The sequence below is a fragment of the Bombina bombina genome, chromosome 3 (assembly GCF_027579735.1).
Source record: "Bombina bombina isolate aBomBom1 chromosome 3, aBomBom1.pri, whole genome shotgun sequence".
Lineage (NCBI taxonomy): Eukaryota > Metazoa > Chordata > Amphibia > Anura > Bombinatoridae > Bombina > Bombina bombina.
In genome coordinates, this window is record NC_069501.1 from 989626753 (window position 1) to 989834252 (window position 207500).

The following is a 207500-nucleotide window of genomic DNA, read 5'->3' on the forward strand; positions in this document are numbered from 1 at the left end:
GGGAGAGAGAACCCAAGAAGAAAACTTTCATGTAGATTTCTATGCTAATTGCAGGACTGAATATGTTGTGTACCTTTTGGAATATACCCTTTGTCTCCATCAATACGTAGGCCAAACTACCAGGGAGCTCAGATCCAGAGTCAGGGAGCACATACGAGACACAAAAAATTACAACAAGGATTCGGCAGTAGCTAGACATTTTAATTTAGTGCACATGACTCACAAATGTTACGTCTGTGAAAGTCATTGATAAGGTTATTTCCCCAATTAGGGGTGGCAATAAATTTAAACTATTACAGAAACGTGAGCTCTATTGGATATATAAACTGAGAACCATTACCCCTCAAGGGGGGAGAGAGAGAGAGCGCAAAAGAGGGGGGAGAGAGAGGGGGGGGAGAGGGGGGGGGGGAGGGAGAGGGAGAGGGGGGGGGGGAGAGAGAGAGGGGGGGGGGAGAGAGAGGGGGGGGGGGGAGAGAGAGAGGGGGGGGAGAGAGAGGGGGGGGGGAGAGAGAGGGGGGGGGGGAGAGAGAGAGAGGGGGGGAGAGAGAGAGAGAGAGAGAGGGGGAGAGAGAGCAAAAGAGAGGGAGAGAGAGAGAGAGCAAAAGAGAGGGGGAGAGAGAGAGGGGGGGAGAGAGAGGGTTCAAAAGAGAGGGGGGAGAGAAAGCAAAAGAGAGGGGGGATAGAGAGAGCGCAAAAGAGAGGGGGGAGAGAGCACAAAAGAGAGGGGGGAGAGAGAGCGCAAAAGAGGGGGGAGAGAGAGAGAGCGCAAAAGAGGGGGGAGAGAGAGAGAGCGCAAAAGAGAGGGGGAGAGAGAGAGCGCAAAAAAGAGGGGGGGAGAGAGAGAGCAAAAGAGAGGGGGGAGAGAGAGCGCAAAAGAGAGGGGAGAGAGAGAGCGCAAAAGAGAGGGGAGAGAGCACAAAAGAGAGCGGAAGAGAGAGAGCGCAAAAGAGAGCGGAAGAGAGAGAGCGCAAAAGAGATGGGGGAGAGAGAGCACAAAATAGATGGGGGAGAGAGAGAGCGCAAAAGAGAGGGGGAGAAAGAGAGCTCAAAAGAGAGGGGGAGAGAGAGAGAGCGCAAAAGAGAGGGGGGAGAAAGAGAGCGCAAAAGAGAGGGGGAGAGAGAGAGCGCAAAAGAGGGGGAGAGAGAGAGTTCAAAAGAGAGGGGGGAGAGAGCTCAAAAGAGAGGGAGAGAGAGAAAGCAAAATAGAGGGGGGATAGAGAGAGCGCAAAAGAGAGGGGGAGAGAGAGCACAAAAGAGAGGGGGGAGAGAGCACAAAAGAGAGGGGGGGAGAGAGCGCAAAAGAGAGGGGGGAGAGAGAGAGCGCAAAAGAGAGGGAGAGAGAGAGCGCAAAAGAGGGGGGAGAGAGAGCACAAAATAGAGGGGGGAGAGAGAGTGCAAAAGAGAGGGGAGAGAGAGAGAGCACAAAATAGAGGGGGAGAGAGAGAGCGCAAAAGAGAGGGGGGAGAGAGAACCCAAGAAGAAAACTTTCATGTAGATTTCTATGCTAATTGCAGGACTGAATATGTTGTGTACCTTTTGGAATATACCCTTTGTCTCCATCAATACGTAGGCCAAACTACCAGGGAGCTCAGATCCAGAGTCAGGGAGCACATACGAGACACAAAAAATTACAACAAGGATTCGGCAGTAGCTAGACATTTTAATTTAGTGCACATGACTCACAAATGTTACGTCTGTGAAAGTCATTGATAAGGTTATTTCCCCAATTAGGGGTGGCAATAAATTTAAACTATTACAGAAACGTGAGCTCTATTGGATATATAAACTGAGAACCATTACCCCTCAAGGTCCTAATAGGGAATGGGATATGTCCTATTTTGTGGATTAAAAGATAAATCTCTGGGGGCGTGTCCGGACAGCGGCCATGAACGGTCTCAATATCTGAAGCTCCTGCTGTAATCCGGCTAATCTGCCAATTATCGCTGTTACACTGGACTTTTACTAAATAAGCTCTGAGATTCTAAACATCTCTTACCATGTGGATTTTACAGTCCTAAAACTCCGGTGTATTAATGACCACGGAACTCAGATCTGGACCTTAGAGGCCTATGGTGGCAGCCTACTACGAGGCCTCAGAACCCCCCCCCCCAGCAACCTGGCTGGGTACAAGTCACTGACGACTGCTAAATTATACTGTGCAGCTGGACTGACCAATGACACCTACAACAGTACTATTGAAGTTATAGGATGGAGCATTCAAATTATACACTACTAGAGACACTAGACTCTGCATTATGTAGTCAATTTATGCGGCTAGAGGAGAGTATACAGGTGGCATGGAAAGACTCTAATAAAATGGAGATGTCGAGCGGCATGATGACAGTTACAGATAATATCCTGACCTCGCAACTGGATATAGGACATGTGAAATCGGAGATCGAGGAGGTGGTCACAATGCCAGAGGGGAGAACGGCTATACATTCCGGCTATACGTCCATACCAATGATGTCTACAGATTACGTATGTCCCCAACTGCTGAAATCATCGTTGGCTAACTCTGAGATAGACGGCGACGGGACACAAACTGATTACCATAGCTCCATTGAGCCCTTTCATACCATGGAAATTACACTCTACCCCCAGAAGCGAAGCGAATATGAACTGGCTACACGAATACCGGACATATCACAAGTCATATTGAAAATGCCATGCTTTAAATTACAGCTTACTCATGTTATCTTCAATGATCACCAACCCAGGATGAGGTGGCTTCACACTGTATTTTCACTTCTAGTTCTCTACTTTGGACCTGTCACGGACATCCTTGCCTGGAATAGCGCAAGCAGGTGTAGCCCCCAAATCAAACTTGGCATTGGATAAAGGGTCAGAGGAATAGTTAGATGCCTCACATTAATATCACCCATATGTTTAACTAGTTATAGTGTGAGCAACTCTACTGATTCTGACACATTTAATTTTAGGGAGAATGCTGCCATTTAATTTTCTTTGACTGTTCTATATGAAGGTTAATGGACCTGAGAAGTTGAGCAGTTATATAAATGTCTTATATGTTTTATAAGTTGAACAATCTTTATATTTTCCTAGCCTGTGTGTTGGCAAGCAGTTTTGTCCATGGTAAGGAACAATTATTCCTAGTTAAAGGGACTTAATATGTTTGGTATAGCTAATATTATAATAATATGTTTGCTATTGTTAGTCATTTAGATAGCATAATGACGTTCCCATAAGGGTAAAATTCTAGAGCAGTTAGTATTACTGAAACAAAGGTTTTACTTGACATGACGTAGATTCTTTCTTGTCTATATTACTTACCGTGCTGCTAGCGGCCGAGACAGCACAGTGTCTGAGTTGGGTCAAGAATTATGCTCTTAAAGATACTTTTTATTACTCAATGAAACACCCATAGCACTCTACTATTCATAGCTTTAATACATGTAGATTCTGGTTAGGTTCACAAAATGGTTAGGGGCTGTCATCTCATCTCATTGAACAATATTTCTCCAGAAGAATCTTCCCAATTAAATGTCCACCTATCTTATAATGAGAAGCCTTACATATACTCCACTTCCAATATAAAAAGTAGGCATATAAAACAGACCTCCTCTGTCACTTCAGAGTATTGTTGTGTTTATTCTGGTCCGTCCCAATATACATCAATTTATTTATTTTATTCTCCATTATATATATTCTACATAGTGAACTGTGTTAAGTCTATATTTATATACAGTATGTACATATCTCTCATAAATCTTGCTATAGCTAGTAAGAGGTCCAGAAGAGTTCAATGTTACTCCTATAGATTTACATACCAAACTGCAGAAATAAGAGCCTGTTCTATATTACATTAAATAAGAAACTTAAGATTCATAATTTGAGATCCAAAAGTGGTCTCCTACTGTTTTTGGTTGCCTTCTTTAACGTTATAGCTTTCTACAACAATATGAGGTCCAAGAGTGGCCTTATAGGTTTTCTTTTTGGAAGGCATACAGTCCGATGGGTACATATTGTGTTTATTGATCTTACAAATGTCTTACGATTATGCTATGTAATAGCTAGTGATGTCGCGAACAGTTCGCCGGAGAACAGTTCCCGGCGATCGTAGCTTGTTCGCGTTCGCCGCGGCGGGTGCACATATGCGATGTTCGATCCGCCCCCTATTCGTCATCATTGAGTAAACTTTGACCCTGTATCTCACAGTCTGCAGACACATTTCAACCAATCAGCAGCAGACACTCCCTCCCAGACCCTCCCAGCTCCTGGGCAGCAGCCATTTTAGATTCATTATGATCCTGCATTCTTAGTGAGAGGAGGGTTAGTGCTGCTGCTGCTGATTTTATAGGGAAATTGATAGCTAGGCTAGTGTATTCAGTGTCCACTACAGTCCTGAAGGACTCATCTGATCTCTGCTGTAAGGACAGCACCCCAAAAAGCCCTTTTTTTTTCGTTTTTTGTTTTTGTAATCTAATTGCATTTGCCTGCCTGTCAGCGTGTGTGTCAGGCTCACAGCATATACTGTGCCTACTTGCTCACTGCCAACACTCATATCTGGTGTAACATTAGTGTAAATTTTTAAAAAAAAAACACTTTTACATCAGTCTGCTAGTGTTATTTAATTTTAGTTGCCAGGCCAGCCTGCCACTGCCAGCCTGTGTGTCAGGCTCACAGCATATACTGTGCCTACTTCCTCAGTGCCACCACTCATATCTGTTGTAAGATTAGTGTGAATTTTTGTAAAAAACATTTTTTACATCAGTCTGCTAGTGTTATTTAATTTTAGTTGCCAGGCCAGCCTGCCACTAGTGCCAGCCTGTGTGTCAGACTCACAGCATATACTATGTCTACTTGCTCAGTGCCACCACTCATATCTGTTGTAACATTAGTGTAAATATTTTTTTTAAAAACTGTTACATCAGTCTGCTAGTGTTATTTAATTTTAGTTGCCAGGCCAGCCTGCCACTACCAGCCTGTGTGTCAGGCTCACAGCATATACTGTGCCTACTTGCTCAGTGCCACCACTCATATGTGTTGTAACATTAGTGTAAATTTTAAAAAAAAACTTTTACATCAGTCTGCTAGTGTTATTTAATTGCAGTTGCCTGCCTGCCAGCATGTGTGCCAAGCCCACTTGCCAACTAGTGCCACCAATCATATTTGTTATAACAGTAGTGTAAATATTTTTTAAAAAAAGCTTTTTTGACTGTGAAACATCAGTCTGCTAGTGTAATCTAATTGAAGTTGCCTGCTTGCCAGCGTGTGTGCCAGGCCCACTTGCCAAGTTAATACCACCACTCATATTTGTTGTAGCAGTAGTGTAAATATTTAAATAAAAAACTTTTTTGACTGTGAAACATCAGTCTACTAGTGCAATCTAATTGCATTTGCCTGCCAGCATGTGTGCCAGGCCCACTTGCCAACTAGTGCCACCAATCATATTTGTTATAACAGTAGTGTAAATATTTTAAAAAAAAAACTTTTTTGACTGTTAAACATCAGTCTGCTAGTGTAATTTATTTGAAGTTGCCTGCCTGCCTGCCAGCGTGTGTGCCAGGCCCACTTGCCAAGTTAGTGGCACCACTCATATTTGTTATAACAGTAGTGTAAAAATGTTTTGACTGTGAAACATCAGTCAGCTAGTGTAATCTAATTGCAGTTGCCTGCCTGCCAGCGTGTGTGCCAGGCCCACTTGCCAACTAGTGCCACCAATCATATTTGTTATAACAGTAGTGTAAATATTAAAAAAAAAAAAAATTTGACTGTGAAACATCAGTCTGCTAGTGTAATCTAATTGAAGTTGCCTGCCTGCCTGCCAGCAGGCACTTGCCAACTAGTGCCAGGCCCACTTGCCAACTAGTGCCACCAATCATATTTGTTATAACAGTAGTGTAAATATTAAAAAAAAAAAAAAAGCTTTTTTGACTGTGAAACATCAGTCTGCTAGTGTAATCTAATTGAAGTTGCCTGCCAGCGTGTGTGCCAGGCCCACTTGCCAAGTTAGTGGCACCACTCATATTTGTTGTAACAGTAGTGTAAATATTTAAAAAAAAAACTTTTTTGACTGTGAAACATCAGTCTGCTAGTGTAATCTAATTGCAGTTGCCTGCCAGCGTGTGTGCCAGGCCCACTTGCCAACTAGTGCCACCAATCATATTTGTTATAACAGTAGTGTAAATATTTTTAAAAAAAAAATTTTAACTGTGAAACATCAGTCTGCTAGTGTAATCTAATTTAAGTTGCCTGCCTGCCAGCGTGTGTGCCAGGCCCACTTGCCAAGTTAGGTGCACCACTCATATGTGTTGTAACAGTAGTGTAAATATTTAAAAAAAAAAAAAAATTGACTGTAAAACATCAGTCAGCTAGTGTAATCTAATTGCAGTTGCCTGCCTGCCTGTGTGTGTGCCAGGCCCATTTGCCAACTAGTGCCACCAATCATATTTGTTATAACAGTAGTGTAAATATTTTTTAAAAAAAACTTTTTTGACTGTGAAACATCAGTCTGCTAGTGTAATCTAATTGAAGTTGCCTGCCTGCCTGCCTGCCAGCGTGTGTGCCAGGCCCACTTGCCAACTAGTGCCACCAATCATATTTGTTATAACAGTAGTGTAAATATTTTAAAAAAAACTTTTTGGACTGTGAAACATCAGTTTGCTAGTGTAATCTAATTGAAGTTGCCTGCCAGCGTGTGTGCCAGGCCCACTTGCCAACTAGTGCCATCAATCATATTTGTTATAACAGTAGTGTAAATATTTAAAAAAAAAACTTTTTTGACTGTGAAACATCAGTCTGCTAGTGTAATCTAATTGCAGTTGCCTGCCTGTCTGCCTGCCAGCGTGTGTGCCAGGCCCACTTGCCAACTAGTGCCACCAATCATATTTGTTATAACAGTAGTGTAAATATTTTAAAAAAAAACTTTTTTGACTGTGAAACATCAGTCTGCTAGTGTAATCTAATAGCAGTTGCCTGCCTGCCAGCGTGTGTGCCAGGCCCACTTGCCAAGTTAGTGCCACCACTCATATTTGTTATAACAGTAGTGTAAATCTTTAAAAAAAAAACTTTTTTGACTGTGAAACATCAGTCTGCTAGTGTAATCTAATTGCAGTTGCCTGCCTGTCTGCCTGCCAGCGTGTGTGCCAGGCCCACTTGCCAACTAGTGCCACCAATCATATTTGTTATAACAGTAGTGTAAATATTTTAAAAAAAACTTTTTTGACTGTGAAACATCAGTCTGCTAGGGTAATATAATTGAAGTTGCCTGCCTGCCTGCAAGCGTGTTTGCCAGGCCCACTTGCCAAGTTAGTGGCACCACTCATATTTGTTGTAACAGTAGTGTAAATATTTTTTAAAAAAAAACTTTTTTGACTGTGAAACATCAGTCAGCTAGTGTAATCTAATTGCAGTTGCCTGCCTGCCAGCGAGTGTGCCAGGCCCACTTGCCAACTAGTGCCACCAATCATATTTGTTATAACAGTAGTGTAAATATTTAAAAAAAAATCTTTTTTGACTGTGAAACATCAGTCTGCTAGTGTAATCTAATTGAAGTTGCCTGCCTGCCTGCCAGCGTGTGTGCCAGGCCCACTTGCCAAGTTAGTGGCACCACTCATATTTGTTGTAACAGTAGTGTAAATATTTAAAAAATAATAATTTTTGACTGTGAAACATCAGTCTGCTAGTGTAATCTTATTGCAGTTGCCTGCCTGCCTGCCAGCGTGTGTGCCAGGCCCACTTGCCAAGTTAGTGGCACCACTCATATTTGTTGTAACAGTAGTGTAAATATTTAAAAAAACAAAAACTTTTTTGACTGTGAAACATCAGTCTGCTTTTTTGTGTCAGGCTCACAGCGTATACTGTGCCCACTTGCCCAGTGCCACCACTCATATTTTGTTTAATAGTAGTGTAAGTCTACATTAAAGAAAAAAATTACAGGCAGAGGCAGGCCACCCCGCAGGTGCCGTCGTGGTCGTGGTGCTGTGATTCCCTTTGACCCTACAATAATGCCCAGTGTTCAGAGGCCACGTACCATGAACGCGAAACGTTCTGAGGAGGACCTAGTTGACTGGATAACACAGGACACCCAATCTTCTACAGCTTCCGCTCGGAACCTTGACGCACCATCCACCTCCAGCTTAGCTTCGGGCACCTCTCAAGTGACCAGTGCCACTCGCCCGCCTGCCGCCACTACCAACACTAGCACCACAGCTGCTTCACTTGATCTGTCAGAGGAGTTATTGACACATCAGTTGGAAGAAATGAGTGATGCGCAACCATCATTGACAGAGGATGTAGATAACAGTGATATGTCTCAGTCAGGCAGCATTACAGACATGGACGTACGGTGTGATGATGATGATGATGTTGTACCCGCTGCTGCTTCCTTTGTTGATTTGTCAGATACAAGTGAAGCGGTTGATGATGATGCGTCCGTGGATGTCACGTGGTGCCCGCTAGAAGAGAAGAAGAAGAGGGGGAAAGTTCAGATGGGGAGACAGAGAGGAAGAGGAGGAGATGAGTTGGAGGCAGGGGGAGGTCGTTGCAAGGAGATAGTGGCACAGTCAGACAGCATGCATCGGCACCCGGGGTCAGCCAGACAGCACGCCAATCAATGCATGCTGTTACCACCACCAGAATGCCGTCATCGCAGAGCTCAGAAGATTGACATTTTTTTTGTGTGTCTGCCTCTGACAACAGCTATGCCATTTGCAACCTGTGCCAAAAGAAACTGAGTCGTGGGAAGTGCAACACCCACCTAGGTACAACTGCTTTGCGAAGGCACATGATCTCACATCACAAACGCCGAGGGGACAACTGACTCTTATACATTCGGTATGAGATTACATCTTAGATTATATACAAAAACACATTCCCGGTTTACTTGCACTTTACATATCTTTCCAGATATTAGAAATCAAATTTGCTAGAATATCTTGGCTTCTCCCACCGTTTCCATTTTTCTCTTCTCTTACATTCTTTATAGGAACACTTATTTTCACACAAATACACCTCAAATGATTTAAGCTATTCCTTAGCCAATTTCTTAAGTTCTCCTGCTCTCTACTTGTCTTGTTTAACTCATTTTCCAATAGGGATGCTACTCATAGCCTTCCCGTCATGTATTGATTCATACACAGGTGTCACCCAAGAGAAATCAAAAGATATTAAAAATAATACCCAGAGGGGGGGATGAGGGGGAAGGGGAGAGAGAAAGAAAAAAATAAATAAATAAACCCTTCCTTTCCTTCTTTTCGTTGTGAAACTACCAATAAATTCCTTTTAATAACCCGCCTACTTTTGCTCATGCCTTATTACTAACGTATCCAGTTTGAAGGTAATGAACCATCTAAAATTAATTCTAGGAAGGGTATAGAATCTTGAAATGGGGATAAGATGTGATATTGGACTGTTGTGGGTACTCCATAGATATACTTTTTCCACTTCTTAAAAATTTTTATAACCTGTTTCTCTGCCCCTTTATCTAGTCCTATAGTGTCTATCATAATCTGACTTCTCATGTGATTTACAAATTCAGTTAATGAAGGGGAATACCTATGCTTCCACATTTTACATATATCATTTCTTGCTGTCAAAATCGCTATATTTATAAATAATCTGTCTCCTATATTGTGTGCTGGGTACAAAAAAAAAATATGCTTAGCATTCAATTCTATTGTGTCCCTTACCTTCCATTTATCCAATATTGGATTTTACTCCAGAATTGCACGATCTTTGGACAGCTCCAAAAATAGTGCAACAGATCCGCATTTGACTTATGACATTTAGGACAATATGCAGTTGAGACCATTTAGCCATTCTAGCTGGGGTTAGGTAGAAATTATTAATTACCTTGTATTGAGACTCTCTTAGATTAATTCTATCCGTTGCTGCTACTGTTCTTCTTAAGCTGTCTGTTATGTCTTTATCTTGCAGTTGGGGAAAGTAATTTACATATTTCTGTTTAATCTGGTTAATATGTGATTCTCCTTCCTGAGTCATGATGTAATGATACCAGATTGATATTGATCGAATGCCCGCTTTATATAATGTTATGCCTGACTCAATGTTTGTTTGTGCCCAATTCTCACCAAACCTTTTTTCATAGTCATTTATGAGATGATGAATCTGCAAGTATGCATAAAAATGTTTAGATGGCAAATTATATTCACTTGCCAAGTTTGCGAATGATCTGATTGGCCCCGTTTGTGATTCTTTCAATTGTGATACATATATCAGCCCTTTGCTTTTCCATACATAGAATAACTCATTGCTATACCCTGGTAAAAAAGCTGGGCTACCACAGATCGGGAGCAGGCTGGAGATCTGAAATTCTATCCCCAATAATTTGCAGTATTTTTGCCACGCAAACACTATGTTTGCGATTGTAGTTAGTCTGCTTACATTGCTTGGTAGTTGTTTATATGGATAATGAAGAATAGCCTGCAGGTTAAATGGTTTGATTAATTCCGTTTCCTGCTCGTAATAAGTAACGTAATCTGTTCTACTAAGCCAATCTATCCCAAATTTGACCAAAGACACTATATTATAATACTTTATATTGGGACACACAAACTGCTTCTCCTGGGCCAGCTTACTAAATGCTATACGTGACGTCTATTTCCCCCAGATAAAAAAAGCACATGCCTTATTGTATCTGTCAATATCCTTTTTCTGCAATAACAAGGGTAAATTCTGTAATAAGAATAGAAATTTTGGAAATATGATAGTTTTTATCACGTTTATGCGAGCTGAGATAGATAAATAATATAAGTTCCAGAAGGAAAAGGAAAAGAGGGATTTATCATGGACTATTGCTGCAAAAAGACCAACTCTTGGGACACAGTTCGTAAAACTTCCTTTTTGCCTTAAGAGAAAAACTTGGAAACACCTGCTGAGAGACTGTATGTAATAATACCACTCGTAACAAGATAGACCCAGTTTTGCAGTGTAAACACTTAATTGTAACATGTTTTTGTTTGCCATTGATCTGTGACCCATGAGAGAGACATCTCCACATGGTAACCCTTGTTATGATAAATAAAAGTTTAAAAAAAATAAATAATATAAGTTCCATTTTCCTAGATCGTGATGTAAATTTTGAAATAACTCTTTAAAATTGAGCTGATACCAATGTGCAGGGTTCTTGCTGATCTTAATTCCTAAGTAGTTAATACTTTGCACTTCTTTAAACATATCTGAATAACTGTTTCTGTTTTTTATAATCCCTAAAATTTCTGATTTACTAATATTAATTTTGTACCCAGAAAATGAACTGAATGATCTTATAATCTCCATAAAATGGGGTATACTCTGTCTCGTATATTGTAAAAATATTAGTAGATCATCAGCATATAATGATATAGATACTTTCTGTTTCCCCAATAAAACCGGTGGAAGGGTCTTTCTTAAATATATAGCTAATGGTTCAAGTGCAATATCGAAGAGTAATGGTGATAGGGGGCAGCCCTGGCGTGTTCCTTTACCCAGAATAATATTCTGTGATAACTCACCATTAATAAACAATTGGGATCTAGGTTTATTATATACTAACCCAATCAGGTCAACCAGGGCGCCGGAAAACCCAAACTTTCTCATTGCATTTATTAAGTGGTCCCAAATAATTGAGTCAAAAGCCTTTTCAGCATCGACAGTGACTAATGCTATGTCTTCCCCCTGATATTTATCCCCGGCGTCCTGGACAACCCGATAGAGGTAGTCCATGGTGGTGAGAACTCTGCGCATGTTTCGCTCTGAATTCCTCCCTGGAATAAAACCTGCCTGATCGGGGTGTATGATATCCGTAATTGATTTTTTCAATCTATCTGCAATGAGGGACATTAAGATTTTATAATCATGGTTTAGGAGTGAAATCGGGTGGTATGACGCTACATTTGTTGGATCCTTCGCTTTTTTATGAATTAAAGTAACTACTGAATCGGAAAAATAAATTGACTTCATATCCTTCTGAACATAATATTGATTAAATAATTTAGTTAGAGTGGCAGATATCTCTGCTGCCGTAATTTTGTAAAATTCTGCCAATAAGCCGTCTGGCCCTGGGGCTTTACCAGATTTAGACCTTTTCATAATATCTAATATTTCCAACTCAGTAATAGGTGCATTAATAGTCTGTAACGCTTCCTGTGAAATTTGAGGGATGTCCAACCCCAGCCAGAATTGATCTTTCTGCGTCTCATTCACCTCCTCCCCAGCATATAGTCTGCTATAATAATCATAAAATATTCTTCTAATTTCATCTGTATTGGTAGATAGTTTCTCTCCCAATCTAATAGCAAGGATTTGGTTTGATTTCTTCCTAAATTTGACCAGCCTGGCCAGATGTTTAGCAGATATACCCTGAAAACCCTGAAAGGTAGCCCTGTTTTTTAACTCTTCCTGCGCTCCAATCTTTTTTTAGAAAACAATCCCTTTCCACTCTTGCTTCTTTGTATTTGACCCAGATGTCCTTATTGGGTGTTCTAAGGTATTTTACGTAATTATTTCTAAGTTGGTTTGACAGCTGAGTTTCTCTCTCTTTATTTTTCCTACCTCTTTTAATCATATATGCTTTTACCTCCCCACGGATGACCGCTTTACCCGCTTCCCAGAACACCTCGATTTTATCTGCATATTCCAGATTTTGTGTGTAGTATTCTCTCCATTTTTGCTTTAACCAATTTTCAAATTGTACATTATTATTCATATATTGAGGAAAGCGAAAGGTATTTGCTGTTTTTTTGGAGGGAACACTCAACACTGTGATTCAATTTTATATTTCATGATCTGCTCATCTAATAAAAACAGATCTATTCGAGAAATTTTTTTGTGAGCGCGCGATTCGCAGGTAAATTCACGGGCGTCTGGATGTTGAATTCGCCAAGGATCACATAGTTTTAGTATGCCGGTGAAGCTCTGCAAATACTTAGCTTCCCTGTAATTAGCCGCTCTTCGCCGAATTTTATATCTGTCTAGGTCCAGACACAATGTGTTGTTAAAGTCCCCTGCTACAATCAGATTCTGCCCAATATATGGGGATAGAACCTTTTTCAATTTCTCCCAAAACTTAGAATCCCAATTATTAGGCGCATATATATTACATAGCGTCCATATCTTATCATCTATTTTCAATTGCAACAATATATATCTCCCTCCTGGGTATAATTCTTGTTTATTTATGGTATATGACAGTTCCCTTCCAAGCATAATCGCTACACCTCTCTTTCGTTTCTCACATTGTGTTGCAATTATTTCAGCTATCAAATTTGTTTTCAATTTTCCTATCTCTGTCTTTTTTAGATGTAATTCTTGAAAGAATATGATATCTGGCTTCCTTAAGAACATTTTTACGCTTGATAGGGGATGTAATTCCACCCACAGTCCAGGAAATTAATTTTAATGTGCTATTCATTTATTCTATGTTTATTCATATGCAATTTACAACAACAACAACAAAAAAATCCCTCTCCCCCCCACCCTTCCCGATGAACTTTAACAATACCTCCATTGCAGTCTCTCTTTTCTAAACAGCTAATTACTTCTAAGAATTACTTTACACTTCAATGTTATTTTCTCTACAGAACTCTTTTGCGTCATCAATTGTATTCAGTGCAATGGCACCATCCATGCCCAACACTGTAATTTTCACCGGGTATTTCATGGTCACTTTCAACCCTGCCCTAATTAAACCTGAGCAGAATGGTGCCATTGCACGCCTCTTTGTCGACGTTTCTATTGAGAAATCTTGAAATAAGAGAATCTGCTTAGTGTTTATAGTGAGTGTCTGGGCTTTTCTGTAATTTTGCATAATTTTCACTTTGTCTTGGAAGTTTAGGTACTTTATCAGGACCATTCTGGGTCGCATACTGCCATCTTTTAGCTGTCTCATTATACCAACCCTATGTGCCCTCTCCACCTGAAAAGCTTCCATCTACTACTTGTAAACCTAATCATTTTGGTAGTGTTTGAGCACTAAATGATAAAAGATCCTCAAATTCTCTAGACTCTGGGAGTCCAATTACCCGTACATTGCTCCGCCTAGACCTATCCTCTAGATCCTCAATTTTGGCTCTTAATACCTTAATCTCATCTGCATGTGTATCCAAAAGAGGCTCCTGTTTAAAGTGCCTATCTTCTACATTTGAAATTCTAGATTCTACTTCCATAAGGCTATTGGAGAATTGTTTTATATCATTTGATAGCTCTGAGATCTCGCTTTTTATCAGATCAAACTGCGGCAAGATCAGATCTGCCAACTGATTCGTAGTTAATTGTTTTTCCAAGTTTGAGTCGGGGCTTCTAATAGATACCTCTTGTATGTTCTCTTGTGAAGACTTTTGTTTTCTATCCCTCTTTAGAGGCATAGCTGGAGATTTATTTTTAGAATTTGTGATATATTTCTCCATTGATTCTGCTGTTCAGGGCTGTTTTCTAACTCACTCTGTCAATTAACATAATAAGTAAAAATATACCAACCCAAGGACAACCTTTCACTTTAACACAATGTTTGAGAATATAGCGATTCAGAGACAATCTACCTAATTAACACAATATGTGAAGACTAAACTGTTCAGACACCTCCTTAGAGGTTAACCTAGTATGTTAGGGTTTAGCTATGTGTTTTAATTTAGCCTCTTCTTACATCTACTACTTAATACTTTAGGTCTTTATGCTTAATATATATTAATCAAAGAATACAACCTATGGTGACTTTCGGAGACTATTCAGCAAGTGTACACCGAAACATGAGGATCCACAGGGCCTAACAGGGGGACTTCCTTACCAAAAACTGCAAGATATAATATTCCCTTGGCTATTCAAAGACAATTTTTCAACTTGACACAAAATGTGAAGACTTAGCAGATCATACACCCTTTTTCAACTTAACACAATATGTGAAGACTTAACAGTTCAGATACATTCTACAGAATAGCACAATATGTGAAGACTTAACAGTTCAGATATATTCTACAGAATTAACACCAAATGTGAAGACCTAACTATACAGACACAATCTTTCAGTTTAACCTATTGTGCAATGGCTTAACTAAGTACTCTGACCTTGCCTTTTCTTACCCTTATCTTACCTTAACCACTTAATACTTTACAGCTTAATACCCAATACAAAATGATTATACAGGCCCCCAGAGATGGCTTTTTAACACCTTTGCAAGAAATACACACTTAAGTGTATGGATTCACACTTCCTAGCAAATAGAGTTTTGCAGCAAAAACTGCAGGGTACAGTGCACACTTAATTGACACAGTTCTAGTGTGTCCTGGGATCTCCTGATACCAGGTTCTGCTACTTTTAGCCGTGCTTTCAGATTTTTTTATTTTTTTTCTCACCCAACACCCCTTTTACCACTTAGACTTTGTATCTCTCCTTTCGTCTATCTGCCTTGTGTTCCAGACCCCCAAAAGTAAAGTAGCTGTTTTACTTACCCCCCCCTTCGTCTTCACGGCTTAGTAGTTGCAGGCCTCCGGTGACCTCCTCTCTCACAGTGGCCCCTGTCGCTCCTGCAGCTCTCTGCCTCGCTGCAACGCCTTCCAGACTCGACTGTCGCCTGACGCTGGAACGTGAAGTCAGCGCTACTCGCCGGCTTGCCGAAGGGGGGGGGGTATGCAGTCTCCAGCCGGCTGTGCAGGATCTCTCCGTCCACTCTTCACCTGACCGGTATGTCTTTGTAGAGGATACTCCGACTCCTCGCTTTACAGGGGGATGTCCGCTCCAGGCAACACTTCACTTGCCCAGTACTCCTCCTGCTGAACTTGGGCTGTCCCGGTTGAGACACCTCTCCTCCTGGGCAGCGTCCTTCACGTTCAGCTATTTATGGGTAGTGTTGTTTTCTCCCCGCACTGGCACTTCAGTCCCCGGCCGTCAGATATTCATACAGACGAGAGTTTGCCTTACCGGGTTTTGACTCCGGTTCCTTAGAAACTTGCAAATAGAGGTTTGTAGATACAGGCATTGACTGTTCCCAACAAACAAAAGAGTCCAGTGCTAGAACAGCTACAAACAGGTAATAGTTTATTCCACAGGATAAAAAATGGATACCAACGAGGGCAAAAAATACAACACTGTGTGAGGGGATGTGTGCCACAAGACTTTGTTTTTAACCTTGTTGTATTTTTTGCCCTTGTTGGTATCCATTTTTTATCCTGTGGAATAAACTATTACCTGTTTGTAGCTGTTCTAGCACTGGACTCTTTTGTTTGTTAGTAGCTATCAGACTTGCTACTGGGCTCACAGGTAACAGCTGGGGAGGAGACCGGGCGCATAGCGCTACATCCGGTGAAGGATCCGGCAGCGAGTCACACTCAGTCAGCAGAGGTTGGAGGTGCAGCAAGTGGAGTAAAGCACTAGACAGTGTGATCCTAAACGTGGTTTCCAGGCGAACCCTCCATACTTCGATGGGCTTCAGAAGATATAAGTGAGTGTTCCATTTCTCTGCTTATATTATATTGCTGTATATTTGTGTTTGCAAAAATCAATGGCGTGCTGACGCTGGAAGAGCTGACATAGCAATATACACACTCGCTCATTATGTTGGTATACTGTTAGTGCCGAGACTTTCTGTGGTTGCCTCTATTGACTGTTCCCATTCAGCCTTTTTTGGGGATCAGAGTTTCCTTCCGCCACATTTCTTCCTTTGGCAGGGCATATATCTTTGCTCCCCCGCAAAAAGGTTCTGTGGCTTGGGAGCTTAGAGCTGTTGCTGCTGCACACACAGGTGAGCTTGAGCGTGCACCACCTCCACCACGCTCCTCCCACTGGAAACTCCAGGTGGATCAGTGGCTGACTCTGCACCAACTGGAGATCGGAAAAGTGGTTTCTGACAATGGAAGTAATTTGGTGGCGGCATTGAAATTGGGCAAGATGGCACATGTGTGTAATCTGATTGTACAACACTTTGTGCATAAATACCCAGGCTTACAGGACATCCTGAAGCAGGCCAGGAAGGTGTGTGGCCATTTCAGGCGTTCCTACACGGCCATGGCGCACTTGTCAGATATCCAGCGGCAAAACAACCTGCCTGTGAGGCGCTTGATTTACAACAGCCCGACACGTTGGAATTCAACACTCCTAATGTTCGACCACCTGCTACAACAAGGAAAAGCTGTTAACGAGTATTTGTAGGACCGGGGTGCTAGGACAGCCTCTGGGGAGCTGGGGATTTTTTTGAAACGTTACTGGACGCTCATGCACAATGCCTGTAGGCTCATGCGTCCTTTTGAGGAGGTGACAAACCTAGTCAGTCGCACCAAAGGCACCATCAGTGACATCATACCATTTGTTTTCTTCCTGGGGCGTGTCCTGCGAAGAGTGCTGGATCAGGCTGTAGATGAGCGTGAAGAGGAAGAGTTGTGGTCTCCATCACCACCAGAAACAGCCTTATCAGCATCACTTGCTGGACCAGCGGCAACGCAGGAAGAGGATTGTGAGGAAGAGGAGTCAGAGGAGGAATGTGGCTTTGAGGAGGAGGAAGACCAAGCACAACAGACATCCCAGGGTGCTCGTTGTTGTCACCTATCTGGTACCCGTGGTGTTGTACGTGGCTGGGGGGAAGAAGATACCTTCAGTGAGATCAGTGAGGACGAGGAACGGGACATGAGTAGCTAGGCATCCAACCTTGTGCAAATGGTGTCTTTCATGCTGTTGTGCCTGTTGAGGGACACTTGTATAAAAAAGCTGAAGGAGAACGAACTGTACTGGGTGTCCACGCTACTAGACCCCCGGTATAAGCATAAAGTGACTGAAATGTTACCGAATTCCCGCAAGTCGGAAAGGATGGAGCAGTTCAAAAATAAATTAAAAAGTATGCTTTACACAGCGTATAAGGGTGATGTCACAGCACAACGGGAATCTAACAGGGGAAGAGATGAAAGTAATACTCCTCCCACGACCACGCCGCCAAGGACAGGACGCTTTCCAGACATGTTGTTGATGGAGGACATGCGGACCTTTTTAACTCCTATGCATCGCCACAGCCCTTCGGGATCCAGCCTCAGAGAACGACTCAACCGACAGGTAGCAGACTACCTTGCATTAACTGCGGATCTCGACACTCTGAGGAGCGATGGACCCCTTGACTACTGGGTGTGCAGGCTTGACCTGTGGCCTGAGCTATCCCAATTTGCAATCAAACTTCTGGCCTGCCCCGCTTCAAGTGTCCTGTCAGAAAGGACCTTCAGTGCAGCAGGAGGTAATGTCACTGAGAAGTCGCCTAGGTCAAAAAAGTCTTGATTATCTCACCTTTATTAAAATGAATGAGGGATGGATCCCAAAGGGACTGACATTGGGCGATACATTCGAGTAAAAAAGGCCTGATGAGATGAGCTGCCTTGGGCTAAAAATGGTACACACGCTTCTGTATTTTATCTTTGAATGCCGGATGACTTGCGTAACGTATCCGCCAACAACTAGGGTTCAAGCCACAATGTTTTAGGGCACTTTCTAACTGTCAAACATCAATTTTTCTGGCCGCTGCTACAGCAGCGTCTGCAACAATACTTAATTTTTCAGGCATGTGTACATGCCTAATTTTTCTGGCCTCTGGTGCTGCACTGTGGCTTTAAAACCAAAACAAAAAAAAAGGCACACAACAGGGATTAAACTGCTAAGAATAGTACTACTTAACACACCACTCATATCTGGTGGCACAGTAGATTGCCCGCACAGTGCCCCAAATTTGAAGTAGGAGGACCGACCAAGCATCTTTTTCCATCTCCCGGTTCCTAAAAATTATCTCCGGGTTCCTAAAAATGATGCCATACCTGTACTCGATTGTGCAAAAGGAAGTCATGGCATATGTGGTCTTTCATGCTGTCGTGCCTGTTGAGGGTCGGGGAACCTCGTATAAAAAGGCTGAAGGAGAACGACCTGTACTGGGTGTCCAAGCATCTTTTTCCATCTCCCGGTTCCTAAAAATTATCTCCAGGTTCCTAAAATCGATGCCATACCTGTACTCGATTGTGCAAAAGGAAGTCATGACTCATGGCATATGTGGTCTTTCATGCTGTCGTGCCTGCTGAGGGTCGGGGACCCTCGTCTAAAAAGGCTGAAGGAGAACGACCTGTACTGGGTGTCCAAGCATCTTTTTCCATCTCCCGGTTCCTAAAAATTATCTCCGGGTTCCTAAAATCGATGCCATACCTGTACTCGATTGTGCAAAAGGAAGTCATGGCATATGTGGTCTTTCATGCTGTCGTGCCTGTTGAGGGTCGGGGACCCTCGTATAAAAAGGCTGAAGAAGAACGACCTGTACTGGGTGTCCAAGCATCTTTTTCCATCTCCCGGTTACTAAAAATTATCTCCGGGTTCCTAAAATCGATGCCATACCTGTACTCGATTGTGCAAAAGGAAGTCATGGCATATGGGGTCTTTCATGCTGTCGTGCCTGTTGAGGGTCGGGGACCCTCGTATAAAAAGGCTGAAGGAGAATGACCTGTACTGGGTGTCCAAGCATCTTTTTCCATCTCCCGGTTCCGAAAATCCATGCCATATACACGTCCCCTGATAGGGAACACCGCAGTGGAAGGTACCCAGCCACAATTTCTTTGCACAAAAGTCAATCCCGGACCCCAACCTGTACTCGATTGTGCAAAAGGAAGTAACCTTACCATGGGTCCCAGACCAGACCGCACGTCTTTGTAATTCTCTGTCTGGGAAATTATATATCTATCAAATCTCTCTCTTTATCTATCAAATCTATCTAACTATCATTCATATCTATCAAATGTATATTGCATCTATTGATCTATGTAATTCGTATCTATCAAATGTATATTGTATCTATGTATCTATCGATCAAATCTATCTATCTCGTGGCCGGACTGTTTTTTGACAGCCACTTGTGTTTCGGCAAAATTTGAAGTAGGAGGACCGACCAAGCATCTTTTTCCATCTCCTGCTTCCTAAAATCCATGCCATATACACCTCCCCCGATAGGGGGAGTAACAGGTATTAAACTGCTAAGAATAGTACTACTGACACACCACTCATATCTGGTGGCACAATAGATTGCATGGGCAGTGCCCCAAACTTGAAGCAGGAGGACCGACCGAGCATCTTTTTCCATCTCCCGGTTCCGAAAATCCATGCCATATACACGTCCCCTGGCGCCGCAACTGCCTCTGGGAACCTTACCATGGGTCCCAGACCGCACGTCTTGTAATTCTCTGTCTGTGAAATTATATATCTATCAAATCAATCTATTTATCTATCAAATCTATCTAACTATCAATCGTATCTATCAAATGTATATTGCATCTATTGATCTATGTAAATCATATCTATCAAATGTATATTGCATCTATTGATCTGTGTAATGCGTGTCTATCAAATGTATATTGCATCTATTGATCTATGTAATTCGTATCTATCAAATGTATATTGCATCTATTGATCTGTGTAATGCGTGTCTATCAAATGTATATTGCATCTATTGATCTATGTAATTCGTATCTATCAAATGTATATTGCATCTATTCATCTATGTAATTCGTATCTATCAAATGTATATTGCATCTATTGATCTATGTAATTTGTATCTATCCAATGTATATTACATCTATTGATCTAGGTAAACTATGTATCTATCTATCAAATCTATCGATCTCGTGGCCGGACTGTTTTGTGAAAGCCACTTGTATTTCGGCCAAATTTGAAGTAGGAGGACCGACCAAGCATCTTTTTCCATCTCCCGGTTCCTAAAATCCATGCCATATACACCTCCCCCGATAGGGGGAGTAACAGGTATTAAACTGCTAAGAATAGTACTACTTAACACACCACTCATATCTGGTGGCACAATAGATTGCATGGGCAGTGCCCCAAATTTGAAGCAGGAGGACCGACCGAGCATCTTTTTCCATCTCCCGGTTCAGAAAATCCATGCCATATACACGTCCCCTGGCGCCGCAACTGCCTCTGGGAACCTTACCATGGGTCCCAGCCCGCGCGTCTTGTAATTCTCTGTCTGGGAAATTATATATCTATCAAATCTATCTCTTTATCTATCTAACTATCATTCATATCTATCAAATGTATATTGCATCTATTGATCTATGTAATTCATATCTATCAAATGTATATTGCATCTATTGATCTATGTATCTATCAAATCTATCTATCTGGTGGTTGTGCAAATGGAGTTTGCAGTTGTTTGCGGTGCGTTACACAGGGAGTTTGGTCTGTCACTGTGAAGCGGGCGTAACCCTTACACTACCTGATCGATACAACATCATACCTGATGTTTTAAATCACGTTATTCCAAACAATTTAGGAATGTTAGGTGATTTATGCCCTTTATGGATTAAAACCAGACTCTGCATCAACTATGTAATTTTCCGTGGGAGTTTTGCCATGGATCCCCCTCCGGCATGCCACAGTCCAGGTGTTAGTCCCCTTGAAACAACTTTCCCATCACTATTGTGGCCAGAAAGAGTCCCTGTTGGTTTTAAAGTGCGTCTGCCTATTGAAGTCAATGGCGGTTCGCCCGGTTCACGAACAGTCGCGGAAGTTCGAGTCCGCCGTTCGCAAACCGAAATTTTTAGGTTTGCGACATCACTAGTAATAGCTAGATTTATAACAATTATTTCTTTTGTTTGTTGTTGTGTTATATTCTGAACCAACATTCATGTTTTGTATACCCTAAAACTGAATCTCAATTAAAAATAAAAATCTCTAATGTTTTTGTTATTTTTATTTCTATCCTAATATCAGTACTTTATACATTTACCATCTAAGAACATATGTATTTTTGTATCTTATATTACATAGATCATCTTCTTGGCTCGTTTACATCCCTATGTATTTCTATGTAGCCTTATTTGACTATCTTAAAAACATATATTATACATATAATTCCTATCTTCAAGGGGAAATATACTTGTCTTTTACAGTATTAAATGAACCCATTATAAAGATAGATATAACACCCACCCCTCATATACTGTATTTTGAAAGACAAGTATATTTCCCCTTGAAGATTGGAATTATATGTATAATATATGTGTTTAAGATAGTTGTAATAAATAGAGCCAATATGCAAGAAAGTGTTTTATCACTAATAACTATCTTATGCAAATTATTTAAGTTAAATATGAAAACATTTTTGTATACAGAACATCTGCAGCAACTTATAAGACCAAAAGTAGTATAACTTCCACCCTGTAAATGTAAGTCATATAAAATCAGCTATAACTTTTCAACTTAAGCGTTTAACTTAATGATAATCTTACTGCGATATGTCCCTTTAAATTAGGGGTATAAGTAGACTGCAGATGGTCTGTGAACTCAGAGTTTGAGAAAGGCTTGAAGCCGAAACGCGTTACTCTGAGATTTGATTCATCCAGTGATCCGTAGTTTGACCGCAATTTGTTTGGAAGCAGCGAGAAAGGTAAAAGAAACCAGAATCCCTCTGGTTTGAAAAAAAACAAGTCCACTGAAAATCCGTATAACGGAATAAGAACGATAAGGAAGGACGACGATAAGGTCTCATGAGGACATCATTATCCACCCGGCAGCACCAAGTTTATGGTGTAAGTAACTAAAGACACCTAATGTTTAAAACTTCGCCATACATCTGACAAGGATCCCTTGTCCTTCTTTGTTTATCTTTTTAGGAAAATCAGAGAAAGAAGATATTTTTTATACTCCATATCTGTGGACTCCCAGATCGATTTAAATAGTAACCCTGATATAAGAAAAGGGTAATCTTATTACCACTATTGCGGCTCATTGCAACATCGTAATTTTATTACCGCTATTGCGGCCAACTGCAACATTGTTTTTAAATTGTGTATATGCATATTCATATATTGTAATATTTTATTGGTGTATATGTAATCAAATATATGTTTTTTTTTTCCTTTTATATAAAACTAAAGAGATTTTTTATACTTTTAAACTAAACTAGCGCTGAGTATTTCTGACACTACACTTTAAATTAGACAGGTAGTACAACCATTTCTCTCTTTATTCACTGACCAAAGTGAGACACTTATTTGCGGCACCTGATATAAGATAATTTTTATATTCTTTGTTACACATTGGTTTGGATAATATCCCCCTTCATTTTCAGCTAAACCCCCACGTTGTTCAGGACTTTATAATATATAAGAAAGAGGGATTTTCGTAAGACCATATATATATATATATACAGTATATTCTCTCTTTGAATCAGCATATTTAAGCTATGGATTAATTTAACCTTTTAAAATCCATTATATTAACATTCTCAGTTAATCCTATATAGATTTAGCCACTGGGTGGCGCCACAGAACTCATATCTAAAAATAGATTTAAGTTAAACTACCCCTGCAGTCTACAGGTATTTAAAGAGATATACTTATCTGTGTGTTTTCTATATAGGAGTTACAGATTAGCACTGATAGACTACCCCTTGTTTTTGTAAATACTGTCCCTTTAAGCAGCAACTGTTAATTTAAGTTATAATCAATGAGAAAAACCAGGATAGGTGGTTAACTGTTCCTTCAAAAAATACCAAAGCACAATATATTGTAAACAGTTTAAGTAATGTTTATTGCTCATACAAAAAAAAAATCCTACAATTAGTCAAATCAACTTTGTGAAAATTTGGATATATTAACAAACCTTGTACAGTATCCACGAAGGGGAACTACCCAGTAGAGAAGATACACTGAGACCAATTTTCTCTCCTGATTCAAGCAGAGTATGTGATTTTAATCAACTTTCCAATTTACTTCTATTATCTAATTTGCTCAGTTCTCTTGGTATCCTATTTGAAAACTTAAAATGATGCTTACCTGATCATTTTCTTTTCTTCTGTACGGGGAAAGTCCACAGCTGCATTCATTACTTTTGGGAAATACAGAACCTGGCCACCAGGAGGAGGCAAAGACTTAAATACCTCCCCCACTTCCCTCATCCCCCAGTCATTCTGCCAAGGGAACAAGGAACAGTAGGAGAAATATCAGGGTGAAAAAAGGTGCCAGAAGAACAAATAAAAATAATTTAAGGCCACCCACATATAAAATAAAAAAATAAATAAAAAAACAACGGGGCGGGGAGCTGTGGACTCTCCCCGTACAGAAGAAAAGAAAATCAGGTAAGCATAATTTAAGTTTTTCTTCTTAAAATGGGGAGAGTCCACAGCTGTATTCATTACTTTTGGGAAATCAATACCCAAGCTTATGGAGGGCACTGAATGCAAACGGGAGGGAACAAAAAGGGCAGCCCATTCTGATGGCACCACAGACTGACACAACCCAGATTCCCGCTAAACACAAAACTACTGCAATAGAAGCAGGAAGCACAAAAATATGGAAAGAGGACAAGGTAACTGCCCATCAATGAGAACCATAAGGATCCCAGTTAGAGATCACTCTAAATTCTGGACCCCACAGAGCACAAAAGCCCCCAAGGAGACCCAATTCCCACTCTCTAGAAGCACACGAAGAAAAAGCTTTCCATGAACGATGGCAAGGGAAACAACAAACCAAAACTCCCACACCACATTCACCCTAACTGAAAGAAGGGCAGAATCAAATAAGGTCTGAAAGAACTTCCCTAAACAATCCCAAAGATTCAGGACAAAAACAGAGAGAGAAGCCCCTAGCACAACTCAAAAAGGGCGGCTACCATGCTGCAAAAGGACAAAGTCCTGTAGAAAACACACTACCAACAGAGGAGAGCAAGGAAAGGAAAAATTTCCAGACCACCACCCACATGGATCCAAAAGGAACAATGTAAAGTCTGAACCGGAACCGAAGTCCCAGAAGGACGAAAGGATAAAAAAGGTAGAACAAGACTACCTTACCATAGACAGCTAACTTAGCACAGAGAACTGAACCACCGTAGGAGCGGAAAAACCCCCCACTGGAAGCAGAACAGAAAAGGAATAGTAACAGCCGTTTACGCCACAAACGAAAGACACAGGCTTCCATCGGACAGGCCGTCAGACTAAATGTCAAACCATAGTAACAAGACGACCGAGTAGCTAGTAAACTTATGCCAGGACATTCCTGGCAAGAATAATAGAAAACTCAAAAGAAAGAACCAACCACCACTAAGGGAAGGTTCCTGCAAGGCCTCCCAACCTAAGAAAGGATCCTTCGGGAGACAAAATACGTGGACGATGCCCAAACAGAGCAGTTAGAATCTGACCCCTACTCCGAGCAAACAGTTCTAGCACAGAAGCGACTGTCAATGTCCCAAGGACAAGAAGATTAAAATATCCCAGCATCGACAATGCCCAGTGATCAGATAAGACATCTCCAACACGAGTTCCTAAGAAAAGGAAGGAGGCACCTACATCCAGAGAAACTAGCTCGGGATCCAGGATACCTATCATTACCCTTCATAAAACCGAATGGAGGGTACACAGACAAGAGAATCCCTCTCCCCACTGAACTCGAAGAGTAAGATGAGGAAAACTACCTCTGGAGGAGCCAATTGTATAGGCGCAGCAGACCAGATCCTTCCAACCCCAAGGAAAACAGGGAAACCCAGGAACATTTCATAAAGAAATTCCACCCCCCAAAAAAAAAAAAACTCCATCTCTCCAGAAGCGAGAAAAGGAACCGCCTCAGTAGGAACAAGGAGATTTCCCCCTGCTGATGTCGGACAGATCCAAGACTATAAAATCCTGAAAAGCAAAAAAAAAAATCACCTATTCCTTGTCTTTCACTTGACTTTCGGTTAAGAAAAACTGACCCAACCAGGAGCCGGCTCAAGACCAAAAAACCTCATGGAACAACCACAAAAGGTACCCGGAAAAGGAAAATTACCTAAAAAATGAGGCATGCCATACCCATAGGGTCTTGAACTCTGATCTCTCATGAGTATCCAAGTGGCTGTCTATGCAGCCCCAAAGTGCCTCTAAGATAACACCCACAAAGTCTGAACACAAAGGAAGGACCCAGATCTCTCTATGAGAGAGAGAACACGCCAGTCTCTAAAGATCCAGTCTGGATTAGCCCTCAGAAACCATATAGCGCAAGGAGTTAATGAGTGAACTAAGACTCCTAATACTCCCATCGGTTGACGGCAAGAGAGACTGCATAAAGGATGCTCCAGATCCCTAAAGATAAAAGGATCAAAAAAAGAGGATACTACAAGGACAAAAACAGTCCCAAAGAACCTAGTCTCTGTGACTAGATGACCAATGGCCTACCCCAAAAAAGGGTATGTGCAAGATAGCAATCCTCAAAAAGAGGAGATAAATACTGGTGAAACGATCTTACCGGAATCTATGCCGCGGAACAGTAACACGGTCCTTCAAGTGTGACAGATAGTAGCGTCGCTTCTGACATGGACTTGAGTGCAGAAAGCAGGCAGCGAAACTCGTCAACGCCGATTGCTTACAGAGCTGTTAATATGAGTCGGGATGGATTCGCAGAAAGACTCTCCCTGCATCTTGGGACTCCAACTTTCATCCAAGCTCTCACCGAGAGGCTGACAGGACTACTTAAAACTCCCGTCCTAATTTGAGGAGTACTACCCTCCATAAGAGAAGATAACAGAAAAGTCCAACACTTCTCTGCCAACCTCTGGTGACAAAAGGCAAAGAATGACTGGGGGATGAGGGAAGTGGGGGAGGTATTTAAGCCTTTGGCTGGGGTGTCTTTGCCTCCTCCTGGTGGCCAGGTTCTGTACTTCCCAAAAGCAGGGGCATATTAATGCATAGATTTTGGGGGGGCGGCACTTGGCTGCTGCAGTCTACACTGAATATGTGTCTGGACTTAAAAAAAAATAATTTTACATTTTGACAGGGCCGCCAAGCGGTCACGCCTTCTTCCTGTCTACTTTGTTGTTAACCGCAGCATTTAGGGTCGGAGGAGGTACCGTGCAGAACTGCAGCTCCTTCACTGAATTGTCAGCGGGAGGCGGAAGCCATCATTGAAAGTGAGTAACTAACTTGGGAACCATGAGTGCTTCTGCTTCTTAAGCTCATTGCTTATATTAGCTATGGACCTGTCTTTACTTTATGAGTTTGGCCGTGCGATACAGAATATGGAAATTGTAGAAGAGCAGCTGGGATTACACTACACGGCGGGTACTCTGGTGCTGTGTGGATTTACAAAGTGGACTTTGTCCAACTACACTCAGTGTAGTTGGAAAAAGCCCACTTTGTTAATCCACACACAGCACCAGAGTACCTGCCGTGTAGTGCAATCCCAGCTGCTCTTCTACAATTTCCATATTCTGTATTGCATGGCCAAACTCAAAGTCACACAGCCCGCTCTGCTGCAGCACGCAAGATCACAAGTAAATGTTATGGACGCGATTTTCCTTCCCCATCCTTGTTGCTATTTGACATGTGTGAGACTGCAGCATTGCAACGTAGCAACCTGCAAACCTCTCATCACAGTCTCCTGTCGTAGGCAAGTTGTCTTTCAGTCCTCTGACGGATCTTTGTGGTCAATCACTTCCGCATTGCCGCTTGACTCCTAGGTCACAAGTCTTACTACAGATCATCCGCCATACGCCTCTTGCACACCCATCAGGTAACTGATTGATCTTAACTTTAAAGCATATACAGTTCATTACACTAGCAGATGATCACAGCCCTACCTAAATTACATATTCTGTTGTCAAGGTATTTGAAATATTATTAAATAATATATAGAGGTATATTTGTCTTTATTTAATAGATCTGTGGATATGAACATGGTCTGTAGGACAAAGGATTAGATCTCCCCCACTCCAATTGCACAGGAGACATTCTTGGCTGAAAGGAGAACAAAGGATTATCTCTGGGAGATATCACACACTCAATATGTTAAATTATGCAATTGTATAATTTAGCAAGGAACTAAAATATAACATAGTTTCAGGATACAGGCAAATATATGGAGACAAAATGTCTGAATTACCCTTTTGGAACTGATCAAAATCATAGAGAAACAACTTTATGCACATGGGTGTTAATTTTTAAATACACATCTGCACTGCTGGCTAAACAGGAAATATGCTGTTTTAAAGACTCTTACAACTCCTCATGGATTGACCCCATGTGGAGCAATAAAGGCCTTGGGAAACACAGACAAATGCTAAGGTGTGACTCTGGAAGTTCACGTAAGCAGACAGCAAATAAACATTTTTTTTTCTCTCTCTGTTTAAATACATGCCCCAGAATGTATTAAATATAGAAATTTGGGAAATTGTCTAAATTCTATATTATTATTACATGGGTATTTGCTAAGCTTGGGAGGTAACTGTTTTAGTCAGTCAAAAATGTGTAATAACCTCTGTTTTTGCTTATATTTTTCAGACAGATAAATTCAGATATACATAGAAATGATATATATGTTTTGAAAACACAAAAGATCTTACTTAGCCTCTGTGTTTTTAAGAATATAAATAAATACTTATGGACCATACACATACTAATGATTGGATCATCTCTAATAATTATTTCTATTTTTATTGCAGACAACCATTGGTCATGAGCATCAATCTTAGAAAGAGACGGAATGCCGCATGAAATGAATTAAGTCATATCATATAAACATACAAATAAATGTTTATAAAGTTTCACATACATCTTTTAAAATATAGTGAGATGAAAATATGGAAGTTACTTTGATGTGATATGACTAGGAGATATATATTTGATGTGATATAACTATGAAATATAAGTTATTTTAATATAATGTTAGATATGTGATGTTTCATATCAAAATGATCAGAAAATTCATTAAGATATAACTTATCCAAAACAAATATTATGAATAGTTGTCGCAGTAAATTATGATAAAAATTAATAACCATTTCATAGAAATACTGACTTAAGCTGTTTCAAATGTTGCTGTGTCTGTTTGTGCTGCCACCTGGTGTTATGTTGCGAGAACTACAGCCAGAAGGTTCTCTCTGGCTGTTAAAAATGAAATTTCCAAGGGCCAATCCGATTTAGACTTCCCAGATAACCAATGGGAAGGTCAGCTCCCGCAGGGCCACCCACAATTTACCAGTGATGGGAAAACCAAATAAAAAGTGAATGCAATGGAGAGAAAGACAGATTTTCTGCTGAAGCTAAAACTTGTAACTGGTTCCTGCTGGACGCGAGATACCACTTTACTTGAGCAAAGCTAATCTACCCTTCTCATTGATTGCGATATACACTTATTGGTGATCTGAGGTAAAATAATTCCTACCAAGAAATATTGGATATCGACTGCTTTTTACTTTGGTAACGTATTCAAGGTTTTGTAAGATAAGTTATATGCATAGTTAATTTGTATTTAATAGATTTAAAGAAACAGTGTGTTTTAGTTAGCATTTCACAGCCTATATATATATTGTTTAAATCTGTGTCTGATTGGCTAAGTAACTCATCTATACAAGTTCTGATATTGTCAGTTAATTTTGTATTAGGATAAATTGAAATTAAATAGCAGAATACATATTATCCTATTGTTTTATAAACACTGTTTAGAATTGTATTGCTTGGATGTTAAAGGTTTTTAGTCCCATTGTGTTAAATAATTAAAAGGCTGAATTGTGAAGGTATATTTTTCTGGGTTTTGTAAGGAGGATAGCATATCTTAAGAGTTGGTTTTAACGCATATAAATTTTGTTTCATTTCCTTTTATTGCAAATATACTTCAATATGTTTATGGATATTAACTAAATAAAAGAATTCAGGTATTTATATTAATTGTATGGTCTAGTAGATGCATGGTTAATTAGGGTTTCTATTTTTTTTATTTTATTGTGTTTGCAACCCTGCCATAAACTTATATATTATTTGGATAAATATACTGACATAATAATTGGAGGCACTGTTCTGAAATTTAATAATATCCATCATAATTGATATAATATATTTGTAAATAAATAGAAATTATTATAAAAAAAAAAAAAAAAAAAATTCATATTTCGATATTAATATTTTGAAGATATAATTTTTTTTGAAAAGTTGAAATATTAATTTTCATATTTCGAGATTGACATTAATATCTTGAAATATTATTAAAGATTAATTTTGAAAAAATAATAAAAATATTAATTTTTCATATTTCAAAATTAATCAAAAATATTGATTTTTCATATTTTCAAAGTTAATCAAAAAATATTAATTTCTCATATTTTGGAATATTAATTTTTCATATTTCAAAATTAATAATATATTTTTTTTTTGAAATATAAAAATTTTCCTTCTCTCTTTTTATTGGCAAAAATTGTATTAGCATTTTAGTTTAACTAAGTACTAAACCAATATAATAATGTCTGTAGCCAGAAGTGACTCATTTAATTCTATACATAGCAATGAAATTGGTCCCATAACCATACCTATTACTAAAGGTCAGGTCCTTAAGAAAGATATCTTAAGTTACCTTAAAGGGAAGTTTAATATTGCGGGTGAATTAAATGATTTTATGGATATGCTTGAAACTAGGGCTAAAAATATTACCGTTAATAATAATATGTGGAATGAAGAGAATGAATTCTTCCAGGAATTATTAATGATTAATCAATGCAAAGCTCCCATAAAGCGAGACGAACTAATACTAAAATCCTGGCCCCTTTTAATATGCATAATTGACGAAATGTCGTTTTGTGTCACAGACAAACGATTGCAAATACAGGAGCTAGAAAATAGTATTCGTTCCTCGCGCAGACGCGAAGAGGGTTTAAAAACAGCCAAAAATAAAATGGATGAATTTGCCCAAAACCTAGCCACCTTAGATAAGCACAATATGGACTTAATCGCGCAGATACAAGATTTAAATAAACAGCTTGCGCAAAGCCAGAGAGAATTAAGCGATTTAAAAAGGTCATATCGCCATAATGAAAACCCCTATATTAGCAATGAGAATAATACAGATAATGCTAACTCCTTTAGCGAACGCGTCAGGGACGAGGTACGAAAATATATAGAACAACATAGACAAATGACCCCTAACGGGTCAGAAGTAGATTTCCCAAATAGACAATCCCCTCAGGATTTAAATCCAGAGGACAGCTGTAGCGCAGCTGATGCGGGGGAGGGAAACTCTAACAGAGAATCCCAAAATAAGTCTGATAAAGTCTATGATTCCCATAAAATAATCACTTTCGTACAACGCGCAGTACCTATATTCTCCAATAAGGGAACAACATCTGTAATTGATCATTTACAGGCTTTTGAAAATGCGTTAGCTATAATGAATGTTACAAGTGAGAAATTGAAAATTGAATTTCTGCCTTGGGTATTTGACAGTAGGCATCACAAATTCTTTGTTTCACTAAAGGATATGAATATTCATTCCTGGAATGGGGTAAAACAACAATGCAGAAAAGAATTCGGGCAATATCGCACTAAAACTGCCGCGAAAATAGCGGTATATGGTTTAAAGTGTCGTGCGAATCAGAGTCCAGTCGAATTCCTTTCTGTATTGAAAAATGCGTACAGTATGGCTGAAGATAATCCCAGATTTGATGGCTCAGAATTTGTAAATTTATTTTTTAAAGCACTACCTACACCCATCAAAATTAACTTAGCTAGAGATTTTGATGAGGACTGCTCATTGGAATGGCTGATCAAAGAGAGTACAAAATTATACTCTATTCAGCAATCCAGTGAACAGGGGGTTAAAAAGGAGTCAAAACCCAAAATTGTGGCAGAAACTAGGGTGTCACCTAGCCCCCTCAATTTGGAGTCTAACAAGAGGACTTATGCAGAGGTGGCCAGTCAAAACAGGCCATCTCCACAGAGGGTTAATTCTGCCCCTCCCCCTACACAGGTTGAGGCGCAGGGAGACTATAACCAAAGTGGGGGACATAATCAGGTGAATAATTACTCACAAAGAGAATACTCACCAAATAATTGGTATCCGCGCAAGGGTAGATACAATAAACGGCGAAGATATTCTCAGGGTAACCAGACACCCCAGGTATATAATGCTCCCCAAAATATTAATACTGAACAAGCTGAACCCCAGGGGCAACCACGCCAGAATAGAAATAGTGGCCCTGATTCTGAGGGAACGCAATGGTCCAGGAATCAGTACAATGGGGCACCAAGAGATAGGCCCAGGGGTAGAGGTAACTTGTACAATCAGGTAGATATGCTGTTTACCCAATTAAATCGGTTGAGCGAACAAATCGCTAATATGAGTCAAAAATCTACGGCTCAGCAACCGAACAATACTTTTTTAGGGGTACAGCCAGTGGTCAGCAGTGGACCACAGGCACAGTCATAAATACTGCAGTATCACCTGAAGGGGAGGGGAGAGATATACAAAATGTAGTAATAAATATCAATGATACTAATCATGTTATCTCCCCACAGACCGGAAACGGACAAATTAGCTGTGACAATGAGCGACATCAGCCGGGAAAAATTAACCAAACTTTTCCTCTGCAGTGTTCTCTTAACATTATTTCCACAGATGCAGTACACAAGAACCCAGCTGACCTTGTCATAGGGGAAACAGGTAGGTATGAAATTTCCTCTGCATCGAATGACACAGCGGATCCAGGTAAAACGTGGCGAAGCCCACAGATGTACAAGAATGCAAATTTTATGTGTGAAATGATAGAAACTGCAGGAAGATATTATGTACTAGTTGAGCTGCAAGATTCAGTCTCCAACCCTATCAGGGGATTAATTGACACTGGGTCACAGGCAACTATCTTATCCCACAGGTACTACACACAGCTAAATGAGCTAACACCCCACAAACCTAAAATAAAAGAATTTGACGGTTCTCTAATAGGTGTTGGGGGTGACTCCCTAAAAGTTTACGATACTGCCTGGTTAAAATTTAAATTGGGGAACAGGGTCATAAGACACCCTGTCATTATAGTGGATCTGCCAACTGATCGTTTAATTATTGGTAGTGATCTCCTGAAACGATTAAGCACCATAATTGATTGCATAAATAATGTAATTTGGTCACAAGTTAAACGGCCTATCAATTATGAAAAATCTGGTATATCTCGCACCCGACATAGCTGTCACGTGGTGGAAGAGAAACCAGATGCTGTGGAGATTCATTTCAGGAATAACTCTGTACCTGAAATCACTATTCTACAAATAGATGACCAGACTCCTTTTAGTGGCTCTGATGGTAATACTTTTAAAATTTCGCCCGGAAAGATAGCAAATATCTCCCTAGATGGCGATATATTAACCATATCACTCCACAAGGGGGATCCTAAAATCCCTAAAGGGGGAGACCATGCTCAATACCTCACAGGGATTGAGAGAGTTAAAGAGGATCTATTTATCCCTATACAAGTACATGACCTTGGTAAAACCAAGTATGCTAAAATAAACTTAAAACAGGAAGCTAGCTATATAAGCGAAGGTTTATTAGCGCAGATAGCTGAACCTAAAGTGATTAAATATCTTTCTCCCCAAGACCACTGCGTCAACGGCCTGGATGACAGGTCTGAAAGCTATAACATCACAGCTAAGTGCTTATTATCTATCTCTATTGGTAATAAGTCAGTGAAGCACCTGTTTTTAGTTTTAAATACTCCCAATAATCAAATATACATTGGCAATGATATCTTACATAGATATGCCATACAAATAGATTTGATTAATTCTTGCCTCTGGAGCAGGTTAAAGGGGGACCCTGAAGTATTTCAGGATGAAAATGCAGCCCTGAAATCAAACCAGCAATTGCCATATGCTGTGAATATGCAGGTATCTAGCGATGTTATAATTCCTGCTGGGGCTGATAAATTTCTTTTACCCTTACAGGTAAAGAGAGGGCAGAAATTAAAAACTTCTGAAACACTGATTTGCCTCTCCCATAGAATACAAAATCTAGGTGTCACAGTGACTTACACTCCTATGGTGAATATTGGAACTGTTCCAATACATATTATTGTGCATAACATGACCCCACAGGATATAACATTATCCAAGGGAACTACCATAGGATATGCACTGGAATCAAGTTATTACACTTTTGGATTCCAGAATAATGTAATTGGGCTAATACCTGAAGGATACCTAACTGAAGAACAATTAATAGAACAATCCTTTGCATCTATGCCAGAGGGTCTATTTAATGTTCAGTCTATTTATCCCTTCAGCTCAGAGGAAGGCATCTGTAAAATTGAAGAAGCCTCTCTAGTGTTTGATCAGCCAATCAAACAGCAAGATTACCCCAATACCCAGAGTCATGGGAGCAATGTAAATTATAATCAAGGGGATCTCACCTCTAGGTTGGAAGAAGCCTATGAAATAGGACAGCCTGAAATCTTTCCAGGATTTCAGCAAATAGTCGAAGAGCAAATATCCTTAGCTAATGGCTGTTCCAGCGAGGACGAACGCCAACAGCTGCGAGAACTCCTAATGGAATACAAGGATATTTTCGCTAAGGATTCTTATGACTGTGGTACTACAGACTTGCACATTGCAAGAATACAAACAGATCCTGATGCGCCACCTGTATTTGTCAAACAATACAGACTTCCCTTAGCCTCATATGATTCTCTTGCAGAGATCATAAGGAATTTGGAAGAAAGAGGTATTATCAGACAGGTGCACAGCTCTTATAATAATCCTATTCTAGGTGTCCTTAAGCCCAATGGACAATGGCGTTTGTGTGCTGCCTTAAGACAGCTAAACAAACGAGTATACATGTCTGGCTGGCCTGTACCATACATTGACCAGTGCCTAGCACAAATGCAGGGATCCAAAATATTCACTGCCATTGATTGTGCACAGGGATATTGGACCATAAAGGTACATGAAGAGGACCAATATAAGCTAGCATTCTCCTTCCAAAAGGTTCAGTATGCATTCCAGAGACTTCCATTTGGATACATAAATTCTGGACATGAATTTGCTGTATTCATGCATAAGGCTATGCCTGATGCACTGGAAAGGGGGACCTTATCTTATGTTGATGATGTTTTAATCAAAAGCACAGACTTTGAAAAACACATCGCAGAGCTTAAACACGTCCTCAGCCAACTTAAAAGGGCAGGTGTCAAATTATCCCTGCAAAAAGCTCAATGGTGCCGCACTCGTGTAAACTTCTTGGGACATGAAGTTACCTCTGAAGGATTAAATCCCCAAAAGAAAAAGGTGGAAGCTATAGTGAATTCTAAAAACCCAACTAACTTAAAGGAATTGAGATCATTCCTGGGTATGACAAATTATTCTCGCAAATTCATTGATAATTATGCGGAATTAGCTAAACCACTACTGCTTCTTCTGAAGAAAGATGTGAAATGGCACTGGAGTGAGTCTCAAGAGACAGCCATCAGAGAGCTGAAGAGAAAACTCACTCAAGCACCTTGCTTAGCGTACCCTGAAGGTGGCAAACCTTTCTACTTAGAAACAGGGTACACAGATGTAAGCATGAGTGCTGTTGTATACCAAAAGCATGATAATTTGAACAAAGCCATTGCTTATGCGAGCAAAAATCTATCCCCAGTAGAAATAAAATTTAGCGATTGCGAAAAAGCCCTCTTATCTACTGTATGGGCTCTACAAAATTTCCGCAGCTATATACAGGGCGAGAAAATTATCGTGGAAACGGCCCACCAGCCTTTGCTATATTTGCAAAGTGAGAGAATAAGAGATGGGAATTTGTCTAATAGCCGCATAACAGCGTGGACTCTTTCCTTACAAGGCTGGCCCTTAGAAATTCGCTACAAGCAGAATAAAAAGAATCCAGTCGCACAAGGGCTTGCTGAGCTCCACGACTGTACTGCTAGAAATCCTGGGGAAGAATTATCAGATGATGATTTTCTGGAGGAACAATTGCTTTCCCCATATAAAATGTACAATGAGGACCATTGTCAAACATTACCTTGGGTATATGTTGATGGTTGTTCTTACCATGCCACTATTGATAATGAGCGCAGATTAGTCGCTGGCATTGGTATAACTGGGGCAAATGGATTCCCAAATATATCTATAGGTTTCAACATTGGACCAAGATCAAGTCAGGTTGCAGAACTAACTGCTGTTTTCAAAACCATTGAAATGGCTATTGAACATAGTATTAATGAATTTGTGATCATAACTGACTCAAATTATGTGCGTGACAGCTTTGTTGAATACCTGCCAACTTGGAAAAGAAATGGCATGCAGAAAAGCAATCACAAACCAGTCAAGCATGGCAAATTGTTCTGCGAGATTGATAATCTGGTAGTATCCAATGATTTAACCATACACTGGAAAAAGACCAAGGGTCAGAGTTCTAGGTGCTGATAAGGAAGGCAATGACCTTGCGGATTCATTAGCCAAACAAGGAGCCATAACTGGAGAACTCCTTAATATTGACCATTTAATGGGTGCAATTCAGGTAGAAGCCATTACCAGAAACCAGGCAAAACAACAGAGTGAGCCTAACTTGGTACAATGGAGTCAGGATTCTCCTAGTGAGGACCTGATCACTAGTCAAAAAGAAGACCCCATTGTAGGCATCTTCTATAAACACATAGAAGATCCTGAAAGCAACCCCATCTCAAAAGATGATTGTATTGGCAAAGAAGATCTGAGAATCTTAATACAATCTAAATCACAATTCAAGTTACAGGATGGTTTGTTAATTAGAACCTCCAAAACTGGCATCCAGCAGTGGGTAGTACCCACCAAGTTCAGGGGTCTAATGCTTCAACATGCCCATGATGCTCCCACATCTGGTCATCGTGGTGCCAAACTCACGTATGAAATATTGCGTGATTACGCTTTTTGGCCACACATGTTGAAAGACGTTCAAACCTACTGTCAAGGGTGTTTAATCTGCCCACAGTTCCAACCCACTGCACCAACGCATAGAGCGCCATTGCAGAAAAGGGGGATGGTAATGCCATGGTCAGATATACAAATTGATTTTATTGGTCCGGTAACAAGGTCATCAAGAGGTAACAAGTACATGTTAACAGTGACATGCCTGTTCACTAAATGGGTAGAGTGCATTAGTGCACCTAACAATAGTGCGGAAACATGTGCAGCATTGCTCATCAACCATGTATTTTCCAGATTTGGTCTGCCCCAAAGAATCGAGTCAGATCGGGGGACCCACTTCACTAGCGAAGTGATGACAAAAATGTGTAAAATACTAGGGGTTAAAAGAAAGCTCCATATTGCTTATCGAGCTGCCTCAAGTGGTGGTGTAGAGCGTTACAACCAGTCCATTGTTAAAATCCTCAAAATGTTTGTGAGTGAAACAGGTAAAGACTGGGATGTAAAACTACCTCTAGTCTTAATGGCATTAAGAGCAACTCCAAGTAGTGCTACCAAGATGTCACCTTTTGAACTGATGACTGGTAGAAGAATGGTTCTACCTCAGCATCTGCTGTACCGTACATCAGACCAAAACTTGATAAATGCTGCCAATACACATCAATATGTGGAAAACTTAAGAAAGCACCTGCAATATGCCTTTGCATTTGCTCAAAGGAATTTAGAAAGAGCCGCAACTGCCACTAAAACCTATTATGATCTCAAAACATCCAAAAAGGAATATGAAATAAATGATAAAGTTTATCTTTATAACTTTGGAAGAGATCAGGTTAGGGAGAAGAAATTTCTTCCCTCATGGAAAGGTCCTTTCGTCATTACTGACAAAATATCTCCAGTGGCCTATAAAATACGGATCCCCAAAAATGAAAGTTTCATAGATAAATGGGTCCATATCAATCAATTGCGAGCGTGTCATCCCAGATCCCAACTACAAGTCATAGAGGGAGAATGAAGTGTCATATCCCCAAATGAACTAAAGACATACTGTAGTTTAAAGATGACCAGCTGATGAACATGAAGGCTCGAAAATTGACAGACTATCTACATAGAAGACTGTCCATGATGTGTACGGTCAACATCCTCACCAAATACCACTAACTTTGATCCAATTCAAATACATGTGTCCTACATATTTTTGAATTGGAAAGGGGGATTTATGTCAAGGTATTTGAAATATTATTAAATAATATATAGAGGTATATTTGTCTTTATTTAATAGATCTGTGGATATGAACATGGTCTGTAGGACAAAGGATTAGATCTCCCCCACTCCAATTGCACAGGAGACATTCTTGGCTGAAAGGAGAACAAAGGATTATCTCTGGGAGATATCACACACTCAATATGTTAAATTATGCAATTGTATAATTTAGCAAGGAACTAAAATATAACATAGTTTCAGGATACAGGCAAATATATGGAGACGAAATGTCTGAATTACCCTTTTGGAACTGATCAAAATCATAGAGAAACAACTTTATGCACATGGGTGTTAATTTTTAAATACACATCTGCACTGCTGGCTAAACAGGAAATATGCTGTTTTAAAGACTCTTACAACTCCTCATGGATTGACCCCATGTGGAGCAATAAAGGCCTTGGGAAACACAGACAAATGCTAAGGTGTGACTCTGGAAGTTCACGTAAGCAGACAGCAAATAAACATTTTTTTTTCTCTCTCTGTTTAAATACATGCCCCAGAATGTATTAAATATAGAAATTTGGGAAATTGTCTAAATTCTATATTATTATTACATGGGTATTTGCTAAGCTTGGGAGGTAACTGTTTTAGTCAGTCAAAAATGTGTAATAACCTCTGTTTTTGCTTATATTTTTCAGACAGATAAATTCAGATATACATAGAAATGATATATATGTTTTGAAAACACAAAAGATCTTACTTAGCCTCTGTGTTTTTAAGAATATAAATAAATACTTATGGACCATACACATACTAATGATTGGATCATCTCTAATAATTATTTCTATTTTTATTGCAGACAACCATTGGTCATGAGCATCAATCTTAGAAAGAGACGGAATGCCGCATGAAATGAATTAAGTCATATCATATAAACATACAAATAAATGTTTATAAAGTTTCACATACATCTTTTAAAATATAGTGAGATGAAAATATGGAAGTTACTTTGATGTGATATGACTAGGAGATATATATTTGATGTGATATAACTATGAAATATAAGTTATTTTAATATAATGTTAGATATGTGATGTTTCATATCAAAATGATCAGAAAATTCATTAAGATATAACTTATCCAAAACAAATATTATGAATAGTTGTCGCAGTAAATTATGATAAAAATTAATAACCATTTCATAGAAATACTGACTTAAGCTGTTTCAAATGTTGCTGTGTCTGTTTGTGCTGCCACCTGGTGTTATGTTGCGAGAACTACAGCCAGAAGGTTCTCTCTGGCTGTTAAAAATGAAATTTCCAAGGGCCAATCCGATTTAGACTTCCCAGATAACCAATGGGAAGGTCAGCTCCCGCAGGGCCACCCACAATTTACCAGTGATGGGAAAACCAAATAAAAAGTGAATGCAATGGAGAGAAAGACAGATTTTCTGCTGAAGCTAAAACTTGTAACTGGTTCCTGCTGGACGCGAGATACCACTTTACTTGAGCAAAGCTAATCTACCCTTCTCATTGATTGCGATATACACTTATTGGTGATCTGAGGTAAAATAATTCCTACCAAGAAATATTGGATATCGACTGCTTTTTACTTTGGTAACGTATTCAAGGTTTTGTAAGATAAGTTATATGCATAGTTAATTTGTATTTAATAGATTTAAAGAAACAGTGTGTTTTAGTTAGCATTTCACAGCCTATATATATATTGTTTAAATCTGTGTCTGATTGGCTAAGTAACTCATCTATACAAGTTCTGATATTGTCAGTTAATTTTGTATTAGGATAAATTGAAATTAAATAGCAGAATACATATTATCCTATTGTTTTATAAACACTGTTTAGAATTGTATTGCTTGGATGTTAAAGGTTTTTAGTCCCATTGTGTTAAATAATTAAAAGGCTGAATTGTGAAGGTATATTTTTCTGGGTTTTGTAAGGAGGATAGCATATCTTAAGAGTTGGTTTTAACGCATATAAATTTTGTTTCATTTCCTTTTATTGCAAATATACTTCAATATGTTTATGGATATTAACTAAATAAAAGAATTCAGGTATTTATATTAATTGTATGGTCTAGTAGATGCATGGTTAATTAGGGTTTCTATTTTTTTTATTTTATTGTGTTTGCAACCCTGCCATAAACTTATATATTATTTGGATAAATATACTGACACTGTGATATCATACTTATATCTGCTAAACTTACTATTATTTGGATCATGTATGTGTTGCTTATTTAATATCTGCTTACTATTCAACATTTGGTGTCTTGCATGCATATCCTCCTCTGAGAGATTATATACATCGGGCAATGTGCACAGTGCCTGTATGTGTTTATTTATGCAAATCCCCTTGCTCTGTGTATGAAAGTTGCATACAAGAAACAACTTTTACCTGATCCTGCTGACAAGGATACCCTCTGTTACCCTGTGCACGCTCACTCACTGAGCTCCCTGGGGCGCAGGAAGGAGGTTGGGAGAAGAAACACTGAGGAGGACAGAGGGGGTGTGGAATGGGGCTTTTTATAAAACGGAGCACCTATTGTCTGCAAAACATTGGCATATAGTACTATATTTCATACATATTGAATGCATTAGACTAGTATGTTTAAAGATTTTTAGGAGACTGAGATCTAGAAAATACAGAGTAGAGATTAAACTCAGATCAGTTGAGACAAGCAGATACCCTAGAAAAGATTTAACCCCAACACTGCCTGCTTTGGTTGTAAAGTATAATAATATCATGCCGCATTGGAAAGAGTCTGCAACAACAAGGCTCCTCCTAATTAAAGTGTATAAATATAATATATATTAATTGTACACTCTCTCTAGAGGTATATACCTTGCTACACTTAAGCCTCTACAGTTCCATTATACTCTGTTTTGATGCTACATTGTAGCTACAAATTCTCTCCTTAATATAAGGAATATCAATGCTACAGGCCAGCTGGTTTTGGTGGGGCAGCACTTTTTGTTCCTACTACCTACGCACACTTACTGCACTACACACACACATATACATAAAAACATGTGCACTTGAACATGAACATTTACTTTGGAAATGCCATGGGAAAAAAAGTGACGTTACATCCTCACCAAAAAATATTATGGTGAAAAAAGGCCTAAAACCTGGTGAGGTGGGGGTAGTGGGGGCCGCAGAATTTTGAGTGCCTAGGGCAGCACAAAACCTAAATACGCCACTGCCCAAAAGTAATGAATGCAGCTGTGGACTCTCCCCGTTTTAAGAAGAAAAAAAAAAAAAAGATACCTAGGTAGGCTTTAAGCAGCAATGCATTACTGGGATCTGGTGGCTGCACATAAATACCTCTTGTCATTGGTTCCCCGGATGTGTTCAGTTAGCTCCCAGAAGTGCATTGCTGCTCCTTCAAAGGATACCAAGAGAATTAAGCAAATTTGATAATAGATCATGTGATTTGAAACCGCTTTCCAATTTACTTCTATCTAAATAATGAAAGAACATTTTTGGTTCATGTCCCTAAAACTTGTGACGGATTTCAGTCAATTCTGTGTGACTGGCTTACTCACTTGTTATATATCTAAACTGTCTCATGATAATCCCGTCTTCTGAGATACAATCCTTGTTTGGATACAACTGAGCAGTTTCTTTCTGTATAATTATACCCCTCCACTACTTTGGGTTTTCCTAAGACTATCTTTGGATACAATTAACTTGAAGATACAAATTGTTTACTTTGTATCGAATATGTTTTTGAGACAGTATTTCTTAGTGGCCACTAGAGGGCTATTATTTTAAGGTCGTTTGAATATTTGTAGGGTTTTTAACTTTTAAATGAGCAATGAACATTATTTAAACGGTTTACAATATATTGTGCCTTGATTTTTTTAACAGTTTACCACCTATTCCGTCGTTTTCTATTTGATTATTACTTAAAGAACCACTGAATACAGTAAAATTGCATAACGCATGCATAATAAAGACAATAAAATAACACTCTGAATTTCAAATAAGCAGTAGATTTATTTTTTTCTCACAAATTAATTTTTCTCCATTTGCCGGCGCCCTGTATTATGCGACAGCCACCAGCCAATCAAAAAAAGTGCTGGTACTCACTTATTATTGATTAATATATTGTGCTCAGTAACTTTGAGAAAAGCAAAAGGGAGAAAATTATTTACAATCCTAGATATATTTTGCAGCCCTCGCTTATGTATTTGCGCATCTATACATTTAAATGCAGACATTTAGGCTTCTTAGATTGTTATTAGGCACACAGATATTCTATTTCCTTAGTTGCCCACTAACCAGAAGGCATCCAAAGCCCATTTTTTTTTAGTTTCACTTTTTTCCTGGGGTCACAACAAATATGTCACACATCCTTAGTTCTGCTTTTTACCACGTGACCCATGGGCAGCCAGTTGGCCATCCCTGATTTACACCATGAAAAGTGTCATGGTCCAAACTAGGGCTAAAAGGTACTTTATAGTGTAAGATGGATTTATAAATGGCTATATAAATACTTCTAGGAAATTTATAGCCCAGTATTGGTGAACTGAAGGTGTTTTTGTCTTCTTTAACTCTTCAGGATACAGGAAAATGTCCATAACCAAAACAAAGATTCGTGCAGACAGGATGTCACATGATGGCCACTGATCACGTGACTACAAACAGCGCCATTTGGCTCCCGGGGTACTGCCTGCATTGCTTGGCACATCCCCCCAGCTGGATCCACCAGTTTTTAAAAGAAGGGGAGCAGGACGCCACAAACGTTAGGGCGTTCCATACCGTCCAAAAAAGCACTGGACTTTCTCGCATTTAGAACGTCTGGGGGTTAAAATGGGTTTAATTTAACATGCTCCTCTGTTAAATTAAATCTCTATTTTTTGTAACAAATTCAATTTCAGATCAACCACTTGAGACTTCTGTATTACCAGGTATGGCCAAAGAACGTATTAGTCAAGGTTTAATAATGTACAGTCAGTGAATTTGCTGGTAAAAGCCAACACTTGACTGCCTGTAATTCAAGCTCCAGCAAGGAACAAATTGGCTGCACCAGGTAGAAGATCCCCTATTTATCGTTAAAGGGATATAAAGCACCAGATTCATTTGTGAAAAACTGCTTTGTCCCACACTCCCTAGAGAGTCCAAAAGCAAAATCTGTAACTTGGGTTTTCAATATGCTGCAAATTGCCTAAACCAACTATTTGCCGTTACAGAGTTTGCTTTCTTTCATGTAATTAGCAAGAGTCCATGAGCTAGTGACGTATGGGATATACATTCCTACCAGGAGGGGCAAAGTTTCCCAAACCTCAAAATGCTTACAAATACACCCCTCACCACACCCACAAATCAGTTTTACAAACTTTGCCTCCTATGGAGGTGGTGAAGTAAGTTTGTGCTAGATTCTACGTTGATATGCGCTCCGCAGCAGGTTGGAGCCCGGTTTTCCTCTCAGCATGCAGTGAATGTCAGAGGGATGTGAGGAGAGTATTGCCTGTTTGAATTCAATGATCTCCTTCTACGGGGTCTATTTCATAGGTTCTCTGTTATCGGTCGTAGAGATTCATCTCTTACCTCCCTTTTCAGATCGACGATATACTCTTATATATATACCATTACCTCTGCTGATTTTCGTTTCAGTACTGGTTTGGCTTTCTACAAACATGTAGATGAGTGTCCTGGGGTAAGTAAGTCTTATTTTCTGTGACACTCTAAGCTATGGTTGGGCACTTTTTTAATAAAGTTCTAAATATATGTATTCAAACATTTATTTGCCTTGACTCAGGATGTTCAACATTCCTTATTTTCAGACAGTCAGTTTCATATTTGGGATAATGCTCTTGAATCAATTATTTTTCTTACCTTAAAAATTTGACTTTTTTCCCTGTGGGCTGTTAGGCTCACGGGGGCTGAAAATGCTTCATTTTATTGCGTCATTCTTGGCGCAGACTTTTTTGGCGCAAAAAATCTTTTCTGTTTCCGGCGTCATACGTGTCGCCGGAAGTTGCGTCATTTTTGACGTTCTTTTGCGCCAAAAATGTCGGCGTTCCGGACGTGGCGTCATTTTTGGCGCCAAAAGCATTTAGGCGCCAAATAATGTGGGCGTCTTATTTGGCGCTAAAAAAATATGGGCGTCGCTTTTGTCTCCACATTATTTAAGTCTCATTTTTCTTTGCTTCTGGTTGCTAGAAGCTTGTTCCTTGGCATTTTTTCCCATTCCTGAAACTGTCATTTAAGGAATTTGATCAATTTTGCTTTATATGTTGTTTTTTCTCTTACATATTGCAAGATGTCTCACGTTGCATCTGAGTCAGAAGATACTTCAGGAAAATCGCTGTCTGGTGCTGGAACTACCAAAGCTAAGTGTATCTGCTGTAAACTTTTGGTAGCTGTTCCTCCAGCTGTTTGTATTAATTGTCATGACAAACTTGTTAATGCAGATAATATTTCCTTTAGTAATGTACACATACCTGTTGCAGTTCCATCAACATCTAATGTTCAGAATGTTCCTGATAACATAAGAGATTTTGTTTCTGAATCCATCAAGAAGGCTATGTCTGTTATTCCTCCTTCTAGTAAACATAAAAAATCTTTTAAAACTTCTCTTTATACAGATGAATTTTTAAATGAACATCATCATTCTGATTCTAATGACTCTTCTGGTTCAGAGGATTCTGTCTCAGAGGTTGATGCTGATAAATCTTCATATTTATTTAAAATGGAATTTATTCGTTCTTTACTTAAAGAAGTACTAATTGCTTTAGAAATTGAGGATTCTGGTCCTCTTGATACTAAATCTAAACGTTTAGATAAGGTCTTTTAATCTCCTGTGGTTATTCCAGAAGTTTTTCCTGTTCCTGGTGCTATTTCTGAAGTAATTTCCAGAGAATGGAATAATTTGGGTAATTCATTTACTCCTTCTAAACGTTTTAAGCAATTATATCCTGTGCCGTCTGACAGATTAGAATTTTGGGACAAAATCCCTAAAGTTGATGGGGCTATTTCTACCCTTGCTAAACGTACTACTATTCCTACGTCAGATGGTACTTCGTTTAAGGATCCTTTAGATAGGAAAATTGAGTCCTTTCTAAGAAAACTTATCTGTGTTCAGGTAATCTTCTTAGACCTGCTATATCTTTGGCTGATGTTGCTGCAGCTTCAACTTTTTGGTTGGAAACTTTAGCGCAACAAGTAACACATCGTGATTCTCATGACATTATTATTCTTCTTCAGCATGCTAATAATTTTATCTGTGATGCCATTTTTGATATTATCAGAGTTGATGTCAGGTTTATGTCTCTAGCTATTTTAGCTAGAAGAGCTTTATGGCTTAAAACTTGGAATGCTGATATGGCTTCTAAATCAACTTTACTTTCTATTTCTTTCCAGGGTAACAAATTATTTGGTTCTCAGTTGGATTCTATTATCTCAACTGTTACTGGTGGGAAAGGAACTTTTTTACCACAGGATAAAAAATCTAAGGGTAAAAACAGGGCTAATAATCGTTTTCGTTCCTTTCGTTTCAACAAAGAACAAAAACCTGATCCTTCATCCTCAGGAGCAGTTTCAGTTTGGAAACCATCTCCAGTCTGGAATAAATCCAAGCCTTCTAGAAAAGCAAAGCCAGCTTCTAAGTCCACATGAAGGTGCGGCCCTCATTCCAGCTCAGCTGGTAGGGGACAGGTTACGTTTTTTCAAAGAAATTTGGATCAATTCTGTTCACAATCTTTGGATTTAGAACATTGTTTCAGAAGGGTACAGAATTGGTTTCAAGATAAGACCTCCTGCAAAGAGATTTTTTCTTTCCCGTGTCCCAGTAAATCCAGTGAAAGCTCAAGTATTTCTGAAATGTGTTTCAGATCTAGAGTTGGCTGGAGTAATTATGCCAGTTCCAGTTCTGGAACAGGGGCTGGGGTTTTATTCGAATCTCTTCATTGTACCAAAGAAGGAGAATTCCTTCAGACCAGTTCTGGATCTAAAAATATTGAATCGTTATGTAAGGATACCAACGTTCAAAATGGTAACTGTAAGGACTATCTTGCCTTTTGTTCAACAAGGGCATTATATGTCCACAATAGATTTACAGGATGCATATCTGCATATTCCGATTCATCAAGATCATTATCAGTTCCTGAGATTCTCTTTTCTGGACAAGCATTACCAGTTTGTGGCTATGCCGTTTGGCCTAGCTACAGCTCCAAGAATTTTTACAAAGGTTCTCGGTGCCCTTCTGTCTGTAATCAGAGAACAGGGTATTGTGGTATTTCCTTATTTGGACGATATCTTGGTACTTGCTCAGTCTTTACATTTAGCAGAATCTCATACGAATCGACTTGTGTTGTTTCTTCAAGATCATGGTTGGAGGATCAATTCACTAAAAAGTTCATAGATTCCTCAGACAAGGGTAACCTTTCTGGGTTTCCAGATAGATTCAGTGTCCATGACAGACAAGAGACGTCTAAAATTGATTTCAGCTTGTCGAAACCTTCAGTCACAATCATTCCCTTCGGTAGCCTTATGCATGGAAATTCTAGGTCTTATGACTGCTGCATCGGACGCGATCCCCTTTGCTCGTTTTCACGTGCGACCTCTTCAGCTCTGTATGCTGAATCAATGGTGCAGGGATTACACAAAGATATCTCAATTAATATTTTTAAAACCGATTGTACGACACTCTCTAACGTGGTGGACAGATCACCATTGTTTAATTCAGGGGGCTTCTTTTGTTCTTCCGACCTGGACTGTAATTTCAACAGATGCAAGTCTTACAGGTTGGGGAGCTGTGTGGGGATCTCTGACGGCACAAGTAGTTTGGGAATCTCAGGAGGTGAGATTACCGATCAATATTTTGGAACTCCGTGCAATTTTCAGAGCTCTTCAGTCTTGGCCTCTTCTGAAGAGAGAATCGTTCATTTGTTTTCAGACAGACAATGTCACAACTGTGGCATACATCAATCATCAAGGAGGGACTCACAGTCCTCTGGCTATGAAAGAAGTATCTCGAATTCTGGTTTGGGCGGAATCCAGCTCCTGTCTAATCTCTGCGGTTCATATCCCAGGTATAGACAATTGGGAAGCGGATTATCTCAGTCGCCAAACGTTGCATCCGGGTGAATGGTCTCTTCACCCAGAGGCATTTCTTCAGATTGTTCAAATGTGGGAGCTTCCAGAAATAGATCTGATGGCGTCTCATCTAAACAAGAAACTTCCCAGGTATCTGTCCAGATCCCGGGATCCTCAGGCGGAAGCAGTGGATGCATTATCACTTCCTTGGAAGTATCATCCTGCCTATATCTTTCCGCCTCTAGTTCTTCTTCCAAGAGTAATCTCCAAGATTCTGAAGGAATGCTCGTTTGTTCTGCTGGTAGCTCCGGCATGGCCTCACAGGTTTTGGTATGCGGATCTTGTCCGGATGGCCTCTTGCCATCCGTGGACTCTTCCGCTAAGACCAGACCTTCTGTCGCAAGGTCCTTTTTTCCATCAGGATCTCAAATCCTTAAATTTAAAGGTATGGAGATTGAACGCTTGATTCTTGGTCAAAGAGGTTTCTCTGACTCTGTGATTAATACTATGTTACAGGCTCGTAAATCTGTATCTAGAGAGATATATTATAGAGTCTGGAAGACTTATATTTCTTGGTGTCTTTCTCATCATTTTTCTTGGCATTCTTTTAGAATTCCGAGAATTTTACAGTTTCTTCAGGATGGTTTAGATAAAGGTTTAATCGCAAGTTCTTTGAAAGGACAAATCTCTGCTCTTTCTGTTCTTTTTCACAGAAAGATTGCTAATCTTCCTGATATTCATTGTTTTGTACAAGCTTTGGTTCGTATAAAACCTGTCATTAAGTCAATTTCTCCTCGGAGTTTGAATTTAGTTCTGGGGGCTCTTCAAGCTCCTCCTTTTGAACCCATGCATTCATTGGACATTAAATTACTTTCTTGGAAAGTTTTGTTCCTTTTGGCGATCTCTTCTGCCAGAAGAGTCTCTGAATTATCTGCTCTTTCTTGTGAGTCTCCTTTTCTGATTTTTCATCAGGATAAGGCGGTGTTGCGAACTTCTTTTGAATTTTTACCTAAGGTTGTGAATTCCAACAACATTAGTAGAGAAATTGTGGTTCCCTCATTATGTCCTAATCCTAAGAATTCTAAGGAGAAATCGTTGCATTCTTTGGATGTTGTTAGAGCTTTGAAATATTATGTTGAAGCTACTAAGTCTTTCCGAAAGACTTCTAGTCTATTTGTTATCTTTTCCGGTTCTAGAAAAGGCCAGAAAGCTTCTGCCATTTCTTTGGCATCTTGGTTGAAATCTTTAATTCATCATGCCTATGTCGAGTCGGGTAAAACTCCGCCTCAAAGGATTACAGCTCATTCTACTAGGTCAGTTTCTACTTCCCGGGCGTTTAGGAATGAAGCTTCGGTTGATCAGATTTGCAAAGCAGCAACTTGGTCCTCTTTTGCATACTTTTACTAAATTCTACCATTTTGATGTATTTGCTTCTTCTGAAGCAGTTTTTGGTAGAAAAGTACTTCAGGCAGCGGTTTCAGTTTGAATCTTCTGTTTATGTTTTTCATTAAACTTTATTTTGGGTGTGGATTATTTTCAGCAGGAATTGGCTGTCTTTATTTTATCCCTCCCTCTCTAGTGACTCTTGCGTGGAAAGATCCACATCTTGGGTAGTCATTATCCCATACGTCACTAGCTCATGGACTCTTGCTAATTACATGAAAGAAAACATAATTTATGTAAGAACTTACCTGATAAATTCATTTCTTTCATATTAGCAAGAGTCCATGAGGCCCGCCCTTTTTTGTGGTGGTTATGATTTTTTTGTAGAAAGCACAATTATTCCAATTCCTTATTTTATATGCTTTCGCACTTTTTTCTTATCACCCCACTTCTTGGCTATTCGTTAAACTGATTTGTGGGTGTGGTGAGGGGTGTATTTGTAGGCATTTTGAGGTTTGGGAAACTTTGCCCCTCCTGGTAGGAATGTATATCCCATACGTCACTAACTCATGGACTCTTGCTAATATGAAAGAAATGAATTTATCAGGTAAGTTCTTACATAAATTATGTTTTTTGGCTGCTGTAGGGAGTGTGGACCAAAACACAAATTTTGGACAAAAGCAAGAGATGTTTAATGTCCTTTTAAGGCTGTAAAGGCAAAATCAACACTTGAATTCACTTTTAAAAAAAAGGAGTTTAACTTTTTTTTCTAACACATACAGTATATATATATTAGATTTTACACATTTTCACCATTCCCAGTCAGTTTAATGAAAATATTATTAAAAAATAATAAAAAAACAAAACAAAAAGAGACATGAGACCCCATATAGCACACTTGCCTTCTGCAAATAGTAGAAATACAATCATATACTAAACATATATACAGTAGTTGTATTACAATTATGTTTGGTCAAATCCCAAGAATCATGTAAAAAGAAATAAAAAAGACAACTCTTCATCTAATGTGCAGTTGCGTCTCATTCTTAGAAATTGGCCAACAGGTATACCAAAGCGACAAATATGGTAATAGCTATCTGCTCTCAGACTATTAGTTGAAGTGGGTTTCCTATAAAGTTCAAACGACCATTGTTTTTGAAAATTCAAACATCCAGGAACTAGTTCATTCAGATTATTTTGCAGAATTTCAGATTTTCTTTATTATTTATCTGTGTAAAACATTTTAAATCTGTTTCAAAACCATCCCATAGTAGAAACGCATCTATTTAGCAAAGCCACAATATTAGGTTGGAGAGTATGCTCCTGGAATCTCATCTGTTTGGACGCTTGGAAGATGGAGTATTTAAAGGGACAGTCTACACCAGAATATTTATTGTTTTAAAAGATAGATAATCCCTTTATTACCCATTCCCTAGTTTTGCATAACCAACAGTTATATAAATACACTTTTTACCTCTGTGATTATCTTGCATCTAAGCCTCTGCAAACTGCCCCCTTATTTCAATTCTTTTGACAGACTTGTATTTTAGCCAATCAGTGCTAGCTCCTAGGAACTCCAAGTGTTATCTATTTGAAACACATGAAACAACACCCTCTAGTGGTGAAAACTGTCAAAAAGCCTGAGATAAGAGGCGGCCTTCAAGGGCTTAGAAATTAGCATATGAACCATCTAGGTTTAGCTTTCAACTAAGAATACCAAGAGAACAAAGCAAAATTGGTAATAAAAGTAAATTTGAAAATGATGTAAAATGACATGCCCTATCTGAATAATGAAAGTTTGTTTTGGACTAGACTGTCCCTTTAAAGGGACATTATACACAAATTATTTATTTGCATAAATGTTTTGTAGATCTATTTATATAGCCCATAAAGTTGTTTTTTTTTGTTTGTTTTTTTAATGTATAGTTTTGCTTATTTTTAAACAACATTGTTCTGATTTTCAGACTCCTAACCAAGCCCCAAAGTTTTATGAGAATACTGACGTATACCTACTCCAGCTTGCTCCTGTTTGTGTAAAGGGTCTTTTCATATGCAAAGGAAGGGGTAGTGTCTGCTATTTCCCACTTGCAGTGTGCTTTCCGGCTACCTTTTCAACAGAGCTAAACTGGGAGCTTCTAAGAAAGTTTTTAAACGGTTTTATACTGGATTTTTATATCAGTATCTGTGCATCTTATTCTTTATAGTAGTGTCTATTACATGCAGTTATATGAAAATGAGTGTATACTGTCCCTTTAAGCAATCACTTGTAATCACATTGCATGTACTGTGTCTCCATTTTACAAAAAACATGTTAGCACAGTGCTGAGAATGTTTGCTCAAACATACTGTGCTTTAAGCTCTTACTAGCACTTTAATCTATGCTGGATAACCTTCTTCTCCGATGCTTTCGCTCTTTACTAATCTGGTTAAGTATAATTTAAAATTCTAGCACTGGTACCATTAGCATGTTTTGCACTTCATTATATACTAATCTTTTTAATGAAAAAAAAACTCCTGCTCAAAGAAAAGGAAAATAGAGAAGTTTATAGACTTAACTCAACGCTCACAAATACACAGACAAACTAAAGCTGGATCATTTTCACACACCGCCAGCTGATTCTCAGTGTCTGAGCATCATGGGAAATGTAGTTACAAAACCTCTGGAGCACCAAGGTTAGACACCCATGGTCCTCTAGAACATAAATTACTATACAACTTCTTCAACACCACGGAGGATATATGAGGATGTAGAAGTGCTACACCGATAGGATTAGAAAGCCTCAAGATTGGTTTTATATAGAACTTTTTTTTTTTTTTTTAGTATATTATGTTAACAATACTGACTATTACAAAAAAAGCCTCATAGGGCATCTACTTTCTCTAGTGTTTCTCAGATCTAGAAGTCCATGTAAATAACGAATATGTTCGAGCAGGTTTACTTTTCCATATACTGATTGTGCTCTCCATTTTTCACAAGTAAAAAAATAAATATGCTCATTTTGTAGGCACTTTCCAGACAGTGGAATAGTAAACCGCTGTTAATGTCTATTTACTGTGACCTGCACACGGTGCCAGGAATTGTTCAAAACCCCACGCAAGTTCCAGATTGGGGCCACAGTATCCGGCTGTACATTGTAACTGGAGTCCACAGCCTTACAGATAATAGTGATTTCTGTTACATCAGTTGGCAGTGAGGCACTTAGCTTCCACTGTTTCCATGCCCAGGCTTTCCCAGTATTCTGCTCTTCTCCAGTAAGTTCTGCTACCTTCCATGTATTCCCACCATCAAGAGACACATCCACTCGTACTATTTTCCTGCCGCCACCACTCCATGCATACCCCTTCACCGTAAACTGCCCTTCAGGGGAAGGGTGTATTTTCTGACCTGGGCGTGGCTCTGTGATTGCAGATTGCACTGGCAAATCCTGTATTGCAGGAGAGGAGGCAAAGTCTACAGTGTCCCAGTCAATACATGGGTTAAAGCCCTTATAATCATTCTGTTGCCAATGACTACGGCTCTCTTCTTCACTTATCAGAATTCTACCAAGCCACTTTACATTGCGGGCTCCAACAACACCTGGCACAATTACCCGCAGAGGAAATCCATGGTCCCTTGGTAATGTTTCCCCATTCATCTCATAGGCAAGCAGGACATCCGACTCTTTACTCATAGCATGTTCAAAAGGAATTGATGCACCATAGTTTGTCCCTGTTAAGTCACGGTCAAGCCCTTCAAATATAACATGTTTGGCTTTCGGGGTGTCCTCTGTGTACCCTGCGTCTAACAAGACATCTCTAAGACGTGCTCCTGCCCAGCAAGCTGTACTGATTGCTGCAATGCCCCAGTCCAGCCCCTTCACTAGCTTCACTGCATTCATCTCAGATCGCCTGTTCCCTGCACACTGCAAAGTGGAGGTGATTTCATAACGGCGAAATTTGGTCTTTAAATCTGAGAGAGACAGGATAAGTGGCTGCTCCTCATCAGCTCCTTGAGATCTGTCTACAACTAGTTGGTAATCATCAGGATTAATTTCCGGTACAGGTAAGTGGTTCCTTTTGAAAAATAATTCATTAGGGGTTATAAAGCTCTCTGTCAGTAGCGCGGCAGGGGGTTCTGCATTAAATGGCTTTTTACTGTTTAATTTTAGAATGGGGTGTCGAGGTGGATCAAGTGCATAAGGATCAGTGACAGCTTCTGGTTCCTCTTTCTCTTCAGGACTCAACACACCAACCTTATATTCATTCAGTATTTCCATAACATGTTCATTCTTGTGCACTCCATAAAGAGCCCAGAATGGCTCCAACGCTCCTCCAGCAGCCATTAAGATTCGTCCGCCCCCAGGATGCAATTCAATAAACTCTGTTATATCAAATACTTCTCCTGCATAGGTTACCCACACTCTGTCTGCCATGCTGGCATGTTGGCGCACTTCCTCCCTGGAATACTGAGGCAATGAAGATGTAACAGGATTCTCAGAAGACTCTGCTTGGGCAACCTGTGGGGGGAATAAAAATACACAACACCAGGAATGAATGACAATATACTCATATTTCCAGAACTTTCTAGGCAAATCATTGTTCTTCTAATGAGCACTTGTCATTTAAAGTGACATGGAACCCACATTTTTTCTTTAAAATTTACTTCTATTAGCTATTTTGTTCTCTTGGTATCCTTTGTAGAAAAGGATATCTAGGTAGGCTCACAAGCTGCTTATTGGTGGCTGCACATATATGCCCCATGTTATTGGCTCACCCAACGTGCTCAGCTAGCTCTCAGTAGTGCATTGCTGCTGCTTCAAAAAAGGATACCTACAGACCAACACAAATTAGATAATAGAAGTAAAAAATGTTGTTTAAGATTGCATGCTCTATCTGAAGCATGAAAAGAAAAATTGGGTTTCATGTCCCTTTAAATATAGTACTTGTTAGTATGATATAAACATGATTTAATTAAAACAAAAACAGAATTAAAATAAAAACACAGTATAATAGAACATTTTCCTGAATCCCACTTGATAAACAATGTCAGCCAGCTGAGAGGGAGGATTCATGTGTTGGGTACAAAATGCTGGAGCTAGCTGTATTTTATCAAAAATTTAAAAAGCAAGGGTGCAAGCCGGAGGAAATGACTCCATCTCTTAAAAAGGGACATCATATTTATATATATATCTTCCCTAATCTACTTTGCTGTGGTCAATTTATATATAAATGGGCTATCAACACTCACCAAGCAATGGTATAGCATTGTGCATGGTGAGTTTTCTGAATCTCTTCATCAATAAGCCTAGACAAGGATAAATTTTGCTTAAGAAAAAAGAAAAGAAAAAAACAACTCAGCAAATAGAAATATAGAGAGTATACTCTCCCTAGCTGCTACAAAATGTACTTATATGGCAACTGCTAATACTTCGGGCTACAGGATAAACATACTCTTCTCCTTGCTGTTTCATAGGCCAGGACTGTCCCTAGTCCCAGTAATGCTCCAGTTCCTACAATTCTCCATTTCCAGCTGCGCGTACTGGTATCTGTGCTGGCTCTGGTTTCAGTGCTGTGCTTCCGATCAGTATGCCTGTTAGCTGTGCAATGTCGTAACCACACACCCATTGACTGTCCATGTAACCTATAGAAGCAAAAACACAGAACAAGCGGCATAATTAATTAAATGTATATGGCCATGTATACTCAAATAGTAAATTTGATTGGCGCAGACCCTTAAGCGCAATTATTTAGACCAAAAAGATTCACAAGCAGCTGTTGAGAGCTTGAACACCTAAATCCCAAGGACTTCAAAAGAAAAAGACAGGGAATTCAGCACATCTTTAAATTATGTCCAAAATGTATTAAATGTGTCACAATTCACAATATATTATAAATGCATGTCTCAGAAGTAGACGTACACGTCTCCAACCACACAATGAATATGTTCAATAGTGCATTCATCAAGTACAGACATCCAATTCTAAAAACAATGTAGGAACTAGGACAAAGTATGTATCAAAGGGGTTAACACCACAGCTGTGGCCAGGCTCCAAAGTAAAGGATAATGCCTGGACGGATATACAGATAGGATCTATGTTATCCCCTAGTACATATCATATGTGTACACGCTGAAAATTAAAAAATAGAGAACGTCAGCAGAGAAGACAGCAACACCCAACCTCCACTGCCCCAAGTGCAAAGCGGGAGGGAAAATAGCTAGCGAGGATAGTACCACCGGGATCTATGTTGCGTCAATCTTACAAAACTGCAATAAAAAGTATCTAATCATATTGAAGGGGCATTGTGCGGCCGAAACTGCAACACATATGTGGAAATAATTGAACCGCAATCACGTTTAAATTTCAGGATCCACCCTATATGAACTGCATGGGCTGCAACTATAGCTCTGTATACTGCCATAACTACACTTTGTATCAGTATGTGATGTTTTTCTGTTACATTGCAAACCATTTATGATCAGATACATTTTCTTGCAGTTTTGTAAGATAATGGCAGCATAGATTACGGTGGTACTATCCTCGCTAGCTATTTTCCCTCCAGCTTTGCGTTTGGGGCTAGTGGAGGTTGGGTGTAGCCGTCTTCTCTCCTGACGTTCTCTATTTTTTAAATTTTCAGTGTGTACACATAGGATCTATGTTATCCCCTCGTACATATATCTGTATACCCATCCAGGCATTATCCTTTACTTTGGAGCCTGGCCACGGCTGTGGTGGTGTTAAACCCTTTGATACATACTTTGTCCTAGTTTCGGCATTGTTTTTAGAATTGAATGTCTGTACTTGATGAATGCACTATTGAACATATTCATTGTGTGGTTGGAGGTGTTTTATCTATATCTATATGGCCCACATGAACTAGCAGTCTCCTGTTGTAACAAAAATAATAATAAAAAAGCACGTGATAAGAGGCTGTCTGTAGTGGCTTAGAAACAGGCAGAAATTTAGAGGTTTAAATGTTATAAAGTATATTAATAAAACAATGTTGGTTGTGCAAAGCTGGAGAATGGGTAGTAAAGGCGCTGTCTATCTTTTTAAATAACAACAATTTTGGTGTTGACTGTCCCTTTAACATAGAATATATGTGTAAAACATAAGTGACTGGCAATGCTACAATCCAATATCCAAATAACATTAAATATCATCATGAACTCTGTCCTAGTTACAGAACATATCTTCTAAAGAATCCACTACCATATAGTTAACGGAGAGGAGGAGTTATTAGTTTATTTGTAAAAAGGACAGAACAATAAAAAAATAAGATTGTTGTGTAAATATTATACTGTTTTTTGTAGATGATTTGCGGAGTTTGATTGCATTCATACTTTCCTGCTTGTATAGCAGAATTAAAACCTGACATTCCTTATTGGACAGTGTGAGTGTGTTGAATGTGCACTAATTTTGTGCACTAATTTTCTCATATACTACAAGTCTAAAGAATAATTGGTAAATCATAAAACACCTTTAAATTGTGTAAACTTGCAATGTACATACTTTAGTTTTATTACTTGATCCTGATCTTGTATATGCAGTGATAATACCCACTCTCTGATAACTCCCCATGTTTACAAAGGAATCTCACTAAAGCTATAACTGCAGAAGTGCCAGCCACTTGTGACCATGGTAAAAGCACATCGTAGAGGATTTTATTACAAGACCAGAGACTCCTATTTTTGCATTAATCTGTCTTTACTACTCAATGCAGCCTTTTAAAGAACAATAACATTAAGATAAATAACGTAATACATAAGAAGATGAGAGAAAAAACAGCCAATCAGCACAGAGAACAGGCTATAAACTGAGTACACAGCAAACATTCTCCCTCTTTCTTTTGCTGCTCAAAACAGATAAGTTGTGCATTATATACACATGTTCATTGACCTTGTATATATTTGTTTGTTTATATATTTTTCGTTTTATGTAATATTTTGTAGCCTCATTAAAAACCTTGCTGAACGTTTTTTCCCTACTATTTCCTTTTCTTTTTAGCAAATGTCGTTTTTTCGTTTTATAATATTAATGTGTTTTTTCCTTTCATGTGTTCTATAACTTTCCGTTTTTTCTTACCGGCTAAACAGTTTCTCATTTGACTAAGCCCTTCTATATTTATGTGTCTTATGTGTCTCCTCTCCCTTCCTGCTCCTGTCTCAGCCGCTCCGGCGCCATTTTGTGGGCCGTCCCCCTCCCTCCCGCCCATTCACGCTGACACGCAATTTACCTCAGTCAGCCAGCCGCAGCTTTCTAGGTGGTCGAGTTGTAACATTGTTTGCCGTTACACTCGACATTAGTACATATTCAGTAAAAAAATTCCTTTTGCAGGCCTGTATTGCCATCTACTGGCTTTCATTATATATATTATTGTGAATTGTTAGTTATTTAAGAAAATCGTTTCATTATTGTGATAAACGTTTTACCCTTCATACCAATTTAATTTCAAGTTAAAAATCGTTCCTGACATAATTTTCTGCTAATATTTATATATATCTATATTAGTTTATATATATATATATTTTATTAAGGGAGTTATTTTAATTATATTTATTTCTTACATATTGTATTTGGTTCAGACATATTTTAATTCCACAATGTCTGATATACAAACAGATACATCTCCCTTAACATTACAAACTGTACAAAATATGATAGACTCTTCTATGAATAGTTTATTTGATAAAATGTCCTCTTTGATGGGAGGAAAACAGAAAAAGATTTCTTTAAAAAGAAAAAAAAACATCTATTGCCTATAAAGCAAGCAAAAAAACTTATTGAAAAATCTCGACAGCTTTTAGCTGATCCTATTGTTCCTCACAGCAAAGGAAGAAAACCGCTGTCAATAGAACCCTGCACCCCGAGGGTAACCAAACGGGGGATACTTACATATGCAAAAAATTAAAATATAATGATAAAGATATTTCTAAAAATCCATCTTCAGAATCAGAAAATTCAGATGGTGATGAATATACAGATATAAACTCTGATAATTTCAATGAATCGGATAACTCCGACGGACCCCCTGCGGCAAAAAAACAGAAAAAGAAAATTTAAAAAGTTTTATGATTTCAGTGAGGACGAGGAAGATTTTGTTGACTGTCTGGGCAACCCCAGATTCAAACCAGACGAATTACACCATCACCGGTCCGCCAAGTGGTGTCCCCCCATAGACTTAGCCAAATTTATTGATTATGAATTACGTAAGCCCCTGAAGAAACAAACCCGTAACAAGATGAAGGCTGAATGTCCTCGCCCCCTCTTACCTAAAAATGCATCTATCACCCCAGAGGTTGACCCCAAGATTTTAAAATTCATTGGCACCCCTGGATACAAATTGAAAAAAGGGGTAGACAGATCCTGGAAAATTTGCCAGGACAAACTTCTGGATTCTGTCGGCCCTCTGACTAAACTATTTGAACTGTCCGAACAAGGAATATCAGAGAATTGTCCTTTGGACCCTTACGTAGTCAGGGAATGGGTCCAAAGACTGCTTTGCTTTATCGGAAATACCAACTGTGCCATGTCTGGTGAAAGACGTCGGAACATTTTAAGGAAAATAGACCCCAAAATTTCAGATTTCTCTTCAAGCAATATTGCATCCGATAAAAATGGTCTTTTATTTGGTGATTTATATTTAAAAGATCTTAGCCAATACGTAAACACTTTCTCCAATTTGAACAAAGTAAAGACATCAGTGAAGAAAATGTTCTACCCTAACCAAAGTTTTTCTGACAGGGCCGGGAGAGGCAGAGGCCGCTTTCCCGGCCGTCAATCCTATTTATCAAGGTCTCACTACTTTCCCCATCAACCTAAATACCACCAACAATTCCAGACTCAATACCAAAGAGGTTATTCAGAACCATCTACCTCTTCCTTTTTCCCGACAAGAGGTCGCCCTTGGACCCAGAGAGGTTTCAGGACCAGAGCCAGAGCTAGACAAGCTTCTGGTAAGTTCTTTATTTCCTCCTCTTCCTTTTTTCCCAGAAAAAATTGGTGGCAGACTCGCCCTGTTTGCCCAAAACTGGGCTTCAATTACTTCAGATCCTTGGGTCTTACAAACAGTTTCAGGTATTCTCATAGAATTTATATCTCCCCCAATCCAAATCTCTCTTCCTCATCCCATTCATTTTTCTCGAGAGGACGCTCTTTTGGTCAAAAAGGAAATTTCAACTCTTTTTTCCAAAAAAGCGATTCTTCCAGTTTTCCAACCCCAAGATTTTTACCTGAGCAACTTGTTTTTAGTAAAAAAGAAAAACAATCAGTTCAGGCCGGTCATAAATCTGAAGACACTAAATGCTTACGTTGTATACCACCATTTCAAAATGGAAGGAATACACTTACTAAGAGAGTGTTTAAGAGAAAACGACTGGTTGGTTCGTTTGGACCTCACAGACGCCTATCTAACTGTTCCAATCGCTCAAGAACATTGGAAATTTCTGACATTCCGCTGGGAAGACCAATTTTGGAACTTCACTTGTCTTCCTTTCGGCCTGTCTTCCGCCCCTTGGATCTTCACCAAGTTACTCAAACCTGTAGTGGCTTGGTTGAGACTTCAAGGTATTCGTCTGATAATTTACTTAGACGACATTTTATTAATGGACCAAGACTTTTATTCTCTTCAGAATCATTTAACTTCCACAATTTCCTTACTAGAATCCTTAGGCTTCATTGTGAACAAACAGAAGTCTGTTCTTTATCCTACAAAATCTTTAATTTTCCTAGGATTTCAAATCGACACAGTGCTTTCCACTTTGAGTCTTCCATCAGACAAAGTGAAGAACATCAAAAAAGAAATTTCAAAAACTTTATCAAAAGATTCAGTCCCCATCAGAACTATAGCCAGAATAGTAGGTTTACTATCATCCTCTATTCAGGCTGTTTTTCCTGCCCCCTTACATTACCAAGAACTTCAAAGATTGAAAATTCTTCATTTGAGGAAAGGGTTTTCCTATTCTCATTTGATTCCTTTGTCTACAGAAGCCAAAGAAGAACTTTCTTGGTGGCTTTCTCATTTGGAAGCCTGGAATGGGAGAGCCATTTTTGGCAGAACTCCAGATTTTGTCATAGAATCAGACGCCAGTCTTTCAGGCTGGGGTGCACGTTGTGGTCCTTCCATCACGGGTGGCAAATGGACATTGGAGGAGAAACGTTTCCATATCAATTGTTTGGAATTATTGGCTGGCTCGTTTGAAGTCAAAAGTTTTGCCAAATTTTCTTCTCCAGTTTCTATTCTCCTGCGCATGGACAATATTTCAGCAGTGCAGTATCTCAATCGTTTGGGAGGCACCAAGTCAAGAAACTTGTCCAACATAACCAAATAGTTTATTCATCTTTGTTTAGACAGGAATATTTCCATCAAAGCGGAATATATTCCAGGACAATCGAACGCAGCTGCAGACTGGGGATCTCGTTATTTAACAGATTCCAGCGATTGGAGATTAGACAGGAAAGTTTTTCTATCCCTTCAATCTCTCAGAGGTCCCTTTTGTTTGGACCTTTTTGCGTCCAGGACCAATTTCCAGATTTGCCCATATTTCAGCTGGCGCCCGGATCTAGAGGCAGCGGCCATAGATGCTTTCCTTCATCCATGGCCTCCTCAGAAAGCTTATGCTTTCCCTCCCTTTTCAATGATCCCGAGGACAATTTCAATGGTTCGCAGGGATCTCCTTTGCCTGACAATTGTGACACCCTTTTGGCCAGCCCAATCATGGTATCCCTCCCTTCTGGAGATGACCATCAATCCCCCAATTCTTTTTCCCCTGCTTCCTCACCTGTTAGTCAACCCAGAGGGCGATTGTCCATGCTATCAGGAGAAGAGACCCTTGGAGAATTAGACTGTGATAATATCAGGGGACCCTGGTCCCTCCGAGGTCTTTCGGAGGGAGCTAGGTCCCTCATTCAAGATTCCTGGGCCCCAGGTACCCGCAAATGTTATTTTGCTGCATGGTCAAAGTGGTCTAGCTGGTGCCTGCACAGGAACTTGGATCCCGTTTCTTCTGATTTAAACGATATTGTTAACTATCTTTCCCACCTTTTTGACTCAGGCCTGGCTTACAGAACCATTAATGTTCATAGGTCAGCCATTTCGGCCAGACATAATTTAATTAATAACCTCCCTGCCGGCAAACACCCTTTAATTTGTAGAATTCTTAAAGCCATTAGATTAAAACGTCCTCCTGTTCCCAAGCACCAATTTTTTTGGGGATGTAGACCTAATTTTCTCCCTTTTCAAATCTTGGCCTGATAATAATTTATTATCTCTGAAACAACTTTCTGCTAAACTTGCTACTCTTCTTTGTCTAATTTCTTTCAGAAGAGTATCTGATGTGAAAGCTTTAGATTGGAACTCTAAACGTTTCTCTCCTGAAGGAGTTACTTTCTTTCTTTCTCGAAGAACTAAAACTTTGTCTACATCTATTTTCTATCCTTATCTTCCTACTGAACCTTCTCTGTGTGTGGTTGAATGCCTAAAGTCATATGAATCTAGAACACTATCTTTTAGGAAATCTGACTTTAACCAACTTTTAATCTCTTTTGTCCCTCCTCACGCTCCCATCACTTCTACTTCTATTGCTAGGTGGGTTAAATGGGTCATGAAAGAGGCCGGTATTAACATTTCTTTCACTGCGCATTCTGTCAGAGGTTCTGCGGCTTCAAAAGCCTTTTTAAAAGCGGCTCCTCTTCAACAAATTTTACTTGCAGCAGACTGGTCTTCTGATTCCATTTTTAAACAATTTTATTTCAGACCCATTCAACATGCCTCTCTTAATTTATTTTCCTAGTATGCTTTAAACTTGCAAAAATAGGAGTCTCTGGTCTTGTAATAAAATTCCGATTATCCTAATATTTTGAAAGTATAATCTAGATTTTATTAAAGACACAGACGAGTATTTTCCCTCCTCAGAAATAATTATGTTTTCTCCCACCCTATTTTATTACGATATGTTATTAATATTTTTTGTCTTTAACAGCATCCATGTAATTTCAATCCATGCTCACCTTCTGGATTCTTCCCTACAACTCAGAAGTGTCATCTTTCAACCATTGAATTCTGGACATCTTTTTGGCCTTCGATCAAGTTCAACTGTTCATGGAACTCATTCTATCAACTCTACAGGAAAATGGCATTTGTTATCCTTTGTTGTTTCGGACTTTTTGGATGTTTCATGATGCTTAATATTCTTTTCTTTTTGAGCATCGACTAGAAAGAGGGAGAATGTTTGCTGTGTACTCAGTTTATAGCCTGTTCTCTGTGCTGATTGGCTGTTTTTTTCTCTCATTATAATAAGCTTCTGTTAGCTTCTTATTATGTATTACGTTATTTATCTTAATGTTATTGTTCTTTAAAAGGCTGCATTGAGTAGTAAAGAAAGATTAATGCAAAAATACTCGTCTCTGTGCCTTTAATAAAATCTAGATTATACCTTCAAAATATTAGGATAATCGGAATTTACAAGCACGTTACAACAAGAGATTAACCCCTTTGTGCTGGAATAATAGTGTTCACATTCCTTGCAACACTACATAATATTGCTACAAACATTGTTTCAATCAATTAAAATGCAAAAGGCCTGTACACACTCCTGAGACTCTTCAAACGATACCCAGAGAAAGCAAAATTGGAAAGGTGTGTGTGTGTGTGTATATCAATATATATCAATATCTCACTCACAAAATGTAGCCTTATTTTGTTTCCAATGCAATGCTTAGTTGTAAATATCTGTGTGTATATGAAAATACTTTACTATCCCTTTAAGTTAAAACAGATCCTTAAAATGTGCATTTGTGTACAGTGGATACTTAAGAATGACACTGATGGACAGACAAGACTATGTTGTGCCAAAGAATAATATTATGAGTGACAGATGCATATTCAGGTTCACTAACTGTGCACAGTGCAGACATATGGGTGAGGCTGCAGAACTTCTATGATTACATAAGCATGTAAGGGGAGCATATCAGCAGCAGACTACTTGATAAGATAAAAAGCTGTAAAAACCAATTACAGCAGCAAACAAAAGAAAGTTTCCTATTAGCCTTGTAGGAAAATGAAAGTGCACAGAGTTTATTTAAACAATGCAAGCACACTAGAGGTAGAAACCACCTCACACTTCTGAGGAAAAAAGGGAAATATGTCTCTAATACAGGTGTGAAATATACCAGATGGCTTTTCAGTGATAGTCACAGATCAAAATTTTAGAAGGTTTAAGGGCCACATGAAAATGTATTTCTAGTAAAATATTTCCTACACACGACGTGCAGTGTCACTGGGGAGATTTATGTAAGGTTTCAGGGTACCCTCCTTATGGTTTTCCCTCTCGGGAAGGTTTCTTGTAAGTTGTGGTCACCCCAAAGCCCAGTTTTGTTCAACAAAAAAAATTAAAAAAAAAAAAACACATGGCACACATGGTTGGTTAGGTTTTTTTTTTCTTGGGAGACAAAAAAAATAAATTAGGGAAGAGGGCATGTAGCCCCCAAGCTGTAGGTTGGCCATCCCAGGCTTATATGAACACACTTCTAATAGCTTGGAATGCCACAGAATAAGAAGTCAAAAACCATCTGACCGGACTATTATCATCAGTTATTTGTAGAGCACCAACAGATTCCGAAGCGCTGACTATTGGCTGTTCCCATGATAATATTTAATGCATTTGCATTTAGGCTCGCCAACTTTTCTAAAAATAAAATGGCCATGCTCATTACCATAAATTTGCATAAATTATACATCATGCTTAGGAACTAAAGCTGCTATAACTGATTTTAAATAATAATTGGTTTACAATTAGATTCTAACACACCTAGATGATGTTTCCCCATGATATCTAGCTACAGAAACCTTGTGCATTTTAATGAATAACTCTGCAACACATATTTAAAGGGACAGTACACTGTAAAATTGTTTTTATATTAACGTATTTTCAATGACTTCTTATACCAGCTGCAGATTATAACATTTATGAGAAATTGCATTTTCAGGTTTATTTGTGTATATCAAGTAGCTGGTTTTGTGCTTTTAAACTACAACCTATTACAATGGGTTGAGCGTCAGGTAATATCAGATCTCATTATGTTATCACTTTTATGTACACAGACTTGCTCCCTTATCTTATATTTGTCTAGAAATCCAAAGCTTAATACTTCGAGAACAAAGACACTTATCTACATAAAGTAGATAGCCAAACCAGTACTGAAACAAGAATCAGTAGAGGTAATGGTATATAAATAAGAGTATATCGTTGATCTGAAAAGGGAGGTAGGAGAAGAAATCTCTACGACCGATAACAGAGAACCTATGAAATAGATCCCCTAGAGGAAGACCATGGTATTCAATAGGCAATACCCCCTTCACATCCCTCTGACATTCACTGCACTCTGAGAGGAAAACCGGGCTTCAGCCTGCTGCGAAGCGCATATCAATGTAGAAATCTAGCACAAACTTACTTCACCACCTCCATGGGAGGCAAAGTTTGTAAAACTGAATTGTGAGTGTGGTGAGGGGTGTATTTATAGGCATTTTGAGGTTTGGGAAACTTTGCCCCTCCTGGTAGGAATGTATATCCCAGACGTCACTAGCTCATGGACTCTTGCCAATTACATGAAAGAAATGATCATTTTATTACTTAACTATCATGCCCCCCACTGAGAGTGTAATCTCGTCTGCTGCTTGTGTTTACTTAGGCTATTCAATAGAATATACTCCAGTATAGAAACTTTCAGTATAGGTTTGGAAACCACAGGCTAAATCAGCTATTTCAAATGCCAAAATAGGAGTAAAGGAGCTACTTGTAAACAATTTTAAACACTCCAGCAAGTAAAATGAATCATTGGGAACAATTTAAAGGAGAGATCATTTTTTTGGGTAACTGTCCCTTTAACCCTTTCGCTGCTAAGCCTTTTTTTAATCAAGTGTGGTGGGCCAATTTTGAGCTTTTTTGCAACCTACATTTAAACCCAAATTATATATGTTTTTTTCAGCAGCCCCAGCAGATTCACAATATACCATTTTTACATTTATAATTCATGACATATGAGAATGCTGTGGCAAAAACTGTAAAAAAAAACGTTATTTATACTTACCTGATACATTTATTTCTAGACACGGCGAGTCCACTGAATCATCAATTACTGTTGGGAATATCACTCCTGGCCAGCAGGAGGAGGCAAAGAGCACCACAGCAAAGCTGATGAGTATCACTTCCCTTCCCACAACCCTCAGTCACTCGACCGAAAGAAAAAGGAAAGGAAATAAGGTGTAGAGGGACCTGAGGTTTAGACAAAAAAAAAAAAAAAAAAAAACTGTCTGAAATTAAGGGTGGGCTGTGGACTCACCGTATCTAGAAATAAATTTATCAGGTAAGCAAAAATTCTGTTTTCTTTCTTAAGACACGGTGAGTCCATGGAATCATCAATTACTGTTGGGAATCAATAACCAAGCTAGAGGACACCGATGATTAGGGGGGGACAAGACAGGTAACCTAAACAGAAGGCACCACTACTTGAAGAAGCTTTCTCCCACAAGAAGCCACTATCAAACTTATAGAATTTAGAAAAAGTGTGCAAAGCAGAGCTAGTCGCAGCCTTGCAAATCTGTTCCACAGAGGCCTAATTCTTGAAGGCCCAAGAAGAAGAAACAGCCCTAGTGGAATGAGCTGTAATTCATTCAGGAGGCTGCTGTCCAGCAGTCCCATACGCCAAACGAATAATACTTCTCAACCAGAGAGAAAGAAGTGGTAGTAGCTTTCTGTCCTTTACATTTCCCAGAAAAGCAAACAATGCAGAAGACTGACGAAAATCCTTAGTCGCCTGCAAAAACAGAATTTATGTTTACCTGATAAATTACTTTCTCCAACGGTGTGTCCGGTCCACGGCGTCATCCTTACTTGTGGGATATTCTCTTCCCCAACAGGAAATGGCAAAGAGCCCAGCAAAGCTGGTCACATGATCCCTCCTAGGCTCCGCCTACCCCAGTCATTCGACCGACGTTAAGGAGGAATATTTGCATAGGAGAAACCATATGTTACCGTGGTGACTGTAGTTAAAGAAAATAAATTATCAGACCTGATTAAAAAAACCAGGGCGGGCCGTGGACCGGACACACCGTTGGAGAAAGTAATTTATCAGGTAAACATAAATTCTGTTTTCTCCAACATAGGTGTGTCCGGTCCACGGCGTCATCCTTACTTGTGGGAACCAATACCAAAGCTTTAGGACACGGATGAAGGGAGGGAGCAAATCAGGTCACCTAAATGGAAGGCACCACGGCTTGCAAAACCTTTCTCCCAAAAATAGCCTCAGAAGAAGCAAAAGTATCAAATTTGTAAAATTTAGAAAAAGTGTGCAGTGAAGACCAAGTCGCTGCCTTACATATCTGATCAACAGAAGCCTCGTTCTTGAAGGCCCATGTGGAAGCCACAGCCCTAGTGGAGTGAGCTGTGATTCTTTCAGGAGGCTGCCGTCCGGCAGTCTCATAAGCCAATCGGATAATGCTTTTAATCCAGAAGGAGAGAGAGGTAGAAGTTGCTTTTTGACCTCTCCGTTTACCAGAATAAACAACAAACAAAGACAAAGTTTGTCTGAAATCCTTAGTAGCTGCTAAGTAAACTTTGAGAGCACGAACTACATCCAAGTTGTGCAACAAACGTTCCTTCTTTGAAACTGGATTAGGACACAAAGAAGGCACAACTATCTCCTGGTTAATGTTTTTGTTAGAAACAACTTTTGGAAGAAAACCAGGTTTAGTACGCAAAACCACCTTATCTGCATGGAACACCAGATAAGGAGAAGAACACTGCAGAGCAGATAATTCTGAAACTCTTCTAGCAGAAGAAATTGCAACCAAAAACAAAACTTTCCAAGATAATAACTTAATATCAACGGAATGTAAGGGTTCAAACGGAACCCCCTGAAGAACTGAAAGAACTAGGTTGAGACTCCCAGGAGGAGTCAAAATTTTGTAAACAGGCTTGATTCTAACCAGAGCCTGAACAAAGGCTAGAACATCCGGCACAGCTGCCAGCTTTTTTGTGAAGTAACACAGACAAGGCAGAAATCTGTCCCATCAAGGAACTTGCAGATAATCCTTTTTTCAATCCTTCTCGAAGGAAGGATAGACTCTTAGGAATCTTAACCTTGTCCCAAGGGAATCCTGCAGATTCACACCAACAGATATACCAAATTATGTGGTAATTTTTCTGGTTACAGGCTTTCAGGCCTGAACAAGAGTATTAATAACAGAATCTGAGAACCCTCGCTTTGATAAGATCAAGCGTTCAATCTCCAAGCAGTCAGCTGGAGTGGGTCGAACGGACCTAGAACAAGAAGGTCTGTCAAAGGTAGCTTCCATGGTGGAGCCGATGACATATTCACCAGATCTGCATACCAAGTCCTGCGTGGCCACGCAGGAGCTATCAAAATCACCGACGCCCTCTCCTGATTGATCCTGGCTACCAGCCTGGGGATGAGAGGAAACGGCGGGAACACATAAGCTAGTTTGAAGGTCCAAGGTGCTACTAGTGCATCCACTAGAGCCGCCTTGGGATCCCTGGATCTGTACCCGTAGTAAGGAACTCTGAAGTTCTGACGAGAGGCCATCAGATCCATGTCTGGAATGCCCCACGGTTGAGTGACTTGGGCAAAGATTTCCGGATGGAGTTCCCACTCCCCCGGATGCAATGTCTGACGACTCAGAAAATCCGCTTCCCAATTTTCCACTCCTGGGATGTGGATAGCAGACAGGTGGCAGGAGTGAGACTCCGCCCATAGAATGATTTTGGTCACTTCTTCCATCGCTAGGGAACTCCTTGTTCCCCCCTGATGGTTGATGTATGAACTTGGCCCTCGCTAGCTGAGGCCAAGCTTTGAGAGCATTGAATATCGCTCTCAGTTCCAGAATATTTATCGGTAGAAGAGATTCTACCCGAGACCAAAGACCCTGAGCTTTCAGGGATCCCCAGACCGCGCCCCAGCCCATCAGACTGGCGTCAGTCGTGACAATGACCCACTCTGGTCTGCGGAAGGTCATCCCTTGTGACAGGTTGTCCAGGGACAGCCACCAACGGAATGAGTCTCTGGTCCTCTGATTTACTTGTATCTTCGGAGACAAGTCTGAATAGTCCCCATTCCACTGACTGAGCATGAACAGTTGTAATGGTCTTAGATGAATGCGCACAAAAGGAACTATGTCCATTGCCGCTACCATCAAACCTATCACTTCCATGCACTGCGCTATGGAAGGAAGAGGAAACGGAATGAAGTATCCGACAAGAGTCTAGAAGTTTTGTTTTACTGGCTTCTGTCAGAAAAATCCTCATTTCTAAGGAGTCTATTATAGTTCCCAAGAAGGGAACCCTCGTTGACGGAGATAGAGAACTCTTTTCCACGTTCACTTTCCATCCGTGAGATCTGAGAAAGGCCAGGACAATGTCCGTGTGAGCCTTTACTTGAGGAAGGGACGACGCTCGAATCAGAATGTCGTCCAAGTAAGGTACTACAGCAATGCCCCTTGGTCTTAGCACCGCCAGAAGGGACCCTAGTACCTATGAGAAAATCCTAGGAGCAGTGGCTAATCCGAAAGAAAATGCCACAAACTGGAAATGCTTGTCCAGGAATGCAAACCTTAGGAACCGATGATGTTCCTTGTGGATAGGAATATGTAGATACGCATCCTTGAAATCCACCTTGGTCATGAATTGACCTTCCTGGATGGAAGGAAGAAGTTTTCGAATGGTTTCCATCTTGAACGATGGAACCTTGAGAAACTTGTTCAAGATCTTGAGATCTAAGATTGGTCTGAACGTTCCCTCTTTTTTGGGAACTATGAACAGATTGGAGTAGAACCCCATCCCTTGTTCTCCTAATGGAACAGGATGAATCACTCCCATTTTTAGCAGGTCTTCTACCCAATGTAAGAATGCCTGTCTTCTTATGTGGTCTGAAGACAACTGAGACCTGTGGAACCTCCCCCTTGGAGGAAGCCCCTTGAACTCCAGAGAATAACCTTGGGAGACTATTTCTAGCGCCCAAGGATCCAGAACATCTCTTTCCCAAGCCTGAGCGAAGAGAGAGAGTCTGCCCCCCACCAGATCCGGTCCCGGATCGGGGGCCCGCATTTCATGCTGTCTTGGTAGCAGTGGCAGGTTTCCTGGCCTGCTTTCCTTTGCTCCAGCCTTGCATAGGTCTCCAGGCTGGATTGGCTTGAGAAGTATTACCTTCCTGCTTAGAGGACGTAGCCCTTGGGGCTGATCCGTTTCTGCGAAAGGGACGAAACTTAGGTTTATTTTTGGTCTTGAAAAGACCTATCCTGAGGAAGGGCGTAGCCCTTGCCCCCAGTGATATCAGAGATAATCTCTTTCAAGTCAGGGCCAAAGAGTGTTTTCCCCTTGAAAGGAATGTCAAGCAATTTGTTCTTGGAAGACGCATCCGCTGCCCAAGATTTTAACCAAGCGCTCTGCGCCACAATAGCAAACCCAGAATTTTTTCGCCGCTAACCTAGCCAATTGCAAAGTGGCGTCTAGGGTGAAAGAATTAGCCAATTTAAGAGCACGAATTCTGTCCATAATCTCCTCATAAGAAGAAGAATTACTAATAATCGCCTTTCCTAGCTCATCAAACTAGAAACACGCGGCTGCAGTGACAGGGACAATGCATGCAATTGGTTGTAGAAGGGAACCTTGCTGAACAAACATCTTTAGCAGACCTTCTAATTTTTTATCCATAGGATCTTGGAAAGCACAACTATCTTCTATGGGTATAGTGGCGCGCTTGTGTAGAGTAGAAACCGCCCCCTCGACCTTGGGGACTGTCTGCCATCAGTCCTTTCTGGGGTCGACTATAGGAAAACAATTTTATAAATATGGGGGGAGGTACTAAAGGTATACCGGGCCTGTCCCATTCTTTACTAACAATGTACGCCACCCGCTTGGATATAGGAAAAGCTTCGGGGGGCCCCGGGGCCACTAAGAACTTTTCCATTTTACATAGTGGTTCTGGAATGACCAGATAATCACAATCATCCAAATTGGATAACACCTCCTTAAGCAGAGCGCGGGGATGTTCCAACTTAAATTTAAAAGTAATCACATCAGGTTCAGCTTGTTGAGAAATGTTTCCTGAATCTGAAATTTCTCCCTCAGACAAAACCTCCCTGGCCCCCTCAGATTGGTGTAGGGGCCCTTCAGAAACCATATCATCAGCGTTCTCATGCTCTACAGAATTTTCTAAAACAGAGCAGTCGCGCTTTCGCTGATAAGTGGGCATATTGGCTAAAATGTTTTTGATAGAATTATCCATTACAGCCGTTAAATGTTGCATAGTAAGGAGTATTGGCGCACTAGATGTACTAGGGGCCTCCTGTATGGGCAAGACTGGTGTAGACGAAGGAGGGGATGATGCAGTACCATGCTTACTCCCCTCACTTGAGGAATCATCTTGGGCATCATTTTTACTAAATTTTTTTATGACATAAAATACATATAGTTAAATGAGAAGGAACCTTGGTTTCCCCACAGTCAGAACACAATCTATCTGGTAGTTCAGACATGTTAAACAGGCATAAACTTGATAACAAAGCACAAAAAACGTTTTAAAATAAAACCGTTACTGTCACTTTAAATTTTAAACTAAACACACTTTATTATTGCAATTGCGAAAAAGTATGAAGGAATTGTTCAAAATTCACCAAAATTTCACCACATTGTCTTAAAGCCTTAAAAGTATTGCACACCAAATTTGGAAGCTTTAACCCTTAAAATAACGGAACCGGAGCCGTTTTTATATTTAACCCCTTTACAGTCCCTGGAATCTGCTTTGCTGAGACCCAACCAAGCCCAAAGGGGAATACGATACCAAATGATGCCTTCAGAAAGACTTTTCTATGTATCAGAGCTCCACACACATGCAGCTGCATGCCATGCTGTCCTCAAAAACAAGTGCGCCATACCGGCGCGAAAATGAGGCTCTGACTATGATTAGGGAAAGTCCCTAAAGAATAAGGTGTCTAAAACAGTGCCTGCCGATATAATCATATCAAAATACCCAGAATAAATGATTCCTCAAGGCTAAATAAGTGTTAATAATGAATCGATTTAGCCCAGAAAAAGTCTACAGTCTTAATAAGCCCTTGTGAAGCCCTTATTTACTATCTTAATAAACATGGCTTACCGGATCCCATAGGGAAAATGACAGCTTCCAGCATTACATCGTCTTGTTAGAATGTGTCATACCTCAAGCAGTAAGAGACTGCACACTGTTCCCCCAACTGAAGTTAATTGCTCTCAACAGTCCTGTGTGGAACAGCCATGGATTTTAGTTACGGTGCTAAAATCATTTTCCTCATACAAACAGAAATCTTCATCTCTTTTCTGTTTCTGAGTAAATAGTACATACCAGCACTATTTTAAAATAACAAACTCTTGATTGAATAATAAAAACTACAGTTAAACACTAAAAAACTCTAAGCCATCTCCGTGGAGATGTTGCCTGTACAACGGCAAAGAGAATGACTGGGGTAGGCGGAGCCTAGGAGGGATCATGTGACCAGCTTTGCTGGGCTCTTTGCCATTTCCTGTTGGGGAAGAGAATATCCCACAAGTAAGGATGACGCCGTGGACCGGACACACCTATGTTGGAGAAATAGAATTTAAGAGCCCGCACAACATCTAAGTTGTGGAAAAAACGTTTCTTATGAGAAGGATTAGGACAGAGAAAAGGAACAATTTCCTGATTAATATTTTTGTCCGAAACAACCTTAGGAAGAACTGCCTTATCTGCATGAAATATGAGATAAGGAGAGTCACACTGCAAACAGAGTTCAGAAACCCTCTGAGCAGAAGAAATAGCAGTAACAAAACCTTCCAAGATAATACCTGTATATCAATGGAATGCATAGGCTCAAATGAAGCCTGTTGCAAAACTTTAAGAACAAGGTTAAGACTACAAGATGGAGCAACAGATTTAAACACAGGCCTGATTCTAACCAGGGCCTGACAAAAGGATTGTACATCCGGCAGGTCCACCAGACGCTTGTGTAACAAAATAGATATAGCAGAAATCTGACCCTTGAAGGGACTGACAGACAACCCCTTCTCCAGGCCTTCCTAGAGAAAATATTAGATTCCTGGGATCCTGACTACTCCAAGAAAATCCTTTAGACTCACACCAATAAAGATATTTACCTCATATCTTATTGTAAATCTTTCTAGTGACAGGCTTACAAGCCTGAATCATGGTCTCCATGAACGATTTGGAAAATCCACACTTAGAGAAAATCAAGCATTCAATCTCCAAGCAGTCAGCTTCAGAAAAATGAGATTTGGATGAAGAAAGGGCCCCTGAAGTAGAAGGTCCTTTCTCAGAGGAAGCCTCCACTGAGATAGAGACGACATTTCTACTAGATCTGCATACCAGATCCTGTGAGGCCACGCAGGAGCTATTAGAATCACCAACGCTCTCTTGCTTGACCCAAGTGATAACTCGTGGAAGGAGAGCAAACGGGGGAAAGAAAGAGATAAGCCAATCTGAAGTTCCAAGGAACAGCCAGGGCATCTATTAGACCTCGGCCCACATTTTGGGAGCTTGGTGTTCTGATGAGAGGCCATCAGATCCAATTCCAGGAGAACCCCATTTGGTTGTTAACCTGCAGAACACTTCCGGATGGAGTTCACACTCACCGGGATGGAAAGTCTGTCTGCTCAGAAAATCCATTTCCCAGAAGTCCACTCCTGGAATGTAGATTGCAGATAGACAATTGTGAGCTTCCGCCCACTGAACAATCCAAGACACCTCCTACATGGCTAAGGAACTAAGAGTTCCTCCCTTGTGGTTAATGAAAACCATTGAGGTGAAATTGTTTTTGACTTCTAATAGCTTGAATAGAATCAGGAGCTTTAGCTGACCACAATCTCTCCAAATTCTAAGGGCAGCCGAATAAGCCACAACACAAAGGACCAGCACCTGTGGGTGGATTCGAACTCTTGACCTTTGGTTTCCCAGCTAGGTGTGCTAACCCCTAAGCTATACCAGAGGGACCCCAGCTAAGGACAACTGAGGTCAAGCCATCAGAGCATTGTAAATCACTCCCAACTCCAAGATGTTAAAAAGGAGAGCAGACACTTCCAAGTCCATAATCCCTGCCCTTAAACAAGACCCAGACTGACTCCCAGCCCAGTAGGTTGGTGTCCATGGAAAACACCCAGGAATGTCTCTAGAAGCACATGCCCTGAGACAGCAACTCCTGAGAAACCACTACGGAATAGAGACTTGTCGACTGACCTAAATATATCCTCTGAGACAAATCCGAATATTCTCCATTCTATGGAAAATAGCAAAGGGAATGATGTCCAAAAATAACCCATCAGACCAATTCCCTTCATACATTGAGTCACTGAAAAGTGAAGGAAAAAACACAACTGCAGCTGGATCCAGACTCCCAACCTTCTGGTTTCTAAACTATTTACCGGACCACAAGAGCTCTCTGTTGGCTGGACAGTAGACTGCAGAGAAATTAATCTTCTCCTATGAGAGAGAATCTATTAAGGTCCCCAAATAAATCACTCTTGTAGATGGAACAAAGGAACTCTTCTCCAGATTCATTTCCCATCCATGTGAAAGAAGATTAGACAAGATCTCTTGAAAGAGAGTCTCGAAGAAGGATGATACCTGAAACATATTGTCCAGAGGAGCACCCTAGAAATATCACAAGGCCTAAAAGCCTTTCTAGGATGACAAGACTCAGAAACTTGAGAAGATCCCGATAATGGGAAAAATAAATACACATTCTTCAGGTCTATGTTTGGAATGAACAGGTACCTTGATCAAAGGAGAATCGGTACCACTTTGAAGGACAAAACCTGAGAAACCCGAGGAAAAACCTACATCCCATTCCCTGACTGGGACTGGAACTATCATTCCAAGAGAGGAAGGCCCTCAACAAAGTTCAAGGAATGCCTCTCATCATACCTGGATTGCAGATACTCTAGAATGAGAAATCTGCCCCTGAGAGGCTTAAATAGAACTCCCCCCGTAAAGGCAGGAGACAGTTCTGCCAGCCAAGTACAAGCAAGGTCTCATCCTTGAAAGGAAATGCCAGAAGCGAGGAATTGAAGGAAACCTAAAATATTGAACCTGCAACTGCAGAACTATAAAGCCTAAGCTTCTCATCTGAACAAGATTTCAGCCACAATGCCTGGCGGACTAGCACAGCAAGTCTAAGACAAGGCATTGTTCTAAATGAGCAATTGAACCTCCAACTTATCATCCAAGGATCCGAAAAGGAGCACCACACAGGATCGAAGTTCTCTGCCATAGTAGAAAAATACCCTTCTACTTAAGGCACCATGCATTTAATGGAGTCAGCAACAGAGAAATCCTTTGAGGGACGGAAGACAGGGAACAGGTATCCCTAGCTTCTCCTAATCCTGAGAAAATATCCAAGGCACGTCTAGAAACACTTCCTCATAGAAAGGAACATAAAGTTAAAAAAACTTTCAAAGGTTAACAATGACAGGGTATTGATGTCGTCGAAGAAGCCAAAACCTCATTTAACAGTACATGAGGTGTGCAAGCATACATCTGAAGGACAACACTTCAGCATCAGATGAAGGAATTATACTGTCCAATTCTGAGATTTCACCTTCAGAAACTACTAGGGAGCAGCAACCTTACTATCTGAAAATGAAAATGTCTTCTTGCGTTTTCCCTGAAAACAAAGAAAAACAGGTAAAGCCGCAGATACCGCCAAAGTTTTAGCTCTCCATAATTTGATTAAAGAAAATAAAACTTCTTTGGGACATATGTTAAATACATGTAAATAATTTTGACTGCAGCTGCAGTAAAATCTCTATAAATTAAGCTCTTCTTCCATTCCCTCCAGAGAGGCTGGAGTGCTTACGTGATTCTAAATGTACCTGAACCTGCAACATTAGTTATATCTCAGGACACAAGCTCATTTATAAAGGAGTGTACGAGTTTGTATGAACTGCCTTGGATTTGTTAAATATTGTGCTAAAATAAAAAAAGCTTTAGAAAAAAAAAAAAAAAAAAAAAAAAAAAAAAAAGAGGACAGAAAAGTCAAAATAAAACAGATTTAGATAGAGCTTACAATTGTAAACACACAAACAAGGTATGTTACGAAGCAGCAATGCAATACTGTGAGATAGCTGATTATTGGTGGCTGCACATATGCCTCTTATTAGCTAACCAGATGTGGTCAGTTAGCTCCCAGTAGTTCACTGCTGCCCTTTCAACAAAAAGGATACCATGTAAATGAAGCACATTTCATAATAGAAATAAAATGTTAAGTGGTTAAATTTTGTGCTCTCTATGAATCATATGAGTTTAATGTCCCTTTAAAGCTATACAGTGTATAAAGATGGCTACATGGGCATTTTCAGAGTTTAAATGAGCATCACCATCTCCAGTTGTCTTTAGATTTTTTTATTTTTTGGTAATTCCTATTCAAATAGTAATGTAAAAACAAGATGTTGTTCAGTAGTATGAGGCCTCCACCCATTCACACTTTGCTGTGAGACTCTTCTTCCAACAGTCGCAGTCTTCAGCTTCTGAAACGTTCTCCAGAACTCAGTTTAAGCCCTGTCCATTCTGACCTTCAAATTTGTTCTTGAATTTGGTCTGTTTGTGAAGAAACAATTGCTCCCGTTCTTCACCTACAATGAGTTGTTAGAATGACTTACAAATTGCCTCACTATACATACTCTATTCCAAGGTTCAACCACCTTGACTCTCCAGAGGTTTTTGAACTACATTTTCCATGATGCTCAGACACTTTAAGCTGGCTGAGCATCATGGGAAATGTAGTTTCAAAACCTCTGGAGAGCTAAAGTTGATGAACCCTGCTTTAATCTACCCCTGTATCAAGTCTCCAGTCAAGACGCCACATAACACGTACAAGCTCTACCAAACCTAACAAGGAAAAATATTTACAGATAATCTCCTCAAACAAATTATGCTGTTTATTATGTACCAGGTTTGTTCCTGCTGGTCTCTTGCAAAGGCTACGGATAGTGATTGGCTCACTGGTCACGTTCTGCCCTGGAGCATCTATGCAATATGTTTGGGAGCACAGTGTTAAAGGGACATGAAACCCATTTTTTCTTCTTCCATAATTTAGATTGAGCATGTAATTTTTAACAACTTTCTAATTTACTTCTATTATCAAACTTTGTTTTCTATTATCGAATAAAGAAAATTTAATGAGAAGAAAATGTGAAACTTTTTTTTATTGCATCCTATGTCTGAATCACAAAAGACAAATTTTGGATTTCATGTCCCTTTAAACCCTCTTGCAGGGGTTAACACTGTTACAAGCAAAAACATTTTTTACTAATACAATTCTTTATTAAACTGGAATGTCAGCTCCTCGAATGATAGAGGGTAAAGTATTAACAAAAATATATACTGTGCTCTTTGCTTTTGTTATTACATTTCATTTCAGAAATGGAGAACTGTACAGATTTATTGACAAGGAAGCAAAGCATTAGAAATAGACATCTTGTAAAACCTACTCTTTATACAAACTCAGAATAAACGATTATATTTTACAGTTTTTTATTGCAGGATTATAAAAATCAGGATATAACAAAAACGCAATATATAGTAGCAATGCTATTTTAAGAAAACAGTAAAGAAATTAGACATCCCGCAGTAAAAAAAAAAAAAAGCTGAAATAAGGTGATGTGAAACAGGTGAGAGAATCCTGTAATCATTATATAAGGAGCCTCCAAAAAAGGCTAAGTCCTTCAAGAGCAAAGATGGGTCGAGGCTCGCCAATCTGCCAACAGATGCGTCAGCAAATAATCCAACACATTGAGAACAACATTCTCCAAAGACAAAAAATCTGTAGGATTTTGGGCATTTCACCTTCTACAGTGCACAATATAACTAAAAGATTCAAGGAATTTGGTCAAATCTCAGTGCGTAAAGGGCAAGGCCGAAAACCACTTCTGAATGCTTGTGATGTTACGATCCCTCAGACATCACTGTCTCAAAAACAGTCATGAGTCTAACGGATATCCTGACATGGGCTTGGGAACACTTCAGTAAACCTTTGTCAGTCAACACCAGGCATCTTTTCCAGGGACGTCCCTGCATTTTCTTTTTTATAGTGTAGAAGATGAAAGGAATCAGAAGCACCACATGGCCTAGTATTGTATGTTCTTGTGTGAAGATGTACGTGAAATGTTTCACTCATCTAATTAAGCACCCCTCTTGGTGCAAATAGCGCAGAATGGAATTAAACAGTCATCCAGCAGACTGGCCTCTGGTACAGCTCCAACCGCAGGGCAGTGGATCAGGATACTGTGTCCAGAAAGAGATTTCATGCACCATATGAGATGATACTGGTGATAAAGGATGATATAGCAGCAAGTGGTAATAAGTTAAAATACGTAATTTAATAAAATCAAATAAAAACAATTTATGTAAGAACTTACCTGATAAATTAATTTCTTTCATATTGGCAAGAGTCCATGAGCTAGTATGGGATATACATTCCTACCAGGAGGAGCAAAGTTTCCCAAACCTTAAAATGCCTATAAATACACCCCTCACCACACCCACAATTCAGTTTAACGAATAGCCAAGCAGTGGGGTGATAAGAAAGGAGCGAAAGCATCAACAAGGAATTGGAATAATTGTGCTTTATACAAAAAAAAAATCATAACCACCACAAAAAGGGTGGGCCTCATGGACTCTTGCCAATATGAAAAATGAATTTATCAGGTAAATTCTTACATAAATTATGTTTTCTTTCATGTATTTGGCAAGAGTCCATGAGCTAGTGACATATGGGATAGCAAATACCCAAGATGTAGAACTCCACGCAAGAGTCACTAGAGAGGGAGGGATAAAAATAAAGACAGCCAATGCCGCTGAAAAAATAATCCACAACCCAAATCAAAAGTTTTAATCTTTATAATGAAAAAAACTGAAATTATAAGCAGAAGAATCAAACTGAAACAGCTGCCTGAAGTACTTTTCTACCAAAAACTGCTTCTGAAGAAGAGAAAACATCAAAATGGTAGAATTTAGTAAACGTATGCAAAGACCAAGTTGCTGCTTTGCAAATCTGATCAACAGAAGCTTCATTCTTAAAAGCCCAGGAAAGATAAGCATATATCAAGCATGAATAAGGTGCTGTGACACCGAAACGTCGCTATTTGTGTCTGAATAAAGTTGGTTTGACAAAGTGCTGGAGACCTTGCTTATCTTTTCTATGTGTCTGGGGCTTGGCAGCGCCCTTGGTCTACCGTGCACACTCCACACTCCCAGGTGCTGTTCCCCTCTCGGACTTTTGTTAAAAGCCCAGGAAGTAGAAACTGACCTAGAATGAGCCGTAATCCTCTGAGGCGGAGATTTACCCGACTACAACTAAGCATGATGAATCAAAAGCTTTAACCAAGAAGCCATCTGACCTTTCCTAGAACCAGAAAAGATAACAAATAGACTAGAAGTCTTTCTGAAATATTTAGTAGCTTCAACATAAAATTTCAAAGCTCTAACCACATCCAAAGAATGCAAAGATCTTTCCAAAGAATTATTAGGACACAACGAAGGGACAACAATTTCTCTACTAATGTTGTTGGAATTCACAACTTTAGGTAAAAATTTAAATGAAGTCCGCAAAATCGCCTTATCCTGATAAAAAAAAAAAAAAAAATCAGAAAAGGAGATTCACAAGAAAGAGCAGATAATTCAGAAACTCTTCTAGCAGAAGAGATGGCCAAAAGAAACAATACTTTCCAAGAAAGTAATTTAATGTCCAAAGAATGCATAGGCTCAAACGGAGGAGCCTGTAAAGCTCTCAAAACCAAATTAAGACTCCAAGGAGGAGAAATTGACTTAATGACAGGCTTGATACGAACCAAAGCCTGTACAAAACAACGAATGTCAGAAAGATTAGCAATCTTTATGTGAAACAGAACAGAAAGAGCGGAGATTTATCCTTTCAAGGAACTTGCAGACAAACCCTTATCCAAACCATTCTGAAGAAACTGTAAAATTCTAGGAATTCTAAAAGAATGCCAAGAGAATTTATGAGAAGAACACCATGAAATGTAAGTCTTCCAAACTCGTTAGTAAATCTTTCTAGACACAGATTTGCGAGCCTGCAACATAGTATTAATCAGTCAGAGAAACCTCTATGACTAAGCACTAAGCGTTCAATCTCCATACCTTCAAATTTAATGATTTGAGATCCTGATGGAAAAACAGACCTTGAGATAGAAGGTCTAGCCTTAACGGAAGTGGCCAAGGTTGGCAACTGGACATCTGAACAAGATCTGCATACCAAAACCTGTGTGGCCATGCTGGAGCCACCAGCAGTACAAATTAACGCTCCATTATGATTTTTTAAATCACTCTTGGAAGAAGAACTAGAGGTGGAAAGGTATAAGCAGGTTGATAATTCCAAGGAAGTGACAACGCATCCACTGCTTCCGCCTGAGGATCCCTGGACCTGGACAGGTACCTGGGAAGTTTCCCGTTTAGATGAGAAGCCATCAGATCTATTTCTGGAAGCCCCCACATCTGAAGAAACACATCTGGGTGAAGAGACCATTCTCCCGGATGTAAAGTCTGGCGGCTGAGATAATCCGCTTCCCAATTGTCTACACCTGGGATATGTATCGCAGAGATTAGACAGGAGCTGGATTCCGCCCATGCAAGTATCCGAGATACTTCTTTCATAGCTTGAGGACTGTGAGTCCCACCTTGATGATTGACATACGCCACGGTTGTGACATTGTCTGTCTGAAAACAAATAAACTGTTCTCTCTTCAGAAGAGGCCAGAACTGAAGAGCTCTGAGAATCGCACGGAGTTCCAAAATATTGATTGGTAATATCGCCTCTTGAGATTTCCAAACCCCAGACAGCTCCCCAACCTGAAAGACTTGCATCTGTTGAAATCACAGTCCAGGTTGGACGAAGAAAAGAAGCCCACTGAATCAAACGGTGGTGATCTAACCACCAAGTCAGAGATAGTCGAGTATTGGGATTTAAGGATATTAATTGTGATATCTTTGTATAATCCCTGCACCATTGGTTCAGCATACAAAGCTGAAGAGGTCTCATGTGAAAACGAGCAAAGGGGATCACGTCCGATGCTGCAGTCATGAGACCTAAAACCTCCATGCACATAGCTACTGAAGGGAATGACTGAAACTGAAGGTTCCGACAAGCTGAAATCAATTTCAGACGTCTTTTGTCTGTTAGAGACAAAGTCATGGATACTGAATCTATTTGGAATCCTAAAAAGGTTACCCATGTCTGAGGAATCAAGGAACTCTTTGGTAAATTGATCCTCCAACCATGTTTTTGAAGAAACACTAGTTGATTCGTGTGAGATTCTGCAGAAACACTAGTTGATTTGTGTGAGATTCTGCAGAATGTAAAGACTGAGCAAGTACCAAGATATCGTCCAAATAAGGAAATACCGCAATACCCGCTCTCTGATTACAGAGAGTAGGGCACCGAGAACCTTTGAAAAGATCCTTGGAGCTGTTGCTAAGCCAAAAGGAAGAGCAACAAATTGGTAATGCTTGTCTAGAAAAGAGAATCTCAGGAACGGATAGAGATCTGGATGAATCGGAATATGAAGATAAGCATCCTGTAAGTCTATTGTGGACATATAATGCCCTTGCTGAACAAAAGGAAGAATAGTCTTTATAGTCACCATTTTGAATGTTGGTATTCTTACATAATGATTCAAAATTTTTAGATCCAGAATTGGTCTGAAAGAATTCTCTCTTTGGTACAATGAACAGATTTGAATAAAACCCCAGACCCCGTTCCAGATATGGAACTGGCACAATTACCCCAGATGACTCCAGGTCTGAAACACACTTCAGGAAAGCCTGAGCCTTTACTGGGTTCACTGGAATGAGTGAGAGAAAGAACCTTCTCACAGGCGGTCTTACCTTGAAACCTATTCTGTACCTTGAAACCTATTCTGTACCCTTGAGAAACAATGTTCTGAATCCAATGATTTTGGATTGAATTGATCCAAACATCTTTGAAAAATCGTAGTCTGCACCCCACCAGCTGTGCTGGAATGAGGGCCGCACCTTCGTGCGGACTTGGTGGCTGGTTTTGATTTTCTAAAAGGCTTGGATTTATTCCAGACTGGAGAAGGCTTCCAATTGGAAACCATTCCTTTAGGGGAAGGGTCAGGCTTCTGCTCCTTATTCTGACGAAAAGAACGAAAACGGTTAGCAGCCCTAAATTTACCCTTAGATTTTTTATCCTAAGGCAAAAAAGCTCCCTTCCCCCCAGTGACAGTTGAAATTATAGAATCCAACTGAGAACCAAACAATTTATTACCTTGGAAAGAAAGGGATAGCAAAGTTGACTTAGAAGTCATATCCGCATTCCAAGATTTAAGCCATAAAGCTCTAAAATAGCTAAAGACATATACTTGACATCAATTATAATGATATAAAAAATGGCATCACAAATGAAATTATTAGCATGTTGAATTAGCTTAACAATGCTATATACATTAGGATCTGGTACTTGTTGCGCTAAAGCCTCCAACCAAGAAGTTGAAGCCGCAGCAACATCAGCCAAAGAAATAGCAGGCCTAAGAAGATGACCTGAACATAAATAAGCCTTCCTTAGATAAGATTCAAGCTTCCTATCTAAAGGGTCTTTAAAAGAAGTACTATCTGCCGAAGGAATAGTAGTACGTTTAGCAAGAGTAGAGATAGCCCCATCAACTTTTGGGATTTTTTCCCAAAACTCCAATCTATCAGACGGCAAAGGGTACAGTCTATTAAACCTTGAAAAAGAAGTAAATGAAGTGCCCAAACTATTCCATTCCCTAGAAATTACATCTGAAATAGCATCAGGAACTGGAAAAACCTCTGGAATAACTACATGAGGTTTAAAAACAGAATTTAAACGTTTACTGGTTTTAATATCAAGAGCACTAGACTCCTCCATATCTAAAGCAATCAACACCTCTTAATAAAGAACGAATAAACTCCATTTTAAATAAATATTAAGATTTGTCAGTGTCAATATCTGAGGCAGAATCTTCTGAACCAGATAGATCCTCAGAGATAGATAAATCAGAATGCTGGCGGTCATTTAAAAATTCATCGAATTTATGAGAAGTTTTAAAAGACCTTTTACGTTTATTAGAAGGTGGTATAACAGACAGGGCCTTCTGAATAGAATTAGAAACAAATTCTCTCACATTAACAGGAATATCCTGAGCATTAGATGTTGAAAGAACAACAACAGGTAATGGATTACTACCAATGGAAATATTGTCTGCCTTTTGAAAGTTTATCATGACAACACAAACTACAGCCGGAGGAACAGTTACAACAAATGCACTTAGCTTTAGTAGAACCGCCATCATGCAGCAGCATTCCAGAAGTAGATTCTGATACAGGGTCAGATTGAGACATCTTGCAATATGTAATAGAAAAAACATATAAAGCAAAATTATCAAATTCCTTATATGACAGTTTCAGGAATGGGGAAAAAATGCAAACAGAATAAGCCTCTGGAAACCAGAAGCAACAAGAAACAATGACTTAAATAATGTTAAAAAAAACTGGCGCCAAGTATGACGCCCACAATTGACAAAAAAAATTTGGCGCCAAAAACGTCTGCAACAAACACAAACATCATAGATGACGCAACTATGTGAAAACTCTCGGCACCAACTAAGACGCCGGAAATGACGTTATAACGTCAACAAATGTAATTTTCGCGCCAAAAATGACGCAATCAATTATAGCATTTTGTGCTCCCGCGAGCCTAACAGCCCGCAATTTTAGAAAGAAGAGTCAAATTGAAAAATTTTCAGGTAAGATTTTTTTTATTCATATGCATTTCCCAAAATGAAACTGACAGTCTGTAAGAAGGAAATATACTGATTAACCTGAATCATGGCAAATATAAGTATAAAACATATTTAGAACTTTACATATAAAGTGCCAAACCATAGCTGAGAGTGTCATAAATAAAACAAAACACTTACCAAAAGACACTCATCTACATAAAGTAGATCGCCAAACCAGTACTGAAACTAGAATCAGCAGAGGTAATGGTATATAAGAGTATATCGTCGATCTGAAAAGGGAGGTACGAGATCTCTACGACCGAAAACAGAGAACCTATGAAATAGATCCCCGTTAGGTTGACCATTGCATTCAATAGGTAATACTCCCTTCACATCCCTCTGTCATTCACTGCACTCTGAGAGGAACCGGGCTTCAGCCTGCTGCAAAGCGCATATCAACGTAGAAATCTAGCACAAACTTACTTCACCACCTCCATAGGAGGCAAAGTTTGTAAAACTGAATTGTGGGTGTGGTGAGGGGTGTAATTATAGGCATTTTGAGGTTTGGGAAACTTTGCCCCTCCTGGTAGGAATGTATATCCCATACGTCACTAGCTCATGGACTCTTGCCAATTACATGAAATAAAAACGGCAATGCATTTCTCAGCCACCCAATGACCGTTTCATCAGGCTTAATACAAAAGATTGAAATGATTGTTAATTTAATATATTTTTGAAAATATACAAAGTAAAACATCAAATATACTTTTTACCTCCGTGATTATCTTGTATCTAATCCTCTGAAGACTGCCCCCTTATCTTAGTTATTTTTTTTAGCCAATCCGTGCTGACTTATAACTCCATGGGAGTGAGCACAATGTTATCTATATAGCACACATGGACTAGCACTGTTTAGCTGTAAAAAAACTGTCAAAATGCACTAAGAAGAGGCCTTTAAGGGCTTACAAATTAGCATGAGCCTACCTAGGTTTAGCTTTCAACTGCTTTTTGCAATTTGTCAAACACAGGATCATCAGCGAAATTATTAACTTTAGCATACAAAATTTCAACATCAGCTGCACATAGTCTTCTCATCCTCCTCTACTATTACCTGTCAGTCTAATAGAACATTCTGTAAGAATCACATTACATTTCTGCAAGAATTCAGTATCAGAGTTGACCCCTCTTAAATTCACTCCAGGGTCAAGTCTTTGTCGTAAACCTTAACCTGTATGACATTTATTTTTGTAATCCTTAAAGGGACACTGAACCCAATTTTTTTCTTTCCTGATTCAGATAGAGCATGCAATTTTAAGCAACTTTATAATGTACTCCTATTATCAAATTTTCTTCGTTTTCTTGCTATCTTTATTTGAAAAAGAAGGCATCTAAGGTTTTTGTTTGGTTCAGAACTCTGGAGAATACTTTTTTATTGGTGGATTAATTTATCCACCAATCAGCAAGGACAATCCAGGTTGTTCACCAAAAATGGGCCGGCATCTAAACTTACATTCTTGCATTTCAAATAAAGATACCAAGAGAATGAAGAAAATTTGATAATAGGAGTAAATTAGAAAGTTGCTTAAAATTGCATGCTCTATCTGAATCACAAAAGAAAAAATTTGGGTTCAGTGTCCCCTTTAAGAGAAACTAGAATAGTGAAGTTGAGGGCGATATTCATGATTTATTTATTGCTTTTAACTTCCACCTTAAATGCTTCCTAAAGGAGTTTAGGATTAGACAGAGAATTCATTGTAAAACAGAAGGTGTTATTTACCTGCTGTACTGCCAATAGCAAGCAATTTTCATTACACTGATATTACAAGCGGAGCAAAATCACCCTTTACGCTTCAATCCTTACTGTGATCTCAGAGCTGTGGTTAACTGGTTTAAAAAAAATATTGCACAAAAAAAAAAAAAAAAAAAAGAAAATTTATGCTTACCTGATAAATTTATTTCTTTTTTGACACGATGAGTCCACGGATCATCTTAATTACTAATGGGATATTCACCTCCTGGTCAGCAGGAGGCAGCAAAGAGCACCACAGCAGAGCTGTTAAATAGCTCCTCCCTTCCCTCCCACTCCAGTCATTCGGCCGAAGTTAAGGAAAGAAAGGAAAAGTCAAGGTGCAGAGGTGTCTGAAGTTTACAATAACCCACAACCTGTCTTACAAGAACAGGGCGGGCCGTGGACTCATCGTGTCAAAAAAGAAAGTTTAATGCTTACCTGATAAATGTATTTCTTTTTTATGACATGATGAGTCCACGGATCATCTTAATTACTAATGGGATTCAATACCCAAGCTAGCGTACACAGATGATACAGGAGGGACAAGACAAAGAACCTAAACAGAAGGCACCACTGCTTGAAGAACCTTTCTCCCAAAAGCGGCCTCAGCCGAGGCAAAAAAGTGTGTCAAATTTGTAAAACTTTTTGAAAGTGTGAAGAGCGGACCAAGTTGCAGCCTTGCATATCTGTTCCACAGAAGCTTCATTGTTGAATGCCCATGAGGAAGCAACAGCCCTAGTGGAATGAGCCATAACCCTCTCGGGAGGCTGCTGTCCAGCAGTCTCATATGCAAAACGTATGATACTCTTCAGCCAAAAAGAAAGAAGTTGCCGCAGCTTTCTGTCCCTTACGTTTGCCTGAGAAAATCACAAAGAAGAAGACTGACGAAAGTCCTTCGTTGCCAGCAGGTAAAACTTTAAAGCACGGACCACGTCCAAATTGTGCAGAAGTCGTTCCTTCTGAGAAGAAGGATTAGGACATAAGGAAGGAATAACAATTTCCCGATTAATGTTCCGATCAGAAAGGAAGAAATCCTAATTTAGTACGTAAAACTACCTTATCTGAATGGAAAATAAGGTAAGGAGACTCGTACTGCAATGCCGAGAGCTCTGACACTCTATGAGCCAAAGAAATAGCAACAAGAAATAAAACTTTCCAAGATATCAACTTAATATCTAAGGAATGCATAGGCTCAAACGGAGCCCCTTGAAGAACTTTGAGCACTAAATTAAGACTCCATGGAGGAGTAACTGGTTTGAACACATGCCTGATTCTGACCAAGGCCTGACGAAATGATTGTACCTCTGGGACATCCGCCAGACGTTTGTGTAACAAAATAGATAAGAGATTTGACCCTTTAGGGAACTCGTCGATAAACCCTTCTTGGAGAAGAAACAAAATTCTAGGAATCCTAACTCTACTCCATGAGTAGCCCTTGGATTCACACCAAATCTTATGATAAATCCTAGTTACAGGCTTACGAGCCTGAATCATGGTGTCTATGACAGAGTCAGAAAAACCCCGCTTGGATAAAATTAAGCTTTCATTCACCAAGCAGTCAGCTTCAGAGAAACTAGATTTGGGTGAAGGAAGGGCCTCTGAATCAGAAGGTCCTTCCTCAATGAAAGTCTTCAAGGTGGCAGAGATGACATCTCCAACAGATCTGCATACCAACTCCTGCAAGGCCAGGCCCGGTGCTATGAGGATAGCCAATGCCCTCTCCTGTTTGATTAAAGCAATTACCTGAGGAAGAAGAGCAAACGGAGGAAAAAGGTATGCTAGACTGAAGGTCCAAGGGACCACCAGAGCATCTATCAGCTCCACCTGGGGGTCCCTGGACCTCGACCCGTATCTTGGGAGCTTAGCATTCTGTTGGGATGCAATGAAATCCAATTCCGGCTGACCCCACTTGATAATCAGGTTGGAGAATACTTCCAGATTGAGTTCCCACTCCCCTAGATGAAAGGCCTGCCTGCTCAGGAAATCTGCCTCCCAGTTGTCCACCCCTGGGATGTGGATCACCGATAGGCAACAAGAGTGGGCGTCCGCCCACTGGATTATTTTGGTTACCTCTGTCATTGCTACTGAACTCCTCGTTCCTCCCTGATGATTGATGTAAGCCACTGAAGTTATGTTGTCTGACTGGAACCTGATAAACTGGAGTGAGGCTAACTGGGTCCAGGCCAGAAGGTCATTGAAGATTGCTCTCAGTTCTAGAATGTTTATAGGAAAAACAGACTGACTGAGTCGAAACTTCCTGAGCTTTTAGGGAGTCCCAGACTGCTCCCCACCCCAGAAGGCTGTCGTCTGTCACAATCACCCAAGATGGTCTGCGATGGTCTGGGAGAGATGATCCAGAGACAACCACCATTGAAGAGAGTTCCTTGTCTCCTGCTCCAGAGTTATTCGAGGAGACAAGTCCGCATAATCTCCATTCCATTGTCTGAGCATGCTTAACTGCAGAGGTCTGAGCAAACAGGATGATGTCCATTGCCGCCACCATCAGCCCTATTACCTCCATACACTGAGCCACTGACGGCTGGGGAGTTCACTGAAGGACTAGGCAAGTATCGATAATCTTTGATTTCCTGACTTCTGTCAGAAAAATTTTCATAGACAGGGAGTCTATTATGGTTCCCAAGGTGGTTACCCTTGTGTCTGTAACTCTTTTCCAAATTTATCTTCCACCCGTGAGTTCTCAGGAAAGATAACACCATGTCGGTGTGGGATCTTGCTTATTGAAAGGATGGTGCCTGGACTAGGATGTCGTCCAGATAAGGCGCCACCCCAATGCCCCGTGACCAAAGCACTGCCAACAGTGACCCCAGAACCTTTGTGAAAATTCTGGGAGCAGTGGCAAGATCCTGAGAGACTCAGTGCATCACACCAATATGCCGCCACACTAGTGACGGTAGCAATGTACGCAGCCGGTTGCCATCGCAGACCCTGGTGAACATAAATCTTCTTAAGTAGACCCTCTAACTTCTTGTCCATAGGATCTTTGAAAGCACAATTATCCTCTATGGGAATAGTAGTTATCTTGGCTAAGGTGGAAATGGCCCCTTCCACCTTAGGAACTGTTTGCCAAGCCTCCTTGAAAGAGTCAGCTATGGGAAACATCTTCTTAAAAATAGGAGGGGGAGAAAAGGGTATGCATGGTCTCTCCCACTCCATAGTAATGATCTCCGAAGCTCGCTTTGGGACTGGAAATACATCAGAGTAAGAAAGAACCTCAAAATATCTGTCCAATTTACTAGACGTCATAGGGACAACCACTACCGTGGAGTCAGTCGTCCAAAGTAACCAAAACCTCCCTGAGCAACAGATGGAGGTGTTCTAGTTTAAACCTAAAAGTTACAACCTCTGAGTCTGTCAGAGGCAATAAACTTTCTGAATCTGAGATTTCACTCTCAGATGCTACAGCAGTACCCTCCTCTTCATGTCCTTGGGAGGGTACCTCCGAAATTGCAACAATTGCATCAGAACTTACTGAATGTCTGGTTTTCCTCTTACGCTTGCCCTGCAACATTAGGAAAGCAGACAATGCATCAGAAATTGTAGAAGACATTTTGGCCCCAGAATAAAAAAGTAGCACTTACCTTACATCTGCCTGACAGCCAAGGCAGCTCACAGGCTTGAGAGGTACTATCCCTCACATCGACCTGTGGAGAAATAAAAGTCTGAGTAAATCCACCTCAGGCTATACAAGATAGGGCAGCATCCTAATATGAGAGGCACAGTGAGAATTATGTCCCACAAGTTCCCATTGCTTTAAAGCCAACAAAGCTCTACTGAAGAGAATGATATGGACTACGGCTACACCCTAGAACAAAGCAGCACAATCTTGCACTACATATAATAAACTCGATTGAAGAATCTATTCTAACACCTCACTTTACCACTTCCTATCACTAACATAGGCAAAGAGAATGACTAGGGTGGGAGGGAAGGGAGGAGCTATTTAACAGCTCTGCTGTGATGCTCTTTGCCGTCTCCTACTGACCAGGAGGTGAATATCCCATTAGTAATTAAGATGATCCGTGGACTCATCGTGTCAAAAAAAAGAAAGATTCACCTCTTCCAGAGAGGATCCTCCCAGGTATTATATGCAGTAGAGAAAAAGACAAGCGCACAGGGGGTGCACCTAGTGCAACAAACAACAGACTAGGTGACTTTAAAAAAAAAAAAAAAGATATGCAGAATACTCATGTGGTTCCACCTCAAACATAGGACGTATGTTAAAAGCACTTGTGGTATATTAGCAGATGCTCCTCCTCCAGGAAGACTCCTACCTGGATCAAACTGCTCCCTTGGACACACTCAAACTGCATACAAGTACACCTCCACATGTACAGCTAGTCAGAAGTCGTTGAACCTTAGGGTAAAAAGGGGCAGGGCCAGGGGATACTATATACAAAGGATATTTATGCAGACATGTGATTATATACAAATGTCAGTAAAAAGTTCAAAGCAGGAAGGTCATACACGACCATAAAGTATATAAAACCACATGAAAAATGTATCAGAAATGAATAAAAACACAAGAACCATTTACATAAACTTGCTAACAGCACGAGCCTGATCCACAGCTGCTGCAGAAGATAAACCACATGCAGCTGATCAGCTATTTCGCCGTTTAGCAAGCAAGTAATGAATACTAAATGGCAGGGGGCGGAGCCTGAAACATTTCATAGCGCTATTGGCTACTTCCGAGGTCGAAGGCCTGTGCAATACATACATACGTACGCACGCACACACACAGGGGTGTGGACATTTTAAAAAAAACAAACTACTTGTCCAAGGGACTAAAGCGGGAGCCTAATCTACTTGTTCCTCATGACAGTCTACTTGTCCTGATTCGCAAAATAATTGTAACCAAAAGGACTCTGGTATGGGAAAGACCATCTATAAAAAAGGTAGAGCAACTGCATCTAAGGGAAGACAAATGTCATAAAATATGGCATAGAGGGAAAATGATATATAGTGAACATGAACAGTATCCACCTAATAGGAGATTTACCTCATAACAGATTAGGATGGAGGGAATAGCTATAATTTTTAACTCCTAAAATGTAGCAATTTGTTGTATCTTAGGTGAACAGATACATACAAATATAGGATTAAAACATTACCTCATTTTTATTCCTCCCCTGTGTACAGTTTTGCAGTATACACTAAGAGGGTAAAGATAGCAGTTATTTATGTACAACCATTATTACTATATAGGCTGCTCAACTCCTATCTATATATTTTTTTACAATATTATGTCCCATATTTAATTATATAGGGGTACTTATTCTAAGGGGTTGTTTCCAGGATATAAGATTTGGTCATGGAATGTTAATTATTGTGGGCTTGTTATGGGTTATAAATGATGGTGTAAAGTAATGCCTTATTTAGAATACTTGTGGTGTGACACTGTACTCTACACTTAATATTTTCAAATCGGTAAGAAGCATCTTTTATTAGGTAATATACAACATATGAACCAAGGTGTAAATATGATAAACTGCTAGTGGAGCAAGCCCCAAACACATCATTTAGGATCGACATACACGCAGCATGAATAGGGACATCATCCTATCAAGAATAAACTGGTCTACAGTACTATTAGTGGCAATCCCCGTAGATAAAACATTAGAAACTCTCAAGGAGATAATGAGTGATATTATGGTATATAGTGTGTTCTAAGACTGTGGTCCAATATTGACATGTCAGAGCACCCGGTCGTCAGTGTCAGTTAAAGGGACACTGAACCCAAATTTTTTCTCTCATGATTCAGATAGAGCATGCAATTTTAAGCAACTTTCTAATTTACTCCTATAATTAATTTTTCGTCATTCTCTTACTATCTTTATTTTAAAAAAAGAAGGTATCTAAGCTATTTTTTAGATCAGAACCGTGGATAGCACTTGTTTATTGGTCGGTTAACTGAATCCACCAATCAGCAAGAACAACCCAGGTTGTTCACCAAAAATGGGCCGGCATCTAAACTTACATTCTTGCTTTTCAAATAAAGATACCAAGAGAATGAAGAAATTTTGATAATAGGAGTACATTAGAAGGTTGCTTACAAGTGCATGCTCTATTTGAATCACAAAAGAAAAAAAACAGAATTTATGTTTACCTGATAAATTACTTTCTCCAACGGTGTGTCCGGTCCACGGCGTCATCCTTACTTGTGGGATATTCTCTTCCCCAACAGGAAATGGCAAAGAGCCCAGCAAAGCTGGTCACATGATCCCTCCTAGGCTCCGCCTTCCCCAGTCATTCGACCGACGTAAAGGAGGAATATTTGCATAGGAGAAACCATATGATACCGTGGTGACTGTAGTTAAAGAAAATAAATTATCAGACCTGATTAAAAAACCAGGGCGGGCCGTGGGCCCGACACACCGTTGGAGAAAGTAATTTATCAGGTAAACATAAATTCTGTTTTCTCCAACATAGGTGTGTCCGGTCCACGGCGTCATCCTTACTTGTGGGAACCAATACCAAAGCTTTAGGACACGGATGAAGGGAGGGAGCAAATCAGGTCACCTAGATGGAAGGCACCACGGCTTGCAAAACCTTTCTCCCAAAAATAGCCTCAGAAGAAGCAAAAGTATCAAACTTGTAAAATTTAGTAAAAGTGTGCAGTGAAGACCAAGTCGCTGCCCTACATATCTGATCAACAGAAGCCTCGTTCTTGAAGGCCCATGTGGAAGCCACAGCCCTAGTGGAATGAGCTGTGATTCTTTCAGGAGGCTGCCGTCCGGCAGTCTCGTAAGCCAATCTGATGATGCTTTTAATCCAAAAAGAGAGAGAGGTAGAAGTTGCTTTTTGACCTCTCCTTTTACCGGAATAAACAACAAACAAGGAAGATGTTTGTCTAAAATCCTTTGTAGCATCTAAATAGAATGTTAGAGCACGAACAACATCCAAATTGTGCAACAAACGTTCCTTCTTTGAAACTGGATTCGGACACAAAGAAGGCACGACTATCTCCTGGTTAATGTTTTTGTTAGAAACAACTTTCGGAAGAAAACCAGGTTTAGTACGTAAAACCACCTTATCTGCATGGAACACCAGATAAGGAGGAGAACACTGCAGAGCAGATAATTCTGAAACTCTTCTAGCAGAAGAAATTGCAACCAAAAACAAAACTTTCCAAGATAATAACTTAATATCAACGGAATGTAAGGGTTCAAACGGAACCCCCTGAAGAACTGAAAGAACTAAATTGAGACTCCAAGGAGGAGTCAAAGGTTTGTAAACAGGCTTGATTCTAACCAGAGCCTGAACAAAGGCTTGAACATCTGGCACAGCTGCCAGTTTTTTGTGAAGTAACACAGACAAGGCAGAAATCTGTCCCTTCAAGGAACTAGCAGATAATCCTTTCTCCAAACCTTCTTGAAGGAAGGATAGAATCTTAGGAATTTTTACCTTGTCCCAAGGGAATCTTTTAGATTCACACCAACAGATATATTTTTTCCATATTTTGTGGTAAATTTTTCTAGTTACAGGCTTTCTGGCCTGAACAAGAGTATCAATGACAGAATCTGAGAACCCTCGCTTTGATAAGATCAAGCGTTCAATCTCCAAGCAGTCAGTTGGAGTGAGACCAGATTCGGATGTTCGAACGGACCTTGAACAAGAAGGTCTCGTCTCAAAGGTAGCTTCCATGGTGGAGCCGATGACATATTCACCAGGTCTGCATACCAAGTCCTGCGTGGCCACGCAGGAGCTATCAAGATCACCGATGCTCTCTCCTGATTGATCCTGGCTACCAGCCTGGGGATGAGAGGAAACGGCGGGAATACATAAGCTAGTTTGAAGGTCCAAGGTGCTACTAGTGCATCTACTAGTCGCCTTGGGATCCCTGGATCTGGACCCGTAGCAAGGAACCTTGAAGTTCTGACGAGAGGCCATCAGATCCATGTCTGGAATGCCCCACAATTGAGTGATTTGGGCAAAGATTTCCGGATGGAGTTCCCACTCCCCCGGATGAAATGTCTGACGACTCAGAAAATCCGCTTCCCAATTTTCCACTCCTGGGATGTGGATTGCAGACAAGTGGCAGGAGTGAGTCTCCGCCCATTGAATGATTTTGGTCACTTCTTCCATCGCCAGGGAACTCCTTGTTCCCCCCTGATGGTTGATGTACGCAACAGTCGTCATGTTGTCTGATTGAAACCGTATGAACTTGGCCTTTGCTAGCTGAGGCCAAGCCTTGAGAGCATTGAGTATCGCTCTCAGTTCCAGAATATTTATCGGTAGAAGAGATTCTTCCCGAGACCAAAGACCCTGAGCTTTCAGGGGTCCCCAGACCGCGCCCCAGCCCACCAGACTGGCGTCGGTCGTGACAATGACCCACTCTGGTCTGCGGAAGCTCATCCCCTGTGACAGGTTGTCCAGGGACAGCCACCAACGGAGTGAATCTCTGGTCCTCTGATTTACTTGTATCGTCGGAGACAAGTCTGTATAGTCCCCATTCCACTGACTGAGCATGCACAGTTGTAATGGTCTTAGATGAATGCGTGCAAAAGGAACTATGTCCATTGCCGCTACCATCAAACCTATTACTTCCATGCACTGCGCTATGGAAGGAATAGGAACAGAATGAAGCATTTGACAAGAGTTCAGAAGTTTTGATTTTCTGGCCTCTGTCAGAAAAATCCTCATTTCTAAGGAGTCTATTATTGTTCCCAAGAAGGGAACCCTTGTTGACGGAGACAGAGAACTTTTTTCTGCGTTCACTTTCCACCCGTGAGATCTGAGAAAGGCCAGGACAATGTCCGTGTGAGCCTTTGCTTGAGGAAGGGACGACGCTTGAATCAGAATGTCGTCCAAGTAAGGTACTACTGCAATGCCCCTTGGTCTTAGCACCGCTAGAAGGGACCCTAGTACCTTTGTGAAAATCCTTGGAGCAGTGGCTAATCCGAACGGAAGTGCCACAAACTGGTAATGCTTGTCCAGGAATGCGAACCTTAGGAACCGATGATGTTCCTTGTGGATAGGAATATGTAGATACGCATCCTTTAAATCCACCGTGGTCATGAATTGACCTTCCTGGATGGAAGGAAGAATAGTTCGAATGGTTTCCATTTTGAACGATGGAACCTTGAGAAACTTGTTTAGGATCTTGAGATCTAAGATTGGTCTGAATGTTCCCTCTTTTTTGGGAACTACGAACAGATTGGAGTAGAACCCCATCCCTTGTTCTCCTAATGGAACAGGATGAATCACTCCCATTTTTAACAGGTCTTCTACACAATGTAAGAATGCCTGTTTTTTTATGTGGTCTGAAGAAAATTGAGACCTGTGGAACCTCCCCCTTGGGGGAAGCCCCTTGAATTCCAGAAGATAACCTTGGGAGACTATTTCTAGCGCCCAAGGATCCAGAACATCTCTTGCCCAAGCCTGAGCGAAGAGAGAGAGTCTGCCCCCCACCAGATCCGGTCCCGGATCGGGGGCCAACATCTCATGCTGTCTTGGTAGCAGTGGCAGGTTTCTTGGCCTGCTTTCCTTTGTTCCAGCCTTGCATTGGTCTCCAGGCTGGCTTGGCTTGAGAAGTATTACCCTCTTGCTTAGAGGACGTAGCACTTGGGGCTGGTCCGTTTCTGCGAAAGGGACGAAAATTAGGTTTATTTTTGGCCTTGAAAGACCTATCCTGAGGAAGGGCGTGGCCCTTGCCCCCAGTGATATCAGAGATAATCTCTTTCAAGTCAGGGCCAAACAGCGTTTTCCCCTTGAAAGGAATGTTAAGCAATTTGTTCTTGGAAGACGCATCCGCTGACCAAGATTTTAACCAAAGCGCTCTGCGCGCCACAATAGCAAAACCAGAATTTTTCGCCGCTAACCTAGCCAATTGCAAAGTGGCGTCTAGGGTGAAAGAATTAGCCAATTTGAGAGCACGAATTCTGTCCATAATCTCCTCATAAGAAGAAGAATTATTATTGATCGCCTTTTCTAGCTCATCGAACCAGAAATACGCGGCTGTAGTGACAGGAACAACGCATGAAATTGGTTGTAGAAGGTAACCTTGCTGAACAAACATCTTTTTAAGCAAACCTTCTAATTTTTTATCCATAGGATCTTTAAACAAACGCACCACTATACCCATAGAAGATAGTTGTGCTTTCAGAGTAGAAACCACCCCCTCGACCTTGGGGACTGTCTGCCATAAGTCCTTTCTGGGGTCGACCATAGGAAACAAATTTTTAAATATGGGGGGAGGGACGAAAGGTATACCGGGCCTTTCCCATTCTTTATTTACAATGTCCACCACCCGCTTGGGTATAGGAAAAGCTTCGGGGGGCCCCGGGACCTCTAGGAACTTGTCCATTTTACATAGTTTCTCTGGAATGACCAAATTCTCACAATCATCCAGAGTGGATAACACCTCCTTAAGCAGAGCGCGGAGATGTTCCAGTTTAAATTTAAATGTAATCACATCAGGTTCAGCTTGTTGAGAAATTTTCCCTGAATCTGAAATTTCTCCCTCAGACAAAACCTCCCTGGCCCCCTCAGACTGGTGTAGGGGCCCTTCAGAACCAATATCATCAGCGTCCTCATGCTCTTCAGTATTTTCTAAAACAGAGCAGTCGCGCTTTCGCTGATAAGTGGGCATTTTGGCTAAAATGTTTTTGATAGAATTATCCATTACAGCCGTTAATTGTTGCATAGTAAGGAGTATTGGCGCGCTAGATGTACTAGGGGCCTCCTGTGTGGGCAAGACTGGTGTAGACGAAGGAGGGGATGATGCAGTACCATGCTTACTCCCCTCACTTGAGGAATCATCTTGGGCATCATTTTCTCTAAATTTTGTGTCACATAAATCACATCTATTTAAATGAGAAGGAACCTTGGCTTCCCCACATTCAGAACACAGTCTATCTGGTAGTTCAGACATGTTAAACAGGCAAAAACTTGATAACAAAGTACAAAAAACGTTTTAAAATAAACCGTTACTGTCACTTTAAATTTTAAACTGAACACACTTTATTACTGCAATTGCGAAAAAGTATGAAGGAATTGTTCAAAATTCACCAAAATTTCACCACAGTGTCTTAAAGCCTTAAAAGTATTGCACACCAAATTTGGAAGCTTTAACCCTTAAAATAACGGAACCGGAGCCGTTTTTATATTTAACCCCTTTACAGTCCCTGGTATCTGCTTTGCTGAGACCCAACCAAGCCCAAAGGGGAATACGATACCAAATGACGCCTTCAGAAAGTCTTTTCTATGTATCAGAGCTCCTCACACATGCATCTGCATGTCATGCTTCTCAAAAACAAGTGCGCAATACAGGCGCGAAAATGAGACTCTGCCTATGATTAGGGAAAGCCCCTAGAGAATAAGGTGTCCAATACAGTGCCTGCCGGTTATTTTACATAATTCCCAAGATTAAAATAATTCCTCAAGGCTATGGAGTATAAAATATAAATCAATTTAGCCCAGAAAATGTCTACAGTCTTAGAAAGGCCTTGTGAAGCCCTTTTTTTCTTTCTGTAATAAAAATGGCTTACCGGATCCCATAGGGAAAATGACAGCTTCCAGCATTACATCGTCTTGTTAGAATGTGTCATACCTCAAGCAGCAAAAGTCTGCTCACTGTTCCCCCAACTGAAGTTAATTCCTCTCAACAGTCCTGTGTGGAACAGCCATCGATTTTAGTAACGGTTGCTAAAATCATTTTCCTCTTACAAACAGAAATCTTCATCTCTTTTCTGTTTCAGAGTAAATAGTACATACCAGCACTATTTCAAAATAACAAACTCTTGATTGAATAATAAAAACTACAGTTAAACACTAAAAAACTCTAAGCCATCTCCGTGGAGATGTTGCCTGTACAACGGCAAAGAGAATGACTGGGGAAGGCGGAGCCTAGGAGGGATCATGTGACCAGCTTTGCTGGGCTCTTTGCCATTTCCTGTTGGGGAAGAGAATATCCCACAAGTAAGGATTACGCCGTGGACCGGACACACCTATGTTGGAGAAATTGGGTTCAGTATCCCTTTAAGGAGGGAGATTGTTGCACGTCAGAGCCCTGCTTTGTGGGCCGTGCCGTATGGATAGATAGAGGCAGACTTCTGCGTCTAAAGTGCTAGCCACAGAGGAACTTCATCGCTCCAGACAGATCAAAAGATGGACTGATCTCGATTCCCTGCTTCATTAGAATGCTGATTTTATATTCTGCTCCTGCGCTGGTGTTAACTAATCTGTGATCTGGAGGTGGTATTTTTTTTAAATTGCATAAACATTTGTATGATTTTGCTTACTTAAATTTTTTCAGCTGAACTTTGTTGCCGTTTCACTTTGAGGTTTTCCAGCGTTTTCTGTATTGATAACATGTATTTTCAAAACGTTCCAGCTCACAGATTAGCTAACAGCAGCGCAAGAGCAGAATTGGAGCAAGCCGATGATCTCTATTATACTCAGTGTATAATAGAGCTGCGCAGCCAGGAAATCACCTCCACTGAAAGTCTCCAACACTGCAAGCAGGGACTAGAAAGGAGGAGCTGAGGGGGGTAATGTCTGCTTTCAGGTGTTCCAGTCAGCCTAATCAACAGTGCTAAACTGGGGGGTTTTTAAACCGTTTTATACTGGATTTTAGATAAGCATCTGTGCATATTATTTTTATAGTAGTGTTTATTACATACAGTTATATGAAAATTGGTGTATACTGTCCCTTTAAGTAGATGAAAGCATACAACATATTTATGCAATATTCATATGTAATAAAGATTTTTAACTATGTATTATACATGTCTCTTGCAATTTCAGCGCTAATGAGGTTGTCTTGTCCTTTTATCTTTATTTTTTTCTTTGCATATGTTAATGGGGATTGTTTAACCGCTTAACGCCGTTAGGACATTCCATGCCGCCCTAACAGCGCTGGGCTATAACGTTATTAGGACGGCATGGAACATCCTACCATTTTTGGAGTCCTGCACCCTTTTGCTTAATGGAAAAATCAGAATGAGGGCATGCCTAGCATCGTAGGCAATCCCCATGATTCAATCCCGGCGTTGAAATCACGTGATCGCATCGACAATCACTTTATTTTATTTTTCAAGCAAGTGTTTTAAAGGGACACTGTACCCAAATTTTTTCTTTCATGATTCAGATAGAGCATGCAATTTTAAGCATCTTTCTAATTTACTCCTATTGTCAAATTTTCTTTATTCACTTGGTATTTTTATTTGAAAAGCAAGAATTTAAGTTTAGATGCCGCCCCATTTTTGGTGAACAACCTGGGTTGTCCTTGCTGATTGGACAGCATCAATAAACAAGTGCTGTCCATGGCTCTGAACCACAAATTGGCTGGCTCCTTAGCTTAGATGTCTTTTTCAAATAAAGAAAGCAAGAGAACGAAGAAAAATTAATAGGAGTAAATTAGAAAGTTGCTTAAAATTGCTTGCTCTATATGAATCACAAAAGAAAAAATTTGGGTTCAGTGTCCCTTTAACGTCGGATTCGTTCCAATGTAAACACTTGCCTGGGCATAAAGGGTTTAAAAGAGGGAGTTTTTCCTTTGCTTGTTTAGGGAGGATTAGAACAGGTTTTAGTAATGCCACAGTGGAGCTGGTTCTATGCGAAACAGCTGCTCCAACAGAATGGGGAGGCAATTGTCTCTTGAACATGTGACAAGGCACAGGTACCAACACTGGCAATTCATGGCAATTGTATGTGTTTTGTTTCTTGTATATATATAAATCTGTTAAATATTTGTATTACATCACTTCTAGTTTCATGGAATTGTCTCCAGCTAAAACCCAGGAAGGGCCATAAAAATCATAGTCTTGATGGCAAATTAGTGTTCTTGTGATGCGATTACTTCCTCAGTTAACAAATTAGTCAATGGTAAAGTATTGCTCTATGTGCCTATTTTGTCCACTGGAGTATAATATCAGTGTTGAGAAATATCACAGTAAGTATTTCCCTGTTAACAAGTGCTGTCTGTGATCAAATTATTTTACATACATGTATTGTTACACACTATTTTTATAGCACCTTTCACTATTTTATTCTAAACATTATGGATCTATATTTTCAATCACAATTTTTTTTTTTATATACAGAGATAAATGCCATAAGCCTACATAGATTTACAGATCTGGAATGTGTATAATAAATAAGCTTAGGACAGGTATAAGCCCTCTGCAGCAAAGAATAGCACTATTGTGCTGTAGATATTTTCATTTAAGGTATGGTGGTGATAAAACGGAAATTAAAATCCTCCATTAAGAACGCTAAAAATTATTGTATCGACAATCAGTACAACTAGGCAAGTATCACTGCTTGCCTTCCCACAGAAGTGGTCTGTATACATTCTTACCATTGCACTAGAGAACTCTGGGTAATCTATGCAAATTAAATATATAGGTATACCTCACTCACACTGCGGGTTAGGGACCAGAGCCCCGCTGTAAAGTGAAAACCGCCTTAAAGTGAAACAATGTGGTTTTAGCTTTCTTTTCACTTGTCAGTGTGTTTAAAAACAGGTTTGAACTAACATATTAGGGGTGCAATAGCGCTAAATTTAGTTTAAAGGGACACTGAACCCAATTTTTTTATTTTGTGATTCAGGTAGAGCATGCAATTTTAAGCAACTTTCTAATTTACTCCTATTATCAATTTTTCTTCGTTCGCTTGCTTTCTTTATTTGTACAAGAAGGCATCTAAGTTTTTTTTATGGTTCAAAACTCAGGACAGCACTGTTTTATTGGTGGATTAATTTTTCCACGAATCAGCAAGGACAACCCAGGTTGATCACCCAAAATGGGCCGGCACCTAAACTTACATTCTTGTCTTTCAAATAAAGATACCAAGAGAATGAAGAAAATGTAATAGGAGTAAATTAGAAAGTTGCTTAAAATGTCATGCTCTATCTGAATCACAAAAGAAAAAATTTGGGTTCAGTGTCCCTTTAACACTAGCACAGCACAGTATTCAATTAGTATTCAATAAAAACTACCTGTAAAATAGTGACAATTACTGTAGTACATTTTGCCAGACTACAACACTGAGACACAGGTTGCACTGTAACGCTGTAAACAGAGTGAAATAAGCTTAACAAAATGCTGCCAGTCACTTTTCTTGCAATCTCAGAATAAGTACAGCACTGTAGCAAAATCCTTGGAGGTTGTACTTCAGCTCCACAAAACGCTGTAAAGTGAAGCGCTGTAATGTGTGTACCTGTACAATATCTTATAGTTTTTGGGGTCATACTGCGCCTGACCACAGAATCCCCCTATGGGGTAAGTGCAACAAAACTAAAACTACTTCTACACAGCTATTTGGGGTTTATGAACTCAGCTGAAGAGCGATTTGCTGCTTCACTAAGAGGAGTAGTGGGGGGTTGGGATGTGTAGAGGTAGATAGAGAAACATTAAAGTGCCATAAAACAAGTTGAGATTTGTGCATATCCCAAAAGGGCTAATTAAGTAAAAATAGTTTGCATAAAAATGTTTTTTTCAAAATTGCTGGCAAGTATAATTTTTAAAAATAAGCAAAATTGTTTACAAAGCCATGCTGTCTGGATTAGTGTGATTCACCCCCTTATCAGTGTGTAGCATCAAACACAGGCATTGTATTTTAACAGAGTTCACACGGCTTATTTGCTTCTAGGCATGCTCCAGCAGATAATGACTGTTAGAGTCTTGCATTCTACCATATTAATGGTGGATATAGATGCAACCATAAAAGGAATTCTGTGGGGGGAGTTAGATGTACAATTAAGAAAATTAAAAGAAAGAGTTAATGACAAAGCACTGCAGTATACCTTTGCAGGTAAAGTCATTATTATATTTTGTCTATCCCAACTTGTTGTAAGCAGTTAACTCTGCTAATTGTAGAAAGCTGTGCCCAGCTCCAAAATGTATTACAAACAAGAAAATGAAAACACCTGGACGGTCATAAACACATACATTGAACAGGAATTGAACTCAGAATGTAGTAACTTGCAGAAAATATACAACAGAAGATGGGAAACCAGGAGTATGGAGATTTTAGAATGAGCACTATTGCCTGGCGATCAGATGCCTAGATGAGTGTGGTGTGTGCGCACGTGTGTGTACTTGTATTAATACATATAGGTAAAATGTTTTATTGTTTAACTAACAAGTATTTGATTTTGGTCACTATTAATGCCCCCTCTTAGTCACTGAGGAACCCTATATATGTGGTTGCTGGAGTTGTTTCTGTACAGGGGACATACAAACATAGCAAAACATCCAAACATAGCAGGTTCAAGAGAGCACACTTATAACCTTGACTGGATTTTACCTTTGAGACCTTGTGAGACTGCGGAATGCCACTGATGAAAGTCCACAGAATATCATCTTGAAATATGCTGCAAACAAAATTCACAATTATTATGGAAAGTATAAAGGATTGAATCCAACACAGAAAAGTCTTTTATAATCCTTGTACATTAAAAGCGTAAAAAGAAAGTGCTCTGAATTTATTAGATAATGTTATTATTGCACTCTTACCTCTGCAAAGGTAGTACACATAGTTGCAGCTGCAGAGCAGGACATTTCACAAGGGTTAAAACACATAGTTAAAAAGGGACAGTCTACTCCCAAACAATTTTTGTTGTTTAAAAAAAGATAGATAATCCCTTTTTAAGCCCATTCCACAGTTTTGCGTAACCGACAGTTATATTAATATTTTTTACCTCTGATTACTTTTGTATCTAAGTCTCTGCATACTGCCCCTTATCTTAGTTCTTTTGACAGACTTGCATTTTAGCCAAGCACTGCTGACTCAAACAACTCTACAGGACTGAGCACAATGTTATCTATATGGCAAACTAGTATTGTCTTGCAGTGAAAAAACTATCAAAATGCACTGAGATAAGAGGAGTCCTTCAACGGCTTAGAAATCAGCATATGAGCCTTCCTAGGTTTATCTTTTAACAAAAAAAAAAAAAAAAAAAAAAAAAAAGGACAAAGCAAATGTGATTAAAGGGACACTGAACCCAAATTTTTTATTTCGTGATTCAGAGCAGGAAATTTTAAGCAACTTTCTAATTTACTCCTATTATCAATTTTTCTTCGTTCTCTTGCTATCTTTATTTGAAAAAGAAGGCATCTAAGCTTTTTTTTTGGTTCAGACACTGGAGAGAACATTTTTATTGGTGGATGGATTTTTCCACCCAGGTTGTTCACAAAAAAATGGGCCGGCATCTAAACCTACATTCTTGCATTTCAAATAAAGATACTAAGAGAATGAAGACAATTTGATAATAGGAGTAAATTAGAAAGTTGCTTAAAAATGTCATGCTTTATCTGAATCACAAAAGAAAATTTTTGGGTTCAGTGTCCCTTTAAGTAAAATTGGAACATTATTTAAAATTGCTTGCCCTATCTGAAACAAGGAAGTTTAATTTTGACTAGACTGTCCCTTTAAAAGGGTGAGAAGTGAAAAAAACATGCTCTAATGACTTAGAGTACTTACTTTCTCGCTACAACGGCCCTTTATATTAAAAGAAAATGGGACAAAATAAAAAAGTATGAAGTATAATGCAGTATGTTTTTTTACTATACAGCCAATATTCTAGCCACGTTTTGAATGTAGTCCAAGGCAATGTAGTTTATGGCAGTTTATTGTGCGAGACGGCATCAAATTATCTGCTAATAGAGGAGTAACCTAAATTTACAGTCTCACCCTGGGCTATTACTTTTGTTACTCAAATAAATCAACTAGATAAGCCGGGCACACCGATAACATTATGGATTTGATCCAGTAATATGACATAGAAGACAATTATTTCCTTTAAAAAAGTTTCTATTAGTTTCCCACAACTGAAGCCAGAATGGGGAAGGACAGTATATGGGTGGAATAAGCCAGAATGATCATTTAGGAGCCATGGCTTTCTGAATTTGTCAGTTCCAAACAGTTTCATTAATTATATCTTTACTTTGGATGAAAAACTAACAAAGCCTTTAACATTGTATTCAGGAAAGCAGCGGATGAGAGTTAAAGGGACACTGAACACAATTTTTTTCTTTTTTAATTCAGATAGAGCAAGCAAATTTAAGCAACTTTCTAATTTACTCCTATTATCAATTTCTTTGTTCTCTTGATATCTTTATTTGAAAAAGGCATCTAAGCTTTTTTTTGTTTCAGTACTCTGGACAGTACTTTTTGATTGGTGGATGAATTTATCCACCAATCAGCAAGGACAACCCAGGTTGTTCACCAAAAATGGGCCGGCATCTAAACTTACATTCTTGCATTTGTAATAAAGATACCAAGAGAATGAAGAAAATTTAATAGGAGTAAATTAGAAAGTTGCTTAAAATGTCATGCTCTGTCTGAACCCAATTTTTTTCTTTTGTGATTCAGTGTCCCTTTAATTATTATCAAAGATGTTATAGGAACAAACGCCTTTTCAAATGAGCCCCCCCAACTGTGTGGTGGATTTCCTCTGCGGTTTTATGTTTACATAGATTTTCTATAGCCAATACTACAGTATTAAAATAGAAAATGATAGGTTTCATCTGGCAAAATCAGTTATTTCTATAAAAAAAAAAAATTGGAGGTTGCAATCCAGAAATGTAGAGAAGGCATTTCACGAGTAATTACAGTATAGACATATAAAATGTTTACCTCAAATTTTATGAGAAATTATTATTTTTATTATTATTATTATTATTATTATTAATTTGTAGAGCGCCAACAGATTCCGCAACACTATAAACAAATGCGGAGTACAACAAAACAATTATAGGGATCAAATGGGTAGAGGGCCCTGCCAAGAGTTGCACTGTTGTAGTCAGTTCTTAAGAAGGTGATCTACAAACAGCTGGACACTTAGGCTTACCTCAGGGGATAGCAATGGAGGAGAGGAACTGGTATAAAGAAAGGTTAGCGTAGGTTGTATGCATCCCTGAACAGTAGAGTCTTTAGGGAGCACTTGAAGCTTTTAAAACTAGAAGAGAGTCTTGTGGAGCGAGGCAGAGAGTTCCACAAAATGGAAGCCAGTCTGGAGAAGTCCTGTAAACGGGAGTGTGATGAGGTGACGAGAGGAGGAGAGTAGGAGGTTGTGAGCAGAGCGAAGGGGACGGGAGGGAGAGTATCTGGAGACAAGGTCGGAGATATGGGGGGGGGGAGCAGAGCAGTTGAGGGCTTTGTATGTCAGAATGAGAATTTTGTGTTTGATCCTAGAGGAAGCCAGTGAAGGGATTGGCAGAGAGGTGCAGCAGATGAAGAGCGACGTGTAAGGAAGACGAGTCTGGCAGAGGCATTCATTATGGATTGTAAAGGAGCTAGGCGGCAGGTGGGGAGACCAGAGAGGACAGAGTTGCAGTAATCGAGGCGGGAAAGAATGAGAGAGTGGATTAAAATCTTAGTTGTGTCTTTTGTAAGGAAGTGTCTAATTTTAGAGATGTTTTTAAGGTGGAAGCAGCAGGCTTTAGCCAATGACAATGTGAGGAGTGAAAGAAAGATCTGAGTCAAATGTGACCCCGAGAAATCGGGCATGCGGGGTAGGGGTAATGGTGGAGTCGTCGACATACAAATGTTATTGTAAACCGTGGGACTTTATTAGGTAACCTAGTGATGACGTGTAGATTGAGAAGAGAAAGGGACTGAGGACAGAGACTTGTGGTACTCCGACAGAAAGTGGTGACGGGGCAGAGGAGGCCCCAGAGAAGGCTACACTAAAGGTACGGTTTGACAGGTAGGAAGAGAGCCACGAGAGGGCTGTGTCACAGATGCCGAAGGATTGGAGGGTTTGGAGCAAAAGAGGGTGGTCAACAGTGTCAAAGGCTGCAGGCAGATCAAGGAGGATAAGCAGAGAGAAGTGGCCATTTGATTTTGCTGTAAGTAGGTCGTTGGTAACCTTAACAATTGCTGTCTCTGTAGATTGATGGGGATGAAATCCAGATTGCAATGGGTCAAGGAGGGAGTTTATTGTAAGGAAATGGGATAGGCGTGCATAAGCTAGTTTTTTGAGAAGCTTTGATGCAAGAGGGAGGAGGGAAATAGCGCAGTAGTTGGATGGGGAGGTAGGATCAAGGGAAGGTTTTTTGAGGATAGGTTGTGACCAGTGCATGTTTCAGCGATGAGGGAAATATACTGGTGCTGAGAGAGAGGTTGAAAGTGTGAGTATAGGGGTAAGGGTGGCAGAGAGGGAGAGGAGTAGCTGTGAGGGGATAGGGTCAAGGGGACAGGTAGTGAGGTGAGAGCGCAGTATAAGTGCCGAAACTTCTTCCTCAATAACAGGGGAGAATGAGCTAAGTTTAAGGTTATGTGTGTTGTGGTTAAATGAGAGCATTTGAGGGGGTGAGAGAATGGAATTATGTTGATGCGTTTCTTTAAAGGGACAAAATATTCAGTAACATCCAAAATAATAGAATTTAAAAGTGAAGGTGCATCCCTAATAGAAATTAGTGGCCACTCTTGGACCAACTAGTCTAGAGTTGCAGAAAAACAAGTCGCTTTTTGACCCATTATCGGATAAGAGACATAAAATAACAGCAAAGATATGAAGAATTTTAAACTAGAAAAGGGGCTCTATCACCTCCTAGAAGGATAAATAAAATGAAGAAAATAAAGTGACTAAAGTAAAATGGTTTAAACCCTTGTAATAGGATGAACACTTAAAGGTGCTACATATAAATACAATATTTCAAGAAATAAAGATGAGAACTGTGTTATGCTATATTATACCATAGGGGGACAGGAATCTGCAGACCAGCATTAGAAAATACAGCAAATTTATAGCTAGTAATACGCATGACAACATTACCCAAACTAGGTTAGTTTCTAAAAAGAGGATTTGGTATCACTGGCTGTATCTAAAAAATTAGAAAGATGCAAAAAGAAAATCCCCCAACTATTCATTAATGTCAGCTCGACCATAACCCCAGGGTGTGGCAGGGAAAGTCTCCAAATAAAATATAACTCAGCAAGTCTACTTTTATATGATCCTGAAACTAACAGTGAACATTAAAGCGACAGTTTACACAAAAATGTTCTCCCCTTTAATGTGTTCCCAATTATCAATTTTACCTTCTAGAGTATCAAATTGTTTACTAGTAGCTCCTTTACCCCTATTTCAGAATTTGGAATAGCTGATTTAGCCTGTGGTATTCCCCCCTATACTGAAAGTTTCTGGTCTTAAAGGACCCCTAATTACAGTAGAATTGCATAATTAACAAGTGCATGTCATGATAAAAAGACAAATGATTTAACACCTACTATGAATTTCAAATATGCAGTAATTTTTTTTTTCCTGGCAAACTCCAGTCCAGTTTAATAATATATACACACAATATAGATATATACATATTTTGTTAATGGAAGTAAATTGGAAAGTGGTTTAAATTTGCATGCTCTATATGAATCATGAAAGTTACATTTTTACTTGAGTGTCCCTTCAAAGGGCCATCACCACCTGATACTTTTCTTAATTAACCCACTCCAGTTCTTTGTAGTGGGCACAAATGTTTCCAGCCGACCATGAGTGGCATGTGTAGAAACTGCAGACATTTTGGAGACTGATGACCAGTTTGAATATAGTAGGAAACCCCTGAAGGCCAGTCTAGACTGCTCAGGTCAAATGTCCTTTTAGATGAGATCTTCATAGCTGCTCCAGAGTTACTAATTTTCAGTTGGAGCAACTAGCACAGAGTTAAAGGGACAGTCTACACCTTATCATAAATTTTAACTACCTGCTCAAACACATTAAACAAGTGTCCTGAATCAGGTTGATGGTACACCTGCTAGAAAACAATAACGGTAATTGTGAAAACTTTTTTTTTTATATCAGTTTAAAATGGCTGTCAAGCTCCTCCCACCTCTTTACCTGTCTTTGGTTATGTATATTACTTTCCAATCATGATCGACTCGTAAATTAATTCTCATGCACGCACATACTATTTTGCATATGAGCAGTTAAGTCATTGAAGTGTTGCAGCCTTATCAGTCCCTAATGCTTTAGGTTGTAACTATCGTTCCGGGTAAGGATCATTGAGCACTGCTTTGCATAGCCCTGAATTTGCATTGCGCTAGCTATGTTATTGAAATTAATTTGAAACTATTTTCTATAGTATAATTTATTTTGTCTACTATATTTATATTATACTATATTTAAAATATATAATTTGATACTTCATCCCTCATATTGTGTTTTATGCAGCATTTTTATTCTTAGTCTTTCTGCCGGTGGCTGCATTAACATCATCTGCCTCAGCTTACCTTTAGCAGGGCATGTTTATTTTCCTGACCTCTTGCTACATTTTCACTCCTCTTGCCCGTACTAGATTCTATGTTATAATCAAATTCTTCAAAAACCTGGTCACACTGATTATTACTTGCTAATCTTAACATCGCGAATCAGCACGATCCTCTCATAAAAATTATTCTACACACGGACTTGTGTATAGAAAAAATGCAAATAGAAAATCAAATAAGCTTTAAAAAAAGTTTTTCTTTTTATACTGCGTTTAATATCTTACCAAAGTGCTTTAACTGAGCTAAATCTCAGCATTATATACTTTGATTAATAAATTGAAACTGCAAGGTAGAAAACTTTGTGCTAGATATTAGGTTCACATTGTGTAACTTGCAGTTCCCCTCTGAAAGTTTTTTTTTTTAAATCTGTTTTGGTGATTCATATCAGACAAAATATATATTAATGATATTCAGCTCCCAAATCTGGCAAACGTTATTAAATAACTTTAAGAAAATGTTTTTACATGCAAAGTATCTATGGGTAATTCATTTGCATATTCAAATCTATGCTAATATGTGCAATATATTTATTTTAAAAGTCTCATCAAGTATAATAAATAGTGAACAAATATTAAATGTATTTATAGTTCTTATTTTAGTTTACAACTTTGCATTAGACAGTGAAAAATGTTTGCAAGAGACCAAAATATAGTTAATGTTAGACACACAAAAAATAGTTCTAAAAGACTGTTTAATTTTGGTAGTTTTAAATTTGCATACATCTATAATCTATATGCATTCTAAAAGTCTCCTTAAGTATAATAAAGAGTGTATAAGATATGTTATATTAAGTTATCCAAACCTCATACTCCTCGAGTCTTGCTCTGTTTTTTTTATTAAAGTGGATGGATGACGGTTAACAATATCTTTAAAGTCTAATTCAACACTAAAAGTATAATTTATACAAGAAGTGATTGAATATCTAGTAGTGCACTACAGCTTCTCTCTTTCATGATACTAGTACTCACACCTAGCAAAGATTTGAATTAAATAATGAATTCTTGGATTAGGATTTATTGCAGTTAGCGGACTTCATTTATTTTTTACAATAATTAATAAATTAAAAGTTAACTAAATTATTAGTTATGGAATGTGCAAAACCTTGTTGCTAGTCTCCCCCTTTTTAGCTTGCAGATCCCATCCAAACTGTGTTTTTTTTTTTTAATTGTGTGCTTCATATCACTCAAAACATTTATTGACGATATTCAGCTCCTACATCTTTGATAAATGTTATCAAATAGCGTTTTTTTGAGCCACTTTTTACATGCAAAGCATCTTGGGGTCATTTAATTTGCATATTCAAATTTATATTAAGGTTGCTGCTATCTATTCATTGTAAAAGTCTCCTCAAGTAGAATAAGGAGTGAGCATGTATATAATTAAAATCAGCTGTACTAAAATTACTTTTCTTAAGAGTTTATCACTAACAACCAACAGGTTGCTGAGAGTGTAGCACTAACAAACAGTATAGGGACAGGAGCTGTATATCATTATAACAGTTGCATACAGCGCTCTCTATTGATTATTATTTATATACAGTGCCCTGCTCTCTAGTGCTTATTATTGATATACAGCTCTCTCCATTGGTTGTTAGCTATATTCAGTGCCCTTTATTAGTTATGATGTACAGCACTCTCTATTGCTTGTTAGATACATACAGCGCCCTCTATTGCTTGTTTGTGATATACAGAGCCCTCTATTTGTTGTTAGTTACATACACAGCACTCTCTTTTGGTTGTTAGTGATATACAGAACCCTCTATTTTTTGTTAGTGATATACAGCGCCCTCTTTTGGTTGTTAGTTACATACAGTGCCCTCTATTGGTTGTGAGTTACATACAGCGCCCTCTTTTGGTTGTGAGTTACATACATCGCCCTCTATTGGTTGTTAGTGATATACAGAGCCCTCTATTTGTTGTTAGTGATATACAGTGCCCTCTATTGGTTGTTAGTTGCATACACAGCACCCTCTATTGGTTTTTATGATGTACAGCACCCTGTAAGTGATATACAGCGCCCTCTATTTGTTGTTAGTGATATACAGTGCCCTCTATTGATTGTTAGTTGCATACACAACACCCTCTATTGGTTTTTATGATGTACAGCACCCTGTAAGTGATATACAGCGCCCTCTATTGGTTGTTAGTGATATACAGAGCTCTCTATTTGTTGTTAGTGATATACAGCGCCCTCTATTGGTTGTTAGTTGCATACACAGCACCCTCTATTGGTTGTTATGATGTACAGCACCCTGTTAGTGATATACAGCGCCCTCTATTGGTTGTTAGTGATATACAGCGCCCTCTATTGGTTGTTAGTTCCATACACAGCACCCTCTATTGGTTGTTATGATGTACAGCACCCTGTTAGTGATATACAGTGCCCTCTATTGGTTGTTAGTGATATACAGAGCCCTCTATTTGTTGCTAGTGATATACAGCGCCCTCTATTGGTTGTTAGTGATATACAGAGCCTTCAATAGGGACAGAGGGACAGGGATAGATGGATAGGGATAGAGGTATAGGGACAGAGACAGAGGAATAGGGATAGGGACAGAGGGATAGGGACAGAGGGATAGGGACAGAGGGATAGGGACAGAGGGATAGGGACAGAGGGATAGGGACAGAGGGATAGGGACAGAGGGATAGGGACAGGGACAGAGGGATAGGGACAGAGACAGAGGAATAGGGATAGGGACAGGGACAGAGGGATAGGGACAGAGGGACAGGGGGATAGGGACAGGGACAGAGGGATAGGGACAAAGGGATAGGGACAAAGGGATAGGGACAGAGGGACCTCACTTTAAAGAAATAGACAAATGTATGTATGTATTTCTATGTATTTCTATGTTAAAGCCATTTGTCTGCCTTTTTTTTTTCTAACACCTGCGACCTCATTTCTTTGAGCCCTTATAACTTTTTTGTGCAATATTTTTTGTGAATAATTTTTATTAGATGGTGTTATTATAAGTGTAACTGTACTTTGTAATGTGTTTTTTGCAACTTTTTAGTTTTGCAAAACAGTTAACCAGACCTCTGAGGTCGCTGTAATTATTCTAGCATAAATCGTTATTGCCCTCAAGTGTTATCATTTACTTAAAACCCTTAACAGCTGGATTTATATGTCTACATCGGAACAAAGTTCAGATTTAAACATATAAGTTAAAAATTTAAATCACGCAATCGTCAATGCGATTGTGTGATTTCAATGATGGGATTGTGTCTGGGGGAAGTGCCTATGATGCTAGGCATGCCCTCCAACCCGCAATTCCATTCGGGAGGCGCCTTTGGCTTTAGTACAGCCAAAAGACTATCACGTTCTATGCCATCCTAAGGGCGTTAAAGCCCAGTGCGGTTAGGACGGCAAAAAAAGTCCTAAGGGCGTTAAGGGGTTAAAATTGTAATACGAGCGCGATTACATTAGTACTCAACTCACAATCTGGTCCTATATGAGCGGAAGGTGCAGAGATGTGTATGCCTGCACAGACTAGGAGATCAGGACAACAGTGGTTTATAAGTTGCATAAGTAATGAGGAGCTAAACATTATTAGTCTTTATTAACAATAACATAAATCAATAACTGAATAAGATACATTTTTTACCACAAGAATATAAAGATTATTTACGTTTTAATTATCACTTGCAGTAGAAAAAAAATCACAATTAAAAAGCATACAGAAAGCCACAAAAACTATCACTAGTTGCAGGAAATTATGCTGGTCCGCCTGCAATAAATGTCCCCTGCATTTCTGTTTGAGAAAAAAAAACACTGCATAAGTGCAATTTGAAATAGCTAACTGAAAAATATTAAACGTGCACTACTAAACTGTCATTCAAGAAAAAAGCTAACTGGACAAGAAGAAAGCTGTGGGTGGAGCTTGGTGGCCATTTTCAGTTGCAAACAAACGATGATTATTTAAAAGTTTCCTGTACTTCCTACAAGCTTATAGAAGTGGCACCCTTTGCAAGATGCTTGTCTGGTATGTAACAATAAGTAATAAAGAATAAGTATTTGGTCTAGACTGTCCCTTTAAGAACCAGCAAATGTGTATGAGTCACCAGCAATGTCCCTCAATCACTGATGACAGACCCTACAGCTTCATCTCTGGCAAACCCAGGATTGCCTATCTTGGAGTGTTCTCTCGCACAGGAATCTGTTGCGCCAGCTATGAGAATCCAAAAGTTATAACCTCCGGAGCAGAGTCCCCACTGGTAGTAGTGACAAGGGGATAGGGCTCCCCATGATCTCAAGAATTATCATAATTGAATCCTCCACACTGAGCTGGAGCTGTCAGATGAGTCACCGGCAAAAGCCCTACTAATGGCTGCAGTCAGACAGACAAAATGATTATCTAAGAGAGCATAAATAGTAGAAACAAGGTACTCTTCCTGTATTGCCATTACGCTAAAATGAGCCATAAGCGCTTCTATAGATTGCACAATAGTATTTTATCATAGCTGCACTTAAGGCACAATAATGCAGCGTTATGAGCGGTTATACCCGGTTCACTGGGGGAGATAAAGGCCGGAACCTTTTCTAGGCTGCCACTGTACACCTCATTATTCTGGTACTTTAGGGCTGAAGTTGGCTTCACAATTTAGATCAAAATTATTCTACAGAATATGTAGATGTTAAATATGTTATAGGTGATCTTAAATGATACTAACTACTGTTAAGCAATATGCAATAAATCCGAGCCTCTAAAATAAGAAATCATAGCCGCCACCCGGAACCATCCCCTCAATATTGTCTATTTTTAAACAGTTTAATATACCCAGCAGGTAAAATGGATTACTGCAGAAAACACATGGGGAGAAACTTTTTAAAACAAAATAAAAAAATAAAAAAAAACTTTTCCCATCTCCTTTAGCCTTTTAAATTGTTCTGCTACTCCATGAAAGAAAAACTATACTAAATGCAATTAACCCATGGGCTTTTGGCATGAGAACCCTGGCACCCAGGTAAATGCAGAAACAGATGTTAGCTTCACACATTACAACCTATGATGCATAATAGCCTTTGCATATGCAGGAATGTATACCTTCCTTTAAAATTGCCTGGTTATATTTTATAGATTACTTTAATTGAATTCTTCAAGACAATTTCTTATCTCAGAACTGATAAAACAGGCTTCCAATGGCATGTATCCAAGCCAAGTGTTTGTCTTCCAACAACCTGTGACTGGATGGCATTTATTCATACCTTGGCTTACTGGCTAAAACTACTAAACTTTTATTGCTATTTTACGGTTCTTCATTACCTTGAGTATGCATAGTTAGTGCAATTGATCAATTTGAACCAGAGGACCTCAACCTTTTTGTTAACTTATTTATTTTTAACTTTGTGACACTCAGATTTTTTTTTTATTTTTTTTTAAACTAAAGTGACCCTCGGTTGTATTGCACAGTATACCTAATGTTGAAAGATGAAATGTGAATCAAGTTAATTTCAAACAATATTTACAGAAAGATGTGATCAATGAGAAGAAACAGCTCAGTAACTTTCTTTAGCAAATCACCACCTGGGAGCAGAACCTTAAAAACAATTGTTCTTTTTTGAAGTATATCCATATGATCCCAGCTATAAAGGACAGGCCAGCCCCAAAATACCAGGCAATCTCCTCCTCTGCACAAGGAATATGGCAACCCCAGATGATAATTTCGGCCTTCTGTAGGCCTCTTCAATAAGGTGTAGCCATATCCCTCTAGGCACATTAGGCAGTGAGTTTACAGGCAGAAGGTGACAAAAACAACAAACAAAAAAAAAGTGCCTTTGTGAGGATCTGAATGCAGCGGACACTTGTGGCATTAGGCTCTTTTCAGAGCTGGACTTATTCTTGTGAAAGTTCAACACACTAAGATCTGTGAAAATCCAGATCTTAGTGTGTTGCGCTATCACAAGAATAAAGCCACTAGCGTCTGCCTTCCACATTTGGATCCTAGCGAAGGACCAAATACAGGTCTAAAAACTTCTGAGCCATTGTTCTTGTTTTAACCTTTTATGCTTTTTAGTGTTTACATTTGTAACACATTGATTGGCTGGGAAAAGGAGATATGGACTCCCTGTCAAATTTGCCTAAAGGGATATGGCTGTACTTCATTGACTAGGCCCACAGAAGGACAAAATTATTCTGTGGTGTTGCAATGTTCTTTGTTTGGAAGAGGACCGTCTAGTATTTCAGTGCCAGACCATCCTTTTTAGCCAGGATAAGACAGATACATCAGGAAAGTTCTCTTCTATGAAAGCACAATTGGACTAAAAGAGGCCGTTCCCTGGTGGTGACCCATCAAATAAGCCACTGAGCCATTGTTTGTTCATGGTTGTGAGCTTCTATATTTGTATTATGACCCAATAGAAAGTCTCCCCAAGGATGCTGGGGGAATCCCAGTGTGGACTTCCTGACCAATGTGCCTTGAGGGATATGGCTGCACCTCACTAAAGATGCCCACAGAAGGCCAAAATGACCATCTGGCGTTGTGTCATGATCCAATTTTGGTATTTAGGCAGGGTTAGATTGATATACTTCAGGAAAGTTCTCCTCTGTGAAACTCACAACTGGGCTTAAAGAGGCTGCTCCCTGGTAGCAACATTCAAAAGAACAAGCTACTGAGCAGTTGCTCATTAATGGTTGAGTACTTCTTTCTGTATGTATTTGTTACTACAAGTGCTCAAATGCTAATCAGTGTGTTCTTCGCCACAGATATATGCATACAGTTGTTTGACAAGCAATATGGTGTGTTCTTAGGCCTGCCTGTTGCTAACTTGATTCATCAATATTTTGATAAGAAGTCTGAAATAATCAACTTCCCTTCGGGTCGCTGCCAATAAACTTTGAAGACTCAGCAGATAAATATTCAAGCAACATTCATAAAATCTCTTTAAAAAAGTCGCTCTACGCGTTTTTGGAAATTAATTCCAATAAAAGAGCAGCTCTTTACTACACTATTGTCTGTGCTTTCCTCTAGAGTTAGTTCGAGAAGTGTGCTGGGACTAACTACCTGCAGAGGCCGGCGCCACCATTGAACATTTAGCTAACTTTATTCAAGGCAAAGTTTGTGCAGCATTTCTTCCCACAACCCATCCTCATTGCACACACTGAACTGGTACTGCGGAAGTACTGAAGGGGCTAAAATGGCACAATGTTCCTTGTCTTCCATTAGGTCCTGGCTGTGCACCAAATGGTGCAGATAAATTCAGGGAATACAGGACAGGACTGCCTGGGAGTCTGAGCAGAAATGATGATCAATTGTAAGCTTTCTAGGGACCTGTCATTCTATTGTTCTTCTATGCCTTTAAGGTCTTGTCTTTATTGTACCCCCTGTATAGTGCATTACAAATAAAGAGATTATTCATATTAAAGGGACAGTAAATTAAAAAAAAAAAAATGATGATTTAAATAGGGCATGTAATTTTAAACAACTTTCCAATTTACTTTTATTACCAATTTTGCTTTGTTCTCTTGGTATTCTTAGTGGAAAGATCATTCTAGGAGGTTCATTTTCTTAGACCTTGAAGACTACCTCTAATTTGAAAGCATTTTGACAGTTTTTCACCACTAGAGGGTGTTAGTACATGTGTTTCATATAGATAACATTGAGCTCAGGCACGTGACGCTCCTAGGAGCCAGCACTGATTGGCTAAAAATGCAAGTCTGTTAAAAGAACTGAAATAAGGGGGCAGTTTGCAGAGGCATAGATACAAGATAATCACAGAGGTAAAAAGTATATTATTATAACTGTTGGTTATGTGAAATTTAGGAATGGGTAATAAAGGGATTATCTACCTTTTTAAACAACAAAAATTCTGGTGTTTACTGTCCCTTTAACCTATGTAGCTTGCCGATTTAAAGTTACCCTGCTGAACCCTAAGGAGGATACCCAGAAGAGGTGTATGCTGTATTAATAGGGCCTCTACAGCACAATGGGGGTCTGTGAGATATAACAAATGTACCACTGGATCAAACACTCCTTTGAAAATCAGACTAATAAGTTTAAAAAAAAAAAAATGTTTAGTCCTCTAAACATAGTTATGATTTAATTCTAAACTAAATATATGCAATTAAAGCTTTCCCTAGAAGTACCTTGGCCAGGCTTAATGTATATCATTGACTGGTCAGTGCAACACTAATCGATTATATTCGGGACCCTACGTGTATTTAGAATCGTTGCTTACACTTCTAATAGGACTTTGTTGTCTTATCAAAAATTGTTCAGGTTTTCTAAAGTTTATGGATACATTTTTGAAGTAGTCTGTTTAGAAATGTGGGGATGAGAAGTGTTAAGCAAAAGTGGTTAACATTTAAACTGAATTAAATAATGCAGTATTATGTGCATGTCTAATTCTCACTAGCTGACGAGAAAAAAAAATAATCTGCAGAGCTTTTGGTGGAGGGAGGCCACACCTCTTCAGGTCTGTTTGCTTTTTTACATACATACCCTTTTTAAATGTAAACAAATAAAAAACAGAATTTATGCTTACCTGATAAATTACTTTCTCCAACGGTGTGTCTGGTCCACGGCGTCATCCTTACTTGTGGGATATTCTCTTCCCCAACAGGAAATGGCAAAGAGTCCCAGCAAAGCTGGTCACATGATCCCTCCTAGGCTCCGCCCACCCCAGTAATTCGACCGACGGACAGGAGGAAATATATATAGGAGAAACCATATGATACCGTGGTGACTGTAGTTAGAGAAAATAATTCATCAGACCTGATTAAAAAAACCAGGGCGGGCCGTGGACCGGACACACCGTTGGAGAAAGTAATTTATCAGGTAAGCATAAATTCTGTTTTCTCCAACATTGGTGTGTCCGGTCCACGGCGTCATCCTTACTTGTGGGAACCAATACCAAAGCTTTAGGACACGGATGAAGGGAGGGAGCAAATCAGGTCACCTAAATGGAAGGCACCACGGCTTGCAAAACCTTTCTCCCAAAAATAGCCTCCGAAGAAGCAAAAGCATCAAATTTGTAAAATTTGGCAAAAGTGTGCAGTGAAGACCAAGTCGCTGCCTTACATATCTGGTCAACAGAAGCCTCGTTCTTGAAGGCCCATGTGGAAGCCACAGCCCTAGTGGAGTGAGCTGTGATTCTTTCAGGAGGCTGCCGTCCGGCAGTCTCATAAGCCAATCGGATAATGCTTTTAAGCCAAAAGGAAAGAGAGGTAGAAGTCGCTTTTTGACCTCTCCTTTTACCAGAATAAACAACAAACAAGGAAGATGTTTGTCTGAAATCTTTAGTAGCCTCTAAATAGAATTTTAGAGCACGGACTACGTCCAAATTGTGTAACAAACGTTCCTTCTTTGAAACTGGATTCGGACACAAAGAAGGTACAACTATCTCCTGGTTAATATTTTTGTTGGAAACAACTTTCGGAAGAAAACCAGGCTTAGTACGCAAAACCACCTTATCTGCATGGAACACCAGATAGGGCGGAGAACACTGCAGAGCAGATAACTGAAACTCTTCTAGCAGAAGAAATTGCAACCAAAAACAAAACTTTCCAAGATAATAACTTAATATCTACGGAATGTAAGGGTTCAAACGGAACCCCTTGAAGAACTGAAAGAACTAGATTTAGACTCCAGGGAGGAGTCAAAGGTCTGTAAACAGGCTTGATCCTAACCAGAGCCTGAACAAATGCTTGAACATCTGGCACAGCTGCCAGTCTTTTGTGAAGTAAAACAGATAAAGCAGAGATCTGTCCCTTCAAAGAGCTTGCAGATAATCCTTTCTCCAAACCTTCTTGTAGAAAGGATAGAATCTTAGGAATTTTTATCTTGTTCCATGGGAATCCTTTAGATTCACACCAACAGATATATTTTTTCCATATTTTATGGTAAATTTTTCTAGTTACAGGCTTTCTAGCCTGAATCAGAGTATCTATTACAGAATCTGAAAACCCACGCTTTGATAAAATCAAGCGTTCAATCTCCAAGCCGTCAGTTGGAGGGAAACAAGATTCGGATGTTCGAATGGACCCTGAACAAGAAGGTCCTGTCTCAAAGGTAGCTTCCATGGTGGAGCCGATGACATATTGACCAGGTCTGCATACCAAGTCCTGCGTGGCCACGCAGGAGCTATCAAGATCACCGAGGCCCTCTCCTGATTGATCCTGGCTACCAGCCTGGGGATGAGAGGAAACGGTGGGAATACATAAGCTAGGTTGAAGGTCCAAGGTGCTACTAGTGCATCTACTAGGGTCGCCTTGGGATCCCTGGATCTGGACCCGTAGCAAGGAACCTTGAAGTTCTGACGAGACGCCATCAGATCGATGTCTGGAATGCCCCATAATTGAGTTATTTGGGCAAAGATTTCCGGATGGAGTTCCCACTCCCCCGGATGGAATGTCTGACGACTCAGAAAATCCGCTTCCCAATTTTCCACTCCTGGGATGTGGATCGCAGACAAGTGGCAGGAGTTATCCTCCGCCCATTGAATTATCTTGGTCACTTCTTTCATCGCCAGGGAAGTCCTTGTTCCCCCCTGATGATTGATATATGAAACGGTCGTCATGTTGTCTGACTGAAACCTTATGAATTTGGCCTTTGCTAGTTGAGGCCAAGCTCTGAGAGCATTGAATATCGCTCTCAGTTCCAGAATGTTTATCGGGAGAAGAGACTCTTCCCGAGACCATAGACCCTGAGCTTTCAGGGATTCCCAGACCGCGCCCCAGCCCACTAGGCTGGCGTCGGTCGTGACAATGACCCACTCTGGTCTGCGGAAGCTCATTCCCTGTGACAGATTGTCCAGGGTCAGCCACCAACGGAGTGAATCTCTGGTCTTTTGATCTACTTGAATTGTCGGAGACAAGTCTGTATAATCCCCATTCCACTGTCTGAGCATGCACAGTTGTAATGGTCTTAGATGAATTCGTGCAAAAGGAACTATGTCCATTGTTGCAACCATCAATCCTATTACTTCCATGCACTGCGCTATGGAAGGACGAGGAACAGAATGAAGTACTTGACAAGAGCTTAGAAGTTTTGATTTTCTGACCTCTGTCAGAAAAATCCTCATTTCTAAGGAATCTATTATTGTTCCCAAGAAGGGAACTCTTGTTGACGGGGACAGAGAACTTTTTTCTTTGTTCACCTTCCATCCGTGAGATCTGAGAAAGGCTAGGACGATGTCCGTATGAGCCTTTGCTTTTGACAGGGACGACGCTTGAATCAGGATGTCGTCCAAGTAAGGTACTACTGCAATGCCCCTTGGTCTTAGAACCGCTAGAAGGGACCCTAGTACCTTTGTGAAAATCCTTGGAGCAGTGGCTAATCCAAATGGAAGTGCCACAAACTGGTAATGCTTGTCCAGAAAAGCGAACCTTAGGAACTGATGATGTTCCTTGTGGATAGGAATATGTAGGTACGCATCCTTTAAATCCACGGTAGTCATAAATTGATTTTCCTGGATAGTAGGTAGGATCGTTCGAATAGTTTCCATTTTGAACGATGGTACCCTGAGAAATTTGTTTAGGATCTTTAGATCCAAAATTGGTCTGAATGTTCCCTCTTTTTTGGGAACTATGAACAGATTGGAATAAAATCCCATTCCTTGTTCTCTTATTGGAACTGGATGTATCACTCCCATCTTTAACAGGTCTTCTACACAATGTAAGAATGCCTGTCTCTTTATTTGGTTTGAAGATAATTGAGACCTGTGGAACCTTCCCCTTGGGGGTAGTTCCTTGAATTCCAGGAGATAACCTTGAGAAACTATTTCTAGCGCCCAAGGATCCTGAACATCTCTTGCCCAAGCCTGAGCAAAGAGAGAAAGTCTGCCCCCCACTAGATCCGGTCCCGGATCGGGGGCTATCCCTTCATGCTGTTTTGGTAGCAGTGGTAGGCTTCTTGGCCTGCTTACCCTTGTTCCAGCCTTGCATTGGTTTCCAGGCTGGTTTGGGTTGTGAAGTATTACCCTCTTGCTTAGAGGATACAGAATTAGAGACTGGTCCGTTTCTGCGAAAGGGACGAAAATTAGGCTTATTATTAGCCTTAAAAGACCTATCCTGTGGGAGGGCGTGGCCCTTTCCCCCAGTGATGTCTGAAATAATCTCTTTCAAATCAGGTCCAAATAATGTTTTACCTTTGAAAGGAATGTTAAGCAATTTTGTCTTGGAAGACACATCCGCTGACCAAGACTTTAGCCAAAGCACTCTGCGCGCCACGACAGCAAACCCTGAATTTTTCGCCGCTAATCTAGCTAATTGCAAAGCGGCATCTAAAACAAAAGAGTTAGCCAATTTAAGTGCTTGAACTCTGTCCATAACCTCCTCATACGAAGATTCTTTACTGAGCGATTTTTCTAGTTCCTCGAACCAGAAACACGCTGCCGTAGTGACAGGAACAATGCATGAAATTGGTTGTAGAAGGTAACCTTGCTGTACAAAAATCTTTTTAAGCAAACCCTCTAATTTCTTATCCATAGGATCTTTGAAAGCACAACTATCTTCGATAGGAATAGTAGTGCGTTTGTTTAGAGTAGAAACCGCCCCCTCGACCTTGGGGACTGTCTGCCATAAGTCCTTTCTGGGGTCGACTATAGGAAATAATTTCTTAAATATAGGGGGGGAACAAAAGGTATGCCGGGCCTTTCCCACTCTTTATTTACTATGTCCGCCACCCGCTTGGGTATAGGAAAAGCGTCGGGGGGCACCGGAACCTCTAGGAACTTGTCCATCTTACATAATTTCTCTGGAATTACCAAATTGTCACAATCATCCAGAGTAGATAACACCTCCTTAAGCAGTGCGCGGAGATGTTTTAATTTAAATGTCACAACATCAGGTTCAGCTTGATGAGAAATTTTTCCTGAATCTGAAATTTCTCCATCAGACAAAACCTCCCTCATGGCCCCTTGAGATTGGTGTGAGGGTATGTCAGAACAGTTATCATCATCGTCCTCTTGCTCTTCAGTGTTTAAAACAGAGCAATCGCGCTTTCTCTGATAAGTAGGCATTTTGGATAAAAGATTTGCTATGGAGTTATCCATTACAGCCGTTAATTGTTGCATGGTAATAAGTATTGGCGCACTAGATGTACTAGGGGCCTCCTGTGTGGGCATAACTGGTGTAGACACAGTAGGGGATGATGTAGTATCATGTTTACTCCCCTCATTTGAGGAATCATCTTGGGCAATATCATTATCTGTTGCAATACTGTCCTTACTTTGTTTGGACACTATGGCACAATTATCACAGAAATTTAAATGGGGAGACACATTGGCTTTCATACATATAGAACATAGCTTATCTGATGGTACAGACATGTTAAACAGGCTTAAACTTGTCAACAAAGCACAAAAAACGTTTTAAAATAAAACCGTTACTGTCACTTTAAATTTCAAACTGAAAACACTTTATTACTGAATATGTGAAAAAGTATGAAGGAATTGTTCAAAATTCACCAAAATTTCACCACAGTGTCTTAAAGCATTAAAAGTATTGCACACCAAATTTCAGAGCTTTAACCCTTAAATTAACGGAACCAGAGCCGTTTTTACATTTAACCCCTATACAGTCCCAGAATGAGGCTCTGTCTATAACTAGAAAGGCCCCCATCTGAAAAAGGTGTCCAACACAGTGCCTGCCGTTTTTCTAAACGTTCCCCAAGATTATAATACCAATAATTAGTTAGAATCTGCATAATATGCCTAGTAAAGCAACTGTTTTAGCCCAGAAAAATGTCTACCAGTTTTTAAGCCCTTTTTGAAGCCCTTTATTCTTTTATGTTTAACTAAGAAAATGGCTTACTGGTCCCCATGAGGGGAAATGACAGCCTTCCAGCATTACATGGTCTTGTTAGAAATATGGCTAGTCATACCTTAAGCAGAAAAGACTGCTAACTGTTTCCCCCAACTGAAGTTACTTCATCTCAACAGTCCTGTGTGGAAACAGCAATTGATTTCAGTTACTGTCTGCTAAAATCATCTTCCTCTTACAAACAGAAATCTTCATCCTTTTCTGCTTCAGAGTAAATAGTACATACCAGCACTATTTTAAAATAACAAACACTTGATAGAAGAATAAAACTACATTTAAACACCAAAAAACTCTTAACCATCTCCGTGGAGATGTTGCCTGTGCAACGGCAAAGAGAATGACTGGGGTGGGCGGAGCCTAGGAGGGATCATGTGACCAGCTTTGCTGGGACTCTTTGCCATTTCCTGTTGGGGAAGAGAATATCCCACAAGTAAGGATGACGCCGTGGACCGGACACACCAATGTTGGAGAAAATAGATTTCAATGCCCATTTATGCGATATACTGCCTATATCCAATCAGTGTACATCACCCAACAGTTAAAGGGACAGGCAACATCAGAATTTTTGTTGTTTTAAAAGATAGATAATCCCTAATTTATCCATTCCCCAGTTTTGCATAATCAACAGTTACAAGATAATTAGAGGTAAAACGTGTATTATTGTATCTAAGCCTCTGCAGATTGCCCCCTTATTTCAGTTCTTGCATTTTAGCCAATCAGTGCTCACTACTCTGTAAATTCATGTGTATGAGTTCAACGTTATCTATATAAAACACATGAACTAACGCCCTCTAGTGGTGAAAAACTGTCAAAATGCATTTAGATTAGAGGTGGCCTTCAAGGTCTAAGAAATTAGCATATGAACCTCATAGGTTTAGCTTTCAACTAAGAATACCAAGAGAACAAAGCAAAATTAGTGATAAAAGTAAATTAGAAAGTTGTTAAACTACATGCCCTATTTGAACCATAACAATTTTTTTTGGACTTGACTGCCCCTTTAAGCATTTGGGGGGCTATAAATAAAAACTAGGCAGGAGATTTAATGTACCTTATAAGCACTGCAATTAAGTGTGCCCACACCTCCGTTACATATTTCTTTGCCAAACTAGATATAAAAGGTGTATGTAATAATATTGTTATGATTAAAAAAAACTTAATGGAAGAATTAATTTGTTTATGATTTATTTGGTTAAAGGGACAGTATACTGTAAAATTGGACTTTCAATGTACTTCTATTAAATTTACTTTGTTCTCTTTCTTTAAAAGCATATGCACATAGCCTTAGTAGCAACAATGACTATTGGTAGCTTGCTGCACATTTGTCTCGTCATTGGGAGCCAGCTAAACATCTAGTGACCCAATAGTGCACTGCTGCTGACTTTATTTATGCTCCTATAATAGAACCCCATATAAAAAAAAAAGTGTCCTTTAAGATGGCGGTTTCTTTCCAGTGCATAAAAATTACAGCCAGTTACAGGTCGCTTGCACTTTGTAGTCTAAAATGAACTTGCTGATAATTTATAACCCAAATAACTTCAGTTTCTATGACTCAGGACAAATATGTGGTAAGAGGACAACTTTGCAACCAAGCATATTTCTATGACAATGATTTACAATTTACAGAGACCAATAAAATAGACAAAAAAGAGCTTATAGGGCAATTGAAGGCTACAGCATGTAGTATGAATGAGAATCATCCTGTACAAATACATCACCTGCAACCTGGACTTGTTCAGTCCGAGAAAACTGGTGAAAAGCAGGATAATCTAGATTGGTAGCTAGAGCTCTGGGGCTTATCACATGCATAGGCTAAAAGGAAATGTAGATCCACTAAAAAATAAAATAGGTATGCTTGTGTGAGAAACACTTTATACATACTGTATGTTCCAATTGAGATTAAATTTAATCCCATTAAAAAGGTGACCAATTTAACACAAGCATAGCCCTAAATTCTGTTTCTAGCCAGAAAAGTGATTTTTAAAGGGACATTGTACACTAGATTTTTCTATGCATAAATGTGTTGTAGATGATCCATTTATATAGCCCATCTGGGGGGGCGGATTTTTGTAACAATTTATAGTTTTGCTTATTTCTAATTAGCATTGTACAGATTTTCAGACTCCTAACCAAGCCCCAAAGTTTTAGATGTATACTGATGTCTACAGACTTCACATTGCTTCTGTTTGTATAATGGGTCTATTCATATGCAGGGGAGGGTCTGCTATCAGCCCTTTTCAGTGGTTGTTCCAGACTAACCTCATCAACAGTGCGAAATTGTGAGCTTCTAAGTAAGTTTTTAAAAGGTTTTATACTGGATTTTTATATGAGTATTTGTGCATATTATTCTTTATAGTAGCGTCTATTGCATGCAGTTAAAGGGCCACTAAACCTAAAATCTTTCTTTCATGATTCAGATAGAGAATAGAAATTTAAACATTACAATTTACTTCTATTATTTATTTTGCTTCATTTTTTAGATATCCTTAGTTGAAGAAAAAGCAATGCACATGGTGAGCCAATCACACGAGGCTTCTATGTGCAGCAACCAATCAGCAGCTGCTGAGCATATCTAGATATACTTTTCTGCAAAGAATATCAAGAGAATAAAACAAATTAGATAATATAAGTAAATTAGAAAGATGTTTAAAATTGCATTATCTTTCTAAATCATGAAAGAAAAAGTGTGGGTGTCATGTCCCTTTAAATTAATATTGGTGTATACTGTCCCTTTAAAGGGACAGTCTAGTCAAAATTAAACTCATTATTTAGATAGGACTTGTAATTTTAATCAACTTTTTAATTTAGTTTTATCATCAAAATTTGCTTTGTTCTCTTGGTATTCTTAGTTGAAACTAAACCTAGGTAGGCTCATATGCTAATTTCTATATCATGCTTTTTAACCCTTTGGGCTGCTAAGTCACTTCCCACCTGGGCGCTAAGCTGGTTTTAAACTTTAATTTTTTTTTATTTTTTTACTTGTTTTAAAATATATTTATTACTTTTTTTCCAGATCCCCAAGACTTTTACAGTTGGTAAGGTTAGGCAATTGGGGGTCTGTAGCTGCTTAGATGCCTGAGATACAGGCTTCTAAGCAGCATGCCCCCATCTCCCAATATTGTCCATTTTAAATAAAGTTGTGTGGTGACATCATCACGTCATTGTCCGTGACGTCACTGCGCGAAACGTGAAGCCCCGGCGATGCCTCTCTCACAATTCAGGCCAGATCACCGGGGTTGGAGTAGGTGGGAGCCCCCAGATTGTCCTCAAGGTGGGTGAGTGCTAGCGACGGCTTTGAGTCGTCGTTGGCACCTGAATGAGAAAATTTGCGATGGCTCAGAACCGTCGTTAGCAACAAGAGACTGAAAGTACATGTGGGCCATATAGATAACACTGTGTTAACACCCGGGAGTTATTTAAGATTTAGCACAACACAATACTAAATGCAAGTCAATAGATAATAAACAGTCACAGTCATGTGATCAGGGGGCTGGAAGAAGGTTCTTAGATACAAGGTAATTACAGAGATAAAAAGTATATTTATATAACTGTTGGTTATGCAAAACTGGGGAAAAAGGGTAATAAAGGGATTTTTTATCTTTTAAAACAATAACAATTCTATTGTAGACTGTCCCTTTAAGTGTATCTAAGGTATTGGCATTCACAATCTAATTGGGCAATAAGTTCCAGATTTGGGTTTGTATTGCTAGAGATAAAATCTCCTTTCCTCCAGCAATAAATTGTGACCTCGTCACAAACAATTTCCTTGGAATAAACAGAGTTTCCGCCATACTTCATATACGGGCCTTGAATATATTTATATAAGTAATCATATCAGTTCTCAAGCACCTTTTTCTAGAGAAAATAGACCCGGTTTGGCATCGTTTAAATTCTCCATTCCCCTTAGATTTGTGGCATGCATACACAAACACGTGTGCAAAAGTTTCAGGCAGGTGTGAAAAATGCTACAAAATAAGAATGATTTAAAAAATAGAAATGGTAAGTTAATTTTTTTTTTTATCAAAGTGAATGAACAGAAAAAATATATAAATCAAAATCAATATTTGGTATGACCACCCTTTGTCTTTAGAACCGCCTCAATTTTGCTAGGTACACTTGAACACAGTTTAAGGAACTTGGCAGGTAGGTTGTTCCGAATATCTTGAAGTAACCATAGTTCTGTGGATTTAGGCAGCTTCAATTGCTTCCCATACAGACTGAATGTTGAGATCAGGGCTCTGCGGGGGCCATATCACTACTTCCAGGACTCCTTGTTTTTCGTTACACTGAAGATAGTTCTTAATGACTTTTGCTGTATTTGTCTGAGTTTGTGGTCATGCTGCAAAATATCTGGAAACCCGTCTGCCCTGAAATGTCTGCTTGGGAGAGACCTTGCTGATGCAGTATAACTACTTTGTGTCTTGCTATGGTATTTGACTTGACATTAAACCGTCTTTAGCACCTTACCTTGTTAGCAGAGAGTGGCTATTCCTCCTACACAACTATTAATGATTGAGAACTTTCAACCTACATACTAAATTAATGATCATCAGCACATGTTTGGTATCTAGAAGAATTGATGCCGTTTTGATTTGCTTTAGATTTTTTTTCTGCTGTTCACTCACTTTGCATTTTGTTAATTGTTAAAAGTAAACTATTACCATTTCTACTTTTGAATGCATTGGCATTAGGCCAATGTGTTACTCGCCACTTCTGATTCCACACACTACTCGCTACATACAGTAATAAATTAACACAAATAAGGGTTGTGGGAAAGACAACAGCTAGATGGAAAAAGGAAGTTGTTAAACAGACAATATAGAGTGCTGACAGTCATGAAAGGTCATAGCAGACCTGGAAATTCTTTTTTATAATTATCTCTTCCTTCTCTCTCACTATCTTTCTCCTCTCCCTCCAATTTCTTTTTTTACCATCTTCCTGCTACAGGCCACATCTCCTCTTTAAGGCCGTGAGACACAGAGCAGCGAGGTGCGTAGCGTGATGAGGCTGCACGCTCAGTGTGTCCTGCCTTTTTATCTCAGGTCGGGTCGCATAGCCGAGCGCTCAGAGTTCAAAAGCGATGCGGCGTGAAGCAGCTGCTTTGCATCGCTTGCAGTGCGTCACAGCCTTTACACTGTCTTTCCCCAATTTCATATCTGTTCACTTTTTATTTTTTTCCTCCACTCTCTCTGAACTAATCTTCTCCAATTTGTCTCTCTGCCCTGTACACCCTCTCAGAAGTAACAGTTTAAGCACTTATGGGGTCCCTACAGCCCTAGAGGAATAACATACTTTCATGGATATATAATAACCCTTTAGATAATGGGTCTGCCAGTGCTGCAATAGGAGTTTACATTTTGCAAATACAATTTTAACTTTGCTACTTACAACACATTAACAGACTTTAGACAGTGAGTGAATGTTGATTCAACATTCACTCACTAACTTTCACTCGCCACCGTTAAAATTTCCACTCACCAATGGCTAGTGGAAATTTTGAGCTTTGATAGAGATATTTACAGTATATGCATACATATCTGATAAATATATATTTGTTTTTGTTACATATGAGTTAGTCAAGGTAATAGCTCTTCATCATTAATTTAGTATGTAGGTTGAAACACAATCATTACAAAACAGTTGTGTAGGAGGAATAGCTACACTCTAACAAGGTAAGGTGCTAAAGACAGTCAGCTGAGAATAGTATAAGTGCGATACTCTTTTCTCAGCGAGTTGCAAAAGTGTTCTTTTGTGTAGTAGCTTAAAGTAAGGATGCCATCATATCAACGGTTTTAAACATACTATGCAACAGATCAATAGTAAGCGACAGTACTTGTCTTGCCTGTAACGTAATCCCAACTGTATTATGATACGTAACAGAACTTATCTTTAGGCCATGGCGTGTGCGTCCAATCCGCAAGAGAATCGTGTGACTTGTTAATGTGTGATCACCATGTTGGAGAAGTCAGTCCAACTACCTCTGTTGCAAATCCAGAATGACAAGGTGCAAGTAGCTGCTGTAGACATCCGTGTGTGCTCCTGGTCAGGAAAGTAAACCCTCCAATCTCTGCCGCGGGTAATGTCCTTAGTATAGGTGTAAGAATTCTATGTAGTCCGCACGTAAACCACTTCTGAAAGGCTGCCAGTCACGGAGGAAAGGATGACTAATCTCGACTGCACCATTCAGCCAGTTTTAGGGCATAAGGCTTTAGCTTGTTTTATGCGGTATTCCCAACCACTTATCCAATATAATGAGCAGCAAAAGAACAAGGCTGAGGCCACAAGCTTGTAGAATGCTCAGTTTATTGGCAATGCCAAGTAATAACGAAAAACAGGAACGCCTGACGAGTTTCACGCATGCGCCTTATCAGAGGCCAATAAACTGAGCATTCTACAAGCTTATGGCCTCAGCCTTGTTCTTTTGCTGCTCATTATATGCATACATACACATATATAAACATACACAAACTGCCAAAAGCACACGCCAAATCAATGAGTAAACCTGTTATTTGTAAAATTAGAAACATTAAAATGGAACAGTAAACACCTTGAGATTGTTTTATATAAAATGCTTAGTTATGCATAATTAAAACTGCAATAAACTTGCATTATTTTGCCTCTTTTTTATATAATTTAGCTCTGAAATTTAGCAATTTCTAATTCTCAGAACTTGAAATGCACCCGCTCACTTCACTTCTGAATGCTAAATTTGCTATATATCTGTCCCTAATTGGTTTTATCAGATAAAAACTGATACACTGCATTTTATACTAATTTTAGTTGACAGACAAGGCTAGTAATTTTCATAAAGCTCAGTTTGGCTCCTCCAAATAAGGCAAATGGAGGGTGATGTTTGTTAACCCCTTAAGGACATGGCTTTTTCAATTTCTTTCCCTTAAGGACCAGGGCTATTTTTCTGCTGTGTTTGTGTTTAGCTGCAATTTTCTTCTTACTCATTTACTGTACCCACACATATTGTATACAATTTTTCACGCCATTAAATGGACTTTCTAAAGATACCATCATTTTCATCATATCTTATAATTTACCATAAAAAAAATAAATTATAAAATATGATGAAACAATGGGGGGGGGGAAACTTTCTAACTTTGCCCCAAAATCTGTTACATATCTACAACCACCAAATAAACACCCATGCTAAATAGTTTCTAAATTTTGTCCTGAGTTTAGAAATACCCAATGTTTACATGTTCTTTGCAAGTTATAGGGCCATAAATACAAGTAGCACTTTGCTATTTCCAAACCATTTTCTTTTTCAAAATTAGCGATAGTTACATTGGAACACTGATATCTGTCAGGAATCCCTGAATATCCCTTGACATGTACATTTTTTTTTTTAGTAGACAACCCAAAGTATTGATCTAGGCCCATTTTGGTATATTTCATGCCACCATTTCACCGCCAAATGCGATCAAATAAAAAAAAAATAAAAAAAAAAAAAGTTCATTTTTTCACAAACTTTCACAATTAGGTTTCTCACTGAAATTATTTTCAAACAGCTTGTGCAATTATGGCACACATGGTTGTAAATGCTTCTCTGGGATCCCCTTTGTTCAGAAATAGCAGACTTATATGGCTTTGGCATTGCTTTTTGGCAATTAGAAGGCCGCTAAATGCTGCTGCGCACCAAACTTATTATGCCCAGCAGTGACTGGGTTAATTAGGTAGCTTGTAGGGAGCTTGAAGGGTTAATTTTAGCTTTAGTGTAGAGATCAGCCTGACACATCCCACCCCCTGATCTGATGACTTTTTCTGTAGTGTAGCTGCCCCCCTCCATACCCTACCCCCCTCTGCACCCACCACCCTCTCACAGCAATTTTTTTTCCAGCAAATGCCCTAGATTGCGGGTGCACGCCCCTCACCTCCCGAGAGCTCCCGGCATGCAGAGCAGCTGGCCGGAAGGAAGCTCCCCAGCGATGGGCCGCCCACCCGCAATGGCTCCCACCCACCAACGGTTGGCACCATCACTGCAGTGATGACTCAATAATCGAGGCATCACTGCAAAACCTTGAAAGCGACTGGAAGCAATCAGGATCGCTTCCAGCCGCTTGAAACCCCTGACGACGTACAGACCAGTTTAAAGACCAGTTTGTGTAAGACGTACCCTTTACGACATGCGTCGTTAAGGGGTTAAGACTTGGCTGATGTTATTCTATAGCAACACAACAGAAATGCCTTGTAAGTACAAGGTGTTTATCGTCCCATTAACCCCTTAAGGACCAGCGACGTACCCTGTATGTCACTGGCCTTTTTTTGGGACTTGATTGTTTTATAGCGTGGTCTTTCCACCAGCGTTGAGACTGCTCTATTCCACAAAGCCTGCTGGAGGGAGGGCATTAATAGCGTGTTCTTGCTAGACTTGTGCTATTATGCCCGAAAAAAACCCTTAACGACCAGTGACATACAGGGTACATTGTGGTCATTAAGGGGTTAAAGAGTAGAAACAATTACAGTACACTGTCCCTTTAAACTCTGGAAGATTTTATCTTTTTTCTAAACATGACATTTGGTATTTACAGATAAACATGAGCACAACTCAAACCATATGCATGTAATGATTAACGGATGTGCAAATAGTCTCCAAATGCTGAACAAATGTAGTATGATAAGAAAAACTCACTGCTAGTAAAACTGACAGCGTACTGTAAAATTGGTTTCCCTTAAAGGGACATAAACAAGTTGGGAAAGAGAAAATATAATACGTGTATGTACTTTAATAACTTTACCTGCAAATTTATACTGCAGTGTCTCGCCATTAACCCTTTCTTTTAAGTTTCCGAATTGTACAGCTCTAACTCCCCCCCACACAATTCCTTCTATGGCTGTATCTATATCCACCTTTGTTTGGTAGAATGCAAGACTTTAACACTTATTATCTGCTTGAGCATGCCTAGAAGCAAATAAGCTGCTGTGAACTCAGTTGAAATACAATGCCTGTGTTTCTGATGCTAAACACTGATGAGGGGTGGATCAGACTAGTCCAGACAGCATGGCTATGTAAGCAATTGTGCTTATTTTTGAAAATGTAAAAAAAGATTTTTTTAATGCAAACTATTTTTACTTAGCCATTTTAGGATATGCACAGATCTCAACCTGTTTTGGCACTTTAATGTGTTTCTAAGGACTTGTTATACCAGCTGCAGGATAATATATGTATGGGAAGTTACACATTTATGTTTATTTTTGTATTTGAAATAGCATTTAACACTCACTGAAACCAGGAAGACTTCGCTCTCTCTCTCTCTCTCTCTCTCTCATATATATATATATATATATATATATATATATATATATATATATATATATATATATATATATATATATATATATATATATATATATATATATACACACACACACACACACACACAAAGCCCTCCTTTATATTTGTATAACACATATATAGACACAAAAATTACTTAGGTACTGAAAACTTTCGTAGAGAGAGGCGTTCTACCAGGAATAAATAACCGCTCAGTAGCTTGTTGTATGGCAAGTTACCACCTAGGAGCAGCCTCTTTCAAGTGCTAGAATAAACCTAAATGTGCAATTGCTAATACATTTAAAGCTTTGCGGCTGGTATAACAAGTCATTTTTAAATAGTAAAAGGGATAATGTACTCATGAAAGTATCTGATAAGAGACTTGTATTAAAAGTGTTGGGAACAACTTCCCAATGGGAAGCTTATTTCTGCTTCTTGCTTACAATACTTTTCTATAGAGAATACTGCAGTATTCATATGTTAGTATAGGTGATGGTTTTAACATTGGGACTACATTAAAAAGGGAGAAAATGTCTGGTATAATGTCCCTTTATGCTGCTGCTCCAATGAAAAACACAAACATGCATGCTTCATAGCTGATATAAGCAGGAAGTTGCAGGGTCTGTTACTATTAGAATTCCCCTGCCCTTCCACTTTGCAAAAGCACGTACTGCGCATGTCCAATGATTTACACAATACATCATCGATCTAACAAGCACAAATGTACAAACTAAAAAAAAAAAAAAAAAACACTGCATGGAGATGGAAGGAGGAGTTTAGCGGCTATTGCCAATTGTAAGACCCACAGAAAAAGAAAAAAAAAAATCATTTTTTTTTTAATCCTATATAGGCTTCTAACTTCTAAGTACAACGTGGTGCAGATCGCATGGGGAACATCAGTGGTGTACACTGTCCCTTTAATAAGTTTTGTAGATGGACAGACAATATATACTCCGCTTGATAGGTGAAAACAGGAAGTGCTTCCAACCGCACACAGATGGCAACCAGCTTGCAAATTAGCAGTAGCCTGGAATAAGGGATTGATAAGAAGCTATTTTACATAAGATAACAAGTTCACAACTCCATTTCCATTTCAAACAAAAAAAAATGTGACAGCTGCCTTATAAAATGTAAGTAGGGCTGCAACTAACGATTATTTTCATAATCGATTAATCGGCCAATTATTTTTTCGATTAATCGACTAATCGGATAAAAAGAGAATCAATAATAGTTTTCTATGTTTTAAATAAAATCCACATACTGAGTGTTACAAATATAAACTTGAGACTAAAACTTTACATTAACACAACTGTTTCTTCAATTTTTATGCAGCAGAGCACAGTTTTATAATTAAACAAAACCAAACCACAAACTGTTTGAAAAGAGGTAGAACTAAAAGAGTTAGACTATCCCTGTTAATAACATTCTGTTATTCACTCTTTCAGAAACTTTGCATTGAAATGCAAAAATCTCAACATGTCCACATGCTTCTGGCTAAGGCTGGTTCTCTGTTTGCAGCTATATTTCCTGCAGCAGAGAAAAGGCTGTTGAGGTGTATAAGTAGGGTTTTGCCAATTTCACCAAAGTTGGATATTTATCTTTGTTAGCTCTTCACCAATGCTAAGTGTTTTCTACCTTGGCAAGGGGCTTCTCAATAAAGTAACCCTTGACTTCATTCTAACATACAAATATCTTGAATATCTATATGCAATGGTAAATGACCAGCTATAAGGTTCTGGGAAATATCTAGTCCGCTCTAAAAATAACGGATATATACTTATAAAGGTTGAATCTGGTACATATCACAATTTATTAAAAATATAAAAAGAAAACAATAAAAAACAAAATCAAAAGCGCTAAGGACTGTATATCAATAACAGGACAAAGCCTTACACATTTATTTATACAGTACATATAATCAGCAATAGCAAGCAATACGCTAATAATTGTGCAAACAGATAATAGTGCACATCAATTTAAATAACTCCCATCAATCTAGGGGCAAGGTGTAAACAAGCTCGGCACTATATCATGAAAAGCATAGTTCCAAATCACCTGATTTAATATAAACAATCCAAATGACGACTATTATAGCTGGGTTGCACATAAGCCAGGAGTAGTTGTAAACATATACTGTCTGTAGACGTCCTTTAGGCTAAGGACATAACCATAAAACACAAAACCATATGCAGGAGCTCATTGGAGTGAAGCAGCTGGTGTTGTGCACAGACCAACTAATTGCAAACCAACTAATCGATTATGAGATTCGTTGACAACTATTTTCATAATCGATTATGACGATTAGTTGTTGCAGCTCTAATTTATGTAAGCTATAAAAGTAAACAAAGATTGTATAGTTTAATCTTATTCAGGGAACTGTACACTCAACATATCAATGTCATTTATATTTTACATCCCAACAGGACACACTTAAAGGGATAGAAAAGTCAAAATTAAACTTGCATGAATCAGAGCATGTAATTTCAAGACACTTTTAAATTAACTTCTATTTTCAAATGTGCTTCGTTCTTAGTATCCCTTGTTGAAAAAAAAGAATATGCAGATATACAACAGTGGGAGCTGCTTCTAACTGGTGCCTGCACACATTTGTCTGTTGTGATTGGCCGACTAGATGTGTTTAGCTTGCTGCCAGTAGTGCAATGCTGTTTCTTCAGCAATGGATAACAAAAGAATGAAGCAAGTTTGATTGAAGTAAATTGGAAAGTTGTTAAACATTGTATGTTCTGAATCATAAAATAATTTTTTTGGGTTTACTATCCCTTTAAAAGGGACAGTATAAGATAAAATTCTTAATTATGCATTGTAAAACAACTTCGTAATATACTTTCCTGTAATTTCATTGAAATGATTTTTATGATTTTACAGTCATAAACATATCCTGGCATAAAGGTTAAGTTGTACAGACAAGTTGAAACCCAAACCGTTCTTAACATTCACTGGTACCCTTACAATAAATATATCAACATCTCAAAGTTGTTATGTAGTACTAAGTGCTGTGTAACTAGTTCCGGGGTTGACGGTGATTCACTGAGCATCTCCCCTTCCTACCACTACACTCTGATCGGGACTCCTTTTCCTTGTTAATTAATCACAACTGATATGTTTCCCCTTTTATCCTTAGGTACAATGTGTTAAACAATTAAATCCCCCTCTTTTTATTGCTTCATGTCAGAGGAAGTTGCAATGGCAGGTATCAAGGATCATAACCTCCCGTGTTACAATTGAACATATTTACTGTTCATTCCAAGATGTCCGACAGCCCATGTAAAACGGTAACAAGAATAACGCACAAACATTAAACTATAACCCCCCCCCCACCACCACCAGGTATTTGCAGGTACTTCGTCAGATAGTGGGTGCTATCTACAACTGTTTATGAAGTTGCACTACAGAGTCTTTCCAAGGTAGTGGGTGGTTGGTCAGGTCTATTTGCTAGGTATTTAGTGATAACTGATATCTGCAAGTACAGAAACCAATGCAATTTATACGGTTGGATTTTGTCTCGGATCTGGTTGAAAGAAAGCACTCAAGTTTTATTTAAGAAGTCCGCTACCCTATATAGACCCTTATTTTCCCATTTCCGACTATCTTTCTAAGTTCTAGGGGTATTAAAAATTTAATGGGTAATAGTAAAGATTGAGATGAGCATAATTTCAATTTTTGGGTTATCCTATTCCACATACGAATTGTCTCCAACGTCACTGGGGATCTATATGTTAGTGAATTTGTTGTTAGAGTGGGGTCCCATAGTATATCGGCTGGACTATCACAACCAGCAATTTCCGCCTCTTTTATCGGCCATGTAATATCCCTTAAAGGGACACTGAACCCAAATTTTTTTCTATCATGATTCAGATAGAGCATGAAATTTTAAGCAACTTTCTAATTTACTCCTATTAGAAATGTTTCTTCATTCTCTTGGTATCTTTATTTGAAAGGCAAGAATGTAAGTTTAGATGCCGGCCCATTTTTGGTGAACAACCTGGGTTGTTCTTGTTGATTGGTGGATAAATTCATCCACCAATAAAAAGTGCTGTCCAGAGTCTGAACCAAAAAAAGCCTAGATGCCTTATTTTTCAAATAAAGATAGCAAGAGAATGAAGAAAAATTGCAGTAAATTAGAAAGTAGCTTAAAATTGCATGCTCTATCTGAATCACGAAAGACAAAATTTGGGTTCAGTGTCCCTTTAAGTTTTTTCCCCACAATGGTAGTCTGGGCCAGCCTGGAAGCTTGATAATATTCCACAAGGTTTGGTACCCCCACCCACCTGCCTATGTTGCTTCAGTAGTTCTGATACTATTCTCGCCCTCCTATCACCTTTCAAAAAAACGTAGCAGATCTGCTTGCATAGCATTCAGATCTCTTTCTTGTAATTTAAAAGGGACAGTGTACTGTAAAATTGGTTTCCCCTTAACATGTTTCGAATACCTAACATTCAGCAAGATTACAAATAATGCGTTATGAATCTTCCGCACGCAATGTGGTCTTTTTTTAAATCAATTTCCATTGCGCAGATATTACAAGACTTGAAAAATCGCGATTACATACACACATACGCCTTTTATGCAACAATCCTTTCCGCACTCAAAGAGCTGTAGTTAATGCTTTTCCGCGTCAAAAAAGTATCATAAAACACTTCAAAAATACATTACAAAGTACACTTACACTCATTAACCCTGTCTAATAATTTAAAAAAAATATTGCACACAAAAAGTTATAAGGGCTCAAAGATATGAGATCTCGGGTGTTAGAAAGAAAAAAAAGCAGACGCAGGGATTTTACATTCATATACATAGAGAGATAAGGATGTACATGTATGGAGATAATGAAAATATTTTACTTGCAATCTTATGCACATTAAACAATATCTCAGATGTATTTGTATATAGATCTCAAGATCTCTAGAGATAGATATACATACTTTATAGATATACTGTATATAGAATATAAATAAATTGGATGTGTTAGGAGCGCCTAAAGAAAGCCAGGTCCAAATAAGAATACTAACTAAAAATACTTAGAATTCACAAATCTAGAATCCTTAAATTTCACAAATTTAATATCACATATAATAACAAATGATCACAAATTTATCACATATATCGGATGATCAATAACATATATTAAAAAAGCATAAAAGTACATGGATCCATAGTACTTAATAAAAACAATATAACAATTGCAATGATAAAAAAAATGGTATAAAAATATAATGGTATAGGAGAATAAAAACAATACGTTCAGGATAATACACGTGTATTAGCTCCTGGGGGGTCAGGGCACATATACAAGGTGAAGGATAAATAATGTGTGCAATATCTAGTGATATTTGAAATGGTGTATTAAACAAAATTAACAGTGTTGTTATAAACAAAAATATATGAAAGTATATAAAAATATCAGTGTTAAAAATGTGGATATAAACCAATTAAAAATATATTAAAAGTCCAGTGAAAAATTATATATACAGTATACTAAAGGTCCTGTGGAAAAAATATATAATGTAAGTTATTAAGGTAATCAAAAAATCCTTGTGATCCAAATAACAATCCAAAAAATATAATCCAAAAATATGAGTTGATCCAAATAGATAATGCCAATAAGTAAGAAGTGATCCAATAGTGAGAACTCCAATATTGAAAACAAAAATATAGTGCAATCAGAAAGTCAATCAATAAGTGATAGCTGGATATCAAAAATATATATTTGCAATAAACTCCATATAATAAAAAATCCAATCCCTGTGAAAAAAAGAAGAAATACAACATAGAGCAGTAATGTTTAAAATAAACTTACAGTATTAGGAATATAGCTCACCATATATGCCAACGCGTTTCGGCCCATCAATAGGGCCTTTTTCAAGACTCATATTTTTTCACTGGACTTTCAATATATTTTTCACTGGACTTTTAATATAATTTTTCACTGGACTTTTAATATAATTTTAATTGGTTTATATCCACATTTTTAACACTGATATTTTTATATAATTTCATATATTTTTGTTTATAACAACACTGTTAATTTTGTTTAATACACCATTTCAAATATCACTAGATATTGCACACATTATTTATCCTTCACCTTGTATATGTGCCCTGACCCCCAAGGAGCTAATACACGTGTATTATCCTGAACGTATTGTTTTTATTCTCTTATACCATTATATTTTTATACCATTTTTTATCATTGCAATTGTTATATTGTTTTTATTAAGTACTATGGATCCATGTACTTTTATGCTTTTTTAATATATGTTATTGATCATCCGATATTATATGTGATAAATTTGTGATCATTTGTTATTATATGTGATATTAAATTTGGGAAATTTAAGGATTCTAGATTTGTGAATTCTAAGTATTTTTAGTTAGTATTCTTATTTGGACCTGGCCTTCTTTAGGTGCTCCTAACACATCCAATTTATTTGTCTTCCTCTTTGGGTATCTAGAGACCCAATTGTTATAGGAGCTTTGGTCCTGGAAGTTAGCGCCGTCGGATAGATTATATTTTAGTGTATATAGAATATATATGCATACACATCTCGCTATAGATATATTAGTCCAAATATCAAATACATAGAGAAATGTTTATTTATAAATAAATAGAACATATTCCGTTACGAAAACATTTTCGCAATATGAAATATTTGAATTTTCATGTACACTTTTCCAGTAGAATATGTCATGGGTTTTCCGCAACATATTAGGGTTTTTGTGGGGGGTTTCCTATTTGTCTTCTACGTTGACCTCTATAGGGAATACGTGAACGTGCACACGATTCTGCAGTTTACATTACACGGCTTAACACGTGAGCAAAATAAGTTATTTTGCAACATGTAATACATGCGCAACCCCAAATGAGAAAAAACCTTAACGCGTGCAGTGTTTTCGCAAATGATTTGCCACGCAACTTGTAATCTTCCTCATAGTTAGGTATCGCAATTTAATTATGGCTGGGCACAACCAGCTAATTCAGATATAAAATCTCTCTCACCTGTCACTCACCGCGAGATTAAAGGGACAGTTTACCCAAAAATGTTCTCCCCTTTAAATTGTTTCCAATGATCCATTTTAGTTGCTAGAGTATTAAATTGTTTACAATTTACTCCTTTACCTTTAGTTCGGCATTTGAAATAGCCTATTTAGCCTGTGGTATCCCCCACCTATACTGAACGTTTCTATACTGGAGTCTAAGCTATTGGATAGAATAATAATAATAATAATAATAATAATAATAACAACAACAACATCAACTAGCTGATGGCTGTCACATGATGCATTAGGAAGGAAACTAAGTGACATTTGTTAGAAGAAAAAATAAATAAATCTACTACTAAATGATTTTGAATTGTCTCTTTATTCTACATGTATTGATTGTGCAACTCTATGTTTAGTGATCCTTTAATATTTCTATTCACTTTAGTCCATAGAAATTCTGCGCTGGTAAATAAGCAATAAACCTGGTTGACTTTACTAGTAGAATGTCTATACAAATTTCAAGGCCACTTCGTTTTGTTATGATATCAAGGCAAACAATTTTATTTTGTTTGCGTAAATTGAAATATTTTATTTGGTTATAATATTCGGTATTAACAAGGACATGAAACTCAATTTCCCCTTTCATGATACAGACAGAGCATAGAATTTTTAAGAACTTTCAAATGTATTCTTTATTCTCTTTGTATCTTTTGATGAAAGAACAGCAATGCACTACAGGGAGCTAGCGGAACACACTGTGTGAGACAATGACAAGAGACATATCAGCTTCTAGCTCTCAGTAGTACATTGCTGATCTTGAGCCGACCTAGGTATGCTATTTAACAAAAGCTACCAAGAGAACAAAGACAATTAGATAAAATAAGTAAATTAAAAAGTTTTTTTTTTTTTTTTAAAGTAACATAAAACCACCAAAAAATAATTCAGGATTTTTAGAGTGTATGCACTGTCTGAATCATGAAACAAACATTTGGGGTTTCATGTCCCTTTAATATCACATGCACTGTCTGAATCATGAAAGCAAAGGTTTGACTTTACTGTTCCTTTAAAAATGAAAATGCCTTGATAATTAAATGTCATTATTGCACTGTTTGCACACAGCTGTGTAGTCCTGCAAACTCCAGAGCAGTAATGCACGACTGAGAACTAGCTGAACCACCAATCACCAGCTGACAGTAGTGCATTACTACTCCTAAACTTACCTAGGTATGCGTGTCAACAAAGGATAGAAATAGAACAAAGTGTAAATGATCATTTAAAGGGGCATTATAGTAGAAAACGTACACTCTAATTAGTTCTATTTTGCATGTAATTTAAAGACTAGCGTCCTTTCAACTCATGGCAAAAAGGAATAAACACATACTAGAAATACTGCTCGGGACCTGCAGAGCATGAGTCAACCCAACTGTGTAACTAGCCCTGTTGATTGGATCAGTGGCAGTTTCTGTTTGGGACTAGCAGTGCTCTGTGTGTCCCAGGCAGTACTTCTACTTTGTGTTTAATTTGGGAAGGTTGAACACACACACAGCGTTGCATAGTCACTAGTTTAAAAATGATATTCCCTAATGAATTAAAGCATATAATTTTTTCCACTATAATGGTCCTTTAAACGTTTCTTAAAGGGACACAACTAAAAAAATTTATTTTGTGATTCAGATAGAGCATGCAATTTTAAGCAACTTTCTAATTTATTCCTATTAGCAAATGTTCTTCATTCCCTTAGTATCTTTATTTGAAAAGCAAGAATGTAAGTTTAGATGCCAGCCCATTTTTGGTGAACAACCTGGGTTGTTCTTGTTGATTGGTGGATAAATTAATCCACCAATAAACAAGTGCTGTCCAGGTTCTGGACTTTCTTTTTTAAATAAAGATAGAAAGAGAAGAAAAATTGATAAAAGGAGTAAATTAGAAAGCTGCTTAAAATTGCAAGCTCTATCTGAATCACGAAAGAAAAAAAAAATGTTTTCTACCCAAATACAGTGGCTGCTTCATTAATGCCAGAACAAAGATAAATACACCACATTGTTTTACATAACCTAATTTTGAGAACCACTCTAGATATTTGCAAAGGATAATCAGTGCCTTGCACACACTGCAACCTTCCACTTGCAACAGACAAAAAATTATTAACTCTTAAAGGGACATGAAACCCAAGTCTTTCTTTCATGATTCAGATAGAGCATGTGTTTGTAAACAACTTTTCAATGTACTTATTTTCTCCAATTTGTTTTGTTCTCTTGATATCCTTTATTGGAAATACCTGGGTACACTCTGGAGCTGCTGATTGGTGGCTGCAATTATATGCCTCATGTTATTGGCTCCCAGCTTGCTCCCAGTAGTGCAATGCTGCTTCTTCAACAAAGGATACCAAACATTAAGCAAATTAGTTAGTAGTAAATTGGAAGGCTGTTTAAAATTGTATTCTCTACCTAAATCATGAAAAACATCCTGGGTTTCATATCCTTTCAAGTGTGTGGGGGGGGGGGGGGTAATCGTATGCATTTTACAACCAAGTAGTACAGTTCAAAATCTATACAGGTTCAGTTGAGGGACGTGAACAATAATTAGTATCTCTCAGTGTCTCCAAGGACAAAAAGGTGGAACAGTGGTATATTGGGGTTTTAAAGCCCCATCCACCTCACAGACTTTCACTCAGGCACAAGTTTATAAATGCTAGTTAGGAATGCTTGAAACAATGTTTCGGTTTGTGATAATGCACTTGCAGGGCTGCTACAAAGCTGGTCTCAAAGAGGAGAACATGGCTTATAAACCACAAAATATTGCTCCAATTTTTACCACTAACAAAACACGTCAGTGTGGCTCAAAGATTTTTTTTTTTTTAAATAAATATAGGTATATAGTATAGACACGGTGACAATACCTGCACCCCCTGCTTCCTTTAATTACCAGCATTCCCCTGTTTTCCTTTACATACAGTTAAACCATTTAACAGCAATGAAGGAAAATACTACTACCCCTAGGCATCTTACCCGGACAATTTCATTTCAACACAAGGGATCTATTTGTTATGTAACCAACTTTAAAATATATGGGCAGAACCAGAGTACCATGGCTTGTTATGATCTGATTGGCTATCTAGTTAGAAGTTGCCAGTCAATCCTAGGCAGCACTTGTCTACAAATAATTCAGTAACTAGCCATAAGCACAAATAACCCATCCGCTCCGTATAGGTAAAAATATATTGTGTTTTGAGATGTTTGCAGAGATGACACTTTTCCCTGTGTTCGAAAACATCGTTAACCCTTTGTGAAAAATGACAGATGTCTGGTTAGGAATACGTGGCCCTTTCTAAAAGTGATGCATCGTGCGAGAAGTCTGCTAGTGTACGATGGGGAGGGGGCATGACGACGTGAATATCACATGTGAAACTTCCATTTCTATAATTTATCACAGACCACGGTGCTAAGAAAAAGCACTAGGATCCTGCTGCTGAACGCTGCGCTTAGTACCTTACTAGGCTCAGCTGTCCCACGATGCACAACGCCAATTCAACGTCCTAGCGCTATAGGAGCTTCTACTTATACACGGGGATTGATGCGTCACTGGGAGGCGGGGCTAGAAACACACCCACTATTTGGACTTAACCCATCAAGTACCGGACAGGGTGCTTTTATGCGGCCTTTAGATATCGTTACATAATAACAAACTTTAGTTTTTTTATGTAAAGCTAAGTTTCTATATAAAATAAAGCTTTCTCTAATTGTCTCTTACACATGCCTGAAGATACCGATAGATTTGACTGACTGCTTTTAAAAGTTATTTTGAAATGTTATTATACGCAAAGTCCATCGGATGATTTGTTTTGGTTTGAGGACGACCTAAATGTTATAAAAAAAAAAACTGAATTGGAACACGGAATTCATGTCCTATAAAGTAGTTACTATTTACCATACTACTCGGATAATTAGTCAAGTGAACCAAAGAACCAACCTGACAGGCAAATGTCTACAGACCCAGTACAAATAAACATTTACCCCACTCAGCAAGCGGACGATATTAAACTGTTCTAATAAACACAAATCAATGTATTAATTTAAAATTATGGATAATCCATATGCTCTGTATTTAGTTTTTAACGATATAAAGAAAATAAGAAAATGCAACGTGCATGATGATTAGGCGTTTAAAATAAAAAATTTAAATTTTCAAAAGTGGAAAGGGAGAGACATCAACTGTAACACATTATACATATGAAAGAGCATTACTGTAACACATTATACATATGAAAGAGCATTACTGTAACACATTATACATATGAAAGAGCATTACTGTAACACATTATACATATGAAAGAGCACTACTGTAACACATTATACATATGAAAGAGCACTACTGTAACACATTATACATATGAAAGAGCATTACTGTAACACATTATACATATGAAAGAGCATTACTGTAACACATTAAACATATGAAAGAGCATTACTGTAACACATTATACATATGAAAGAGCACTACTGTAACACATTATACATATGAAAGAGTATTACTGTAACACATTATACATATGAAAGAGCACTACTGTAACACATTATACATATGAAAGAGCACCACTGTAACACATTATACATATGAAAGAGCATTACTGTAACACATTATACATATGAAAGAGCACTACTGTAACACATTATACATATGAAAGAGTATTACTGTAACACATTATACATATGAAAGAGCACCACTGTAACACATTATACATATGAAAGAGCACTACTGTAACACATTATACATATGAAAGAGCACTACTGTAACACATTATACATATGAAAGAGTATTACTGTAACACATTATACATATGAAAGAGCACTACTGTAACACATTATACATATGAAAGAGTATTACTGTAACACATTATACATATGAAAGAGCATTACTGTAACACATTATACATATGAAAGAGCACTACTGTAACACATTATACATATGAAAGAGTATTACTGTAACACATTATACATATGAAAGAGCACTACTGTAACACATTATACATATGAAAGAGCATTACTGTAACACATTATACATATGAAAGAGCACTACTGTAACACATTATACATATGAAAGAGTATTACTGTAACACATTATACATATGAAAGAGCACTACTGTAACACATTATACATATGAAAGAGTATTACTGTAACACATTATACATATGAAAGAGCACTACTGTAACACATTATACATATGAAAGAGCATTACTGTAACACATTATACATATGAAAGAGCATTACTGTAACACATTATACATATGAAAGAGCACCACTGTAACACATTATACATATGAAAGAGCATTACTGTAACACATTATACATATGAAAGAGCACTACTGTAACACATTATACATATGAAAGAGCATTACTGTAACACATTATACATATGAAAGAGCACTACTGTAACACATTATACATATGAAAGAGCACTACTGTAACACATTATACATATGAAAGAGCACTACTGTAACACATTATACATATGAAAGAGCACTACTGTAACACATTATACATATGAAAGAGCATTACTGTAACACATTATACATATGAAAGAGCACCACTGTAACACATTATACATATGAAAGAGCACTACTGTAACACATTATACATATGAAAGAGCATTACTGTAACACATTATAGATATGAAAGAGCACTACTGTAACACATTATACATATGAAAGAGCACCACTGTAACACATTATACATATGAAAGAGCACTACTGTAACACATTATACATATGAAAGAGCACTACTGTAACACATTATACATATGAAAGAGCATTACTGTAACACATTATACATATGAAAGAGCACTACTGTAACACATTATACATATGAAAGAGCATTACTGTAACACATTATACATATGAAAGAGCACTACTGTAACACATTATACATATGAAAGAGCACTACTGTAACACATTATACATATGAAAGAGCACTACTGAAACACATTATACATATGAAAGAGCACTACTGTAACACATTATACATATGAAAGAGCACTACTGTAACACATTATACATATGAAAGAGCACTACTGTAACACATTATACATATGAAAGAGCATTACTGTAACACATTATACATATGAAAGAGCACTACTGTAACACATTATACATATGAAAGAGCACAACTGTAACACATTATACATATGAAAGAGCACTACTGTAACACATTATACATATGAAAGAGCATTACTGTAACACATTATACATATGAAAGAGCATTACTGTAACACATTATACATATGAAAGAGCACTACTGTAACACATTATACATATGAAAGAGCATTACTGTAACACATTATACATATGAAAGAGCATTACTGTAACACATTATACATATGAAAGAGCACTACTGTAACACATTATACATATGAAAGAGCACAACTGTAACACATTATACATATGAAAGAGCACTACTGTAACACATTATACATATGAAAGAGCACTACTGTAACACATTATACATATGAAAGAGCATTACTGTAACACATTATACATATGAAAGAGCATTACTGTAACACATTATACATATGAAAGAGCACTACTGTAACACATTATACATATGAAAGAGCATTACTGTAACACATTATACATATGAAAGAGCATTACTGTAACACATTATACATATGAAAGAGCACTACTGTAACACATTATACATATGAAAGAGCACCACTGTAACACATTATACATATGAAAGAGCATTACTGTAACACATTATACATATGAAAGAGCACTACTGTAACACATTATACATATGAAAGAGAACTACTGTAACACATTATACATATGAAAGAGCACTACTGTAACACATTATACATATGAAAGAGCACTACTGTAACACATTATACATATGAAAGAGCATTACTGTAACACATTATACATATGAAAGAGCACTACTGTAACACATTATACATATGAAAGAGCATTACTGTAACATATTATACATATGAAAGAGCACCACTGTAACACATTATACATATGAAAGAGCACTACTGTAACACATTATACATATGAAAGAGCACTACTGTAACACATTATACATATGAAAGAGCACTACTGTAACACATTATACATATGAAAGAGCATTACTGTAACACATTATACATATGAAAGAGCACTACTGTAACACATTATACATATGAAAGAGCACCACTGTAACACATTATACATATGAAAGAGCACTACTGTAACACATTATACATATGAAAGAGCACTACTGTAACACATTATACATATGAAAGAGCATTACTGTAACACATTATACATATGAAAGAGCACTACTGTAACACATTATACATATGAAAGAGCACTACTGAAACACATTATACATATGAAAGAGAACTACTGTAACACATTATACATATGAAAGAGCACTACTGTAACACATTATACATATGAAAGAGCACTACTGAAACACATTATACATATGAAAGAGCACTACTGTAACACATTATACACATGAAAGAGCACTACTGTAACACATACATATGAAAGAGCACTACTGAAACACATTATACATATGAAAGAGCACTACTGTAACACATTATACATATGAAAGAGCACTACTGTAACACATTATACATATGAAAGAGCATTACTGTAACACATTATACATATGAAAGAGCACTACTGTAACACATTATACATATGAAAGAGCACTACTGAAACACATTATACATATGAAAGAGCACTACTGTAACACATTATACATATGAAAGAGCACTACTGTAACACATACATATGAAAGAGCACTACTGAAACACATTATACATATTAAAGAGCACTACTGTAACACATTATACATATGAAAGAGCACTACTGTAACACATTATACATATGAAAGAGCACCACTGTAACACATTATACATATGAAAGAGCACTACTGTAACACATTATACATATGAAAGAGCACTACTGTAACACATTATACATATGAAAGAGCATTACTGTAACACATTATACATATGAAAGAGCACTACTGTAACACATTATACATATGAAAGAGCACCACTGTAACACATTATACATATGAAAGAGCACTACTGTAACACATTATACATATGAAAGAGCACTACTGTAACACATTATACACATGAAAGAGCATTACTGTAACACATTATACATATGAAAGAGCACTACTGTAACACATTATACATATGAAAGAGCACTACTGAAACACATTATACATATGAAAGAGAACTACTGTAACACATTATACATATGAAAGAGCACTACTGTAACACATTATACATATGAAAGAGCACCACTGTAACACATTATACATATGAAAGAGCACTACTGTAACACATTATACATATGAAAGAGCACTACTGTAACACATTATACATATGAAAGAGCATTACTGTAACACATTATACATATGAAAGAGCACTACTGTAACACATTATACATATGAAAGAGCACTACTGAAACACATTATACATATGAAAGAGCACTACTGTAACACATTATACATATGAAAGAGCACTACTGAAACACATTATACATATGAAAGAGCACTACTGTAACACATTATACATATGAAAGAGCACTACTGTAACACATACATATGAAAGAGCACTACTGAAACACATTATACATATGAAAGAGCACTACTGTAACACATTATACATATGAAAGAGCACTACTGTAACACATTATACATATGAAAGAGCACTACTGTAACACATTATACATATGAAAGAGCACCACTGTAACACATTATACATATGAAAGAGCACTACTGTAACACATTATACATATGAAAGAGCACTACTGTAACACATTATACATATGAAAGAGCACTACTATAACACATTATACATATGAAAGAGCACTACTGTAACACATTATACATATGAAAGAGCACTACTGTAACACATTATACATATGAAAGGGAACTACTGTAACACATTATACATATGAAAGAGCACTACTGTAACACATTATACATATGAAAGAGAATTACTGTAACACATTATACATATGAAAGAGCACTACTGTAACACATTATACATATGAAAGAGCACTACTGTAACACATTATACATATGAAAGAGCATTACTGTAACACATTATACATATGAAAGAGAACTACTGAAACACATTATACATATGAAAGAGCACTACTGTAACACATTATACATATGAAAGAGCACCACTGTAACACATTATACATATGAAAGAGAACTACTGTAACACATTATACATATGAAAGAGCACTACTGTAACACATTATACATATGAAAGAGAACTACTGTAACACATTATACATATGAAAGAGCACTACTGTGACACATTATACATATGAAAGACCACTACTGTAACACATTATACATATGAAAGAGCACTACTGAAACACATACATATGAAAGAGCACTACTGTAACACATTATACATATGAAAGAGAACTACTGAAACACATTATACATATGAAAGAGCACTACTGTAACACATTATACATATGAAAGAGAACTACTGAAACACATTATACATATGAAAGAGAACTACTGAAACACATTATACATATGAAAGAGCACTACTGTAACACATTATACATATGAAAGAGCATTACTGTAACACATTATACATATGAAAGAGAACTACTGTAACACATTATACATATGAAAGAGCACTACTGTAACACATTATACATATGAAAGAGCACTACTGTAACACATTATACATATAAAAGAGCACTACTGAAACACATACATATGAAAGAGCACTACTGTAAGACATTATATATATGAAAGAGAACTACTGAAACACATTATACATATGAAAGAGAACTACTGAAACACATTATACATATGAAAGAGCACTACTGTAACACATTATACATATGAAAGAGAACTACTGAAACACATTATACATATGAAAGAGCACTACTGAAACACATACATATGAAAGAGCACTACTGTAACACATTATACATATGAAAGAGCACTACTGAAACACATTATACATATGAAAGAGCACTACTGTAACACATTATACATATGAAAGAGCACTACTGAAACACATTATACATATGAAAGAGCACTACTGTAACACATTATACATATGAAAGAGCATTACTGTAACACATTATACATATGAAAGAGCATTACTGTAACACATTATACATATGAAAGAGCACTACTGTAACACATTATACATATGAAAGAGCATTACTGTAACACATTATACATATGAAAGAGCACTACTGTAACACATTATACATATGAAAGAGCATTACTGTAACACATTATACATATGAAAGAGCACTACTGTAACACATTATACATATGAAAGAGAACTACTGAAACACATTATACATATGAAAGAGCACTACTGAAACACATTATACATATGAAAGAGCACCACTGTAACACATTATACATATGAAAGAGCACTACTGTAACACATTATACATATGAAAGAGCACTACTGAAACACATTATACATATGAAAGAGAACTACTGTAACACATTATACATATGAAAGAGCACTACTGTAACACATTATACATATGAAAGACCACTACTGTAACACATTATACATATGAAAGAGCACCACTGTAACACATTATACATATGAAAGAGCACTACTGTAACACATTATACATATGAAAGAGCACTACTGTAACACATTATACATATGAAAGAGCATTACTGTAACACATTATACATATGAAAGAGCACTACTGTAACACATTATACATATGAAAGAGCACTACTGAAACACATTATACATATGAAAGAGCACTACTGTAACACATTATACATATGAAAGAGCACTACTGAAACACATTATACATATGAAAGAGCACTACTGTAACACATTATACATATGAAAGAGCACTACTGTAACACATACATATGAAAGAGCACTACTGAAACACATTATACATATGAAAGAGCACTACTGTAACACATTATACATATGAAAGAGCACTACTGTAACACATTATACATATGAAAGAGCACCACTGTAACACATTATACATATGAAAGAGCACTACTGTAACACATTATACATATGAAAGAGCACTACTGTAACACATTATACATATGAAAGAGCACTACTATAACACATTATACATATGAAAGAGCACTACTGTAACACATTATACATATGAAAGAGCACTACTGTAACACATTATACATATGAAAGGGAACTACTGTAACACATTATACATATGAAAGAGCACTACTGTAACACATTATACATATGAAAGAGAATTACTGTAACACATTATACATATGAAAGAGCACTACTGTAACACATTATACATATGAAAGAGCACTACTGTAACACATTATACATATGAAAGAGCATTACTGTAACACATTATACATATGAAAGAGAACTACTGAAACACATTATACATATGAAAGAGCACTACTGTAACACATTATACATATGAAAGAGCACCACTGTAACACATTATACATATGAAAGAGAACTACTGTAACACATTATACATATGAAAGAGCACTACTGTAACACATTATACATATGAAAGAGAACTACTGTAACACATTATACATATGAAAGAGCACTACTGTGACACATTATACATATGAAAGAGCACTACTGTAACACATTATACATATGAAAGAGCACTACTGAAACACATACATATGAAAGAGCACTACTGTAACACATTATACATATGAAAGAGAACTACTGAAACACATTATACATATGAAAGAGCACTACTGTAACACATTATACATATGAAAGAGAACTACTGAAACACATTATACATATGAAAGAGAACTACTGAAACACATTATACATATGAAAGAGCACTACTGTAACACATTATACATATGAAAGAGCATTACTGTAACACATTATACATATGAAAGAGAACTACTGTAACACATTATACATATGAAAGAGCACTACTGTAACACATTATACATATAAAAGAGCACTACTGAAACACATACATATGAAAGAGCACTACTGTAAGACATTATATATATGAAAGAGAACTACTGAAACACATTATACATATGAAAGAGAACTACTGAAACACATTATACATATGAAAGAGCACTACTGTAACACATTATACATATGAAAGAGAACTACTGAAACACATTATACATATGAAAGAGCACTTCTGAAACACATACATATGAAAGAGCACTACTGTAACACATTATACATATGAAAGAGCACTACTGAAACACATTATACATATGAAAGAGCACTACTGTAACACATTATACATATGAAAGAGCACTACTGTAACACATTATACATATGAAAGAGCACTACTGTAACACATTATACATATGAAAGAGCATTACTGTAACACATTATACATATGAAAGAGCATTACTGTAACACATTATACATATGAAAGAGCACTACTGTAACACATTATACATATGAAAGAGCATTACTGTAACACATTATACATATGAAAGAGCACTACTGTAACACATTATACATATGAAAGAGCATTACTGTAACACATTATACATATGAAAGAGCACTACTGTAACACATTATACATATGAAAGAGAACTACTGAAACACATTATACATATGAAAGAGCACTACTGAAACACATTATACATATGAAAGAGCACCACTGTAACACATTATACATATGAAAGAGCACTACTGTAACACATTATACATATGAAAGAGCACTACTGTAACACATTATACATATGAAAGAGCACTACTGTAACACATTATACATATGAAAGAGCACCACTGTAACACATTATACATATGAAAGAGCACTACTGTAACACATTATACATATGAAAGAGCATTACTGTAACACATTATACATATGAAAGAGCACTACTGTAACACATTATACATATGAAAGAGCACCACTGTAACACATTATACATATGAAAGAGCATTACTGTAACACATTATACATATGAAAGAGCACTACTGTAACACATTATACATATGAAAGAGCACTACTGTAACACATTATACATATGAAAGAGCACTACTGTAACACATTATACATATGAAAGAGCATTACTGTAACACATTATACATATGAAAGAGCACTACTGTAACACATTATACATATGAAAGAGCACTACTGTAACACATTATACATATGAAAGAGCATTACTGTAACACATTATACATATGAAAGAGCACTACTGTAACACATTATACATATGAAAGAGCACTACTGTAACACATTATACATATGAAAGAGCATTACTGTAACACATTATACATATGAAAGAGCACTACTGTAACACATTATACATATGAAAGAGCATTACTGTAACACATTATACATATGAAAGAGTATTACTGTAACACATTATACATATGAAAGAGCATTACTGTAACACATTATACATATGAAAGAGAACTACTGTAACACATTATACATATGAAAGAGCACCACTGTAACACATTATACATATGAAAGAGCACTACTGAAACACATTATACATATGAAAGAGAACTACTGTAACACATTATACATATGAAAGAGCACCACTGTAACACATTATACATATGAAAGAGCATTACTGTAACACATTATACATATGAAAGAGCATTACTGTAACACATTATACATATGAAAGAGCACTACTGTAACACATTATATATATGAAAGAGCACTACTGTAACACATTATACATATGAAAGAGCACCACTGTAACACATTATACATATGAAAGAGCACCACTGTAACACATTATACATATGAAAGAGCACTACTGTAACACATTATACATATGAAAGAGCATTACTGTAACACATTATACATATGAAAGAGCATTACTGTAACACATTATACATATGAAAGAGCACTACTGAAACACATTGTGGATATACCAGGGATTAGATTGAAATAACAATTTAAATCACTAGTCAGTAAAACCGTTTTAAATCAAATTAAAAGGACATTCCTGTCAAAATGTAACTGTACATACACGAATTACATGTTTGAATAGAAACATATTTGCAATATACATGTATTGGCAAAAATGCTTCTAGTAAAAGTTATCTTTTTTCTCTGCACGTGCATGTGAAGCATAGCTCGATATTTTCAGTGCACTAGCAATTTAAATAATGCAGCTGCTCATCACACAAGTGGGGCTTGTACCATGTCAGAAATTAACAAATTGAGTCATTACCAGATGGTACAAGCACCTTAGGCTCTCTAAACAAGTGATGTGTTTAAAATGCTGGTGCACATTGCATACTTAAATACACATTTGAAACCGCTATAGCTTTTATTAGAAGCATTTTTGCTAATACATGTATATTAATAAAATGCTTCTATTTAAAACTGAACTGCATCAATGTGGATTCCAATTTTGGCTGGAATATCCCTTTAAATCATGGTTTTCATTTTTAGAATAATAACTTTTCAGATTATTTTTCTAGTTATATGAGACCATTACTGATTTATTTATATATAATCAATGCCATATATGTAATATTTGGCATTAAAAAAGTATATGTGAACCTTTTTTTTTTTTTTTTTTAAATAATCTATCCATGAAAAGGGTTACATTTGTGTCTATAGTAATGCATCTTGTACAATGTTATGCTGGGCCACTGCAATGAACGCTTTTTTGTATATGACAATTCCAATGAACATCGAGGTCGCGATCCGATATAAATTGTCGCCCGCAAAAGCCGGTGATGCCAAATTTTGCGCGGGTTTGGTATCCTATATACGGCGTAACTTAGAAGTTACGCGCATATATTTCTTCCTTCGCCGTATTATTTTTACCCTTAAACTGACATACAAAACACGCACAGTTTGGTATCCAATATACAGCGTAAGGACTTACGCGCGCAGATTTCAGAAAATCTACTCCATTCTCATCTCGCCACAAATTGCAGGCGCAGGAGCCCTTGCATTGTCTAAAAAAACCAACGTAACTCCCTGGAAGCCTTAACAAACACATACATTTAAGCAGCATCTCAAGGTTAAAGGGACAGTATACTAGGATATTGCTTTTTTAAGGTTTATTTGTGTATTTGAAATAGTCAAATGGATTGAGCTTGTAGGTACTTTATCACATTGGGGACATATACTTGCGTATTTAATGTAAATTGGATTACCTTCATCTCTTTATAACCCACTGGTGTAATTTATTCTAATGCTAACAAAGCTTGGCACTGATGCCAAAATATATAAAGGGACAGTCAACTCCAAAGAAAACCTTCTTTTAAATAGGGCATGTTATTTCTAACTACTTTCATATTTAATTAGAACACTTGCTTTGTTCTCTTGGTATTCTTAGTTGAAAGCAAAACCTAGGATGGCTCATATGATCATAACACCTTCTTATCATTTATAACACCTTCTAATTACGTGGCGCATCTTTTAGAACTTGCGGTTATTTTTTATGATTCGTAGCCTATTTTGCATCAAACTACTCTTTATTGAGACTTTACGTATACAAAATACTGGTGTAAGTACTTGCGACGACTGAAATGTGTATTTGCGCACATTTTAGTTGATCGACGGTTTTTCCTACTTACGCCAGTTTAGCATGTGACGGTGCAGTATATTGGATAGCTCGAGTTGCGAGGTGAAATTATGGGTGGCGCGGGTTCCCTCGCTTGCGCCGAAACTACGCCGTATATCGGATCGCGCCCCAAATCGGTGTGTGTGTCATATGACACTCTTGAAGTCCAGCCCTTTGAAAGCCCTTATAAAGCCTATGTAGAGAGTGGGTGGGACTGCACCCTGTATCACAGCCAGTCCAAAAGAGGAAATGAAGGGGGGTGGAGGAAAAGAAGATGTCAAGTAGGCTTATGAATAATGTGTTATAAAAAAAACATAATTTATGCTTACCTGATAAATTTATTTCTCTTGTGATGTATCAAGTCCACGGATTCATCCTTACTTGTGGGATATTCTCCTCCCCTACAGGAAGTGGCAAAGAGAGCACCCACAGCAGAGCTGTCTATATAGCTCCCCCCTTAGCTCCACCCCCCAGTCATTTGACCGAAGGCTAGGAAGAAAAGGAGAAACTATAGGGTACAGTGGTGACTGAAAGTTTTAAAATAAAAATATATATGCCTGTCTTAAAAAACAGGGCGGGCCGTGGACTCGATACATCACAAGAGAAATACATTTATCAGGTAAGCATAAATAATTTTTTCTCTTGTAAGATGAATCGAGTCCACGGATTCATCCTTACTTGTGGGATACCAATACCAAAGCTTTAGGACACGGATGAAGGGAGGGACAAGACAGGGACCTTAAACAGAAGGCACCACTGCTTGTAGAACCTTTCTCCCAAAAATAGCCTCCGAAGAAGCAAAAGTATCAAATTTGTAAAATTTTGAAAAAGTATGAAGTGAAGACCAAGTCGCCGCCTTACAAATCTGTTCAACAGAAGCCTCATTTTTAAAAGCCCATGTGGAAGCCACAGCTCTAGTAGAATGAGCAGTAATTCTTTCAGGAGGCTCATAAGCCAAACGGATGATGCTTTTCAGCCAAAAGGAAAGAGAGGTAGCGGTACCCCTTTGACCTCTCCGTTTACCAGAATAAACAACAAACAAAGAAGATGTTTGACGGAAATCTTTAGTTGCTTGTAAGTAGAAGTTTAAAGCACGAACCACATCAAGATTGTGTAACAGACGTTCCTTCTTAGATGAAGGATTAGGACACAAAGAAGGAACCACAATCTCTTGATTGATATTCTTATTAGAAACAACCTTAGGAAGAAACCCAGGTTTGGTACGCAAAACCACCTTATCTGCATGGAAAACAAGGTAAGGGGAATCACATTGTAAAGCAGATAGCTCAGAAACTCTTCGAGCCGAAGAGATAGCTAATAAAAACAAAACTTTCCAAGATAGAAGCTTAATATCTATGGAATGCATAGGTTCAAACGGAACCCCTTGAAGAACTTTAAGAACTAAGTTTAGACTCCATGGCGGAGCAACAGGTTTAAATACAGGCTGGATTCTGACCAAAGCCTGACTAAATGCTTGAACGTCTGGAACATCTGCCAGACGTTTGTGAAGTAGAATAGACAAAGCAGATATTTGTCCTTTTAGGGAACTAGCAGATAATCCCTTCTCCAAACCTTCTTGGAGAAAAGACAATATTCTAGGAATCCTAATCTTACTCCACGAGTAACCTTTGGATTCACACCAATAAAGATATTTGCGCCAAATCTTATGATAGATCTTCCTGGTGACAGGCTTTCTAGCCTGAATCAGGGTATCAATGACCGACTCAGAGAAACCACGCTTTGATAGAATCAGGCGTTCAATCTCCAAGCAGTCAGACGCAGAGAAATTAGATTTGGATGCGTGAACGTACCTTGGATTAGAAGGTCCTGCCTCATTGGCGGAACCGAGAACATGTCCACTAGGTCTGCATACCAAGTCCTGCGTGGCCACGCAGGTGCTCTCAGAATTACCAAAGCTCTCTCCTGCTTGATTCTGGCAACCAGACGTGGAAGGAGAGGAAACGGTGGAAATACATAGACCAGATTGAAAGACCAAGGCACTGCTAGAGCATCTATCAGTACCGCTTTGGGATCCCGGGACCTGGACACGTAGCGAGGAAGTTTGGCATTCTGACGAGACGCCATCAGATCCAATTCTGGTGTGCCCCATAGCTGAATCAGCTGGGCAAATACCTCCGGATGGAGTTCCCACTCCCCCGGATGAAAAGTCTGACGACTTAGAAAATCCGCCTTCCAGTTCTCTACTCCTGGGATGTGGATTGCTGAGAGATGGCAAGAGTGATCCTCTGCCCACCGGATTATTTTGGTTACCTCCATCATCGCTAGAGAACTCCTTGTTCCTCCTTGATGATTGATATAAGCTACAGTCGTGATGTTGTCCGACTGAAACCTGATGAATTTGGCCGCAGCAAGCTGAGGCCACGCCTGAAGTGCATTGAATATCGCTCTCAGTTCTAGAATGTTTATCGAAAAGGAGAGCTTCCTCCCGAGACCATAAGCCCTGTGCTTTCAGGGAATTCCAGACTGCACCCCAGCCTAGCAGGCTGGCATCTGTCGCTACAATGAGCCACTCTGGCCTGCGGAAACACATTCCCTGAGACAGGTGGTCCTGAGACAACCACCAGAGTAGAGAATCTCTGGTCTCCTGGTCCAGATGCAGTTGAGGAGATAAATCTGCATAATCCCCATTCCACTGTTTGAGCATGCATAGCTGCAGTGGTCTGAGGTGTAGGCGGGCAAAAGGAACTATGTCCATTGCCGCTACCATGAGTCCGATTACCTCCATACACTGAGCCACTGATGGCCGAGGAATGGAATGAAGAGCTCGGCAAGTGGTTAAGAGTTTTAACTTTCTGACCTCCGTCAGAAATATTTTCATTTCTACCGAGTCTATCAGAGTCCCTAGGAAGGAAACTCTTGTAAGAGGGAAGAGAGAACTCTTTTTTATGTTCACCTTCCACCCGTGAGATCTCAGAAAAGCCAACACGATGTCCGTGTGAGACTTGGCTAGCTGGAAAGTCGATGCCTGAATTAAGATGTCGTCTAGATAAGGCACCACTGCTATGCCCCGTGGTCATAGAACCGCCAGAAGGGACCCTAGCACTTTTGTGAAAATTCTGGGAGCCGTGGCCAACCCGAAGGGAAGGGCCACAAACTTGTAATGCCTGTTTAGAAAGGCGAATCTGAGGAATTGATGATGATCTCTGTGAATAGGGATGTGTAGATACGCATCCTTTAAGTCCACGGTAGTCATATATTGACCCTCCTGGATCAGAGGTAGAATAGTCCGAATAGTCTCCATCTTGAATGATGGAACTTTGAGGAACTTGTTTAGAATCTTGAGATCCAAGATTGGTCTGAAAGTTCCCTCTTTCTTGGGAACCACAAACAGGTTTGAATAAAACCCTAGCCCCTGTTCCTCTTTTGGGACTGGGCGGATCACTCCCATGTTATGTAGGTCTTCTACACAGCGTAAAAACGCCTCTCTCTTTGTCTGGTTTACAGACAATCGAGAAATGTGAAATCTCCCCCTTGGAAGGGAGCCCTTGAATTCCAGAAGATATCCCTGGGACACAATTTCTAAAGCCCAGGGATCCTGAACATCTCTCGCCCAAGCCTGAGCGAAGAGAGAGAGTCTGCCCCATACTAGATCCGGTCCCGGATCAGGGGCTACCCCTTCATGCTGTCTTAGAGTCAGCTACAGGTTTCTTGGCCTGTTTACCCTTGTTCCAAGCCTGGTTAGGTCTCCAGACTGTCTTGGATTGGGCAAAATTCCCCTCTTGCTTTGTAGCAGAGGAAGCTGAAGCGGGACCACTCTTAAAGTTCCGAGAATGAAAATTATTTTGTTTGGTCCTCATCTTATTTGATCTATCCTGAGGGAGGGCATGACCTTTCCCTCCAGTGATGTCTGAAATAATCTCTTTCAGTTCAGGCCCGAAATTCCCTTGAAAGGAATGTTCAAAAGTTTAGACTTAGATGACACATCAGCAGACCAGGACTTAAAGGGACAGTTTACTAAAAAATGTTCTCCCCTTTAATTTGTTCCCAATGATTCACTTTACCTGCTGGAGTGTATTAAATTGTTTACAAGTAGCTCCTTTACCCTTATATTGGCATTTGAAATAGTTGATTTAGCATGTGGTATCCCCACCTATTCTGAAAGTTTGTGGCCGCAGGTCCAAGCTATAGATAAGCTTTGTAAACACAGCCAGCAGAAGAAATTACACTCCCAGTGGGCTATAGCAGAGATAAACAGGAACCTCTAAGTATCTATCCATTTTACACAATTTCTCTGGGACCACTATAGGGTCACAATCATCTAGAGTTGCTAATACCTCCCTAAGCAATAAGCGCAGGTGTTCAAGCTTAAATTTAAAGGCCGTCATATCAGAATCTGTCTGAGGAAGCGTCTTTCCTGAATCAGAAATTTCTCCCTCAGATAACAAATCCCTCGCCGCTTCAGAGCATTGTGAGGCCCCTTCAGAGCATTGTGAGGGCATATCAGATACGGCTACTAAAGCGTGAGACGGCTCAGCATTTTTCCTTAACCTAGAGCTGTCCCGCTTTCCTTGTAAACCAGGCAGTTTGGATAAAACCTCAGTGAGGGTTGTATTCATAACTGTGGCCATGTCTTGTAAAGTAAATGAATGCGACGCACTAGAGGTACTTGGCGTCACTTGTGCGGGCGTTACTGGTTGTGACACTGGGGGGAGAGCTAGATGGCGAACCCTCATTTACTCCTGACAGAATCATCTATTGCCCTATTTTTAAGTGCTAATATATGTTCTTTATAATTTATAGACATATCAGTACAATTGGGACACATTCTAAGAGGGGGTTCCACAATGGCTTCCAAACATATTGAACAAGGATTTTCCTTGGTGTCAGACATGTTAAACAGGCTAGTAATGTAACAAGCAAGCTTGGAAAACACTGTAATCAAAGTAAATAACACTTAGAACTAAAACGGTACTGTGCCTTTAAGAGAAAAAAAGCTGCACAAGTTCTGCAAAACAGTGTAAAAAAGCAGTAAACTTAATGAAATTTTTACAGCAGTATCTTATAGCCTTAGTAACTTTGCACAGCTATGCAAATAAACAATTAACCCCTTAATGGCAAAACCGGATTAAAAAAACGTCAAAACCGGTAAAAAAGACTTCCAGCACCTTGCCACAGCTCTGCTGTGGCGCCTACCTGCCCTTCAGAACGATTTGTGGGGAAAAAAACTCCTTTACAGCCCTCAAACACAGCAGGAACCTCTAGAGAAGCAGTTGGATGTCTCTAAGGAAAAGAAACTGCGCAACTGAGGCGCGAAAATAGGCCCCTCCCACCTCACTCGATGTTTTGAGGCCTATTTGAAAAACACCTGAGTGTCTCTTAATAAACCAAGTGGGTTAAAAACCCTAACACAAGCCACAATGACCCCTTTAGTCCCTTCAAAAAACGTTATAATTGCATCATTTACTGAACAAACAAAAAGTTTTTTTTTCCTAACAGTGTCACCAGTAACAAATGAGCCATTCAAGCAAGCTGAAATTCCTATCCAAGTGTCTGAATACAGCTTACCCTTCCCTCATGGGGATATTGCCAGCCTTTTCTAGAATAAACACAGTCTGTCTAGAAAAATATAGACTGAACATACCTCATATGCAGCTTAGCATGCAAACCGTTCCCCCAACTGAAGTTTTCCTGTACTCTTCAGCCCTTGTGAGAACAGCAGTGGATCTTAGTTACAAAGTGCTAAGATCATAATCCTGCTTGCAGAAATCTTCATCTCTTTTCTGCCAGAGAGTAAATAGTACACACCGGCACCATTTAAAATAACAAACTTTTGCTTGAGAATAAAAAACTAACACCTAGATTTAGAGTTTTGCGGCCCAAGGGGTGCGTTAGCTACGCATGTTTTTTTCCCCCGCACCTTTTAAATAACGCTGGTATTTAGAGTTCTCTGAAGGGCTGCGTTAGGCTCCAAAAAGGGAGCGTAGAGCATAATTTACCGCCACTTCAACTCTCAATACCAGCGTTGCTTACGGTAGCGGCCTGTTTGAAAAACGTGCTCGTGCACGATTCCCCAATAGGAAACAATGGGGCAGTCAGAGCTGGAAAAAAACCTAACACCTGCAAAAAAGCAGCGTTCAGCTCCTAACGCAGCCCCATTGTTTCCTATGGGGAAACAGTTTATAAGTCTGCACCTAACACCCTAACATGTACCCTGAGTCTAAACACCCCTAATCTTACACTTATTAACCGCTAATCTGCCACCCCCGCTATCGCTGACCCCTGCATTTTATTATTAACCCCTAATCTGCCGCTCCGTACACCGCCGCAACCTACATTATCCCTATGAACCCTTAATCTGCTGCCCCCAACGTTGCCGACACCTACATTATATTCATTAACCCCTAATCTTCCCCCCCAATGTCGCTGCTACCTTACCTACACTTATTAACCCCTAATCTTCCGACCGGACCTCGCCGCCACTATAATAAATGTATTAACCCCTAAACTGCCTCACTCCCGCCTCGCAAACCCTATAATAAATTTTATTAACCCCTAATCTGCCCTCACTAACATCGCCGACACCTAACTTCAAGTATTAACCCCTAATCTGCCGACCGGACCTCACCGCTACTATAATAAATGTATTAACCCCTAAAGCTAAGTCTAACCCTAACCCTAACACCCCCCTAAGTTAAATATAATTTAAATCTAACAAAATAAATTATTTCTTATTAAATAAATTAATCCTATTTAAAGCTAAATACTTACCTGTAAAATAAACCCTAATATAGCTACAATATAACAAATAATTATATTGTAGCTATTTTAGGATTTATATTTATTTTACAGGCAACTTTGTATTTATTTTAACTATTTAATAGCTACCTAGTTAAAATAATTACAAAATTACCTGTAAAATAAATCCTAACCTAAGTTACAATTAAACCTAACACTACACTATCAATAAATTAATTAAATAAACTACCTACAATTACCTACAATTAAATCAACCAAAACTAAATTACAAAAAAACAAACACTTAATTACAAAAAATAAAAAAAGATTACAAGAATTTTAAACTAATTACACCTACTCTAAGCCCCCTAAAAAAATAACAAAGCCCGCCAAAATAAAAAAATGCCCTACCCTATTCTAAAATAAAAAGTTAACAGCTCTATTACCTTACCAGCCCTTAAAAGGGCCTTTTGCGGGGCATGCCCCAAAGTAATCAGCTCTTTTGCCTGAAAAAAAACCATACAATACCCCCCCAACATTACAACCCACCACCCACATACCCCTAATCTAACCCACCCAAACCCCCCTTAAAAAACCTAACACTAAGCCCCTGAAGATCTCCCTACCTTGTATTCACCCAGCCGGGAATCACCGATCAGTCCAGAAGAGGGTCCGAAGTCTTCATCCTATCCGGCAAGAAGAGGTCCTCCAGAGGGTCCGAAGTCTTCATCCTATCCGGCAAGAAGAGGTCCTCCAGAGGGTCCAAAGTCTTCATCCAGGCCGCATCTTCTATCTTCTTCCATCAGGAGCGGAGCGGGTCCATCTTGAAGCAGCCGACGCGGAGCCATCCTTCCTCACCGACGGACTAACGATGAATGAAGGTTCCTTTAAATGATGTCATCCAAGATGGCGTCCCTCAAATTCTGATTGGCTGATAGGATTCTATCAGCCAATCAGAATTAAGGTAGGAAAAATCTGATTGGCTGATTGAATCAGCCAATCAGATTGAAGTTCAATCCGATTGGCTGGTTGGATCAGCCAATCAGATTGAGCTCGCATTCTATTGGCTGATTCAGTATAGCTGTAAAAAGCTGACTAGAAAATATCTCCTGAACATCTCTATGTAAAAAAGAAAGATATTTTACCTCTCTCAGTAGCCACCTCCCATTGTAAAGGATTTCTAAGCAGCATATTAGTATGTCTGTCCTGGGACAGCTTAGGGGATGAGCCTCATGCACTCTCATATTATTTCCCTATTCAGCTTACTATGAAATCTCATGAGATCACAGTAAAAGAGTTCATGACCTCAGCACTGCTGATACTGATTGGCTGCTGTTCATTTCTTCATTTTTTTTATTTTTTTTTACCTGCAGCTAGGAGTAGCTGAGTATAACTTTTTACACAGAACTTACTCTGCTGAGCTGAGGAGATTGTGAGGTAAAATATCTTCCTTTTTTACATAGAGATGCTCAGCTGATATTTTCCTGTCAGCTTTTTGCAGTTATACTGCATCAGTTTCAAGTGATTCAGCATATGAGTATTATGTCCCTTAAGAGAACTGTAATTCCTAAATTGACAGCAGAACAGGCAAAAGATTTAGAAACTCAAATTTCATCATCTATGACGCTCGTGTTTGTTGCAGACGTTCTTGGCGCCAAAAAATATTTTGTCAGTTGTGGGCGTCATACTTGGCGCCAGATTTCTGACATTATTTAAGTCTTTATTTCATTTTGCTTCTGGTTTCCAGAGGCTTATTTTGTTTTTTCCCATTCCTGAAACTGTCATATAAGGAAATTGATATTTTGCTTTATATGTTGGTTTTTCTCTTACATTTGCAAGATATCTCAAAACTGTTCCTGTATCAGAAAACACTGTTGGATTCCTGCTGACTGATATCAGTCCTACCAAAGCTAAGTTCATTTATTTTAATGTTATGAATTTTTATCTTTAGCTATGGTTTGTAATAAGTTTTCATGATAAACTTTTACATGCAGAAAAAATGTCCATCAGTATTAATGCATTGTCTATTGCTATTCTTTTAACATCTAATGTACAAGATATACCTGGGAATTTATAAGAATATTTTTCTGATTCTATTCTGAAGGCTTTGTCTGCCATCCCGCCTTTTAATAAAATGTAAAGGTCTTTTTTAAACTTCTCATTTAGTTGATGAATTTTCAAATGACCGACAACATACTGAATTATCCTTCTTTGATGATGATTTATCTCATTCAGAATATCCTTCATCAGATATTGACTCTAACAAATCTACGTTTTTACTTTTAAATAGAGTACATTTGTTCATTGTTGAAAAGGTGTTGATTATTTTGGATATTGAGGAGACTAGTCCTCTTGATTTTAAGGCTAGCTAACATTTAAATTCTGCTTATTAACCTCCTGTGGTTACTTCAGAGGTTTTTTTCCCAGTTCCTAATACTGGGGAATGGAATAGGCCTGGTACTTCTTTTATTCCTTCTTTAAGGTTTTAAAATTGTATCCTTTGCCAGCAGTTAGTTTGGAGTTTTGGGAAAAGATCCCCAAAGTTAATGGGGCTATCTCTACTCTTGCTAAACGTACTACTATTCCTATGGAAAATAATATTTATTTTAAAGATCCTTTAGATGGGAAACTTGTATCTTTTCTAAGGAAAATTAATTTATTTTCAGGTCCTTTTCTTAGGCCTGCAATTTCTTTGGCTGATGTTGCAGCTGTTTCATCTTTTTTGGTTGGAAACTTTAGCGCAACAAGTATTGGTTTATGATTTGTTTAGCATTGTTAACTTGATTCAACATGCTAATAATTTAATTTGTGATGCCATTTTTTGATATTATCAAAATTGAGGTTAAATCTATGTCTTTAGCTATTTTAGCTAGAAGAACTTTGTGACTTAAATCTTGGAATGCTGATTTGATTTCTAAAATCCAGATTTCTATTTTCTTTCCTTCCAAGGTAATAAATTATTTGGTTCACAGTTGGATTCAATACTTTCAACTGTTACTCTGGGGAAGGGAGTTTTTTTGCTTCATGATTAAGTTCTAAGTTTATATTAGTTTTTTGTTATTAAAGGGAAAACAGAAACCTAATTCTTCCCCAAGTAACATGTTTCTAATTGGAAGCTTTCTTCAAAATGGAATGAATTCAAGCCATTTAAGAGATCAAAGCCAGCCCCCAAATTCGCATGAAGGTGCGGCCCTTATTCCAGCTTAGCTGGTAGGGGGCAGGTTAAGATTTTAGATTGGGGTACAGAATAGGATTCAGAGTAAGACCGCCTGTGAGAAGTCTTTTTCTCTCTCACATATTCTAGCTATTCCAGTAAAGGCTCAGACTTTCCTGAAGTGTGTTTCAGACCTGGAGTTATCTGGGGTATTCATACCAGTTCCATTTTAGGAACAGGGTCTGGGGTTTTGTTCAGAACTATTCAATGTCCCAAAGAAAGAAAAACTTTTGAATTGTCATGTTAGACTACCATCTTTCAGAATGGTGATTATAAGGTCTATTCTGCCTTTTATTCAGCAAGGGCATTATTTGCCTACAATAGACTTACAGGATACATATCTTCATTTTCTGTTTTCATTCAGATTATTTTCATTTTCTGAGATTCTCTTTTTTAGACAAGCATTACCAATTTGTTGCTTTTCCTTTCTGGCCTAGCGACAGCTCTAGGAATCTTTTCAAAGGTTCTTAGTGTTTCCTTATTTGGACGATATCGTGGTACTTGCTCAGTCTTTTCGTTCTGCAGAATCTCATACGATTCAACTTCTGTTGTTTCTTCAAAGACATGGTTGGAGGATCATTTTATCAAAAGTTCCTTGATTCCTCAGACAAGGGTCACCTTTTTTAGGTTTCCAGATAGATTGTGTCAATGTCTTTGTCTCTAACAGACAAGAGACAATTTAAATTGGGTTCAGCTTGTCGGAACCTTCAGTCTCTATTATTTCCTTCAGTAGCTATATGCATGGAAGTTTTAGGTCTCATGACTGCAGCATTGGATTCGATTCCCTTTTCTCATTTTTATATGAAAGCTCATTTTCATATGAAATCTTTCCAGTTTTTAATGCTGAATTAATGGTGCAGGGATTATTCTAGGATATCACATTTAATATCCTTGAATCCTAATATTCAACTATCTCTGACTTGGTGGTTAGATCACCATTGTATAGTTCTACGGGTCTCTTCGGTTCATCCAACCTGGACATTGATCACAACAGATATGAGTCTTTTAGGTTGGGAAGCTGTCTGGGGATCTCTGACAGCACAAGGGGTTTGGAAATCTCAAGAGGCGAGATTACCATTCAATATTTTGGAACTCCGTGTGATTTTCAGAGTTCTTCAGTTTTGGCTTCTATTTGAAGAGAGAGACGTTTATTGGTTTTCAGACAGACAATGTCACAATTGTGGCGTATGTCAATCATCAAGGTGGGACTCTCAGTCCTCAGGCTATGAAAGAAGTATCTCGGATACTTGCTTGGGCAAAGTCCAGCTCCTGTCTAATTTCTGGGGTCCATATCCCAGGTATAGACAATTGGGAAGCTGATTATCTCTGTCATCAAGCTTTACATCCAGGAGAATGGTCTCTTCACCCAGATGTGTTTTTTCAAATTGTTCAGATGTGGGGGCTTCCAGAAATAGATCTGATGGCATCTCATCTAAACAAGAAACGTCCCAGGTACCTATCCAGGTCCAGGGATCCTCAGGCATAAGCAGTGTATGCATTGACACTTCCTTGGAGATATCAACCTGCCTATATTTTTCTGCCTCTAGTTCTTCTTCCAAGAGTGATTTTCAAAATCATCATGGAGCAATCGTTTGTGCTGCTGGTGGCTCCAGCATGGCCGCTCAGGTTTTGGTATGTGGATCTTGTTTGGATGTCCAGTTGCCAACCTTGGCCACTTCCATTAAGGCTAGACCTTATATCTCAAGGTTTGTTTTTCCATCAGGATCTCAAATCATTAAATTTGATGGTATGGAAATTGAACGCTTAGTCATAGAGGTTTCTCTGACTCAGTGATTAATACTATGTTGCAGGCTCGTAAATCTGTGTCTAGAAAGATTTTTTATCGAGTTTGGAAGACTTACATTTCATGGTGCTCTTCTCATAAATTCTCTTGGCATTCTTTTAGAATTCCTAGAATTTTACAGTTTCTTCAGGATGGTTTAGATAAGGGTTTGTCTGCAAGTTCTTTGAAAGGGCAAATCTCTGCTCTTTCTGTTCTGTTCCACAGAAAAAATGCTAAACTTCCAGATATTCATTGTTTTGTACAGGCTTTGGTTCGTATCAAGCCTGTCATTAAATCAATTTCTCCTCCTTGGAGTCTTAATTTGGTTTTGAAGGCTTTACAGGCTCCTCTGTTTGAGCCTATGCATTCTCTGGACATATAGGGGGGTAGTTATCAACGTGTCTACTTTTCCTGCCTTCGCTGGCCCAATACGCCCGCCTAAGCTCGCCTCACATCGCCGCCGCAGACCTGCAAAAATTCGCCTAAGTTATAAAAAAAGCTGTCAAAAAGCCGCGCACCAAGTACGGGGCGATGAGCAGCGGACTGTGAGAGTTATCACTCATCCGATCTCGCTGCTCTTCGGCTTTTTTACAGCTTTCTTGCTAGCCTGTCACTAAGCACCCACACTAACTACACTGTTCTACCCCCTATAACGGCGCCCCCGGAGCCCCCCGCAACTAAATAAAGTTACTAACCCCTAAACCTCCACTCCTAGACCCCGCCGCAACTCTTATAAATGTATTAACCCCTAAACCGCCGCTCCTAGACCCCGCCGCAACTCTTATAAATGTATTAACCCCTAAACCGCCGCTCCTAGACCCCGCCGCAACTCTTATAAATGTATTAACCCCTAAACCGCCGCTCCCGGACACCGCTGCCACCTACATTATACCTAGTAACCCCTATCCTGCCCCCCCTATACCGTCGCCCTCTATAATAAAGTTATTAACCCCTATCCTGCTGATCCCACACCTCGCCGCAACTAAATAAATAGTTTAACCCCTAAACCGCCGCTCCCTGACCCTGCCGCAACCTATATTAAATTTATTAACCCCTATCCTGCCCCCCCTACACCGTCGCCACCTATAATAAATTTATTAACCCCTATCCTGCCCCCCCTACACCGCCGCCACTGTAATAAATTTATTAACCCCTAAACCTAAGTCTAACACTAACCCTAACACCCCCCTAACTTAAATATTAATTAAATAAATCTAAATAATATTTCTATTATGAACTAAATTAATCCTATTTAAAACTAAATACTTACCTTTAAAATAAACCCTAATATAGCTACACTATAAATAATAATTATATTGTAGCTATCTTAGGATTTATTTTTATTTTACAGGCATCTTTCAATTTATTTTAACTAGGTACAATAGCTATTAAATAGTTATTAACTATTTAATAGCTTACCTAGCTAAAATAAAGAGAAATTTACCTGTAAAATAAATCCTAACCTAAGTTACAATTAAACCTAACACTACACTATCATTAAATGAATTAAATAAATTAACTACAAATAAGTACAATTAAATACAATTACATAAACTAACTAAAGTACAAAAAAAAAAAAGCTAAGTTACAAAAAAAATAAATAAGTTACAAACATTTTAAAAATATTACAACAATTTTAAGATAATTACACCTAATCTAAGCCCCCTAATAAAATAACAAAGCCCCCCAAAATAAAAAAATGCCCTACCATATTCTAAATTAAAAAAAATTCAAAGCTCTTTTACCTTACCAGCCCTTAAAAGGGCCTTTTGTGGGGGCATGCCCCAAAGAATTCAGCTCTTTTGCCTGTAAAAGAAAAATACAACCCCCCCAACATTAAAACCCACCACCCACATACCCCTAATCTAACCCAAACCCCCCTTAAAATAACCTAACACTAATCCCCTGAAGATCATCCTACCTTGAGTCGTCTTCACTCAGCCGAGCAGCGATGGAACCGAAGAGGAGATCCGGAGCGGCAGAAGTGATCATCCAAGGGGCGCTGAAGAAATCTTCCATCCGATTAAGTGATCCTCCAGTCGGCGCTGAAGAAGTCTTCCATCCGGGCGATGTCATCTTCCAAGAGGCGCTGAAGAAGTCTTCTATACAGGCGATGTCATCTTCCAAGCGAGGTCTTCAATCTTCATCCCGCCGACGCGGAACATCCTTCTTTACCGACGGACTACCGACAAATGAAGGCTCCTTTAAGGGACATCATCCAAGATGGCGTCCCTTCAATTCCGATTGGCTGATAGGATTCTATCAGCCAATCGGAATTAAGGTAGGACAAATCTGATTGGCTGATTGAATCAGCCAATCAGATTCAAGTTCAATCCGATTGGCTGATCCAATCAGCCAATCAGATTGAGCTTGCATTCTATTGGCTGTTCCGATCAGCCAATAGAATGCGAGCTCAATCTGATTGGCTTCAGCGCCTCTTGGAAGATGACATCGCCCGGATGGAAGACTTCTTCAGCGCCGACTGGAGGATCACTTCATCGGATGGAAGATTTCTTCAGCGCCCCTTGGATGATCACTTCTGCCGCTCCGGATCTCCTCTTCGGTTCCATCTCTGCTCGGCTGAGTGAAGACGACTAAAGGTAGGATGATCTTCAGGGGATTAGTGTTAGGTTATTTTAAGGGGGGTTTGGGTTAGATTAGGGTTGTATTTTTCTTTTACAGGCAAAAGAGCTGAATTCTTTGGGGCATGCCCCCACAAAAGGCCCTTTTAAGGGCTGGTAAGGTAAAAGAGCTTTGAACTTTTTTAATTTAGAATAGGGTAGGGCATTTTTTTATTTTGGGGGGCTTTGTTATTTTATTAGGGGGCTTAGATTAGGTGTAATTAGCTTAAATTTGTTGTAATATTTTTAAAATGTTTGTAGCTTTTTTTTTTTTTTTTTTGTACTTTAGTTAGTTTATGTAATTGTATTTAATTGTAGTTATTTGTAGTTAATTTATTTAATGATAGTGTAGTGTTAGGTTTAATTGTAACTTAGGTTAGGATTTATTTTACAGGTAATTTTGTATTTCTTTTAGCTAGGTAGTTATTAAATAGTTAATGACTATTTAATAACTATTCTAACAAGCTAAAATAAATACAAAGTTACCTGTAAAATAAATATAATTCCTAAAATAGCTACAATGTAATTATTAATTACATTGTAGCTATCTTAGGGTTTATTTTACAGGTAAGTATTTAGTTTTAAAAAGGAATAATTTATTAAAGTATAGCGTAGTGTTAGGTGTAATTGTAACTTAGGCTAGTTTTTATTTTACAGGTAAATTTCTCTTTATTTTAGCTAGGTAAGCTATTAAATAGTTAATAACTATTTAATAGCTATTGTACCTAGTTAAAATAAATTGAAAGTTGCCTGTAAAATAAAAATAAACCCTAAGATAGCTACAATATAATTATTATTTATATTGTAGCTATATTAGGGTTTATTTTAAAGGCAAGTATTTAGTTTTAAATAGGATTAATTTAGTTCATAATAGAAATATTATTTAGATTTATTTAATTAATATTTGAGTTAGGGGGGTGTTAGGGTTAGTGTTAGACGTAGGTTTAGGGGTTAATAAATTTATTACAGTGGCGGCGGTGTAGTGGGGGGCAGGATAGGGGTTAATAAATGTATTATAGGTGGCGACGGTGTAGGGGGGGCAGATTAGGGGTTAATAAATTTAATATAGGTTGTGGCAGGGTCCGGGAGCGGCGGTTTAGGGGTTAAACTATTTATTTAGTTGCGGCGAGGTGCGGGATCGGCAGGATAGGGGTTAATAACTTTATTATAGAGGGCGGCGGTATAGGGGGGGCAGGATAGGGGTTACTAGGTATAATGTAGGTGGCGGTGGGCTCCGGGAGCAGCGTTTAGGGGTTAATATGTATAGAGTAGCTTGCGGTGGGCTCCGGGAGTGGTGGTTTAGGGGTTAATACATTTATTATAGTTGCGGCGGGGTCAGGGAGCGGCGGTTTAGGGGTTAATATGTATAGAGTAGCTTGCGGTGGGCTCCAGGAGCGGCTGTTTAGGGGTTAATACATTTATTATAGTTGCGGCGGGGTCAGGGAGCAGTGGTTTAGGGGTTAATATGTATAGAGTAGCTTGCGGTGGGCTCCGGGAGCGGCGGTTTAGGGGTTAACATATTTATTAGAGTGGCGGTGGGCTCCGGGAGCGGCGGTTAAGGGGGTAATAACTTTATTTAGTTGCGGCGGTGTAGGGGGGGACAGATTAGGGGTGTTTAGACTCGGGGTACATGTTAGGGTGTTAGGTGTAGACAGCTCCCATAGAAATTAATAGGATGTCTGGCAGCAGCGAACATGAACTTTCGCTATGGTCAGACTCCCATTGATTCCTATGGGATTCGCCGCCTCCAGGGTGGCGGTTTGAAAACCAGGTACGCTAGTTTTTTGATAACTAGCAAAAGTAGTCAGATTGTGCCGCACTTGTGTGCGGAACATCTGGAGTGACGTAAGAATCGATCTGTGTCGGGGTCCGGCGGATCGAAGTTTACGTCACAAAATTCTACTTTTGCCGGTCTCTAGCCTTTGATAACTAAGGCGAATCAGCCTCGCCACAAATACGCTGCAGAATTCCAGTGTATTTGAGGTTGACGGCTTGATAACTAGGCCCCTAAATTACTTTCTTGGAAAGTGTTGTTCCTTTTGGTCATCTCTTCTGCTAGAAGAGTTTCTGATTTATCTGCTCTTTCTTGTGAGTCTCCTTTTCTGATTTTTCATCAGGATAAGGCGGTTTTTGTGGACTTTGTTTAAATTTTTACCTAAAGTTGTGAACTCCAACAACATTAGTAGAGAAATTGTTGTCCCTTCTTTGTGTCCTAATCCTAAGAATTCTCTGGAGAGATCCTTACATTCTTTGGATGTGGTAAGAGCTTTGAAATATTATGTTGAAGCTACTAAAGATTTCAGAAAGACTTCTAGTCTATTTGTTATCTTTTCTGGTTCTAGGAAAGGTCAGAAGGCTTCTGCCATTTCTTTGGCATCTTGGTTAAAGCTTTTGATTCATCATACTTATTTAGAGTCGCTTCAGAGGATTACGGCTCATTCTACTAGGTCAGTTTCCACTTCCTGGGTTTTTAAGAATGAAGCTTCTGTTGATCAGATTTGCAAAGCAGCAACTTGGTCTTCTTTGCATACTTTTACTAAATTCTACCATTTTGATGTTTTCTCTTCTTCAGAAGCAGTTTTTGGTAGAAAAATACTTCAGGCAGCTGTTTCAGTTTGATTCTTCTGCTTATATTTTCAGTTTTTTTCATTATAAGATTAAAACTTTTGATTTGGGTTGTGAATTAATTTTTCAGCGGAATTAGCTGGCTTTATTTTTATCCCTCCCTCTCTAGTGACTCTTGCGTGGAGTTCCACATCTTGGGTATTTGCTATCCCATATGTCACTAGCTCATGGACTCTTGCCAATTACATGAAAGAAAACATCATTTATGTAACAATTTACCTGATAAATTAATTTCTTTCATATTGGCAAGAGTCCATGTTGATGCAATTCCTTGTTGATGCTTTCGCTCCTTTCTTATCACCCCACTTCTCGGCTATTCGTTAAACTGAATTGTGGGTGTGGTGGGGGGGTGTATTTATAGGCATTTTGAGGTTTGGGAAACTTTGCCCCTCCTGGTAGGAATGTATATCCCATACGTCACTAGCTCATGGACTCTTGCCAATATGAAAGAAATTAATTTATCAGGTAAATTCTTACATAAATTATGTTTTTATTGTAAATACATATTTCTCTATATATCTGTAATTGAAAGTATGTGTTTTGCGCATCAGATTTCACGACTTAGAGTTAATTTTAAGGCACATTATTGAAATATTTAATGTAAAATATAAAAAAATGTATAAAAAATATAAATTTAGTAATCATAATGTAAATATGCTAAATAATCCTTAGATTAAATCTATATTTTTTACAGTATGTTTGATAATTCTTTATATTTTTTTAATTCATTTTCTTAAATATTTGTTATGTAATATTTCAATAAGACGCCTTAAGATTACTAAGTTTTTAACGGCTAGATTTAGAGTTTTGTCGGTAACGACCCGCGTAGCTAACGCTGGCTTTTTTCTGGCCGCACCTTTAAAATAACTCTGGTATTGAGAGTCCACAGAATGGCTGCGTTAGGCTCCAAAAAAGGAGCGTAGAGCATATTTAACGCAACTTCAACTCTCGATACCAGAGTTGCTTACGGACGCGGCCAGCCTCAAAAACGTGCTTGTGCACGATTCCCCCATAGGAAACAATGGGGCTGTTTGAGCTGAAAAAAAACCTAACACCTGCAAAAAAGCCGCGTTCAGCTCCTAACGCAGCCCCATTGTTTGCTATGGGGAAACACTTCCTACGTCTGCACCTAACACTCTAACATGTACCCCGAGTCTAAACACCCCTAACCTTACACTTATTAACCCCTATTCTGCCGCCCCTGCTATCGCTGACCCCTGCATATTATTATTAACCCCTAATCTGCCGCTCCGTAAACCGCCGCTACTTACATTATCCCTATGTACCCCTAATCTGCTGTCCCTAACACCGCCGACCCCTATATTATATTTATTAACCCCTAATCTGCCGCCCACAACGTCGCCTCCACCTGCCTACACTTATTAACCCCTAATCTGCCGACCGGACCGCACCGCTATTATAATAAAGTTATTAACCCCTAATCCGCCTCACTAACCCTGTAATAAATAGTATTAACCCCTAATCTGCCCTCCCTAACATCGCCGACACCTAGCTTCAAACATTAACCCCTAATCTGCCGACTGGAGCTCACCGCTATTCTAATAAATGGATTAACCCCTAAAGCTAAATCTAACCCTAACACTAACACCCCCCTAACTTAAATATAATTTAAATCTAACGAAATTAATTAACTCTTATTAAATAAATTATTCCTATTTAAAGCTAAATACTTAGCTGTAAAATAAATCCTAATAAAGCTACAATATAAATTATAATTATATTATAGCTATTTTAGGATTTATATTTATTTTACAGGTAACTTTGTATTTATTTTAACCAGGTACAATAGCTATTAAATAGTTAAGAACTATTTAATAGCTAAAATTGTTAAAATAATTACAAAATTACCTGTAAAATAAATCCTAACCTAAGTTACAATTAAACCTAACACTACACTATCAATAAATTAATTAAATACAATACCTACAATTACCTACAATTAAACCTAACACTACACTATCAATAAATTAATTAAATACAATTCCTACAAATAAATACAATGAAATAAACTAACTAAAGTACAAAAAATAAAAAAGAACTAAGTTACAAAAAATAAAAAAATATTTACAAACATAAGAAAAATATTACAACAATTTTAAACTAATTACACCTACTCTAAGCTCCCTAATAAAATAACAAAGACCCCCAAAATAAAAAATGCCCTACCCTATTCTAAATTACAAAAGTTCAAAGCTCTTTTACCTTACCAGCCCTGAACAGGGCCACTTGCGGGGCATGCCCCACGAAATTCAGCTCTTTTTCCTGTAAAAAAACACATACAATACCCCCCCCACCAACATTACAACCCACCACCCACATACCCCTAATCTAACCCAAACCCCCCTTAAATAAACCTAACACTAAGCCTCTGAAGATCTTCCTACCTTGTCTTCACCTCACCGGGTATCACACCGATCCGTCCTGGCTCCGATATCTTCATCTAAGCCCAAGCGGGGGCTAGAAATCCATCATCCGACGGCTGAAGAAGTCCAGAAGAGGCTCCAAAGTCTTCATCCTATCCGGGAAGAAGAGTAGATCCGGACCGGCAACCATCTTCTTCCAAGCGGCATCTTCTATCTTCATCTGATGAGGACCGGCTCCGTCTTGAAGACCTCCACCGCGGACCCATCTTCTTCCGACGACGACTTCCCGACGAATGACGGTTCCTTTAAGGGACGTCATCCAAGATGGCGTCCCTCGAATTCCAATTGGCTGATAGGATTCTATCAGCCAATCGGAATTAAGGTAGGAAAATTCTGATTGGCTGATGGAATCAGCCAATCAGAATCAAGTTCAATCCGATTGGCTGATTCAATCAGCCAATCAGATTGAGCTCGCATTCTATTGGCTGTTCCGATCAGCCAATAGAATGCGAGCTCAATCTGATTGGCTGATCGGATCAGCCAATCGGATTGAACTTGATTCTGATTGGCTGATTCCATCAGCCAATCAGAATTTTCCTACCTTAATTCCGATTGGCTGATAGAATCCTATCAGCCAATCGGAATTCGAGGGACGCCATCTTGGATGACATCCCTTAAAGGAACCGTCATTCGTCGGGAAGTCGTCGTCAGAAGAAGATGGGTCCGCGGTGGAGGTCTTCAAGATGGAGCCGGTCCTCATCGGATGAAGATAGAAGATGCCGCTTGGAAGAAGATGGTTGCCGGTCCGGATCTACTCTTCTTCCCGGATAGGATGAAGACTTTGGAGCCTCTTCTGGACTTCTTCAGCCATCGGATGATGGATGTCTAGCCCCCGCTTGGGCTTAGATGAAGATTTCGGAGCCTGGAAAGATCGGTCATACCTGGCATGGTGAAGACAAGGTAGGAAGATCTTCAGGGGCTTAGTGTTAGGTTTATTTAAGGGGGGTTTGGGTTAGATTAGGGGTATGTGGGTGGTGGGTTGTAATGTTGGGGGGGGTATTGTATGTTTTTTTTTACAGGCAAAAGAGCTGAATTCTTTGGGGCATGCCCCGCAAAGGGCCCTGTTCAGGGCTTGTAAGGTAAAAGAGCTTTGAACTTTAGTAATTTAGAACAGAGTAGGGCATTTTTTTATTTTGGGGGTCTTTGTTATTTTATTAGGGGGCTTAGAGTAGGTGTAATTAGTTTAAAATTGTTGTAATATTTTTCTGATGTTTGTAAATATTTTTTTATTTTTTGTAACTTAGTTCTTTTTTATTTTTTGTACTTTAGTTAGTTTATTTCATTGTATTTATTTGTAGATATTGTATTTAATTAATTTATTGATAGTGTAGTGTTAGGTTTAATTGTAGGTAATTGTAGGTATTTTATTTAATTAATTTATTGCTAGTGTAGTGTTAGGTTTAATTATAACTTAGGTTAGGATTTATTTTACAGGTAATTTTGTAATTATTTTAACTATTTTAGCTATTAAATAGTTCTTAACTATTTAATAGCTATTGTACCTGGTTAAAATAATTACAAAGTTACCTGTAAAATAAATATTAATCCTAAAATAGCTATAATATAATTATAATTTATATTGCAGCTATATTAGGATTTATTTTACAGGTAAGTATTTAGCTTTAAATAGGAATAATTTATTTAATAAGAGTTAATTTATTTCGTTAGATTTAAATTATATTTAATTTAGGGGGGTGTTAGTGTTAGGGTTAGAATTAGCTTTAGAGGTTAATCCATTTATTAGAATAGCGGCGAGATTCGGTCGGCAGATTAGGGGTTAATAATTGAAGTTAGGTGTCGGCGATGTTAGGGAGGGCAGATTAGGGGTTAATACTATTTATTATAGGGTTATTGAGGCGGGAGTGAGGCGGATTAGGGGTTAATAACTTTATTATAGTAGTGGTGAGATCCGCTCGGCAGATTAGGGGTTAATAAGTGTAGGCAGGTGGAGGCGACGTTGAGGGGGGCAGGTTAGGGGTTAATAAATATAATATAGGGGTCGGCGGTGTTAGGGGCAGCAGATTAGGGGTACATAGCTATAATGTAGCTGGCGGCGGCGTACGGACGGCAGATTAGGGGTTAATAAGTGTAGGTAGCTGGCGGCGACATTGAGGGGGGCAGGTTAGGGGTTAATAAATATAATATAGGGGTCGGCGGTGTTAGGGACAGCAGATTAGGGGTACATAAGGATAACGTAGGTGGCGGTCGGCAGATTAGGGGTTAAAAAAATTTAATCGAGTGGCGGCGATGTGGGGGGACCTCGGTTTAGGGGTACATAGGTAGTTTATGGGTGTTAGTGTACTTTAGAGCACAGTAGTTAAGAGCTTTATGAACCGGCATTAGCCCAGAAAGCTCTTAACTACTGACTTTTTTCTGCGGCTGGAGTTTTGTCGTTAGATTTCTAACGCTCACTTCAGACACGACTCTAAATACTGGAGTAAGGAAGATCCCATTGAAAAGATAGGATACGCAATTGACGTAAGGGGATCTGCGGTATGGAAAAGTCGCGGATGAAAAGTGAGCGTTAGACCCTTTCCTGACTGACTCCAAATACCGGCGGTAGCCTAAAACCAGCGTTAGGAGCCTCTAACGCTGGTTTTCACGGCTACCGCCAAACTCCAAATCTAGGCCTTTGTGCGCTAACCTGACCGCATTAACCTTCGAATTTTTAAATTTTAAATTCCTATGTTCTTTGCTTAAAAAATAATGTACTTTTTATTATTACATATATATTTTTATATATATCTAATACTATTCATGTAAAATACAAATTAGACCTGTGCATGGCGAAAAAATTCGGTTCGGATCGATTCGGATTTTTTAAAATTTCGGTTCGGATCGATTCGAATTTGGAAAAATTTGAATCAATTCGGTTCGGATTCATTTCGGATTCGAAGAAATTCGGCTGGATTCGGTTCGATTCGGTTCAGAAATTCAGAATTTTGGTAAGTGTTAGGTGGGACGTGCTGTGTATTAGACTAGTATTATGTACTGTATATTAGGTGTAACCCATAGCAGAGTGATATAACCTAATATACTGTACAATACTAGTGAAATCCATGGCCATCCGAATCTACAGAATAAATCAGAATAAATCCGAACTAATTCCGATTTTGTCCGGTAGATTCGTCACTATATTAATTCGGAAATTCGAATCGATCCGAATCCTGAATTTTACGAATTCGGACGAATTTCCAAATCGATCCGAAACGAATCGCACATATCTAATACAAATCTATACCTATGTATCTATAGGAATAGATATACAGGTATATGTATATATACGGATATTTATAGAAATATGTATTTACATTAAAAAATACATTGTTCTATATGTGAAGAACATTGGAATGTGACATTTTCAGAACTCCTTTCAGGTTAGCGTCCGAGTTTAGGTTGTCCTTTTAATTCCAGTTTGCGTTTTCCATTGACTTCTATGGGATAAGAAGTTAAAGGGTCATTTTCTCCCCTTTAATTTGTTCCCAATGATCCACTTTGCCTGATGGAGTGTATTAAATTGTTTACAAGTATTTCCATTACCCTTATATTGGCATTTGGAATAGTTGATTTAGCCTGTTGTATCCCCACCTATCCTGAAAGTTTTTGGCCTTAAGGCCAAGCTGGGAACTTCCGGGTGGCGGGAGCATGACAGGTCGCTAGATTGTTCGCCGCTACATACCATCGCACCAATCTGCTCTTAAAGTATATTTTAATGATGCGTCCTGTAAAACACAGAAACAGAGAGGCGCAAGATAGAGCAGTATCGTCTGGAAAAGCGGCAGAAGGACAACAACGGACACAAATCTTGTGGAGATATACTCACAAGTAAAGCGGCACCAACAATGTGCCTAACACAGCATATCGGGTCTGTTTAAGCGTCGGCCGACAGACACTCTCCACGATGTACACGACCAGGAAATCCACGATCCAAACGAACCACTCCGATATGGACGGCCAGCCAATTCAGGGGGTGTGAAGGCAAGCCAATTCCGGATAGGTTACCAGGAGGGTGTGGCAATCAGACAGTCACCGCATAGGTGGTAGTAAGCAAGGTCCCATCTCAGGGCAAAAAGAGAACAGATAGGAGCCAAACGAGGAGTTGGCAAATATAAAAGACTGTTTATTAGTCAGAGTTAACAACAGCAATGCGTTTCTCAGCTATATACTAGCCGTTTGATACATTGATACATGCTAGGGCCTATACTGATTCTCATGTCAAACTGTAATTCTCAGACCTGTTAATATTGCACTATTCCACCTCATATCATGAATTGCATGGTGTTAAGTAGCAGTAATGTCAAATATAATTGTAGATGTTTTTGTTAGTAGGCCAAATACCATACTCCTCATTGTGTACATGAATGTGTGATATTAAAGGATGTTATATCTCAAATACAGAAGCAATGGACATGTCCCAAACCCAAGCACTGAAAAAGGAACCATCCAACTCTAAAAGTGAAAGACTGATCCTTACAACAACATTCACTCCGGAGAAGGTTTATATATATATAAGGTGGCCTCCTTACGTGACTATCTGATGTGCCCTGATAATAAATCCAGCTATACCACGAAAACCTGGTTAAACACCACGAAAAATGGGTGCTTCTGATGCAATGGATGCACCACATGTAGTGGGATGACCCAGAGTACATTTTTTACACATCCATGGTCAAACAAAAAGTTTGAGATAAAACACAGGGTTGCATGACCAAATAGGTGGTGTATATGCTCCACTGCCCATGTGGGAAATTTTACGTGGGTAAAACCCAGGATGACGCCCGCACCAGAATGGCTAACCACAGGTGGCCAGACATTTTTTCCAAGGAAGACATAATGTTACTGACCTCAGGTTCATTATTATTGACCATATTCCCCTCTCTTCTAAGAGGGGGGGATAGGGGTAGGCTGTTGCTGCAGAGGGAAAGCCAGTGGATATATAGGCTGGATACCCTGGTACCAAAGGGTTTGAATGTGCACCTTGACATGCAGTGCTTTCTATAATATATTGTACTATGGCTACTTCAATCACTACATAGCGTGACACCATCCCTTGTGGGGGTAGTTACTATTTTGGATATTTCTGCTGTTATATATGGATACTATTAGGATTTATGTATAGATGTAAATAATTCTTTTTGAAATGATATACTAACTATGCTCAATTGTTTGACTTTACAATATTGTGCTATGGGTTACTTAAATCATTACATAGCGTGATACCATCCCTTGTGGGGGTAGTTACTGTTTTAGATATTATCTGCTGGTATATATTGATACTTTTATAATTTTGTATAGATGCAAATAATTCATTTTTAGCAGATATTCTTACTATACCCATTTACTTGACTTTACTTGGGAGCCATAGATGCTCCGAATACAACATCTGAAGCTCCTATTGATGAATATGTTTTGGTGCTTTTTGCTCCCAATTAGTTTCTATGTATTTATCCAGGAGATGCCTCCGTAGCTATGATATGGGATTCTGTGGTCCATACATTTTTAGATGTACATGTAACAGTAGTGTGTCCTAAGGGATGTGTCTTTGTACTTTAAGATAGTGTGGTTTAAAACCACTGTAATACAAGCACCAACTGGGTGCTTGGTGCGGTGTATATCGTTATTAATTTCTGTGCCATATCCCTCTATTGAGTGGTAGTTATGCTACTTATAATCGAGCCTCGTATTACAATTAGGATTTGGGTGTTATATGGACTTGTGTGTCTTGATTATATATGATAAAATGAGTTGGATACGGAGACATATGATCCTGATACTATTACCTCCTGGATAGTGGTCTGGTGAGTTTGCCCACCTATTGTTTGTCTTATACTGCATTGATAGGGACATGATGCCACATAATGTAAATGTGATTTGACTATTGCCGACGTTTGGTTGTTAATATCTTTACCTATTGAGTCATCTTATGACGGGTTGACATTCTGTCAGAGTGTGGGTAGTTGGGAGTTCCTTTGCAGCAACAGACTGCTTAATACATCCCTTAATGGACAATGTCATATACTGAACTGACGCCCCACATACTAATTACTGGTATTCTGTTACAGCTTAGTCAATTAGGTGACCTCCTACAGTTACTGACGGCTTATTACACCGCTTATTACAGCTATGTGTTTTAGAAATACGCCACGTTATGGAATAGAAGTTTCATATACTTTTCACAGATGACGTACACTATGCATAAATAATGCGATAATATTGACCACAGAATAATCTATATGATCACAAGCAGTTACACATATCATGATGTAAGTTTAAATATTTTTTGACAGCTGTGCCGGTTTGGGTATGAGTTTTTTGGTGTTTTGAACTTCCAGGACTGCCGTATCGACAGTTGCGCACAAGGAACGCTACTCATTTTTTTTGAAACTGTATGTAAGTGTGAGGAAGGGGGCAACCCCAAATACGTTAACACAAGTAAAACTTTTTACTAATTATAAACGGAGAGTGCCTTTTTTTGAGAGTATTTATATATATATACATATATACGCATATATATATATACATATATATACATATATATATACACATATATATATATATATATATATATATATATACATACATATATATATATATATACAGTTCATATATATATATACATACACATATATATATATATATACATATATACACATAATAATAATATATACGTATATACAGTATACATATATATATACACATAATAATAATAATATATACATGTATACAGTATATATATATATATATATATATATATATATATATACACACACATATATATATAGATGATTACGTATTCTCACTTTTATCTCATTGGTTGTCAACCCTACATACTGCAAATTACATGTTATGCAGGTGAGTAAATAAATGACATATGTTGAGGTACATTTGAGGCAACTCTCTATCAGAAATGTTTCTCCTGTGTATTCTGATTTAAAGATGTTAAATGGTAGGACATATTCACATACCCTACACTTACTGAGACATTTAAAGATTCCTTTATGAATAAGCCAAGAGCTTTTTGATTTTTCCAAAGCTGGGAGTACTGATGGGGACAAAATGTTACCTAATGTTGCAGTTCTTCTATATGAACAACGTAGACCCTTAGAAATACATTGTTCTAGTTTGTCATCAGCTGCCAAAAACTTGAAATGTTGTTTTACAATATTACATATTTCAGGATATTCATCACTATATTCGGTCACAAAAGTTGCACCCTTATGGTCATTGGGTACATCTTTGGCTGTATGAATCAATTTTTCCCTATCCATTTGATCTACTTGTCGTTTAGCCTTAGAAATTACTTTTCTCTTGTAAGGTGTATCCAGTCCACTGATCATCCATTACTTGTTGGATATTCTCCTTCCCAAAAGGAAGCTGCAAGAGGATCACCCACAGCAGAGCTGTCTATATAGCTCCTCCCCTAACTGCCACCTCCCAGTCATTCTCTTGCAGCTCTCGACAAGGGAAGTAGCTAGAGAGATGTGGTGAATTAATGTAGTTTATCTTCAATCAAAAGTTTATTATTTTCAAATGGTACCGGAGTTGTACTATTTTGGCTTCAGGCAGAAAGGTGAAGAAGAGTCTGCCTGAAGTTTTTTGATGATCTTAGCAGTTTGTAACTAAGGTCCACTGCTGTTCTCACACATAACTGAAGAGATGGGTAACTTCAGCTGGGGGAATAGCGTGCAGGGTTTCCTGCTCTGAGGTATGGGCAGTTTTAATTTTTTCTAGAGAGATGATAAGCTAGAAAATGCTGACAGTACCTGATTTATTTAAGGTAAGCGTGATTACAGTGATGCATCACAATGGGTAGATAGTCTTTTAGAGACATTGGTTCTTAACCTACACAGTTATATTCAAGACAATAAATGTGTCATAAATATCCTTGAGAGGTTGAAGTGGAATTATAACACCTTTAAATGGGCCACTATTGATGTAGTGGGTCTTTATTCCTCAATCCCTCACAGTGAAGGTTTAAAAGCAATTGCGTTTTTTCTTGTATTTCACTCGGATTACTCAAGAGAGTTCCAGGCATATATCCTTAGAGTATTGGAATATTTACTTACTCATAATTTCTTTTGTTTAAAGGGAGTATTTTACCTCCAGAGACATGGGACAGCGATGGGGGCCAAGTTTGCCCCCTCCTATGCCAACCTGTTTATGGGTTGGTGGGAGCTGTCCCACGTCTATGGAGATAGAAACCCATTTAGAAGTTCAGTTTTCTATTATGGAAGATTTATTGATGATCTTCTTTTGATTTGGCAGGGCTCTAGATCTGATTTTGCATCATTCATTGAATATATCAATTCAAACACAATAGGATTGAAATTCACTAGTGACTTAAGTGAGAATACTATACAATTTCTTGACATTACCCTAATTGGAACTAAAGAAGGGAATATTCACATGGAAATATATCGTAAGCCCATAGCTGGCAATGCTCTATTGCATGGCAAGAGCTGCCACCCTAGACACATTCAAATCGCAGTGGCCAAGGACCAGTTTATTAGGGTTAAACGAAATTGTACATCAGAAAGTGTATATAAACAACAATCTCTTGATTTGACCTCAAGATTAAGAAATAGAGGGTATCAGGAAAAAGTAATTTCTAAGGCTAAACGACAAGTAGATCAAATGGATAGGGAAAAATTGATTCATACAGCCAAAGATGTACCCAATGACCACAAGGGTGCAACTTTTGTGACCGAATATAGTGATGAATATCCTGAAATATGTAATATTGTAAAACAACATTTCAAGTTTTTGACAACTGATGACAAATTAGAACAATGTATTTCTAAGGGTCTACGTTGTTCATATAGACAAACTGCAAAATTATGTAACATTTTGTCCCCATCAGTACTCCCAGCTTTGGAAAAATGAAAAAGCTCTTGGCTTATTCATAAAGGAATCTTTAAATGTCTCAGTAAGTGTAGGGTATGTGAATATGTCCTACCATCTAACATCTTTAAATCAGAATACACAGGAGAAACATTTCTGATAGAGAGTTGCCTCAAATGTACCTCAACATATGTCATTTATTTACTCACCTGCATAACATGTAATTTGCAGTATGTAGGGTTGACAACCAATGAGATAAAAGTGAGAATACGTAATCATCTATCCACAATACAGGCAGGACAGGCCACCACGGCCTTTGTACAACATTTCGCTAATTGTCACCAAAAAAGTATCCAAACTTTGAGATGGCAGGCCATTGAACGGGTGTACTGTCCTCCAAGAGGAGGAGACAGGGATCACCTGCTGGGGAAGAGGGAAATGTATTGGATATTTAAACTTCAGACTCTAATACCAAAAGGACTAAATTCTGAATATGATCTTATTAATTATTGGCAGTGATGTGCATTCCCCTCTTCCTCAGCGGACACTTAATGATCTCCCCAATTTTACAATGCTATGGACATATTTTGGGTACACTTCCGTTTCTCAACATGCATATACATTTTATCTTGAATTACATTATGTACTTTGATAAACATTGTAACAGGTACACTAAGAAGGATAAATATATACCGCAATTAGTACTTTAATTCATGTGTATTATGCATAATGCCACCTAAAAAGCAATGGATTACTCCCCTTTGTATTGTATCTTATTATTCACTTTATAAGTTTGTTTTATTAAGGTAAAAAGCCCCAACTATTGCAATACTATCCCCCATCTTTATTAGTACTTTGAAAATTTTGAAAATTCCGATTATCCTAATTCTTTGAAGGTATAATCTAGATTTTATTAAAGACACAGAGACGAGTATTTTTGCATTATCTTTCTTTACTACTTAAATGCAGCCTTTTAAAGAACCATGACAATATAACATAAACAAAACATAACATAAAAAGCTAAAAGAAGCTTGTTATAATGACCAGAAAAACAGCCAATAAGAACAGAGATGAGACTATAAATAGAGAACACATCTGTCAATCTTCCTCTTTCTTAAATGATGCTCAAAAGGAACAAGATATTAAGCATCATAATGAGTCCAAAAAGTCCAAAACAACAAAGGACAACGAATGATAGTTTTCTGCAGAGTTGATAGAAGATGTTCCAGGAAATGTCGAGTTTGATTGAGGAAAAACTAGATCTCCAGGATTCAATTGATGGATGATGGAACTCCTGAGTTGAAAGGAAGAATCCAGAAGATATAAATGGATTGGACTTACATGGAAACTGTTGAGAGAAAAAATATATATAATAATATACAATAATAAAAACAGGGTGGGAAAAAATCGTCTCTGTGTCTTTAATAAAATCTAGATTATACCTTCAAAGAATTAGGATAATCAGAATTTTATTACAAGACCAGAGACTCCTATTTTTGCAAGTTTAAAGCACATTAAGAAAATAAGTTAAGAGAGGCATGTTGAATGGGTCTGAAATAAAATTGCTTAAAAATGGAATCAGAAGACCAGTCTGCCGCATTCAAAATTTGTTGTAGAGGGGCCGCTTTTAAAAAGGCTTTTGAGGCAGCAGAACCTCTAACGGAATGGGCAGTGAAAGAAATATTAATTCCAGCTTCTTACATGACCCATTTAACCCACCTAGCAATAGAAGTAGAAGTGATAGGAGTGTGAGGAGGAACAAAGGAGATTAGAAGTTGATTAAAAGTAGATTTTCTAAAAATTAAAGTTCTAGATTCGTACGACTTTAGGCATTCAACCACACAGAGAGAGGGTTCAGCAGGAAGGTAAGGATAAAAAATAGAGGTAGACAGAGTTTTAGTTCTGCGAGAAAGGAAAAAGGTGACGCCTTCAGGAGAGAAACATTTAGAGTTCCAATCTAAAGCTTTCACATCAGATACTCGTCTGAAAGAAATTAGACAAAGGAGAGTAGCAAGTTTAGCAGAAAGTTGTTTTAAGGATAGCAAACTATTATCAGGCCAGGATTTAAAAAGGGAGAACATTAAATCCACATCCCAGAAAAATTCATGTTTAGGAACCGAGGGACGTTTTAATCTTATGGCTTTGAGCACTCTACAAATCAAAGGATGTTTGCCGACAGGGAGATTGTTAATTAGGTTGTGTCTAGCAGAAATAGCCGAACGATGATAATTAATGGTTCTGTAAGCGAGACCTGTATCGAAAAATGAGACAGGTAGTTAATTATTTCGGCTAAATCAGAAGAAACGGGATCCAAGTCTTTCCGCAGGCACCAGCCAGACCATTTTGACCATGCGGCAAAATAACATCTGCGGGTACCTGGGGCCCAGGAATCCTGAATGAGGGACCTAGCTCCCTCCGAAAGGCCTCGGAGGGACCAGGGTTCCCTGAGATTGTCCAGGCTATCAGGAGAAGAGATCCTTGGAGAGCTAAACTGTGATAGTCGCCCTCTGGACTGACCAGCAGGTGAGGAAGCGGGGGTAAAAGAATTTGGAGATTGATGGACATCTCCAGAAGGGAAGGGTACCAAGATTGGGTTGGCCAAAAGGGGGTCACCATAGTTAGGCATAAGAGATCTCTGCGGATCGTTGAAATTGTCCTCGGGATCATGGAGAACGGAGGAAAAGCATAAGCTTTCTGAGGAGGCCACGGATGAAGAAAAGCATCTATGGCCGCTGCCTCCGGATCTGGGCGCCAACTGAAGTACGGGTGAATTTGGTTATTGGTCCTGGACGCAAAAAGGTCCAAACAAAAGGGACCTCTGAGAGATTGAAGGGAAAGAAAAATGTTCCTGTCCAATCTCCAGTCGCTGGAATCTGTCAAATGACGAGATCCCCAGTCTGCAGCTGAGTTGGATTGTCCTGGAATATATTCTGCTTTGACAGAAATATTCCTGTCTAAACAAAGATGAATAAACTCTTTGGTTATATTGGACAAGTCTCTTGACTTGGTGCCTCCCAAACGATTGAGATACTGCACCGCCAAAATATTGTCCATACGCAGGAGGATAGAAACTGGAGAAGAAAATTTGGCAAAACTTTTGACTGCAAACGAGCCAGCCAATAATTCCAAACAATTGATGTGGAAACATTTCTCCTCCAATGTCCATTTGCCACCTGTGATGGAAGGACCGCACCGTGCACCCCAGCCTGAAAGACTGGCGTCGGATTCTATAACAAAATCGGGAGTCCTGCCAAAAATGGCCCTCCCATTCCAGGCTTCCAAATGAGAAAGCCACCAGGAAAGTTCTTCTTTGGCTTCTGCAGACAAAGGAATCAAGTGAGAACAAGAAAAACCTTTTCTCAAATGAAGAATTTTTAATCTCTGAAGTTCTCGATAATGTAGAGGAGCGGGGAAAATAGCCTGAATAGAGGATGATAGTAAACCTACTATTCTGGCTATAGTTCTGATAGGGACTGAATCTTTGGACAAGGTTTTGGAAATTTCTTTCTTGATGTTCTTCACCTTGTCTGGAGGAAGACTCAAAGTGGATAAAACTGTGTTGATTTGAAAACCTAAGAAAATTAAAGATCTTGTAGGATATAGGACTGATTTCTGCTTGTTGACAATAAAGCCTAACGATTCCAGTAAGGAAATTGTAGAAGCAAGATGATTCTGGAGAGAGAGAAAATCTTGGTCCATAATTAATATGTCGTCTAAATAAATTATCAGACGAACACCTCGAAGTCTCAACCAAGCCACTACAGGTTTGAGTAGCTTGGTGAAAATCCAAGGGGCGGAAGACAAACCGAAAGGAAGACAAGTGAAGTTCCAAAATTGGTCTTCCCAACGGAATGTCAAAAATTTCCAATGTTCTTCAGCGATTGGAACGGTTAGATAGGCGCCTGTAAGGTCTAGACGAACTAACCAATCGTTTTCTCTTAAACATTCTCTTAGTAAGTGAATTCCCTCCATCTTGAAATGATGGTATACAACATAAGCATTTAAAGATTTTAGGTTTATGACTGGTCTGAACTGGTTGTTTTTCTTTTTTACTAAAAACAGATTGCTTAGGGTTGAAAAACTGGAAGAATTGCTTTTTTGGAAAAGAGAGTTGAAATTTCTCTTTTGACCAAAAGAGTGTCCTCCTGAGAAAAATGAATGGGATGAGGGAGACTGATTTGAATTGGGAGAGAAATGAATTCTATGAGAATACCTGACACTGCCTGTAAGACCCAAGGATCCGAAGTAATTGCAGCCCAATTTTGGGCAAACAGGGTGAGTCTGCCACCAATTTTTTCTGGGAAAAAAGAAACAGGGGAAAGAAATAAATTTACCTGGAGCTTGTCTAGCTCTGGCTCTGCTCCTAAAACCTCTTTGAGTCCAGGGCCGTCCTCTTGTCGGGAAGAAGGTAGAGGCAGCTGGGTCTGGATAACTTCTTTGAAATTGAGTTTGGAATTGGGAATGGTATTGGGATTGATGTGGGAAATAGTGAGACCTGGATAAATAAGCTTGGCGGCCGGGAAAGCGGCCTCTGCCTCTCCCGGCCCTGTCAGAAAAACTCTGGTTAGGGTAGAATATTTTCTTTACTGACGTTTTGACTTTGTTTAAATTGGAGAAGGTGTTTACATATTGGTTCAAGTCCTTTAGATATGAATCTCCAAATAATAGCCCATTATTATCAGAAGCAGAGTTATTGGAGGAGAAATCTGAAATTTTTGGGTCAATTTTCTTTAAAATGTTACGTTGTCTCTCGCAAGACATGGCACAGTTGGTGTTTCCTACAAAACAAAGTAATCTTTGGACCCACTCTCTGACTATATACGGGTCTAGAGGGCAGTTTTCTGCTACACCTTGTTCTGACAGTTCAAATAGTTTGGTCAAAGGACCTACAGAATCTAAAAGTTTGTCCTGACAGATTTTCCAGGATCTGTCTACTCCTTTCTTTAATTTGTAACCTGGAGTGCTGATAAATTTTAGAATTTTGGGATCGACCTCAGGGGTTACAGAAGCATTTTTTGGTAAAAGGGGGCGAGGACATTCTGCTTTCATTTTATTACGAGTTTGTTTTTTCAGGGGTTTCCGGAGTTGGTAATCAATGAATTTGGCTAAATCAATGGGGGGACAACATTCGGCAGACCGGGGATGGTGTAATTCGTCAGGCTTGAATCTAGGATTGCCCAAACAGTCAGTAAAATCCTCATCGTCCTCAGTATAATCATTAAGTTTTTTAGATTTCTTTTTCTGTTTTTTAGCTACTGGAGAGCCATCAGAATTTTCAGATTCATTAAAATTATCGGAGTTGATATCAGTATAATCCTCTCCATCTGAGACATCAGATTCTGAAGATGGATCTAAATCATTATTTTTTTAATTAAATTGTAATTTTTTGCATACATAGGTATCCCCCATTTGAGTACCCTTGGGGTGCAGGGTTCTACTTACAGCGGTTTTGCTTCCAGTGCTGTGAGAAAAGTTAGGATCAGACAAAAGCTGACGTGATTTTGTAATAAGTTTTTTACTTGCTTTACAGGCAAGAGATGGGTTTTTCCTTTTAAAGGTAATTATTTCTCTTTAACACCCATCAGTGAGGACATTTTATCAAATAGGTTATTCATTGAGGAATCTATCATAGATTGGACTGTTTGCAAAGTTAAAGGGGAAGTATCTGCAGGATTTTCAGACATTATTTTAAATTATGTCTGAAATATATTAATATCTGAATAATAAATAATAATAAATTACTAAATATAATATAAGTAAAATTGCCTTATAGTTAATTTGCAGGAGTACTTAAAACACTCACGTTTGTGAGGAAAAAATAAACTAAATAACTATAATAATTTAGGACTGTTTGACTAACAATAACCAGAAGATGGCAATATAGGCTTATTTATGTAATGTAGGAGGCAAGTAATTGTTAAGCAACACTGAGCGTAGCAACCGCAACAATGTTACCACATTCGGTAAAATGGAGACTGTCCTGAGGAGAATTGACAGGGTGTCACGTGAGTGGGCGTGAAGAAGGCGGCCGGCCCACAAAATGGCGCGGGTAAGAGCGCACAGTGCAGGGAGGGAGAGGAGACAGACAAAACCGAGCAGGTTGAAAAATACACACACTCTGCACATAAATTAACAGAAAAACGGCAGAAATGAAAACCGGAAGGTATGAAAACGGGGTGGGGAAAGGAAAAACAGAATAAAAACAGTTTGAAATATATCAGAAAAAACGAGTGTTGATACAAATAATAATAAAGAAAAAACACACATGAAAACGAAAAAAGCAACTTATTAAAACATAATAAAAAGGCTACAAAGGATAACTTTTATTAAACCAAATATCTAAGTGAGAAATATCATATATATATATATATATATATATATATATATTGCGCTACTTATCTGTAGTTTGAGCAGCAAAAGAAAGAGGAAGATTGACAGATGTGTTCTCTATTTATAGTCTCCTCTCTGTTCTTATTGGCTGTTTTTCTGGTCATTATAACAAGCTTCTTTTAGCTTTTTATGTTATGTTTTGTTTTTATTGTCATGGTTCTTTAAAAGGCTGCATTTGAGTAGTAAAGAAAGATAATGCAAAAATAGGAGTCTCTGGTCTTGTAATAAAATTCTGGTTTGAATGGTATTATACATATATTTTTCTATTATTATGTTATGCATAGGGTAAAGTTTTCACTGAATGAAAAACATATTCTCTAATAAGTTGAGTGTGATACCCTGAGCATAATAAGACATTTATTCACTCAGTATTTTTGTGAAGGGAGAATAATAATAACACATGTTATGTAAGTTAGAGTGGACAATTGTGCATTTGCATTTTTCATTTTGCATTGTTTGGACGTACATTTATATAAAGTGGGGTCCTTATTACCCACAAGTGTAATTAAATCTCTACTCACTACAGAATATGAGTTATTATTGACACTAATTGGTAATATTCTCTATCTAACATATTTTGTGCTTCTCTCAGTCTGTAAGGATCAGAATTACATTAGCACCTTAAAAATACCTTATTAAGGAATTTGCATCATTAATCACACCCTTGTTTTTAGACCAATCAGGGTCAACTCTGTTGCTTTTTAAAGTGTACAGGTGTATAGTATGATAGCTATGATTACGGCCTGAGGGCCGAAACATGTTAGCAGATACTGTGTTGGTTTGATGCTGCTTCTTGTACCTCTTGGATTACCATTTTTTTAATTTGATTGTTAAATAAAGACTTACTTTTAAGAAGATCGACTAGTGCACTACTTTGAATGTATCCTTACTACTCCAGGCTGCAGTAGCGTCTATGCTAACAGCTCCGGTTGCTGATATTTGGACTTTGCACAATTTTTGATTCCAGACTCAGCGCCTCTATCCTGCTGTGTTGATTGTATTGACGCGAGACGTGATCACACACACTTGCGGACACACCCCCTCCTGCATAGTGGGACGCCGAATACTGACGAGTGAGCACTGGGAGCGATCAAGGAGCTAGCAGTTATGCTGAGCGGTGAGTAGTGGTCGTAGATACCACAAAGTTTGCTTACGCCTGTTTTGCTGTTATTACCGCCATAGCTATGCTATCTTCAAGTGGGAATGGTTAAACGGTCTTTACCACACCTAGTGTTCTGAAGAGATACGTTTGGCGTGTACAGAGGGTGAAACAAGTCTACGTTTGTGCTGAGACTGTGATACACATATTACTATATGACTGTTTGTTCCAAATTGTGCATAACCTCACAGTACCGTCTTTTCTAAATAAGTTTTCCTGTTTAATGTTTTACACAGGACACTATCTAGGATGATAATGGTATCACCTCTTGTTCTCTGATTTGTATACATATATATGCATATACACATATACACACACACATATATATATATATATATATATATATATATATACATACAAATATATATATATACACACATATACACATCTATATATATATATACTATATATATATATATATACACACACATATATATATATATATATATACACAAACATACTACCACATATATATATATATATACACACACATACACACACACATATATATATATATATATATATATATATATATATATATATATATATACTTATACATATGACATTACAGCTTTTTTTGGAGTGCTATTTAGCACCCAGGGCTGCATGTTGCTGAGCCACAGGATGTGTACCTGGTCCGGTCTTGGAGTGCAGTTACCTTCCATGTTTTGTATTTTCTCTGGGTGATTTCATCCACCTGTGCACCCCTTCTTTGTTCTCAGTCTGTTTGGCTTTGTGAGCTCGCATGATGGTGTGGCTGTGTTAGGGACTCAGGCAGTGAAAAGGACCTTGACGTGGTGCCTGAGCTTTCCCATTTGGCCAGATGCGGTAACTAACCTTTCCAGTTGTGATTTTATCTTAGCTGTGAGCTAGCTGGTGAGTGCTGGGTGTTTCTATGTGTTGTATTACTTTTTGTTTGTAACCCCCCTTGTTTCTTGCACCCATTCCGGACTGGGGTTAACTGCCTGTGGCTCTGGTGACATCACAGCTTTTTTGCAGTGCTATTTAGCACCCAGGGCTGGATGTTGCTGAGTCACAGGATGTGTACCTGGTCCGGTCTTGGAGTGCAGTTCCCTTCCATGTTTTGTATTTTCTCTGGGTGATTACATCCACCTGTGCACCCCTTCTTTGTTCTCAGTTTGTTTGGCTTTTTGAGCTTGCATGATGGTGTGGCTGTGTTAGGGACTCAGGCAGTGGAAAGGACCTTGACGTGGTGCCTGAGCTTTCCCATTTGGCCAGATGCGGTAACTAACCTTTCCAGTTGTGATTTTATCTTAGCTGTGAGCTAGCTGGTGAGTGCTGGGTGTTTCTATGTGTTGTATTACTTTTTGTTTGTAATCCCCCTTGTTTCTTGCACCCATTCCGTACTGGGGTTAACTGCCTGTGGCTCTGGTGACATCACAGCTTTTTTGGAGTGCTATTTAGCACCCAGGGCTGGATGTTGCTGAGTCACAGGATGTGTACCTGGTCCGGTCTTGGAGTGCAGTTCCCTTCCATGTTTTGTATTTTCTCTGGGTGATTACATCCACCTGTGCACCCCTTCTTTGTTCTCAGTCTGTTTGGCTTTGTGAGCTCGCATGATGGTGTGGCTGTGTTAGGGACTCAGGCAGTGGAAAGGACCTTGACGTGGTGCCTGAGCTTTCCCATTTGGCCAGATGCGGTAACTAACCTTTCCAGTTCTGATTTTATCTTAGCTGTGAGCTAGCTGGTGAGTGCTGGGTGTTTCTATGTGTTGTATTATATTTTGTTTGTAATCCCCCTTGTTTCTTGAACCCATTCTGGACTGGGGTTAACTGCCTGTGGCTCTGGTGACATCACAGCTTTTTTGGAGTGCTATTTAGCACCCAGGGCTGGATGTTGCTGAGTCACAGGATGTGTACCTGGTCCGGTCTTGGAGTACAGTTCCCTTCCATGTTTTGTATTTTCTCTGGGTGATAACATCCACCTGTGCACCCCTTCTTTGTTCTCAGTCTGTTTGGCTTTGTGAGCTTGCATGATGGTGTGGCTGTGTTAGGGACTCAGGCAGTGGAAAGTACCTTGACGTGGTGCCTGAGCTTTCCCATTTGGCCAGATGCGGTAACTAACCTTTCCAGTTGTGATTTTACCTTAGCTGTGAGCTAGCTGGTGAGTGCTGGGTGTTTCTATGTGTTGTATTACTTTTTGTTTGTAATCCCCCTTGTTTCTTGCACCCATTCCGGACTGGGGTTAACTGCCTGTGGCTCTGGTGACATCACAGCTTTTTTGGAGTGCTATTTAGCACCCAGGGCTGGATGTTGCTGAGTCACAGGATGTGTACCTGGTCCGGTCTTGGAGTGCAGTTCCCTTCCATGTTTTATATATATATATATATATATATATATATATATACACATAGATACATATATATATAATTTTTAAAATGTTTGATGAGAGTTTATATGTTGTCAGTACCCTTAAGCTGCCATGCTTTATGTGTTATACTTGATACCACTAACAAGTATGATGATTGTAAAAGAAATGAAGGGAGCGTTATAAAGGACCAACTAATAAAAAATAAATACAATTCTAATGTAATAAAATAATATCTGAAGCTAGAATATATGTGGTAAACTGTGTGATTAAAAATATGTATAATAAAAATACAAATGAATTGCTTCCAGTGTCTATTAAGAACACAACTCAGAGAATGCTGGAAGAGGAAAGAAATGATAAATATATTTATATAGCAAATGTGGGACTCCATATACATTTGCTGTAGGTTGCTGTAGTCACTGGTTTTTGAAAACAGCTCTGTGTTGTGAGTTCCAATGGTTAAAAAATGTATAATTAATTAATGGGTATATTAAAAGTTAAAAATGGCTCAAATATTTAGCCAATACTAACTGAAATGTGTATATAGTATTGTTCTGATCTGGGCTATCTGACTCAATCTAACTCGTAGAAAGTATAAAAAGTCAGAACCCAGACCGAGGAGAAGCTAGAAATCCTAAACTTCTAACTGAAGTGTATAAGAAAAAAACAAACAAAAAAAGGGAATTATAATGTTGTTAACGTATGTAAAATCGCTTATTTTATATAAAATCTCTAATCTAAAAAAACACACCAAATTACTCCAAGTGCATAGGAGTGGAATAGTGTAAAAAATGCCCTTAAAATGTTAACAGATAAAAAGACGATTGCAGGTAAAAAAAACGGGTATAATTACATGACATACAAAGGTGTTTAGATTGGAAATGCCCAATATTGGCTAAAAGATAATATTATTATATATGAGTAAATGAACTTATCTGAATTTTAGCGTTGGTGTATAAAATAGAGGCAAAGCACATAGAGCGAAACAGTTAGTAGTGTAGAGAGATAGATGCAGGAGGATACCTGTAATGACGTACTGTATACTTATTTAAGTGTCAGGTAAGGTGCAACTGAATCTCAACTGCAGATCTTGCGTTAATAATCTTTTGTAGTGAAGTTACAAGTTGTATGAAGTCAATATTTTAGCAACAATTTGATACATTAAGTTCATGTGTACATAATATCACTGATAGATAAGTTACCTTTTAGTTGCCTGGAGATGGAAATCTGATAATACTGGAACAATGCCTTGTGGGTGTGGCTTAAGTCCGTGATTCCACTTACAGTGAAGAGATTATAACTCCTTATCAGGATAAAAGGAAGTATTGTACAAATATCCAGGATGTTGTTTTTGTTTTGGCAGAGTTGCAGAAGAAAAATTATATATGATTCCTTTACAGTTGTAAGGATGTTGATCCCTGGATACAGGTTAGTCGCACTGCAGGATGAATATATCAGCGTTCCGTCACACACAGGCTAGCGGATGTTGTGAATAAGTGATATATCCTGGTAACGATATTTGGCAGTATTCCAGGGCCAAGGTGATCTTTATAATCCACAAACTTGTTGATATGGATGAGGACAAACTGTAATACAAAATAGAAGACTTGCAGGTAACAGTTGAAACTGTTAATTTACTCAATTTAGTTAAGTAAGATATTAGATCGACTGACCAGGTTTGTTCAGCCTGCACTAACAAATAACTGAGCACCTGTGGGAAGGTGTGTCAGACTTTTATTGTGGGGATTAGAAAAAAAAGGTTCAGTGTGCAAAAAGAAAAGTAGAAGAACAGTTAAAGGAACAGTACATGTTATATCCATGACAATACCTCATTAGTGATTTTGTACCCTCTGTCATCTGCACCTGTTCACAATACATATCACTAAAAACAGATACTCAGCTTTCCAGCTGGTGCTTCCTATCTGTAGTCGCTCCTTGTCATAGCCGCCTCAAAAGCTTGATGTAGGATCCGTAATGCAGACCAGTTGCAGAGTGCAAATATCAGCAATGAACTTGAGCTTTCTTTGAATAAACTTAGCTTCAGCGATGTCAGACGAGTCTTTCGCCAGACAAACAAACCAGCATGTCAGGTCACATGGGTCGGTCAGCCAATTGCCGACGCGCGTTTCACCCCGGCCATCGTCACAAGAAGAGACGGGGCTTCCTCAGGGCTAGATGATATGACGTCTTGTATGCAGGCTTTTACAGCTGCATAAACTCCGCCCATGTTTGGAGGTGAAAGTAACAATATTAAGTTAAAACTAACTAGTATAAACAAACTTTCTGATTTATAAATGATATGTTATACTATTTACATATTCTAACACCACAATCCAGATAGTTTTTTACACAGCTTATTTTTTGTATTTGACGAAAAATCCAAACAAATGTCTGGGCAATTATGTTCTTTACTTCAAATTATAAGAAGCTAGCCATATCAAGCCTCTCATCCATGCCCTAAATGTCCAATGGTAGAGAGGTTATATATCCACCTGCACTCTTTTTGAAGGAGAGCCTTGTCATTATCTCCACCTCTACCATTGGTAATCCCTCTGTCTATACCAATAAATCTCATACAATCGGGTATACTGTATACTGAAGATTTCAAAGTGCCTTGCTACACTACTGTTTTCAGCCTTATTTTTTATGTCATCTCTATGTTCAAGAATTCTGTCTTTAAGAATCCTTTTTGTCTTCCCAACATAATAGCTGGGGCAGGTACAGGAGAGTAGATAAACCACTCCTTCAGTGTTGCGATTGATAAAATGTCTCAATTTATATATCCTCTCAGTCTGCCAGATTACGAGTTTTGCGGTAAGAGGGGTGCATTGCTAACTTGCACATTATTGTCACCGCTCACTAATCTACAGCGCTGGTATTACAGGTTTTCAGAAATCAGGCGTTAAAAGACAAGAAGTGAGCGTAGAACAAAATTGAGCTCCATACCGCACTCCAATACCAGTGCTGCTTAAGTCAGCGGTGAGCTGGTTGTACATGCTCGTGCATGATTTCCCCATAGACATCAATGGGGAGAGCCGGCTGAGAAAAAGGCTAACACCTGCAATAAAGCAGCGTAAAGCTCAGTAACGCAGCCCCATTGATTCTTATGGGGAAAGAAAATTTATGTTTACACCTAACACCCTAACATAAACTCCGAGTCTAAACACCCCTAATCTTACACTTATTAACCCCTAATCTGTCGCCCCGACTTCGCCGACACCTACATTATACTTATTAACCCCTAATCTGCCGCTCCGGACATCGCCGCCACTATAATAAACATATTAACCCCTAAACCGCCACACCCCCACATCACAAATATTAGTTAAATATTATTAACCCCTAATCTGCCGCCCTTAACATCACCGTCACCTACCTACAATTATTAACCCATAATCTGCCGCCCCCAACGTCGCCGCCACTATACTAAAGTTATTAACCCCTAAACCTAAGTCTAAACCTAACCCTAACACCCCCTAACTTAAATATAATTCAAATAAATCTAAATAAAACCTACTGTCATTACCTAAACAATTCCTATTTAAAACTGGGGGCGCGATTACATATATGGCGCAGGTTTCGGCGCAAGTGTGGGAACCCGCGCCGCCCGTAATTTCACCTTGCACATCGGGGTATTACATATACTGCGCCGTTAGATGCTAAATTGGCGTAAGAAGGACAAACTGGCGATCTTCTGAAATGAGCGCAAATAAACATTTTAGTCATCGCAAGTAACTTACGCCAGTATTTTCTCCACGGAAAGTGCAAATTAGGCTAACACTTGTAAAAATTGACAGATTTCAAATAAAAATGCGTCACATAATTACGCTATTAAAAATTCATATATAAACCCATGCGCAGCCGCCATTTTCTTCAGTGTGTTTGGATTGTTCGTTGAGCTACAACACACTACAATGGAGTGGAGGATTAGTGAGAGAAGAGAGGCGCAAAGAGAGGAGTTAATCAAGCAACAATGCGACCTTACTAAGCTTGTACATTTACACATATTTTTACATATTGCACACATTTTGCATACATACATACATATACAAAATACATCACACTTTTTTTTCTAACACCTCACACATTTTATTTGATTTTTACAGTGTGATAGGCTGAGTGTTTGGTTGTGATTGTGTGTGATTAAACTGGGAGTGAGTGTGTGTAGTGTGATTTAGTGTGAGGATGGTAGGGAGAGGTAGGGAGGAGGGGAGGATGGGAGAGGAGTGGCAGGGAGAGGAGTATTGGAGAGGACAGGAGGAGCAGTGGGCCCCCCGTCAGGGAATAAGTGGAGCGGGGAGAGGGAGAGCTAGAAGGGATGATGGGAGGGGAGATGCCTGAGAGCCCCAGAGAGCAGGCACATCTAGGAGAGGGACAGAGGGTGCACATGGGAACAGAAAGGGGGAGGAGGGAGAGGATAGGGAGAAACCCACACCAGGGACATCAAAGGGAAGAAGTCACGTGTCCATGGAGGATGAGAGGCTGAGATGTCCAAACTTCTCATTTGATGAAAATGTTGCCCTTGTCCAGGCCATCATGGACAATTACAGTGCCCTCTTCTGGCAGGAGAAGGGCAAAGGCATTGCCAAAAAGCAAAAAACGGCATGGTTGGCGGTAGAGGATGCCGTCAACAGTGTGGCCCCGCAAGAGGAGGACTGTTGAGGGCCTGAAAAAGTGGTGGAATGAATGCAAGAGGCGGGTCAAAGAAAAGATGGGGCAGGAAGCTATGCACCAGAGGGGAACAGGCGGTGGTCCATCCATGGATATTGAGTATAACACCTGGCAGGAGATGATACGCAGGTCCCTGAGTATCACAGCAGTCCGTGGACTTCCAGGGGCTCGTGACTCGTGACAACCACAGCACATCATGCTGGTGAGTAACATCCCACACACCAGTATTATATGTATTTGAGATATAACATCCTTTAATATCACACATTCATGTACACAATAAGGACTATGGTATTTGGCCTACTAACAAAAACATCTATAATTATATTTGACATTACTGCTACTTAACACAATGCAATTCATGATTTGAGGTGGAATAGTGCAATATTAACATGTCTCAGAATTACAGTTTGACATGAGAATCAGTATAGGCCCTAGCATGTATCAATGTATATTGTATGCCCACGTGGACATATTTCTGACTTCTCATCCTTTGACTTCTTCACAGAACCTCCTGTCACGAGGATACAAACATCCATGCCACCACCACCACCACCAGTCTTCAGACAACCACAAGAACAGTATTCTCCCAGGCATGAGCATGGTTGGATGGCTTCAGTTGAGGATCTGGGAGTGATGCCACCATCATTGCCATATGACCCCTGGCAAGGTTCCTGACCAGAGGAATATCCTCCCTTTGACTTTGAGGGGGAGCCAAGACAGCCACAAAGGGTCCATGTATTTACCCCCCCCCCACAACACAATATCATGGCAGTCAGGGATTTTACCCACAGACAATGTCACAGGAAGTGCCAAATGGACAGGTTGAGTGGTCACAAACTGGTCATCAGTGGGACTATCAACCAACCATGAGAGCTCCACCATCATCAGCAATTGGATGAGCTCCACCATCATCAGCAATTGGACGTGCTCCACCATCATCAGCAATTGGACGAGCTCCACCATCAGCAGATGAAAATATAGCAGAATCTACAGCTGCACCTCAAGCACCATCAGATGCAGGTGACCCTGCCCCACATGAACCAGCAGTTGAAGCTGACCCAGCCCCACATGAACCATCAGATGCAGGTGACCCTGCCCCACATGAACCAGCAGTTGAAGCTGCCCCTGCCCCTGCCCCACATGAACCAGCAGTTGAAGCTGACCCTGCATCTCCAGCAACAGCAGATGCAGGTAACCCTGCCCCACAAGCACCTAGAAGCCCTGCTGCTCAAGAGCCTGTGGATGCATTGTATTCTCCCCTGGGTGAGGAATACATTGCACTCCAGAGGAGGCTCATAACAAGCACCGAGAGCATACAAAGAGGCCAAGAGAGGTTCTTCAGGAACCATGAAAGGTTCATCAGGAGCCAAGAGAGGATACAACAACGTAGCATAGAGCTACAGAAGGACATGGCAGCATCGTTAAGTGCAAGTGTTCATAACCAGTCACAGATGATGCGAATTCTGTCTGATATGCAGATGCAAATGGACAATAGATGGAGAGAACAAAATCAACTCTTGGGTGTGTTGGTTGAGCACTTTTCACACCAGCAGGACACTGCCTCCAGCCTATCATCTGCGGCCAGCACACCAGCAGAAACAGCAGAATCTTCTCAAACCAGGAGAACTAGGAAATCCACTACAGTCACCTCAGCTCCCTCATCCAAGAAGCCAAAAAAGAAATAAATATTCTTATAGTTCACCATAAATCTTGTCCTCTGTTATTTGCCATATAATTGTCATCCACACCCATGTGAGGTGTGTTTTAGTACATTAATATTGTTAAAACATATAATATGGCCTGTGTGGAAATGGCAATAAAAACAGATAATATTATCATGTTTATGACATATTCTTGTACTATAACTCACATCCACAATAGTTGTTTATTAAGGGTACATATAGCAATATTCACTAAAAAAATCAATGTATCTAACATCCAATATAAATTGACACATGGGTATATATAATAGTGATGTTACTGATAGGGTGTGCATTATCAGGTGTTTTAAGGCTGCAGGTAAGAGGTTGTGTTGTCTGTGATTGGTTTGACACAATTACAAAGAGGTGGCATTCAAGAAGGTCTTAGAAATTATCATATGAGCCATCCTAGGTTTAGCTTTCAACTAAAAATACCAAAAGAACAAAGCAAGTGTTAGGATTAAATCTGAAAGTAGTTTGAAATAACATGCCCTATTTGAAACAAGAAGGTTTTCTTTGGACTTGAATGTCCCTTTATATATTTTGGCATTAATGCCAAGCTGTGTTAACATAGTAACATAGTAGATGAGGTTGAAAAAAGACCGAAGTCCATCGAGTTCAACCTATACAAATCTAAAATATATACAAAAAGCTCCAGTTAAGCTTAAATGATCCCACTAAAAGGTGACCCATTTAATATTAGCAATCATATCCAAGAATTTTGTTTATAGACAGAAATGTATCCAAATAATTTTTAAATGTATCTAGAGTATTGGCATTCACAACCTCCTTTGGTAATGAGTTCCAAAATGTTATTGCTCTTACAGTGAAAAAACGTTTCCGTTGCAGGAGATTAAATCTCCTTTCCTCCAACCTTAAATTGTGACCTCTGGTCACAAACAATTTTCTTGGAATAAACAGCGCTTCTGCCATCTCTGTATATGGGCCTTGAATATATTTATATAAAGTAATCATGTCACCTCTTAAGCGCCTTTTTTCTAAAGAAAACAGACCGAGTTTGGCTAGACTCTCCTCATAGGTTAAATTCTCCAATCACCTTATTAGCTTTGTGGCCCTTCTCTGAACTTTTTCTAGTTCTGCAATATCTTTTTTTGCGATCGGTCCCCAGAACTGCATTCCATACTCAAGGTGAGGTCTTACCAGGGCTTTAAATAGTGACAGAATTATGCTTTCCTCCCTTGAGTCAATGCCTCTTTTAATACATGCTAGTATCTTATTAGCCTTTGAAGCTGCTGCCCTGCATTGTGCACCCATCTTTAGCTTGTTATCTATTACTACTCCCAAATCCCTTTCCTCCTGTGTTTGGCTAAGTTTTGTCCCATTTAAATAATACGTTGCCTGCTTATTTTTACTTCCAAAATGTAGAACCTTGCATTTTCCCGTATTAAATCTCATTTTCCATTTACCTGCCCATACTTCTAATTTTTGCAGATCCCTTTGTAACGAAACTTCATCCTGCTCTGACCTAATGACCATACTTAATGTAGTATCATCTGCAAAAATAGTGATGTCGCTATTTAATCCTAGCTCCAAGTCATTTATAAAAATATTAAAAAGAATAGGGCCCAGCACTGATCCCTGGGGTACTCCACTGATTACCTTTGTCCAATCTGAGTATGATCCATTTATTACTACTCGTTGCTCCCTATCTTTTATCCAGTTAATTATCCACAAACTAACATTTTCAGCTATTGCCAGTCCCTTAATTTTGTGCATTAATCTCTCATGTGGCACTGTATCAAACGCCTTTGCAAAATCTAAGTATATCTCATCAACTGATTCCCCTTTATCTATATTTTTCCTTCCTTCCTCATAGAATCTAATTAGATTAGTTTGACATGATCTATTTCTCCTAAAACCATGCTGATTAGAACTCATAATCTTGTTTACACGAATATGCTCATCAATATAATCCCTTATAATCCCTTCAAATATCTTCCCCACTATTGATGTCAGACTAACTGGTCTATATCTTCCTGGATCATCCCTACTTCCCTTTTTGAAGAGTGGCACCACATCAGATTTACGCCAATCCTTGGGTACCATGCCTGAGGATAATGAGTCTTGAAAAATTAAGAGTAGAGGTTTGTCTATAACAGTGCTAAGCTCCCTCAACACCCTTGGGTGTATTCCATCTGGGCCTGGAGTTTTATTTACCTTAATATTATCCAATTTGTTCCTGATATCCTCTATACATAACCCAATTAATGGTATGGGCTGGCAAGTATCATCCAATGGTTCCTCTCTTGTGTATACTGAAGAAAAAAACTGGTTTAGTATCTCAGCCTTCTCCCTGTCACTGTTAATCATGCTACCCTCCCCACATTTTAATGTACCTATATTGTCTTTCTTAGATTTTTTGCTATTTATGTACTTAAATAATCTTTTAGGGTTAGATTTAGAATCCTTTGCAATTAATTTTTCATTTTCAATTTTGGCTAATTTGATTGCTTTTTTGCATGCTTTGTTACATTCCTCATAAATATGGAATTTTGAGTCTGTACTATTTTCTTTGAATAATTTAAATGCCCTACGTTTTTTCCTAATTTCTCCTAACACATTTATATTCAGCCACATTGGCTTGGATTTTTTATTTTTATTTTTATAACCATATGGTATTTGTTGATATGTATATTTATTTAACAAAGTTTTAAATGTTATCCATTTATCCTCTGTATTTTTATTAGAGAATACTTTGTCCCAATTTATGTTATTTAATGATTTCCTTAAATCGTTGAATTTTCCTTTCTTAAAATTAAAAGTCTTGGTTAAACCTTTAAGACACTGCTTATGAAAATAAATTTCAAATGTGACCATGTTATGATCACTGTTACCCAAATGTTCTTTGACTTCTATGTTTCAAATTATATCTGTATTATTTGATAGCACTAACTCCAATATAGCGTTACTCCTAGTTGGCTCCTCTATTAATTGTGACAAGAAATTATCCCTGAGAACATTTATAAATCTATCCCCCTTAGCTGAATTACTAGTTTCATTGGCCCAGTTTATATCAGGGCAGTTAAAATCTCCCATAATTACAGCACTGTTATTAGCAGCCTTACCTATTTGTATTAGTAGTTGAGTTTCATCCAGGTCACTAATGTTGGGGGGCTTGTAGCATGTTCCTAATAATATTTTTTTAGGATTCCCCCCCCCCCCCCTCTTTATTTCCACCCACAGGGTCTCTACATTGTCGCCTGTATCAGAAATATCTTCCCTTATTGTAGGTTTTAGGTTAGGTTTAATCTACATGCAGATTCCTCCACCCCTTTTATTATTTCTGTCCCTTCTAAATAAAGTATACTCCTCTAAGTTAACTGCCCAGTCATGTGAATCATCCCACCAAGTTTCAGTTATACTGATAACATCATAGTCCTCTTCTGCAACTAAGAGCGTCAGCTCTCCCATTTTACCTGTCATGCTTCTTGCTCTCCCATTTTACCCGTCATGCTTCTAGCTTAGGGTTTATTTTTATTAACATTAGAATAAATTACACTCCAGTGGGTTCTAAAGAGATGAAGGTAATACAATTATGATTTCCCATTGTTCTCTCCTCCAAGTATTGTTAATTGTTTTGAGAACAAATTTAAAGTAAATAAGCAAGTATATGTCCACAATGTGATAAAATAATGAGATCTGATTCTACCTACAAGCTCAATCCATTTGATTATGTTGTGGCTTCAAACAACAAAATCAGCGCATAACTTGTATGCTACGCCGTATATTTAATACCAAAATCGCGTAAAATCCAGTGGCGGCGGCTTTTACCGGCGACACCACATATGTAATGGAGCCCTAAATACTTACCTGTAAAATAAACCCTAAGCTAGCTACAATATAACTAATAGTTACATTGTAGCTAGCTTAGGGTTTATTTTTATTTTACAGGCAAGTTTGTATTTATTTTAACTAGGTAGAATAGTTACTAAATAGTTATTAACTATTTACTAACTACCTAGCTAAAATAAATACAAATTTACCTGTAAAATAAAACCTAACCTGTCTTAGACTAACATCTAACCTTACACTACAATTAAATAAATTATCTAAATTAAATACAATTAACTAAATTAAATACAAATACCTAAATTACAAAAACAAACACTAAATTACACAAAATAAAAAACAAATTACAAGATATTTAAACTAATTACACCTAATCTAATAGCCCTATCAAAATAAAAAAAGCCTCCCCCAAAAAATAAAAACCCCTAGCCTAAGCTAAACTACCAATAGCCCTTAAAAGGGCCTTTTGCGGGGCATTGCCCCAAAGAAATCAGCTGTTTTAACTGTAAAAAAAAATACAAACACCCCCCCAACAGTAAAACCCACCACCCACACAACCAACCCCCCAAATAAAACCCTAACTTAAAAAACCTAAGCTCCCCATTGCCCTGAAAAGGGCATTTGGATGGGCATTGCCCTTAAAAGGGCATTTAGCTCTATTGCTGCCCAAACCCTAATTTAAAACTAAAACCCACCCAATAAACCCTTAAAAAAACCTAACACTAACCCCCGAAGATCCACTCACAGTTTTGAAGAGCCGACATCCATTCTCAACGAAGCCGGGAGAAGTCTTCATCCAAGCCGGGAGAAGTAGTCCTCCAGACGGGCAGAAGTCTTCATCCAGATGGCATCTTCTATCTTCATCCATCCGGCACAGAGCGGGTCCATCTTCAAGACATCCGGTGCGGAGCATCCTCTTCTTATGACGACTACCCGATGAATGAAGGTTCCTTTAAGTGACATCATCCAAGATGGCGTCCCTTAGATTCCGATTGGCTGATAGAATTCTTTCAGCCAATCGGAATTAAGGTTGAACAAATCCTATTGGCTGATGCAATCAGCCAATAGGATTGAACTCGCATTCTATTGGCTGTTCCAATCAGCCAAAAGAATGCAAGCTCAATCCTATTGGCTGATTGAATCAGCCAATAGGATTGAAGTTCAATCCTATTGGCTGATTGCATCAGCCTATAGGAATTTTTTAAACCTTAATTCTGATTGGCTATCAGCCAATCGGAATCTAAGGGACACCATCTTAGATGACGTCACTTAAAGGAACCTTCATTCGTCAGGAGTCGTCGTAAGAAGAGGATGCTCCACGCTGGATGTCTTGAAGATGGACCCGCTCCACGCCGGATGGATGAAGCTCTGGAGGACCACTTCTCCCGGCTTGGATGAAGACTTCTCCCGGCTTCATTGAGGACTTCTTGTAGCTTCATTGAGGACTTCTCACGGCTTCGTTGAGGATGGATGTCGGCTCTTCAAAACTGTAAGTGGATCTTCAGGGGGTTAGTGTTAGTTTTTTTTAAGGGTTTATTGGGTGGGTTTTATTTTTAGGTTAGGGTTTGGGCAGCAATAAAGCCAAATGGGGGGTTGGTTGTGTGGGTGGTGGGTTTTACTGTTTGGGGGGTTGTTTGTATTTTTTTTAGAGGTAAAAGAGCTGATTTCTTTGGGGCAATGCCCCGCAAAAGGCCCTAGGCTATATAGTTTAGTTTAGGCTAGGGTTTTTTTTTATTTGGGGGGGGGGTTGATAGGGCTATTAGATTAGGTGTAATTAGTTTAAATATTTTGTAATTTGTTTTTTATTTTGTGTAATTTAGTGGTTTTTTTTTTTGTAATTTAGGTATTTATATTTAATTTAGTTAATTGTATTTAATTTAGGTAATTTATTTAATTGTAGGGTAAGGTTAGGTGTTAGGTTTTATTTTACAGGTAAATTTGTATTTATTTTAGCTAGGTAGTTAGTAAATAGTTAATAACTATTTAGTAACTATTCTACCTAGTTAAAATAAATACAAACTTGCCTGTAAAATAAAAATAAACCCTAAGCTAGATACAATGTAACTATTAGTTATATTGTAGCTAGCTTAGGGTTTATTTTATAGGTAAGTATTTAGTTTTAAATAGGAATTATTTAGTTATTAATAGTAGGTTTTATTTAGATTTATTTTAATTATATTTAAGTTAGGGGTGTTAGGGTTAGGCTTAGGTTTAGAGGTTAATAACTTTAGTATAGTGGCAGCGACGTTGGGGGCGGAAGATTAGGGGTTAATAAATGTAGGTAGGTGGCGGCGATGTTAGAGACAGCAGATTAAGGGTTTATAATATTTAACTAGTGTTTGCGATGCGGGAGTGCAGCGGTTTAGGGGTTAATATGTTTATTATAGTGGTGGCCATGTCGGGAGCGGCAGATTAGGGGTTAATAATTTTATTATAGTGTGATACGGGAGGGCCTCGGTTTAGGGGTTAATAGGTAGTTTATGGGTGTTAGTGTACTTTTTAGCACTTTAGTTAAGAGTTTTATGCTACTGCTTTGTAGTGTAAAACTCATAACTACTGACTTTAGAATGCGTTACGAATCTTGCGGGATAGGCTGTACCTCTCACTTTTTGGCCTAAAAAAAAAGCTTGTAATACCGGCGCAATGGAAGTCCCATTGAAAAAAGACTTTACGAAAATTGCGTAAGTTAATTTGCGGTACAGCCAAAAAAGTGTGCGGGACAGCTGTACCTACAATGCGGGAGTGCAGCGGTTTAGGGGTTAATATGTTTATTATAGTGGTGGCCATGTCGGGAGCGGCAGATTAGGGGTTAATAATTTTATTATAGTGTGATACGGGAGGGCCTCGGTTTAGGGGTTAATAGGTAGTTTATGGGTGTTAGTGTACTTTTTAGCACTTTAGTTAAGAGTTTTATGCTACTGCTTTGTAGTGTAAAACTCATAACTACTGACTTTAGAATGCGTTACGAATCTTGCGGGATAGGCTGTACCTCTCACTTTTTGGCCTAAAAAAAAAGCTTGTAATACCGGCGCAATGGAAGTCCCATTGAAAAAAGACTTTACGAAAATTGCGTAAGTTAATTTGCGGTACAGCCAAAAAAGTGTGCGGGACAGCTGTACCTACAAGACGTGTAATACCAGCGGTAGTAAAAAAAGCAGCATTATGAGCCTTAACGCTGCTTTTTTACTCATAACGCAAAACTCGTAATCTAGCCGGGTGTTAGCAGAAAATACTTTAGTTTTTGCCATAAATCTGCAGGCTACACACTTCTTACATGGGAAATTGCCTACCATTTTTTGATTAAGAAGCCAGTTTTTTTGAGGAGTTACAAATTTGCTTCTAACCAATCTATCCTTTAAATTAGGAGCTCTTTTTGCTGTCAAACTTGGGAAACTTCCTACTTCCTTTGCTACACTTTCATCACTTAAAAGGGTATCCCTGTTCTTTTTTAGAATATTTCTTATGCCATTCCACTGGCAATTAAATGTTGTCACTAGTCTAATACCACTGGCTCTTTTGGGAAAAGTAATATATCTCTATCTTTTTTCCGTGCTTTGTTTCTTGCATTAATTAAAATTCTCTTTGAATAGCTTCTTGCTCTAAATCTATTCTCCATTTGTGCAGCATGCTCATCAAACTTTAACTTCGATGAACAATTCCTGCACAAACGAAGGAACTGCCCCTCTTTTCAGGTGGACTGGATGATGGCTTTGAGCTGAAAGTATGCTATTTGTAGCAGTTGCTTTCCGAAAGTTTTTCGTTACTAAAATGTAATTCTCTACTTTTATATTCACATCCAGAAAAGATAAGTAACATTTGCTGTAATTGAGCATGAGAACAATGTTTCTATCATTTTTATTTAGATCTAGAACAAAGTTTACTAGATAGTCTGGAGTTCCTTCCCAGATAATAAATATATCATCCACATAGCGAAGCCATAGGTGGATATGCTCATCAAACAATCTTTTTTGGTAGACTTCCTCCACCTCCCAGGCTCCGAGATGGAGACATGCATACATGGGGGCACAGGTTGCCCCCAAAGCTGTACCTCTAATTTGCTTGTATATTTTGTTATCAAATGTAAAAAGATTGTTCTCAAGCACAAAATGAAGTAAATCGATGGTAAAGTCAGTATGGTTACAGTAGACTACCCCTCTAGTGTCAAGAAAATGTTTTGCTGCCTCTATTCGTATGTGGAATTGATGAATACAGGCCTTCTACATCCAATGATACTAATAGAGCATCATGGGGTATAGAAAGACGGTCAATTTTTCTTAAGAAGTCAGCTGTGTCTAAAACATATGAAGGCATCATACTCAAAAATGTTTTTAGAAAGAAGTCAATATAATTACCAAGATTTTCAGTTAAACTGCCAATCCCAGAAATTAACAGCGGGTATCTCTCTAAAGATATTCTAATAGGGGGCGCTCTATATAAATAATGAATAAAAGAAGGGGTATACCAGGTGTAATTCAAATGATATTCCTATATAAATATACGTATATATGAGTATAAAACAGGGACCAGGGGGATGCAGATATATACTCATATATATATACTCATATATATACTCATATATAAAAAAGGTGTGATTTGATCAGCGCAGAAAACCACCCAAACAATCTAAAAAGGGACTCCCAGAAATCCCTTGGGATAATAAATTTAGAATACAAAAGGGATATAGATTGCACAAAAAATGCTAAAGGTGGATGTGATAAATAAAATAAATAAATTAAATAAATTAATTAATATGTATGAAATTTAATAGTGAGGACTAATACTATTTGTATTAGTATTTGGTGTGTAAATTAATATGTGTGAAATTTAATAGTAAGGACTAATACTATTAGTATTAGTATTTGGTGTGTAAAACTTATTTATTTTGAGGACTCTATCAAAGTCCATAAGAATTCATAATATATTATATATATATTGGTTCTGCTCAGACAAAGGACGCCCAGAAGAAAAGGAGGAGGTAGCAGCAGAATGCTGCTCTAGCTGGGCGGACTCCCTTTTCCCGTCAAGTGGGATATATAAATATTATATATATTATTTTTTTAAGTCCATTACCCAAAGTGTGTGTTTTTGGAGTTTGCTAAAATTCATCGAGAATTGAGCTGCAAAGGTGCAAAGCGATGGCTGGGAGAGCCATGTTTCCCTAGAGCAGACACCCGACGCCGCATCAGGCCACAGGTCAGCCATTTAAATTCACTGTCTCGGAGTCCTTGGACAGGATCAAAGAGGAATTCCAATTTCTTCAAGCTCAATATCACAGCCTTAAATTGGAATGTGAAAAATTGGCAAGCGAAAAAACTGAAATGCAAAGACACTATGTTATGTATTATGAAATGTCCTATGGATTAAATATTGAAATGCACAAACAGACAGAAATCGCCAAGCGATTAAACACAATCGCCTAGATTTGGAGTTTTGTCGGTAAAGACCTGCGGTGCTAACAAGCCTTTTTTTTCCAGCACACCCTTAAGACCACGCTGGTATTACGAGTTGTCTGAATGGCTGCGTTAGCCTCAGAAAAGTGAGCGTTGAGCCAAATTTAGCTCCACTTCAACACAATTAAAAACCTTCTGTTAGAGTTAAGTTCTTGGTATTGCCTTTGTATGGTATATACTGGGCTCCCCATCCCCGGTCCCGGTTAGGAGCTGAACGCTGCTTTTGATAGGATTCTATCAGCCAATCGGAATTAAGGTCAGCCAATCGGATTGAACTTGAATCTGATTGGCTGATTCCATCAGCCAATCAGAATTTTCCGACCTTAATTCCGATTGGCTGATAGGATTCATTCAGCCAATCGGTATTAAGGTCGGAAAATTCTGATTGGCTGATGGAATCAGATAATCAGATTCAAGTTCAATCCGATTGGCTGATTGGATTTTACAGGCAAAAGAGCAGAATTCTTTGGGGCATGCCCCGCAAAAGGCCCTTTTAAGGGCTGGTAAGGTAAAAGAGCTTTTCTATTTGTATTTAAGAATAGGGTAGGGCATTTTTTTATTTGGGGGGCTTTGTTATTTTATTAGGAGGCTTAGAGTAGGTGTAATTAGCTTAAAATTGTAATATTGTACATATTTTTCTAATGTTTGTAAATTATTTTTTTATTTTTTGTAACAGTTCTTTTTTTATTTTTTGTACTTTAGTTAGTTTATTTAATTGTATTTATTTGTATGTATTTTATTTAATTAATTTATTGATAGTGTAGTGTTAGGTTTAATTGTAACTTAGGTTAGGATTTATTTTCCAGGTAATTTTGTAATTATTTTAACTAGGTAGCTATTAAATAGTTATTAACTATTTAATAGCTATTGTACCTGGTTAAAATAAATACAAAGTTGCCTGTAAAATAAATATAAATCCTAAAATAGCTACAATATAATTATTCGTTATATTGTAGCTATATTAGGGTTTATTTTACAGGTAAGTATTTAGCTTTAAATAGGATTAATTTATTTAATAAGATTTAATTTATTTCGTTAGATTTAAATTATATTTAATTTAGGGGGGTGTTAGGGTTAGGGTTAGACTTAGCTTTAGGGGTTAATAAATTTATTAGAGTAGCGGCGAGGTCCGGTCGGCAGATTAGGGGTTAATTATTGTAGGTAGGTGGCGGCGACGTGGGGGGGGGCAGATTAGGGGTTAATAAATATAATATAGGGGTTGGCGGTGTTAGGGGCAGCAGATTAGGGGTACATAGGGATAATGTAGGTTGCGGCGGTGTGCGGTCGGCAGATTAGGGGTTAAAAAAAATATTAGAGTGGCGGCGATGTGGGGGGACCTCGGTTTAGGGGTACATAGGTAGTTTATGGGTGTTAGTGTACTTTAGAGCACAGTAGTTAAGAGCTTTATGAACCGGCGTTAGCCCAGAAAGCTCTTAACTCCTGGCTTTTTTCTGCGGCTGGAGTCTTGTCGTTAGATTTCTAACGCTCACTTCAGTCAAGACTCTAAATACCGGCGTTAGAAAGATCCCATTGAAAATATAGGATACGCAAATGGCGTAAGGGGATCTGCGGTATGGAAAAGTTGCGGCTGGAAAGTGAGCGTTAGACCCTTACCTACACGACTCTAAATACCAGTGGTAGCCCAAAACCAGCGTTAGTAGCCCCTAACGCTGGTTTTGACGGCTAACGCAGAACTCTAAATCTAGACGATAGTAAACACATAGGTAAATCACATCATCATGGGTGGATGTTAAACACATAAGCATCAGAAATAGTCAAAAGAATAGACAAACATAATGAATGTACATGTGTCAAAAATGTATACAATTGTGTATATGCAGTCCTGGAATTGCGATGAAAGAATCCTAAAATAACGCAATAAGCTGGGATCTAACAATATAACCCAATACATATAACAGTGTAATGCAATCAAAACTATGCAATCAAAACTATTAAATGGGCAAACAAGGGCTGAATAATCACATAAACGTACCGGCATATAAGTTCAAAGTAATGACCAAACAGTAGGAACATCATAAGTGGTCAAACAGCTTACACAAAAAAAACGGGAACAATAGTATATTAAAAAAATAGAGAGCAAACTGGCCGGTTGCCATGGCAACCCGGTATACACAAGAGAATATG

The 207500-nt window shown here is 38.6% G+C and overlaps 1 protein-coding gene across 2 annotated transcripts; it reads right to left on the reverse strand.

The window, feature by feature from the left end:
• Positions 1-41795: 41795 nt before the first annotated feature.
• On the reverse strand, positions 41796-191231 carry SUOX (sulfite oxidase). Of its 2 annotated transcripts, none has more exons than XM_053708117.1 (4): positions 190924-191231; positions 100100-100166; positions 53676-53865; positions 41796-52741 (listed from the first exon to the last, which is right to left on the reverse strand). In XM_053708117.1, exons 2-4 carry the CDS (start codon positions 100153-100155, stop codon positions 51284-51286), a joined length of 1704 nt encoding a protein of 567 aa, XP_053564092.1. In that variant the 5' UTR covers positions 100156-100166; positions 190924-191231; the 3' UTR covers positions 41796-51283. The 2 variants fall into 2 exon arrangements, with proteins under 2 accessions (XP_053564092.1, XP_053564091.1); XM_053708116.1 differs by lacking the exon at positions 190924-191231 and adding an exon at positions 139587-139667.
• Between the last annotated feature and the right edge of the window lie 16269 nt (positions 191232-207500).

Coding starts and splice junctions, on each gene's coding strand:
- SUOX (XM_053708117.1), bottom strand. CDS start 100,155: ATGATATTCTGTGGACTTTCATCAGTGGCATTCCGCAGTCTCACAAGG. Junction 53,866..100,099: donor AGTCTCACAAGGTCTCAAAG/GTAAAATCCAGT, acceptor TTGCTTCTATAG/GTTACATGGACAGTCAATGG. Junction 52,742..53,675: donor ATGAAACAGCAAGGAGAAGA/GTATGTTTATCC, acceptor TTCCCCCCACAG/GTTGCCCAAGCAGAGTCTTC.